The sequence below is a fragment of the Homo sapiens genome, chromosome 3, assembly GCF_000001405.40.
Source record: "Homo sapiens chromosome 3, GRCh38.p14 Primary Assembly".
Taxonomy (NCBI): Eukaryota; Metazoa; Chordata; class Mammalia; order Primates; family Hominidae; genus Homo; species Homo sapiens.
The window spans coordinates 190,170,469-190,423,895 of record NC_000003.12 but is presented as its reverse complement, the minus strand read 5'-3'; the positions used below and the strand labels follow the sequence as shown (position 1 = coordinate 190,423,895).

Sequence of the window (253,427 nt, the reverse complement as noted above, 5' to 3'; positions counted from 1 at the left end):
GACTATACATTCCAAGGGAATCTTTTACTTTCAAATTCATTTTGCTTTGTGATTTTGTACAAAATAATCCTATGCAGGCATTTTTGAATGTTTAATATTAGATGCGATAAAAAGTACCATTTTTGTTTTTCACAGAACTAGCTATAGTTCTCTGAAAATGAAATAAAAGTAATGCCTGCTTTACAAAATGGAATAGGTTAATAATAAACAAAATGAAATTTGTATTTGTGCATTTGGAAAATATTTATTCTCTGAAATTATGCCAATTTATGCTTGCGATCTAACTCATGAAAAAATAATCTGTATCAATCAAAATGCTAGATTTTTATATTATTAAGATAAAAATGGCATTGCTCAGAATTACTGACACTGTTGATGAATGCAGGTTGCTTAATTTTACTATTATGTTTGTTTGGGAGGGTTTCCTTTTTGGAAAATCTGTTTTGGGACATAATGAGAAAAAGTAATATGAGTTCACTTTTTCTAATAATTAATGTAATAATGTCTCTCTTTATATTTAAAAAAAAGCCAACTTTTGTCCATAAGGTAGGAAAACTGGCCATACAAAATGAAGTCATATCAACTTAGATTATTCTCTCTTTTATATACCTAAATCCAGGTAAACTTATAATGTTAGAAGAGTCTTGGGTACTACTAATTGTCTTCTACATTTAGAAGGACTAGAGCTATTATCTTGTTTTGAAAGGTGCAAAATAATTTTTAAAAAGCCTAGATATTTATTAGAAATAATCAGTGGACAATTGCATGCTTATCTAATATTCTGTGGAGTACTTTGCCACCTGTGACATGGTCAAAAACTACATTAATGCTATGTGAAGACAGTTGAAGTAAGAGATGTAATGCCAATCTCTTAAGAGTGGCAAAGCATTGCTGGAATGTTAAGTATCTCCCATAATGCAAAATTTCTTCCATCTTTATTTTTTCTCCTTTTAGCAAGGTTTATTGACTGCTTCAGTTTCTGCTATATTAACTAAATTAACTTACATGGTTCCTATTTACAGAATTTGAAGATTTCCCTTTCTCCTACAGAGATCCTCTCTAACACCCTCCTCTAATCAATACTTCCCATTCAATAGCTTTTTAAAAAACACACAGTAAAATATTTATTTTAATTTAGAAAAAGGAAAACTACCATTTGAAACTAAAGGATTCCTCAATCCCTTTTCCCAATTCGCTTAGTTACATGGGCTTAACTTTGCACACAATAACCTAATTTAGAAAACAGCAGAAAAATTTGATGATTTTAATAACTATTTTCTATCTATTTTTTCTAGCTGACTTAGGATGACAATGAAAGGGATCAAGGTTACTTTGCTTAGTCTCACTTCATCTGTACTTTATTAAATATAAAGTCTTCCTTACAAAGCATCCCCTTTACTTGATTTTTGCTTCTATTTTTCTTTTCAACTCCAATTTTGTTTTTTTCCCCCAATTATCGTCAACAAATATTTAACCTGCTGGTTTTGTGAAGGCAGTCTAATTTCTGCAAAAGAAATCTTATAGTATTTCACATCTTTCAAAAATCTCCCAAGCCCTGATGCAAATAAAAGCTACAGAAATTAAAATTACAGTACTTAGGCATGACATCAACCCCAAAGTGTGAACCATTTTCATTGTTGAATTTTGGATCCAATTGAAATGGAGATCTTACAGACTACTGCAACAAAATAAACATTGAGAAAATTCATATTAAGGAATTGTTAATTGTTAATCTTGTTGAATGTGATACTGTATTGTGGCTATGTTGATAAAGTCTTTATTATATAACTATAATGAAGTTCTTATGAGTGGAATGATATGACTTCTAAGATGTTTTAAATAAACAAATATTTTTACTTATTTTTTGGTTGTGGATAAAGCCTATACATTGAATGTTAACATATATCAATTTATACTTGCTAACTCTGATACTATACTATTCTATTTATACTTGCTAACTCTGATACTATTATGGCTATGCTTTGCATAAGCAATGAAACTTAATAAACTATCTTTCCTCCTGCTTAGAGTATATTTAATGGTGAGAATAATACATTGATTAACCCAGCATGTACCGAAATTCAGATACTCACATACAAACGGAAAAGCATTTCTACTTATTTTATTTAATGTATTTTAAAGCCAAATTAGTTTCAAACTGAAATGTTTTTTAAATTGAATCTTTAAATTATATTACAAATGGAAAAGTGGCTTTTTTCCAAGTCCACATAAATATTAATAATGGCTACAAAATAAAAATATTCCATGTACTACCTAAATATGTTTCAAGTGCCATTTGTAGTAAGTATGTCACCCTTTGAGAAATTCATTAATATATGCTACCAAATTGGAGACACAACATAGGATGAACTAAGAACAAGAATAATATCTTTATAATTCCCCATTTTCAGAAATACACATCCAAACAATTAGTGAAAATAGAAAAAGTTGCTCAATTGGCTCCATTGTGCTCAATTTAATTAGATAAACGCATATCAAAACAACAACGTAATACTATTGTTTATCCATAAGATTGGCAGTATTAAAGATGGTTAATATCTTGTTTTGGCAAGAGTATGGGGAAGCAAGCTCTTTTATACAGTGTTAGTGGATGTATAACATAGTGCAGCCTTTTTTGAAGGCCAATTTGGCTACGTGTATCTAAAATTTTGATGGATATTAACATGCTGTCAACATTTCTACTTTCAGACACAGATATTAATTCTACAGCTAGAGTGCTGTAAGAAGGCAAAGATGTTTCTAAAAGTATATTCTCTGAAACATTGTTTATAGTAGCAAAATCTATCAATAGCGATGATGCTTAAAGGGACATTTTAGACAAATTGGTACAATGTACATTGGTACAATGAACTATGTAGCTATCAAAAAGAAGAAGGTCATATAGAACAAATATCAATGAATAATTAACTCTAGTCATCTTGCTATATAGTAGATCTCTTAAATTTATTCTTTCTATCTAAATGTAATTATGCATCCTTTGACCAATATCTCCCTACCCCTCTTCCAACTAACAAAGGATCCAGGCTCTGGTGACAACCACTCTACTCTCTATTTTTTTGTGTGATTTTTATTTTTATTTTTTTAGATGGAGTTTCGCTCTTATTGCCCAGACTGGAGTGCAGCGGGGCGATCTTGGCTCACTGCAACCTCCGCCTCCCAGATTCAAGTGATTCTCCTGCCTCAGTCTCCCAAGTAGCTGGAATTACAGGTATGCATCATCATGCATGGGTCATTTTTGTATTTTTAGTAGAGATGGGGTTTCTCCGTGTTGGTCAGGATGGTCTCGAACTCCTGACCTCAGGTGATCTGCCCGCCTCGGCCTCCCAAAGTGCACGATTTTAGACTCCACGTAAGTGAGACCATGTGGTATGTGTCTTTCTGTGCCTGGCTTATTTCACTTAATGTAATGTCCTCTAGGTTCATCCATATTGTCATAAATGACAGAATTTCCTTTTTTATGACTGAATAGTATTTATTGTGTATAGATTCTTATAGACTTAGACATAGCATTATTGCATATGATACCATTATTTTTAAAGCCTCTATATTTTTATTTTGTTATTATAAAAATGATTGAAAGTAAGCACCTTTGTAGAAAGAAGTAGTTAAACATGACCTCAAAAACTTGTCCTAAGGCTAAATCGGTATTATTACATACATCTAAATCACTAATATAGTGATTCTCTCCTAGCTTTAAATTTTTTCTTTTACATTTAAAAAGTTTTGAAAGAAAATAGCTATATTCATTAATGTCACAGCATGTGTGTATAAATTTCTAGTTCTGTGAAGAATTATCTAAGACACTCTGTGGCAATTAGAGTTCCATTTCTGTATTTATCTCTTTCTAAAGTTAGATTTAAATGAAAGTAAATTTATTCAGATAATTAAACCAGTAAATGTCACTATAGAAGACTGCTTTGTAAATAGAGCAATAATCTAGATAAAATTCTCTTCTTTCTATACTGTTTTAAGCATGATTTGCAATTTTAGAAAATTTTCTAGAATTTCTTTATCATCATCTTCTTTATTTATTTCCATATTTTGTATTTTTATATAGTATCTGATTTTCAATAAGAGGCACTGAAAAGAAGTTAGTTATCTTAACCTTTACCGGTTGGAGTAATTGTCAAATGAAAACTACTTTTTCAGGACCCCAGTTGAGTTTTCTGTGAAAAAAAATGCTAAATAAACTACTTGTATAAGAAGTATGTTAAAGCCAATACATCTTCTTATAGGAGGAATGTGTAAGTTATTTTTTAATGACCCTTTTATTGGCAAATAAAATGATGGCTATGGCAATCATTCATTTTATTTCTTAAAATACATTTCTTCAAAAATATTTAGATTCATATTTAAATTGAGCAGCAAGTCAATTTCTAAAGTGAGTAAGTGGTAGAGATTTCTACTGTACTTAAAAAGAAACAGTTGTTCATGCTTTCAAACAAATTAAATTTTGAGCCCTTATGACATCTCAAGCATTCATAAAATAAAACCTATGTTTAGAGGAAATCAAAGAAATACTCCTTTACTTTATAGTCTAAATACACTACTTGATTTTAATCCCAATAAGGATTGTATGTGTGTGTGTGTGTGTGTGTGTGTACCTTTGGATGTGTATGTATAGTCAATCATTTATTTTTAGTAATATGTCTATATGTAAGCTAATATTGATCATTATGTTTTAATTCAATATATTTAATAAGTTTAAAGTTTGTGGTACTATAAACAAGAAAATTGGCTGGGTGCCGTGGCTCACACCTGTAATCCCAGCACTTTGGGAGGCCGAGGAGGGTGGATCATGAGGTCAAGAGATCGAAGCCATCCTGGCCAACATGGTGAAACCCCATCTCTACTAAAAATACAAAAATTAGCTGAGTGTGGTGGCGCGTGCCTGTAATCCCAGCTACTCAGGAGGCTGAGGCAGGATAATAGCTTAAACCTGAGAGCGGAAGTTGCAGTGAGCCGAGATCATGCCACTGCAATCCAGCCTGGTGACAGAGTGAGACTCTGTATCAAAAGTAATAATAATAATAATAAAATAAAATTATATGATGAAAAACATAATTAGAAAGCCGAATAGTACTATTCAGTTTCCTTATAAGGAAATAACTTTTACTCAGATCTTTTTCTTAAAGTAATTTTTAAACTTGAGTCAGTCAACTGAGACTATGCAAGCTGCAGAGGGCTCATGTAGGGAGTGTATAATAAATAACTTCTGGAGTTCTGGTATAATATTATTTCTTGATCTTGATGCTAACAGTGTTTTCATGTGAAAAATTCATCAAATTATACACTTATGATTCATGTACTTTTCTGTGGGTATGTTATACTTGAATAAGGTTTGCACAAAATAAAATACAAGTAAATATTAAAACACATAATTTAGAAGAAAACAAAAGAATATTATCATGATTTTTTGGTAGGTGAAGACTTTTTATCAGGGCACAAAATCTGAGAGCCATAAAAGAAGAAAATAATAAACTGGACTACATTAAAAATAACTTCTCTTCATCAGAAAATATCAATTAATAAAATAAGAATGTGATGCATAAGCTAGAAGATATTTGCAATATCTATCTCTGATAAACAACTCATATCAAAGGTATATAAAGATTATCTACAAATAAATAAGAAAAATACATACAATAGAAAAATTGGAAAATAAATTGAACATGAAATTAAATAAATATGATATCCAAATAGGCAATAAACATATTAATATGTACAGGGCTTCATTACTTATCAGAAGGATGAAAGCTAAAGCTACAAATTTTTATTTGTGGATACCAGTACGTATACACGCTAGAATGGCTAAAATGAAAAAAAAAATAGATTATACCAGGTGTTGGGCAAATATGTGTAGAATTGAACTCTCATATACTGCTGTGCAAGGGTAAATTGGTACAAATGCTTTGTAAAATTGTTTGGTAATATCCACTATATATGAACATTTCTATACCATTATATGGTTTGGCTCTGTGTCCCCACCCAAATCTCATCTCAAATTGTAATCCCCATGTGTTGAGGGAGGGACCTGTAATCCCCAAGTGTTAAGGGAGGGAGGTGATTGGATCATGAGGACAGTTTCCCTCATGCTGCTGTCATGATAGAGAGCAAGTTCTCATGAGATCTGATGGTTTTATAAGTGTTTGACAGTTCCTCCTTCAAACACTCACGCTGTCTTGCTGGCCACCATGTAAAATGTGCCTGCTTCCCATTCTGCCATGATTGTAAGTTTCCTGAGGCGTCTCCAGCAATTCAGAACTGTGAGTCAATTAAACCTCTTTTCTTTAGAAATTATTCATTCTTGGACAATTCTTTATAGCAGTGTGAGAATGAACTAATGTAGTTAATTTGTATCAAGGTAGTGGGATACTGCTTTAAAGATACAGAAAATGTGGAAGTGACTTTGGAACTGGGTAACAAGCAGAGGTTGGAACAGTTTGAAGGGCTCAGAAGAAGACAGGAAGATGTGGGAAAGTTTGGAACCTCCTAGAGATTTGTTGAATGGTTTGCACCAAAATGCTGATAGTGATGTGGACAGTGAAGTTCAAGCCGAGGTGGTCTCAAATGGAGATAAGGAACTTAGTAGGAGCTGGAATGAAGATTACTCTTGCTGTGCTTTAGCAAAGAGACTGGTGGCATTTTGCCTCTGCCCTATATATCTGTGGAACTTTGAACTTCAAAGAGATTATCTGAAATTGGATCTTATGTTTAAAAAGGAAATAGAGCATAAAAGTTTGGAAAATTTGTGGCCTGACAATGTGATAGAAAAGAAAAACCCATTTTCTGGGGAGAAATTCAAGCTGGCTGTAGAAATTAGCCTGAGTAATAAGAAGCCAAACATTAATAGCCAAGACAATTGGGAAAATATCTCCAGGGCATGTCAGAGACTTTTGAGGCAGCCCCTCCCATCACAGGCCTGGAAGCCTAGGAGGAAAAGATGGTTTCGTGGGCCAGGCCCCTGGCTCTGCTGCTTTGTGCAGCCTTGGGATTTGGTGTCCTGTGTCCCAGCAGCTCCAGCTCCAGTTGGCACTACAAGGGGCCAAGGAACAGCTCAGGCCATAGTTTTAGAAGCTGCCAATCCTTGGCAGCTTCCACATGGTGTTGGGCCTGTGGGTGCACAGAATTCAAGAATTAAGGTTTGAGAACCTCCACCTAGAGTTCAGAGGATGTATGGAAATGCCTGGATGTCCAGGCAGAAGTCTGCTGCAGGGGTAGAGACTTCCTGGAGAATCTCTGCTAGGGCAGCATGGAAGGGAAATGGGGGGTTGGAGCCCACACACAGATGCCCACTGTGGCACTGCCTAGTGGAGCTGTGAGAAGACAGCCAATGTCCTCCAGACCCCAGAATGGTAGATCCACTGACAGCTTGCACCATGTACCTGGAAAAGCTGCAGACACTCAATGCTAGCCCATGAAAGCAGCCAGGAGGCAGGCTGTACTCTGCAAAGCCAGAGAAGCAGAGCTGCCCAAGGCCATGGGAGCCCAGTTTTTGCATCAGCATTACCTGGATGTGAGACATGGAGTAAAAAGAGATCATTTTTTGGGCTTTAAAATTTAATAATTGCCCCCACTGGGTTTTGGACTTGCATGGGGCCTGTGGCCCCTTTGTTCTGGTCAATTTCTTCCATTTGGAATAAGAGCATTTATCCAATGTCTCTAACCCCATTTTATCTTGGAAGTAACTAACTTGCTTTTGATTTTACAGGCTTCTGAGGGAAGGGACTTGCCTTGTCTCAGATGAAACTTTGGACTTATACTTTCAGATTAGTGCTGAAATGAGTTAAGTCTTTGGGGGACTGTTGGGGAGGCATGATTGGTTTTGAATGTGAAAGACATGAGATTTGGGAGGGACCAGGAGTGCAATGATATGGTTTTATTTTGCCTCCCCACCCAAATATCATCTCAAATTATAATCTCCATGTGTCGAGGAAGTGATCTGTATTCCCCATGTGTTGAGAATGGGAAGTGATTGGATCATGGAGGCAGATTTCCTCATGCTGTTCTTGTGATAGTGAGTTCTCATGAGATCTGATGGTTTTATAAACCTTTGACAGTTCCTCCTTCAAATGATTGCTCTCTCTCACTGGCTGCCATGTAAGATGTGCCTGCTTTCCCTTCCACCATGATTGTAAGTTATTGAGGTTTCCCAAGCCATGCAGAACTGTGAGTCAATTAAATCTCTTTCCTTTATAAATTACCCAGTCTTGGGCAGTTCTTTATAGCAGTTGAGAACAGACTAATACAACCTCTGATGGAGCAATCCTCATCCTGGGTATATTTCTAAGACAAAGGAGTGCATATGTCTCTCAAAATTGTGTCCAACAGTGCTCATAGCAGTACTATTTGCAATTGCCAAAATTGGGAACAAATTAAATATTCATGTCCCATAAAATGGATTAAACATTTGTGTTATATTTATGCAAGATAATATTCTACAGCAATGAAGATAAACAAACTAAATCATATACAACAATATAAAGGAATGTTGACCCTCACAACATAATAGTAAGTGAAAGAAGCCAGACAAAAAGAGTTAAATACATAATAGTTCAGAAACAGAGAAAAACTAATCTATAGTGTTTGAAATCAGGATAGGGATTACCCACCGGATTGTGAGAATAATGGCTGGGTCCAGAACTTCTTGCACAGTGGTGTTGTGGGGGAGAGTTGGTAGTGATTGGCTATCGATAGTGACAGGAGACATACAAATTCCTAGGCAGACAGGGACAGGTCCCTGGTGAAAACTGACCTTCAAGCCAAAGGCAGTTTAAAGCCTGAAAACTGAGCTGTGAGTTATGGGTAGAGTCCATGATGGGAGTGAGAACTTCCTTGATGTCTTTTAATCAATCAATTGGTGCTTTTCCCAATTCACCCATGGACCAATCAGCATGCACTCCCCCATTCAAAGCCCATAAAAACCCCGGACTCAGTCTCACAGAGGCCTACCAACCTTCAGGCCCCCTCTCAAAAAAGAGCTACCTGTTCTTGGGTCCCTTCTCCTCTGAGAGCTTTTCTCTGTCACTCACTAAAATTCTTCTTTGCCCTACTCACTATCCAGTGTCTGCGTGCCTTATTCTTTTTGGTCACGGGACAAGAACCTGGAACTCGCCAAGCTGTGTGTGGCGGGAACAAGAGAGAGGTGTAACATTTCTTGATACTCACATCTCAGGACGCCCTGTGCAAGAGCTTTAACACTCCTTGGGGCTCCACAGTTGTTGGCATCTCCAGGTTTTCAGGTGCCACCACATTCCCCCTGTGTAGACACCAATGCCCAGTGTGGAAGCTGCTTTTGGCATGCCTGGTCCAGCCACAGGCTGAGTGCAGATCCTATGGTGGGTGTGGGATCCGGGCCAGGGCATGAGCTGAGTTCAGTCTGCTGAGCCGAGTGGACAGAGTGAGCTTGGCAGGCTGGAGCACAGCCCCAGGCAGAGGTCATGGCAGCCAGAGATTTCAAGCTGGAGAAGCAGCACTGGAGGAATCCTCTAACACAGTAACCCTCCTTCCTGCTTGCCAAGCAATGGGGTAGAATAAAAGCTACCGGGTGCCATTCCCTCCTGCACACCAAACTACAAAAGCTGCAACACTATTTCTTAACATAATATTGATTGTATAGGTATATTCACATTGTAAGAATCTATCTAGCTATAAACTTGTAATTTTCTACATACACTTCAACATTAAGATTACTGAAAAATATATTAATAGGCCTGTGTCAAGAACACATAGGAGCTAGCTTAAGCAGTCTCTATTGATCAAACATTTAATAATTTGAGTATCAAAACAATAATGATTAGAGTGGATTAAACATTGAATTAAAGAAAATCTATAATTCTATAATAAGAGTCAGAAATGGAAAACTACTAAAAAATTGTACACATAACTCTTTAAGAGAGAGACCATATGGCCTTGCTCTCTGAGGAACATCCTGACTTCATGATTAATGGCGCTCACTTTTGTTCTCAAAAGTGTACCGATTTGGAAAATAAATTATATATCATATCACTAAAAAACAAGCTCCTTAGTTTGTATTAGTAAATTGGCGAATAGAGGGAAAGAACTGAATATTCATCCTATCCTTTCAGGCTAACTTGAACAGACTCCAATGAAGGGGCAAAGGCTTTTTTACAGAAGAATTTCTACGAAAGATGCAGATGCAATAGAATTAGAAAGTTCTCTTTCTACAAATCTTTATGAAAGCATTAGCTCAGATAAGAATTATCAATTGTTAAAACTATCATGTATACGGTTGATGAGGAATATGGTATTCCCATAGTTTCACAATAACACTACATTGATTACTTGTTTTTATTAATGAAATATATATATGTATTTCTTTACTATGGATTAATATATGAATATATAAAATACTGCCATTTGAAATGGTAGATCCACTGACAGCTTGCACCCATGTGCCTGGAAAAGCTGCAGACACTCAATGCAACCCTGGATATATAAACTCCACCTATTAATCCATATTAAATCTATATATTATATATCCATATATTATATATATATCGATTTATATATATTCCATATATATATGTATATATATTCTCTGTGTGTGTATATATACATACACACACCCACAGAAATATTGAGGGGTAAGCTCACCAACTTTCTAATCCAGTGAACAATTTTAGCATTTAAACTAAGAGTAAATTAACCACGTATTAGGTCTCCAGGTATGCTGTCACATCATCTATGTTGTATTCTACAAACTATTTAGCTTGATTCCATCTAGTCTTTAGATTTAAACTTCCATTACTGAAAATACAAGGCATTGAGAAATTAAGCTACATGACATCCCCAGACAAATCCAGAAGGTGGAACAAAGCGTACAAAAACTGGTCCTGCTGTTTTAACAAGTCAAGATCAGTGGGAAAAAAGTGTAACTTGATTAAGAGAGACTTAAGGGACTTAACAAAATGAAAGGCAGATCCTTGTTTTGACAAAGTAGCTGTGCAGAATGTTTTTAAATGTTTGAAGAAATTTAAACATAGACTAGGTATTAGATGTGAAATGTATTGCTTACCATAAATCAGAGGTAGTTAAATAAGAAAAAACGTAAATATAAAGCAACATATGAAATGATCTCTTCAAAAAGAGATACATATTTATATGAATGTGTCTTTATGGGTATGTGCATAAATAGAGAATATGTGGGAGGCTGTGTAGAGATTCAATAAAGTTTTAGGAGTAGTGATGTCCCAGGTAGAGAGAATTTGGTGATAATGTTGCCTTGGTATTTAAATAAGATATATTTTTGAATCTTTGTGTTTTTTACACAAAGATTTTACAATGCACATATACAGATTTTATAATAATGAAAGGTAATTTTAATTTAAAAATTTGATCTTAGAAAGTAGTTAATGAAGGGGTGGATAAATAGCATTGTCCAATTTTTAAAATTTTTTCTTTTCTTATATTGCAATTAGTAGCCATGCCTAAATAGTAGTACCCAGTATTTAGTGAGCTATTTTAATGTTTCAATCTAATAATCTTACCTGTATATGCCTTTGGATTATATCACTTTTTTCTTTCTTGCCCTGTTACATCACAACCTGTCAATAATTACAGCTTCATCATTTAATATTTGTTTTGTTGTTCACTAGTTGCCATACAAAACATAGTCTTCTTTATGCTTTATTTTGGGAAGCGTCATTAAATTACAATGAATTAGAAATGAATGTTTCAAATAAATTAAAAAAACAAATCTTGACATTCCTCCCATTACATACAAAATGTTTTAATTGAGAAAAAAATTCAAAACAGTCACACATATCCATTATCATCATGGTTCTCTGAAATATTTTCTTATACAAATGAAATATTTAAAATGGAAAAATTACATTTTTCAAATCTAATTAACTAATTATTTTTGTCCTGCCTTTCCCCACAAGGATTTCAAGACACTTATTGGAATACATAAAGCATGACAGACAATAGTATAAAATAAAAATGGGAATAAATGTTAAAAACAAATATTGAGAGGAACAACACAAAATTAATTTTAAAATGCATAGAACAATGATCAAATAACTAATGAGTATGATTTGCAAATATTTTTAAAGTAAATTACAGTTAATAAAAATGAGATAGTTAAATCAATTGCTGTTAATTCTCCAACTAGATTGGAACTGCTTCAGAGAATACTGTTAAAGATACTCTGGGAAGTAATAAACAGCAATCTCGAAACGTTAATTCATGTAGTAGGAATCATAATCTCATTTTCACATCATTCTTTGTTCTTTAAATTTGAAACACTTATTTCAAGGTCTTTAGAAATTCACAACTTAATTTCTTTTTTTTCAAAGAACTAATTTCTGGGTGAGTTGATATTCTTTTCAGGTTGATATTCTTTTCAGGTACTGCAAGGGTACCATAAAGGTACTAATGTTATTAATGTGACTGACAAGTAATTAGAAAACTGGAAATTAAATTTTACAAACATTTTTAAAATCGCTACAATTAAAAAAATTCAAGATGGTTACATTATGAATATGAATGAAATGTCATTAGCGACTTCGTTAAATGTATATGTAATTCTATATTTTCCCCAAAACCCACATTTTATGAAGAATATTTATTTATTTATTTATTTTTGTTTTTTGAGATGGAGTCTCGCTCTGTTGCCAGACTGGAGTGCAATGGTGCGATCTCCGCTCACTGCAACCTCCACCTCCTGGGTTCAAACGATTCTCCTGCCTCAGCCTCCCGAGTAGCTGGGACTACAGGCACCGCCACCACGCCCGGCTAATTTTTGTATTTTTAGTAGAGACAGGGTTTCACCATGTTAGCCAGGATGGTCTCCGTCTCTTGACCTCGTGATCCACCCGCCTTGGCCTCCCAAAGTGCGGGGATTACAGACGCGAGCTACCGTGCCCAGCCGCAACATTGATTTTTTAAGTAAAGTCGTGAACGTTTATTTATTTATATCAAAATATATTTGTTGAATTTTGCCATATGTCTAATATATTGCTTGGTGCTGATGATTCAGTGGTGTGTGGGCACTTGAATTGATGAATTTTAACATAGTATATTACAATAGTATTTGGATGTTTAATCAATAAATGAGTAAATTCTCTGGTTGAACTATTCTGTAGTCTAATCATTTGGCAATATATCAGCAAAGCTAGAATAGTGGTGAAATAATATGGAGATCCCTTATGTTGTTAGTGAGGTAGAAAGTCACCACGAGCTCCAGTATCAATTTAGCATTTGCCTTTGACATTTGGGGGTGGGGGGGCAGCTCTTGTCTTTAACTCTCACCAGTGGCTGGTATACGAAGTTGTTATTTCCTTTTTCTGTTTTAATATAATCAGAGTAATGGTAGGCATTGACATACTAGTTTGAATTTAAAAGAATAATCTTCCTCAAAATTATCAAATAATTCACCCACTTGTTAAAAGTACAAAAAGTGAACCAAAAGCCAGGGAGAAAAGTAAGTTTCTTCATCTCTTCAAAGATTAGGGTCCCTGGCCTCTTTGGAAATTGCTTTCTGTTTAAGTATCATTTCATTTTAATATTACTATGTCATAATCTCTAATAGCTATATAGAAATCACAAACAAATATTTCTACATCCTAGCAGACTTATCTTAAAATATAGGGAAAGTGTGTGCATAAGGTGGAAGGTTAGCAGAGAGAATGACGGGAAAATATAAGAGTAATAGAAAGAAAAAGTATAGGAGAATCAAACATTTTGATTAAGCTAGCAATTAATTTAATTCAATATGAATTCTAAATAACTGTTCCTGGATTGACTTACTATTTTATCAATGTAACCATACTGATTGATTAAATCATATGCAAACACACCCTGAAACGTGCATTTTACACCCTTGTGTCTACAGCATACATTTTGGCCGTCTCTGTGCGAGGGGCTGAGTATGACTTGGCCATGGAAACACCCGCGGCTGAATAGGCTTTCCTCAAGGAATAAGGATAGTTTCTCTCAGGTCCAACATCTGTTTGAAAGAAATATAAAAATAAGTAGAACTCAGTGAACTTGGGAAAATTATAAAATACCATTTTATATGTTCTTCCTCAAAAGGAACAAGAATATAGATACTCAAAGAAGGTATCATTTTGGAACTCTAAGAAGAATCCTAGAAGACAATTTAAGATTTTCATTCTGAAAGTTTCTTTTAGGTTTAAAATTCAGCCAAGTAGATTTCCTGTTATTTTTTTTTTCTTCATCAGGAGAGGTATTCCCTTAGTTTTTTAGGTGATATTTTTAGAAACCCAACATAACATGTTAAATTCTTTAAAAAGAAGTATTTGGCTGGATCTTAGTCCACTTCTCAGTTTAACACTAAATATACATTTAGTTGAGTGGGTGAAGATATATATGCATGTATAATTGTAATACATCAAAATATATATATATAGAAAATTCACAACTACAACCATGTCCAATATTCAAATGTATAATAGTTATTTTAATGTATTACAATTATATGTATATCTACATATATGCATACAATTATAAAGGTATAATTGTATATATAGACACACATATATGTATAATTCTAATATACATATACATGTGTGCATATATACATACATATACATGTGTGCATATATACATACATATACATGTGTGCATATATACATGCATATACGTGTGTGCATATATACATGCATATACGTGTGTGCATATATACATGCATATACGTGTGTGTATATATACATGCATATACATGGGTGTATTCCTACCTGTTACCATTAAAAATTCCAATTACCATTAAAAATTCCAATTGTTCAAGGGCAACTGAATTACAATACTCAAACATTATTACCAAGTTAGTGTTACATTAATTGAAAAAATCCACAACTACAACTATGTCCAATATTCAAATGTACAATAGTTATTTTGATGTATTACAATTATACATATATGTATACATATACATATATGCATATACATATGTGTATATGTGTATACATATGTACTATGTATACGTATATATACAAGGGTATATATACAGTATGTATATATAGTATATATACTATATGTGTATATATATGTATATAGTATATATACATATATAGTATATATACGGTATGTATATGTGTGTATATATGTATATATGTATAATTGTAATACATCAAGATAACTATTATACATTTGAATATTGGACATGCTTGTAGTTGTGGATTTTATTTTTCAATTAATATAGAACTAACTGGGTAATAATGTTTGAGTATTACAATTCAATTGCCCTTGAACAATTGGAATTTTTAATGGCAATAGGTAGGAATTCAAATAAATAACATTTTTTTCCTTTTGAAATTTGTTTCCACTGGATTGGGAAAAACGATAGTGGAGGCAAGGAAATTTGCTATTTTATTTTATTCTTACCTTTAAAAAGATATAAGCAGCAGGTGAGAACAGCTCCAGCCAAAAAGCAACCCAGAGACCCAGCCATTCCGAGCCAACAGGACCAACCAAATTTATATTGGATACCAAGAAATATATTGTGCAAAACCAAAGTAGAACGTTCCACATACACATCAACAGCATACCACACAGAGCCAATGATTCCTGGGGTACCTGAAAGAAAGGGAGGATGCTACAAATAATAGGGGACATTTTCTGAATTTAAATCCAAAAATACCTGCTTACTACACAAAATGGCTGGCGTGATTCAGAGAGGTAAAAACAGTAACATGGATTCATGGGCAACCCGAACTTCGGACACTTCTTCTGTCTCTTCCTTTTGCCTTCCATCTTGTATCTTTTTTAAATTTTATCTCAGTTTATACATAAAGAAAATGCAAAAATGAAATAACACAGTGCTTATCTGTGTAAATCGAAATTCATCGTTATGGTTTTCTTTGATTCTCCTGTCTTTCCAATGCCATGTTAGTATTGTATAAAGGAAAATACTAAAACAAAACCAAACAAAACAGAAAAAGAATGTAGTCTAACACAAACAACATAGAGCATATGTTCATTCTGTAATGATTTTTAAATTGTGAGTAAATATCATTGTATTTAATGCTCCCTGTACCCCCTTTTGAAGCTATGCCAGCTACGTAATCAGCACCCATGTGAAAACTGTTTTTAAAGTCACTGATTTCAGTGTCTTGAGGTCAAACACAAATAATTGAAGTAAAAAATGTTTTTATTTTCAAATAAATCTTTATCTACTACCCTCACACCATATAAGAATGGACCAAGAAATGTTATTCCCTTTAAATACATCTCCACAGCTTAGCCTCTCTGACAATTAACTGGTTTGAAATGACGCCACTAGTGTCCTGTTATTTTAAAGGTATAAATTGCATGTTGAAGCCTAGATGCAATAAGAAATGTGGTGAGTTGGAGGACAAAACACTGAATTAAAAGAGTGTTTTTAAAATATGTACTCTCCACATGCTCAATGCCTAGCAGAAGGCAATTACAAGAAATCAGTAATCTATATGTTGTCTAAGTCTGCTTGAGTTGGATTTTCAGTTATTTACTTGTAAATGTATGCTTACTGATATCCTGAAGCTGTATCAACGTTAGTGTTAAGATCTTGCCCACCAACACCCAAATAACTGGATCCTACTTTTCCTTCATTTCAAAGTTCTGCTACTCTGTGCTAAGTTAGATGCATGTGTTCACAAACAATCTCTTCAGATTACTTTCCAGAGTTGTTTTACTGTCTAATGAGAGAAATATTTGTCTTTCCCAAATCTAAAAAAATAAAATAAAATATGTAGTCTCCAAAAAATTTTACATTTTTTTCCCTAGATAGTCTGTGATATCTATTTAAATCACTATTTAACTGTATTCTTCTCCTAATTGTTTAATGTAAGAACTTTAAGAAGGAGCAGATAGGCCGGGCACATTGGCTCACACCTGTAATCCCAGCGCTTTGGGGGGCCGAGGCGGGCGGATCACGAGGTCAAGAGATTGAGACCATCCTGGCCAACATGGTGAAACCCCTTCTCTACTAAAAATACAAAAAGTAGCCAGGCGTGGTGGTGGGCGCCTGTAGTCCCAGCTACTTGGGAGGCTGAGGCAGGAGAATGGCGTGAACCCAGGAGGTGGAGCTTGCAGTGAGCCGAGATCACGCCACTGCACTCCAGCCTGGGCGACAGAGCGAGACTCCATCTCAAAAAAAAAAAAAAAAAAAAGCCAGATAATAAACACATAACCTTTAGAAAACGCAGTATATATTGCAATAGCATTGCTATAATGCCATTATCTGCAGTTTTCAGTTAGAAATTCCCTTTCTAAACCTTCAAAACAGATTATAGACTTTAAAAATAAATTTTATAGCACACTAATTCTAAAGTTTCCAAAGCTTAGGACATGCTTTGTCTTTCAATTTAGTTATTTCTTCAGTCATTCCTATCAGGATTTTCTTCAGTGACTTATTTTTTAAATGCTATTTGTTTTGTTGTTTTACATAAGATGGGTTATTTACTGATGATAGCTCAAAAATATTCTCGAACAAAATTATATAGCCGTAAATAATTAGATTAAATAATGTTTAAATCTGTTAAATGAATTACATTGTATATTAAAAAGTTCTATGCTGTCAGTAGGTGGGATAATTAAATAAATGACTTACAGAAGGGAAGAATTCTAAATTTTTGTAACTTTATAATACAATCTGAGGATTATTAGGACGTTGACTTAACATTTCTGTGTCAAAAGTCAGGGAGGCCCAAGTTCTGAGCATACAAAGGGTTAGGCAGTCAGCTAACAGTTTGCTGTGCCCACATTGCATCTTCACCATAGCAATTCAGGCTACATGTTACTACCTTAGCCTCATGCCTCTTTGCAGATCAGGAAACAGAGACACGGGTGAATATATCACACATACATATCTACAAGTGTTTCTAGTTCCAAACTCCATATCGATGTACTACCCCACACTGCCTGGTCAGGCTGCCACTTATATTCGCTTTGTTAGCAGACAAGATTTTTCCTGCTAACAGACAAGAAGAAGACATTATGTTGCAAAAGAAGAGGACTAAGCTTTGAAGTTGAAGACAGACCTGAATAAAGTATCATTTTTGCTGTTTCACTAATAAATACTACTTAAAGTGCTTTTTGATATGTTGTTTATTAGTCATGCTTGACTAATAAATATGCTTGACCAGTCCTCAGAACTTCAATTATTTATCTGCATCTTAAGTGAGGATAACAATATGATCTGTTTATTGTTACATTTATGAACAAATGGGTTAGTACGTGGGACAAGTTTAACATAGGACTTGGCACAATTGTTAGTTTATTGTTAAAAAGAATTGGTGGAGTTGGTGGTGGTGGGTATAGGTAAGGAGGTAGAAGTTTGGGGCTTACTTTAGGATTTTAACTTCAGTAATAATCACAAGATAAATTATTTTAAAAATTGAAGTTATGTAACTTTTTAAATGGCCAAAACATAGTTTTAGAGCTTTTTTTTTTCTTTATTTCCTTTTTTTTTTTTTTTTTTTCCGTGAGACGGAGTCTTGCTCTGTTGCCCAGGCTGGAGTGCAGTGGCGCGATCTCTGCTCACTGCAACCTCCGCCTCCTGGGTTCGAGCGATTCTCCTGCCTCAGCCCCGCCGAGTAGCTGGGACTACAGGTGTGCACCACCATGCCTGGATTTGTATTTTTAGTGGGGATAGGGTTTCACCATGATGGCCAGCTGGTTTCAAACTCCTGGCCTCAAGTGATCTGCCTGCCTTGGCCTCCCAAAGTGCTGGGAATATAGGCATAAGCCACCACACCCGGCCTGAGAGCTTCATATTTTGTTCTGAGATATTAACAAAAGACTAATTAGCTGACTTCAAAGCTAAAGTATGCAGGGCTGGTAGAAGTGACCTTTAGTTTTTCAATCTAGAAAGGGAAGCCACATATAATCCGAAAATGAGCAGCTTCAGCACAACTCTCTCCTTCACCTCAAGCCCTTAGCAGAGTCTCCCTACCCCTGTTGCTAGTCCAGCCAGACCGGTACCTGCTATTAGTAACGTGGCTCCAGCAACAAAGCAGATGCGGACTTTAATGTACGGCTCATCAGGGAGGAATTTCACGCAGTCAAGACCAAGGAGCAGGGTGAGAAATCCAAACCCAGCTAGAATATCTGCAGTAATCATCAACGCTCGAGTTACCACCAGCTTCACTGGAAGACCAGGGCATATGGTTAAAGCAGAGTCAGAAGAAGGAACCATATTAACTCACAGAGACATAGCAAAAAAAACAGACAAGTAGGTAACATTAACACACCCCTCCGGTAAAAGTCAGACTTTGTATGAACTTGAACATAAGTACCCCTAATGTTTTCATAAAACTAAAAAATATGAGATTATTGACATTATTGCTTGTTTAACCACAGTTCACTACTTAGTTTTGTTGTTGGTATGCTAGCAGAGAGCATCCTGGTAGATAGTGGAAACTAAATAAATGTTTTCCTTTTTGCCTCCTACTCTGGAAAATGTCTCATTCACAAATATTGTAGCCGATTGCTGAATCGAAGGTAGCATATCTGTCCTACAAAAATTTCTTAATAAATATTGAATAAATAATCACTTTAATTTTTTTTTATTTAAAAATAATAATTGGCTAAAATTTGACACAGGGAAGCAGAATAAAATATTTCAAGACTTCTTTTTGCCAGTTCAGGATAGAAGAAGCCATAAGGAGATCTTTAGAAGAAGGAGAGTTAGTTTGTGCTATTAAGTAGAAGGTAATTTCTGGAAATTAGATCATTTTCTCTTTCAGCTATTTAAATCATGACTCTTCTTGGCCAATATTACATATTAGGCCATATGGGTTTTATCTCTTCCAGACGTGACTTATTTCTCTACCCCCATATGTTAATAGGTTACATAGGTCAAAGATGAAAAAGGAACATATTAAATATAAACAGTGGTTTTCTCTACGTAGTGAGCTTATGAGTGATTATATTTTCTTCTTGCATAAATGTATATAACAGTATTTAAAAGTTTTAAATTTTTTTTAATTTTTCATTTTCTTATCAGCTTATGAATTAAAATCCATTTTAATGAATTTTTAGAATAGACAAAATGTCCATTCCTATTCAGCAAATAGTGTTTCTTTGTAGGTAGAACTAGGTTAGCACAGAGAGGGGAAAAGAAAAAGAATTAAGAAAATCCTTTTTAACAAAAATAAAACAAAGACCTTATGAACTATGTTTTTAAAAATGTTCCACGCACCCAACTTTTAAATAGCAGATGAAGAATTTTAGAGTGCTGCTGTTTTTAAGTGCTTTCCTCTGGACTGAAATAGAGGTTCAGGGGAAAAGTCACATTCCAAGGGCTTAATTTTTTATTTATCTTGAGAAAAGAAGTTGCCTTATGGTGCCATCACCCATCATTTGCTTTGAAAGAGACTAAAACCACTTTGCTTTCATAACAGAACAGATGTTTCTTAGCAGGGTTCGATGTTCTTATAAATAAACAAATAAACACTATGGAGAAGGATTGAGAGAATCAACAGTAAGATTTTTAAATTTAAGACATTTCTTTATTCATAGCAACATGGGCTCTGCTGACATGTAACTATAATTTATTTATTTATTATTTTATTTTTGAGATGAAGTCTTGCTCTGTCTCCCAGGCTGGAGTGCAGTGGTGTGATCTCGGCTCACTGTAACCTCTGCCTTCTGGGTTCAAGTGATTCTCCTGCCTCAGTCTCCTGACTAGCTGGAACTACAGGCTCCCACCACCATGATGAGCTAACTTTTTTTGGTAATTTTATTAGGGATGGGGTTTCACCATGTTGGCCAGGCTGGTTTCGAACTCCTGACCTCCAGTGATCCACCCGCCTTGGCCTCCCAAAGTGCTAGGATTACAAGTGTGAGCCACTGCACCTGGCTTTAACTATAATTTAAAGCTAAAAGTAAGGAAGATAAGGGAGCCAGCTTCAATATTGCCTGTAACAGTGCGTCACATGTGTTGGTTTTTTCTTCCACTGATCCCCATAGTCTATGTCTCTCTCTCTGGCTGTCTGCCTCTTTCTGCCTCTGCCACTCTCTCTTTCTTAGCTAACCTTCAACTGAAATAACTGTAAACTTTCTATTTGAACTAAGTCATAGCTTAAAACATCTCTGAAATGCTTTCCCCCTAACCCGTCCAGTTTAATAATGAAATTACAGCACCCTAAAGAGTTTATTTCGATTAAAAAACCATTTACTGTAAGCCTGCTGAGTATGAAGCACTATGCCTGGCCCTCTGAGGGACAGCAGAGATTAATAAGATAATATTTTTCCCTCAATGAATTTACAAATATATGAGAAAAGAGAAAATGTGCTGAAGTATATATTTCAATTCACATTTCCGAGATGAGCTCAATTTCTAACCATTACAAACTGGACCGAACCTTAATATAGTACAATAGAAAACAAAGCACAAAATGGAAACCTGAACTCAGTTTTCTGTCCCTTTCCCTTCCTGGCAAGCAGTGAGCTCTAAGGCATACGTACAGGGATGCTCCGCAAGTATGGAATCGTACTCATCACAGGTGCGAATCCCATCAAAAGCATTTGTGACGCATTCCCACCAGAGGCCTCGGCATTTTGTGCTCACCTAGATGTTAGAGAAGACACCGTGTGAAACAATTCATGCAGGCACAGTTCAGTTCCCCTTGATCAAAAAGAGAAGTTGGTGGTTGTGTTTGATAGCAAAGTAAGTGGTTACACATGTGATCAGAACTTCATTTACAACAAACAATGCGTATTAGAATATTTTCCCTTAAGCACTGACAATTGAAGCCTTTCTGGGCCAGGAAATGAATCCACTTCCTCATGAAGGGTGGGGGTAGAGAAATAAGTCACGTCTGGAAGAGATAAAACCAGAGCTAAATATATTTAAATATCTGTGGCTGCTTCCACCATTGAGTTATGGTTATGGAAAAACATCATTTCATGTCACTGTGCTGACATTTACTCACCAAAAAATATATATATATATAACAATAGATGATAACTGTTGACACCTTGAGTCTATTAAAAATATATATTGTTTCTTTATCACGAATACTGAGTTCCATGAAGAAAAATATTATCTTTATATATGAAGTTTATAAATATAAAATAATTAGCAAAGAAAACCAATAAATGAAAAGATGCCAATAAATAAAATATATAAAGGCCCCAAGTCTTATTTATTGCTCCAATGATATATTATAAATGCTTAAGCTATGTAAAGGATGTAAGCAGATTGAGCATTAATTTCATACAACTTGACGACTGTAATCCATTTTTACTTGGAAATGATGTGCAGATGACTCTAAGAATCCACTTAGAGCTAGAAGGTACCAGTTCCCTGAACCTTCTCATACTTTATCTACAAACCGTAAGTCACAATAGATTTCTTAGAATCGTAAACATGCCAACAGAAAATAGTTTCAGGTGTTCTTGATAGAGCTCACGCATATGGAACAGAGCTAATACAATTGTTTCCTCTGACCCAGTTATGGATTCAAATTACCTTCTGTATCTGGGAATAGTTTAGTAAAGTTTAACTATGAATTATCTTGGAAAATAAAAACTTAATTTTTTCCCCAAGAAAGAATAAATAACAGAGCAGGGTGGGATGAGGAATGCAAAGGAGGGGGTTAAATTGCTGTGGGGAGAAAAAAAAACATAAGAACACTTTGCTTTGGAAAATAAAATAATATTCAGGAATACATGCACTATGAAACTCTCTGCCCCATGCTATTTTTTGAGGCCGTGTTATGTGCCAAATAAAATTCTACTGCTTGCAACTTCATCGCGATTCTGAATGTTTTACCTCTATTACTACTTTATATGTAAAATACTTATAGTTGGTAATAATTATTCAATACAGAGTCTATACCATAAAGCAGTTACTATTTAGCATATTATTATTTTTCTTATTTCTTAAGGGACGTTAAGAGATATTATTTATCATCCATTTTACAAATGAGGAAATTGGGGCACAGGAAAGTTAAGTAACCCCAAGAAAGCATAGTTAATGGAGGAGATAGGACTCAAACACAGCAGTGTGTGGGTGTGCTCCTGAGCATTGCAGTGTGTTTAAAACCCATTCTTTATGATCCAACAAATCTCACTACTGGGCATTTATTCAAAGGAAAGGAAATCAGTATGTGCGCACCTCCATGCTCTTTGTGACACTATTCACAATAGCCAAGACATGGAATCAACCTAGATATCCAACCACAGAGCAATGGGTAAATACAATATGGTATATCTACACAATGGAATACTATTTAACAATTTAAAAAATGAAATTCTTTTATTTAAGTCAGCATGGATGGAACTGAATAATGTTAAATGAAATAAGCCAGGAATAGAAAGTTAAACATTGCATATTTTTACTCATATGTGGAAGCTATAAGAAGTTGATCTCGGTCGGGCACGGTGGCTCACGCCTGTAATCCCAGCACTTTGGGAGGCTGAGGCGGACGGATCAAGAGGTCAGGAGATCGGGATCATCCTGGCTAACATGGTGAAACCCCGTCTCTACTAAAAATACAAAAATTAGCTAGGCGTGGTGGTGCGTGCCTGTAATCCCAGCCACTCGGGAGGCAGGAGCATCGCTTGAACCACTGAGTCGGATGTTGCAGTGAGCCGAGATCGCGCCACTGCACTGCAGCCTGGCGACAGAGCGAGATTCCGTCTAAACAAACAAACAGAAAAAAAAACCTCGAGGTAAAAAATAAGACAGAGGATACTGAAGGCTGGGAAGGGTAGGGGCCAAGGAACAAGGAGAGATTTGTTAAGAGATACAAAATTGCAGCTAGATAAGAGGAATAAGTTCCAGTGTTCTATACCAGTGGTCTTCAACCTTTTTGGCACCAGGGACCGGTTTCGTGCAAGACAATTTTTCCATGGAACCAGTGGGTAGGGGGTTGGGGATGCTTTTGGATGAAACTGTTCCAGCTCAGATCATCAGGCATTAGGTGCTTGTAAGGAGCATGCAACTCAGAACCCTCGCATGTGCAGTTCACAACAGGGTTTGCACTCCTATGAGAATCGAATACTGCCGCTGATCCGACAGAAGGTGGAGCTTCTGTCCACCATTAGGCGGTAATGCTCACTTGCTCACTGCTCACCTCCCACTGCACAGCCCAGTTACTAACAGGCCACGGACTAGTACTGGTCTGTGGCCTGGGGGTTGTGGACCCCTGTTCTATAGCACTCTAGGATGGCTATTGTTAATAATGATATAATTTCAAATAGCTAGAAAAAAGGATATTTAATGTTTCCAACAAAAAATAAATGTTTGAGATGATGGGTATGCTAATTACCCTAATGGGATCACTATACATTATATGTATCAAAACATCACTAGGTACCCCATTTAAGAAGATGCATATGTGCTAAAAAATTGTTTAAACAGTTACAAATGTTTAAAAACAATTTTTTTTGAGGCAGAGTCTCGCTGTTTTCCCCAGGCTGGAGTGCAATGGCGCGATCGGCTCACGGCAACCTCCACCTTCTGGGTTCAAGCGATTCTCCTGCCTCAGCCTCCCGAGTAGATGGGATTACAGGCATGCGCCACCACGCCAGGCTACTTTTTTTTTTTAAGTATTTTTAGTAGAGACGGGGTTTCCCCATGTTGGTCAGGCTGATCTCGAACTCCTGACCTCAGGTGATCCGCCCACCTCGGCCTCCCAAAGTGCTGGGATTACAGGCGTGAGGCACCGTGCCCAGCCTAAAAACATTTTTTTAAAAAGAATTCCAAATCCATTTTAAAATAAAGTAATCCAGAATTGGGTATTGGATGATAGCTTTGGGTGAAGTAAGCCCTAACTTGGATCTCATCCCAAGGCTATTATTCTGCGAACTTCACCTTGGCATGCTCCTCCTTAGGTTTAAGTTGGAAACAATTCTTGGACTTTCTGGAGGATTATCTCATCCTGTGTAACACAGAGATCAAAAAATCTAATGATAAACAGCTATCTTGTGAAATTCAACATATAAATTTCTAAATAATGTGGACGTCTAAATTTATATGTGCATTACACGTAAATTAAATTTATATATGCATTAAATATTAAATATAGATTGAAACTCTTACTATCTATGTTGTAACCTTGGGGAAGATCTTACCTTTTTTGATCCTCAATCTCCTTATCTGTATACGGGAGATAATCATAGGATGGTTATAAGAATTAAAAATTACAAATACACACGCAATATAAATGATATGCTCAATAAATAAAAATAGTGGTAGTAAAGTGCTTAAACATCATAATGACTTGAGTAGTGGCTGTGTTAGGCTTTACTAACTAACCACAGTGAAGGTGGAGAAAGATGGAGGCCCTCAGAAAGATATGTCCACATTCTTACCACCAGTATATGACCTTATTTGGAAAAAGGATCTTTGAAAATGTAACTGAGGACCTTGAGATCATATTGGGTTATACAGGTGGGCTGACAAATTTCATTATAAGAGACACATGCAGGAGAGAAACAGACAAAAGAAAGATGCAATGTGACCTCTGAGGCAGAGACATTGGAGGGATAAAGCTACAAGTCAAGGAATGCCTACAGCCACCAGAAGCTGGAAGAGGCTAAGAACGGATTCTTCCAGAACTTTCAGGGGCAGCGCAGCCTTGCCAACTTCTTGATTATAAGCTTCCAGCCTCCAGAACTGTGAGAGAATAAAGTTATCTTTTGTTAAGCCACCGAGTTTATGGTCATTTGTTACGGCAACTATAGGAAATTAGTATATTAGAGACAGTTTGTACAGAACTGCTATATCATAACAGAAAACAGATCTTCTCAAAGCTGACTGCCCTGTAGTGTCTTAATGAACAGGAACACGCTGCATCCAGTTCACTTTAGCTCAAGCTAGGTGATACAAGTTTGAAGGCACTGTGCTGTAAATCAGACAGCGACTCTCCACAATTTCTTACTGTATAAGCCAGCCACTGAAACAAACTAGCCTACTATGGTCATTCCTGTCATACATGACATTATTTAGAAAGTGATCTGAAATGCATATTCAAAAATTCTTATTTTACACAAATAAGAGTATTTCCATCTTGCCAAAATAATTCAGTAGTGGTATCAGTTTCAAGGCTATTGATCATTTACCTGCAATGACCATATTTAGAAAAGCAATGAGCTCATTAGAGAAAACAAGGAATCCAATTTCATTAGGTATTAATGCTCAGGGGCACACTATTAGATGGCTTGGTATTCACACTCAGTTAAGGTACGTGAGAATAGTGGCTGTAATTAACTAAACTTCTGTGTTAATGTAGCACTCACTGGAGACACCCTTAAAGGTGCCTTTGTGCACAAAAGACAAGGTTACAATTTTTCATGTTTTTTATTATATTTAGGAATGCTCTCTGGTATGATTTATCATCTTCATTTACTTATTCCTCTGTTGTAAAATGGCTTATTAGAAACTAAAAAGCAAGCAAATCTAAATTCTTGAAAATTTTAAGACAGGGTTCTTAAAAAAGCAGACTGATGTTTCAAATATCATAGTTAACCTTTCTTAAAGGGTAAAAAATGCAAATGTTAAGTAATAACTTTTAATCTGACAGAGTTGTCTGAAATAGAGGATTATAAATTTAAAATTTCTCCTTCTAACATGCAACTTATATATTGATAAATAACGTTAAAACAATGCTAATTTGTATTGTTTCAATGAATATCTATTGTTCCCAAAAGTGAAGAGTGGATTACCTGCTAAATGGAGAGAGGTAGGTTTATTTAAGGTACAATAATAAAGTAGAAGTCACAAGCATGAGGAAAGCAAAAAATCTCTTAATTAGTTGCCAAAAATGTGTAGAGATTTTACAGAACAGTTCAGATTTCAGGGTTCCCTTAGAAACTTGGTCATTCTGGGTACCTGAACTCACCAGTCTCACAAAGCAACAACTGGCAAGAAAGGAGTGGCTGCTCCCATTTAGGTGGAGCTCAGGCTCACCAGGTTCCCCACAGATCCTACCCAACCTGCCTCTCTCGTGAACGCTGGCTACTTGGTTCCTTAAGGCATTTGAGTTTTCTCTTCCTGGTATATACTAATTATACTAATGAGAATAACTCCTTGCTCTCAACCTGTCAAACTTCTACTTATTATTCAAGCCCCATTTTAAAGACTTCTGTTTTTTCATTAGCCTCCCACCACCCAAGTCTCTCTAGCTGGCATTTATCACTTTCTATCCTGAAATCCCACAGGAATTTGTCCATATTATTATAGCATTTAAAATATTGCATTATCTTTTGTATGTGCAATTATAGGTCATCTGTTATTCTTCAAACTATATTTATTAAATGCCTGTCATTTACTAGTCAACATGCCGACTATATTAATGCTGGAGATACAGCGATAATAAAGACAAACATGGCAGCTGGCTTCAAGGAGCATACAGTCTCTTACTCTTGATACATAATAGGTGCTTAATAAATGTTTAGTGAGGATAAGAAAATCTCAATTTGTCAATCAATTCATATACTCTCATTGGAAGTTTGGAGCAGAAAATGGTTATTATATGCACAGTTGCTACTTAATAAGTGCAATTTCTACTTGACTAAATAAACAAAAACAGCTAAATCCAGAAGCCAAAAAATTATGATTTAGACTGAAGAGCTTACATTGATTTGGTGTCATTCTGGACCTTGTTTACTCAACTGGCTCTGGAAAGTGTTTACCACAGTACTAAAAATGAGTAGGATGTCACTTAAAAGTGTTAGGAAACCATAGAGATGATGACTCTTCCAACTTGAGTTACAGTGACATAAATTAGTTCCTTAATCCTGGGATTTCTTATTCTGGACTCTATAGCAGTCTCCCATTAAGACTTCTCTAACCTAGTTTTTCCCAGTTTCTCTTTTGTTATCAATCTTGAAATATAAGCAGCAACAATTTTGCCTGCCTTGTCTTTTTATGTATCTTTTGAGAATTAGAAACACTAAAAAATACTTGAGAATTAGAGACATTCAACAATGTTCGGCATTTATCTCTTCTCTAGTAACATAGGAAATTATGTCTGTGTGTGTGTCTATCTATCTATCTATCTATGTATCTATCTACAGAGAGAGAGAGAGAGTAAATATACACAGCAGATTTTGTAAATGTTTATTGTTGGTTAACCGCTATCAAGATTATTTTTTGTCAATATGCATTAAGATTATAAATGTACAGACAACTAAAAGAAAATAAGCTATTAAGATATATTATTTTAAAAAACCACCTTGCATATACAAATTGTAAGAATTTATAATTTTCACACCACTTTACTATCCATGTGCTAATATATTTTAACCTTGAAGATGTGACTTTCCTACTTAGATACCTACTTAGTACTTACTTATATTTATTAAGACGCAAAAGTTTTAATAATATTGTAGTAAATAACGTTTGACTACTAAAATTGGAAACATTTTCAATTTTAACATAAAATGCATTTAAATTTTCCAACCAAGACTCTGAACATTTTACCTTTACATTTTATATTATATTTTTTACTATCCCAGGGCCTAAATGGAGTCAATACAGGCCTTAATAAAGATGAGGGAGCAAGACTAAAATAATCATAATCAATGTTGCCTTTTCTTTTTACTTTATATCTTACATTTATAAGATACGAAAGAAAAACATGACTTTATTTGCTAAAATTTATTTGTTTTAGTTCTGGTTATTTGTGGAGCACTGGCTAAAGGTATAAATCATAAGAAATGGGTAATGCCAACTTAGTAGAAAAATAAAATTTTGTGCTCTTCACAGGTATATGACCTACGTTATATATCTGAACTTTCTAAATATTTTCATTTTAACATTTTTAAATGGTTACATACGTTAAAATGTCTTCCTTTTAAAAGTATGGCATTACAACTTTGTAATGATTATTGCCCAGTGATAAAGATCACAATTTATGTTGAGTAAATTATTACAAATTATCAATTTCTTTTTTCTCTCTGTTTTCTTTATTTCTCTCTTTAAAGCACTAAGCAAAAAGCCACATTCTCTAGTCCAGAATATACTCTTCATCAACCTTATTAGATATCCCAAGAATCAGATTTGTATTCCAATTTTATTTTTAAAAATGAACCAAATACATATCCTGAAAATATTTAAATTGTAGCAAGATACGAAATCTTGCTTTAAAAAAATGATCATTTCATTACAGACATACTTCTTATTTAAGGTTCAATGTGAGATTTTCAATAATCACCTCATATCATTAATATATTCATTCTTTCAACAGGTATGCTAAGTGTGTTACTAGGCGCTCTATCAACTCATGTGAGCAAATGCATCATGAGTTCACATTAATGTACATCAGTGCTAGGTACTTAGGAAATCATGAGATAAATAAGAGAACATTTGTAGCCTCAAACATCTGCTGAAAGAGTTTGAAATCAATTGGAAAGTTTAAAAATGGATATAATCAACGGGCATGCTGGATATAATAATTTTAATATTTACTTTATATTTAAAAGAATTGTAATATTAATGCAAATAGAAATCCCAGAAGAGAACCTGATTATACAGATAAAATAAATACTAATGTGAGCAACTTTGTTTTGAGGTAATAAAATTTTAATCATACTAGTGCTCAGTACATAGCAGGTTCTCAATAAATAATTAACAAAGATGAACTGAAAATGAAATCTTCTTGTGAAAACACTTTTTCCTTTTTATAATTGAGAGATCAGTAACTACTGTGTGAAGAAACTATTTCAGTGTAAATAATTAAGAATTGCATATCTTGTAGTTAACATATTAACAATGCTATTATCTCAATTTATTTTCTTTGTAAATGTGAGCATTTGATAAATAACCTTCACTATTTGACTTATTATCTGTCTTATTTCCCTGGTCAGACAAAAAGGAAATAGATGTAAATATAAAAATGGGTGGCCAGCCATGCTGGTTCACACCTGTAATCCCAGCACTTTGGGAGGATGAGGTGGGCGGATCACCTGAGGTCAGGAGTTCAAGACGAGCCTGGCCAATATGGTGAAACCCCGTCTCTACAAAAAATACAAAAAAATTAGCCGGGTGTGGTGGTGCTTGCCTGTAGTCCCGGCTACTCAGGAGGCTGAGGCAGGAGAATCGCTTGAACTCAGGAGGTGGAGGCTGCAGTGAGCCAAGATCATGCCACTGCACTCCAGCTTGGGCGACAGAGAGAGATTCTGATTTAAAAAAAAAAAAAAAAAAAAAGGCAAATGACAGCTTTAGAGGAGGAAACAAAATTTCTCCAAGAGAAGCAATACCAAAAATAGGAATAGAATTTAAACCTTATATTTCTCTGTTCAGCGAACATTATGCAAAATGTCATCTCCTTCTCCAGAACAAAAACAAACCAATAAACTGCAAATAGACAATAATGTATCTAATATTTATTGGCTGATTCATATCTGCCTGCTGCTGTGGCAAATGCTTTAGATACACAAGCTCATTTAATTCTCACAAGAAACTTATGATGTGTGTATTGTTATTCTCTCATTACTGAATAGGAAATGTGGTTTATAGCTATTTAAGAGTCTGTCTAAATTCATACAGCCACTGCCTGGTAAGGTGGGATTTAACCTCAGGTCCCTCTGATATAAAGTTAAATCTATAAACATCTCCATTGTAAAGAATTGTGTTCCTACCTCTAAGTATTGTATAATAAGCTAAGCAGAAAAAAATAGTAGGATGGTTCAGGGACATTGCTCCATGAAGGTTTCTGTATAGATACTAATTTTCATTCATTTAAACTCTTGGTGAGTAACATCACCACCCCTCCAATTGCCCCAGATCAGAAAGGCAGATTTCATCTTTGACTGTGTCTCTTCATCACCTACTTCCCCACATGCAGTCAATTATAACTCTCATCAATTTGACATTTTTAGAGCCTCCCTTATTTCATATTTCTTCATGCTTGCTGTCACTGAAGTACAGACCACTATTGTCTCCCTTCTGGTCTATAACAAAAGTCTCCTAGTTGTTCTCCCCATACCTCATTTTACCCTTCCAATCTCTCCCCACAGATAGCCAGAATGATTAATCTTTCTAAAATACATGTACATATTGCTTACAGCGACAAACCCTTGCCTATGGTATAAGATCTATATTTTACATGTTATGCAAAACTCTTAATGACCCAACCCCTGTATTCTTTTCTCTAAACTGGAAATTCTTACTATGATGAAATATACAAAATACCGCAAACATACAACGCTCTTGTACCTTGACCTCAGTTCCTGCCATTTCCTGAGCTTGGAATACTCTCTACTTCTCCTGCTTCACTCACCTGTTCTTCAAGTCCTAGTTTAGATATCTCTTCTTTTGGGTAGCTTTCACTGGTTATCCAAGACCAAGTGAGCCACTCGCTTAGGGTTTTCATTATCATAGTGTGTGCTACATGGTGCTATAACTGTCGGTTCACCTATTTGTCCCACTCACTACACTGGCAGTAGCCTAGGGAGGCTCCAGGTCTCATCCTACTTCATAACCATGTACCCACCATGGTGCCAAGTATACAGAAGTTGTCAGAGATTATTTGTGAAATGACAAAAGGTAGAAAGAAAAGAGAGAGAAATGAAGGGGTAAAGAGATGAAGAAGAAAGAGAAAGAAAGAAAAAGAAGGATATAGGAGGGAAAGAGAGAGAGTTAAGAAAAGGGAGGAAAAGAGAGAGGGGGAATAAAGAAGAGGAAGGAAGGAACAAGGAAATGAAGGAAAAAGAGAAGTTGGAATGAAGGAAGGGAGAGTGTATGAAGCTACAGAAAAATGGAGGATCCTTCCACTAGATTCCCAATGGAAATGTCTGGAGAAGTGCCAGACACCACCAGTCCATTAGTGAGTGTCCAACTCTCTGAAGTTTCAGACAGTCATGGAGACATGATGTTAAAAAAAAAAAAAAAAAGACTGAAAAGGACCTTAGAAACAACTGAGTTCAACTATACAATTGAAAAAACTGAGCCAAAGACAAGAAATGTGACTTGCTTAATAGAAGGCAGTTAATAAGGGTTAAGATGCAAACATACGCTTGAAAAATCTCAAAACCCAAATTCTCTTCTCCCTATCAGTCTTCTCAGAGACACAAATGAATCAATAATGACAAGAGCAGGATGGTAGCTGAGGGCCTCTAGTCACTGATGTAGGGTTGTGCACATCGTAATTCTGTGTGCTATTTTCTTTCCTAGCATTTTTACCTAATACGAAGAACTTCATTTGAGATAGGTAGAGTGTGGTAGGCAAAAAGAATATCTGAGCTTTTTCTGCCTCCTTCTTTGTGTTGCCCACTTTAGTCCTCTAACAAGCCCTGAGCTTCTCCTCTCTTTGCACTTTTGCCACTCTGTCCCCTTATCTGAAAGGCCCCTGCTGCCATTTCTACAATTTGAAATGCTTTACATCGTTTCAAGGCTTTGCTCAAATGCCTTTTCTTTCATGAGACCTGCTTCGATGGCCCTGATAGGAAGTAATCATCGCATATTTTCTTCCCCAATGATACTTCGTTTATTTCTTGCTCAAAATATGAATTTATTTATGCTTTTTATTATAGTTTCATGTGTATCTTTGTTTTCCCCTCATTAAATGTGCACTCCTGAGAGGCAGGAGCAATTTTTGCTTTATCTTTGTCTCTTCTAGTAGGAGTAGCATCATTCCTTTTATATGATATAATTGTATATATTTTTATACTGAATTGAACCACAAAACTCTTCTTCTAAATCCCGTGCCAACATCATCCAAATATACTAAAAAAAAAAAAAAAAACTGGAAAAGTATAATACTCCTTCTTATTTAAATTGTCTATTGGTATTCCTTTTTTTTCTTAAAAAATCAAAACAAAACAAAACACTTGTTTCGTTGACTTTTGTCCAACAATGGATTAAAGTGAGCTGCTGTGGTGGTTCACTCCTATAATCCCAGTACTTTAGGAGGCCGAGGCAAGAGGATCACTTGAGGCCTGGAGTTGGAGACCAGCCTAGAGAACAGAGAAAGTCCTTGTTCTTACAAAAAATTTTTAAAATTAGCCAGTTGTGGGGACATGCACCTGTAGGCCTAGCTACTAGGGAGGCTGAGGTGGGAGGATGACTTGAGCCTAGAAGTTTGAATCTGCAGTGAGATATGATCACACCAGTACACTCTATCCTGGGTGACAGCGTGAGACCAAATCTATAAAAAAATAAAAATAAAAACATAAAGTGAGTTGTTATATGGACCAAAGGTGATATATAAATGAGGATGGCGGCAAGAAAAGAGAAGAGCAATTGAGCTAGCATCAGAACCTTCAAATTTGTGGAAAATATAAGTTTCTATCCTGGCCTGTTGAAGTAGCAATTATTATAAGAGATTATTGTCTCTTTAAAAATATTGACAACTAAAGAGATTGTTGAAAGAGAAGGGAGCCGGATTTGTTACAGGGTTCTTCTTCTTCTTCTTCTTTTTTAAGATGGAGTCTCGCTCTGTCGCCAGGCTGGAGTGCAGTGGCACAATCTCGGCTCAGTGCAACCTCCTCCTCCCTAGTTCAAGCGATTCTCCTGCCTCAGCCTCCTTAGTAGCTGGGACTACAGGCCCCTGCCACCACACCCAGCTAATTTTTGTATTTTTGTTAGAGATGGGGTTTCACTATGTCGGCCAGGATGGTCTCAATCTCTTGACCTGTGATCTGCCCGCCTCGGCCTTCCAAAGTATTGGGATTACAGGCATAAGCCACCATGCCCAGCCTCTTCCTTTAAATGTGAAGGCTTCTTGGGAATATTATAGCAATACATTTTAAGTATGGGAAATAAGAAGGAAGCTAAGAAATATTAACTATTTTTCAAGGTTAGCAAGGGTTTACTTGAGGTGTGTAACCTGGACTGCTCATTCCATTCGTTTTAACTAGAAGTATTCTTTCATGGGACAGATGGCAAATTGGTTGGTTATACTAAAATGAAAGAAGACACTTTAAATTCCAGGACTCTCAATCTCTCTCTCAGCAAGGTTTGACCCTTTCTAAAACTATTTCTTATCAAATGAAGTTAGCAATTATGTCAGCTTAAGCAGAAAGACTTTTAAATTGTTTTAGAAAATATTTTAACAATGCCCCTAGATGGGATTTTACATTTTTTTGTATTTTAAAAAACATAATTATAATTATGCTCAAGTTAAACATATTTCTGTATTCATCACCTACCACTGGCCATCTAGATAATGGCAAACTAATGACAGCAGAACGTTTTATCTGCACTTTTCCCTGAGCACTGTTCAAAGGGCATTTATTTCATTCTTTGCATATATTCATGGCCAGATAAAATGCATCACTGGGCTCACTTATAGCAGACATCCTTTACAGTAGTTCAATTCTATCACAATTTTTGGAAATGTAATTTTCTAGCATTAAAGAGGTATTCCTAACTCCATTGGTTTTGAAATGCCATGTTCAAGTCAGAGGCAAATTAAAAGCAAGAAAAAGCGAGCAGCAAAAATAATGCACAGCAAAATAGAATCATTATTACTTTCCATTTGGAACTCCAATTTGAGAGTTTAATAAAGAAAATTAGAAGAAAAATATATAAACTCAGTCGAGTATCTTTCTTAAACTTTATAGAGGTGACATTATAGCATTTGCTAGGGTAAATTGTTCCCTTCAGGATGCACATTAAAAAGCAAATTGTTTTGCTATATACTCCTTTTTTTGAGCTCTTGAAATATTGTTTCTTTTTCTTACCTGTGTTTTCCTAAGCCTCATTAATGAACAGCAGCTAATTCTGAAGATTTGATTTTTTACTCAGTTCTGCCTCTCTCAGATTCCTATGGCCACAGGTAATGGTTTTGAACTTCAAAATTACTTCTTTCTGAGCTTCTCCAGCGAGAAAAATAAAATCCTCAAATGTGAACCCACTCACTCATCTTTTGAATAGTAGTCAGTTCCCTAGAGCAACTCATTTTAAGGGAGGATTTAAATCCATGCCTGTCCCCCGTACATTGGGATGCACTGGAAAGACATTTTCTCCCTCAACATTTTTTCTTTTACTTGGAAATCATTAAGATAATGTTTTTTCCTCTTGCATGTTAATTGGGTAGGTTTTGCATGCCTTGCATTTTCTTTCTCAACGTTTTAGATTATTAACACTCCTTAAAAAAAGTCTATCACACTATTCTTAATGCTGTCATCAAGAGTAAAAAATTTATCTTAGAAAAAAGGGTGGTACTGAAATGTTACTCAATATGATATATGCAGCAATGGAAGACGTGAATTTCTGGAGGTCTCAGTAGCAGAGATCACTTAATTACCCTTGTGGAAATTTATCCTTGTGAAAAAAGGAGGAACTATTTAGTAACTTCATCTGTTTAATGGGATAACAAGACCTACCTCATAAATTAACTATGAGGATTAAATGAGCTAATAATGTAAAGACTCAATAAATAGTCCATGTTGCCTATTTTTGGTATCATTAGCCTTAGTAAAGATACTGAATGTTGTACATGGCAGTTGGGACTTAGCGAAAATTTGGGCTGGCCTGGATCATGAAAAGAAGCTGCTATCTTCTTACCTCCAGAGAGTCATCAGCATTCACCATCCAACAGTCAGTCCAGGTGGCCACAATCAAAAACCCAGCAGAGAAAAAGGCAAAGAAGCAAGCGATGTATTGAAGAAGATCCCTCATTGTGGCAAGCAGCCCATCAGGATGGCAACATGGGCAGACACCAGCCCTGGCCCCACTTAAGTGGCGGGTGTCAGTCTTCTGTGTTTCTGGTACCTGGCAATGTGAAAATACTGGTCTTTTACTTTTTCTCACGCCCTGCTGCAGGTGTCTTGAGTTGCAGTAAGAATAATACAAACAGGCTGTAACCAACAGTGGGGTCCTGGAGGTCATTATCCGAAGCAACCAGCCTCCAATCAGAAGGCAGGTCAGTGCAAGGGCTGAGTGTGTTTCGGGTGGGGGAGAGAGGAGTTCTGTAACGTTTTCTGACCCAACTGTGGGCTAGTGGTGGTCACCAGACCAAGTGCCAGTGCCAAGACGGGGGAAGGAGGAAGGGTCCCACCCCATGCTGGAACCTGTAAACTGATCTTTCTTAGGCCCTCTAGGGAGAGTGAGCTATTCTCCTCCCCACTCGGAAGAAGGCTACACGGTTGACTGAGTGTTATTTTATTGTTAGGACTATTTTAATATTCGCCGACTACTTTAGACAGACAGGCCACTGGTGAAACTATGCTAAACAAGTGCTCGCTCAAGGGAGTCTGCATTCCAAAGTGTTGCGTAGAACAGCCCCATGAAGGACTTGTAGCACCTGGGCAGTAGGGACAGCCAAGGCTCCTAACCTTTCAGCATCGTAGAGTGGGAACAAGTGTGCATTTTAATGCAGACAGCTCTGGGTGGAAATTCTTGCTCTGAATTTATGGTCTGAGAGCCCTTGGGCTGTAGTTTCTGAAAATGCATGTATTAATATTTTCTTTATATAATGCTTGTTCTTCATATGAGGAATAAAAGATATTGTGCCTGTAAGTCGCTTAGAATAGCATCTGTCAGTAATAGCTAAATGGAAAATATTAACATGACTAAGAATTTCCTATATTATTACTTTTCCCTCATGGACCAATGTTTGAAAACGCGTCTAATGAAGAAAAAAAAACTGTTATATTAGGAAGAAAGTGTGTTTCTTTTTTGTAAAAAAAAGTTTTTAATATGTAACTGGGGCAACTGGAATTTTATCTGTATCTGAATAGGTATCCTTAATGGGTCTACAAATTCCATAACCAATACTCTTTAATATGCTTTAAAAAGCACATATATCAACATTTTCTCTTCATCAGGTAGACTTCTATATACTAAAATAAAAATTTTGAATGAGAACAGTAAAAACAAAGTGGTGATTCTTAATGTAGGAGAGAATGTCAAAGGGGAGACAGAGTGAGAGAAAGAAATTGGGAGGGAGAGAAAGAAAGGAGCAGAGAAAAGGCCAGAAAGAGGTAATTACTCTGGCATGAATCAGCTACTAAGATTCTTATTTTACCAACAGCTTATAAAAGGATTACTTTTTTCCATTTGAAAATTATTTGATCATAATATACAGTATAAAAGGCTAAAATCAGTATTGATAAACCATTTTTCAAAATATATTACAATAATAAACTTTTTGTGGCTAAACTTTGTTTTTTCTAATTTTAATTCATTTTATTCAAGTATATAAAACGTAAATTTAAATGTAAAAGCTGCATGGAAAACCATAGGTGGAATATAAGCTTAATTATTTCTATACATAGGGTCTACAGTACCACCCCTGCTATCCAGAATTTCCCTTTTGAGGCTTCAGTTACCAGTGGTTAATCATGGTCTGCAAAAATTACATGGGAAATTTCATAGATAAACAATTCATCAGTGGTAAATTGAACACTGTTCTGAATAGCGTGATGAAATCTCAAGCCATCCCACTTCACATGGGATATGAATCATCCCTTTGGCCAGCATTTCCACATTGTATGCACTACCCACCCCTTAGTCACTTAATAGCTGCCTCGGTGATCTGACCTACTGTTGCGTATAGTGTGTGTAGGATCCAGTACTGTCCTTCGTTTCTGACATCCACTGAGGGTCTTTGAACATATTCCTCAAGGAGAAGGGGTGATTACTGTACACATTAGCGATCGTTATAACTATCTGCGAGGTACATTACAGATGCTTTTATTTTACTTATTTTGTTTAACAGTTGGAAAAAAAATACCTGTTTTTTAAGTGCTCATTCAAAGAATGTCATTGCCCACGGAATACAAACATGCTGCTTTGGTGAGTCACAGAGAATCTTTCCCTGTGCCCTAAAATCTGAAATGCTATTAAGATTTACTCTGCTGATCTGGGAGAGCAAACCAATTCCAAAAGCACATGCCCTTTGCAGGAAAAGTCCTGGACTTGTTGCTGACATTTCACACAGGGACTTTTCACAGTGTACTTTACCTGCTAACAGTGCACTCCAAGGCAGTAGTTCTTCAACCTGAGTGTACACTGGACTCTGTAAGGCCACTTGTTATAAATGCAAACCCAGGAATTCCACTCCCAGACATTTGGATTCAGGAAATTGGGAGTGGAAGCCAGGAATTCATATTTTACATGTGTTTTGTATAAAATTCTGATTTTGAAACAGATGGCCATACTTTGAGAGATGAGTTTAGAACAACAAAAGAAAAACAATTTTTTAAGAGTTATATACTACAAATCACAGACAAAGTTTTAGAAAAGAGGGTATCAGAATTCCATCTTTGCTACAAACTCTTCCCTAACTAGCACCAATAGGTCCCAAATCCAAATATCAGAACTTAATGGAAAGAAATAAAGACCAAAAAATGCTAAGCATATGCATTCTCATATGCAAACACACACATGTGCATACATATCTCTGGAAATCATAGATTCTTTCACAAAAAAAAAAATCTAGACTATAGCATTCATTCGCTCCTAATGGTCACTGAACATTGTATGTGATAGGGAGTGGGGAATTATTCAGGTGGCTATAGAATTGTTCCTGAATTTAAGTTTACTACTCTTAGAGAATAACATAAAACATTCAGGCTTGCATGTGAATTTCTGTGAGTGAGGCCATAATGTAATAGGAGATACAAAAAGGAGAGTCATGCAAACTGATAGAGCAGTAAACACTTCATGGATGGGATGTGAGTGCACTTCTAAGAAATGTGTAGGGTGTTGTGAGGATGGAGGGCACAGATGCAGAATAAACTGCTCACCAATCTATATAGACACATCTCTTTTGCATTCTGACCCTCCCTAGGCTTCAACATTTTGGTTTATCAACTCTTTTATAGTTTAATTCCATTCCATCCAGCACACATTTATGAACAGTGTACTCTGACTCTAGTACTTTCTCTTGGGACACAGAGAAAATAAACGGTTGGAAGAACTCATCCTAGTCCTTGAGAGGTTTACTCTTCAGTGAGTGGACCAGAAGCAGGAAGTAAAGAACTCCATTCAGGTAATTCTGACAACAGTCTTAAGCTATAATACCACTCCCAATAAGAGTATATAGGCATATTAGTTAGAAATATGATGTGTTTTCCAATTTATTATAAACATGAAGAAAAGTTATTACTGTGTGTTGCTCAATAAGGTTTACAAAATATTTTCAGATATATTATCTCATCTAAGCTCTGTGAAGACAGACATCTTTCGTTCACCAGTGCATCCCACATGCTTAAAATTCTACCTGGCATATGGTAGGCTCTCAGCAAATGTGTAATAATTTAATTCTCAGAGCCCCCACATTTTACAGAAGAGGGAGTAATATTGGACTTTCCCCTTCTGAAACATTCAGGGTCCTCCAGGATGGATACTAGGCTGGCAAAAGTGTCCTAATCATCTTTGCAGCTCCAGGGCTATTGATTTTGCAAGATCTCTAAGACCAACAGTTTGGTCAATTCATTATGCACCATGTTCCTACTCACCCAGTGCTTGCACTACTCCTGGATGAGGCTTTAGAGCCACCTGGCGATCAGTTGAGTGACACCCTTAATCTAGCACCGTGGCTGTTGGTCTATTAAAGGAAGTAATTGTAGAACTGGAAGTATTGCAGTTGTCCTTTTGGTCTGCAGGTGGAAGCAGCCTTGCATTTTCAGTTAAACAGAACAGCAAGCTCTTGTGTCAAGAACAGCATATTTTTGTGTTAGTTCTGTTGTTTCCATTAATGTCACAAAATGTTCCCTCTATATTTATTAGGATAATAAGAGTTATTAGAAGGAGTAAACTGACTTATACCATATCCTATAAATAGTCTTCTAACTCCCTTTGAAATTTCCAGTGCATATTGGAAAAATCTAAACAATAAAATCAGTTGCTGTTCTGAAAGGCCATGCTAGCTATAACTAATATAAAAAAAGCGGTGGTTAAAAGCTTGGACCTCATAGTCAGGCTGACTCGAGTTTAGGCTAAGCCCATTTATATATGACAGATCTTGAGCAAGCTAGTTAACATTTCTGAGGCTGCCTTCTTGTCAATAAAATGAGAATTATGAATTTTGTCCCATAAAATGGCTGTGAAAAATGAATAACGTTTGTAAAGGTCTTAATGAAGTGCATAGAACTCAATAAATAAGCAATAAATTGTAGTTAGTATGATTTTTATAAGTTTGCTGTTTTATATATGTGCCATGCATATACATATGTATGTATGTTTGTGTGTACACACATGTATGTGTGTGTATGTATATCTATATCTATATATAAAACAACTTACTAAGTTGAAAACAAAGGAAAGAAAAAGTGTAGTCATAAAACAATTTCATTTTTGTCTCCTATGGTGCTTTCAAATCCATTTGGTTTGGGCCTATTCTTCCCCTGACCCTTGAATAAAATATAGGGCAAGTTCTATGACATTTATGTCATTTTCAGGTAATGTTTCAGGTAATATAATGTATTTTAGTCATTTCAAAGCACAAAGATACCGCTTCCTTCCAGTGATATGAGTATCTGTACCCCTGTACATAGGCCAAATCTCTTTATAGCCACTCCTCCATCATGCAGTCATCTTCCATCATGTAGGCAATGTGTCTGCTAGAACTTTTGTTCCTTAGATTTCTTAGCTGGAGAAGTGCACAGGTTTACCGTGTTTCTCTAGATCCAGGGAGCAAACACCAAGTGTTCAGAGCAGATGAACTGAAGCCTTGTTCTTTAGGCTTAAAGTGAGATTCAAGAACTCCCAGTGTCTGCCCCCTCCGTGGTGACATAAAAGTGGTACTCAGTACATATCAATAGCTCCCTCCAAAAATTATCTCCTAAACTCTAACTCCTTTCTTGGGGTTAAGTTTATTTGTTTGTTTGTTTGTTTTGAAAGGGAGAGAGATAGCTGGTCCACTAGGGGCTGCAAAACTGGTTCTCAGACACCATTTTTGCAACTCCGGCATAGGTCTCTTGTTTCATTTTGGAACTTGGTCTTTATTGTCTAGTGGATTCAGTAAAAACTGAGTCAGAAATGATTCTAATTTAAAATCCTATTACACTAGCTTATGTGATGTTGCACTGGAAGTCTAGTGTTCATTACGGGCAGCCCACACCTGGATTTGTTGTGTTTACTCTTGGGTACCACTATTTAAGATAAAGCCCAACTAGAGAAGGTTCCAGTTAGTGAGATTAATGAGGAGATCGGCAACTATCTGGCAACTATCTCACATGAAGCATGACTGAAGGAAATTGGGACAAAAAGAGTATTTTAATTGTTTTCAAAAAGGGAACAGAGCAAACGTGACAGTGGGTTTTAAATAATGGGTGGATGGCCCAAAGGAATTATGATCTTTCTGGCAGGCTTCAGAGAATATAACTAGAAAATATTGTAAAAGCACAGAGAAGCAGAATTATGCTCAATTAAGAAGGGACTTTCCAACAGTTAGAACTGACTGAAAGGGAAATGGTCTGGTTTGGTGGGGGTTCAAATAGTGGTAGGATCACCATTGGTACAAATGTTACCTACAAAATTCATGAATCAGTTCATGATGGGAATAATTGACATCTCCAATGTGGAGAATGCTTGGGCAAGCATGAGGCCCTGAAAATAGTATGCTGTTTATGCATCTGTTTTCTTTCATAGAATTCAAGTTTTACTTAAGCCAAACCTCAGCAATTACTCAGTGAATCATTCATCAAAAATCAGCCTCAAATTCAGTAGCAAGGCATATGTTGTTACTCATTCTGTAACTTACTTCACCTGGAAAAACAAGATGTTCATCATGGTACAGCATGATTAAGCAATGGGGGGTGTTTTGAGTGAACCAGGTTGGAATAAACCTAATGTGAAAGGTTAACATTCTACTCCCTTTGAGTTAGTAGGCAACTCATGAAGTCATTCTGGCATAAAACCTTTCTCTTGAATGCCCTACACCCTTCCACATATATCCTATGTTCATTATGAAATAGGACATAAAATGAATCTGTCTGAATTGGGCTTAATCTCACAAGTTGAGGCTTTTTTTTTTCTTTTGACTCAAACACATTCAATTGGTCATTATTAATATCCTTTCATTATTTTGTATTTCCTTCTTGTTTTCTCTCCAAATATTTAAGTATTCTCTCATGAAGTCAATGTCAGCTCTTCTTTGTAAATCAAAAAGACTATGCAAATGGTAAGATTTCAGTGTGTACTTAATCCATGTTGGGCAAGGAAACACTGAAATTGCCAGGAAATGTAGGATACTCTCTATAAACTGTTAGGTTGAGTCCTTATCACTGCACTCATGCCAACCTTCCCAGTCCAGTTAGCTTAACTGGTGTGTTCTTAACTCAGCACATCTGTTCTCACTTAAACATTCTGGAGTGACAAATATACAAAAGCAGTCCCTACCTAACACAATAAAATAGAAAGTTAGATGACTAACTTTCTATTTTATTCCAATACACTGGTGCTAAATCACATCAGGGATAGAAATAATATTATCAAGGGCCTAGAGGCAGTAGGAGTAAGTATTAAATTAAGAAGCAGTGAGTGAGTACTTTGGTATGTCCAGAGTTTAGCATATGTTTAGGTCAGCATAAGAAAATGAAGCTGGAGTGGCAGGTGATGGTAACCTTGTGGAAGATCTTCAGTTCCAGATGAAGGAGCATGGATAAATTTGAACTTATCTTTGAGAGTAACTGAAGGTTTTAGACAAGAGAGTAACAGTGATCAAGCAACAGATTAGGTAGCATCTTTTTTTACTGCTACCTGTAAACTTAAACTTCCATCTACTTACACTTTTAAACCAGAGTGAACTCCCACCAACCAGGTATGGGGAAACTAATAAAAACAAGTTCTAATCAATTGTATTTTAGGAAATTACCAAGAGTTCTCTCCCTTTACTCTTTTTCTCGCTGTTTGCACTGCACCGGCGTCACCTCCCTATCTTCTAATGGCTTCCTGAATTTGCAGCCTTTGTAGTTTATTTGTCATTTGTATTCCAGTCCTGACCTTTGGACTTGAGAATTAACTTTGGGTTCCCCATCTTTTATACTTAGTATTCCTTAGGGTGCAACTTGTACTCACACTCATTGTTCATCTGAATAACTTCCATGCTGTCCTATTTAGCTCTGGTACCGGGAACCCTGCCTTGCATCAGTTAATTTTATAGAACCATTTCCATTTCCTTCTTCTCAATAAGGGGAAGCAACTTCAGGCTTTGATTGTCCAGATTTCTTGATACACAACTAAAAATTTTACTAATTTATTTATTTTTATTTATTTATTTTTTTAGATGGAGTTTTACTCTTGTCGCCCAGGCTGGAGTGCAATGGCGCGATCTCAGACCACTGCAACCTCTGCCTCCTGGGTTCAAGCAATTCTCAACCTTTGTTAGATGCATAATAAATTGTAAAAATTTTCTCCCATTCTGTAGGTTGTCTGTTTACTCTGTTGATAGTTTCTTTTGTTGTGCAAAAGCCCTTTAGTTTAATTAGATCTCATTGGTCAATTGTATGCTTTCTTCTTAACCCATGAATACTTCAGTCTCTCAACATATTTATGCAATTTCTTCTGCCTAAAATGCTTTTTTATTTTCCCTACCATTTATCATAATCCTAACCATCCCTCAGGAATAAATATTAACTTTGTGAAGCCCAAATTGATATCTTCAGTTACTCTCCTCTCTTTTTGTTGGACTTAGAATCAGTAACTGGATAGTTTAGTATGTCACAATTAAGCTTTCTATATATTTGATACCTCTAGATGATGTTTATTAGTCTATAACCAAAAAACAGAAGGAAGGAAGGAAGAAAGGAAGGAAGGAAGGGAGGGAAGGAAGAAAAGGAAGGAAGGGAGGAAGGAAGGAAGGGAGGGAAGGAAGAAAAGGAAGGAAGGGAGGAAGGAAGGAAGGGAGGGAAGGAAGAAAAGGAAGGAAGGAAGAAAGGAAGGAATGGGATTCACCAAGTAGAGAATATGTCAGGCTTAGGTCAGCCACTTAGTAACTATAGATTAATAGAATGCCACTCAAGAAGCTTGCAGGCAAATAGAAGTTTAGATAGATAGATAGATAGATAGATAGATAGATAGATAGACAGAGTTGATAGACATAGATAGATCAATCTAGGTCTACAATGTTGAAATACATGTTTCCACAAAATGTTATAGGACCATAAATGAGGAAATGATTAATGCCTCTGGAAACTCATTACAAAAAGCTTCATGGAAAAGATAATGGTTGATGTAGTTCTTAAATAATAAGAATTTCTTAGAAAAGAAGGGAGTGTTCCTAAAGGGAAACATCTTGAACAAAGACAAAGACTTGTGAATGTGCATCACTGTATTAAGAAATGTGTTCGTGAGAAGCATCTTATAAACAACTTAGGAGCAGGGATGCTTTCTTTTGCCTGTGCTTGTACATGCACAGCAATACCAAGTACAGTGAATGTATCATTGTAGATGACCACATGATGATGTTGTTTGTTTGTTTGTTTGTTGAAGCCCAATGAGAATAAAGATTGTGTGACTAGCTTTATTAAATTCTGGGTTTTAATACATATATGTTGAGTGAATTAATAAATGAACAAATGAATTCTATGTGCCATACATTGTGCTAGGCACCAGAAATTCATCAGTGAACAAGATATTCTAGTTGGGGGAGGGTATCCAATAGTATTTAGGCTCTCGATAGATTTTTGCTATCTTTCTATCAGATGAGATATTTTACTGTGAGCATTCTAAAGAGATCCTTCTAAGGTGACCCTGTAATAGTGTAGTTTATTTTGGAATACATTTTACATTCAAGAGGCTAATCATTTTAATAGAAAAATGGACTGGAATTATAGAAACTTGGTTTCAGTCCAAGGTACACTTCAGAATTTTTTAGCTTATATTGTATTGAAATGAAGGAGGTGAAACTTTGACAATTGTTCAGTTGATCTGACCATTATAGAAAGCCAATCTATGTAACTGAGGCTCAACAACAACAAATCAAGTACGTTTCTTTGCTTACGCCTCAAATTTTCAAAGGTCTATAGCCCAGTTTTTGAAGAATTAATGGAAATAACTATCATTATTCCTCATTTTAATCATATTCAATTGGAGTATATAAACATTTGTATTTATTTTTATTTTGTACTACAAGACATAATTAGAAAGGCATCATATCACCATTTTATAGATGACGAAAATGAGGACTATATATTAAGTGACTTATTCAACCTGACACAGCTAGAAAGTGGCAGAATTGGAGTTTGGATCCAAGACAAGCAAAGTAGAACACAGGCAAACGTCCAGTGGAAATTACAAAAGCCAATGTAGATGAGTCAGGGAGATGGAAGTCCTCCCAAGGAGAGTGAGGCCTACTCAAAACTGGCACTTATTCAGGAACAAGTTTCCATTTCACCTGTTACTTGTCCAAACCCTTACTCATCAAGATCCGACAGCAGGACTCATACGTAAGAACTCATCTACCATTGAATAGGATGGAATCAGGGCCTGGCACCCATGATATTTGGACTGCCATCCTGGTTTCATGAAAGCTCTCTGCTGAAACGATGAAGCAAGTCACTTCATTCCCTTGAATTTATCAGTGAAGTAGTTTCAATCATGAGTGATCATGAGTGATCAGCCCTCAGGGAAGCATCACTCATGAAAGGTAGAAGGTTCTATTGTACTGTATATCCTGTTCTCTACATGTGTGAAAACCTTGTGAGTTTTACCCTCCTTTAGAAAGAACTTCTCTCATTTTTGTCTCTTATCTCTCGTCTGCTGATTCTACCTACTGAGACCCTCCTTCATCTTCAAGGATCTTCTCAATTGCTGTCTTCTTGTAAGTGCATTGTGAGCCCTCATTCATACGTGACCTTTTCTTTGAATTATTATTAGCTCTTTGCTTGTTGTAATAATAATTATATAAGAGGTAGTCACTATTATAAGCATGTGTTTAATGGACAAGGAAACAGATGATTGGGGTGGTAACTTATCCCAGTTTTTCCAGTAAGTAAATAATGGAGCCAGGATTTAAACCCAGGTTTGACTGACTCCAGAGAACATGGTCCTAAATAACACTATGCAATATAGACTTCTACTTTGTTATCCCCATATCTTTCTCTGCTAGATTTCTGGAAACTCCTAGTTAAAACTAGAAAGGAGTTTGGAGATACTCTTGTTCAGGAATTCCTTTTACAGATGAATAAATAAGGTTGCAGGCAAGTATTTTCCCAGGATGACAGCTGTTAACGAGAAACCTAAGACTCAAACCTTCTTTACACTTTTAGCTCTACCTGTAAGATTCATAAGGGCAGAGAGGGTGCCCGCTCACCCTCTTATCACTCGCAGAATTTACACACACATCTTGCTCTTAGCAAGGGCTTAAAGAACTATATTTCACTGGAATTTTTTGGCAACCAAAGATCACTAATCAGAAAACAGAGATTTTAGAGCTTTTCATAGTGATTAATAACATACATTGAATACAAACCAGTAACTGTTACTTATTTTCACATCTAAGGAGACTTTAAACAGAGAATCTCAAAATACAGAGTTGTTTTGCTTTGTTTTGTTTTGTTTTACCAGGGACAAAGCTCAACTAAACTTATTTGCAGAGATGAAACTAACGGAGACCCAAATGGAACCCAAGAGTACAAACTCTTATGATAGAAGGATGATGACCATGTGACCTCCATTTTTAGTAAAATGTTTCAACCCAAGAACTTAAACAGAAGTGAAAAAAAAAGTTATTTGGATATCAAATGCATTAGCAGCAGCATTTGCTTGGTGCTTCCTTTACCACATTCCTATCTTTTTAAAGATTCTCATCAATAGCAGAAAAAACTGCAAAGTATGCAGCACAATATGCAGATCTTTCCCAAGCTGGTTCTTCTTTTCCTCTCTAGATTCACTTCTTATGCATCCCTAATATGTACCCTGTTTTCTTGCGGTTCTGAAATGCATACAGTTCCTTTGAACCCAGTAACATTTTCTCTGGCATCCAAAAAAGGCTCTTCCCGTTGCCTGGAAGATTTCTGTCCTTCTCCTTTCCTCACTCCTTCAGCACTTAACTAGCTTCTCTGCCTCTGTCTAGACTCAGGTTTCATCATCCGATAGTTAGTTGATTCTAAAGCCTGTTTGATCACCAGAGTCACCTGGGAATTGCTATTAAACATCAGATGCCCAGATAAATAGTGATTTACAGGCATTGCCATTTCTTAAAATTGAATTACCAGGAGATTCTGAGAAAGAACTGCCTGAGATAGCTTCTCTGAGTCTACCTCTTCCTGTTACATCACTTATCAAACTGTAATTCTCTGTGTCTCTTCTCCTTACCAGGATGGGAATTCTTTATGGGCAGAGAAATGCCTTACATTTCTCTCATGGCAGCATTAGATCAGTGATTAAGTTTGGATACCTAAACGAATACATTCGGTTTGCAAATCATTAGCTTATTTACTCAAATTGTTTCCTCTGCCTACAACATGACCATGTACACCCCTTTATATTCCCGTAACTTTTTCAGACTCTTTTGGTTAAAATTACTCTCTCCTTGCTGTATATTCCTATGGAAGATGCTTTTGTTGATTTTTCTCTCATAACACTTTATAGTTTTACTTATATTTATGTGTTTGTGCATCTCTCCCACCAAGTTCTCAGCTCCTGAAGGTCGGAGACTAAGATTTTTTTTTCAATTTTGTGACTTCTTCAGTAATCATCAACATACCTTTCATTTCTGTTGTTGAATTATCAAAATTTTATATTTCTTTAATTTTCTAATCTTTCATATCATTAATATTCTCAGAATACAATCCTTATGACCATTTAATACTCCTCAGAAATGCGGTTCTCCTGCACAAATGCTAGGGAAAGTCTTATGTGCTCAAATTGGTACAGGATTCTTAATAATAAATCTGTAATTGATAGTTTCAGCACAACATATTCTGAAGTCAATGATGTGGATTCCTTTGAGAATTGTGCCTCAAACATCCAACCCTATTGTTCTTTCAGTTCCAAGCTATACCTAGTAGTACCTGCCACTAAAACAAACAAAAAGTACAAGAGAATAATTGTGCTGCTTGGCAAAAATGGAGGGGGTTACTGGAATTATTCTGCCAGAAGTGATCTGAGATCAAGATACTGGCACAGCAGAGACATACGTTTGAAGCCAGGTGACAACTCAGGGTGTTTTTTTGTGGGGGGAGGGGTGTGAATGTTTAACTGAGAGGCAAGGGTGAAGAGATGAACAAGAATCAGTGAAAGAAGATGACCAGAGGAAAGTAACAATTTAGTTGCAGAAGCCGAATCTTCTAAAAATGGAAAACCTGTGAGGCACTCATTTTGCATTAACCCACAAAAACCTCGCTGGATAGAGGGGAGACTCAAAGGAAACAAACTGGGATCAACAGTAAATGTTTAATAAAGAGATAAGTGAAGAACAAGCAAATGCATTAATGAATATCTGGTTTTACTTACATCTAAAATTTCAAGTAGTACCATAACAACCTGTTTTTTAACCCCCTGCTATCTGCTTTGTGTAGCAATGTCTAAATCTCTCAACTGGAACTAGGATCAACCATAAAACAAATTGGTTTCTTCCTGCATGACCCATAGTCATGTATGAGGTACTTCCTCTTAATTCCAGCATGTGATCTTTTTTCATCTGAGTTCCTGCAATGGCCAATAGCTTTCTCTAGATCTGTAGCCATTCTACACTTGCAGCCTTGGCATTCCAAAGAGCCTAGAGGCTGAAGCAAAATTAAATACCAAGTTGGAAAACAAAATGAAACAGCCTAAATCCCCTTGGTCAGTTAACATTTGCAAAAATGCTGTCAGTAAGTTATTAAACAAAGATTATTTCTTTGACCTTAAGGAATTATATATGAAAGAAAAAAGTAGGGTTATCTTATCACTTCTCCTAAAGTGCATCTCACCAACAGGAGTTTAAACATCCCTTCTGAATAAATAAAAATGAGGGATGAAGTGCAGGAGATAGACAAATAAAAAGATAATTCCTTGCAATAACACACAAGGTACCTTTAAAAGTTTTATAAGTATATGCCTCTTTTTATAAGGAAATATAGTATAGATATAAATCCAAGATACTTGTAAATCTAATGCCATGTAAACTTATTTAACTGTTCCCTATTCTCTACCTTTATTTTTAAGATATCAAGTCCTATTTACTCTCTGCTTATATTCTCATTAGTAATACTTAAAACTAGACCAAAAATAGTAATAAAAATCGGCACACAATACATGTAGAATTTTTGAAATATTGTTTTAGGTTTAGTAGCCTTGGTCTTTTTAAAAACAAACTTTCTTTTTTGTTTATTTTAACTAACAAGTGTTGTTGTTCTTTTTGAAAATAAATGATGGAAAACTGAAGAAGTAAGATTGATAAATGATATGCCTGGATCTATCTAGAAAGCTAATGTCTAGATGTGGGAAAAAACTGAAAACTTAACATGCTGACCTTCACATGCTGTATGTGTTAGATCCAACCACAAGAGAATGGTTTTCCAAACAGGTGGCCAACAACGAGTTCAGTCCTGCAGAGTGATAAAGAATGGATTGTTATAAGGGTGTTAGGGCAGGAAAGGGAAGCAAACACTTAGCTTGCCACTCCCTTAAATGGCATCTTTTATGAACTTTGGCATCCTTTGTAAACTTTTTCTGGTCAAAAGCAATTCATGGAACTTGTTGATAACTTACACATTTGGCCCTGTGCAAATTAAGGGTCTCTGACTCTGCTTCAGGGAAAACCACACACACACACACACACACACACACACACACACACACACACAATGTTTTTCAGGGCTGGAAGGAAAATAGAGAAAACCAATGACTCCACAGATTGATGATTCCATTACTCATATGGTAGACTATTCTGGATTCTTGGAATCTGGAGATTTTTACTTGCATTTTGATCTCTCCAAAACCTTTCTATGACTGAGTTCTATGTTTATATGACATAAAACCCAACGAGCTAAAATTTTGCTGCTTAAAATTCCTCCTCATTTTTTTTTATCATTCAGAAGAAAATATAAGCATTTGGGGCTAAACTTCAGCCACTGAGAAGTTTCTTCCATCCAAATGGAGAAAAAGGGGAATTCAGAAGTTTCCTAACAAGTAAGATGAGTCTTTTACTTGCAAGGGAAATGTATAAGGATCTCTCAGGTCTCTTGCCAGACCACCAAAACAATACTGATCTGTTTTCTTTTTTTTTTTTTAATATGGGCACATTATAGGCAATTTAAAATATATACCACTATCATCTATATTTCCTACATCATTGACTAGCTCTGAAGAATTTCTTCATGCAATAAAAATGCGTCCTGAGCGCTGGACTAGCTATTGGATAATCAGTGATGACTGACACCTGTTCTCTAAGAGCTCACAACCTGTCTTGATAGATTAAATAATCTTATCTTAAATAATGCACAACAGCATTATTTAAGGCAATATAAATTAGTTAAATGCAATGCATTATAACTATATTTGAGGCCTAACCACTCAAACTATACTTAACAAGTTTAGTAAAGAATAGTCTTTCTTACAGCCTTTATGTTAAAAAAGCATTAAGTCAAAATTTCTTTGCAGCTTTTCAAGAAGATTGAGAATCAGAGAACAAATGTATTTGTTCTAAATGAGTTACTCATAAAATTATATGTTCTTAGCTTGTATGATTAATGAAACTGTTCATAAAATGCTGCTGTGGTCGTAGGTGTAAAGTAAGAATTTGCTGGCTAATAGGCCCAGTGACTCCCTGAGGATGAATGAGGGACAAGGAGCAGATTGGGTGAGTCAATGGACTAAGGCTCTAGAAACCCTGCAACCCCTGCTGAAACAGATATTTATTATGTTAGAAAAATCATATCACTGCCTTGAGCCTCATTTTCAAAGTATAAGGAGAAAGGGAAGGGACTTCTCAGCTGTTAAAATTCTTATACTAAATTGGATTTCCTAAATGCTACAAATGTCAGATAAAGAACACCTGAGAGACAGAGCAGGTAGGCTATGTCAGGGACTGGAAGGCAGAACAAACAAAGGGGCTGCCCTTTGAAGAGTCAGGCAGATTATCAGCATGTACAGTAAGGATTCCGACACAGGCAGAAATGCTAGAAGGAAGAAAAAGATGAGGGGTTAAATGGCTGGGGTCAATAGTCAGGAAACAGGAACTGGGCTCCATGGAGCTAAAGATTCAGGCTCACAAAAGCAGATCAGATACAGGTACAAGCCCCTCGTATTGGGAAGACCTTGATACTTAAAGAAGGCCTTTGACAAATGACTGCTTTTATGTTTTCCTTTAAGGAGAGGATTGAAGGAAAGCTAATTTGAATGAAATTGCTAGGGACAAAGGGCCACATTACACAGGTTCACAAATACTAGCTCATTTTTGTTTAACTCATTTATGTATTTATTTTTAGTTAGAGGCCTAGTCTTGCTCTTTCACCAAGGCTGGAGGGTAGTAGGACATTCACAGCTCACTGCAGCCTCAAACTCTTAGGCTCAATTGATCCTCCCACCTCAGCCTCCAAAGTAGCTGGAACTACAGGTGTGTGCGACAAGCCCAACTAAATTATTTTTATTTTGGGGGGGAAGGGGGTCTCAACATGTTTCCCAGCCTTGTCTCAAACTCCTGGCCTCAAGTGATACTACAGCATCAGCCTCTTGAGTATCTGGGTAAACAGGTAGGCTCCACTGTGCCAGGCTCAATACTAGCTCTAATTTTGGTTTGTTTGTGAGGAAACTGGAGTTCAGAGAACATCAGTAAATTTCCCCACTCTCAGGGATGTGAAGGAGCTGGGTGTCTATCCTGAAAGTGTTGGTAATGAGGCTGACAGTGGTGTCTCCCTCTGTTTGCAAAGCTTTCCAAGTCTTGGGTTGAAAAAAATAATTTCCAAATGCTGTCCAAATACAAGACTCATCCTTAGCCGGCCTCAAGTATAGCTAATCCTGCTGGGATGTGACCTAAGTGGGGAGTGAGAAAGACTGTGAGACAGGGCATGGGACCTGAGATAAAACACATCTTACACTGGAGCAGGTGCTCAGAGCCAGACTAAGACACCCTTATATGTGAGGGCAAACAGCTCAAGAAAGAGAGCACAGACGCAAAAACTTATGGTGGCCAAGGGCAGTCAACAGCCCAGCCAGGTAGATGTTCGGTGACCTGGGACAGCAGATATGTGGGCTTCAGTGTCAGGGAATCTGGTGTCTCTCAATTTACATAACCAAGGAAAATGGCAGAAATTTTGGCAGACTGAGCATCTGACTTGGAACTAGGGTTCAGGAATGAGCAAATTACCAGCTGCCAGTTGAATTGGACAGAATATTTATTAATGAACTGCTTCAACAAATATTTATGGATCACCTCCTAATTCAAGGCTTTCCTCCAGCCTGGGATTATATCAGTGAATAAATAGACAAAAATCACTACTTCATAGATCTGACTTTTTTTTGAAGGAAACCAGCAAATAATTTGGGTACCAAGGAACAGGCTGGGAATGTAATTTCAAGAGCAGGCATTAGTGGGAAAATTGAGAACATCAGAGTCTGACCTGATTCCTTCTGCCTGGACTATTGGTCTATGACTTATTAAGTTCCTTCTTAATAGAGATGCACTTGTTCCTATATCCTGGCATGGCAGTGAACCTACGAAGTGTAGGGTTTGGAAGCGTGAGACAGCAGGAAAGTCAGAGAAACTAAAAAGAAATTATCATGAGCAAGCATAACCCTCACATATGTATGACTCATGTATATCTATCTACTTGCCTATATGAGATGTTTAACTGTTGTATTAGTCAGGTTTCTCTAAAGGGACAGAACTAATAGATTAAATATGTATATATTATACTATATATATGTATTAACTCACATGATTACAAGATCCAACAATAGGCCATCTGCAAGGAACAGAACTAATAGGATAGTCCATAGAGGTACAGAACTAATAGGATAAATATATATATATTATACCCTATATATTTATACATTTATATTTGTTTATATAAATTTATATATGCATATATATTTTATATATATATATATATATATATAAAGGTATTAACTCACATGATCACAAGATCCCACAGTAGTTCATCTGCAAGCTGAGGAGCAAGAAAGCCAGTCTGAGTCCCAAAACTCAAGAACTTGGAGTCCGATGTTTGAGGGCAGGAATCATCTAGCACAGGAGAAAGATGTAGGCTGGGAGAATAAGTCAGTCTAGCCTTTTCATATTTTTCTGCCTGCTTTATATTCTGGCCACACTGGCAGCTGATTAGATGGTGCCCACCCAAATTAAGGGTGGGTCTACCTTCCCCAGCCCACTGACTCAAATGTTAATCTCCTTTAACAGCACCCTCACAGACACACCAGGAATCAATACTTTGCATCCTTCAATCCAGTCAAGTTGACACTCAGTATTAACCATCACAACTGTCATGAGTGCACTTAAAATCAAAACACTTTTTTTGCAGGTTGCACATGACGTAGGTTTAGCTCATCATTCAGATCATAGCCATGTGAATTACACCCCTGCAGGTAAGTTATGCACAACAAGCATGGCCACATTTAGAAACTCTAAATTTTTACAACCAAGCCGTAATGAGTGATACTAACTTGGTAGTGATGATAACCAAGATGTATGACACTCAAATCATTCACTAAAATTTGTTTGGAAAATACTAAGTTTAAGTTAATGAGTATGCTCATAAAGTAGGTAGCTAAAGATACAACATAAATTGAGGAAATATTTACTTTACTGTCTTTCTTTTAGAGAATGGCATAACTTTCAGGATTATATGGAAATAGCTGAAGAAGCAAAACCTACACCTAATGATTCACCACATCTTTCAATCCAATCTTAGAGACTTAAAATAGCAGAGCTAGAATGCTTCTAAGATATTTCTTAAAAGGAAAGAGACCCTTTCAACGTTCCAGAAATGCTAGTGACAATTCCAGTTTCAGAGCCCAGGTTTCCTAATGGCCCATTTAGTGCTCTTGCCTTTCTACTACGTTGTCATACCTATCATATAAAAGAATGTCAGCTATTTAGGGTAAAAACAAATGTCCTCTGTATGTCTCAGCCTTTCTCGGAATACAAAATTCGCATTAAGGCTTTTTGCCAATTCTCAGTTTGTGAAAACATCACAGGTTTCATCTACTCAGACCTTTTACTCAAGCAAGGGAAAATAATATTTAGTTCCTCCCTGCAACAAACAAGTCTAAACAGAGCCAGGGCTGGTTTAGTCAGTTTTTCAGCCATTCTTTCGTAAGATTTTGTTTATGATCATTAACTTGAGTCACTGTTTTCCCTAAAGATAAGTACAAAGAAGTATATGAGAAAGTGATTATAAGGACAAAAGACTCAATAAACAAATAAACATATTTATGTTTGTTGACATAGAACGATGTTCATAACACACTTTTAAATGATATAAAACTAATACTAGTAAAGTTTCATTTTTCTAAGATATACATACAATTTCTATTAGAAAAAGACTAGGATAATGTACATCAAATTTATGGAGACATTTCAGATTATTTTCATTGGTGGAGTGGTTTGCTTATCTAGATTTTCTATTCTATAATGAATATTTGTTGTGTAATAAAAATGACATGGTAATCAAATTATAGCAATTTCTCACTGCATGTTCTCTTATGAGCAGCTTCTCTAAACCAGATCAATAAACAATTTCATCTGAGCTCTACAATAGCTTTATGAATCAGTTAAAAGATATGCTAGAACTGGAACCTTAATGGTAATCATTACAGAGGAAAGAAAAGACATGGCTGGGTACAATGGGCCAGTGAAAGTTACCTTGCTTTATTCTGTCTCCTTGGAGGCAGTGACTTTCTGAGTAAGGGGTCTAAATTAGACTTGCATATGGCAGCAGGATTTAATAGTTAGTAGTGACCTAAATAAGTTGAATAACAGTGATATGTTGAAAAAAAAATCTGTCTTTCAAGGAGCATGACACAAGACTGCATAACCCAGAACAATGGAAAGGAGGGCTAATCAGGTTAAGATCTATGACTACCTGTTTGAGATCAGAGGCTGAAAGATGTTTTACAAGACTATCATTTTTGGTCTAATAACACATTATAAACTAAGATGCTTGTTAACATTTAAAGGCAGGGCCTCTACCTATGTATACACTGGGATGGCCTTTAGTAGCAAGCAACAGAAAATCAAAATCAAGCAAGTCTAAACAATAAAAGGGTTTGGCTAGCTTAGAAAAGGGAAAAAATACAGAGGAAAGGTGGAATTGTAAGCATTTGTAACCAATTATTTATGCTCTACCCTCTTCAGAATGACAGCTTTGTCTTCATGCTGGTTTTCCTTGTCCTGACAGAATGACTCTGGCCTCCTCATACACACATTTAACCATCCAGGAAATAGGAGAATATCCATGTACAAGAATTTCCTTCAAAACCCTGAAAGTCATTCTGAATTGACGAACTTAAGTCACTTGTCCACTTTTATTCCTATCACTGTTTCAAGAAGAATGAAACACACTGATTGGTTTAGTCAAAATCACTGTATTAGACATCTACTACTGTGTAACAAATTACCCCCAAAACTTAGCAGTTTAAAACAACAAACATTTCTATGGATCATTTCTTTCTATGGATCATGTTAGTTGTGTGGTTCTGACTCAGGATCTCAAGCTGTTGGCTAAGGCTATAGTCTCATCTGAAGGCACAATGGGGGAAAGAATTGATTCTACTCCATCATTGTTGGCGGACCTCTGTGCCTCACCAGTTATTGTCTGATCATCAGATCCCTGTCATTTGAGCCCCTTCATAGGCTTCCCACAGAGTGTTCAGAGGGACAGAGTGTGCTTTCAAGATGAAAGCCACAGTCTTCTGATAACCTAATCTCAGAAGTAACAGATCATCAATTCTGCTGAATTCTATTGATCACACAGGGCTATCCCAGGATGTGGGATCAAACTGTACAGTGTATGAATACCAAAAGAGGACAGACATCATTGAGGGCTATCTTAAAGGCTGCCTGCCACAGCCAGGTATGCCACTCTGCAGCCAGGAGCAGTATCAGCTTCCCCAACACATCAGGACCCAACGTAAATCAGATTACAGAGATTTCTGGAAAGGATAAAGGGAGGAAAGATTATGGGAATGTAATCAAAATGCAGATTGCAGAGACTTTTGGGAAGGAAAGGGGGAGGAAAGATTATGGGAATGTAAGAAAAATGTATCTACTGCAGCCCACAGCTTTATATTTCATATTAATTAATACAATTGTTTCTGACTCCACCTTGCTGATACTAAAAATTTTCAAGAAAGAAATGGAGCCAAAAGTGCATAAAACATATTCTACTAATTCTAATAAATTACATGGAGTTCCACAATAAAGTAGGCTTTGGCCAGAGAGTTAAGGCAACAAAACAGAAAAGGTTTCATTTTCCATAATAAAGCCATTTAAAAACAATGAATTTTGCAGACCGTATGTTCTGTGTAATACTCTTTGACAAATAATAAATCGGACATTTGGGCAACATGATCACATTGATTCTCCTCTAATCCTAATATATTATATATTCCTTCCTTATTCAACAGGCAGGTATTGAATTTTCCCGCTGAAGAAATTCACCCTGGAGAAGTAGTATTGAGTCACTAGTTCACAGGCCAAATTTCTGTTTGATGGCTTTCATATTGTGTGCTAGTAAATTCCAGGGGGAAGATAATTTATGCCTATAATTTTGAATATTAAGTATCAACTATCTAAAAGGTCACAAAATAGAAAGATTGTTTCATGAAGTAATGATTATCTTGCTTTCTATCACATTTAAAGTTTCACTATGCACTTTAATATCTATGGTCAAATACAAACCTTCGGAGTTATCAGAGTAGACAGTATTATCCTATCATAAAACAAAGAAGAAAAGAATATTCATTTCTTTCAGAATGACAAATGAGTGTCTCTAATCAAAGGGGAGCAAGATATGAAAAACAGTGTCGACTAAAGATAAAAAGGATTTCAAAGTAACCCGTGGTTTAAAATGTTGTGCTAAAATTAAAATCTTGAATGTTTTTATGTATCTTGTTCTTTGAACACTCCCACATGCTGCTTTGGGGCAATTTTAAGGCCTTTGTGTACATCAGACATTCTTAATTTTGGAGGTCTCAGCTCATATTATATCAAATAAAGCAGAAGCTATGGTATGTTTCTGAAATCCCTCTGCAGGAATAAGATACTCCCCAAAGCTGCTGGGAGACTTAGATGCTGATTGCTCAAAACTGAGATCCTCTCTAGCGACTGCTCTGTTATAGGGAGCTTCTTTCCTAAGGATACCCTCCCTCCTGGAAAGCAGCCCACATCTCAGGACGTAGAAAAGAGAGTCACGGTCCTTTCCCCCAGTTTGGGTCAACTCTGAAGGGTCATCCCAAACACAGAGCTCCATGGGGGATTGGCCAAGGTGTTTTTGTAAGTGTATCAAAGTTTAACTTTTCTCTCTGTCCAGTCTTACTCTCACCCTTTTACAGGTGTGTTTGGATGAGCACTGGTTAGTAAATCTCCTGCTTCTAAGTCTCCAGTTGAGAGTCTGTTTCCCCAGGGAATGTGACTTAAGACCACTGGTATCAGGAGTGGGCCTAAGATACAATCTTTAAAATGGGATTTTTTAAAAAGTTAGATCACCTACTAACCAGCTGGAAATGAAGACCCTGTCAGTGGAGTAGATGGATTACTCATAGCGTTGGCATGCTGTGTCAGTGGCATTGTTAAAAGTTTCACTGGTGATGAACTTGGCTGGCATAATGTTGGAAAGTAATACATGGATGGTGCAACATGTCATACATTTTGAGAAAGAAAGAAAGAAAATGAAAGCCTAAAAGCTATAAATCCTAATTTAAATTACCAATTTAAGGTAAATGTCAGAGGCGGCATACAAAAATACTCTCATTTCCCACAGCTGCAGGGACAATAAAAGCAGGCCCAGGACTTAAGAGCTCCAGAAAGCATTGATTGAGAAGTAGGATCTTTAAACTTGAGAAGGCAATATCTGGGCTGATGTACTTACAAACTTGCTTTCCGAACATGAATCCTCTCTGGTTGTAAGAGTGGCCCATTTCTTCAAGTTAAAGACTAGTGCTCCCCCTTGCTTAAGAATTATGTAGAGGCCTGTGCCTTGCAAGGCAACATATACCCACTCGAACTTTGAATATACTAACACTTCTCCTCTAGGCTAACAAGCAGGGTTAAGTCACACCATACCTGGCTGAAAAGAACTGGGTCGGCTAGGGGAGGAATGGAACACAATGGTGAATAAATTGCCAGACCTAGACAAAATAGACTGGCGAATCTGGGAGACTGTGTATATACTGGACCCTAAGAGTTCTAATGGTGCTAAATAAAAGGAGATTAGTAAAACACAAAGATATCTAAGGGAGAGTTGCTTGATTTCAGATCGTTCTTCTGTGATACAAGATTTAATACTTGGTCAAGGATCCTGGAAAATAGTATTAGAGTTGTGAGGCTGGTTCTTGGAAGTTTGGGAAAAAAGATGGCTCATACTAGATGAAGTAGAAATACTAGAACTTTCACGGAAGATGGTGACCAAAAAGTATCAAAAGGCGTAAAGAAGTGTGCATAGCAAAATGGTCATACCACCTAAGGCTGGAAGCCCACCATCCAACTATATTCTATGGAAGAATCCAAAAGACACTTCACTGGCCAATACAATAAAGAGTGCACTGGTGGGTGCAGCATCAGAATAGCTGAAAAGATAAGTGGTGGCTATCCTGAGAAGGCCAGGACTGACGGCAGGGAAGGCTGTTACAGAATGAGCTCTCTGGTAACAACAGAGAATCCCAAAAGAACATAGGCCAGTGGTGCTGATCAATCACCTGATGCAAGGACATATAATGATTGTAAAGTTCAGAGTGGCAGCCAGGAAACATGAGACCTGTGAAGATAGTTAATAGACCGTAGTGTTCTTAGGAAGAGATAAACAGCCAAAAAGAGTGTTACTTAGTGCACATAAGCAAAACAAATTAAGGATGGATAAACAGGGGGCTGAGAGCAAATTCCCAGTAAAATTTCTAGTTTTCATATCTGAGCCAGTTCTCAAAACAAGTATCCATTGACTAAAGAAAAAAAAGAAGAGACAGATCCCGGTGAAGAGAAGCCCTAAAATACTCAGGGGTCTGCCATGTCAGCGAAGTTTTGAGGGGCTCTGTGACGTGGGGCGTGCCGATATAATCACCTCGAAAAAAAAAAAGACAACGCTCAGCTCCCCTCTTTGAGACAGCATATTCCACATTTGGGAATATGTCTTTGACTTATTTACAAAGTGACATTCAAGACTGGCAGCTTTGAGTGGACCCAGCACGATAAAGGGCTCTTCGAAAGTTCTAGACTGCAGTGCAGGCAGCCTTACCACTTGAGCCAGTCAGACCCTAATGCTACTAGAAGTGTAAGTTGCAATTAGAGAACCACAGTAGAAATCCCCAGGGCCCTAAAGCAAGGCCAGTCATACCATCGGCAGCAGAGAAGTAAACACCATTTGAAAAGTAGTCCTTGTTATGCAGCTGGGATCTGGTAGAGATGGAGGATCTACCCGTGGGACAACAGGAACCATTTGGCCAGAGCTACCCATCAGCAGCTCATCATGAGCTATGTTCTGTCAGAACCACAAAGTCATAAGATCAGCCAGATCTATAGCAGTTTATTGTTAGAAGAGGTACATCCAGGATGGCATGTACAGGACAAGAGCTACATGAACGGGTGATCCAGACTCCCAAGCCATACACCACTGCAATACTGCTACATCTCCCTCAACCAAACTATATTCACATGTGGGTGTCCTATTATCTGGCCCAGACTCCCAAGCCATATACCACTGCAATACTGCTACATCTCCCTCAACCAAACTGTACTCACATGTGGGTGTCCTATTATCTGGCTGAAGGACGAGGAAAAAGGATAAGCTTTGTTCACAAATGTATTGGTTTGGCTTAATTTATAGTGCAATCCAAAAAAAATAAAAAGGACCATTCTGCACTACAGCCTCACTCAGGATTACACTAAAAGATAGTAGTGAGAAGACAATCTCCAATTAGGCAGGCAGAATTCTTCAGGCAATACAATTGATACTTCACCTTTTGTTTTTAAGAGAAATAATTCCTGGTAAGAATATACACACATTCAAGGATAGTGGAAAATGATCAGAAGTCTGGAGGAAGATTAGATTTGAGAAAAAAGAGAATAGGAAAGAGACATGAGGATGAATCTATCCGGGTAGGTGCAAAATATGATCTTCGGATCACATGTTAATCCAGTGGGATCCATCAGAGAAAACCCACTGTGTAAAAGACACTAAACAACCAAATAGGCCGTTAACATCAATAGTAAGTACAATTTATCTACAGCTACAGCTGCAGCTCAACTCAACTCTTGCAAGTAACTAATTGATCTATATCTCACCCTAATTGCCAGACAGGAGAAAGAAAATATATATATATATATATATATATATATATATATATATATACACACACACACACACGCACAGCAACTGGAATTTAATAAAAAATTATTATACAGTCAATGAAGCAGAAATATGTGACCAACAATCAAAAGAAAACAGTTTGTAGAAGTGAACCTACATATAAACCAGACCTATTTATTGGAATTAGAAGATGAAGACTTTAAAATAACAATTAAAAATGTGGTAAAGCATTTACAGGTAAAGACAGATTGAATGAATGAAAAAAATGGACCAGTTTAAAGAGATAAATGGGAGTTGTAGAAAAACAACCAGCTAGAATGCCTGTAACTAAGATATGCAATACTTGAAATTAGAAAATTCATTGAATGGTGTCAATAGCAAATTGAACAGTCAAAAAGAAAAAAATAATGACCTAGAAAACAGGGCAATAAAAATCACCTGAACTACAATGGAAACTAAAGAAAAATTCTGGAGAAAAATTAGTGCCCTTGGAATTAATATCGAATGGTTGTAATTGATGTCTCTGAAGGAAAGGAGAAATTGGAAGATAAAAATACATTTTAAAAATAGTCGCTTGAAAAAATTTTTGAATTTGATTTTTTAAAAAATGCACATATGCAAGTTCAATAAACCGAAGCAGAAAAAATACAAAGTACACATATTCAATTACTTTCCCAAAACCAAAACTAAGGTGAGCATCTTAAAAGAGCCCACAGACAAAGGAAAAATAAAGTCAACAAAACAGGAAAACATATAATGTATAGGGAGACAGAGATATAAATACAGTAGCCTACCCTTATTAACAGTTTTGCTTTTCAAGGTTTCAGTTATCTGCAGTCAACTGTGGTCTGAAAATAGATTCATTTTGAAATAAAGCTAATTAAAACAAAAAGTCAACTTGCAATTTTTTATTTACTGAAAATATTCTTCAAAAAATGAAGGCGAACTAATGTAACTGCCCAACTGGTTCACGTTGCCGGCTGCCTAGACAGAGCCAATTTATCAAGACACGGGAATTGCAATGGAGAAAGAGTAATTCAAACAGAGCCAGCTCTGCGGGATACTGGAGTTTTATTATTACTCAAATCAGTCTCCCTGAGCATTTGAGGATCGGAGTTTTTAAAGATAATTTGGCAGGTAGGGGCTCAGGAAGTGGGGAGTGCTGACTGGTCAGGTTGAAGGTGGAATCACAGAGGGGGTCGAAGTGAGGTTTTCTTGCTGTCTTCTGTTCCTGGGTGGGATCGCAGAACTGATTGAGTCAGATTACTGGCTTGGGTGGTGTCAGCTGTTCGATGGAATGAGGGTCTGCAAAATATCTCAAGCACTGATCTTAGGTTTTACAATAGTGATGCTGAAATGGCCTCACTGTCTGGAGTAACACCCAGGGTTCGTTCTTTCACAGCCATGGAGAACAAGGACATGGACACACAAAGAGTGAGGTTGAGAGCAGAGGTTTAATAGGTGAAAAAGAGGAGTCCCAGAAAAATGGGTCTTCAAATGCAAGGGGTTTTATAGATGAGCTGGTGAGGAGGTGCTGTCTGATTTACACAGGTTAGACCAGGTTAGACCAGGTTAGACCAGGTTAGACTGGTTAGACCAGGTGTGCCATTTGTATAGGGCACTAATCCCTGGTAGCCCCCACCCTTATCTTTTATTACGCAGGTGGATTCTCTGAGCTGTGCCATATTGCCCATTTCTTTATTACAGTACAAGTGGTAACAAAAAAAGGAAAGATGGAGCCCCCAGTTGAACATGTCTGGCCCCCAGCTAGCCCTTTTCTGTTGGCACAGCTGCTGGAATTCCCCTGTGCAAGGTTCCAGCTTGTTTATCTATGTTTGCAGCTCAATTTTTCAGGCTGCTCTTTGTTAGAAAAAAAAAATGATTTCTTGGGCTGCTTTTTGTTAGAAGGGAAGCTCTGCCAAGGACTCTTTTGCCCTCACTTTCTGCCTAAATAATTTCTATCTACCTCTTGTATCAATGTTATCTCCAGGAGCAATTTGGGGGCATTCAGACTTTTGCAGCCAGAGGCAGCATGACCCCTAAACCATAATTTCTAATCTTGTAGCTAATTTGTTAGTCCTACGAAGGCCGACTGGTGCCAAGTCAAGAAGGGAGTCTTTTCAGGGAAGGGCTATTATCAATTTTGTTTCAGAGTCAAACCATAAACTAAATTCCTTTCTTTGGTTAGTTCAGCCTACGCTCAGGAATGAACAAGAACAGCTTACAGGTTAAAGGCAAGATGGCGTCGGTTAGGTCTGATCCCTTTCACTGTCATAATTTCCTCAGTTACAGTTTTTGCAAAGGCACTTTCACTAAGGACTAACTGAGATAATGCAATAGTTAAAGCCAATTGCTAATGGGCATTTACAAACAGTATAAAGACTGTGAGCTCTCAGTGCCTATTGAGTGACTAGCACATAGTGGGTGCTGGGTAATTACTGACTCAATGAAAGAATGAAATCATATTATTACATTGAAGTGTTCAAGTTTCTTTGCTCTTTATTTTCAAAAGCTAAAATAAAGACATTTTAACATAAATAAAATTGAAGGAATTAGTTCCCAGTAAACCTACACTAAACATAATTTCTTAAATTCTTAAAAAATAATTTTATGGTTTAAAGCAAGTACAATAACAACGTATTATGGAGTTTATCACATTTAATAATAGCACAAAGAACAGTGGGGGTAAATATGTGTATGTTTTTGTAAAGTTCTCTGTAAGTGAGGTACTATAGTATTATTCCAAAGGTGACAATACTAATCTAAGAATGTATATTCTTAAATATGCAGTAGAGCAACCACATAAAAACAAAATAAAAGTCAAAACAAGAAGAAATAGACAAAATGGCAATAGAGGAAACTAAATGGAACTCTATGGAGAAAAAAAAGTTAATCCGAGAAAAGCAGGAAAGGAGGAAAAAGAGAACAAAGAATAGAATGGGAAAAAAATAAAAGAATACCAAGATACTGGCTGATGTTCAACCAAACAAATAATTACATTATAATTAATAATGTAATGGAATATAATACAAATGGACTGAAAACTCTAGCTACATTTTGTTCTTATCACATTCATCCTCCCTATTTCAACTCTGCTATTACACCAGTTGAGTTTCTTATTATCTCTTATTTTGATGATTGAGAAGACTTCCTAAAATGGTCTTCCTGCCTCCACTCCCTCACATGTCACACCGGATAAATCTTTCTAAAACCCAAACCTTGACATGAAACTCAGCTTGTGCAATCCTTATTGCTTTACTAGTTTCTCTCCCACCTAAATGTGAGGTTTCAGGCCTCCTCTCAATAAAAGAAGGACTGGGGCTGAATATCGGAAGCTTAGAAAATGTTCCTATTTTCCTCCCTGGAAACAGTTTATACTATTTTAGAGAATTTTGTATATCTTCTGCCTTGGACTAGACCTCTACTGTTTGTTGTATTTCTTTGGGCATCTATACTTGGTTTGCAAAGTTTCTTTGTTTCTTGCCTACTTTGCTCTAAATAACAAAGTCAGTTTCTTTTTCATTCTACAGTTTAAAGACCAAGGGTCAGCCAAGCCTCAGTCTCAGCTCAGCCCAACCCAACATAGCTTCAACCAGCCCAGTTAAGAATTCCAGCCCTAGCCAGAGTGTCATCTTGGCCAAGAGAAGCATTCAAATACCTTTCAGTGCCAAAACTCGAGATCCATGTTTCTTCACATCGAGCCTCATAGCTCCTTTTAGGCCACAAGTTCTAGTCACATCAAATTTCAGAAGTTTCTGAACATTTCTTTCTCTTTAATTTGTTTGCATCTTTAGACCTACCTTTCTTATTTAAGAAATATTCTAACCATTTTCTCTGCTTTGGGAATTTATCCTCTAAGACCTGGCTCGCTGAAGCACTCTTCTTCAGTGCTCCCATGCTACTTTGAACAAGCACAGATCACATTAGTTGTAAATATTACCTGTCTGACTCAACCATTGGACTGTAAGGAACAGGGTTTTATTGAGCATTGTATATCCTCTTTGTACTTAGTACTAATGTTAACATTTAAAATCTTTTCACTAGGTGATAGTTGACTAAAGATACAGTTTTTTACAAAGCAGGATAAGAAACATCAAAAAATGAAGCATTATATTCATTTACCTTTAGAAACAACTGTAGGATTGCAATAAAGCTGCACTGGATTCCACTCATTTAATTCAATTAGAGTTTACTGAACACTTACATAGAGCTAGAACTCCAACATATGTGGAAGAAACTGAGTGACAATACTGCATAGGCATTAAGAGAGTCAAATTTGGAAGTCCTTCATGCAAGGTGTGTAATGTCTGAATTTAAATGTTAAGGTCATTTGTTCAGGAGCAAAATAGATGATAATTTTTGTTCATCAAAACTTTTGCCAGAAATAAGACAAATTGTAATGCAAACAAGATTGCAGTTGCAGGAGATGCTTAAAACACTTGAATGACCAAATTGTAGCATTTTCCAATCATTAATTTATATACAGAAAACAAATGCCCTGATTACAAATCATACTGTGTTATAAGAAAAGTTTATTAACTTGAGTAAATACATGTATCAAAACAATAGAATATCAGAAAGCCCAGAATGAAGCCTTCTGCAATTTGAATAATTTTATTCTTTAAAAAAATAATAAATTAGGTTTCAGTAATGTCCTGAACTATGAATATTTTTCAAAGGAAAGGCCATAAGGCCTCTTATTTAGGAAAATTTACCCATTAAATTGGATTATATCTTTCAGTAACTACTGATGTCCTTCCAAGGGTAACAATGGGAAGAAACATGGTCTGCAGCAGAATTGGATTTAATGAAAAAACTATGTCCATTGAATTTCAATTTAGGCAGACTGGTATGATGGGTTAGGTCATCATTAGTTGTCTAATACAATATTAGCCTGTTGAAGCTCTGAGCAATAAACTTGTTGTTTTTTTTAATTTTGCAGGAAAAGTTTACTGTGGAGATTAATTATGAAATCTTGGGAATAAACAGCCAGCTCTTACTGCAAAATCCTACACAATTTGCAATCATCCTACAATTGCTGTTATCCCTAGTGATGCTTTTGCTTTCCAGTCTACCCTCTGTGTGTGGTAGAGAATTCACAGAGTGAATCTTTCTGTCTGACTGATCCGTGTGTTTGTACTCAGGAGGGACGAGTCTGATTTTTATTCCACTTGAAGTATTCAGTCCTATGTGTCATTCGTACTTGAAAGCTGCTGAATTGGAGAAATGAATGCACTCATGATTAGATATTCTTTTTAAATTATTAGAGAAGACATGCTTTATAATGCATGCTTTATTTCTGGTATCCTTGTGGTAACTCTCAGCGGCTCTTATTATGACATAAAATTCACAGAGTCACACTCTGGGCTTACAGAAATTTGAGGGAAAAAGAAAAAAAAGCATTTCTCCTAAATCACAAAGCAAATTATATTTATTCTTATTTGTGGAAGAAACATAAAAAGGAAAGAGACCAGAGTTTAAGATCCAGATTCTTTTCTTTTTTTTCGTAATACTGCTTATCCACCAATACGTGCCAGTCAGTCTCATTTTTAGAATCCTATTCTATATATACATACTGAAGTCCTACTACCAGACCTCTGTGCTAGTTCCCATGACCCAGGGGAATATAAAAAATATGAAAGTAAAACAAACAATCTCTCCTGTGAAGGAATTTACAAATTGTGGCAGAAAGACACATATGCAATATAAATTAACGTGTAACAAGGACCATGAGACTAGTCTGAAGTGCTTGGGGATTATGGAGAAGAAAATGTAACCGATACAGACCCAAAGATGGCTTTAGGCAGGCTGTGGTTTGATTTTACAAGCATAGAAAGATTTAGCAACAGCAAGAAAGAGGTACATTTGCAATCTGGGCTGATGGGAAACCACGAGTAAAGCACCAACCTGTGAAAGAGGAAAAACACAGTCAACATACCAAGTGTGCAGGGTGTGGTGTAGGAGTGAGAAAGGTAAGCTTAAATTATTTTGGGAAGAACTTTCAGTATCATACTGAGGAACTGGACTTTAGTCTTTGGAAAATTGGAATTCCTTAGGGGTCACATTTGAAGTTTAGAAAGATCCCTCAAGAGCAGAGGTGAAGCACAGAAGAGGAACTAGAATGAGGAAAGGAAAATGAACAAAGGTGAAAGAAGAGTTAAAGAGTTGTTATGTTAATCCAGGCAAAAATAAAGAGTGTTTGAACCAAAGTATTGGCTGTAAGGAGAGAGGACACAGTGAATATGAGAAAATTTTCAAACCAAAATTACGAGTTCTCAGTTAGAGAAGGGCCTGGCTTAATGATCAGGTAGATTCAAGGTTGTGTTTTTCTGATCCCAGATCTGCAAGTTTTAGAAAGTTTTCTATTTTAGAAGCTCATCTACAGAACTCTGCCAAAATTCTGCATTAGGACATACTCATAGGAGGATGTTAATCCTGTAGGAACATTCCCTGTAAAAATGAAAACGACTTCTTTTTGAGTTCCAAAAATAAGGACTGTGATTAATTTGAGTACCTTTAAAGCTTTAAAGTGGATATAATGACATATACTTTGAATATATCAGGTAATAATCCACAGGATTTTTAACAGTGAACACTGATTTTCATCTTTTGAGAATGTAAAATGCAAGGCTGTGTATAATCTACATAGCGAATTATATGCCAACTCCATTAGAATCTTTGTATATTAGTTCACATGGGATAATTTTGCAATTTGAAGGCAATATTACATAACTTTTAATAATTGAATAATAAAATATTTTCAACCTAAATATTATGATATCTGCAATCATTATGTTTCAAAATTATATAACTTATCCATAGTTGTAATAATAATTCTTTCTTTTATAGCATGGAATATTTATTTCAGTAGGACATTATGGTATAAGGGAAAGATAAAACTTTATTTCTTCAAAATAGAGAGCTATCTCAATATCACTCATTGAATATTATATCCCTACTGCTTTTAAATGCCAGCTTTATTACAAAGTAAATTATTTTATATGTTTTAGTATGAATAACATTGGGTTTTAAATCAGATTGAGGAAGGGCCATCTAATTATTTTAGATAAACATGCCTTTGGTTTACCACAGACAGGTAATTTACCACAGTGGTATTTGGGCCTGGCAGTTCAAAAATTTTCCATCAACATGCACATTAGTCTGAAAATCTACAGATTTGTCCAGACATGAGTATGTATGCTTTGTGTATATAACATTTTGTTACAAGCAAGAATCATCTAAATTTGAAACTTATGACTTTCAGATCTTATCACACTTATTATAGCAGTATTTTTTCAGCAATTAATTGGGATGGTCTGAAAAAAAATGTAGAGACATATTCAAGCTTGTTTTTTATTAACTCCATAAAATGCAGGATAAAAATAATCTAAAGATGTCATTACTAATATATTACTTAAACTTTCTTGGTATAGGAACCTGAAAAAAAATTGTATATGCTTAGCCTACCAAAATGATGACTTTTATTCTTTTCAGCAAAAATCATATTGATTTTCCTCAACTTCCTCTTCACCCTGAATTTCAAGAGGAAATTAAGAGTCACTAAATCTGAACTGGACCTAAAATAATTTTAGGCTCAGTTCAGTTTTTAGTGACCCTGACTTTCTTCATGTTAAAGACTCTAAAAAGTAAAAATTGACCAATTCAGGTATATTTCATAGGAAGTTAAAAAAAATAAAAGAACCAACCAACAAACAAAAAACCCCACAGAAATGAGAAATCAAAGTATGGACCTAAAAAAATGCTTCACTTTTTTCCTGATCTAAGCTATATCAATAATTAATTATATTGCTATTTTTCTTTTATATGGGTAATCTGGCATTGGCTATGTGCATACCACTAGAATCTCAATGCATGTGAATATTCCATTAAAATGCTCTATATTGGTTCTCACAAGATCTCAAGGAAATTTTTCATATAAAACATTGTAACAACAAGAATATTTATTACTAGGATTACTAGAGAATGACATGTAAAGTCCATAAATCACACATTTTTCTAATAATCTGAGATCTGATGTTTTGTTTTAAATTCTTAAGAAGTTTAAATTATCCTAGAGAAAAGGTGGGTCATTCTACAAAATTATTTCTCAAGTAGTTTTAATTAGAAAGTTTTCCAAAAAGAAAAATAGAGTCGATAGAACATTGCTTTTGTAGTCCAAAATCAAAAGTTTGAAGAGAAAAGAAGAGGACTTGGGGATTTTTAACAGGCCAATAATTTTTAAGTATTTGGCTAAGGTGGAGGTAAAGAAAAGTCACAGAAATCAATATTTTGGTGTGAATTAGAATATATTAAAAAAACAAAGTTAAAGACATCAACAACTAAAAAACAAATGATTCTTAGTCTAGCCACGACAAACCCTGTTTATCACAGACATTTAATTATCTCTAAAAGTATATAATAATGGTGTGAGAAAGAGAGACCAGATTACCAGGAGGTTTTGTTGTGTGTAAGTGTAATTTGAAGAAAAAGGAGCTCTAAAAATAACTTTGAAATGCTTTTTGTGTGTTAGACATTTTTTAGTTACTTTTCTTCAGATGAATATAACAGTGCCAAGAAAAAACCATTAGAATAATGTTGATTTATTGAACTAATACTTTGACCTTTTCTGTGAGCCAAACCACTTGTTAGGCACTTGACATGGTAAGGTGTATAAAAACACAGTTACTCTGAGCAAAAGGAAAGATTTTATGACATCACATAAAAAAGCAGAGGTTTCAGAAAGGGCAGGAATGGATCTAATATCAGGGACATCCAAGTTCAGGGTATTCAACCCTTTAGGGTTTCCCATCTCTTCTCCCTGCTTCTCGCTAGCTGTTTGCTTCATTCTTTAACGGCAGAAACGCCACAAAGCCTGAAACTATAAGGTTTCAAGTAGTCCTAGGCTTGGCTCTGAATCTCTTCTTGTGAAACATTCCCCATAATCTCACAACCAATGAAAACAAAATTTTGCCCAATTTGCACCACTTTTAAAAAGTAGAAATGTCTCTTATTGGCCAGACTGGATCACGTGCCATCTCAGACTGTGGTCCAGGCATCAGGATACAATGATTGGTTCACCAGTCTTGCCATCAAGAGAACACGAAGACAGCACAAGAGTGTCATAAAGAAAAGAGTGTGTCTTCAAAATCCCTTTTTATATAAAGTAATTAAAAATGAAATCCATCATGTGACAGTTCCACCTCCGTAAAAGGGGAAATTAATATACAAGGTAGGCACACCAGGAAATGAAATCTTGGGAATCATTTCAGAATTCTACCTATCACACCTTTATTAAACATTCCTGCAAAGAAACTGTGGTTGACAAAATAATAGTTCCCTAAAAGATATTTGCATCCTTATTCCTGAAACCTCTGAGTGTTAATATTATACTCCAAAAAATGCCTCTGCAACTATGATTATCAAGATGAGACCTAAATGCAGTCACCAGTATCTTTATAAAAGAGAGAGAGAGAGAGATTCAATACAGACATAGAAGAAGGCAACATAACTATAACCGACAGAGATTGGAGTGATGTAGTCAAAAGCCAAGGAATGCTGGCAGCCAGCAGAAGCTAGAAGAGGCAAAGAAAGGATTCCTTAGACCCTCTAGAGAAAGTGCAGTCCTCAAACACCTTGATTTCAGCCCAGTGAAACTGATTTGACTTATGGCCCTCAGAATTGGGAGCGAACAAATTTCCATTCCTTTAAACCACCAAGTTAGTGGTAATTTGTTACAACAGCCACAGGAAACTAGTACAGAAACCATGAGTTGAAGGTAAGATGAATAATGTTAAGAACAGGCAAACTCCATGAGACAAGGAGGGCTGTCACTTTTACTACTAGAACCAGCTCTTTGTCAGCAACTTATCAATAAAAATGATGATACAGAAAGGTCTGGTAAAGCCAACTATAGATAACTAAATGAATTAAATATCAAGAGGATGATTTAATATCTCAATTGTTTGAACGACTCTTAAGTGTATATTGTGCCTTGAATGTTAAAATAAAGCCATGTAAGAAAACCTTTAAACTAGTGTTTATTTCATCTTGATCACAACTTCATTTAAGATTTAATAACACAAACTTGTGGTCCATAGACATAACTAAATAATTAAATATACATATTCCTGGGGTACATGCTTTATTCATTTATTTATGTTTTTATTAGGATTGGGTGACCAAATGACTTTGAAAGCCATTGCCATAAACAATGGGAAGCTATTGGAAGCTGGGTGCACTCATCATGATAAAATTTATATTTTAGACATAATAACTTTGGTATGGTGTGGAAAGTAGGTTGAAGAGAAGAAACTGAAAGCAAAGAGATCAGTTAAGGGGTTGTGAAAGTAAATTGCTCACAGCAGGTCACTCTGAATTTTGGATGAAGGTGGCATAGTCTTACAGTTAATAATATAATAATTAGCAACTTACAGGATTGCTGACTGGGTGGCAGTCTCTGTGACTTTGTATTAATGCTCATGATAACTCTTTGGAGTAGGTACTATGTTTATCCCATTTTACAAAATCACTTACTCAGCAAATATTAATGAACACTTACTATTGGTTGCGTATTTTATTAAGAGCTGAGGAGGAAATTAAATTGTACTTAAGGGCCATAAAGCTTCTAGATACTGAGCTGGGATAACATTCAAGTCTGTTTGACACCTATTTCTGAAGGGTGGAAAAATGAGGAAAGGGAAATATGAAATAATTTAGCACTATCCTAATTGTTTAAAACCAGTGATCTACTCACTGCTTATACAGTTGATGTAAGAAAAGAGGTTTTTTTTATCCTTTTTTTTTTTCTGAGAAAACAACAGAGCCCCGATAAATTCTACGAGATTCTCTTTGGAGGCCCCAAACTATTCTGAAAGCAACTGCAATGTTTCAAGGACCTTTTGATGTTCTAGAATAGTAGCTTTTGCTTATACTAATGAGACACGGAGAAAAAGAAAATTGTCACATTCAAATACAGCAGTTTTCTGTGCGACTTTTCGCAACCATAGCTACTTTGATTTCTAATTACATGATTAGTAGCTAACCTGATTAGCTCTGCCTGAGATACAAAATTCAAATAGCACTTTGCTACAGAAAGTGGAATTTACTGTTAGAATAAACATTTCAAAATAGTGTCATAAATATTCCTAAAGCTAGAAATGACCTGGAATGTTAATCTTGTTTATCCTTCTGCTTTAGGACAGATCTAAATAAAGACAATTCCAATCACATATTCTGTTTCTGAGCTATTCCAATATAATTAAATACAACAAATATTTACTGAGAATTTATATGTACCAGGCACAATATCTAGAAAAAGAAAAACTAAATTCACTTGGCAAACTTTTCTTACTCTTTAAAATTGTTAATTATGTTTGAAGTTGTAAAGAAGCTATCCTGATCCCCCTTCCTTTTTTATTGTTTTACTAATTTATTTGTCTTTTTTTAAAAAAAAAAAAACTTTTTCAATTGCCTTCTAGTTTCAGACAAATAATATTTAGAAAAGCATGATTCCAAAATTATAATCACTGTCAAATTAAGACCATTAATTACCTGTGTGTTCTCAACCTAAGCAAAATGCAGAATATATGCAATTACTGGGATAATTCAAGCCAGGAAAAACATTTTGCTGTACTTGCTAGAGCTCTCCCTGATATTCTGATTTATATCTGGGAGAAAATGGTCCAGTTTAACTTGAATACTCTTGAATGTTTCCACAATTAAAAGAGAATATAATTCCCAGTGGCCCTATAGTCAATATTACCTTTCCTTTTAGAATGCTAATAGATAAAATAACGTTAAGTTTTTGTGATTTTTTGACTGCAATATTTGCATTAATTATTTACCTAGTTTGTTTCTTGGTTATTTTGTTTTCCATCTGTTTACCTCTATTTCTCCCCAGCAACAGATAATCTTCAGCCCAATATCTGCTAATATGTTTCATGATTTTGACTTAAAAAAATAAAAACCTTAAAAAGTAATAATAACAACAACAATAATAAAATGTTCTATTAATTCAATGTTTACTAAATGGCAGTCACTGTACAATTTTGTTTTAAATTCACTGGTTTGTTTAAATATTACTACAATCCTATGGACTAGGTTACATTTTACACATGAGAAAACTGAGACTCAGAGAGGCTATTGTGTTAATCTGGGTTCTCAAGAAGCAGCTCTCAAGATGGGATTAAATGTGTAAATTTAAGTAAAGGAAGCACTTATGCTGAAGAAAATAGAAATAGAGCTGGAGAAGGCTGGGAAAAAAAAACAGTCTGTTTCAGTTCCTTTTGCATTGCTGTAAAGGAACACCGGAGACTAAGTAATTCATAAAGAAAAGAGGTTTTTTGGCTCATGGTTCTGCAGCCTGTCCAGAAAGCATGGTGACAGCCTGTGCTTCTGGTGAGGGACTCAGGAAGCTTCCAATCAAGGTGGATGGTGAAAATGAACAGACTTATCTATATGGCAAGAGAGGGACCAAGGGGGTGGGGGGGAGTGCACAGTCTTTTACACAACCGGATTTCCCACGAACTCAATTACCACTCATTAATCAAGGAGAGCACCAAGCCATTCATGAGTGATTTACCCACAAGACCCAACACCTCCCACTATGCCTCAACTCAAACATAGGGGTCATATTTCAACATGAAATTTGGCGGAGACACACCTCCAAACCATATCACAGACCACAATGCAAGTCTGGCCCAGAATGAAGAAGACTGCGAGGAAAGATTGTCTATAGACTAAAGAAGTTTGAGCAAAATCATAGTGAACCCTTGAGCCAAACTCAATGATAAAAGATTTGCCTAACTCCCAGGAACAGGTCAGCCTAGTATTTCCTCTATACTCAGTCATTGGTCAGATAAGCCTAAGGAAGTTATGGCCTGAACCCAAACACAGTAATAGGTTTCAATGCCAGTAGCCTGAGCCCAGTCAATTAAGCTGCCTGTAGGTCTGGAAGGTGCATTCTCATGGCTGCCACAGCTAGTTAAATGGTGGAGCTGAAATTCATCCTTGTACATTCCTGACTCCAGAGGCCTTTCCCTTTACCTGTGATATTTTTCATGACCTTTGCATGTTCTCTTGATTTTGGTATCGAATACTTTTTTCAACATTATAAAATCAAAATTAGCAATTCTTAGTTGCTTTTCAAAATACACATTGACTCTTTTTAACATTGTCATTTTTAATATCTTTAATATGATAAGTAACAATACAATCCAACATCTATAATAAAGTATATATATATATATATATATAACATTATGAACTATGATTCTTAAACTTCAAGTACTGCTTTTATGTAGAAAAGCTTTATCATTTCACACCAGACTTTGGGCTAATTTGAAGAGCTTTACGCAGGGAATAAAATGAATCATGTCTCAAAAACCTGTTCCTTTTTCATACAAATTTGAAAATATTTCTACTGGATTCTACTGGATTCTTAGAATCTTCATAAGACATTAAGATGTACTTAGATGTGGGAGGGAGATGGTTAAATGCTTGTCTCCATGCCCTGCCCTGTGCCTGGTCCGCTCATCTATTCCTCATTTTCCCATAGCTTGTTTGGTCAGGTCATCCCCTCAAAAGATTAGTACATCAGTCATTTCTCTGTACCAAACCACCCGAAATTCAATGGTTTTAAGACCAATCCTTCATTATTGTAGCTACCATGCTTGTGAGTTGAATGGGTTAATCAAGGCTGACCCAGTCTGAACTCACTTATATACCTGCAGTTTGACTGGGGCTCTACCCTAGGATAGGCTTGCCTGGGGCAGCACAGCTGAGAAATCTTTCATTTTCCTTCTTTACCTTGGGTCTAGCTCAGGCATGTTCTTCTCATGGTAATGGCAGGAGTGCAAGTGTATAAAAGGAACATGCAAAGCCTCTTGTGACCTGCATGTAGAACTGGCACACTATCATTTTCACCTCATGTCAATGGATAACACAAGTCACAGGGTCAAACTATGCAAGTCAACGGTTGGGAAACAATACTATAGTCCTTTTATAGACAAAAACAGTGAAGTCACACAGAAAATGATGTGGACTCAGGAAAAGTAAAGACATGACCATTGATGAAACATACCATGAATGGGGATCTGTATTAGTCTGTTCTTGCACTGCTATAAATACCTACCTGAGCCTGGGTAATTTATAAAGAAAAGAAGTTTGACTGACAGTTCCTCAGGCTGCACAGGAAGCATGGCTGGGGGGCCTCAGGAAACTTACAATCATGGCAGAAGGGCCAAGGGGAAGCAAGCATGTCTTCATGTGGTGGCAGGAGAGAAGGAGTGAAGGGGGAAGCTCTACACACGTTTAAACAACCAGCTCTTATGAGAACTCACTCACTATCATGAGAACAACAAGGGGAAATTCATCCCCATGATCCAATCGCCTCCCACCAGGTCCCTCCCCCAACACTGGGGATTACAATTGAACAACTGGATTTGGGTGGGGACACAAAAACCATACCAGGGTCTTACCATACTATTTCCTTTCATCTATCTGATATCGATTCATCAACCTTAATGCCCATCAATGACAGACTGGATAAAGAAAATGTGGTACATATACACGCTGGTATATTACGCAGCCATGAAAAAGAATGAGATTATGTCCTTTGCAGAGACATGGATGGAGCTAAAGACCATTATCTTTAGCAAACTAACACAGAAACAGAAAACCAGACATCACATGTTCTCACTTATAAGTGGGAGCTAAATGATGAGAACACATGGCCACATAGTGGGAAACAACACACACTGGGGTCTTTTGGAGGGTGGAGGGAGGTAAGAGAAAGAGGATCAGGAAAAATAACTAATGGGTACTAGGCTTAGTACCTGGGTGATGAAATAATCTGTACAACAAACCCCCATGACACAAGTTTACCTGTGTAACAGACCTGCACATGTACCCCTGACCTTAAAACTTAAAAAATGAATTCTTTAAATATTTATTGACACAATTTCATAAAAGAAGGTTTGCTTGGCAATGGGGGCATAGTTTTTATTTTAATGGGATAAACAGACATGAAAGCATATTGTTTTCTTTCTTCTGGTCTGACCACATTTATCCATGAGACTTAAGTGACTGCAGGCCTGTGTTGTAGGCTTTTGCTTTCCTTCACTCTGCACAGTCTCTCTAAGCAATATCTTCTATTCCCATGGCTTTAAATGAAACAAAAATCAGTGTGGGTGTGTATATCTTTGTAAGAAACATAATCTTCCAAAGACACACACCACACACACACACACACACACACACACACATTGCAGTCTTGCTGTCTTCCTTGACATTGTGGTCTCATCTTTTTTTTTTTTTTTTGATTTATTCTTTTTTTTTTTTTTTTTTGAGACGGAGTCTTGCTCTGTCGCCAGGCTGGAGTGTAGTGGCACCATCTCAGCTCACTGCAAGCTCCGCCTCCCAGATTCAAGCAATTCTCCTGCCTCAGCCGCCCGAGTAGCTGGGATTACAGGCAAGTGCCACCGTGCCAGCTAATTTTTTTTTTTTTTTTTTTGTATTTTCAGTAGAGACGGGGTTTCACCTTGTTAACCAGGATGGTCACAATCTCCTGACCTCGTGATCCACCTGCCTTGGCCTCTCAAAATGCTGGGATTACAGATGTGAGCCACCGCGCCCAGCCCATGGTCTCATCTTCTACCGATTCCTCGCCCTGTACCACCACTAGGTTCCCTATGCTCCAGCCACAGACCTTTTTTTCTGTTCCTTACAAACTACAAGATCATCACTGCTTCTGGGCTTTTGTGCACTTAGATCCCTGAAATCACCTCATATCATGCAGGTCTCAGCTCACTTGTCGCCACTTCAGAGAAACCTACTTTCATCCTCCAAACTGAAGAAGGTAATCTGTACCAATCATTGACTTTCATATCACCTCTTTTTATTGTCTACACAGCAGACATGCCTAGTTGAAATTGTCTTATTTATCTTTGTTGTTTATTATCTGTCTCCCCCATCAAGAATGACATTTCCATGAGGGCAGGAACTTGCCTATCTTATTCACAACTGTGTCCTTGATACCTAAGATAATAATTGACATGTGGCAGACACTCATAAGTATTTAGTAATGATGAATGAATGCTACAATTTTCTGATGGTCTAACACAGACCTTTCTTTTGAGTGCCAGATCGTTATATCCATTTATAACTATATGTTCCTTGGGCACTTCAAACTCAGCACTGGCATCTCTGAATTTTTCTCCTTTCTCTCTAAAACTATCCTTTTGTCCAGTGTTTTCTAGCACTATAAATAGGAGGTCTACCCAGAAAAACTGGTAGTTTTTCTTGACTCCTCCCTACTTTCTCATCACATCAAAATTATTAACAAATGTTATTGAGTCTACTCTAAAAATATTTATCAGAATCATCTATACGTTGCCATCCCCATTGCCACCATCATCATGGCTCTGCAATCGTTTCCTAGCTGGTCTCTCTGTCAATCGTCTCTGCCACATATTAGCTTTGTGACCTTGGACATATTTTTAAACTTCATAGTGCCTCAGTTTCCTCACTCACCTCTCCAGTTAGGCAAACATCTTACAGTTACAGCATGAGGATAAAGAGTATCCTCCAAAATAATAATAGTGTTCTCCAAAGTGTCCCCCCGCCCAAACCTCGGCGTGTGAACTTATTTGGAAATAGGAGCTTTTCGGAAGTAATAAGGTAATACTGGATTAGGGTGAGCCATACAATAACTGATGTCCTTATAAGGAGAGAACAATTTGGACACAGAAACATGGGCAGAGGGAAGGCAATGGGAGACACAGGGGAGAATGTCATGTGGAAAGGCAGAGGCTGGGGTGATGGATCTGCAAGCCAAGCAACACCAGGGATTGTGAGTAACCACTACAAGCTAGGAGAAGGCAGGGAAGGATACTTCCCAAGATCCCCTTCAGACAAAGCCTATGACCTTACTGGTATCCTGATCTCAGACGTCTGGGCTCCAGAAAAATGAGAGAATGAATTTCTTTTAAGCCACCTAGTTTGTGGTAATTTGTTGCCACATCCCTAAGAAACTAGTATAGTTGTTGTAAAGAATACTAGGACAACTTACATAAAGAATGTACAGTTTTGGCTATAGTAAGCATAAAATAAAATTTAGTTATTATTTTAATTTCAGCATCATTATGAATCTAGATCAAAACTGTTAAAACGCAAATATGACTGGGTCACTATCCTGCTTAAAATTGCCGGAGGATTTTTATTGTTCATAGAATAGAGACCAAAACTTTAAAACAGTTCAAAATTCCCTGTAGCAAAATCTGGTCACACACCCACATCTCTACATGGTACTTCTTTTTCCTTCAGTTTTTTTTTCCTTCCCTAAGCAAACAGAACTTCTTTTGAATTTTTATTCTCTCTCACCTCCAGGCATTCTAACATGTGGTTCCCTCTGCTAAAACACTTTCTTTTCTGTTTCTTTCCTTCGGTCTCGGTGTAAATTCCTTCTTTAAGGGAGTTCCTTCCTGGTTAAGGAAGATCCCTCTGTCTTACGTGCCATAGGACGCTTCAGTTCTATCCTTGGCTACTTCCATCACACTTCTGAATGTTCATGTGTATTGTCACTTACACTGTAAGACCTAAAAGGACTGGTTACAAGAGTCTTGTTATTTGGGTTTAGTCCAGTCCCTGGCATATGCTCAGCACTACCTCAATAAATATTATATATATTACATAAATAAATGAATAAGATTATTTCAATACAATGTAATCAATACAGTAATAAACATACAGTTGTTAGTTTAAAGGAGGGGACAGATGGATAGACTGGCAGATTACCTGGGACAAACTGAAAGTCAGAATTTTATGAGAAGGAAGGAAAGCTGCCAAAGTGTGTTTATTTTAGCCTCTTCCTGTATTTCACGAATGAATAACTGGAAGCCCAGTGAGGTAAAGCATTTAAACAAAGCTGAACACCTATCAGTGGCAAAACTAGAACCAGAATTCCTTTTCCTCATCAAAGAGTCTTTCTAGAGAGCATTATGCTGCTTATGATAAAGAGAGACGGAGCTAGGCCTGTAAAAAATAAATATGAGATTAACACAACTGAAAGAAGAGGCTCTGGAAAAACACGAGGCTTGTTTACAGAGGAAAAATAATAGTGATGAGATGAGAGCATTTTCAAATAATTCCAGGATTGCCAAATAGGGTGATTCAAACCTGATAGGAAGTAACTCAAATTCCATAAGTGCAGTGAGAGAATGTGTAACTAAGGGAGGAGAAGTCAAATTCCTGAGGTGCAGTGGGTGTGTGATATGAAGAGGAGAAGAGAAAGTCCCTAAACTGAGAAATATCACAAAATGAACAAAGAGGTTGTGAAAGACCTTTTATCTGGTAGTATCCATCCGAGCCAAAATCCTGCCTGCCTGCCCCTAGAAGCTCTTGCCAGCTATCTCCCTGGTTACTATCAAAGCTGGTAAGACAACAAGAACCAGGAACTTAAACTGTAGCTTAATACAGAGTTCACTAGCAGCACTGTGTGTGTGTTAGGTGGAGAGGGGTGTCTTTAGTCAAATTACTTTACCCTTTAAATCTACAAATTTCAGTGTTAACATTGGTATTAGCTTAACTCTTCCTCTGTCTCTGAATTTTGTCTATTTTCCCCATACTCTTCTAAGTAAAAGTCTGATCTTATTCATTTATTTACACTTCTGGGTAAATAGAATTATTTCCTCTGAATCGATCTGTGTGAAAATACAGCTACCTGACCCTTCTCTGCCAATATTCAATGTGTCCCTAAATCCCAACCAAATTCCTAGCATGAGCAAGAAGACCCCCTTTTACAGCTTGGCCTAATTTTTGCAACTCTTTCTCCAGACATTTATCCTCCTTTATTCTATAACCTAATCACATGATTATCTGGAATCCTTAGTTTTTTTTTTTATTTCCACAGCTTTCCTTATGCTACTTTTTTATGGAAGACAAGGAAAATTTAGTGATTTAATTCTTAATGTTTTGCCAAAATAAAAGTGTCGACTAAAAGTATACATACATATATAATTTTAACATTTAATATATTTTCACATTTATACAAATGCATTTACAGAATACATAGTATGTAATACAGTATGTACTATGTATAATTATGAATTATATATAATATACATTATTCACTACTCTATAATACTTATATGAAAATTAAGAACAGTTTATATACACATTAAATCTATCAAATATTAATGACTGTTTAAATAATATTTAATAGCAATTTATCTGTAGTACTTTTAATACCAGTAGTGAATATGATTAAGATAATTAAAGCTTCTTGGAGGTGCATGCATAAAAATCCACATATGGCTTTTCTGGGAATTTTAAGAAGTTATTCAGAGATGTTTAGGTAATATAAGCAATTTCTCTGAAGGTGTTATTTAGTTACAGAAATTTGGAAGCTCTGTGTTTTATAATGATGGCTATTCTTCATACGTGCTTTCAAAGCGTTTTTCAAAATTATTTTTTATATTTTTTATATTTCATTTCATTAAAAAATGTATTGTGCACATTTAAGTTATACAACATGATGTTATGATACATGTATATAGTAAAATGATTGCTGCAGTGAAACAAAATAGCAAATCCATCATCTTACATATTTATTCATTATTCGCCCTATCACATGTGAAGATACAATCTACCCATGTAGCAAAAATCTTGACTACAGTACATTATTATTTACTGTAGTCTCTATTTGTACATTAGATCTTTCAACTTGTTCATCCTACGTTGCTACTTTGTATCCTCTGGCCTGTATCTTCCCATTTTCTCCCCCAGACCTGAACTCTGATAACCACTGTTTTATTTTCTATCTCTTTTTATTGATTTGACTCCCCTGCCATTTTTTTAAGATTCCATATATAAGTGAAGTCATGTGATATTTTTCTTTCTGTGTCTGACTTACTTCACGTAGCATAATGCCCTTCAGATTCATATATGTCGTGGCAAATGGCAGAATCTCTTTGTACTTAAGGCTGAATAATATTTCTTTGTATATATACACTATAGATTTTTTATCCATTCATCCACTGATGTACACCTAGGTTGTTTCTGTATCTTAGGTATTGTATGAACAATGCTGCAATGAATATGAGAGTGCAGATATCTTTACGAGGTGGTGATTTTATCTCCTTTGAGTATATACCCAAAAGAGATATTGCTGGATCATATAGTAGCTATATTTTTAATTTCTTTAGGAACTTCTATACTTTTTTTATGGCTGTACCAATCTACATTCCCAAAAGTGTACAAGGCTTCCCTTTCTTCCACACCCTGATCAACATTTTTTATCTCTTGTCTTTTTGATACCAGCTATCCTAACAGGCGTGAGGTGGTATCTTATAGTTGCTTATGATCTATTTTCCTGATTATTAGTAATGTTGAGCTCTTTTTCATACACTTGTTGGCAACTTTTATGTCATCTTTGGAGAAATACGTATTTCAGTCCTTACCCAGTTATAAGTGGGTTATAAGTTTTCTCACTATTGAGTTGGATGAGATCTTTATAAATCTTTTATATTAACCCTTTCTCTGATACATGATTTGCAAATATTTTTTCCAATCCGTAGGTTGTCTTTTCATTTTGTTGATTGTTTTCTTTGCTATGCAAAAGCTTTTTGATTTGATATAGTCATACTTATTTACTTTTGCTTTTGTAGCTTAAACTTCTGGTGTGATATTCAAGAAATCATTGCCAAGGCCAATGTCAAGGAGTTTTTCCCCTATGTTTTTTTCCAGGAGTTTTATGGCTTCATTTCTTATGTTTAAGTCTTTAATCCATTCTAAATTAATTTTTGTGTGTGCTGGAAGGGTCCAATGTATTTCTTTTGCATGTGAAAATCCAGTTTTCTGAGCACCATTTATTGAAAACACTATCTTTTTCCCATTGCATCATGTTGGTATCTATGGTGAAAATTAGTTAACTGTAAATGTTTGGATTTATTTTGGGACTCTCCCTTCTGTTCCACTGGCTGACATGCCTCTTTTATGCCAGTACCATGCTGTTTTGTTTACTATAGCTTTGTATCCTTTTCAATTTCTTTCATTAATGTCTTATAGTTTTCAGGGGACAGGTCTTTCACCTCTTTGGTTAAATTTATTCCTAAGAATTTCAATTTTTATGCTATTGTAAATCAGATTGTCTTTTTGCTTTCTGTTTCACCTAGGTCATTATTTGCATATATAAATCCCACAGATTTTTGTATGTTGATTTTATATCTTGCAACTTTACCAAATTCTACCACCATGTGAGATGTGCCTTTCACCTTCTGCCATAATTGTGATGCATCCCCAGCCATGTGGAACTGTAAGTCCAATAAACCTCTTTCTTTTGTAAATTGCCCAGTCTCAGGTATGTCCTTATCAGCAGCATGAAAATGAACTAATACAGTAAATTGGTACCAGCAGAGTGGGGTGCTCCTGAAAAGATACCTGAAAATGTGGAAGCGACTTTGGAACTGTGTAACAGGCAGAGTTTGGAACAGTTTGGAGGGCTCAGAAGAAGACAGGAAGATGTGAGAAAGTTTGGAACTTCCTGGAGATTTCTTGAATGGCTTTGCCAAAAATGCTGATAGTGATATGGAAAATAAAGTCCAGGCTCAGGTGGTTTCAGATGGAAATAAGGACCTTTTGGGGAACTGGAGCAAAGGTGACTCTTGTTATGTTTTAGCAAAGAGACTGGCAGCATTTTGTCCCTGCCCTAGAGATTTGTGGATCTTTGAACTTGAGAGAGATGATTTGGGGTATCCGGTGAAAGAAATTTTTAAGCAGCAAAGCATTCAAGAGGTGACTTGAGTGCTGTTAAATGCATTCAGTTTTAAAAGGGAAACAGAGCATCAAAGTTCAGAAAATCTGCAGCCTGACAATGCAATAGAAAAGAAAATCTCATTCTGCGGGGAGAAATCCAAGCCGGCTATAGAAATTTGCATAACTAATGAGAAGCCGAATATTAATCACCAAGTCAATGGAAAAAAATATCTCCAGGGCATGTGAGAGACCTTTGTGGCAGCCCCTCCCATCACAGACCTGGAGGCCTAGGAGGAAAAAAATTGTTTAGTGGGCCAGGCCCAGGGTTCCTCTGCTGTGTGCAGCCTAGGGACTTGGTACCCTGCATCCCAGCTGCTCCAGCCATGGCTGAAAGGGGCCAACATAGAGCTCAGGCCATGACTTCAGAGGGTGCAATTCCCAAACCTTGGCAGCTTCCACCTGGTGTTGAGCCTGCAAGTGCACAGAAGTCAAGACTTGGGATTTGGGAGCCTCTGCCTAGATTTCAGAGGATGTATGGAAACACCTTGATATCCAGGCAGAAGTTTGCTACAGGGGTGGGGTCCTTATAGAGAACCTCTGCTAGGGCAGTGTGGAAGAGAAATGTGGGGTTGGAGCCCCCACATAGAGTCCCTACTGGGGCACCACCTAGTCGAACTGTGAAAAGAGGGCCATCATCCTCTAGACCCCATAATGGTAGATCCACTGACGGCTTGCACTGTGTACCTGGAAAAGCTGCAGACACTCAATGTCATGCCAGCCCATGAAAGCAGCTGGAGGAAAAGCTCTACCCTGCAAAGCCACAAGGGCAGAGCTGCCCAAGACCATGGGAACCCACCTCTTGCATCAGCATGACCTGGTCGTGAGACCTGGAGTCAAAGGAAATCATTTTGGAGCTTTAAGATTTGACTGCCCTGCTGGATTTCCGACTTGCATGGGGCCTGTAACCCCTTTGTTTTGGCCAATTTCTCCCATTTGGAATGGCTATATTTACCCAATTCCTGTACCCCCATTGTATCTAGGAAGTAACTAACTTGATTTTGATTTTACACAGGCTCATAGACAGAAGGGGCTTGCCTTGTCTCAGATGAGATTTTGGACTTTTGAGTTAATGCTGAAATGAGTTAAGATGTTGGGGGACTGTTGGGAAGGCATGATTGGTTTTGAAATGTTAGAACAAGATTAGGAGTCGCTAGGGGCAGAATGATATGGTTTGGTTGTGTCCCCACCCAAATCTCATCTTGATTTGTAACTCCCACGATTCCCACGTGTTGTGGGATGGACCTGGTAGCAGGTAATTGAATCATGGGTGGGAGGTCTTTCCTGTGCTACCCTCTCATGTTAGTGAGTAAGACTCATGAGATTTGATGGTTTTAAAAATGGGAGTTCCCCTGCACAAGCTCTTGTCTGCCACCACGTGAGACATTCCTTTCATCTCTGCCATGACTGTGATTGTGAGGCCTCCCCGCTGCATGGAACTGTAAGTCTAATAAACCTCTTTCTTTTGTAAATTGCCCAGTCTCAGGTATGTTTTCATCAGCAGGATGAAAATGGACTAATACAGTAGGCATCCTTGTCTTATACCAGATCTCAGAGGAAATGCTGTCAGTTTCTTCCCATTGTTTATGTTAGCTGTGGGTTTTCCATAAATAGCCCTTATTACATTGAGGAACTTTCCTTCTATACCTAAAGTGTTAGAAGTTTTTATCAAGAAAGGATGTTAAACTTTGTCAAATACTTTTTCTTTGTCAATAGATATGATCATGTGGCTTTTTGACTTTATGTCTGTTAATATGATATATCACCAACTGATTTGTTTATATTAAACCAACCTTTTATTCCAGGGATAAATCTCACTTGATTATGATGTATAATCTTTCTGATATGCTGTTGAATTTGATTTGCTAATATTTAACTGCTGACTTTTGTGTCAGTGTTCATTGGAAATATTGTCCTATAGTTTTTCTTGATTTCACACCCTTTTGCTTATAATTCTAGTATAATATTTATTTTTTGACTTTTATAACAACTACCAAGATAGTCATTATTCACTATTAAGACTACAAGCTCCGCAGGAGTAGTAGTAATTTTTTTTACATATGTGGTAAAACAATAATTGTTTAATGAGTTTTTAAGGCAGTATATGTGGTTTCAATTCTTGCAGGAGGTTAGGACATATTAATCCTTAAATCAATTTTACTGCTGACCTATCTTACAAGTTTACCTAATGTATGCTATTTCCAATGATCATTAAACTTCTAGCCCTTTTCAATTATTTTCTAGACTATTACCATAATCTATGAAATTATATTTTTGCAACTAGACTTGCCTCTCATACATTGTCTCCTCAACACTGCTGCCAGATTGAGCTTTCTAAATGTGAATCTAATCACATCACTCCCTGCTTGCTTCTGCTTCATTAGTCAGGATTGTGACAGGAAACCAATGTCACACACAAATGAAGAATAATGTATACACAGGAAATGACCACTAGGTGAGACTGTGGTTCTCCATAGAGAAACCCAGCCATTGCCACATGTAATTGAGTTAGGCCCAGAAGCCTAGAAGCAGAGTATTAGACAGAGAGTCTTGTGCAGGTGATTTCTAGAAGGAATACACTTAGAAGTCTTTAAGGAAGCAAGAAGAGCAGGAAAAGATGAAGGATGGGTAGAGTTAGGCAATAATATGATTTCAGAAGTTTAGTCTCAATCTAATCCCCTAGTTAGCTCTCTAGAACATAGATTATAATCAGATAATTTTCTTGGCCAGAGAAAAGAGAGCTGCACTGTCTTATCCCTGCACTTGTCAGTCTTTGGAGAGAGAACAGTGTAACTTCTCAGGCATTTCTGGGTGAGGTAGCTTCAATCAGCTGAGGACAACCCTACAGTGAAATGTGCTAACTTGAGCAGTTATCAGCCAAGACCTGCAGGGGTATGAGTGTACCAGCCCAGTCAAGGAGATCTGGAGAAGTGCCAAGAGCCACTTCCAAGTCTGCCACTCACACTTCTCAAATCCATTCACTTCTCACAATAAGTTCTTCCTATCTGGTCTTAGCTTCTTCAGAATTTGAGTTGGTCTCAATTTCTAGGAAAACTTGTAAGAGGAGCATTTGTAGGATGAATTACAGCCTTCTTTGCTGCAATTGATCTCAAGGCTGTCAATAATACACATTATCCCTGTCAGCTACAATTATAGATTCCTTTTACACTCAGCTAGGACTTCAGTTCATCTAGGTGGCTTGTCTGGTGGGATGTCTCAGACACTCATCCCTGAGAGCCTTGATTCCCTAGTTACCACGCACTTGCCAGGCAATAATTGCTGTACTTGTCAATTTATAATTAAACTTGGGCATGAGGGTACCAAGAGATAACCTGCAGTTCACGTAGGTATGAAAAGTATTTCTCCATGCCCCTATTAAGTAACAGCAGCCCTTTTCCTTAGGTAATCAGGCTAAAATACGCCACTACACATTCAAATATCCTAGTGTACACAATCTTGGCAGTATAATAATTCCTTTTCTTGCTTGTTGGTCCACTTGAAGAACTAGAAGTGATCATGTATCAGCTGTATCTTTAAGTTCTATGAGACTCTTGTGTCCCTGAGTGAAAGCATATCTTCTCTGGGACCTCTGGATCCACAGGCTCTAAAATTGAGTAGACAGGCAATACAACATCTCCTAGTCAATTCTTGGAGTGGCGGTGAAGTAGGGCTACTATTTCCTCCGTCTTTTGGTTACTGAACTCATGTACTCTACCTACTGGGCACCCTGGCACCATGTAATGGCTGTTGGTTTAGGATGAATGTACATCTTTCTGAAGTATAGTGTCTCCATCTACAGGCATCATCTTCAAGATGGTACTACAGCTATACATTAAAAGGGGCTTTCCTATGCTCTATAGGGTCAGCTGCCACTAATTGATTCAATGTATCATAGGATCAGGGGATATCTTTGCCATGTTCCCACTACCAGGCTTCCTTTGCCATAAAGGGGTTCTCTTGATCTGAAGTGATATTGTATGAGATGCTATCCAATATCTCTCTCTGTGAGCCTTTCTGTATAATGCTGACAGAAATACTACTGGTAGAAAAGGCAAACACATCCTAGGAATGTGTGTCACTACTACTCAGGATTAATTGTTGCTTTTGTCAGGATGAGAGCAGTCCAGTTTTATCAGCTTGCCACCAAAATGTCTGGCTGGTTTTGTCAAAGAATATTATCATATAAGGAGCTCAGCACAGAAATGTGTTGGTTGATAGGTTGGATATGGCATCGGGTATATGAGCTTTGGTGAGAGGAGAACGCATTCTTATCGTCCACATATTGTCTCCATCTATGCTGCCATGACTACTACATTCGTGAGACCTTTCAGCTAGCTAAGTTTCTTCTTATCTATTGGGCCATTCTCCACACTTGGTTGCTTTGTGTCTCTAACTTGATGAGGGTTAACACGTAATGGTGAGTTCTTCTTAGTTTCTGCCCATTTCCATATGTTCATCCACATGCTTCTTTCTTGGATCTTCTTGTCACTAATATGAAAACATTGCTTTGTTCAGGCCAAGCTATCCACCAATGACCATGTGTATAGCGTTCTTTTAAGCCATTTGTCACTCAACAAAATTGGATTACAAGTAACACTAACCCAAATCCTGCCTCCTGTTTGTATTTTCCCATGAATACTGTCTTCCAGGACTTACCAAGTGGGGCTATATTACAACAGCAGTCCATTGTCCACACCAACATACTGAGATGAACAATCCATGGACCAAGCCTGTGTTGTTTTCTTCCTCTATTAGCTGCTCATAAGGATTCTCCCATGAGGTTACAAGTGTGAGCTGATTGAGTGGTGTCAGGTGAGACTGTGCTGGTGACAAAGAAGTCTGGAATATTTGTTCATCCAGCTTACATATGCCCTTTGGATATTTTAAGGGTGATCCATTCTGTAACACTTCTATTTTATAAATAATTGCTGTTGGGGCTGCTGTAGTTTATTACTTGGACTGCCAGCGTCCAGTTCTTGGCGAACAGCTTTTGTCTCATGTCTTGATGCAACTGCATTTTAAATCACATGCTCTGCTGCAGATGGCATGGCCTTGCTCCACAATCTCAGCAGCCTGTTATGAAACCCTTCTGTTGGGGCTTGTCAGAGACTCCACACAAAACCTTTATCTCCTAGAGATAACTTTTATGCAACTATAGGATCTGTTGGGCCACATAAGCCATGTGGTAGGACAGCTTGTGCTATATGGCCTGAACATGCCCTTTCTTGCTCAGGGCCTCACTGAAAACGGGGAACTTTCCACAGCACTTGCTAAATCATTCATTGTAGTATTCCCAAGTGTTGTATGTGCTGTGTTTTACTTCTTTTTTAATGGTAGTATACAAAAGATGCCATAACTTTGCCCTTTACCTTGGAAGGGATGTTCGAGTATGCACCAGACCACTGGATCCCTAAAAGCATCGTATATGTGGCAAGCCACTGAATCTGCATGGCTTAACTCCCACTCTCTGAAGCACATCTGCCTTATTATGGCATCCAGAGTCTTACCTAGGCATGAATTTAGGCTTTTCTGAAGTTTTGCTCTTGTCACAACTAAGGCCTATGGTTCACCGGCTCAACATGCTCCCAAGCTGCAAGTGAGAAAAGTCTCTTTAAAGACTTCCAGAAATAACCTCTGACTTTTGCACTTAGTTTTAAATTAATGATTAGTCATTTTTTTTTCTCCTGAGTAACCAAAAGGCACACAACAACTAACACCAAATTCCACGTTCCATAATCTTATTATTTCCCCTACTTCTCTCAAATGCCAAAGACACTGTAAAAGCTACGGCATCTCCAACACTTTAGCAATTGTACTGTTAGAACATTCAAGAAACTATAAATACTCTACTTACCACTAGGTTTGGGGTCATCCTTACTACCAAGCTGGGGTCTGATTCAACTCCAGAATTAAATCTTTAGAGTCTGCTTTATGGGACAATTTCTAGCAATAACTGTCATTTATATTGAGCTCCCTAGAAGCTGTGTTCTCTAGAATCAGTGTCTGAGACAGATAATTTTATGCAAGTCATTTATTCAGGGCATGCCCTTAGGATAAACCTTTTTTTTTTTTTTTTTTTTTTTGATGGAGTCTTGCTCTGTCACCAGGCTGGAGTGCAGTGGCACGATCTCGGCTCACTGCAAGCTCCGCCTCCTGGGTTCAAGTGATTCCCCTGCCTCAGCCTCCCCAGTAGCTGGGGCTACAGGCATGCACCACCACGCCCAAATGTTTTTTGTATTTTAGTAGAGACAGGGTTTCACCATGTTGGCCAGGATGGTCTTGATCTCCTGACCTCATGATCCACCCGTTTCGGCCTCTCAAAGTGCTGGGATTACAGGCGTGAGCCACTGCACCCAGCCAGGATAAACCTTTAAAGAGGCAAGAGTAGCAGAAGAGTACAAAGGAAGAAGCTAGATGAAGATGTGATTTCAGAAGAATTCATCCTCAGGGCCAGGTGCAGTGGCTCACATCTGTAATCCTAGCACTTTGGGAGGCAGAGGCGAGAGGATCACCTGAGGTCAAGAGTTCGAGACCAGCCTGGCCAACGTGGTGAAACTCCGTCCCTACTAAAAATACAAAAATTAGCTGGGCATGGTGGCGGGTGCCTGTAATCTCAGCTACTAGGGAGGCTGTGGCAGGAGAATCGCTTGAACCTGGGAGCCATAGGTTGCAGTGAGTTAAGATCGTGCCACTGCACTCTAGCCAGGGCAACAGAGCAAAACTCCATCTCAAAAGCAAACAAACACAACAAACAAAAAAAAAAAAAAAGAAAAAAGAAAAGGAAAGAAAAGAATAAAAAGAAAAGAAAAGAAAAATAAAAGAATTCATCTTTAGACTGAACCCACAACGAGCTCTGGAGTACAAATTGTTTCCAGAGATTCTACTGCCTAGATGCAAGGGGGCAAGGCTGTTCCACCATTGCATAGGTCAACCACCGCTTACCAGCCACTGGTGAAGAGGAAAGCTGCATACCTTCCCAGGCATCTCTAAGTCACATGGCTCTCACTAGCCAAGGGCTTTCCTCATTGCTGCTAACAATGCAATTTGCTAGTAACCAATACCTGTAGCACCTGGGAGATGGGTTACCCTCCTAACAAAGAAGATGACGTGGTGGTTACCAACAACATCTACCATTCCAGTTTCACTTTTCTCCTGTGCTCTGACTTTCTAAAGGTGCTTCTCTTTGGCCAAAGCCAGAGAGCAAGAGAGACTATGAATGCAAGTGGAAAGATTCAGTTGCTGGGGAACAGACTGAGTGGAAAATGTTGCAGAATGGATGTAGAGGAGCACACACAAAAAATTGTCCAGTGCTTGTCCACAAATCATTCAGTGCTTGCACACAACCTAAGAGATGAAGCTCAAAGTCTTTAGCATAGTGGGCCCTTCTCAGTCTCTTTATTCCATTTTGCAGCTTCATATTCCATGGCTCCCTACCTGATATAGCATATACTCCAGTCAAATTTCTTATCCTTCCACTTCTCAAATACTTTTCCTCTTATCTGATATTGCTCTCCCTAATCTGAGTACATCCTTCTGCTAGCCCACTACAACTTCCCTCATTGTGCTAAACACACACGTATAGTTTTATCCTAACAACAATCACTCTGTACTCCAGTTTGCTACAAGTTATTTCTCAAATAGATTTTTAATTACTTGAGCACAGGAATGGCTTTGTTTTTGCATCATTTTGGCAGAGTAGCAATAAATGAATGAATGGAAGAAATCATGAATGATTCATTCATGTTCTTCAAGATTCCACTTTAAGCAATATCTTTTTAATGGCAACTCTAGCCCCTCCTCCTTGTCTCAAATTTTAGATGCCACTCTACCCTGATTCCATAATACTCTTTACCTAAAATTTTCATAAAATTTACATGGTTCTGTGACAATGTTTCTGTCAGCTGCATGTTACCCCTCACCCCATTGAAGTATGTGCCTTTTATCACAGTATTTCCAGTGCCTTGCAAATAATACACCTTTGAAGAATATGAAAGATTAATAAATGATTGAATGAGTAAATGTGTGTAATAGAGAGTGAAAAATCATAGAATTTCAAGGAGGGACAGCATACTTTTCTTTTTCATTATCAGAGAAAGAACTCCACGTTATGATAAGATTTTAGTAAGTGTGGCATGCACAATGGGCTGCTGAACATTAGGCAGAATATCATAGAAAGATGAAAGATCAGTAGATTTATAGAAAGATGATTGATAGATAGATAGATAGATAGATAGATAGATAGATAGATAGATAGATAGATGATAGACTGATAATTGTTTTAGCTACATAGTATTCAATCCCTATAAGGGAAAATATCCTACTGGTATTATATAAAATTTTATCCATAGTTTTTGAGTAATAGTGCATACACTTAAAGTACTTTAAGGCACTCAAAATGGGTAATTTGTTAACATACTTACAGTGCCATTGGCCCAAATATTTCTAAGAATCTGAATAAGTCTTAGAATTAATACCCTTTTAGGGAAAATAAATTATTTTAACACACCTTGATCTGAAAGTTGTGGATCCTTAGAGTTCCTAAACCTGAGGTCTATTTCATTTAAAATAGAATGAAATTACCTAATTTTATTGAGAAAATTCCTTTGTCTCACTCTTTGAGTTACCGCATAACGCACATGCTAATGTCTACCACAAAAAGAGTCTCAGTTGTTTATCAACCTTGTTGGGTGTAAAGGTTTATTTGGGTATGGTCTGATAGCTTTTGACAGAGATGTAGCTCTTCTAATGGCAGTAATATTCTCCTTTTTCCCTAAACACCTGACTACAATAAAGCAGGGGGATAAAAATTTGCTTAATCATGTGTACGACTAATAATTAATGTCAGTTTAACCCAACTGGAAATACAATGTTCCCTTCGTATTCCTCCTTCAATCTCAATCCTTAATAAAGCAAAGTGTATGCCATCAGTTTCTGGGCTCGGTTTGACTATTTTTATTCAGTTTCTTTACTATCCAGTCTCTTAAGCCATAGTATGTCTTGTAACAAAAAAAAAAAAATCATGCTCTGCTATACCTGATTAAATAATCTTTCTTTAGTCTTCCAAGTCATATTATCTTGTTTAATTTTCCAGTAATACACAGCAATTCTGTATTACTCGATATTGTGCTTTTGCATAATCTTATCTTTCTGCTAACTTAATTAATAGTGGAAAAATTTAAGTGTCGGAGGAGACCTTAGAGATAATTTTAATCTGTTCTCCTTTTATCTACCTGAAAAATTTAAATCCTTAGAAATTGCACAGGTGAGTAAGTGGCTATGCCAGGAAGAGAACCCCATTTTCCCAATTAAGATTCCATGTCTTCATTTATCCCACACTCCTACTTAAGGTGTTATTAATGTCTCTCTTTACTCAATCATGAGTTCATGCATATAAGCTCTTAAAATCTTAGCCCTTACTGTCTGGTGCATATTAAGCAAACTATTAATATCTTATTTTTATTAATTAATTTCATTACATATAATCAGAACTTTTGTTAAATTCAGAAATATGTGAATAATTATCTGCAATATATTTACATAGCCTCTTTCTACAAGGAAAATCAATGTACTTCATAAAATATTTACTCATGATGGTAGGTAGAATAATAACCTCCCTCTGCCAAATATATACATGTCTTTATTCTTCAAACTCAGAGATATGTTATATTACATGGCACGATGGGAATTAAGATTGTTCATCAATTGATCTTGAGATGTGATTATCTTGGATTATCTGAATGAGCCCAATGTTATCACAAGTGTCCTTATAAATGTCAGAAGGAGGTAAAGAGAGTGAACCAGAGAAATGGCTTTGTGAAAAGCATTTGGCCCATACTTGCTGGCTTTGAAGACGGAGGAAGATGGCCATGAGCCAAGGGATATAGATCCCTCTAGAATGTACCAGGACAAGGAATGGAGCCTCCAGAGAAGTACATAGGCTTGTGGACATTTTAATTATAGCCCAGTGAGATCCCTTTCAGTTTTCTCAACTACAGAACTGCAAATAACAAATTTGCTGTTTTAAGCCACTAAATTTGTGGTAATTCATTACAGTAACCACAGAAAACTAATAGACTAATTTTTAGAGAGATATTTTAAAAATTTCAACAGAGACTATCCGTGTAGTCAAATACATTTTAGAACTGTGACAAGAACACTCTAGTAGTGATGAACAACATAAGTACGTGAGGTGGCAGAATGCTCTATATCTGCATTGCCAGTATGTAGTTACTTGAAATTGTCAAGTACAACAGAGGAACTGAATTTTTAATTTTCATTAATTAAAATTTAAATAGCCATGTGTGACTAGTGGCTATCAAGTTGGACAATGCAGTTAGGGCCTAGATTATAACTAAATGCTACTTTCTATATCCTGCCTAGGATTCCAAAGACAATTTTTACCAAATAATACTGTAGCAAATAATAAACAAGCCTTTGGCTGTTCTAAATCCTGGAGCTGTGTTTAGTAAACTGTGTACTCAGTAAATATTTGATAAAGCTTGTGGGAATATGGTGGCAGCCACCATTAATGTCAACGGTAGAGGAAGAAAGTTGCTTGGGAGAAGACATCACTGTTTGCATTCAAATTCCAGCCAGGATGGTCTCTGCAGCACTAAGGGCAGGCATAATCAGACAGCAGATCATGCTCATCTATTGACCCTAACCTCACATAGGTATGGTAGCAAAGGTCAGAGTAACAGAAAATCAGTTTCAAATTCATTCCTAACTGTGGGACTTTTGCAATGTTGCACTCTGTCCTCTTTCTATTTCTCATGTTTACTCATTGATTCTGGTTCTCCCTGGTTTAACCTCTACCTTGTGCAAATGTCATAGAATAAGCAGTTGTTTCTGAGGCTTTCTTAGGTAGGAGAGAGAACAGGATAAGGCTGAAAGAGTAGCAGATTTATTTTAAGACTTTAGTTTTAAATTTGAAGGTTAAAAGTTACATAGACACATGCATGTCTTTGGAAAATTAATTTTACTTTTGATTATTTTCCTAGTGGTTATGGCATGTTAATTATTTATAATTCATCTTATGACACAATAAGGCAACTTGTTCCATTGTAAAATCTCTCACTTCACCCCATTCTCCATCCTTAGGGTCATGTACTTGTTCCGATTCTCACATCTTCCTCCTATACCAGTTATTACAAGAGATAACATTTCTTGAGCAGCTAACATGTGCCGGGCTCTTTTCTAAATAAGTTATATGTAATAACCCACCCTTCACCACCACCGGATGATGAAAGTAGTACTAGTATTCTTATTTTGCAAATAAAAAAATGAAGCATCCAGAGGATGATAAGTAACTTATCTAATATCACACAGCGAGCAACCAGCAAAGCCAAGATTGGAATGCATCAATCTGAAGCTACAGCTCATGCTTCTTGCCATTTTTACCATATTGACTTAAACAACTTCATTATGACACACAGAGAGTGAGCCTCAGTTAGAACATGGATCACAACTAGTTACTATTATTATAAAACAGCATAATTGAGTATTTTAATAGTTTATTCCTTAGAACCAATATTTCACAATGAAACAATAGTTTTTCAGTAAACAAAAGGTCGTTCAAGTTTCTGCCTCTAGAATCTCAGGCAGAATGCTTAGAATAGTGAGCATACAGTTGGAACTCAGAATATTAGGTACTATATTCTCAATTTTGGAAACATTTCTAGCTAGCGAACCTGAAATTGCATATAATCTTGTATTCAGTCATGTATATGATTAAGTGATGCTGGTGGAGGGGGGACGGTTGAGATATTTCTTCTACAATATTTCAATAGTCCCCAAATTAGTCAGCTAACTGGTCTCTAGTACACTAAGAATCCAACCCCATCATACTTTTTCAACTGTTTCTTTTCCTGTTTTTCTTTCAATTCAGACTTCAGTCCTGAAGTCCATTCCTCACCTAGATAATACTAACATCCTTCTAACTGGAATACACTGCTATACCTCTCTAAGATTCCTCTCCCCAAAGCATTCTTCACTGTTCAGAGTAATGTTCAAATGCAAGTCTTATCAGGTATTATTCCTCCTTTAAACCATTGAATGTCTTTTTATTCCCCTGAGAAAAAAAGTTAAATAACCACAGGTTAAGTTAATGATTTGCATGAGCATATTAATCAAAACTAATGTCTAATACCCACTTTTCCTCATCAATCTTCCTGGTTCCAAGTCTTATTATTCCTCCTAAGACAATACAGCCAAATTGCATCTTACAGGCTAAAATCATGCATAATATTATTGTTCTTGAAAATCCCTCAGGAAAGAGCCATAATAAAGATTGACATACTGTATAAATTCAAAAGGTTGAGCTTCTCCTTCCTCTCTGAAATGGCTAAAACTGAGATAGGGAATAAGAGTCATTCTTCCTATCCAATGTTTGATCTCCTTTAGGAACACAAGTAATGTCTCCGTCCTGTGATGACTGGGTAAAATCCCCAGAAGTTTTTGAAATTGTCATGGCTCTTAGCTCAGAATAGATATGAAATCACATAAAGGTATAAATATTCACTTTCACCCATCTCTGGTGGGTGCACTCATCTCTCTATCTGCAATGTCCCGCCTTTGACATAGTTCAAACCCTCTCACCAACCCATCCCTAAACTATTCAGCTTGTTCATTAAATTAACTTATATCTCTTCCTTCTGCCTCCCCCCCAAAAAATAACAAATTTGCTCAAGTGTCTTCTGGAAATTCTGTGATTGCTCCTTATTGACTACTATGTGATAAAGTCCACACTTAGCTTGGCATGCAAATCCTGTAAGTTAAACTATTTACGTTGTGCACTACCTATGCATATGTTGCACCAAATGCCTACAGGGCCCAGAGAAGTAACATAAATGAACAAAGTAGAAATAGCAGATACTTTGGAGAAATCAGAAACCATAGAGCTGCATAGTATTGCCATCTCGTTTGATTACTCTAAACAAAAGAGAATCTAGATTTTTAGGGAAATCTTTCAATTTTTCAAAGTTAAAAGCTAATTTAGTTTTTGGAAAATTGCTGAGCAGTTCAAACAAAATGCATATTCAGGTCAAACTTGAGATGCAACTCACCAGTTTGTAACACTGCTCTATATTTATATATAAAATCTTGTTTTTTTTTTTTACGTAGAATGTTCTCTCCCTTATGTAGCTGGGAGTTTAGTTCAAATATTTTGTTCAGCAGGATCAAGTCACAGCCAGCCTACCACACTCTATTCCTTGCTAATGGAATACTTACCCAGGTTCTCACAGTACTGCTATCATTTATCAAACACTTTCCAAGTTCCAGATACAGGATTTAGCATTATCCATAAGTGACTTCAATCAATTTTATTTACTCCTCACAACACTGTGAGATACACATATTTCTTTTCTTTTACAGATGGAGAAAATGAGGCATAGAAAGATTAATTAACTTGCCTAACATCATGTCTAATGGAGAGAGAAAGTAGTATCATATCCTAGATTCTGTCTTATCCCAAAAATCAAGGTATTAAAAATTAAGATATTTTGTGTGTGTGTGACAGGTCTCACTCTGTCACCCAGGCAGGAGTGCAGTGTCATGATCACAGCTCACTATAGCCTCCATCTCTCGAGCCCAAGTGATTCTCCTACCTCAGCCTCCCGAGTTGCTGGGACTATAGGTGCATGCCACCCATGTCTAGCTATTTTTTTTTTTTTGTAGAGATGGAATCTTACTATTTTGTTCAGGCTAGTCTCGAGCTCCTGCAATCAAGTAATTCTCTCACCTTGGCCTCCCAAGCTGTTAGGATTATAGGGATGAGCCACCACACCTGTCCAAAAAATTATGATCTTCATCGCATTGCTACTTATTTCTGCTTTGATATGTTCTCTAAACACACACAAAAAAAACAAGATCTACTTGTGAGTCAAAATTGTTTTATTCACTAAAGTGTTCCTAGTGCCTTGGATTATAATAAAGATTAGAGAGTCTTCCTCTATCAGTCCATCCATCTGTTCACTAATTCCGTTAGTTACCCCTCACTTACTGAGTACTTCCTATTCACTCTGATATGACTCTGATTTGGTGGCCTGATGAGGATGCAGTCTTTGGGTATCACTGTACTAGGTAGTTGTAACTTTGGAGAGATACAAAGGAGGTAACTGATAAATATTTGCTTCAGGTGTAGGATAGCGTACCACATAAGCTTTCTGGATCAAGAGCCAGAACAACTGAGTTTGGAGGCCAACTCTGCTTTTTGCTAGCTGTGTAACTTGGGATAAACTACTTTACTTTTTCACACCTCACTTTTCTCATCTGTGTTGATAGTTATCTAATTCAGTGGCTTTTTTGAGCACTAAGTAAGTTTATACAACAAAGCCCTTAGAATCTAAATGATCAGTAAGTGTTAGTGAGTGTGATGGTTGATTTTATGTGTCCACTTGGCTAGGCTATGGTGTCCACATGTTAGGTTAATACCAGCCCAGATGTGGCTGTATTCTTTAGTTGTGATTAACATTTAAATCAGTAGACTGTGAATAAAGTGCATTACCCTCCGTAATTTGATGGGCTTAATTCAATCAAGGAAATACGGAGGTTTCCCAGAAGAGCAGGAATTCTGAAACCTAAAAAATTTCAGACTCTAGACTGTGAAGTCAACTCTTATTCAAGTCTTCCGCCTGCTGGAACACTTTACGAATGTTGAATTTGGCAGCTCCCACAACTGAATGAGCCAATTTCTTATAATAAATCTCTGTCTCTCCCTTCCTCTCTCTCTCTCTCCTCTCTCTCCACAGACACACAAATACACACATGTAGTCTATTCTTTGGAGAACTCCCACTAATAAAGCTAGTGTCATATTAAAGAGATTACAAGTAAAATATTAGCAATTTGACCTTGATTCTTGTTCAAATCAGTTGAATGTTTCTAGTATCTCTAAGATAAAAAGGATCTTCCCCAAATGACACAAGTGAAAGGATAAAAGGAACAGTCATTCAGCACCTTGTTTCAAGGTAACCTTTTATGACTGAAACAGAAGGTTTTATGGCTAAAATTTCATCCCCTCCCAAATTCTCTGAAGAGATGGACCTGCTAGGCTAGGAGTTAAGGGGGCAATCTATGGGGGAAGTTTTATGTCCCTGAAAACAAGGGAGGCACTTGATAATAAAAATATCAAACTGAGGTTTTGTTTGTTTTTCTCTCATTACCCTCTACAGATTCTTGCAGATCTGTGGGAGTCATCTGATATCACATCGCCATTCTCCCTCTTGGCCAACCCCTCCTCAGAAGAAGCCCTCAGGCATTAGTCCTAACCAGGGAAACTATCCAGAGCTAGGAGGGAAAACATCGCAAGGCTTGGAGAGGGGACCTAGAAATCTCACTGAAAGCTCATACCCCTGCCATTGCTGCCTTCTCTTTTTCTGAACACAACATTGTGTCTTCTTTCTAGAGAAACTGCGTATCTTTTCACTACGATTTAACTATGACATTCAGTGGGACTGTAACAGAATCGAAGCATGAAAGAGTCCTCCTGAACAAACATGAGGATCATTTGCAAATGGCAGGATCAGAAATGGAACGTATCTGATCTGCTTGAAATAATAAGTACTGTTTCATGTATGCTTGCTCTATACCAGCTACTATTTTAAATAATGTGCATGTCTGAACTTGTTTAATGTTCATAACAGCACTAGGGTTTGAGCCATTCAAAAGAAGAAAAAATGTGAGTCACAAGGATGTTATGCAAATTTCTCAAGGTTACTTTAAGTGGCAGTAATGGGATTCAAAAGGTTTGTGCTTTTAACCACTACCCCTCACTACCCTCTCAAAGACTCCAAGGAGCTTCAAAGGGCCATTTTAAAAGGTTGTGTCAGTCACACAGCAATGCAGTTTTAGTAACCTGAATGTTTTAATACTAAAATTCATGTTAAATTTATACAATATTTGTACTCTGATCCTTTTCTCAAGCCCTAAATAATTACACAGCAGATTGCTTACTTAGTAATGTGTTCATTCGTTCTGCTTTTACCACTTAAGAAGCTCTGAAAAGTCAACATTAACATATATTAACACTAAGCAAAAAAATTAACATCCCAATGGCTTTCATACTGTCATCATTAACCATTTCTGAGAATCTGCCATGCTGCCTCTTAGAGGCTTGGTTCTTTGTCTACACTCTCTTCTGACACTCACAGTCTTACCTTTGCTTCTGTCTTTTATGTGTATATCTCTTCTACTTATTATTGGTTCTCAAGATCATGGCTAAGCCCAAGCATCAGTCGCACAAGCACATGGAATAAACCAGTACGCTATTTGCTGTTTTTACACATCTCTTCCTCCTCAACAGCAACAACTTTTTGCCACATGATTCTAAATCCCCAGGGTATAAAACCTCAGTGGGCTGCAACAGATATTAAGAAGAGACAGTCACAGAGTAAAATATCTTGCCACTGCCTGGAGCAAGAAACACATGATAAGTATGTCTAAGCTCTTCCAAAGAAGAAAAAAAAAATTGTCCTCGATTGATTTGGGTCACACAGAGAAATACTGCAGGAGAGCAGTCAAAGGCATGGACACGAGCGTCAAATTATATAGTTTGGAATTCCAGCGCTGCCATATTCAATATGAACTTGGATAAGCAGCCTGACCTCTCTGTGTCTGTTACCTGCACGTAGAGATAGCATATAAAACTCTGACCTCAACACTTGATGAAAATATACAGCAACAAGTGCCAGCTGTCATTACTTAGAGTCATAAAGCTTTAGACTTGGGTGACTTTCAGAAATTAACCCCATCCCTTTTATTGGTAGGGAAACTGAGGAAGAAAAGAAGTAATTTGTCTGAGGGTACATAGCAGATTTTACTACTCAACAGGCTAGGACACTTACCATACCATTGCCAGCCTTTCTAGAGCCTTCTTGGTCTCAGTGCTGCCTTTACTGTTTATGTTTCAGATATGAAAGGCCAGTATTTGGAAGCTGTTTTTCCTCTTAAGTTGATAGATTTATGCTGAGCCATTATCTCACCTGTCCTCTGCACTTAAGCTAGGAGCAGAAAACTAGACAGGATTAAGGATGCCTAGAGATGGGCCTGAATCACAGTGAAGCAAACAGCATTCACCTCAGCCTCACAAACATGGTTGTGGGTAGTGAAGTAATCAGCCTCGCACAGACCTGAAATACAAAACAAAAACACGGGACCCTGCTGACCACAGAACTCATCCCTCCGATTCCCCGCTAATTGTAGGTTGATAGAAACCAGTTGTAATGCAGAGTAAAAGGGCCTGTGCACAAATATATTTACTGAACGCAGAAAATGTCATTTATTTGTTTATTTATTTATTTATTTATTTGTTGAGATGGGGTCTTGGTCTGTTGCCCAGGCTGGAGTGCAGTGGCACGATCTGGGCTCACTGCCACCTCCGCCTCCCGGGTTCAAGCAATTCTCCTACCTCAGCCTCCCAAGTAGCTGGAATTACAGGCGCCCACCACCATGCCCGGCTAATTTTCATATTGTTAGTAGAGACGGGGTTTCACCATGTTGGCCAGGCTGATCTCGAACTCCTGATCTCAAGTGATCCGCCTGCCTCAGCCTCCCAAAGTGTTGGGATTACAGGCGTGAGCCACTGCGCCTGGCCTGAGCCACCGTGCCCGGGTGTTTAATAATACTTTTAATTCTTAAATGTTTGGAACAAAAAAAAGAAGAAAATGAGATTATATGATTCACATGGTACTGCTCTAGTCCTGCAGCAAATTCCAGTGCCTTCTCTGATCAGGGAATTTTTACAAAATCAAATGTGATTGATACATCTTCATCCACACTGACAGGCACCCACAGAACATCCACTGAGACCTAGACAGTAGTACTGACTGCAGGCCCTAACCCTGGGATACAACACGAACATGGTCTTGTCCTAAACAGCTGATAGGAGAAAGACAGTATTCACTGTGTTAATCTCAGTCCAAATTAATTGTCTTCATCTAGCTCCTGTCTTACATTCTTCATTGCTTGTCCCTAAATCCTAGCACGGCCAAGTCCTTTAGTTTTAAGCCTACATGAAAGGCATCCAGGGAGAGCCAGGTGGAAATGAAGGTGGTGGGGCTTGGCCTTTCTTCCCATTCCCACCTTGAGAATTTGCACCTTTCCTTCTCTGTCACCAACTAGCAGTTGCCATGGTATATAAGGGTATATCTTATTTTATCCTTAATATGTTTATTTCTGCTTCCAAGATGCTTCTGTTTTTACTAAAACCATAGAAGCTTCCCCTCCCACCACACTCGCACCACACACAAAAAGCAGTTGGAAAAACATTTCAATGATTCCTAACCACAACAGCACTTCTGACTAACTACAAAGAAGGAAGCTTTGGAGAAACATAGAGGGAAACTACAGTCCCAGCGAGACCGAAACCGGAGGGGTGAGATAGCCAGTCACAGTAAAAGCTGGAACCAGAGCCCAGACTTCCTCAACTCCAGCCCAGTCCTTTTGCCACTGGGGAAACGCTGTTTACATGTCCTCACCTGCGACGAACAACATTTGATAACTCACAAAATTAACACCTTTCAGGGAGAGCGGGGCACTGGCCAGGTCCCTCTGATAATGAATTGCTGCTCTAAGACATAACTGCTGTGGGGAGGAGGTTGGTGTTTGGCGGGGAAGGGCTGCTAGCCTGCAGTTTCATAAGGACAATAATACATCAAAAAGGACAATCATAGATCAAAGGGGATATTTTGGGTCAACTTGATATGTAGTGGAAAGCAGATTGGGAGGGGAGCCAAGTACTGGATATGCTCCGTGCGTGAGTGTGTCTGTGTGTGTGTGTGTGTGTGTGTGTAAATCATGTTGCTCTCTGGGTCTGTTTCCCAATCTGTAGAGTGTAAAAGTCTCTGAGGCTCCTTGCAGAGACAAGTGATGGAACGACCTTGACAGAAGAGAGCAGAGAGAGGAAAGAAGGGGGAGGAAGCCAAGCAAAGGAGAGAGAAATGGTGTGATGGGGGAGGAGACGCGGAGTTGGGTAGAAATGCCTTTTAATAAGATATTGGGAAAAAAGTATTAAACCTAAAACTGCAGCTCTTGAAGGATCATTTTTTCATCTTTGTGTTAGGATTTACAAGTACAGTGCATAGTAATTTTTGGATAATTGGAGTGAATGAATGAAAAGCGTGAAACGCCTTACAGGAGCGAGAAGATCCACGAGAGAAAGCGAGCAGGGACGCAGCTCTGGTGCCTGGTCCTGCCGGGTGGTCCCCACGCCGCCAGCCGCGCGTTCCCCAACCGGGCGCTCCCGGCGCCCTCTCGGTGAGCCGCCCTGAAACCGCCAGGGGGCGCTCCCCGGCTGCCGGGGCTGAGGCGGGCGGAGCTGCTTTAAATCGCGGCGCCCAGCGGTTCTGCGTCTCAGTTCCCGAGCCTGGGAGCAACCGCAGCTTCTAGTATCCAGACTCCAGCGCCGCCCCGGGCGCGGACCCCAACCCCGACCCAGAGCTTCTCCAGCGGCGGCGCAGCGAGCAGGGCTCCCCGCCTTAACTTCCTCCGCGGGGCCCAGCCACCTTCGGGAGTCCGGGTTGCCCACCTGCAAACTCTCCGCCTTCTGCACCTGCCACCCCTGAGCCAGCGCGGGCGCCCGAGCGAGTCATGGCCAACGCGGGGCTGCAGCTGTTGGGCTTCATTCTCGCCTTCCTGGGATGGATCGGCGCCATCGTCAGCACTGCCCTGCCCCAGTGGAGGATTTACTCCTATGCCGGCGACAACATCGTGACCGCCCAGGCCATGTACGAGGGGCTGTGGATGTCCTGCGTGTCGCAGAGCACCGGGCAGATCCAGTGCAAAGTCTTTGACTCCTTGCTGAATCTGAGCAGTGAGTGCACCCCCACCTCACAGCGGCCGTCCAGAGGCCCCAGTCCCCCTGCAGCTCCCTTATGGGCTCATTCTGTTGTGTGATTCCATGGTTATCAGTCTTCAGTTGATCAAGTCTTCTGATCATGTGCTCTGTCATAAGGAAATGAAGAGAATCCTGGTTTGAGGAAAGCGACGCCCAGGCATAAGCTCTAGTTTTGCCTCTAACTCCCTGGGTGACACTTCTGCCACTCTAGGTGTGGCTTCATCCTAAATTCCTATGCTGGTGGTTCGAGTTGAGGGAGTGAAGGCCAAACTTGAACTTGAGCTCTTAGACCTCTCCTAGGCATTCCGAGATTTGGGGTAAATTGAGGATTGGTAGAGTTCAGACAAGAAAATGGGATGACTGAAAAAGTTTGAAGCCTGGTAACTTCTCAAGTGTGCACGCTTAAATAAATAATCCTCAAGTATTAGATATAACTTTTTAACCTTTAATATGATTTTTTCATAGTAAAAGTTACATTCCTACTGGAAATGTCCTATCTAAGTGTCTTCTGCTTATGCTTGAGGTTGATTCTTTTAATTTATAAGATCCAGTTAGTGCAGGGAGGCCCCTTGCAAGACTCTTTGGAGAAGCTGCTTGAGATTCCCCCGAAGTTTTAATTTTCAGACCCAAGGTCTTCTGTAGAGGCTGACGGTGTAGTGCTATCTTGGAAAGAGAAGGTTGGTGGCAGGTGGGGAAAGGCTGACAAGAAAGGTTCTAAATAACCTGCGCAACATAATACAAAGAAAAAAGTAAAGGCACTGAAGGGAAATGCAGCAAAATAGTCATAGCTGATGAAATCAGAGGTCAGCTGGGAGTGGAAGGCAGTGAGAGAGAAAGAAGAGGTGGGTCTTCCTTAGGTTTCCATCTTCCACAAAGAAATTTCTGTGTAATGGATGTTCAGTGACCCCCTGTAAAACTGGAAAGGATTGTATAGAGAGACATATTTCTAAGGATGGTGGGAAGAAGGATAATAGGATAATTGTTTTACTTTGTTTTTTAAATTAAAGGTTTCGAGTTCCTTGTCCGAAAAGTCATTAAATTCCCATTTACTTAGATAATAATGATTCACGGCTGGAGTATCTTCCTTGAGAAATCACATTAATTGTCTTATATCATGTGTCTGTTATGCCCTTTAACTCACTTGAAGAAAAGATCCCTTAGTCTTTGCCTAGATGAACGTGACTGCCCACTGGCCCCCATTGCATGCTAAGGGTGAAAAGTGTTGGCATTGTTCAAGTTTACTTAACTTGTTTTGTCTACCTCCTATCAAGGGACAACTTTTAATAGTGTATATCAAAAGCCATATAGTTTAGAGTTATTAAACCTGTTCCAAATCTGTTTGAACACCTTGAATACCTGTGGCATTTGCTCAGTCAATGTGCATGGTTGTTTTGAGTGTTATTATTTCAGCTTTTGAAGGTTCTCATATCAGGACTTCTTTACACCAAAACCAATCCATAAGTTTAGTAATTATGTGTTGCTCATTGCCCTCAGGGGTTATATTTGTACTTATAAAATGAAAAATTTGGTAATAATTATTGAATTTCTCCATGGAAAGATAAATATATTTAAGGAAACGGTGTCAGGCATTTTAGGTACCACGTTAAGGAATTGGCAGGTGGAGGTTTCTAAGGACAATTCCAGAGAGGTCTCACTGTCAGTTTTATTCCTCTGATCAAAATAGTTCCTTTTCAACATCTTTAAATAGGTTTTCTTTTAACTTCCTGAAATGACCAAATGAAATCAGATTGATCTATGTTGTAAATACTCAAATGGATCATCCTTACACATGATAATGTGTTAAAATGTTTTACTTTCATTTTTTGGTTAATGTAGTTATTACAGTTTTTAAAACTAGGGTGAAAGGACTAAATACCTACCCCCCCACACACACTTTAGAGATGTCTTCCTATTTTTTTAAAACTCCAGATCAGAATCCACTTTTATTTTACTTAAAGCCATAGTTTATCCAAGGTGTGGCTTAGGCCTTTCTCTCAAAACCCATTCTCAGAAGAGGGACCCTTGACTCACAGGTGTTCTCCTCTCACCTGCCGTGACTCACGGGATGCTTTTGGATAGAACCCAGGAAACCTTACTTCATTTCTCTGCCTGAGCAGTGGTGTTTACGCCCACCAGCTGTAGAGATCTGGGATGGTGATTCATTGGCTGGTTTTGGTACAGTTTTGTTACATGTAGAGATGAAAAGGGTTATGTGTGTATATTTAAGCAGTATCACTCAGAAAAAAGCTGCATTTCATTAAGTGTGTTTAGGTGAAAAGCTTAGCTGTGGGTTTCCCGAAATTGTACCTTGCCGTCTTTCCCAGTAGAGCACACTTGTCTTCCCGGCCAGATGCAGGGCTTTAGCACGGGAAGTATTAAAATCTGTTGTTTCCCTGCTTTATGTAGGGTAGGTCATAAAAAGCATATGACCTTCATAAAGTATCTGAAGGAATACAGTGTGCTAATAGTGTATACAGTAAATACAAAATGAGATAGAGCAAGGCTTCTTCTTTTAGGTAGTTCTTGCCAAGCGGTTTATGAAAATGTAACTGAGGCACTTCCTGGGGAAACAAATGTCACATTGTGTATTGTAGTTTTATAATGGCTGATACAATTTCCATTTCATCCAAAGTATGTGATTTTATTGACCCTGGGGATTCTTGTAGCTGAAAGTTGGAATATACAAAAAGTGCCAGATACAGTTGTAGTAGACTTTTCTTGATTCACCTGTACCTCTCGCCTTGTTTTCATCTAATTCTCAAACTTTTAGGAAGCTCGCGCCAATTTTATGTGCTTGCTTAAATGCTTCTTCTTACTTGACTTTAATAGCTAGAGCTGTCCAAAGATTGAGTTGCTGTAGGAGGCTGCATGGTGGGAGGTGTGCAAGCAGAGAATAAATAAGCATTTTGAAGGAATGTTGTAGGGAAGATCCAAGCACCAGACAAATGGGAGGTTAGGCTAGACTCTCTCTCAATCTCACCGAACCCTGAGATTCTGTAATTTGTTTATAAGCTCCTCTAGCCTGTTTAACTTGCTTTGCATGAATCCACATGTGTGTAGGTGTGCTTAATGAGTATTGGTGGCTGTGAGCTTCCCCAGCACTCTCACCATGATGTCAGGCTCAATCAGAGAGACAAAATCACTGACGTGGACAGTCTTTGAAGCCTAAGTGGAGAGGAGGGCACCTATTTATGCTTCTCCAGATGCGTTGTGCCTGCTGAACCGAGGGTACTCGAAGGGCCATTGGTGTTCAGATATACTTCATAAATTAGTTCTGACTCTTAGAATAATGGAAGTTGAAGCAAAAATCCAGGCTTGAGATCAGAAATTCTCTGTTCTTACTGTGGTTTGGCACTAAGTAGCCAAGTGTATAATGGTGAGCCACTTGATCTCCCTGGTTTCAAGTAGTTACCCCACTTATAAAATAGGGCAGAGTGGGAGGAATGGGGAGATGAATCTATGATTCGTTTATCCATTCAACAGATGCAAGCTAGGCCCTATTCTTGCTGCTAAGGATGGTGCAGCTAAGATGAGTTCTAAGATTCCTTCCAGTGCCAGAATTCTTTGTTATTACTTCAGTGATTGAAGGGGAAGAGGCAAGTCACATAGCTTAGGTTTCCTTAATTGGAGTGATTAAGGAAATATAATGGAGGTAATATAGAAGCATCAACTTAATTCTGAGAAAATTTCTTGAAGAAACACACAAACAAGAAAGGTAGCAAAACTTCTGAGGACATCCTGAAAAGTGGTACATCCTGCCTCATCCAGGATCATTTTCACTCCTGATTTTGCTTATGTTCTGAGTTCACATCTGGTGACCATCACCTCATGCACCAATAAGAGGGAAATGCTAATGATTAGGACTTTTATGAAACTTTGAACTTCCGTAAAAGTAAAAGATTTAATATGGAGAAAAGCCAGGGGAGTACACTTCTGTGACTGTCTGTGTTGAGCTCATTTAATTGCAGGGGAGAAGGAAGCACAATATTTTTGTTCTAGTCACCCAATCATCAGTTCATTTATTCACTTAATACTTATTAAGCAACTACAGATGCAAAGGGAGAATTGGAATCTGCAGTCAACATTTGAACAACACAGGTTTGAACAGCAAGTGTCCACTTATAGGTGGATTTCTTTCAACCAATACCGATCAAGAATACAGTATCTGAGAGTCCAAAGCCTGCATGTAGGGAGGGTTGACTTTCTGTATACAAGGCTTCCACAGGATCAACTGTAGGACTTGAGCATGTGCAGATTTAGTTACCTGTGGGTGGTCCTGGAACCAATCACCCTTATATACCAAGAGATGACTATATTTTGTTTATGATATATAGAACCTAAGGTAATATGGCTAGAAAATAGCATAAACAATGTCTGGTATTGATAGTAGATTCTACTACTTGTGTAGCAAGACTTTCAAGCTTTAGAAAAATTACATATATGTCTGTCTTTCTACACATTTGTTGATTAACCTAAGTGTAGTAGATCAGTAACTTCCAACTCACTTCTTGTCTTATAAGTAGAGATCTTTGTAAGTATTTACTTTTAATTCTACTTTCAGGTGGAAAATGATGAGAACTCCTTAGGGGGTCTTTAATCTCAAGATTGTCAGTCTAGCTAAATATAATTAAAAGACTGCCTTCTGTGTTTACTGCTGAATAATGATGAGAAAAAATAGTGTAATTTTTTTAATGTTTGCTAACCAGGTTCTCCATAGACAACTTTAGTCAGTGGTCATAATATTGTAGATTTAGCTGCAAATTTAAGAGGTGAGAAAAGGAATATGTTTGTTCCTAGGTTTGTTCTAATCAGACCAATTCAAAGTTAATATTGCAAGGCTATACAACATCTATCTCATCCAAATTGTTGTTTTATAGCTTTCAAACATCCTTTTTAACTTCTCTGCTCTGCCACTCATCATTCCATTAGGGCAAAAAGAAACAAAACTTAAGCTTTGAAGCTCATTAGATACATACTTTAAAAAATAGATCAAAATAAGCAAAAAGTACAATTTGTATTATCTGCATGAGTTTCTAGTTATCAGTGACCTAAGCTAAGTCTGGCTTTTAGTAGCAAGATTTTAGCATACCAGGCTCTCAAGGGAGGTATTTCTCAGTATTATTTCAAAAATTAAGCTAAACACAAGAGAATAAGTATTTTTACCTATCATATTGGTACAGATTTTTAAAGGATAAAGACATGTTCTAATTTAAATTTATTGAAATTTGATAAATCCATGTGACTTTTCAAGTACTGTGCTTGGTGCTTTAGATGGAAATAGGAATAAATATCTGACTCAAATCATCCAGGAGTTCATGATTACATACTTTACAAATCTGATTTAAAACACTTCTATGATGTGAAGGTATTCATCTGTTTCCGGCTTAAAACTGTGCAATTTAGATTTGATCTGCACATAAAACACTTGTAACTTGTAACACAATAGTTGCTTACTTTGACTGGTAACCTATCATTACCTACGCCTTGCTTGTGAGTTTTCGTGCTGTTTTAATTCTCAGCTTTTTGTGCGTGACTACATGTGTATATTATTTTTGCATTTTCCTCACATATAACTATACTTAAGAATTTATCCAAATATCTCCAATGAAGCAAAGCAAGATTTTGGGTTTGATGCAAATCTAATATTGGAACATACAAATAAATTGTATAAGTCAATAGTTGCCAGGATGTAAGTGAAAATATTACTTTGCAAAACGACATTTTAAAAAACAAAGCAGGATCTCATTTCTATGGTTTATGCAATTTTTAAATATTGTGTTTTCCATTTTCTCCATTACTTTTTGTGTATTATGCAAATAATATATTATTCTATAGAGAAATGAAACCTGATAGGTTTCTTAGCAATCATAGAACAGAATATCAGTCCCCAGCCCCTTGGAAAGAACACTTTGTAGATGAAGTGGCAAGATAGATTTGACACGAATCAAATGTGTTTTCTTTGAGAACTTAATGGGCAAAAACTTAGAGATTAAAAATGTGAATATTAGGTCATTCCAGGTGGGTGCAGTAAGGGCCCTGGAGTAGTTTATGCACATGTGTTCCTTGCCTGGGAGATCAGGGGTTTTACACAGTCCGACTCATGAGATTGATGCCCAGTTAGACTTCTCTTGAAGACTACTCTGCGATCTAAGTGCTCAGACCTGCTGGGCAAGTGACCTTCTGTTTTTACTTGAAGAAAAGATCAGTGTGATTATTCTATAAACTGGTCCAGTTTGGGGCCCCACAACTTGAACAAAGAGAAAAACTTGGAGCAAGATCAGAGAAAACATCTAAAATGATTAATAAAAGGTTGAAAAAGAGTATTTATGAAAAAATAAAATGGAGGAGGCTGTGAAATGTAAGATGCTATAGATGCTTGAAGTGCTGTCATAGAAATATTTATTGATTGTGTGATCTCTATGCTGACAGTAAAAATCATGTCGCCCCTTTCTCAAGATAATCATATGACTTCTGATTATACTTAGAATAGAATCCATCTTCTTACCCTAATTTGCGAAGTTCTGCATGACATATGCCTTCTGCCCACCTTGCTAAACTTCGTTTTACTTTGCACATCCTATCATCCTGCGTTAGGATGACCAGCTCTCCCAATTTGTTCAGGATTGAGAGCCTTCTAAGGATGTAGGACTTTAAACTTTAAAGCTAGGACTGTTCCAGGCAAACTGAGATATGTGGTTTCCCTATCCTCCAGACATGGATCATCTTTGTTACTTTCAGCATCTCCTCTTCAGGCATATCTCTGCCTGAAATATTTTCCTGCCAAGTGTAATCTTAGGACCACATCTGAAATCTGTGTTATGTATGGGTTTAGTTATTTTATTTGTTATTTCCCAATAATGATAGCCTTTGCAAAAACCATCCATCAGAAAGAGGACATACCTTAACCATGGAGCCCTTGGTACTTTCCTCTTCATACCACAGTATGGCTTGTGATTCCAAGGAAAAAGTTGTGTAATAACCTTACAAGCAGCTTCAGTTCCTTCCTGGTAAACCTGTGGTCCGTGGAACATGTGTTTTGATCCAGCAGTTCCTCTGCCACCTGGAATCTTGAGATAAGTGTGTGGGTCAGTGTGCATGTGTGCCCATACATGCTTATGAGGAGGTCAGTGTGTGAGGGGAATCAGGAAGTCTCTTTTTTATTTTTAAATGAAATCAAGTAAAACTTAACCTTGGCTTCAAAAATATCTCTCAAATACTGTAAACAATACCTTTGATACTTTTTAGAAAGAGATTATGGCCAGGCGTAGTGGCTCACGTCTGTAATCCCAGAACTTTGGGAGGCCGAGGTGGGCAGACCACCTGAACTCAGGAATTTGAGACCATCCTGGGCAACATGGTGAAACCCATCTCTACTAAATACCAAAAAAAAAAAAAAATTTAGCCAGGCATGGTGGTTCGTGCCTGCAGTCCCAGCTACTCAGGAGGCTGTGGGATGAGAATCGCTTGAGCCCCAGAGGCAGAGGTTGCAGTGAGCCCATATCGCACCACTGCACTCCAGCCTGGGCAACAGAGCAAGACTCTATCTCAAAAAAAGAAAAATAAAGAGATTACTATAATTTTATCATAGATTGCCTGGTTATAGCAAAGACAGAAAATCAGTAAATCAAGATTTAATGAAGTTTTAGAAATATTTAGCTTCAATTATGATTGGTGACCTAAGTTCTCAATCTTGACAATATTAACACTAAGCCTAGGCCTGATTAGATATTGAGATACAAAACCTTTCCAACATCTCAGCCACTTTTAAAGACCATCAAGGAGTCAATTGTTCCAATCCACTGGATAAAGATATAATTTACATTTTACTTATATAATTGAAATATTATTCCAAACAATACTAAGTTTCTTGCTCAAGATAGCACAGTTTGTTAAAGCTAAAAAATACTTATATATGCAAAAAACACTTGTCACATATTATCACTGTCAATGATATAGTGATCTTTAATTAAAGGAGGACATAAATCTAGAATTTAAACAAAATCTTCTAACCAGCATAGTTTCAGTTCATATTTAAAAATCTGTGCCTTTATGCCACAATGATGGCATCAAGTTTTTACTCTTTAAGAAACATAGTGATAATGTCTCAAACTTGACCCTGTTTATTTGATCATGAGTTAGTACACCAAAAATAATGATGGGAAATTAGAAAAAATGGAATCCTGAGAAACACTACATTGAATTATTGTGTGTGCTATTTTACAACATGGCAGCTTAAATAGTTTTAAAAAACTAGTGATGTCTTTGAATATGAATCTACTACTATGTCCCAAGGTAACATCTCAAAGGTTATTTTGTTTAGTTTTAAGAAAATGACTTCTATATTCTTCCCCACTCCTCCTATTCACATCACTGGAGATACAAATACTGCTTATCCAGCCATGATAATCTATAAAACATTTATTTTTTATCTTCCAATTCATCCAGTTTTTCTGAAGCTTATTGATTGGGGTGTAAAGCTGGTGACTAATATCAAAGATATACTGTAAACCATTTTGATTACAAATAGTTAACATCCAGGATAGTATATATGATTGTTACTTAAAATTAAAATTATCTTAGCAAGGATGAAAATCCCTTAGTAAAAAATAAATATGTATTAGTTCAGCTAACCCTATTCAATTAGATCATTAATTAATTTTCCAGTTGATTTTGAATTTAATGTTGGAAACATAAAATATTGGAGTGGAGGGATCTCTTTTTCATCATCCAGCCTGGCATTTGTTTTTCTGGAGAAGATACTGTATATTGGGTTACCAGCGGAAACATCAGTATGACTGGGGTCTCTAGATTCCTAGTCCAGTTTTCTCTCTTCCATACAACAGTGACATATACTTGGTCTTCTTCCATTTTTCTCTTGTTGGTCCAAGCATATTTTTACATGTTTTAAAATGTTTTCTGCCAGGCACATTGCAAGCAACCCGTGCCTTGATGGTGGTTGGCATCCTCCTGGGAGTGATAGCAATCTTTGTGGCCACCGTTGGCATGAAGTGTATGAAGTGCTTGGAAGACGATGAGGTGCAGAAGATGAGGATGGCTGTCATTGGGGGTGCGATATTTCTTCTTGCAGGTAATAGAGGCTGTGCCCCCCTTTCACCTTACTAACCTGTTCCTGGTATGATTTGAAATCTATTACGTTGGATTCATTATACTTGATTTCAGTCTCTAAGGCAAACTGCAAACATAGACCTGAAGTCCAGTTGACTTTCATGTTCTCAAACACAAACTAAATGAAAATGTGAGAGCTCTGCTCACATCTGACAGGTCTATTGGTTGAAGTTTCAAGTGGCAACTGGTTTGTTAGAACCAGTCTCTTCCAGTGAAGAAAGTTGTTCACTATTTAGCAAACGCTAAGGAGGAAGTTCATGTAATTCAGATAATTCCTATGGTGTCTCCACAGATACTATGTGGAAAAGATGGGGAGTAGTGAGAGAAAACACAAGAATATGTGAACCCTTCAGGTCTGTGAGGGATGGAAGGATTGGGATTATTGGAGAAAAATAAGGATAGCATTCCAGCTGGGCAGATCTAATTCGAGAATAAACAGGATGTGCCTGTAGATCAATGAAAAGAAAGGCCAACTGGAGTAGAGGTGGCCTGTTGGAATGGTCAGTTTAAAGCAGTTAGGAAAAAAAAAATACAGAAATACCTTTAAATTTTTTTGATAAAATAATATTATATTTTCCATTTAAAATAAATACGTGTTTTTTAGGCCAGGTGTGGTGGTTCACGCCTGTAATCCCAGCACTTTTGGAGGCTGAGGAGGGCGGATCACCTGAGGTCGTGAGTTCAAGACCAGCCTGGCCAACATGGTGAAACCCCATCTCTACTGAAAACACAAAAATTAGCTGGGTGTGGTGGTGCACGCCTGTAATCCCATATACTCCAGAGGCTGAGGCATGAGAATCACCTCAACTCGGGAGCCGAGATCGCACCACTGCACTCCAGCCTAAGCAACAGAAGACTGTCTAAAAAAAAAAGAAAAAAGAAAAGAAAAGAAATATCTGTTTTTTAATTCAAGTGTTGATTGATAAGTTACATTATGTGTCATTTGAGAAAATCAAAGTCAGAAAACATGGACAGCATTATTTCAAAGCTTTATAATAATGCCTATTTAAAAAATTATAGTGTATGTATACTTACGTGTGTATATGTACATACATATGCAATCTCTCTGTGTGTATATATATATCTTTATATCTATACACTGTGTTATATATGTTGATAATCTCCATATAAATTATACAGCTATAATAATAGACTACTATATGTTCTCTATATTAGGTATTAGATGCATATATTATATATGTAGTATATTATAGTATATTATTTTAAAAAAATAACAGATATAATTAATGATACAAATCTACTAATAGAAAAAAACTAGAATAGACTTTATTTTCTTATTTTCTTTTTGACAGAAGACTTGTAGGGGCTTTTGCTTCAGTATAATATGTCAGTTTAACCAGTAATTGAGGAAGAGTATCTGTGGCTTTGCTAAAGATGTGGTTAGTTTAAAATGACCAGTCTCTCAGTTTACCCAAATACAAATTGACTCCTCTCTGAAAAGGCATGGATAGTGTCTTATTCCCAATAATTTACTCTTATATCAAAGGCTGCGAATAGTAATCTTTGTGGCCATCGTGGCATGAAGTGTATGAAGTGCTTGGAAGACGATGAGGATGAAATGCATTGCATTCTTCCTTCGCTTGCCTTCTTGTAACTCCCACATGTGACTGCATCACTCCTATTCCAGTTTCAGGGACTTCTCTTAGGAGTAAGCATCACAAGTTCAAGACCATTCGCATGGTCTATTTGAGAAGCCAAAAGCAATAGTGTTTTCTGTCATGTCTAGAGGCAATTACATTGGACCATGTTTTTGGCTGGGGAGAGACAGTAGCATAGAAACATCTAATCTATCTATATTGATGAATACTTAGAATTACTACAAAAAAGTTATTTAACTTTTTTGATAAAAAAATGAAGTATTTTATACATCTTATAAATGATTAAGTGAATGATTTTGACTAAATGATTTCTCTGCTATCATTGAATATAAAATGCCATGGGAAATTGAGATTGGGTTGCATAAATTGATCTGATGTGGCACCCTCAACAAATCTCAGGCCAACCTATACCTATATCAGGTATTCCCTTGGCCAATGGGGCAGTAGTAATGCAGGTATTCTGGTCCATTCTGAGACATGTCCTGATCTCACTCTATCTAGCTGCTTGCATTCCTTTTGACTCTGCAGAAATGTAAATTTTGAGTTTGATCAAGAACATAGAAGAGTTTTCATCTTCCCCTTTTGCAAGTAATTCTACCTGTACTAATAATGACAATAGTTTTATCAAATGTAGTTTAGTATCCTAATGTATAACAGCATATTTAAAAGAGATTTTGTACAACATACACCTGCCTAATTGTTTCCAAAAAAGAATTATTTGTGCCAAGATATCATAAAAAAGTATAAATTTTGTCTAATGCCAACCTAGTATTTTTTTATATTTTAATAGATACTTGGAATAAATCATATCTGGACTTCTAATCTCCCTAATACCAAAATAAAAATGTCAACACTATTGATGAGATTTAATTCTTGCAAAATATGTTTTGGTTTAACAGGTTGTGTATTTAGGCTCAGTGTTCCATGGTGATTAACAGTCTTTTGTTTTGAATTTCTATAGGTCTGGCTATTTTAGTTGCCACAGCATGGTATGGCAATAGAATCGTTCAAGAATTCTATGACCCTATGACCCCAGTCAATGCCAGGTAACGCTATTCAGGCGTAAAATAGTTTGTTTTCTGAGAAAATGCCCTTTTTATATTCTACAAAGTCCTGCTAGTGCCATCATTTCCCAGATTTGCTTTCAAGAATTTTATGTCAAACCTACAAACAATTTAAATGATCTCTGACTTATGTCAAAATGAGTTTGATAATTGCTTTAACACCCTGTATTGATGACAAAATACCTTCCAAAGTAGAAAAGTTTCAAGCTCTGTGCTTTTCAACTGTATAACTGGGCTTTCTTTTGTTTGTTTTTTCAAATATTAATAAAGATGTTAATATATTTGAAATTTCCTTTTTGAAGTGTATTCTGATGTTTACAACACCTACCTAAGATTATTTGTAACTAATGCACAGTTTATGATTGATTGAGAAAAATTATACTACTATAGGGGTTAATGAATAATACTTCATTCCCAACAGTTCATTTTTACACGTAAAGCTATTATGTATGTTTTTAGTATGTTCAGATACCACCTTGAAATTTTTTGTTCTTTCACAACTGTAAAATTGGCTTTACAAAGGTCATCTTTCTTAATACTGCAGGTTGTGCAAGTTGAGCTGATTCTTAGCTCTCGTGTAACAACATTCTTTAATCAGAGACGAGGCTCTTCATCTCACTGTCTTCACATCTTTAATGCCTAATAACTACATTCAGTCAGGATGTTAAAATATAATTATTGTTTGTTGAGTGCTTAGATGAATGGATGAAAAACCTCAGTGTTTGGAGAGATAAGATGTGTTTCTTTTTATATAATCACCCACATATGGGAGAACACATACTGCAATGGTTGTGTTGGAGCCCATCCCATAAGATTTACAGTGTAAGAATAGAAACTGCTAGAGGTCAGTAGGCTAAAATTTCGCCAAGGTAATAACACCAGTAATGCACAGGAAAGCACTTTATAAATTGCCAGCCATTTTGCAATTGTTATTTACATTATTGCATGTGATCCTAAAAGCAGTCTATTGAGGCAGGTGGGATTATCCTGCTTTGAGAGTAGGAGAAACTGAGGCTGAGAGGTGAAGTTGCTATCCCAGAATTGCAGCAGTTGAGAGTCTGCATCAGGATTTAGACTTGGCCTTATAACTTATAGAACCAACCCTTCTCTACTCTTCCGTATTGTCCATAATCACTCACAGATACCCCACCCTAAGTGTCTGCTTTAATACATCTGCCTGGATCAGCTTAATCCAGAATGGTTCATGGGCTGCTTAGAACTTTTCTTTACAAAACCATAAGATTTGGATTTCAGATTGTATAGGTGCCTGGGACCAATGGATCATCTGTTCAAAGCTCTGATTATCTCCATTATGCTCTATCAGTTTCTTTATAGAATATGATTACTACTTAGTGATAAAGCTTCCTTTGCTAAGTTTCAGCCTAGGAACCATGATCCAAACCCTACTTCTAAAACATATAAACATGCTTTACAAGTATCCTATATATGGAAAAGTCCTTGGAATTATTTGTGTAATTAACCTGGTATTACATGTGTTATTTCCTGATCTACTATTGCAAATTGTCACCAATTGCAATATAAACATTCTTTGGCGTGTATGTTCAGAAATCTTAAAGTACTTCCCAAGGGATATTCAGGGGTTATTTTCAATGAAAAAAATACAATGAGTATTGATTTTTTTTCCTTTTATTATATTAGAAAAGTTGCCAATAATTCACTGATTAACAAGCACATGGGTTTTTCCTTTTAGGTACGAATTTGGTCAGGCTCTCTTCACTGGCTGGGCTGCTGCTTCTCTCTGCCTTCTGGGAGGTGCCCTACTTTGCTGTTCCTGTCCCCGAAAAACAACCTCTTACCCAACACCAAGGCCCTATCCAAAACCTGCACCTTCCAGCGGGAAAGACTACGTGTGACACAGAGGCAAAAGGAGAAAATCATGTTGAAACAAACCGAAAATGGACATTGAGATACTATCATTAACATTAGGACCTTAGAATTTTGGGTATTGTAATCTGAAGTATGGTATTACAAAACAAACAAACAAACAAAAAACCCATGTGTTAAAATACTCAGTGCTAAACATGGCTTAATCTTATTTTATCTTCTTTCCTCAATATAGGAGGGAAGATTTTTCCATTTGTATTACTGCTTCCCATTGAGTAATCATACTCAACTGGGGGAAGGGGTGCTCCTTAAATATATATAGATATGTATATATACATGTTTTTCTATTAAAAATAGACAGTAAAATACTATTCTCATTATGTTGATACTAGCATACTTAAAATATCTCTAAAATAGGTAAATGTATTTAATTCCATATTGATGAAGATGTTTATTGGTATATTTTCTTTTTCGTCTATATATACATATGTAACAGTCAAATATCATTTACTCTTCTTCATTAGCTTTGGGTGCCTTTGCCACAAGACCTAGCCTAATTTACCAAGGATGAATTCTTTCAATTCTTCATGCGTGCCCTTTTCATATACTTATTTTATTTTTTACCATAATCTTATAGCACTTGCATCGTTATTAAGCCCTTATTTGTTTTGTGTTTCATTGGTCTCTATCTCCTGAATCTAACACATTTCATAGCCTACATTTTAGTTTCTAAAGCCAAGAAGAATTTATTACAAATCAGAACTTTGGAGGCAAATCTTTCTGCATGACCAAAGTGATAAATTCCTGTTGACCTTCCCACACAATCCCTGTACTCTGACCCATAGCACTCTTGTTTGCTTTGAAAATATTTGTCCAATTGAGTAGCTGCATGCTGTTCCCCCAGGTGTTGTAACACAACTTTATTGATTGAATTTTTAAGCTACTTATTCATAGTTTTATATCCCCCTAAACTACCTTTTTGTTCCCCATTCCTTAATTGTATTGTTTTCCCAAGTGTAATTATCATGCGTTTTATATCTTCCTAATAAGGTGTGGTCTGTTTGTCTGAACAAAGTGCTAGACTTTCTGGAGTGATAATCTGGTGACAAATATTCTCTCTGTAGCTGTAAGCAAGTCACTTAATCTTTCTACCTCTTTTTTCTATCTGCCAAATTGAGATAATGATACTTAACCAGTTAGAAGAGGTAGTGTGAATATTAATTAGTTTATATTACTCTCATTCTTTGAACATGAACTATGCCTATGTAGTGTCTTTATTTGCTCAGCTGGCTGAGACACTGAAGAAGTCACTGAACAAAACCTACACACGTACCTTCATGTGATTCACTGCCTTCCTCTCTCTACCAGTCTATTTCCACTGAACAAAACCTACACACATACCTTCATGTGGTTCAGTGCCTTCCTCTCTCTACCAGTCTATTTCCACTGAACAAAACCTACGCACATACCTTCATGTGGCTCAGTGCCTTCCTCTCTCTACCAGTCTATTTCCATTCTTTCAGCTGTGTCTGACATGTTTGTGCTCTGTTCCATTTTAACAACTGCTCTTACTTTTCCAGTCTGTACAGAATGCTATTTCACTTGAGCAAGATGATGTAATGGAAAGGGTGTTGGCATTGGTGTCTGGAGACCTGGATTTGAGTCTTGGTGCTATCAATCACCGTCTGTGTTTGAGCAAGGCATTTGGCTGCTGTAAGCTTATTGCTTCATCTGTAAGCGGTGGTTTGTAATTCCTGATCTTCCCACCTCACAGTGATGTTGTGGGGATCCAGTGAGATAGAATACATGTAAGTGTGGTTTTGTAATTTAAAAAGTGCTATACTAAGGGAAAGAATTGAGGAATTAACTGCATACGTTTTGGTGTTGCTTTTCAAATGTTTGAAAACAAAAAAAATGTTAAGAAATGGGTTTCTTGCCTTAACCAGTCTCTCAAGTGATGAGACAGTGAAGTAAAATTGAGTGCACTAAACAAATAAGATTCTGAGGAAGTCTTATCTTCTGCAGTGAGTATGGCCCGATGCTTTCTGTGGCTAAACAGATGTAATGGGAAGAAATAAAAGCCTACGTGTTGGTAAATCCAACAGCAAGGGAGATTTTTGAATCATAATAACTCATAAGGTGCTATCTGTTCAGTGATGCCCTCAGAGCTCTTGCTGTTAGCTGGCAGCTGACGCTGCTAGGATAGTTAGTTTGGAAATGGTACTTCATAATAAACTACACAAGGAAAGTCAGCCACTGTGTCTTATGAGGAATTGGACCTAATAAATTTTAGTGTGCCTTCCAAACCTGAGAATATATGCTTTTGGAAGTTAAAATTTAAATGGCTTTTGCCACATACATAGATCTTCATGATGTGTGAGTGTAATTCCATGTGGATATCAGTTACCAAACATTACAAAAAAATTTTATGGCCCAAAATGACCAACGAAATTGTTACAATAGAATTTATCCAATTTTGATCTTTTTATATTCTTCTACCACACCTGGAAACAGACCAATAGACATTTTGGGGTTTTATAATAGGAATTTGTATAAAGCATTACTCTTTTTCAATAAATTGTTTTTTAATTTAAAAAAAGGATTATTGGCTTGTTTTCTAATCATTTATTGCAAGATTGCCATTCTTGGTAGAGGAGGTGGCTTGGGACAGGATCTGACTCACCATGATCCTGGGAAAGAACTATGATGCCTCTGGCCCATCTATCAAATTTGAGTGGCTCCACCCACTAGAATGCCCTATTTCTCTCAAATTGAGTTCCTCATCAAGGGTGGTAATAGAAGAGGATGCCAGGAGATGTTACTTAATACTTTTTCTCATCTATAAAAAGGGGACATACAATAATAAATGATAAGATATGAAGATATTTTGTGAACTATAAAGCACTGTGCAAACTTAAGTGGCTTTGTTCCTCACAAAGGTGGAAGAGTGAAAGACAGCTGCTGGAAACCCATTATTGTTTCTGTAATGATGATGATCAAAACTACTCCATAAGGATGTGATGGAACTCATTCACTCATTATCTTAAAGTATCAATAACTGACACAACCTTAAGTGTGGCCTGTTCCTGGACAATGTTCATATTGAGACCAGGCTTATAAGTAAAGGCTTGCAGCTCTAATGTGGAGTCTCAGACATTAGCATGATGGGTGAGGTGCAAAGATCATTGCCAGTCAATTTGACTTGAATTCTCCTTAAATTAAGCAGATGCATCAGAATTCTCACTCTGTTTCTACAGAATTTAAATATCTGAAGGTAAGGCCAAGGCCAGCAGAAGTTTGAAAGGCAATAAAGTATCTTGGTGCTCCTGAAAATAACTAAAGGAAAACTTGGATTGTGAATCATACCAAGTAGATATCACCTCTGTGTGAGCTCATCCTTATCTGAATGCCATTGTTCTTCAAACCTTTCCTCCTCTTGTTTAACACTTTCTATATTTGCCCAGATCAAGAGAAAACTTCACTTTGTCCCCATATTCCCACCTTTTTCAGCCTGTCATTATTCCTAGTATGATCTGGTTGTGTATATTTCCTTCATTTTACATGTGGCTCACGTGTAATGTCTCTGAATTTCCTTCTTTCCTCATTTCCCAAAAACCCCATTTACCCCCAGCCTGCCCTAAAATCTCTTCATTTAGCTGGTATCATGCAACTTTGATAGAAGTCATTGCAGCTTCTAGGGTTATGTGGGGATGGCTTGTTGAGTCCTAAAAATAGGCAATCAGAGAGTTTCTCAATGCTGAACCTCTGGAAACTCTGGAAATCCCTTGGCAGTTGGCACACTCCACTTCTATTGATAAGTTTTCCAATATGGTCATTATCAGCAATTGAAAACTAGATATGAATTTATTTAATTAATATTTACGGGACACCTATCACAGGGCCAGCCTCATTAAATGCAGGCAGGGTAAAGTAGCTATGAGATGAGTAAGACCTTGTCCTGGGCTGAAGCAGTACAAAGGATGTTAGGTGGAAAGAGAAGTAAACTTGAAACATAGCACTCGTTCTGCCACTGATGAGCCAGGTGAGCCACGGAGATCTCCACCCAGTTTCTTCATTCATAAAATGAAGGCCTTAGACCCATGCAGTGGCTCTTAGCCATAACAGCATGTTAGAATCACCTGGGAGCTTTTGAAACTTCCCAATTCTAAGGCCTCACCCAAATCAAAGGAATCAGAACCTCTGAGAGGAGAGTCCTAGCAGGAGCTTCCCAGAGGATTTCAACATACTGTGTGGATTGCAAACCACAGGCCTATGTCATCTCTCAGGACCAACCTTGTCCCAAACATTTTCTGAGTAACACCCATCCAGGCACTTAATAGATTTGCTGTCAGTTCACCCTTTCCCTAATGTTGTTGCTTTATTTTCTGGTTCAGGATTGGGGCTTTTTTTTGTGTTTTGTGGGGAAAAGGAGGAGTTAAAAGCAGGTGGTCCTTCAGATGCTTTTGTCATGTTTCTTTGGCAAATGATCTTCTTTCTTGCCTTTCTCTATTATTTTTAATTTACCTCCAAAGAATAGTCAATAATACAAAGTAAATACTGTTTAAAAGAACAGGTTTCTTTTTATCAAACCATGTGAGTTCAGGAGGGTAAGTTGTTATTTATAAAGTGGAGTCTGAGTTATTCTCTTTAATGTGCAATTTTCAGGAGAGTCCTTAGCTAAACCTTAAGCTTGCTTCATTTATTTTTAATTGAATAGCATTTCTGTGATTTTAGTTCACTTATTTCATTATTTTTGTAATTTATTGCTTTGTTCCCCTTTTCCAAAATAGAAAAAAAAGTGAACACACACCCAAACCCCCCCACACACCAATTTAGGAAAGATAAAGTTTGAAAACTGTGCTCAGATCTCTTAACTGAGCTGACCTGGGATAGAACACATTGCTATGCTGAAGAGGCTTTTACTTCTTTTTGGAAATCATTTTTGTCAATTAAGTTTCCTGTTTCTATTAATGCTGTGCTTTTTCTAAGTGTCTATTGCTGCTGCTTGACTCTATTTAAAAAATCCAACAGCCTATAGGTGATCTGGGTCAAGCAGACATCTAGATCAAGGGTGAGGAATAGCAGAGAATACTTGCTGGAAGATGAGAGTGAAATACAGCAAAGATATATAAGCTTCAATGCAGCAAGGGCAGTGGTTTTAAAATTATTTTTTGTGATAATTTTTTACCACAATATGTATTTATTTGATAATAAAATTAAAACTTATTAATGAAGAAAGTAGAAAAATACAGAAAAGTGGAAATAAATATTTTAAATATTATAATAGTCATATTACCCAAAGGTAGAACTTTCAAATAATTTGATGTGATTTCTCTAGCCCTTTTTCCTTTCCCAGAGATAGGCTTTGGGGTTTATTCTTATTTTTTATTTTTTTACAGAGCATCATGTAAAAATAATTTTGACTTGTGCTTTATTTTCCATTTCAGTATATGGTAATATACTCTTACCAGACATACTTTCTAAACATAGATTGATTGTTTGATTCATATATATATATATATATATTTTTTTTTGAGACAGGGTTTCACTCCTGTTGCTCAGGCTGGATTCCAGTGACATGATCTCATTTCACTGCAACCTCCACCTCCCAGACTCAAGCAATTCTCCTGCCTAAGCCTCTCAAGTAGCTGTGATTACCCACACATGCCACCACGCCCAGCTAATTTTTGTATTTTTTTCTAGAGATGAGGTTTCTCCATATTGCCTAGGCTGGTCTCAAACTCTTGAGCTCAAGTGTTCCACCCACCTCAGCCTCCCAAACTGCAGGATTATGGGCGTGAGCCACCACACTGGCCTCACATAATATTTTTAAGAATCTAACATTCGCAGTATATTTTCTGCAATAATGGAAATGGTGCCCCTGGAGTTGTGCAACCCAGCAGCCATGAATAAAATAGACAAAAATTCCTTTCTTCCAGGAAGTTACATTCTAGGTAAGGAATGCAGATAATAAAATGGATATACTAATTATATAGCTTATTAAACAGTGATAATCCTAAACTAAATAGCCAAGAACTATTGAGAAGGTTGGAGGAAGGTAACAGTTTATAATAATGTGGCAATGGAAGTCTTCAATGAGAAGGTGAAGTTTAAGAAATAATTTAAAAGAGATGAAACAAATCAAGTGGTACCTGGTAGGAAAGTATTCCGGAAATAACATATGCAAGTTCCCCAAGGTAGAATCACGTACAACATGTTCAGAAAAGAGCAAAGGGGCCAACGCAGCTGCAATGAAGTAAGCTAGGAAGATAGTATTTTAAAATGAAGGCATAAAGGGAAAGAGATTTAAAATATATAGGATATGACAGACCATTCTAAAGACTTCCTCTTTTACTTTGAATGAAAGCAAAAGATAATAAGTCTTGATCAAAGGAAACATAGATCTAAATTGAGACGTAGTAAGAGTATTCTTCCTGTTGTGTTGAAAAATAGACCGTAAGTAGATAAGGAGGGAAGCAATGAGTTCATATAGAAGGTTATTACAATAATCCAGGCAAGAGACGGCTTGATGATTGCAGTCTGTCATAGGAGGAAGTGGTTAGAATCTGGATATTATTTACTTTAAAGTAGAGTCAACTGCTTTTGCTGATTGACTAGATGTGAGGTATGAAAGCAAAAGACTTGTCAAAAATGATTCCAAAGCTTTTTGCCTAAGAAATTCATAGGATGGAGCAGACATAAACCAAAAGTGGAAAGACTGAGAGAGAGCAGGTTTGAAAAAAAGTCAGAAATTTCATTTTGGACATGATGATAATTTCTCCTTCCCCTTCTTCTTCTTCTTCTTTTTTTTTGAGACAGAGTCTCATTCTGTCGCCCAGGCTGGAATGCAGTGTGCGATCTTGGCTCACTGCAACCTCCACCTCCCGGGTTCAAGAGATTCTCCCACCTCAGCCTCTGGAGTAGCTGGGACTACAGGCACAAGCCACCACACCCGGCTAATTTTTGTATTTTTGGCAGAGACTGGGATTCACCATGTTGGCCAGGCTGGTCTCGAACTCCTGACCTCAGGTAATTCATCCACCTCAGTCTCCCAAAGTGCTGGGATTACAGGCATGAGTCACCGCACCCAACCTGGACATAGTCGTCTTAACATGCCTATTGCGCATCCAAGTAGAGATGTCCAGTAAGCAGTAGAAAAACGGGCATATGAAGAACTAGAATGGAGAAAAGGATTTCAAGAAAAGAGAGTAATGAAACTTCAGTTTCACAGGATTGAGTCAAGTTGAAAATATGCCCCAGTCTTTGGATATTTGGATTGATTGTTACATATCACTAGGCTAGCTGGTTAATAATGGCAGAAACCAAATTTATTTTTCTCATTACCGGATCCATCTTTTATTCTCTCTCAAATTTTTCATTCTTTTTTTCACTGTGAGAGTATCATCAAAGAAATCTGGTGTGTTAGGGTCACAGACCAGCCCTGGATTCTGACCCTGAATCTGCCCTTTTAATAATTGCATCTTTATAATTTAATGTGATAGAAACCAAACGTGTCAGTTTAAGTGTTCTGGGAAGGAGGATGCCAAGACAGAGTTAGACTTGCAAAAGCATGATGGCTAATGCCTGTGGAGAAAAAAAATAGGAAAAGGCAGCAGGAGTAGATAGCAAAAGTCTTTGCCAGGGATCGGAGGGATCAGCAAACTTTTTTCTGTAAATGACCAGAGAGCAAATATTTCAGACTTTGTGGGTCACATAAATTGTCTATCATATATTCCTAATATTCAGTCGCTTGTATCGTTCTTCGAAATATGTAAATCATTCTTAGTTTGTCGGCCATACAAAAAACAGGCTGTGGACCAGCTTTAGCCTACGGGCTATAGTTAACAAATACAGCCTGGTCTGACACCTGTGAATGGATAATAGGAAAGCAGGAGAATTGTGTCAGAAAAACTTCAGGCTGTTGAGTGTTCTTATAAAGCCTTGTGGCCAGCCCATGGGGAGTTCTTGTTTAAAGGATGTCCATAAAGTAGTCCTGCATTGGGCAGCAATGATCACTTCCTAATGCCCCCTCTGTATTTACTCATTATCTGTGAGCTGTTAAAAGTGTGGCTTTAACTAGAAAGTTGCAGCAGCTGCCAACAGCACTGCAGCGAAAAGCTGTCAGCAAACTGCCCGCCCCCACGACCCCTCAACTCCCACTCCGTGGAAGATTCTTACTTGAAGAGCAGCATACCTCCTGAATGTCACATGAAAGTACAGAGAATTAGCCAATAGAGCTTTGGTTTTCTCACATTCCAAGTTGTCCCAAGGTAGGTAGTAGACAGATGCCTTGATGAATTTGTAAAATCATTGCTCAGTCATCTTCTCTCCTTGTCATTCTTAGTGTATGGCTTCCGTTCTCATGGTTATTTTGGTTCCAGGAAGGTTACTCTACCCTCACTCTTACCACCTTATGCAAGTCAAGAAGATGAAGACGCAAAAGAAGGATAAGGCAAAAAGGAGAAATGAGTGGTACCTATATATCAGAAAATCAAAACTTTTTCATAAATCCTCAGTGGGTGGAAAACTGAATAGTGGGATAGAATAGAGAGTACAAATAGACCTAAGCATGTATGGAATTGTGATATAAGACATGATAGTATTACAGATCAACAGAGAAATGAGGGATGCTTCAATACATGCTGTGGGGCAAGTGGATATTTACAGGGGAAACAAACAAACAAACATGGTCTCTAACCCATACCATACACAAAAATTACTTTTACATAGGTTAAAGACTTAAATATAAAAAAAATTCAGAAAAAATACAGAAGAATAAATTTCTTACCATAAATTAAAGAATTTTTCTAATTAAATAAGACACAAAAACAAAACCTTAAAAAATAGTTACATACAACTATGTTAAAGTAAAGGACTCTGTTCATCAAATACATAATAGAAACATCAGAAGGGGCAATCCAAAATTAGGAAGAATAACCACCACATAGTATATAATAAACAAAGACTTAATATTGAGAACACTTTTAAAAACCAATAGATCAATTATAACAAATACAATCAAATGGAAAAAAAAGCTAAATTCATGCAAAGGCATTTTGCAAAAGATAAATGATATAAGCTTATTAAAATGTGAAAATATGCTCAATCTTATTAATAACTTTAATAATAAAACCTTAATAAAATTAATGAAAAATGTAATTTTAAACCAGACTCATGTCCACAAGATTGACAAAATATAAGATGTCTGATATGCATCCAAGTGTTGTAGCATATGTGGATTAATGATGGTCACCAATTGATCTAATAAATTTTGAAAGGAATACTAACATTATACTGTAAATTTAAACATCCAACTTCATATTAAAATGCATTAATAAGCATATATTTTTGAGAAACTCTTATATGTATATCAGGGTACATGTATAAGAATGACAATTATAGCTACAGTAAGAAAACTGGAAACCTTTAAAATTTTCACTGGTTTAATGATAAATAATTTGTGGTGTGTTTACACATTGAAACATTTTATAGCAGTAAAAATGAAAAAAATAAATAGATGCAGTTATATGTAAAATGAATATTTTCTTAGAAACAATTTTGAGTGAAAAAAGCAACTCCCAGGCTCACACCTGTAATCCCAGCACTTTGGGAGGCCAAGGCGCGCGGATCACCTGAGGTCGGGAGAAACATGGAGAAACCCTGTTTCTACTAAAAATACAAAATTAGCTGGGCGTGGTGGCACATGCCTGTAATTCCAGCTACTTGGGAGGCTGAGGAATGAGAATCACTTGAACCCAGGAGGCGGAGGTTGCCGTGAGCAGAGATCACGCCATTGCACTCCAGCCTGGGCAACAAGAGCAAAACTCCGTCTCAAATACAAAAAAAAAAAAGCAACTCCCAGAAGGACACATTGCACGTAATATCATTTTTAACTCGTAGCTAGCAAAACTAAATAATACATTGTTAAGGTGTGTGTGTGTGTGTGTGTGTGTGTGTATAATATACATGTGAGATCAAACTATTGTAAAGAAAAGGCATGGACATGAATAACAAAATTTAGTATAATGTTTCCTTTGAAAGAAGCAGTAGGATGGTAAAGAAGTTACAAGTATATGGTTATTGTTGGTAACGTTCTAGTCCTTGGGTTAGGTAGTGGGTTCATAGGTATTCATTATATAACTATTATGCTTTAAGACTTACATATATTACATAACTATTCTTTTTTGTTTATATCAGATAGTATATGGAAAAGACAATAAAGAAATATGTTTTAAAACAAATAAATTCCTCTATTTTTATGTCTCATTGGATAGAATGGTTGTCCATGGTCATATTCAGCAGCAACTGAATTAGGGCGTTTAGTTTCATGGATGGCCACGTTGCTGTCCATCAAAACCAGCTTTTGCCTACTTCATTAGCTATGTAGCCTTGACAAACTTATCTTTCAGTCTCAGTCATGATACGTGTCCAACTTAACTCACAGAGTTTCAGTGGAAGTCAAATGACATATGTGAATGTCCTTTGTAAATGAGAAATACTGGATAAATGTAAAGGTTTTTTTTTTTTCAGGTATGTATATATGTGTGAGTGTATATGTGTGTATATATATATATCTGAAAAATAAATATATGTAATATATATTTTATATATTTATATATTAATATCTACATAATATCTATGTATAGATATATAATATAGATATATATTATATATTATATATTATATTATAGATATTATAGATATATATTATATAGATATATATTATATATTATATACTATATATTATATATCTATATTATTATCTATATATCTATAATATATATATACATATCTATATATAGATATAAATATAGATATATAATATATAGATAATATAACAATTAATATGATACATATATTTACATATGTATGTAAATTATATATATATATGTAAAATGAAAGCCTATATCTTCAATTTCAAGCACACATTTGGGTAGAGTCCTTTCCCCGTTTTCAAATATCATCCTGCCTCGTGTCTGTCTGTCAGAATAATATATGGACTCAGCATTGAGAATTCCATATTACAGAATTAAGGACATTTTCTGTTGATGTGACTTTTTATCTAAAAAGAATAAACTGAAAAATGAGTCTAAATGCAGCCACTTTGCTATTTTAGTTCTTCATAAGACTGGAAGCAAAGCAATTTTACTGAAATGTTATCAGTGAAACTACTCACTCTACAATGAAACATTTGTGTTTACTTTTGTGTTTAGTTATTTTGTGTTTAATATGTGTCAAATCTTTATCCAAACAGAAATGGTATAAAGAGATGAGTAAGACAGTCTGTGGCTCAGGGCTACTTTGTTGTAAAAACCCAGTGACACCATTCTGACTGTGGTCCTACTGTTTATTCTCTATCTAGCAGCAAGATCTTTGGAAGACATGTTAGGTAATTATCTTATCACTCTACTGTTCACAATCCTCCAAGATTTCCACATCACTTAAAATTAAATCTGGGCCGGGCGCGGTGGCTCACGCCTGTAATCCCAGCACTTTGGGAGGCCAAGACGGGCGGATCACGAGGTCAGGAGATCGAGACCATCCTGGCTAACACGGTGAAACCCCCACCTCTACTAAAAATACAAAAAATTAGCCGGGCGTGGTGGCAGTCGCCTGTAGTTCCAGCTACTCGGGAGGCTGAGGCAGGAGAATGGCGTGAACCCGGGAGGCAGAGCCTGCAGTGAGCCGAGATGGCACCACTGCACTCCAGCCTGGGCGACAGAGCGAGGCTCCGTCTCAAAAAAAAAAAAAAAAAAATTAAATCTGACATTAGCTACTTTCCCATCCTCATACGTTATTACTCTCCTCCTAGACCATCTTGACCTGGCCATACTAGTCTCCTTGCTATTTCTGAGATGTAACAAGTGCACATCTTAAACTTACTGCTTTTTTCGCAGCATCAGTTTTCTCCCAGAAGAATTTTCTTACCAGAAAAGACCTCTCTGACCACCCTTTATAAAGTAGCCACCTATGACACTCTATTCTCTTTCCCTGCTTTATTTTTCTTTGTAACATGACAAGAATGACAGAATATTATATTTTTATTCATGCATTACTGTATTGCCTGACTGTTTCATGAGAATGAATGCTTTATAAAAGCAGCTATTTTATATGTTTATGTATATTATGCTCGTCATTGTATCACAAATGTTTAGAACAGTGCCTATCACATAGTAAAGCTCAAATAGTAACTAGCAAATAAATTAATAAACTAATGTATAATGATTAAGGTAGAGTATATGACTCAAGTCAGATCAATGAGGCTCCATTTCAGAGCTTTTATTATAATTATCAGGGAAGAAAACTCTTCATTTAGAAGATGAAATAAAAAACCCTAGAGCCAATAAAAAATCAAATGAACATAACTATGAAAAGAGCAGAACTGAGGCTGGAGAAGAAAAATGCCTGATTACATAAATCAAGCCTCTTGATCCAGCCCCACGTAGAGTGAGTTATAAGCCTAGAATTTTCAGTTTTATGAACATATACATTTAATATTTTCTTAATGTATTTTGATGTGTATTTCTACATTTAGTTCAGACAGAGTCCTGACTAACATATTCACTGATCTCCTTTTATACAAATTGTTAGATTGAGGCCTGTAAAAAAGAAGAGTTTTGCCCAAACTCATAAAAACAACGGAGCTAAGATGTAAACATGGATCTTCTGAGTTCAAGTACTGATCTTTTTCTTCTGTACAAGCAGCTTCCAATGCTCTGTGATCTCAGGTTGTACATTTACAAAACAGCCTAGTATTCCAGCCAGGAATCCTAGGAAATTAAGTAGGTTGGTATTAAGTTTCCTATGCTGTTTAATCGTTTTAAGTCTAAACTGCCACCTCACTGTGAGGGAGTCCAACTCCGAAAAAAGAAAAGAAATCCCACAAAGAAAAGGTTAGGATTAATCCTTTCTGTCCAACCTAAGCCATAGGTTTGTTAAGGAAAGAAAATTTGCTTTTATAAAGATTCTCTTTTCCTCTAAGACGGGTACCATTCATGCTTTTTTTCTCTGAGTTTATTGCAGGTCATAGATATTTTAAATCACTGCATCATGATGAATGTAATCAGTTATTGTTTCTGTGTATCATTGTGTACCTGACAACCACACAATCTCATCTTAAGACTGTCAGAGAAATGAGAAAGTATCTTGCTTGGTACCTGGCACTTAGTAGGCATCTGATAACTTATATTCATTAAATATGAATATGAGCGTGTCTTGCCTATAATACTGTAAAAATTTATAGGGAAATTGTCTTAATTTTTATAATTTCGAGCCCTGAGATAATGCCTCTATTGAATTCCCATGTTTTCAGTTTATTATCTGTTAGAACATGATTAAAATAAAGCTAGAAAAGACTAACAGTCTCCACATTATATTTTGAGTTTACTGGAGAAGACAACAATAAAATGTGGTGATAACTTCATGATTTAATCCTCATATTTATTACTTTCTTACTGAGTTTGCAAGACATTTTCAAAAGCACTTTTTAATCCAGTTTTTATAAGTCATGTGGTTTATAGTTTAAATTACACTATTTAATATAGTAAGAACATTGTAAATTGTCAGAATCAATAATATGGTTCTACAGAAAAGATTAGGGTAAAAAATGTTCTTCAGAAGAAATTGTTTTTAAATTAAAATATAAAAGCTTTGTTTATTGAATATATTAATAATTTGTGTAAAATGATAATTTCAAACTTTTAAAGAAAGTTTATTTTGTTAATTGTTTAAACAGGACATGTTTTGAAACTTGTTTTTATTATTACTGGCTTTTAAAACTCTCCTTATTTAAAAAAAGTAAGTAAAAGCGTGCACAATCCAGAAAATTTAAAAATTAAATTAATTTACATTCAATATTAAAATTTTAGACAATGCTTATTTACTTTGACTATTAATACATTGTCTTTCAATGCCAATCAGCCTCTCATTCAACCAAAAGTATGAATTAAGTGCCCACAGCTATCAACTACATGTGGTGTGCTCTGAACACTTATTTAATACTAGCAGCTTAAATTGTTCCATTTTTTTAGTTGAACTAAGTGTCTACTTTGATAAAGTCATGAGGTCAGAACTTAGATGTGTAAACATTATGAGACATGGTTGAGATTTGAAGTAGTTTAGAAGGAAGCATTTTAAGTTAAATACAAGCACAAAACTCTGCCCTAGCTGAAAAATCCCCCAGATTAGGGTAAATCCCAACAGAAAGCAATTCTCAGGACAATAGACAGCCTCTGGTTTCTCCTTCCTGACATTCTGTCAAGACTTTTCAACCAAAACTCATCTAAAACTGTCACAAACTTAAAACTCCAGAATCATTTGTTTATTGAACTCCACACTTGTTATACAGTACTTGCTCAGTATTTCCACTAAAATGTCTAATAGGAATCTCAAACAAAACATGAACGAAACCAAATTATTGATCCCATTTCTCTCCCTCTGTCCTCCCTCTTTTAGACCCTTTGTCCCCTACCAACAGCAAACAAAACAAAAACCTGAGATTCTAATCTTCTCGGTTTAACTGTTTCTCTGTTTCTTTAGCCAGTGAGCCAAGGTCTTGACAATACTGTTGAATACATTCTTTGTCTCATACGCTATGTCCAATCCATTATTAAATCCTGTTAGCTATAGTTTACAGTTTACCCCAAATCTGATCCCTGCTCACTTCTCAATTGGATATTAGTCCAAACCCCACAGTCCCTCATTTGAACTATTGATATTTTATTGGACCTTTTCATTGGTCACTGGACTTTAATCCTTGTCCACTCATGGTCTAATTTCCAGAGAGCAGCATGATTATCTTACAACTCAATTCATAATTGTGTTTCCCTTCTGCTCAAAACCATCTAAGGCTTTTACACTTAGAATAAAACTCAAATTCTACACCTTGGAATATGATCTACAAGGTCCTATATATTACATGGCCTGATATGGATTGGCTTTGTGTTCCCACCCAAATATCATTTCAAATAGTAATCACCAGGTGTTGAGGGAGGGACGTGGTGGGAGATGATAGGATCATGGGGGTGGTTCCCCCATACTGTTCTTGTGATAGTGAGTGTTCTCATGAGATCCAATAGTTTTATAAGGTGCTCTTACCCCTTCACTTCCTTCACACATTCTCTTGCCTGCTGCCATGTAAGACATGCCTGTTTCCCCTTCCACCATGATTATACGTTTTCTGAGGCCTCCCCAGCCATGTGGAACTGTGAGTCCAATAAACATCTTTTCTTTAAAATTCGTAGTTCTTTATAGCAGTGTTAAAATAGACTAATACAGTAAATTGGTACTGAGGCAATGAGGTACTGCTATAAAGATGCAGAAAATGTGGAAGCAACTTTGGAACTGGGTAACAGGCAGAGGTTGGAACAGTTTGGAGGCCTCAGAAGAAAACAGGAAGATGTGGGAAAGTTTGGAACTTCCTAGAGACTTGTTGAATGGTTTTGACCAAAATGCTGATAGTGATGTGGACAATGAAGTCCAAGCTGAGGTGGTCTCAGATGGAGATGAGGAACTTACTGGGAACTGGAATGAAGATCACTTTTGCTATGCTTTAGCAAAGAGACTGGTGGCATTTTGCCTCTTCCCTAGAGATATGTGGAACTTTAAACTTGAGAGAGATGATCTGAAATTGGAAGTTATGTTTAAAAGGGAAGCAGAGCATAAAAGTTTGGAAAATTTGCAGCCTGATGATGCAATAGAAAAAGAAAAACCCATTTCTGGGGAGAAATTCAAGCCAGCTGCAGAAATTTGCATAAGTAATAAGGAGCCAAACATTAATAGCCAAGACAATGGGGAAAATATCTCCAGGGCATGTCAGAGATCTTTGAGGCAGCCCTTTCCATCATAGGCCCAGAGACCTAGGAGGAAAAACTGGTTTCATGGGCTGGGCTCAGGGCCATACTGCTGTATACAGCCTTGAAACTTGATGCCATGCATTCCAGCTGTGGCTAAAAGGGGCCAAGGTACAGCTTGGGCCATCGTTTCAGAAGGTGTAAGTCCCAAGCCTTGGTGACTTTCACGTGCTGTTGTGCCTGTGAGTCCACAGAAGTCAAGAATTGAGGTTTGGGAACCTCCACCTGAATTTCAGAGGATGTATGAAAATGCCTGGATGTCCAGGCATAAGTCTGCTGCAGGAGCAGAGCCCTCATGGAGAACCTCTGCTACGGTGGTGCAGAAGGGAAATAAATGTGGGGTTGGAGGCCCCACACAGAGTCTTCACTGGGTCACTGCCTAATGGAGCTATGAGAAGAGGTCCACAAACCTTCAGACCCCAGAATGTTGGATCCACCAACAGCTTGCAATGTGCACCTGGAAAAGCCACAGGCCACTCAATACCAGCCCATGAAGGAGTTTCCCAAGGCTGTGGGGGCCCGCCCCCTTAATCAGTGTGCCCTGGACGTGAGACATGGAGTCAAGGGGATTATTTTGAAGCTTTAAGATTTAATAACTGCCCTATTGGATTTTGGACTTGCATGGGGCCTGTAGCACCTTTGTTTTGGCCAATTTCTTCCATTTCAAATGAGTGTATTTACCCAGTGCCTGTATCCCCATTGTATCTTGGAAGGAACTAACTTTATTATTATTATTATTATTATTTTACAGGCTCCTAGGTGGAAGGGACTTGACTTGTCTCAGATAATTAGTTTTGAAATGTGAAAGATGTAATATTTAAGAGGGACCAGGGGCAAAATAATATGGTTTTGCTTTGTGTTTCTACCCAAATACATCTCAAATTTTAATCCCTGTGTGTTGAGGGAGGGACCTGATGGGAGGTGACTGGATCATGGAGGTGGTTTCCCCCATGCTGTCCTCATGATAGTGAGTGAGTTCTCATGAGATCTGATGGTTTCATAGGGGGCTCTTCTCTCTTCACTTCTGTTACACCCTCTCTTGCCTGTGGCCATATAAGATGTGACTGCCTCCCCTTCCACCATGATTGTAAGTTTCCTGAGGTCTCCCCAGCTGTGTGGAGCTGTGAGTCAATTAAACCTCTTTTTTAATAATTTACCCAGTCTTGGGGAGTTCTTTATAGTAGTATGAGAACAGACTAATACATGGCCTTTTGTTTCTCTGATACCATCACCTCTCCTTGACACATTCTTCAACAGCCACATTGATCCCCTTGCTCTTCCTCAGATATCAAAGGGATAGTCCCACTGCAGGCCATTTACATTTGCTGTACCCTCTGCCTAGATTGTTTTTCTCTAGATATCCACATGCTATGGTTCCGCATAGCATTCATTATGCTCAAATGTCACCTCATCCAAGAAGCTTCCCAAGACCATCATATAGAAAATAGTACATAACCCAGCCCCTCATTACTCTCTAACATCCTACTTGTTTTTTTCTTCATAATTCTTATCACCAACTGACAGTTATTGGCTTACATGCACATTTTTTATATTCCCACAGATATGTAGAATTTTTTTGTTTTCATTTACTGCTATATCTCATTTCTAGAACTGTGCCTAGCCCAAAGCTAGTATTTGATAAATAACTAAAAAGCAATTAATTCCTCTTCATTTCTTTCACTACTTTGATATAATTTTCTTTCACATATCCCTAATAAATTAGAATTGTAATAATTATTTATCTGTGATTTTCCTACATCCTTTCTGTAAGATAAAGGTTGTATTACCCCTCTATTTTAAGATACTCATTGCTAAGCAGGTGAGATAGTTGGCAAAAGAAGATAAATTGCTTTTATCACTTACCTCCTTGTAGAATTTCAGAGATGAGCTGATGAAAGGAGGACAATTTATGGAAACGAAAATGGTGAGGTATGAAAGAGTAGGTTTTTTTTCCTTAAAATTGTCTTCCACCTAGGACTGAAAGAGATCCTGAAGGTCAAATGATACAATTTAGACTAAACCTAATTCTTTTTCAAGTATACTCTACAAGTGGCCATTCTTTTAGCCTTCACAGACAAAAGCTCTCTAAAATGCAAGGTGGCAGATGTTATAATTCAGAAACTTCCCCCAAATAAGCTCCGCCCTTTAGAGAATCTTTCAGCACATTATTAGACTTTATTCCATTTATCACTAGAGGACATTTTTTCTGTGAAGTCCCCAAAAAACCACCTTTCAGATTCTCTGTCTCGATGCTAAGCAACTGTGAAAACTGTCATAATTGCTGAAGTTCACCATCAGGCCCTGCTGAAAGATTGTCAGCCTTTCTGTAACCATGATTCAGTTCACAGATCCCAGCAAAGAGACATCTGTGTCTAAAGACCTTTCAAAAGAGACTTTTGTCATGAACTTACACCAGTGTTAGATTATGTGACAAGCTTGTCAGTGTTGATAAACAGTAATGCCAGCTATAGTTGTAAGAATAGGGAGCCACCTACTTTGACATGAACCATCTCAACTCTTTCTGTAACCAGTTTGTGAATTCACCATGACACTTAAATAGCCTCATGATTAAGTACCCTTCCATTTACTACCTCTATGACCTTGATGAGGTCATTAATCCTCTGTAATTTTCAATTTATTCAGTTTTAGTTGAGAGTAATAACAATGAGTACATAGTTATTTTAATGATTAATTTTGAATTATTGATCATTCAAATCAAATTTTAATAAAATATTTTAAATATATACTGTCTTAATAATAGATAATTCGATACTTTAAGACTTCCTGCTCAATAACTAAGAAATGAATAAAACATTTTTATTGAGTTGTCCATAGAATTTGATAGTTCAAATTTATATTCATCTTTTTTTGGTATTATTTTCAACATAGAACCTCCATGGCAACCAACAGTGGGTCTCTCAGATACGGTGAGATTAAATTTGTTGGACAAATGAGATAATCTTATAAATATGATAAAGAGAATCATAGAAGGACTGATGTCACCAAAATGGTAAAATAGAAGGTAGTCTGCTAATGCCCCCTAAAAACCTAGAGTCAAAAGTCTGTCTGTGAGAGCCTCAGGATTCAGGTAGGAGTTTGTGAAACCCTGGTAGAGCTCAAGTCCTTGGAATGTTGTTTCAAAAGTGCAGATCAACATCCAGGTGGCTGATCTGCTGAGCTTGCTTCTGGGTTCAAGTCCAGTAATAGTTCAGTCCCCCAAGGGGCTTGGCTACAGCCCTGTTTGGCTTTGAACCTGAGCCCAAAATCAGCTGCCATGTGGTCCTGAAGAAATTGAGCACCCCAGTCCCTTGGCAGAAAGGCTGGTCTGCTCACTAACATTGATCTTGGCAGTAGAACCCGAAAGTTGCCCTGTGGTGCTACTCCAGCCTTCTTCAGTTGACCTCCCAGCTCAGAGCTGCTCACACAATGACTCAGAGGAGACTTGCCCATATTTCCCAGCCTGGGAATCTAACCCTCCTAGACAGGCACACCAGCCAACTTCTTTTCCACAGCAGATCCCAAAGAGGCTCAGTGTTAGATCTGGTCCCTCTCACTACAAACAGGAATCTATCCCACCTGTACAAGGACTTGCGGAGAACTATGTACCTGTCTGGATCAAAGAGATGGTCTCTTCAGCCTGTCCCATAGCAGATCCCAAGGGGGTCTAGTCCCATCTTTAGTTCTTCTTGTTGTAGTTGGAAACCATTCCTGCCTGTGCAAATACCTACTGGGGGGCACACCTATCTATGCCACTGGGATATCCTTCTAGACTCAGGTACCTGGGCAGCATTCTCACACAGCCTTCGTACCTTACTTAGATCTTCCTCAGGTCTAAATAGGCTGGAAAGCCATGTCAACCTCTGAGCCTTTGTGAGACTTTTGACAAACCTGGACTTAGAGAATCCACTAAGGCTAAGATGACTACCGTGGTCACAGGCTCAGGAAACAGAACAATCAGTCAGTTTAGAATCTCCAGATGGCCCTCTGAAGGACAGGCACATAAAAAGCCAGCCTGTGAAGACTAAAATACTTACCTAAGCACTCAATGTATAGACAATATCACACTCTACAAGCATCAAGAACAATCAGGAAAATATGACCTCATCAAGCAGGCAAAATAAGGCACCAGAAACTAGCCCTAAAGTAATGGAGATGTGTAATCCCTCAGGAAAATAATTCAACAAAGCTATTTTAAGAAATCAATGTACAAAAATCACAAGCATTCTTATACACCAATAACAGACAAACAGAGAGCCAAATGATGAGTGAACTCCCATTCACAATTGCTTCAAAGGGAATAAAATACCTAGGAATCCAACTTACAAGGGATGTGAAGGACCTCTTCAAGGAGAACTACAAACCACTGCTCAATGAAATAAAAGAGGATACAAACAAATGGAAGAACATTCCATGCTCATGGGTGGGAAGAATCAATATCGTGAAAATGGCCATACTGCCCAAGGTAATTTATAGATTCAATGCCATCCCCATCAAGCTACCAATGACTTTCTTCACAGAATTGGAAAAAACTACTTTAAAGTTCATCTGGAACCAAAAAAGAGCCCGCATCGCCAAGTCAATCCTAAGCCAAAAGAACAAAGCTGGAGGCATCATGCTCCCTGACTTCAAACTATACTACAAGGCTACAGTAACTAAAACAGCATGGTACTGGCACCAAAACAGACATATAGATCAATGGAACAGAACAGAGCCCTCAGAAATAATGCTGCTTATCTACAACTATCTGATCTTCGACAAACCTGAGAAAAACAAGCAATGGGGAAAGGATTCCCTATTTAATAAATGGTGCTGGGAAAACTGGCTAGCCATATGTAGAAAGCTGAAACTGGATCCCTTCCTTACACCTTATACAAAAATTAATTCAAGATGGATTAAAGACTTAAACATTAGACCTAAAACCATAAAAACCCTAGAAGAAAACCTAGGCATTACCATTCAGGACATAGGCATGGGCAAGGACTTCATGTCTAAAACACCAAAAGCAATGGCAACAAAAGCCAAAATTGACAAATGGGATCTAATTAAACTAAAGAGCTTCTGCACAGCAAAAGAAACTACCATCAGAGTGAACAGGCAACCTACAGAATGGGAGAAAATTTTCGCAACCTACTCATCTGACAAAGGGCTAATATCCAGAATCTACAATGAACTCAAACACATTTACAAGAAAAAAACAAACAACCCCATCAAAAAGTGGGTGAAGGACATGAACAGACACTTCTCAAAAGAAGACATTTATGCAGCCAAAAAACACATGAAAAAATGCTCATCATCACTGGCCATCAGAGAAATGCAAACCAAAACCACAGTGAGATACCATCTCACACCAGTTAGAATGGCAATCATTAAAAAGTCAGGAAACAACAGGTGCTGGAGAGGATGTGGAGAAATAGGAACACTTTTACACTGTAGGTGGGACTGTAAACTAGTTCAACCATTGTGGAAGTCAGTGTGGCGATTCCTCAGGGATCTAGAACTAGAAATACCATTTGACCCAGCCATCCCATTACTGGGTATATACCCAAACGACTATAAATCATGCTGCTATAAAGACACATGCACACGTATGTTTATTGCGGCACTATTCACAATAGCAAAGACTTGGAACCAACCCAAATGCCCAACAATGATAGACTGGATTAAGAAAATGTGGCACATATACCCCATGGAATACTATGCAGCCATAAAAAAGGATGAGTTCATGTCCTTTGTAGGGACATGGATGAAATTGGAAATCATCATTCTCAGTAAACTATCACAAGGACAAAAAACCAAACACCGCATGTTCTCACTCATAGGTGGGAATTGAACAATGAGAACACATGGACACAGGAAGGGGAACATCACACTCTGGGGACTGTTGTGGGGTGGGGGAAGGGGGGGAGGGATAGCATTAGGAGATATACCTAATGCTAAAGGACGAGTTAATGGGTGCAGCACACCAGCATGGCACATGTATACATATGTAACTAACCTGCACATTGTGCACATGTACCCTAAAACTTAAAGTATAATAATAATAAAAAAAAGAAAAAAAAAGAAAACAAACATCAAGAAAACAAAGAGAATCAATTTGGAATTTATCAGAGAAACTTAACAGAGAGATGAAATAACGAAAGCAAAACAAACAAAAAATAAGCAAACCCCCAGAAATCCTGGAACTGAAAAATACAATGAATGAAATAAAAAATGCAACAGAGTATCAAGATCTGCATCAATGAAAAAAAAAGAGAAGAATCAGTGAGCTTGAAGACAGACTATTTGAAAATATATAGTCAGAAGAAGAAAATGAAAAAAGAATATAAAGAAAAAAACAAAGCTTATGTGATCTATTGGATGACACAAAAAGAGCAATATTTAGGTTACTGGAGTTAAAGAGGGAATTGAGAAAGACAAAATGGTTGGATGGAACCATAGAAACAATAGAAAACTTTTCATACCTGCAGAAAGATATAAATAGTCAGCTAAAGGAAGGTCTAAGGTCACCAGTCGGATTCAACCCAAATAAGAATACCCCAAGAAATATTACAGTCAAATTCTAAAAGGTGGTAGGCAAAGAGAGGATCCTGAACGCAGTGAGAGAAAAGAAGGAAAAAACATGTAAAGGAAGATTTAATATGCCTGGCAACAGGCTTTCAGCTGAAACCTTACAGGCCAGGAGAGAATGGGACAATATATTCAGAGTTCTGAGGGGAAAAAATTGTTAAACAAGAACACTGTGCCCAGTGAACTTATCCTTCAGAAATGAAGAAGAGATAAAGACTTTCCCAGACAACAAAAGCTGAGAGAATTTATCACTACCAGACCTATTCTACAAGAAATGCTAAAGGCAGTTCTTCAAACTGAAAGAAAAGGATGCTAATGTAATTGCAATATTAATATTGTAATTGTGGTGTTTACAGCACTTGTGTCTTTAGTGAGAATATCAAACCACAAAACTATTAAAAGTGAGAATGACTACAAAAATTTGTAAAGCAATAAGAAATATAAAAATGTGAATTGTGACACAAAAAATTCAAAATGTAGAGGAAGAAGGGAATTAATTCACAATGTATACCAGGTTTTTGTCCTGCAAGTTGTTTGATTTCTTTTTTGTTGTGGTTGCATTCATAGTTAAGTCAGTATTAGTTTTAAATATTTGTTATAAGTATAGAATGATTCTTTTTTTCCTTTTGAGACAGAGTTTCACTCTTCTTGCCCAGGCTGGAGCACAAAGGCATGATCTCGGCTCACTGCAACATCCGCCTCCTGGATTCAAGTGATTCTTCTGCCTCAGCCTCCCAAGTAGCTAAGATTACAGGTGCCTACCACCATACCCGGTTAATTTTTTGTATTTTTAGTAGAGATGGGGTTTCACCAATTTGGCCAGGCTGGTCTTGAACTTCTGACCTCAGGTGATCCACGCACCTCAGCCTTCCAAAGTGCTGGGATTACATGCGTGAGTCACTGTGCTCAGCCACTACAGGATGATTTTAGTAAGTTTCATGGTAACAAAAAAGCAAAAATGTATAAGACACTCAAAAGTTGAAAAACAACAATTTAAAATGTAGTACCAAAGAAAATCACTTAACCATGTATAAAGACAGTAGTAAAGGAAGACAGGAATTACACAAAAACTAGGAAACAAATAACAAAATAGTAGGAATAAGGTCTTACCTATTAAAGATAATATTGGATGTAAATAAACTAAATTCTACAATTAAAAGACATAGAGTGGCTGAATAAATTAAAAATAAAAACTAGGCTGCCTACAAGAAAATCACTTCACATATAAAAACATACACAGACTGAAGGTAAAGGGATGGAAAAAGATACTACATGGAGATGGAAACCAAAAAAGATCAGAAGTAGCTGCACTTACATTGGAAAAAATAGACTTTAAGTCAAAAACAAACAAACGACAAAGAAGGTCATTATATAATGATAAAGGTCATTATATAAGCATTATATAATGATTCATTAAGAGGATCTAACAATAATAAATATATTTTCTACTCAATACAAGAGCACCCAGATATATAAAGCAAATACCAATAGATCTAAAGGGAGAGATAGATTACAATACAAAAACAGTAGGAGACTTCAATACTCCACTTTGGATAACGAACAGATCATCTAGGCAGGAAATCAATGAAGAAACATGGGAGTTAAACTATACTCTAGGCCACATGGCCCTAACAGACATTTACAGAACATTTCATCTGACTGCTGCAGAATATACATTTTTCTTCTCAGCATTTCCACTGCGTAGACCATATGTTAGGCCACAATACAAGACAAAAAATTGTAAAAATTCTAAATCATATCAAGTATATTTTCTCACCATAATAAAGTAAAAACAGAAATAAATAACAAAAGGTACTTTGGAAACTGAACAAATACTGAGAAATAAAGCAACAAGTTTATGAACAACCAATGGGTCAATGAAGAAATTAAGAAGAAAATTTAAAAACTTTTGGAAACAAATAAAAATAGAAACACAACATATCAGAACCTATGGGATACAGCAAAAGCACTACTAAGAGGAAAGTTTATAGCAATAAATGCCTATATGAAAAACAAATGGAAAGACTCCAAATAAACAACCTAATGATAATCTCGAAGAACTTGAAATGCAAAAACAAAGCAACCCAAAATAGTAGAAGAAAAGAAATAATAAAGTTCAGAGTAGAAACAAATAAAATTGAGAATGAGAAAAAGATCAACAAAACAAAAACTTATTTTATCAAAAAGATAACCAACACCGACGAACTTTTATCTCTCTAGACTAAGAAAAAAAGGGAGAAGAACCAAATAAATAAAAAGGGAAAAGGAAACATTACTACTGACACCATAGTAATACAGAGAATCAATAGAGACAATTATGAACAAATATATGCCAACAAAATTGAAAGCCTAGAAAAAATGGATGAACGTCTGGAAGCATAAAACCTACCAAGATTGAACCATGAAGAATTAGAAAACCTGAACAGACAAATAAGTCATAAAATCAAAGCAGTAATAAAAAGAATCCCATCAAAGAAAAGCCTAGGAACTGACAGATTCACTGCAGAATTCTTCTAAACATTTAAAGAACTAATGCCAATTATACACAACATATTTCAAAAAAGGAAATAAATGAAGAGGAGGGAATACTTCTGAACTTATTTATAAGGCCAGCATTACCATAATACCAAAACCAGATAAAGACACAACCAGCAAAAATCAATCTTATTCCTATCCCCATAGAATTGGCATATGCACCTAGTCATAGTCAGTGAAGTTGGAAAATGTCAGGAGCGCTCTGCAAGGGACAGGCCTGTCCCAGAAGCCTTACCCATAGAAGGATGCTGGAGCAAAGGCAAAAATGCCTGCAGCCTGTGTCTTCAAGGCCCAGAAAAGAGAAAAGGCAAGGATGTAGATGTGCAGTGACCCCTTCCCCCAAACTCACCAATCGGATTAGTCTTCTCTCCACCTATGTATAGAAGAGAGTGAGAAAAATCGAGAAAAGGCAGACTTTGTTCCCACAAAATTAAAAATAAAAACGTTCCTTTGATACATAAAAGCAAGACAATAGAAAAAAGTGACTCTCCATCATACCTTTCAGTGTCTATCCATGCACAGATGATTTTTTATTACTCTAACCAGAATACATATATATATATATATACCCTTAATTTAGTGAATTTAGTTGTTCTCATTCAACATTTTTATATTAACATATTTATGGTGCTGCTTAGTAGTTGTAATTATTATTTTATTACATAGGCAATAGTCCATTAAATAGATAAGATCTATTTTACTGAAATATTGCCTTATAATTGAACATTTTAATTAATTTAATTTGATAATAATCTTCCTGCATACAGCCCCTTTCTTTCTTTTACATTGTCTTTGGCACTTTTCAATAAATGGGATTACTAAATTTTTTATGGCATTTCATATGTATTGTGAAATTGCTATCCAAAGGATGATGTCCCACTGCACTGCCATCCGTAATGTTTGAGTTTATCATAATCAAATGAGTCTTATATTTAACTGTTTTGTTAATATAGTCCGTATAAATTTTTCTATTTAAAATTCCATATTTTTTCATCATTAATATTTTATTTTCCTAAAAACCTAATTGTGTTTCTCTATGGAATACAGATGCTCCTTGACTTAAAAATGGAATTGCATCTTGATAAACTCATCATAAGTTGAAAATATCATAAATTTAAAATATATGGCTGACGGGGAACTGTGACTCACTGCCACTGCCCAGCATTGCAAGAGAAATACAATTTCTACTGAATGGGTATTACTTTTTTACCATTGTAAAGTTGAATAATTGTAAGTCAAAAACTCAGAAGTTGGGGATTATCTGTGCATGCATTCCTTAGGGGTTTGACTTTTGGCAAATTATAAACTTGTGAGCCAATATACTACCCTTAGTCAAAAGGAGGATTCCAAATTTTTCCCTTCAGAATTCTGAATTTTCACATATTAATAGTCACTGAGTAGCTGGTGTCCACAATATAAGGTGAGAGTCTACTTCGTAAGAGACAGAGAGGCTGAAGTCTAATGAGAAGGGGAAGACATGCTCAGCACCCATAATGACCACATGGCCAGTACTCAGTGCAACTAAGTTGATTTTGTTGTCATGCTTTACTACAGTTTGAAATACCACTCAGTCGTCCATGACTCCAACTTATTTCTGGGCACAGGAAGCCACTCTTCAACACAAAGTAAGTAGAAGATTAATTCCTATCAGACGTACCAGGCTTTGATCTAACACCGGAAATTACAGAGCTCCAACTTCCCAAACAATGATTTTTAAAGAGTCCTCTCCCAAACCAGTAAATACTCCACAACTTCCTTTGTGCCATTCTTATGCCCTCTATCAACCAGATGAGCAAAGCTCCAGAACAGATGCCTTCCCTTGGCAGTCTATGGAGTTGAATGAAGCTGAAAACTCAAGGTCAAGGTCAGGGAACTGTTCAGTGAGGGAGAATTGCACAATACTCTCAGTGTGCTCAGTAACCCTACCATTTCCTTTTTCCCTCAGATCCTGTCTCACTGCAAAATAAATTCTTTCAATTTGAGTCCCTGCTTCTTTCTTGTTTAGGATGCCAAAATTTCTGATTAGACCCTAAAAGTAGGTATCAAGTATCTTAGGCAAGGGCCTGGTTTTATCTCTAAGGCTTTCCATTGTCTGCCAATGTGATTCTATTGTTTCTGTAATGTAGAATTAAAGTTGGATGTTAATTACCTCCACAAAATCAAAGATCACAATTTCAACAGTTTGGTCAACTTGCCCTTTATACAGTTTCTCTCAAGACATTTACATCTTGCTCTTCAGTTTTCTATCTCTGGAAAGTCACCTGATTGTTTCCTTCCTTGATGATTTTTAAAATTATTTTTCTATGAAAAATACCTGATTATAATCTAATTCCTGGCACAAAAATATATCTTCTAGAATTATTTTGTTGATCCTCAGAGATAGTGTGCTTGTCAAAGTGGCATTTTGAGGCATTTCCAAAACAAACTACCTGTTTAAACCTGTTTAATAATGCTTTCGTCTACCTCAAACACTTCATTTCATTCTTATTAGATAATGTCCACAGGATCTTTCCAAATCCTATGACTTTTACACATACACATTAACTTTTCTGATCCATAAAACAGATTTTCTTTCACATGAATTTAGATTGAGGTTTTATTATATGTGAGATAGTAGTAGGTATCTAGTAGGCGGATACTAGTAGGTGGATTTGCTTGGAATTCGGTGTTGCTAGAGCTAATAAACTGTGTTACTAAAATTAAAAATGAAAGACTCTTGCTGCATCTGTGCTGAAATGTGCTCTGTATTTCTTTGTAGCCCTTTAAGAAACTAGCACAAAGCCATGCATATGTTAGGCAGTTAATTAATGTCTCATTGAGCCATGGAAGTAGTGCATCATCATATAGCTGGGTTATTATTGACAAAATTGCTTTAGCTATCTTTTGCTTACATTATTACTAAAGTTAAAAATGTGTAAATTATCATAAGTGGAAGCATATTGTGTCAAGGTCCTGACTCTCCCCTGAGGACTTACCAAGCAAAAGCTGTTGAGAACAGGTCTAATGACTACTGAGCTCTCTTGTCCACTCCACCTCACCCTCTTAAATGCAGTTGCAAATACACAGGATAAGTTGGCAGCCATTCATGTTTTGGCCCATGAATTCTTCTATGCCACAGCTTCATCCTCACCTTTGTTCTGATGCCTTGAGAGACTTATTTTTTGGACTATCTACATGGCTCTTTGTAGAAATTCTCAAGGTATTTTTCAACTACGTCACCACACACACACACACACACACACACACACACACACACACAAACACACACACTGCCCTAGCATTTATTATCATATCTGGTATGGTATCTTTTAAATTTCTGAAGTGAGTTGGTTTTTATCATCAGTAAAAGAGATATCTGGGAGATCTATTAATATTATTCCCTAAATCCTCTGTTCCTCAGTTAATAGAACTTGCTGTTCTCTCCTGTGCCTCCTGGTGACAATAACAAATGTTTCCATGGCAGCAGCCAATCTCCCTCTTTCCTGCTGCATGACATCTAGCCAATCACTGGCTACCCTTTCTTATTATAACTTGGAGTAGCAATTTGGTTAAACACTCAGGGATTATTTTTGAGTGGCAGCTTTATAGTTCTGCAGAAACCACAAAACTGACCCAATCAAAGAAAATAATTGAAATTTTTTATACTTCCTATTTCCTTAATTCTCAAATTTAATCCATCACCAAGTCTTACTGATTTTTTTCTTTTCAATATATCTTAAATGTACTTCTCCCCATTTTCTCTGCCGCTAGTTTAGTCTAAGCTGCTGAATTATTTCAATAACTCCAAATATGCACCACCAACATCACCATTCACTCCTGCTCTTTCTGCTAGTTCTGAACCTATTAGCTCTTAGATCAGACCCTCATTCTTCCTGCGTGCTGCTTGACACTGTAGGGAGATTAACCATTGCACACTTTGATAACCCAGGTATGTGTCAGCTGGCTTCCTGATGATTCTGTCAATGAGAGATAGTGGCAGGAGATTGGAGGATGGTAGGGACAAGCCAGCTTTTTTCATGCCCCTCTCTACCCTAGGCAACATTTCTGGCACTGTTTCTATCTTTTCTGTGATATAGCTCTTACCTTTTATGATTCCAGCTTCCATTAGAAAACCGTGGGCCCTGCACACCAGTCTGCCACCTCTTTCCTTTGCCCTTCCAGTCTGGGCATGTTAGGGACTTCAAGCTGCTGCTAACTCTGGTTTACCTCACTTTGACTTTTTAATCCACTTCATAAACTAGATAGCTAATTCCCTGAATTTAATACTTTGAGTCATTTCTGTAATCTTGGTTACAAACTGACAATTCATTCTCTATTTTCCTGCAACCAAAGGCATCTTTTCAAAATAGAAGTCGAAGCAAGTATCCTCATCTTTAAAATATTTAATGTCCTTCTATTCTTCTAGGATAGCGACAAATATTCTTAGTGTTAACCTGCATTGTTTGGTCTTTACCTATTTTTCCAACATCATATGCTTCCATGCTTATTTTTTCCTGGTACTCTAGCTGCACTGGTCTTCTTTTTGTTTCTTGAATGTGTCATACATATTCCTACCAACAGGTGTATGCGCATGTTCTTCTTTGTTTGAAAGCTCTTGCCACAAAAACAGACACATAGACCAATGGACTAGAACAAAGGCCCAGAAAAAAGGTCACACACCTACAATCATCTGATCTTTGACAAAGCTGAAGTTTTTTTCCCCAATGGGGAAAGGACTCCCTATTCAATAAATGCTGCTGTGTTAAATGGCCAGCTATATGCGGAAGATTGAAATTTGAACCTTTCCTCACATCATACACAAAAATCAACTCAAGGTGAATTAAAACTTAAATGTCAAACCCAAAGCTATAAAAACCCTGGAAGGCAACCTAGGCAGTAGCATGCTGGACATAGAAACAGGCAAGGATTTCATGATGAAGATGTCAAAGGCAATTGCAACAAGAGCAAAAATTGACAAATGGGATCTAATTAAAATTAAGCGCTTATGCGCAGAAAAATAAACTATCAACAGAGTAAATAGACAACCTACAGAATGGGAGAATATTTTTGCAAATTATGCATCTGACAAAGGTCTAGTATCCAGCATGTAGAAGGAACTTAAATAAATTTATAAGAAAAAAATTAAAATGGGCAAGTACATGAACAGACACTTTTCTAAAGAAGAAATACATGTAGCCAACAATCATATGAAAAGAAAGCTCAACATCACTGATCATTAGAGAAATGCAGATAAAAATCACAATGAGATACCATCTCACAATAGTCAGAATGGCCATTACTAAAAAGCCAAAAAATAACAGATGCTGGAGAGGTTGTGCAGAAAAAGGAACAATTATATACTGTTGGTGGGAGTGCAAATCAGTTCAGCCATTGTGGAAGACAGTGTGGCAATTCCTCAAAGATGTAAAAAGAGAAATACCACTCAATCCTACAATCTCATTGCTGGTTATATACCCAAAGGAATATAAATCATTCTGTCATAAAGACGCATCCATGTGTATGTTCACTGCAGCACTCTTCACAATAGCAAATACATGGAATCAACCTAAATGCCCATCAATGACAGATTGGATAAGGAAAATGTGGTACATATACACCATGGAATACTATGCATCCATACAGAGGAATGAGATCATGCCCTTTGCAGGGACATAGATAGAGCTGAAGATCATTATCCTCAGCAAACCAATGCAGCAACAGAAAACCAAATACCACATGTTCTCACTTATAAGTGGGAACTAAATAATGTGGATATATGGACACATAGAAGGGAACAATGCGCACTGGCGCCTACTGGAAAGTGGACAGTGGGAGGAGGGAGTGAATCACAAAACAAAACCAATGGATACTAGGCTAAATTCCTGGCTGACTAAATAATCTGTACAACAAATCCCTGTGACACAAGTTTACCTGTATATTATAACAAACATGCACATGTACCCCTGAACTTAAAGTTTTAAAAAAAAGAACCTTTTTCTTTAAACTTAATTAACTTTTATATTTCCTCAGATTTCTACTCCCTCATTACTTCTTAAGGAAACCTTCTCTTCTCCCTATTATATGCTCTGAAACTATCTTCCACCTCTTTCTAGAGCACTTATCAAAGTTTAACTTGATCTTTATTTATATGATTTTGCATGAACTTCCATCTCTGCCACTAGACCTCTATGAGAGCAGGAAAACTTTTTTCTAAAATTGAATATAATGCTTAGCAGTACCTGAAACAGTGGCATAGTGCCAACTATTTCGCTGAATGAATATCTGACTAAATTAGTGAAAAAAAAGAGGGCAAATTAGAAGAAAGGAAAAAAGGAAGAAGGAAGCAAAGAGGAAGGAGAAAAAGAATGAAGTAACCAACTGGAAATTGAAGGGAAGGAGAAAAGCCTGTCACAGAGGTTATAATTTTTATATTTATTATTTTAACCCAGATATAATTGTGATATCTTGTTGTCAGACTGGCAGCCCTGAGAATCTTTCTTGGCTGAGTTCTGTAGAACTTAGTCTGGGCATCCTCATACCCACATAGTTGTGGTAAGAATGGGGGATGTTCTGTGAGATGCTGACATTTCTGTTATCCATGAGCTCAAAACCAGCTCTGTCTAATGCTAAGTGGTCTTCCAAGTATAAGAAGTATCATTTTAGCTAACTATAAATTATATTTGGATTAAATAAAAGAAACAATTATTATTTTGGCAAACACATAAGAGAAAAATTCACCTAGACAAGAGTGGCTTGACTATGTCAGATTCTAAGGATAAGAGACAAGTAGACAGGCAGGAAATGGAAGGGCAAGAGGCTAAGTAGTTTCTTCCTCTATGGGTGAAGGCTGAGGAGTACCAACACACACTCTTAAGTCCTTGGCCTCACTTAATAGTTAATGTCAATGAATTAGTGCCTAATGAATAGATATTATAGATTAAATATGTACGTTTCTCCCAAAATTCATAGCTTCACATCTATTCTCCAATGTGGAAATATTTGAAAGTAAGGCCTTTGAAAATTGATGAGGTCATGAGTGCAAAGCTTCCTCCAATGGAATTAGTGCTCTTAAGTAAGAGACACCAGAAAACCCCTCATCCCTTCTACCATATGAGGGTATAACATGAAGACAGCCATCTACGAACCAGAAAGCTAGCACTCACCAAATCTACTGGTGCCTTATCTTAGACTTTCCAGACACCAGACCTGTAAGAAATAAATATCTGTTGTTTATAAGCCACCCAATTTATGATATTTTATTATAGCAACCCAAACAGACTAATACGCTTGGCAACCTTGATGTTAGCTGTTAGCTTAGACATCCAGCGCAAACTTAGCATCTAGGAGGACTCCTCTGCTGGTATCATCTGGTTAGTTCTATACGTCTTTGGCCGCCAAAATTCAGTTTCTTTCAAATCTCGTACATTACTTGATGTACATAAGAACAGCCTCAAACAACTTAACCTCTTCTTTTTTACTCTTTCCCTTTCACTCCAGGCAAATCCTTCACCCTTCTCTCAATCAGTCACATTTTTTCCCCAATCTTCCTTTCTTTCTTCATCAGCTCACATCTTCTCATTTCTCCTTTCCTATCTCTTTAGTTCCAAACAATTTTTTTCCATTTAATTATAGTCAGGTTAATTATACTCATGACATTATGTACAAGGATAGACGTATTTTCAAGAAAACAGCCCAGCTCACAGCAACATGTGTAAAGCTGGAAGCCACTATTCTAAGTGAAATAATTCAGAAAGAAAATCAAGTGTCACATGTTCTCAGTTGTAAGTACTATTCTATATATCACAATGTTTCCATACATTTATATGGTAATTCACAATATACAATGTATTTGTGTATACATTATAGAGAAAGCACCCAGCAAAATGCTTGCTATATACTCTGTATTCACTAACATTTTATAACATTCCCTTGAATTGTGTTGTAAGTTCTCCTAAAATTTTGTGATATAGACAAAAGAGACCTTATAATACAATTATATAAAAGAAGAAATTGCTGTTCACAGAAGTGATCTGATTTGTGTAGGATCATACCTCTTTTAATAGGAAAAACTAAGATAAAAACCTAATTCCACAAATTTCGGGTACATTACTTTTACCTTGAACACTAAACTTCAGTTCTGTTTTTACTGGTTATATTAATATGTTGTTTCTCAGATGCCATTGCATAATAATACATCGATATAGTCTCATTTTTAAATTTCATAACTGCCTGTTTCGACAACACTATATACCAAAACAAAGCCTCGATAAACCTCATATTGTTTCTTAAACCTCTATAAAGCAAGATAAAATTAAGCTGTATCCTTCCTTAATTTTTATCCTTTTCAGTTAAATAATTCCACTGTACTCCAATATATATGAACAATAGCAATGGATTATCTGTCACACCTGAGTAGGGCTTACAGGAGCTGAATACCATTTTAAAGAAAAGGACCTTTCTGAGCTGCAGTCTCTGCCAGACTTTGTAAAGAAGTGACTGGAATAAGCAGGCCTGTGCCCATGGGGTTGGACAGTAGCTGGCCTGAATTTTTCTGAAAGGACATTAACAACGTGGCAAGCTGTAATATGCTAAACAAAGACTTCCATAATTTCATGCACTATAATTTCTATAGATCAGGTATGCATGCAATAGTTTTCTAAAAGTGATGAGGTAAGGAAAACCCTTGGTGATATGAATATTAGCTAACTTTAGTACTACTACATGTTAAAGGTGTAAACAGGTAGATATTCTCTTGGGAATATTTAAAGACATGGAAAGCCTCTTTCTTTTTAGTTTATCATTGTTTTTAAAAACCAACTTACCTATGACAACTGGTCAGATAAATAGAGAAATTTTAGCTCTGAAAAGAATGATAAAATTGAAAATTTTCAATGCATTCTAATTGTCACTAATGCTGAGTGTGTAGTGCCTAGCTCTACTATAATAGCATTTCCTAAAACACCCTCCAGGAAATACTAAATGTTATTTAAAAACAGATGAAAGCAACATTTTTCATTTATAATTTAATTTGATGCTATATTAATAATATATCAAATATATTTTGTGTCTTTCATTGTTTAGAAAATGTAAGGTACTCTATTGCATACTTTGAACAACCAAACTATACAAAACGAATTCTATGGTTAAGAGGGGAAAAAACTGAGGTTCTCATATTGTGACCAAACGAAATAAGCAAAAATCCAGTGAAATTAAAACAACCACAACCTCAAAGTAAAATTAAATAGCAACAGCCATTGTTTTAAAAACTGGCGGTAGAGATGGTGAGGATCTTTCCAAGATGTAAGCATTAATGATATTTGGAATAGCTTAATTCAAGACCATCTGCTTAGTTACTACGTAGTTCATTTGCTTCTCTTTATTACAATGGATATGTATAAAATAGGTTTTACATATTAAGTGGCGATCAAAATAAATTACAAAATCTTATTATGTAATAAACTTTTGTTTCTTCTTTGAATCTCTGAACATTTTCTGTTGAGTTTCTATTAATATAGTATAACCTTCAAAGTATCCCTGGCCGGGCGCGGTGACTCACGTCTGTAATCCCAGCACTTTGGGAGGCCAAAGAGGGTGGATCACCTGAGGTCAGGAGTTTGAGACTAGCCTGAAAAACACTGCGAAACCCTGTCTCTACTAAAAATACAAAAATTAGCCAGGCGTGGTGGTGCATGCCTGTAGTCCCAGCTACTCAGGAGGCTGAGGCAGAAGAATCGCTTGAAGCCGGGAGACGCAGATTGAAGTGAGCCGAGATCGTGCCATTGCACTCCAGCCTGGGCAAAACAGCGAAACTCCGTCCCAAAAAATAAAGTATCCCTGTGGTCTGATAAGTTAGGAAAATGCCCTGAAATACTGGGGGGCATTTACATATAGGAGGAAAAGAGGCAAATAAAAGCATGTACGTTGGAATCAGACAGCCCTAGATTTAAATCTTAGGTCTTCCACTTACTAATTATATGACGCTAGGAAAATGTATGAATTTATCCAAGGACTGTTGTCTTTGCGAGGAACACAGAGATGTTACAACTAGCAACATAGACATGGATTCTCAGGATAGAAAGCATCATCAATATGGCGACTCCAGTACTTTGGTGTTTGAATTTTTTTTATAAGATCCACATTTCAAGCAATGTTGCTTGTAGTTCACTGGTAGACACTTGTGAAGCATCTATTAAATTGGAAGAGGTGTAAAGAGGAAAGAACAATTATGTGTCAAACAGTGAGACAGATATCTAATATATCATAATGTTATCCAACTATCACAAAAAATGATATGAAATGTATTTTGTTATTATATCCTGAAGTTCAGGAAAGCCAGATGACAAAAATCACAAAAGTGAGACGCTGAATGTACAAATGAACAATGGCTGGAGGAAATATAAAAATAGAACTTTGACCCACGATTTGCAGCAACCTGCCCAGAAAATCCACCCCCTTATGTACAGTAAACAGACCAGGAAGCCAGCCTGCTATAAGGAAGCCAGATTGCTATCTTTAGTATCAATCCAAAAATCTCAAAACTAACTTTTGTAACAACCAGCCTCAAATGGGCAGGACTTGATTAATAACTGACAGTTTCCCTAATTTTTTTCACCACTTTCAACTTAGGACCAAGCAGACAAAGCTCAATATATACCCCTAATAAATTACATAGGATGTCCCACTTCTAGTTAGCCCATCTACAGCTGCTCTGTGACAATGGCCTTCCATCAGAGCACATTTGAAGTCTTCCCCTTTTCCACTATAATGCTTTCCTGTTCCTCTACCTGCCTTTGAGTCTCTGCCACTCTGTTGATGGCTGACTTCCTTGGTATAGTAATCTCTGAATAAAAAGCTTTTGCTTTTCTCATTGGGTTGGTCTTTGAAAAGCTAATAAAGAATAAGACTTAAAATTATTGCAAGTTTGCAATAGGCTATATGTACAAGACTATTCACTGGGACATAGTTTATGATAAATAATTGTTCATCAATAAAAGACAGATATTTAAATTGTGGTATTGTCACACAGTGGAAAGTCTTTCAACAAAAACCAAACAAACCACATTATAGACAGCAATATAAATAAATGTGACTAACATAATATTGTGTAAAAATAGCAATCCAAAAATATATACAGTTTTAATCAATTTTAATAAAGTTTAGTAACAACAAAATTTAATTATATCTTAGGGGCATATATTTACATGGCAAAACTGTGAAGAAAGCAGGGAAATAATTACCCCATAAGTTACATGGAAATTACTTTTCAGGGAGAGGGTATTTGTGATTATTAGAAAGGAGCATACAGAGAACTTGTATCATGCCATCATGTGGTATTTATTGATCTGATTGGAGATTACATTAGTCTTTGCTGATTCCCAGTCTAGGCTCTTTTGATATAATATGTTCCTTTCCTGAAATAAAGGTCACCAATATTTTTTCAACTTGAAGTGTGAGTGCAAAAGGCATTGGACATTTCCAACTTCTGTGGGATTGGTCTTGCTTTATAGTGAGAAAAATCTCTCTCCTGGAAGAATAAACTTCCTTTAAAATTTGCTCCTAAATTGCTTCCTCAAGCCAGTTTTCTGCATTTCCTACAGTTACAACCAGACTTTTTCCTTCCACAGCTGCTGGGAATGAATGACTGCTTAGCATACGTTTCCTGGGACTTTACTGGATTCCTAATGGAATTCTAGCCCCTGAATGCTTCAGGGATGGAGAAAGGGGTCATATCTTAGATTCCGTCCGAGTGTCTTCTTTCTATTGATGGGATTTAGGACCTGCTACCCCCAAAAATGGTATCTTGGCATTTCAGAAAACAGCAAATGCAGGAAGGTCTCTCTGACTTTCTCATGCCCTTCCTCCCAGGAGCAGGCCATAAAAGAATAATCTGGCCTTTCTCTAAAGTAACATATAAGACACTCATTTAACAGGTGCTCTCCTAATACCCAAAGGGAAGGAATGTTCTTATCTCTGAAGACACAGGGACACAGAAGAATCTTGACAAACAGGCCTTACTAAGTTCCTCCCCAAATTTATCACCATTAGATCATTCCCTCTTTGTCCAATCATACTTTTGCGTGACTGCCCACTTTTCATCAAGCCTAAGCATAAAATTACACAGGTCTCCCTATTTCTTTGGGTATTAATTTCTGAACGTCCATGTGTCACATAAAACTTAAATACAGTTGTGTGTTTCTATCTTGTTAATCTGTCTTTTGTTATAAGTGCCTCTGCCATGAGCCTAGCAATGGGTAAAGAAAGAAATCTTTTCATCATTCTACCATAAAGACACATGCACACATATGTTTACTGCAGCACTATTTACAATAGCAAAGATTTGGAACCAACCCAAATTCCCCTTAATGATAGACTGGATAAAGAAAATGTGGCACATATACACCACGGAACACTATGCAGCCATAAAAAAGAATGAGTTCACATCCTTTGCAGAGACATGGATGAAGCTGGAAACCATCATTCTCAGCAAACGAACACAGCAACAGAAAACCAAACACCGCATGTTCTCACTCATAAGTGGGAGTTGAACAAGGAGAACACATGGACACAGGGAGGGGAACATGACACTTCAGGGCCTGTCGGTGAAGTGGGGAAAGGGGAAGGAAAGCATTAGGACAAATACATAATGCGTGTGGGGCTTAAAACCTAGATGACAGGTTGATGGGTGCAGCAAACCACCATGGCACATGTATACCTATGTAACAAACCTACACATTCTGCACATGTATCCCAGAACTTAAAGTATAGTAATAATAAAAGGAAGAAATCTTTTCTCCCCTACACTATCTACACTGTTTCTTTTTTTTTGGGGGGGGGTTGCCCTTTTCTTTTTTATTTTATTTTATTTTTATTATACTTTTATACTTTAAGTTTTAGGGTACATGTGCAGGTTTGTTACATATGTATAAATGTGCCACGTTAGTGTGCTGCACCCAATAACTCGTCATTTAGCATTAGGTATATCTCCTAATGCTATCCCTCCCCCCTTCCCCCACTCCACAACTGTCCCCAATGTGTGATGTTCCCTTTCCTGTGTCCATGTGTTCTCTTTGTTCAATTCCCACCTATGAGGGAGAACATGCGGTGTTTGGTTTTTTGTCCTTGCGATAGTTTGCTGAGAATGATGGTTTCCAGCTTCATCCATGTCCCTACAAAGGACATGAACTCATCCTTTTTTATGGCTGCATAGTATTCCATGGGGTATATGTGCCACATTTTCTTAATCCAGTCTATCATTGTTGGACATTTGGGTTGGTTCCAAGTCTTTGCTATTGTGAATAGTGCCGCAATAAACATACGTGTGCATGTGTCTTTATAGCAGTATGATTTATAATCCTTTGGGTATATACCCAGTAATGAGATGGCTGGGTCAAATGGTATTTTTAGTTCTAGATCCCTGAGGAATCGCCACACTGACTTCCATAATGGTTGAACTAGTTTACAGTCCCACCTACAGTGTAAAAGTGTTCCTATTTCTCCACATCCTCTCCAGCACCTGTTGTTTCCTGACTTTTTAATGATCACCATTCTAACTGGTGTGAGATGGTATCTCACCATGGTTTTGGTTTGCATTTCTCTGATGGCCAGTGATGATGAGCATTTTTTCATGTGTTTTTTGGCTGCATAAATGTCTTCTTTTGAGAAGTGTCTGTTCATACCCTTTGCCCACCTTTTGATGGGGTTGTTTGTTTTTTTCTTGTAAATTTGTTTGAGTTCATTGTAGATTCTGGATATTAGCCCTTTGTCAGATGAGTAGGTTGCAAAAATTTTCTCCCATTCTGTAGGTTGCCTGTTCACTCTGATGGTAGTTTCTTTTGCTGTATCTACACTGTTTCTTAACCCATCTGTTAAAAATCAGAAAAATAACTCTGAAAGTATATTATAAATTTAATCTTAGTATAAAATTCTCTTTCTCAGACATTATTCTCACCATCAAATTCTATGTTCCCTGAACACTCCGAAATGTATGATCTTGAATGCTTAAAGTTGGAATGAACTGGGTTAAGATCTGTTTCCTTTCTCATGATCTTGGCAGCATCTAGGATGCCCTCTGCCAAAATTTCAGGCAGCTGTATAAAATCTGGTGCTTGGGAAAGAGCAGACGTATGAAATAGATGTGTGGGTGCCATTGTTTGTTGAAAATTTATAGGTTTCCCTTTTAAGTTTCAGATTTATAAGCAGTGTGAATAATTATCTGCTGTGTCTAAGGTTGTAATTTTATTCAAGAATGCAGGCACACACATCTAATACTGGAAAATATTATTATGCTTTCTAAATTTTACAAGTCTCTTCTATAATTTATGCAATTAGTACACTTAGAAATCTTTACTGATTGTGCTGATTAACTGAAGTGTACCAGTTTTCTGATGTGTGAGACAGTTTGTCTTTTTCTGTTGACTCAACACTAAAGCTTTGCAGTATATTGAGCCTTAACCCTATTCTGCCCATCCCACAGCTGAATATAAGGTTAAATAAGATACAACCCATATACTTCTCATTCTTATGCCATTCCACATCCAACAATGTTAGACTAATCAAGAGGGATTCAGAGTACTTTTGGCTTCAACTCTGAAAATGTGAAGAGCTTGGAAGTCATCGCTCCTGCCCCTACGACAAGAAAAAGTTGAACAAGTTGAAAATCAATGACTTTTTTTAGATCTATTAGAGAAGTGAGACGGTAGACAAAACATTACATTACCCTGAAGAGACAAATGAATTCAGGGAGACACAGCCAAGATCAACTTACCTGGGGCAGAAGCTACTAAAGCTATAAATGGATAGGAACAATTAAATGGGAATTTTGATGAATTTCTGGAAGCTGAGTAGCTTTTCATATTGTCATAGTTGAAACCAAAAGTACTCTGAAAAAAATTTGGGGACTTTAGTCAAGAGTAGCCCCACACTTCTGTGGATTTTTACCTTCAGGAACCCCACCAGGTTCATAAATTGAAGAACCTCTCATGGCTGTGGCAGAGGGAGGAGAAGAGTGATCATTTGAAATACACAAGCATTCTGCAACAAAGTGAGAGATAAGTTTGAAAAAGGTGAGAGAAGCAGTTGTGAAAAGCCACATGAGTGACATATTTCATTATGATGGCATGGACAAGAACAAGCCAGTGGAGATGCTTGCATGACATCAAGCACCAATGCGAAGGATGGGTGAGAGGGGAGAGGCTGGAGGTAGAGACAAAAAGCCTTTGCGGGATCTCAGACGTGCAGCGAAGAGGACTAGCGCCAGGTGGGGGAAACAGGGAAGTTAGAGAGGAGTTCATATTGGTCATGGGCACATGACATCTATTTCTACACCTCGGTTTCTCATCGTAAGAAGCCTAGTACTTGAAATTGCAATAATTTAATAAATACTTATTGAGCACATATAAAATATTAGACACTGTTTTATATGACACTAAAATGAATCAAATATCAATCTTTCCTTCTAGAACCTCAAATCTAGTTGGAAAGACAGACCCACATGAATAAATCAAATGTAAGGCAGAGCATGAAACAATTTTTATTAGTAATGGGCTCCAGATGTTCCCTTCTGAGACTTCAAGTCTTGTCTTCTTTTAGCCCATTCTAACAATGGTCATTCAAATACTAGAATAGATAAAGATAAAAAGAGGAGAAAGAAACCTCAAAGTAGTCAGAGAAAACGTCCACCTATAATTTATTTATTTTATTTATTTATTTATTTATTTATTTATTTATTTACTTTTGAGACGGAGGTTCGCTCTTGTTGCCCAGGCCGGGGTGCAATGGCGTGATCTCTGCTCACTGCAACCTCCGCCTCTTGGGTTCAAGTGATTCTCCTGTCTAAGACTCTAGAGTAGCTGGGATTACAGGCATGTGCCACCATGCCCAGCCAATTTTTGTATTTTTAGTAGAGACGGGGTTTCACCATGTTGGTCAGGTTGGTCTCAAACTCCTGACCTCAAGTGATCCACCACTTTGGCTTCCCAAACTGCTGGGTTTACAGGCATGAGCCACCACATCGGGCCTGATCATTTAAATACTGGTGGTTGAATATTAAGTTTGAATATTAGTTTTTAGCTTGAACTATTAGAAATATGGTAACAAAAATGATAGAAATGTATAGTTGCCAAGAACATTAGAAAAATTGTGAATTTCATTTGAGAGAATCTTTTACTCTGAACTTAAAAGCTTCATTGAATTTCTAAATAACTTCTTCTACCATCCAAGTCAATTCATGAAAAATTGAGACACAGACCAAAGTAGAGACTTTCCAAATTTGTGCACGTGGTATGCAAGAGCAAGATGAGGCAATGAGCTGATGACAGAGCATCTACAAAAAGATGCCTTGCAAACATTTGGAAAACTGAAACTAAAGTAGAGGCAGGGATAGACATGGATAGACATGCTCACTTCTTCAACACTGATGTAGTTAAAGTCTTGAGAATAAATTGAATTACTAAAGGGGAAATTGTTTAGAGAGAAGAAATAAGAGCCAAACACTGAGCCATGTGGTAAATAATCATGTCTTGGTGAGAGGAGAAAGAAACCTCAAAGTAGTCAGAGAAAATGTCCACCTATAAAGTAGAGTACCAGGAGATAATGTTCTCATAGAACATAAGGGATTTGAGATTTCAGAAAAAAAGCAACAGTCAGCAAATACTAATGATCTAGATAGATCAGGGAAATTGTTGACTGAGAATTAGACAAATATGCTCCCTAATACAATTTGGAAGATATGGTTTTGGAAGAAGCCAGAATTCCATGTACTTCAGTTGGGGATTGAGTCTTGCTTTTCAGATTAGGAAGTGTTATCATTTATCTCTTTGGGCAGGGTAACTAGAAAGACTGGAGTGGTGTCCTTGTCTTGCTGCCAGCAGTGATGCCTCCTCTTTGGCTCAAGGAGAGAGCTTCAGCACTGAAAGAGCTTCATGCTACTCTGAGCTCTGCCCACCAGGTTTCACAGTAGTCCTATATTACAGTATCTCTGATTATTGTCCTTAAAGTTAATGTATATTCATTTTCCCAGAAGTTCAGAGTAGGACATGGATTTTCTACCACTAACTGGCAATATTTTTTGAACCTGAGATACTTTTTAATCTGTGCTATTGTACTCAGTTAATAGCCTTATGCTGAGTTCTATGCAATGACATTGTTTGTCATTAAAGATACAGAAAAATGAGACATATTTCCTGCCTCTTGGAGAAAGATATGCAACACAGATCTGATGAGTTGTACAGAGGCATGCAAAGTATTGAAAGATCACATGAGGTGGAGCCTAACAGACTGAAAGTTTGTTGACAGAAATGTTTTCTGCCAAGAAGCTCCCAGTCCCGGGTCTCTTACTCCCTCCTCCTTCCCCTTTTCTATCCACATCATGCTTAATTAGTTTGTGGACAGCAAGTCTTGTATCTTTGCAGGCGGAAAGACGTCACTCCAGTAGTGTGCCTGGTTCTCTTGACTTGCCAGTTAATGCCCCATCTGACTCATGGTGCCACAGGTATTTATTGCTCAACAAGCCAGGTGTGATAGCTCTGGGAGAGCCAAATCCCACAGCCATAATGAAGGCTAGAATTTTCATTTAGTAAACAACTTGGTCCATATAATTTTGGCTTTGTTTCCTTACTTGATCGCGCTGTTGCCTGAAAAATACAGGTTTGTAAAACTACATATTTTACTTTGAATTTATTTCTAGAAAGTGTGTCAGTTCAATAGCAAAATTTAGAATAATTTTTTCATCTCTATTTTTTTGAATGTTTCATTCAATTTTTTTTTTTAGAATCATCCCACATCTGAATAGAAGGAAACCTTAAAAACTATCTGATCTGGGACTTCTATCTGATTCTTGAATCAGGTAATTCCTCTAGCCATGTGCACATCAGCTATTCAGTTACCCAACAGATGGTGGCATGTAACTATACTTACCATCAGTCCAAAACAATGAAACTTCTTTATGAGATGGTCTATTATTTCTTTAGGGTGTTATCTTCTCTGGCTTTCAGAACAGAGGCCTCATAACAATTCTATTATCTGCACAGTGTTGTACACTTTTCAAATTGCTTTCATTGCATTTCCTCATTTGAGTCTTACATTCCTGTGGGAAAAAAAAAGACAGAACTGCAGAGCTGGTATTGGCCCTGGACACCAGAACAGACACTCAGATGGCTGGGTTATAGTCACCAGCTCATATTATGGTGACTGTCAGAATCTTTTTCAACACGTCTACATGACTGCCTCAAAAACCTTTATTGGCACTGAACTTATGAAACTACAGATTCCTGAAGGACAAATATCCCATGTCCTAGTGTTCAAATTAAATTTCTATTCTTCAATGTAGTGGTTGTAGTTGACGGGGAAAAAAAAAAACTCATTATATCATTGTGCTTTGCCATTATTGTAAGGAAAATAATGCCATTATTATTTTTTAAATTTAGAAATAAATTTAGAGACTTCAAGATGTCAAACCGTGTAAGAGTTGCCCTAGTTTACGCTTGAAGTTATATCAAATAATATTCATCATGGATTTTGGGTTTTGTGCCTCTTATGTGGCAGTCACAGAGCTAAGCTCTCTATATACCTAGTGCCCCTTAAAACTTACACCACCACTCTGAGGTGTCACTATTCCCATTTTATAGTTGAAAAAAAATGTTGAATAAAATTTGTAGGAGGCCATTGATTTAGACTAAGTTCCTGTTCTAGGCCCAACAGATCTAACCAATATGGAGTCCTTCACGCTAGTAAAACCAATTAACTTGGGAGGATACTCGTATATGGGTAGCTGGATTCTGGTTAGTTACAGTAGCTGAGCTTTCCTCAGTTGTAGGGGGCCAGCTAATTGAAATAAACTGTAACAATTAAGTTGTCCTTTTTGCCTCACTTCTATTTTCTATCCATAAAAACTGCCTAAACACACTGTAGATCAGGAGTTCTTAGAACCTTTTGGTTCTGAGGGCTGCCTGATTTGTGAATCATTTTTGTTTGTTTGTTGAATGCTTTCCTTTTCCCCTCAAATAAACTCAGTTAAATTTAAACTTGTCTAGGTTTTTTTTTTCCTTTTAACAAAACTAAGGCTTAAGCAGGTAACAAAACTAAGGCTTAAGCAGGTAACAAAACTAAGGCTTAAGCAGGTAGAACAACTCGCCCAACGGTTAAGATCAGAAAATCCCAGGCTTTTGGATTTAAAATTTTAGATTAAATTTAGATTTTTCTGACTTGAAATCTTGAGCTCCTAGATGTCATGCTAGTATTTTTTCTCTTTTCTTTTCCTTTCTTTTTTCCTTCCTTCCTTCCTTCCTTCCTTCCTTCCTTCCTTTCTTTCTCTTTCTTTCTTTCGAGTGTTTTTCCATTTTTTTATTTCAATAGTTTTTGGAGTACAGGTAGTTTTTGGTTACACGGACAAGCTTTTTAGTGATGATTTCTGAGATTTTAGTGCACCTGTCACCTGAGCAGTGTACACTGTATCCAATATGTCATCTTTTATCCCTCACCTGCCCCCCAATCTCCCCACCTCCCAAGTCCCCAGGATCCATTATATCACTCTTATGCCTTTACGTCCTCATAGTTTAGCTCCCACTTTTAAGTGAGAACATATGGTATTTGGTTTTCTATGCCTGAGCTACTTCACTTAGAATAATGGTTTTCAGCTCCATCCAAGTGGCTGCAATGACATTATTTTGTTCCTTTTTATAACTGAGTGGTATTCCTTAAAGCATGATGTCCAGACTATCTGCATTAGATTTACCTGGGATATGTATTAATAAATCAGTTTCCTAAAACTTTCCCCAAGCTACAAAAAAAAACTTCTGGAGATAGGGTGCAGGCATCTTTATTTGGAGCAAGTTTTCATTTGGATCACTAAGGTGTGAGAACCACTACACTCTGCCACCACCCTCCCTCTCAACCAGTTTTACAAGAGCGAGGGAAGGGTGTGGAAAAGCTTTAGGCTTCATTGCCTACCAATGGTACCACCACATGAGGATGATTAAAACCAGTGTTTACTGGGGCTTATAGCCCTCACGGGGGATGCACCTGGCTATTTTGATATGCTTGGGCCATGTTTTATGCAGAATTGAAAAATGGAGAGTTTTTACTATCTTCCACTTTTTTGTTTAGAGATAGTGATGATAAGTGAAGAAAAAATCTCAGAACTTTGTGTAGAAATGCTGTATATATTTCTAAATAGCACCTCTTCTCCCTGTTTCAAGGTCTCTGCAGGTAAGCTATTACCATTCTTTTGGGGTATTCTTGCCATAATACTTTCTTCAAAAGTGGGATGGGGAAAATAATAAATCTCATGAGCCATTGAGGACTGTTTATTGGAGAGAGACATGCCAGGATGAAACTTGCCACTTTGATCTGTGTGGAAGAGTGTGCAACATAGGAACCATGAATGCTCAAAAACTCCTCTGAAATATGTAAAAGGAGGTGTTTATGGGGAGAATCATGGAAGGACATATTGTCTTCAGGGTTTCAAAATGAGCCCAATATCAGACATGAGGAATCTTCACACTTAAATATCAATATGAGTTTGTACATAAATATTGCTCCATCCTGCCTGATTCTTGTGTGGATGTCCTGCCTCTCCAGCTAGTCTGCCATACTTCTTTGCAACTACTCCAAGCTCTAGTGTAGTGAAAAATACTTATTTGGTTGCTTTGTTGATGTTGAGTGTGAAAATCCAATTGCAATTTGGGTAAGGTGTTCTGTAGAGAGTCCTGGTTTTCTAAAGTAGAAGAAAAATAAGTTATTACTCTTCTGTTTCTGTGAGATTCTTCATGACTTTTGTAAAATAAACATGATAGGACAATTTAGTTTTTCCCATTTTTCAGTTTATCAAAGTGTGATATAAATATATGATTAATCAATCATGAGGGCTGCCCTGTGCAGACACTATTCACCCCACCCTCATTTTTACTGATGAGAAAATATGACTCCAGAAGTAAAGGTAATTGTACAAAATGATAGAGCTTATGCCAGAGTCAAAACAGTAATTTAAGTCACTCCAAACCAAGGGCATTTTCCTCTTCAAGAAACCTCTGTGGGAAAAACTTCTTCAAAGAGTGATAAAAAGTATAAATTACTATTGTTATTACCATACACTATTGATATTATTATGCCTCATGTAGGTTTAGCTTTACTTCTTTCAGAATGCTGATGCCTGTTCCAAGGGCTTTCATGACAATAAACTAAAATATTTCCTGCTTTTGAACATTTTGAGATTATAAGTGCAAAACCTGCTTGAAGGGCTAGATGTTGTTTTCATTTATTTTCTTTGTGGGTGGTCTGCTGTGATTCCCAAGACCACCACCATTGTAGATCTGGAACACTGGCTGATGATACCCTGGGGAATTTAGAGCTGTGGTTTTGCCTTCCAAAACAACAGCTGAGCTAGCCAAGCCCAGGTCAGCACACTCATGCACACATACACACTCACACACCTGCATAAAGAGATTAGCCTCCAGCCTCAACTCCACCCACTCAATCCCTTCATCTAAGTGTTCCTCTTGCCTTTCCAAAGCATCCACTCCCACCCACAGACATCCAGAGATCTAGGCATGCAGATCTCAAGATCCTAGGGAAACCCTTCCCAATCCAGTGATTCAGCTTTCTCAAACAGCAACCTGAGCATTCAGTCAGGAAATTCTTATCTCAGTGTGTGTCTCATCTTGAAAATGCATCTACCTCAGCATCAATTTCTTTCTCTCTGTCCTGAGGCTCCCTGCATGCATTAAAAGAAGAAAGCAATTCCACCACTGGTAATGTTATGCTTCTTTCTGGCCATTTGACATGTGTCAGGTGTATTCCGTAAATCAGATGCAGGCCTGGGATCTGCCCAGTCTTTGCCCTCTAACTTTTGTATTTAAGCCGATAGTCTGTGCTGCTCTTTAGAAAACAGTGATACCTGTAACTACCTATAGAAGTTTTGAAGTTTGCCACTTTAAGGCAATTCTCTTGGTAAATAATACGCCAGATTGATTGCGGGAGTTAGCCACATTTCAAGTGAGGAACGAATAACCAAAGACTGGTTGGAGGTACTTCTGACATGTTGGTTTTATACAACATTGAATGGAAAAGAAATGCAGTTGTATTTCCTTTATTTGCCCCAGTGAACTTTTGTTCCACCAGAACTGTTCTTTCTTTGGAATCTGGCATCTGCTGCTCAAACCACCCCCTCACGCTCAGACATGTTTATAAACTTTTCTGAGAAAATTCTGATATTACCACTCTGGGAAATTTTTTTCAGAAGCTTTTCCCTGTGGCCAAACTTTATGAATTCACAACTATTATTCTAGCCAGCAGGGCCTCCCTCAGACAAAACAGTGCTAGAGGCCAAATCAGTCAACCTTAGCTTAGAGAGAGGGGACAAAAATGATCTCAAAATATCAGACTAGTGCTCATTTCAAGGATGGTCTCCCATGAAAGGTGCAGCTCAGGGTGATATAACCTCATCCTAAGTTGTGGAAATTCCCCTGGAAATAGGCAGAAGAGGTGAGAACTCCAAAAATCATAATAGGAGGCTATGGGGAAAGATAAAGTTAGAAAAGATCATAGCAAAGACAGAAAGAAATGAATGTTTGAAAAAGAAAGTTAGCAATAGTGATTGCATCGTACAAAGTCAAGGAAACTCATGTCTGTTAAATACCTGTTGTATCTTAGATAATCCATAAAATGCTTTAAGTATACAATCTCATCTAATCCTTACCCTATACAGAAGATGTTATGAGTGAAAGTGTGCTCCTCCAAAATTCATATATTGAAGTCCTAACCCGCAGTAGCCCAGAATGTGAGCTTGTTTGGACATGGAGTTGTTGATGTAGTTAGTTAAGATGAGGTCAGACCAGAGTAGGGTGGATTCAATCCAAGATGACCAGTGTTCTCATATAAAAGGGAAATGTGGATAGTGAGAAAGACATACATAGAGGGAGGATACTGTAAATTGACACAGAGAGAAGATAGCCATCTTCAAGCCAAGGAGAATGACCTGCAACAGGTTCTTCCCTCACAGCCCTAAGGAAGAACCAACCCTGCCAACACCTTGATTGTGGACTTTCAGCCTCCAAAACCGTGGGACAATAAATTCCTGTTGTTTAAGTCACTTGGTTTGCAGTACTTTGTTATGGAAGCCCTAGCAAACTTAAACAGAAAGTATTATTATTGTCACTTCATAGCAGAGGAAACCAGGGCTCAGAGAGGGTACACAGGTTCATTCATAGCCAGGGAGCTGTGGCCTTCTCACAGACCTGCCTGATTGCAAAGTTTAGTGCCCTTTCCTGCCATCTCTTTAAAGCTTATGGCTATAATTCAATATCTTCCCTTTTGAAAAGAACATGATAATTCTGTCATTTTCAAACATTTTGGCTAGAGATTCCTTTGTTCACAATGTAGTGAGGCTGAGTGTGGTGGCTCGTGCCTGCAGTTCCTGTGACTGAGGAGGTTGAGGCAGGATTGCTTGAGGCCAGGAGTTCGAGACTAACCTGGACAATATTGTGAGACCCCCCCTCATCTCTACGAAATAATTTAAAGTAAAAATTAGCCATATGTGGTGATGCTCATCTGTAGTCCTAGCTAGTTGGGAGAGTCATGTGGCAGGATCACTTGAGCCCAGGAGCTGGAGGCTGCAGTGAGTGATGATCATACCATTGCACTTCAGCCTGGTGACAGAGTGACACTCTATTTCTAAAAAACAAACAAACAAACAACAACAACAAAACAATACAATGAAAAAGTTCCATATGTAAAGCAGATGAAGGTAGAGATGTTCCAGCTGGAGCAGGGATGAAGTCTATAGTTTGACTTATTCATCCCTCTTCCCTAACCACATTGATGGTCTCAGGAGGCCTGTGAGAAACTTCCAGTCTTCCACAGAACAGTGAAACCCACTGCATATAAAAGGAAACTAGATAGTCACTAGCATAGTACCTACCTTATGCATAACACAAGGGAGCCAGAAACGGTCATTATTTAACATTATGAAATCCATTTTATAAAGGCAGAAATTATACCCCTTCCTCCAGAGTACATAAAAGATGCAAAGCCTTAAAAATATTTTCCCCACTGTCAAGTTGATGGGTTATGGCAGGGGAGAAAGTACACTGGTTGGGGGTAAAGGTGTCACTTCCTAGCCATGCGTTTCAGGCCAAGCCCTCCCCTCTCTGACATTTTTTCATCTCTAAGGCCTAAGTCATCATATATGTCCTGTGTACCTCACAGGCTCAGTTAGCTGCTAAATGGAATAAGCGATGTGAAAAGCCCTTGAAAAATAATGAAACAAAGTCCTGCAAAATGATAAAGATTATTCTCTAAGTTCTCGTGCATAAGAAAAAAATTACAGGAAGATATTCAGTTAAACCTGCTGAGAAATCAAGGTGGGGACGTTGGAGTGAAGGCTCCTGATTCCTCAGCCAAACCAGCAAAAGTCAGGCTGAGCACAGTGTCTGGGAGAATCAGCACACCGTGAAATTATGAAGTGTGATCATTAACTGGGCCATTCTGCGCAGGCCTTCATCTCTGCATTCAGCATTCTCTTTGAAGTCCATGACCTTCTCTGTGTCACTGAACTGCTGAATAACTACTCTGAACTGAATCGAGCATCCCAGCCCACCCTGCTGATGTAATCAGACAAGGCTCACCCTGCACAGCTGGAGTCGCTGATTAGCATTCAGTTCAGCAATTGGAGTGGAGCACTTGGGAGCCAGTAAGGCACATAAGGCCTGCATTCAGGCATAAACCATGTCAACTTCAGGAATAAGACTGAGTAACCTGTGGTTCATTTTTATCCTGTTAATCCTGTTGGAAACTTGTAAATACTCCTTTATTTTTAATGGGGAGTTCAACTAATACTTTGCTAATAACAATGAAAAGACACTATTCATTTTATAGCTAGATTTCATAAAATGCCAGCGTATAAGAGCAGAAGGGGAACCTGGAGGTCACTAGGCCTGACCCTCTAATTTTATAAATGGAAGAAGTAAAACTCAGAGAGGGATACTGACTTTTCAAAGTTTACTCAAAGTGTTAGTGGCAGAGCGGGTGTTAGAACACAGATCAATTATCTTACAACTTTGTGTTTTACTTACTGATTGTCAGAAAATGGATATATTAGCATTAAAGGAATGCTGGGGAGGTTGAAGAGATGGGATCTATTTGTTACTAACATATTTTGAAGCATCAATAACAACAAAGACACATAAAGTGCCTCATTGTGTGGTTCTGCGCTACGCATAGACGAAGGTTACGTTAGCTAAAGATACCTGTGAAGTAATATTGGAATACACATACATGTCAGGTGGTTGTGTATGTTAACAAAGTTAAATTAAACCATAAACAGCTTGGTATCTGTGTGTATACTTTCACTGGAAATCAAATTTTGGTAAAATACATGGGTATGGCCCCTAGGTTATTATAGGCATTCTACATAAAGTAGATAAGCATATGTTTCCTTCTTGGCATTTATAATAGGTTCCATCTATCTCTACAGTCCTTTAAAAACATCTTTACAAAATAAATTTATATTTTTTCTCCTTTTATTTCAAGAAACTGAGAACTGAGATGACTTATCCTACTCACTAGCTGCATAACTGCATGCAGATTACTTAAGTAGTCTGTGCCTCAATTTCTTCCTCCGTAAAATGGGGGTGGTAGCACTATCTACCTTATGGGATTGTTGTGCTAAGTGAAATGATATATGTAAAGCCCAGAAATATTCACTTATATTATCATCATTCATAAATTCACACAGATAAGAAGCTGCAAAGCTGGGGTTTCTAACGCCAGTTTCTTTGCCCTGTTTTTCTTCCATTCTGTCCTTTGGTCTTTGCCCCACTCCAGTGTTTTAAATTCTCAGTACCGGCTGGGCACAGTGGCTCAGACCTGTAATCCCAGCACTTTGGGAGGCCAAGGCGGGTGGATCACCTGAGGTCAGGAGTTCAAGACCAGCCTGACCAACATGGAGAAACCCCCGCCGACCTCTACTAAAAATACAAAATTAGCCAGATGTGGTGGCGCATGCCTGTAATCCCAGCTACTCGAGAGGCTGAGGCAGGAGAATCATTTGAACCCAGGAGGCAGAGGTTGCAGTGAGCTGAGATTGTGCCACTGCACTCCAGCCTGGGCAAGAGGAGCAAAACTCTGTCTCAAAAAAAAAAAAAAAAAATTCTCAGTATTGGGTGTATCTTTCCTCCAAGAATTTCTTTTCCTCAATTTGATGCACCAATTCCTTTCCATTTCCCTTTTATCCTTTTTATTTTAAGTTAGACTATATCTTAGGAGTAATTTGATAATTGTTCAAATAATTAAATTTAGGTATTTCCCGGACTGATTTTGCAGTTACCAATCAATAATCTGAACTTTCACTGTTAAAAGAAACAATGTTTTACACTTTTAGAACACATTACCAATATAAGAGATGCTTTTATGTCCATTATTTATGTGAGACCGGTGAGCTAGTCACATCCCACATTTTAAGACTGAGTACCTGAGGCTCACAAAAATTAAATGATAGAAAAATACCAAACAGTCATAAGTGGCAAAGTGAAGATTGGAGTCTAGTTTATGTGCTATGAACTCGAATACCTATAAAGACCAGAGAGGAGCAAACAACAGGCAGTGGCAAAACCTATGGAAGAGTAGAGAGCTCCAAAAGTAAAAATGCTGGCCTAATATTACCTAGCCTTCCTATTATTTAAGAGAAGCCAAAAGTATTTTTATATGAAATATCCTAATTTTTAACACATTTTAAAGTCTAAACAATACTCTTGAACCACCTGTTTACAGCTTTTGATCTAGACTAATGAATTTACTCCGTATACGGCCAAGAGGCCACATATATCTCTTTTGACTGTCCAACCTGCGTTTATTTCAGAAGAAATTATGCTAAGCAAAATGTTTATTTTCATCTTTTCCTTTGCTAAATCAAGGCAACTTTTTCTAAACTTAAAACCTAGACTCTGACGTCTAACAAGCAACTCAAACTTGACATAGCTAAGATAGAATTATTGATTCCTCCCTTTCTTCCTTCTCCTTCAAAGCTACTTCTTCCTAAGGCTTCTTTATCTCAGTAAAGGCCACCACCTCCCACTCTGTTGCTCAGGCCAAGATCCTAGGAGTTATTCTTGATTCCTCTCCTACCCTCACATCCGACATCCAACACATCAGAATGTCCCCTGTAAAACTAAATCTTAATCCAACTGTCTTACCACATCACCACTGCAACCTTAATCCAAGACACCATGGATTCTTGCCTATTTTATAACGGTAACATCATAATGGATCTCTTTGCCTCACTTTTGCCCCCTCATAATCCATCTTTTGTACAGCACAGTGATCATTTAAAACAAAACCAGATAATATAACTCTTTTTCTTAAAAACCTCAAATAAAATCTTACACAGCCCTGCATAATCAGGATCCCGCCTACCTTTCCTGCTTCCACTCCCTCCATGAAAGGCCACATTATCCTTCTTTTGGTCTTTCAAATGCACCAGGTTCCTTTCTGCACTAAAGGCTTTGTAATTTCTATTTCTTCTTCTGGAATACACTGCTACCCTAGATTGTTGAGTGATGATACGGCACAACAGGGCAGGTTCTGGAGCTAGGCTTCTCAGTTCAAATCCAAGCTCCATCATACCTGGGGAATGGTCTACTGTTTCTGTGCTTCAGTTTTCTCATCTGTAAGATGGAAACAATAAATAATAGTACCTCCATCACAGAGTTGCAGGAAAGCTTAAATTAGCTGATAGAAGTAGGGAGCCCACAAGTCTGGCACATAGTAAGTAGTCAGGATCTTTTGATGTTTCCATGTATTACTGATTCCCTCTTCTTCGGGTCTCAATTAAAATACCATCTTCTTAAATTAACCTTAACTGACCACTCCCTAAAATAGCCTCCCCCAGGCTCTTTCATATTTCTCCAGTTTTGTAAAAATAGCCCTTCTCAGTAGCTAACGTGTTTCTGATTTACTTGCATATCTGCACATTTACAGACCATCTCCTCCCATTATAAAGTAAACTCTGAGAGGAGAGGGATTCTATTTTGATCCCCACTGAAACACTGACTATAAAATGTTCCCGTGCTGACAAGAGTGCCTGACACACAGTGGATAGCCAATAAGTATGTGTTTTGCAGATCCCCCACACAGAGCTGACACACAGGAGGTGCTTAGTGAGGATTTGCTCAAATAAATGACATCGAGTCTTTTACAGAGTGCTTTTCCACCTCTTGAGGAAGCTTCTATATACCTTGAGAACTGTGTTTGTTTGTTTTTGTTTGTTTTTCTGAGACGGAGTCTCAGTCTGTTGTCTAGGCTGGAGTGTAGTGGCATGATCTGGCTCACTGCAACCTCCGCCTCCTGGGTTCAAGTGATTCTCGTGCCTCAGCCTCCTGAGTAGCTGGGATTACAGGCATGCACCACCACGCTCAGCTAATTTTTGTATTTTTAGTAGAGATGGGGTTTCACCATGTTGGTCAGGCTGGTCTCAAACTCCTGAACTCGTGATCCCCCCGCCTCGGCCTCCCAAAGTGCTGGGATTACAGGCGTGAGCCACCACACCCGGCCACCTTGAGAACTTTATAGCAACCTGTTCTTGATTCCCTGATGAAGCACAATGGGCCTATTAGAACTGTATCCTTTACATCACTGTCTGCAATAAAACGAAGTGTTAAGTTCTTTCATATTTCAGATATGATTGCACCCTGAGTGTCTTCCTACTCTGAAGAATTTTACATAAGAAATGATGCAAAGGCATAAAAACAATATAACGGACTTTGGGGACTGGGGTGGAGGAAACAATGGGAGGGGGATGAGGGACAAAAGATTACATATCTGGTAGTGTACAATGCTCAGGTGATAGGTGCCCTAAAATCTCAGAAATCACCACTAAATAACTTATTTATATAACCAATAACCACCTGTACTCCAAAAACTATTGAAATAAATATTTTTTTAAAAAAAGAAATTTGTTCTCAGGCTTGCTACTTTTGGCTACAGGATTCTAGTCCTCCACAAACTTCAAAGAAAAATGGTAACATAACATATTCATTATTGAAATATGAGCAATAAAAAACATTTGCCAAAAAACTTCACAAGCACTTTTACCATCACCCAGAGATGTCCTAAATCACACTGGGGGGCAATATTTTGCTGTTAGAATTGGCAGGTGCTGTAATTGTTAAGTGACGATATGACATTAAAGGGCAGGCTCTGGAGCTAGGGTTCCCAGTTCAAGTTCCAGCTCTGTCACACCAGCTGAGTGGTCTATCATCTCCGTGCGTCAGTTTTCTCATCTGTAATATGAGCTAATAAAATTGTGGATAAAGACAGTCACCACAGGCTTACAGCAAGGACAACCTTGTTCTAAGCCCTCATTAGGTATAGGAGGCAGCTGAGGCCTTGACAGGGGATGATTCAGGGTCAAAACCAGGCTCATGTGGTTTTATTTCCATTGCGGACTTTTCTCCACTATATATTCTGCCTTCATATATTCACTTCATTTTTCTTCTTACTATCCTATTTTTTACTATAGAAAATTTCAAGCAAAAGAAAAAAGAGAACAATATGACAAGCACTTATGGCCATCATTTAGATTGAACAATTGTTAACACTTTGGTATATTTGCATCATCTATTTTTTGACTAAAGTAACTTGAAGTCAATTACAGATCACATTGTGTTTCATCCTTGTTATGCAGTTTTTTAAAAATAAATATATTTCCCTTATCTAATCACAATACTGTTACCATACCTCAAAAAATGTAAATGGATCCTTAACATCACCTAATACCTAAACTATGTTCAAATTCTATCACTGTAATTACTTCATTTTAGGCTGGTTTGTTCAACTGGGATCTAATTAAGGCGTATATATTGCCTCTGATTGTTATGTGTCTTAAATCTCTTTTAATTTAAAACATTCTCCCTTTTAATGCCATAACGTATTATTTCATTTCATGTATTATTTTGTTTATGTAATAATGACTTCTTGAAGAGATAGGCAAATTATTCTATAAAATGTCCACCTTATAGATTAGTCTGAGTCCCTGCTTATGGGTGCTTAATTTTTTCTCTGTCTTCCATATTTCCTGTGAATTGGAAGTTAGACCTAAAGGCCTGATTATGTTAACATCAAAGTTCCTCTATTTTTGATGATAGACATTTGAAGCCATTTCTATATCATATTAATAATTAATTGAAGAAAGCCCTGAAAATTAGTTGGATTTTGAGTACGCTCTATAAGAGATAGTAGATAGAATAAAGGAAAGACCAGCATGTGGGGTGTAGAGGAGGAGAATATCCCAATTATACAGTTGTACTCCAGGATCTGATATATATCTGTGGTTCTCAGAACTAGTTTGCTCAGGACCCCCAGAACTTGGATGGATTTAAGAGACACAAAAAGAGTATGAAATTTGAACCGGAATATTAATTTTTATAATGTATAATGAGGAACATAGACATTAAACCGACTGGAATGTTAGAATCGATAAGACTAGCGCATTTTCTCCCATAGGCCAGTGGTTTCCAAACCTAGTTACATATTAGAATCATCTGGAATCAGAAAACACCACCCCCAGAGATTCTGCTTCATTGTTGTGGATGGGGACTGGGCATTGGTATTTTTGTAAAGCTCGCTAGGTGGTTCAAATATGTTACCAGAGCCGAGAAACACTGCTGTAGGTAAGTATAAACCAGAAGCCAATTTATCTCCAGAAATTTGTTTTGGAAACATGAAACTAGAATTGGGAATGTTAGTGATATAAACAAAGAAAGTCTGAGGCATCCATACCAGTCCGTGGTATTCAAATATCTGTGTATACAAGAGTCACAGGGTACGTTTACTTAAAAAATAAAAGTAGAACTCTGGACCCCTGTTTTCTACTACACTCTCAACTTCTTCATCCCCTTAGAAATTTTGATTAAGAAGTTCCAGGGTGCACCATTAGATGTTTCTTTAATATACAACAATAGCGGTTCTGGTATAGATTATCCATGGGTCTCTACACTAAGCAATACTAATTTATGTCCTCTGAGATACACTTGCCTGAGAAATAGATAAGACCAATTTTGTTCTCAAACTTCAGTTGCATCAGAACAGCTGTAAGACTTGTGAAAGCACAGATTGCTAAATCCCTCCCTACTGAGTTTCTGATTCAGTAGGTTTGGGGTGGAGCCTCATGCTTTGCACTTCTAACACTTTCTAAGGCAGTAGTTCCAGCCAAGGGAGATTTTGCCTCCCAGGGAACCTTTGGCAGTATCTGGGGACATTTTTAGTTGTCACAACTAGGATGTGGGACTGGCATCTAATGGATAAAGGTCCAGGAATGCCGCTAAATATCCTAAAACAGTTTGGACCAATATTACCACATTCAGCAAATGAAAACACCGGACACACAGATAAGTTTAAATTTCAGATAAGCGATAACTAATTTTTTTCATATAAATATGTCCCAAATATTGCACATGTGTTAGGCCATTTTTGCATTGCTATACAAGAAAGCCTGAGACTGGATAATTTTAAAAGAAAAGTGGTTCATTTTGGTTCATGTTTCTGCAGGCTGTGCAGGAAGCATGGCGCTGGTATCTGCTTCTGTCGAGGGTCTCAGGAAGCTTTCAATCACAATGGAAGGCAAAGGGGGAACAGGACCATCACATGGTGAGAGTGGGAGAAAGACAGAGGGGGGAGGTGCCACAGTCTTCTAAACAGCCAGATTTCACGTGAACTCAGAGCAAGAACTCACTGCTTACTTAGAGGAGGGCACCAAGCCATTCATGAAGGAGTTTCTTTCCTCATGACCCAAACACCTAGCAGTACGCCTCATCTCCAACACTGGGGATTACATTTTATTTTATTTTAGATTTTTTTTTTTTTTTTTTTGAGGCAGAGTCTCACTCTGTCACCCAGGCGGGAGTGCAGTGGCACAATCTCAGCTCACTGCAACCTCCACCTCCCGGGTTCAAGTTATTCTCCAGCTTTGGCCTCCCGAGTAGCCTCGGTTACAGATATGCACCACCATGCCCAGCTAATTGTTTTGATTTTTTTTTTCTTTTTGTAGAGACCGGGTTTCACCATCTTGGTCAGGGTAGTCTTCAACTCCTGACCTCAAATGGTCTCCCCACCTCAGCCTCCCAAAGTGCTGGGATTACAGGCATGAGCCACAGTGCCCAGACAGGGATTGCATTTTAACATGAGATTTGGGGGAGACCCACAACCGAATCATATCTGCATGAAATACATTTATGCTAAGCAAAAGTATCCATTTTTATCTGAAATTCAAATTTAGCAGGTGTGATGGTTAATACTGAGTGTCAATTTGATTGGATTGAAGGATAAAAATATTGATCCTGGGTGTGTCTGTCAGGGTGTTGCCAAAAGAGATGAACATTTGTGTCAGTGGGTTGGGGAGGGCAGATCCACCCTTAATCTGGTGGGCACAATGCAGTCAGCTGCCAACGAATGTAAAGCAGACAGAAAAGCATGAAAAAGAGAGACTGACCTAGCCTCCCAGCTTACATCTTTCCCCCATGCTGGATGCTTCCTGCTCTCAAACATTGGACTACAAATTCTTCAGTTTTGGGACTCAGACTGGCTCTCCTTTCTTCTCAGCTTGCAGACAGCCTATTATAGGACCTTGTGATCATGTAAGTTAACACTTAATAAACTTCCCTTTACATATATATATGTATATATATATATATATATATATATATATATCCTAGTTTATATATATATATACATCCTATTTTTTATATATATCCTTATATATATCCTTTTATATATATATATCCTTATATATATATATCCATATATATATATCCATATATATATATATATATATATATATATATATATATATATATATATATATATATATATATCTCCTATTGGTTCTACCCATCTGAAGAACCCTGACTAATAAAGATTTTGGTACCAGGAGTGGTTCTAGAGGAACAGAATATTAAGGATGAAGTTCTGTCATTGGTTTTGGGGTTTCTGGAGTAGGCTGCTTGATAAGATTAGAACCCAAAATGCTAAGGACTCTACTTCTAATAGTATAGAGAATACTGATAGTTCTTGGCATGAATTGTTTAGAGAGTTATGCAAAATAAATGCATTTGACACTCCTGATTCACCACTTGTGAGAGGTAAGGAGTTTAGTGACTCTGAACATAATACCTTTGACCATATGTGGAGAACCAAGGAACATAATGAAGCTGGTTGGTTGCTCTTAAGTTCAATGGACGAAGTGATGAAAGAAAATGATGAACTTAGGATTCTGTCTCCCAGCTTCAGAAGCATATACTGAGCCTCACCTCTGCTAAGATTGCCCTGAGTGAGAGTCTTATCTACTGTAGAGAAAGAGCTGAAACTGTGGAAAAGCAGACACAGGCTCTTATCATGTGAGGGGCTGATTTGCAATGAAAGATGCATGCACAGCCTCGCCAGGTGTTTACTGTTAAAGTGAGGGCATTGACTGGAAAATAATGGAACCATGAAACTTGGGATGGGGATGTGTGGGAGGACCCTGATGGAGCTGGGGACAATAAGATTTGTAAACCCTGATGAACATTTTTAGCCAGAAGGAACAGCTTCCCCATCTCCAGTAGTGGCAACATCCCCTCCCCGACCCATGCTGCCATCAGCCTTTCCATCTTTATCTGAGGAGATAAACCCTGCACTGCCTGACACAACAGTGATGGCCTCACCTGAGGCAGTTGCCAGGCAAGATAATATTGATTTTCCTCAGGAGCCACCCCCAACATATCTGTTTGTCTCTAGACCTATAACTAAACTAAAGTCCCAGCGGGCCCCTAGTGGTGAGGTTCAGAGTGTGACCCATAAGGAGGTGGACTACACTTGAAAAGAAATGTTTGAGTTCTCTAATTAATGTAAACAGAAATCTGGGGAACAGGCATGGGAATGGATATTAAGGGTATGGGAAAATGGTGGAAGGAACACAGAATTGGATCAGGCTGAATTTATTGATTTGGGCCCACTAAGTAGGGACTCTGCATAGAAAGAGCCTGTGTAGCCAAAGCAAGACCAAGCAAAAAGAACAAATCTGGAGGCATCACACTACCTGATTTCAAACTATACTATAAGGCCACAGTCACCAAAACAGCATGGTACTGGTATAAAAATAGACACATAGACCAATGGAACAGCATAGAGAAGCCAGAAATAAACCCAAACACTTACAGCCAACTGATCTTCAACAAAGCAAACAAAAACATAGAGTGGGAAAAGGACACCTGTTTCAACAAATGATGCTGGGATAATTGGCTAGTCACATGTAGGAGAATGAAACTGGATGCTCATCTCTCATCTAATAATAAAATTAACTCAAGATGGATTAAGGACTTAAATCTAAAACCTGAAACTATAAAAATTCTAGAAGATAACATTGGAAAAACCCTTCTAGATGTTGGCTTAGGTAAGGATTTCATGATCAAGAACCGAAAAACAAATGCAATAAAAACAAAGATAAATAGCTGGGACCTAATTAAACCAAAAAGCTTTTTCATGGCAAAAGGGAACAGTCAGCAAAGTAAACAGACAACCCACAGAATGGGGAAAATCCTCAAAATCTATACATCTGACAAAGGACTAATATTCAGAATCTACAATGAACTCAAACAAGTAAGAAAAAAGCAAACAATCCCATCAAAAAGAGGGCTAAGGACATGAATAGAGAGTTCTCAAAAGAAGATACAAAAATAGCCAACTACCATCTGAAAAAATGCTCAACATCACTAATGACCAGGGAAATCTAAATCAAAACTACAATGCCATACCATCTTACTCCTGCAAGAATGGGCATAATCAAAAAAACAAAAAACTGTAGATGTTGGCATGGGTGTGGTGATCAGGGAACACTTCTACACTGCTGGTGCGAATGTAAACTAGTACAGCCACTATGAATAACAATGTGGAGATTCCTTAAAGAACTGAAAGTAGAACTACCATTTGACCCAGCAATCCCACTACTGGGTATCTACACAGAGGAAAAGAAGTCATTATACAAAAAAGATACTTGCACATGCATGTTTTTAGCAGCACAATTCACAATTGCAAATCATGGAACCAACCCAAATGCCCATCAATCAATAAGTGGATAAAGAAACTGTCATATATATATACATGTGTATATATATACACGTATATATATATATACACACACACATATACACACACACACACACACACACATATATATATACATACACAATGGAATACTATTCAGCCATAAAAAGGAATGAATTAACAGCATTTCCAGCAAACTGGATGAGATTGGAAACTATTATTCTAAGTGAAGTAACTCTGGAATGGAAAACCAAACATTGTATGTTCTCACTGATATGTGGGAGCTAAGCTATGAGGATACAAAGTCATCAGAATAATACAATGGACTGTGGGAATTTGGGGGAAGAGAGTGGGAGGGGTGGCTAGGAATAAAAGACTACAAATATGGTGCAGTGTATACTACTTGGGTGATGGGTGCACCAAAATCTCACAAATAACCACTACAGAACTTACTCATATAACCAAATACCACCTGTACCTCAATAACTTATGGAAAATAATTGCATTAATTCACAAAAAGATAGAAAACTCCTAGAAACATTCTCAAGAAGATGAAATTGGTAGACTATGTGATGTGTTTGGACACATTGAAGGAAAATATATAATACTTAAAATGCAGTGCAAAATGAATAATAAATAATTAGAAAAAAATAATTATGAATTCCCCAAAGAGAGAACAATAAGTATTATTTCTCCCAAGCAAAAAAGGCAATTATTAATTCTAGGAAAAAGTAACAAGTTGTATAGAAAAGGAAAAAGTAATCATAATTCGTATCAAAGGTACACAGTTATAACAGTGTAAGAACTGAACATAGATCTCAACACCCTTGTGATATACCTGTACTGGGCAGATGGAGCGATCATATGCTGTAAAGGGGTGATGTGGAGTAGGAGTAAAGGTCAGCCAAGTCCTCATCTTCCCTAATCAGGAAGCAGTAAATAATATCCCAAATGAAAGGAAAAATAAATCTTTAAGTAGTTGATACGGTTTGGCTCTGTGTCCCCACCCATATCTGATCTTGTTGCTCCCATAATTGTCACATGTTGTGTGAGGGACCTGGTGAGAGATGACTGAATTATGAGGGCACATCTTTCTCATGCTGTTCTCATGATAGTGAATGGGTCTCATGAGATATGATGGTTTTAAAAATGGGAGTTTCCCTGCACAACCCCTCCTTGCCTGCTGCCAATTACATAAGATGTGACTTGCTCCTCCTTGCCTTTCATCATGATTGTGAGGCCTCCCCAGCCATGTGGAACTGTAAGTTCAATAAACCTCTTTCTTTTGTAAATTGCCCAGTCTCGGGTATGTCTTTATCAGTAGTGTGAAAACAGACTAATACAGTAAATTGGTACCAGTAGAGTGGGGTACTGAGGAAAAGATACTGGAAAATGTGGAAGTGACTTTGGAACTGGGTAACAGGCAGAAGGTGGAGCAGTTTGGAAGGTTCAGAAGGCAGAAAAATGTGGGGAAGTTTGGAACTCCCTAGAGACATGTTGAATGGCTTTGACCAAAATGCTGATAGTGAGGTGGTCTCAGATGGAAATGAGTAATTTGTTGGGAACTGGAGTAAAGGTGACTCTGTTACGTTTTAGCAAAGAGACTTTGGCATGTTGCCCCTGCCCTAGAGATTTCTGGGACTTTGAACTTGAGAGAGATAATTTAGGGTATCTGGTGGAAGAAATTTCTAAGCAGCAAAGCATTCAAGAGGTGACATGGGTGCAGTTAAAGGCATTCAGTTTCAAAAGGGAAACAAAGCATAAAAGTTTGAAAAATTCACAGCCTGACAATGCAATAGAAAAAAAAAATATCCAATTTTCTGAGAAGAAATTAAAGCTGGCTGCAGAAATTTGCATAAGTAATGAGGAGCCAAATGTTAATCACCAAGACAATGGGGAAAATGTCTCCAGGATATATCAGAGACCTTTGTGGCAGCCCCACCCATCACAGGCCTGTAGGCTTAGGAGGAAAAAGTGGTTTTGTGGGCTAGGCCAGGGTCCCTGTGCTGTGTGCAGCCTAGGGACTTGGTGCACTGCATCCCAGCCGCTCCCGCCATGGCTGAAATGGGCCAATGTAGAGCTGAGGCCATGGCTTCAGAGAGTGCAAGCCTCAAATTTTGGCAGCTTCCATGTGGTGTTGAGCCTGTGAGTGCATAGAAGTCAAGAATTGAGGTTCAAGAACCTCTGCCTAGATTTCAGAGGATGTATAGAAAAACCTGGATGTCCAGGCAGAAGTTTGCTGCAGAGATGGGGCTGTCATGGAGTACCTCTGCTAGGGCAATGTGGAAGGAAAATATGGGGTTGGAGCCCCCACACAGAGTCCCTACTGGGGCACTGCCTAGTGGAGCTGTGAGAAGAGGGCCACTATCTACCAGACCCCAGAATGATAGATCCACCAAGAGTTTGCATCATGTGCCTCGAAAAGCCACAGACACTCAATGCCAGCCTGTGAAAACAGCTGGGAGGGAGGCTGTACTCTGCAAAGTCATGGAGGTGGAGCTGTGCAAGACTATGGGAACCCATCTCTTGCATCAGTGTGATCTGGATGTGAGACCTGAAGTCAAAGGAGGTCATTTTGGAGCTTGAAGATTTGACTGCTCTGCTGGATTTCAGACTTGCATGAGGTCTGTAGCCCCTTTGTTTTGGCCAATGTCTCCCATTTGGAATGGCTGTATTTACCCAATGCCTGTACCCTTGTTGTATCTAAGAAGTAACTAACTCTTGATTTTACAGGCTCATAGGCAGAAGGGATTTGCCTTGTCTCAGAGAAGACTTTGGACTGTGGAGACTTTTGAGTTAATGCTGAAATGAGTTCAGACTTTGGGAGACTTTTGGGAGGGCATGATTGCTTTTGAAGTGTAAAGGATGAGATTTGGGGATGGTCAGGGGTGGAATGATATAGTTTGGCTCTGTGTCCCCGCCCAAATCTCATCTTGTAGCTCCCATAACTCCAAAGTGTTGTGGGAGGGACCTGGTAGGAGATTATCAAATTATGGGGGTGGGTCTTTGCTGTGCTGTTCTCATGATGGTAAATGGGTCTCATGAGATCTGATGGTTTTAAAAATGGGAGTTTCCCTGCACAAGCTCTCTTCACCTGCTGCCATCCATGTAAGATGTGACTTGCTCCTCCTTGCCTTCTGCCATGATTGTGAGGCCTCCCCAGCCATGTGGAACTGTAAGTCCAATGAACTTTGTTCTTTTGTAAATTGTCCAGTCTCGGGTATGTCTTTATCAGTAGTGTGAAAACAGACTAATACAGTAGTGCTTTCCAAAAGACCAGGATGGCTAAGTAGTAAAAGGAGAATTTTATTGGCAATATCAGTTTGCAAACCTTAAAGAGAGAGTCTCTGGTATAGGCTAAAGGTGCTCTCTTTGAAGAGAGAAAGGGCAGATTGGGTTTTATGCCTCACAGTGTCTGCATCACACAGTTAAGAGTCATTTTTATGCAGCAGGCTTGGGGAAAAACCATACATATTTAAGAGGAAGACAAGCACATGTGCAATAGACAAACATACATTCCATGTTCAGTTTGGGGTGGAGATTTAGCATTAAAATGAAGCAAAATTGGCTTTTTACGTAAAAAGGTGAACTATAAAACACAAGGACAGTTTCTGTACACTCTCTCTAAGCTGGCTAAAACTGGCTTAAGGTTTGCAGTTGCTTCTCAGAAAAGAGTGATGGTAAAGTCAGTCCTCTACACAGTCAGAGTTGTAGTATTCTGGATAGTATTAAATAAACCAAAGTTAGAAATTTGCCTGAAAGCTGCTATTGTTAGAGTTTAGCAAAAGTGTATTTTTTTCTTGCGGGCATACAAATTTAGAAAGCTTCCAGGCCAGCCAAGCCTTGAACCCTCAACCCATAGGTAACTTTTGTTTCCTTAACTTTAGTGTTCATTTTAGTTTATTTAGGGGCATCTATTTCCATCTGTCAGATCACAGAGGCAATATAAGAAACTTGTAGGGAGACTCAGAGGAAAAATGATAGAATCAGCTAAAAAAAGGTCCTGATAGTCCCCTTTCAGGAGTATAAAATAGGAAGGAATTGAGAGGCCACATTTTTCATAAGAGGCCTTGTCTCACTATAGGACTCTTGCAACAGGTTCATGCATAGTTTTATCAGCAGTCAAAATTAGATAAGAATTTTTTTTTTTTTGAGATGGAGTCTCTCTCTATCACCCAGGCTGGAGTGCAGTGGCGTGATCTCGGCTCACTGCCAGCTCCGCCTGCCAGGTTCACACCATTGTCCTACCTCAGCCTCCCGAGTAGCTGGGACTACAGGTGCCTGCCACCACACCCAGCTAATTTTTTATATTTTTAGTAGAGGTGGGGTTTCACCGTGTTAGCCAGGATGGTCTCGATCTCCTGATCTCGTGATCCACCCACCTTGGCCTCCCAAAGTGCTGGGGATTACAGGCGTGAGCCACCATGCTCAGCCAGATAAGAATTTTTTTAAATGAGAAAATTAATGTGGACTCACATTTAAAAGACATATTGACACTGGTGCTGATATGGTTTGCATATTTGTCCCTTCCAAATCTCATGTAGAAATGTGATTCCCAATGTTGGAGGTGCGGCCTAGTGGGAGGTGATTGGATCATGGGGATGGATCCCTCATGAATGGTTTAGCACCACCCACTTCGTGAAAACTGAGTTCTCTTTTAGTGAGTTCACATATCTAGTTATTTAAAACAGCCTGGGACCTCCTCATTCTTTCTCTCTTGCCCCCTCTCTTGTCATGCTATGTGCCTATTCCCCCTTCACCTTCCACCATGAGTAAAAGATTCCTGAGGCCTCACCAGAAGCAGAGCAGATGCCAGGGCCATCTTTGTACAGCCTGCAGAACTGTAAACCAATTAAACCATATTTTAAAATAAATTATCCAGCTTCCAGTATGTAATTTTTATATGTATAGTGTCTGGTTTTTTTTTATTATTGTTTCAATAGTTTTGGGAAAACAAGTAGTGTTTATTTACATAAATAATTTTTTTAGTGGTGATTTCTGAGATTTTGGTACACCCATCAGCCAAACAGAGTACACTGTATCCAATCTGTAGTCTTTTATCCCTCACCTCCCTCCTGCCCTTCCCCGCAATTCCCTAGACTGCATTACATCATTCTTATGCTTTTGCATCCTCAAAGCTTAGCTACCACTTACAAGTGAGAATACACAATGTTTGGTTTTTCATTCCTGAGTTGCTTCACTTAAAATAATCATCTCCAACTACATCCAGGTTGTGGCAAATGCCATTATTTTATTCCTTTTTATGGTTAAGTAATATTTTGTGGAATATGCATATATCACATTTTTTTAAAACCCACTCATTGGTTGATGAACATTTAGGCTGGTTCTTTATTTTTGCAATTGTGAATTGTGCTGCTATAAACATGTGTGTGCAAGTATCTTTTTCATATAATGAATTCTTTTCTTCTGGGTAGATATACAGTAGTGGGATTGCTGGATCTAATGGTAGATGTACTTTTAGTTCTTTAAGGTGCCTCCATACTGTTTTCCATAGTGATTGTACTAGTTTACCTTCCCAACAGCAGCTTAAATGTGTTCCCTTTTCATCACATCCACACCAACATCTATTATTTTTAATTTTTTAATTACGGCCATGTTTGCAGGAGCAAGGTGGTATGGCATTGTGGTTTTGATTTCCATTTCCCTGATCATTAGTGATGTTGAGAATTTTTTCATATGCTTGTTGGCCATTTGTGTATCTTCTTTTGAGAATTGTCTATTCATGTCCTTAGTCCACTTTTTGATGGGTTCATTTTTTTCTTGCTGGTTTGTTTGAGTTCCTCATGGATTCTGAATACTAGTCCTTTGTTACATGCATAGTTTGCATATATTTTCTTCCACTCTCTGGGTTGTCTGTTTAATCTGTTGATTACTTCTTTTGCTATGTAGAAGCATTTTAGTTTAATTAAGTCTCATCTATTTATCTTCATTTCTGTTGCATTTGCTTTTGGGTTCTTGGTCATAAACTCTTTGCCTAAGCCAATGTTTAGAAGAGTTTTTCTGATGTTATCTTCTAGAATTTTTATGGTTTGAGGTCGTAAATTTAAGTCTTGGATCAATCTTGAGTTGATTTTTGTGTAAAGTGAGAGACGAGGATCCAGTTCCATTCTTCTACATGTGGCTTGCCAATTATCCCAGCACCAAAAAGGTGTTCTTTCCCCACTTTATGTTTTTGTTTGCTTTGTTGAAAATTAGTTGGCTGTAAGATTTGGCTTTATTTCTTGGTTCTCTATTCTGTTCCACTGGTCTGTGCCTGTTTTTATACCAGTACCATGCTGCTTTGGTAACTATACACTCGAGTAGTTTGAAGTCGGGTAATGTGATGCCCCCAGATTTGTTCTTTTTGCTTAGTCTTGCTTTGGCTATGCAGGCTCTTTTTCTTGGATTTATATGAATTTTTAGGATTGCTTTTTCTAGTCCTGAGAAGAATGACAATGGCATTTTGATGGAATTTCTTTGAATTTATAGATTGCTTTTGGCAGTATGGTCATTTTCATAATATTGATTCTACTCATCCATGAGCATGAGGTGTGTTTCCATTTGTTTGTGTCATCTATGATATCTTTCAGTAATGTTTTATAGTTTTTCTTTTCACCTCTTTGGTTAGGTATATTCCTAAGTATTGTATTGTATTGTATTGTATTGTATTGTATTGTATTGTATTGTATTGCATTGTATTGTATTTGCAGCTGTTGTAAAGGTTGTTGACTTTCTGTCTTGATGACCTGCTTAGTGCTGTCGGTGGAATACTGAACTCCCCCACTATTATTGTGTTGCTTTCTAGCTCGTGTCTCAATTTCTGCATTAATTGCTTTATAAATTTGGGAGCTCTAGTGTTAGGTGCATATATGTTTAGGATTGTAATATTTTCCTGTTGCACCAGATTTTTTATCATTATAGAATGTGGCTTTTTGCCTTTGTTAACTGTTGTTGCTTTAAAGTCTGTTTTGTCTGATGTAAGGATAGCCACTCTTGCTCGCTTTCGGTGTCCATTTGCATGGAATATCTTTTTCCACTTCTTTACCTTATGCTTATGCTAGTCCTTGTGTTTTAGGTGAGTCTCTTGAAGACAGCAGATACTTGGTTGGTGGATTTTTATCCATTCTGCCATTCTGTGCCTTTTAAACAGAACAATGAAGCCATTTACATTCAGCATTAGTATCAAGATGTGAGGTACTATTCTATTCATCATGCTTGTTGTTGCCTGAATAACTTGTGTGTTTTTTTCATTGTATTATTGTTGTATAGGCCCTGTGAGACTTACATTTTAAGGACGTTCTATTTTGGTGTATTTTGAGGTTTTGTTTTAAGATTTAGAACTCCTTTTAGCATTTCTTGTAGTGCTGGCTTGGTAGTGGTGAATTCTCTCAATATTTGCTTGTCTGAAAAAGACATTATCAGTCCTTCATTTTGAAGCTTAGTTTTCTGGATACAAAATTCTTGGCTAATAATTATTTTGTTTAAGGAGGCTAAATATAGAATCCCAATCCCTTTTGGCTTGCAGGGTTTCCACTGAGAAATCTGCTGTTAATCTGATAGGTTTTCCTTTATAGGTTACCTGATGCTTTTGCCTCACAGCTCTTAAGATTCTTTTCTTCATCTTGACTTCAGGTAACGTGATGACTATGTGCCCAGGTGATGATCTTTTTGTGATGAATTTCCTGAGTGTTCTTTGAGCTTTTTGTATTTGGATGTCTAGATTTCCAGCAAGACCAGGGAAGTTTTCCTCAATTATTTCCTCAAAGAAGTTTTCCAACTTTTAGATTTCTCTTCTTCCTTAGGAACACCAATTTTTCTTATGTTTGGTCATTTACCATAATCTCAAACTTCTTGGAGGCTTTATCCATTTTTTTAATTCTATTTTTTGTCTTTATTGGATTGGATTAACTCAAAAGCCTTGTTTTTGAACTCTGAAGTTCTTTCTTCTACTTGTTCAATTCTATTGTTGAAACTTTTCAGTGTATTTTGCATTTCTCTAAGTGTGTCTTTCATTTCCAGAACTTGTGATTGTCTTTTCTTCATGACATCCATTTCTCTAGAGACTTTTTCATCCATATTATGTTTTTGTTTTTGTTTTTTGTTGGTTTTCACCTTTCTCTGGTACCTCCTTGAAAGTAGCTTAATAATCAACCTTCCGAATTCTTTATCCAGTAATTCAGAGGTTTATTCTTGGCTTGGATCCATTGCCTGAGAGCTAGTGTGATCTTTTGGAGTTGTTATAGAACCTTGTTTTGTCATGTTACCAGAATTACTTTTCTGGCTTCTTCTCCTTCTCCACTGTTTCATTGGAAAGATATGGAGCTCAAGTGCTGCCATTCCAATTCTTTTGTCTCACAGGGTCATCCTTTGATGTGGTGCTCTCCTCCTTCCTCTAGGGATGGGGCTTCCTTAAAGCCAGACTGCAGTGATTGTTATTGCCCTTCTGGGTCTAGCCACCCAGCAGGGCTACTGAGTTCTGGGCTGGTGCTGGGGAATGTCTGCAAAGAGTCCTGTGATATGTTTCATTTTCTGGTCTTACAGCCATGGATACCAGCAACATGGCAGAGGAGTGAAGGGGACCCTGTGGGAGTCCTTGATAGTAGTTTACTGCACTGGTTTTCTCGAATGCAAATTATGCTAGCAGTGAAGTTTTCAGGATAGACTCAGGTCTTCTGGTTAGCCAGAGTGTTGCAGGCAGTGGAATTAGCTTTTGTTTTCTCCTTGTTTGGAGCGAGGTTGTTCTGTTGTGAGTTGCTGTCATGGTTTCAGTTTGTTGGCCTCCAGTCAGGAGGTGGCACTTACAAGAGAGCACCAGCTGCAGTGGTAGAAAGGGGATATAATCTTGCCCTACACTGGCCAGGATAAGTACTCAGATTTCTCAGACAATGGGCAGGGCCATAGAGGTCCCAACAGTTTATGTCTTCTGTCTTCAATTACCATGGCAGGTAGAGAAAAACCATCAGGTGGAGGCAGGATTAGGTGGGTCTGAGCTCAGACTCTCCTTAGGCAGGGCTTGCTTCAGCCACTGTGGGGCATGGGGAGTGCTTCTCAGGCCAATGGAGTTATGTTCCCAGGGGGATTATGGCTGCTTCTGCAGTGCCATACAGGTCACCAGGAAAGTGGGGGAAAGCCAGCAGTGACAGGTCTCACCTAGCTCCCATGCAGCCAGCAAGGCTAGTATCACTCCTGCTGTGCCCTCCCCTCCCAACACTGAGTTTATATTCAGCTAGCTGGTGAGCGGGGCTGAGATCTGGTCCCGGGCTACAAATCTCCCTGCTGAGAAAGCAAGCAGGGTTCTCACGTCTCGCACCCCTCCCCCGCACACCTGCCCACACCATCAACTGTAGCTTCTGTGCTCATATCTGCCCTTCTGTTGACCCCCTGGATTCTGCTCAGGAAAGTTTGTGCTCAGTCAAAATTATTACAAAGTTTAGCTAGGCACTTCCTTCACCCTGTGTCCCCTCCCTAGTTTCACGGGCTGCCTTCCCTTCTCCAAGGATGCCTGCAAGATAAGGCCAGGAATGGCTTTCCTAGGCTCAAGCTGAGGAATGGGAGTGCCTGCAGGGATCTTCCTGCTGCTTCTCCTACTTTTATATTTCAGTTGGCTCCCTAAATTTGTTTCAGCTCTGGGCAAGGTTAAGTCCTCTCCGGTGATCTGGATTTTCAGGTTCCCCAGTGGGGATGTGTTTTCAGAGATGGACATTTCTCCATCTCACACTTTGGGAAGTCAGTTTTTCAGCTGCCTCAGGGTTTGCACCAGCAGGCCTCTTCTTTCAAAGGCTCTGTGAATTCTTTAGGTTTTCCTGGTATGTTCCTGTGGCAGTTGTTGGAGCAAAAGTTCACGATGTGAACCTCCATATGCTGTCCTTTCCATCCAAGTGGAAGCTGCACGTTAGTCCTGTCTCCTCCTGCTGCTTTTCTGGAAAGTCTGTGGTACTTCTTTGTAGTGACACAAGAACAAACTAACGCAGATATCTTCAGTAGGCCTGTACGTTAGACCACGGTATGACCCACACTTTGTTTTCCGTGAGTTATTAAAGATGTCTTGAGGGAAGAATGAAAGTTCTGCAACCTGTAGAGGACCCATAATGCCCTAACTCATTCATTTTTAATATGTGTCTAAATAAACCCGGTTAAGGAGATATATGAATTACATTACTCACTTCGGGGCTTTATAAGGTTCTTGCAAAAAATTAACAATAATACTATAATTTATCAACTCTAAGACACATTTTTTCACATTTTAATATCTCTAAAATTAGAATTCATCTTATAGTGTCATTTTATATTTAATTAGCAACTTTTTTATTTTTTAGTGTACATAAAAGAATGATGTGGTTTTGGATCAATGTCATCTTAAATTTGATTAAAAAGCAAAATAAAAAACACAGGGCCGGGCGCGGTGGCTCACGCCTGTAATCCCAGCACTTTGGGAGGCCGAGGCGGGCGGATCACGAGGTCAGGAGATCGAGACCATCCCGGCTAAAACGGTGAAACCCCGTCTCTACTAAAAATACAAAAAATTAGCCGGGCGTGGTGGCGGGCGCCTGTAGTCCCAGCTACTTGGGAGGCTGAGGCAGGAGAATGGCGTGAACCCGGGAGGCGGAGCTTGCAGTGAGCCGAGATCCCGCCACTGCACTCCAGCCTGGGCGACAGAGCGAGACTCCGTCTCAAAAAAAAAAAAAAACACAGGTGACAACAGTAGCATCAGCACTTCTAACCAAAGTAGGAGATCTTCATCAAGCACCTTATGATAAGGAAACATTTATGATTGCTGGAGACCAAACATATGCTCCCTTAAAATATGATAATAAGAAACTATAATACCCCACTTCAAAGTATGCCTGTTTGGCAGAAGCATTATTTTGAGATGATTATTTTGAGAGACTGAGGACACAGAAGAAGCTCTGAAAACACGAGTAGATGTAACAGAAATTTATATCTATGAAGAAATCTCCATTTGTAAAGGTGTCTCCCTCTCTACAAGAGAGAAAAAGATGATCTAACTCACCGATATGCTTATATTAATAGAGGTGGCACCAACTTAAATGTAACTTTAGATTTAAATCTGCCTTAATTCTACCTACTAACTTAAAAAATCTTATTCTGTTTACCTTACTTTTCCTAGATGCTTCTTCATAACTGGCCTTCTCCCACACCATTCTTTCTTTGTTTCACCTGGAGATAAAATCTAAGCCTGAACTCAAAGCCATTTCTTTGAGATTTACTCATTTCTCTGGGAGCTCCTATGTGTACATGAGATATACATGTTATTAAACTTCCGTACGTTTTTCTCTTGTTAATCTCTCTTTTGTTACAAGGGTTCATTCCAACTAACAACTGTAAAGCGCAGAGAGAAAACTATTTCTTTTCTCTTACATCATCTTATTATAACTGACAAGCCAAAAACAGGGTATCACAGTAGAGAACTTGATAGAGAAACTTAACTTTCACTATTTTTAGTAGTAGACATTGCCCAAAGTGTACAATGTGTCTTGAGATATTAACTGGTGATAGTATGGAACCACCATGTTTAGAAAGTGTCAAAAGTGTGAAAAGACAAAGTTACAACAAATTTAGCTTAAAGATCTTAATTGGCTTTATTTGCAAACGTCAGATCAAGCAACATTTCATTCCATAAAACAGAATGAGTGTTCTGATGAGCTGAGCAGAGGAGTTTTCTTTTAAAGCCAGAAAAGGGCTGAGAAAAGCAGAAACAGAATACAAAAAGTCGGTTGGTCATTTCAAAGTTACTTTTTTTGTAAAAGATAAACAAAGGAGATGTTTTAAAAATCATGCTGGCTAAAACTGGCCTGTTTGATGACTTGGCTATTATCTCCCTCTGTCTCCTGACTTCTTAGAAGGTCTGATAGACAACTTAGTTTCAGTTTGGTGATGTGGAACTTCAGCATGAGTGACTCCATTTTGGTCTGTTGGCCTGGTGCAGCAGCTCAGTTCAAATCAATGGCCCCCTATAAATTTTATTTAATAGAAGAAATTAAATACTAAGCATATATAAAATGAAAATATTCCATATACTTTTTCTTTCAGTGATTGGGAAATACATGTATGTTAAAGGCAATTAATTCTTGACCTGGTACTTTACAAAGTTTCGTTCTATTTAATAATAGTGATTGTGGCCTCTTTTGATGAATCTTAGTATTGTACCACAGAAGCATATTTAAATATTTTTACTTCTAGGATGTACAATAAAAGAAGTTGGAGACTGCTGATCTAGGTAATACTGCCATACTCTTCAATTCACAGTTTCTGTAAACATGACAAGCAATCACTTAGGTTTCTGCTTACTAAAATTACAATCATGTTTTCACACTGCCTCTCTACAATAGCACATAGATCACCTAGATTGGAGTTTGAAACATTGCTAAAACTTTGAGACACTCAGTTATACACAGGGCTGATCACATCAATTTGTATAAGTTATATCTGCCAGAATAGCCTCATTTTCACTCTGAAAATTCTGTCTCCTAACAAGTAGCTTATATCAAGTGATGTTATCCTCCCTCTGACCTTGGGGAACCTTCTTTTGGTTTTCACTCCACATTAAGCCCTGCATAAGACAGCACTGGCCATAGTGGATCCTACTCCACAGCATTGAACATACTTAGTGCTCAGAACTTGATTATTAATACAATTTCCCACTAAATTAAACCAGAGCTACTAAGAGACATGGCTGATTTCAGGGCTAGGACAGTATCAGTGTGAGAGATGAGTCTGGAACATCTTATTGTATCATAATTATGAAAGTTCTAGAAAGGAAGAAAGAAGAGAGAGAAAAGAGAAAAAAATAAAGAAAAAGAAACAAAGAAAAAGAGAGGGGAGAGAGGCAAAAAGAAAGGAAGAAAGATCTTGCATGTTATAGGTACACAGGAACCAAACTGAAGGAGCTCCCAATGGCCAGACATACAACAATTTTGAGCACCAAAATAAATAAGAACAATAATAAATTATAAATCTTTAAAATTAATATTTAAGATTCCGTGTTAAAAATAGATTAATTAATTGATTAACAAGGGGTGGATTCCTTGCTTACAATGGAATAACAAAGGCGAACTGGTAAATGTACGGCAAGTGCTGGAGTCACACATTCACATCACAAAATACATGATTCTGTTTACGTACACATTCCTGAGAAGACAGAAAAACAATACATGAAAATTGCTTCACATACATTTATTTATTTAATAGGTGGAGAGCTTTCTTTTAGATTTTTCCTTTATGCATTTTATGTTTCTATATATTCCACATTCTGCATAATGAGCATTATATGAAAGAAGATTTTACAGCCATCATGGTAAAGATTAGCTCAGGCAAGAATCCTGAATGAATGCTAAATCTAGGGGAAAATTTTGACAAGAAACAGGGTATTTGCATAGTCTTAAAGTGTCTCCCTACAGATTGCTGATTAGTTACAAGGGAGAAAACATAAACAGTAATTATACAGTGGAGAAATCAACAGCATCATTACCATAAGACCAACTTTAATATCACCTATGACAGAAAGTTGGACATAATGTGCCTCCGTATGTGTGAAGAAAAACACGGTATCACATATGCTGCATTCTCGCTGAGAATCTATAGCCTGAATCTAATCATGAGGAAAGATGACAAACACAAAATGAGTAACATTCTATTAAAACAAACAAAAAAGATGCAGCAGACAATTACCTCAAAAATGTCAATTGCCAAAAAAGGCTGTAAAATGTTCTAAATTAAAGAAAGCTAGAAAGTGTTCTTTATATCAACTCATAATTTGCATTCTTCTAGTTTCTACTCATGTGTTTAATTACTAAAAATTTCTTCCTCCTATCTTTCCCTCTGGAGACAAATATATGAAGTCTAGATTTTCACAAGTCTGGCTTGTCTTAATATATTTATTGACGGAATAAAGAGGAAACCAAAGAGAACATATCCATTTCCTCTTAACTTTACAATATGCACCTCAAGCAGGGATCATCATCACATTAGAATTAGTTGGGGCTGGAGAGCAATGGTGCCATCTCGGCTCACTTCAACCTCTGCCTCCTGGGTTCAAGCAAATCTCGTGTCTCAGCCATCTGGTAGCTGGGATTAAAAGCATGCGCCACCACGCCCAACTAATTTTTTTATTTTTATTTTTAATATATACAGGGTTTCATCATGTTGGACAGGCTGGTCTCAAACTCCTGACCTCAAGTGATCGGCCTGCCTTCGTCTCCCAAATTTAATTAGGTCTTTAGAGAGCCTTTGAATATGACTATTGCAAAAGCCCTTTTATTTTGTGAAGTATTATATTTGATTCTGTAGTCTTCAAAGTAGTCTTGTCTTTAGTCTCACTACAATATTTTGTCATTAGAAGCTCCTCTCTCCAATTTTCTTTACCTCTCTTTTAAATTTGCCATTTCTGTCCCATCAGAACCCTTTACAGAATCTTTTTATGTTTTTTAGCACCTGCCCTTTCAAGCCATCTTTCTTGTAACAGCCTCAGTTATGAAATAATTACTAGTTTTTGTCAGAATTGTTTGAATTCTTTTTTTCTGCATAGCAACATAGAGAAAAACTTAAAATATAGACTTGTAGATAAAATGAGATTTATAAAACTACCCATTCTTTTAATTTTTTATAACTTGTGTCACACATATTAATTTCTAAAAGATAAAGAAAACTTCTTGGAGTCTACTACTATATCATGTTGTATTATAGCAAAGCATTAGGTTTTGTGAAATGAGGAAGGGTGGAACTACTTTTGAAGTAAAGAACTCTTTTTCATGGAGGCCAGAGAGCAAATCCTACTGCTTTGGTTACACCCCCTGGATACAGTGGCAACCTCAAAGGACCACAGGGTTTGAGGGTTATAACCATGGGTTGTCTACTCCACAGTGGAGGAGTGGTCTCGAACTCCTGACCTCAGGTGATCCACCTGACATTTTTGGAGGAGCAAGGCCTGATATTTTTTTCTTAACTTTAAGAGAAACGTTCCCCAGTCAAATGGCGATTTATTATTGCACCCATCTGTTTTAGAATGTGTGATAGATTGGTATTATAGGAGCTTGTAAAATCATACAAACAAGTAAAACAATCTAGTAAAACAGATTGATATGTGGCGAGCAAGACAGACTAACAATGACAAAAAAACTCTAAAACAGGCAGAACATCCAAGTGCTCTAGGAAACACATAAGCTGTGAATTTGGTGTTAGATTTAATATTAGTAACCAAGGAAGGCTTCAGAGAAGAATTGCATTGAAATGTTCCTGGGATTTAGAAAGGCAGAGTTTGTGAAGAACATTCAGGCTGAAAGAATCCCATAAGCAAAGATCTGTGGGCATCTGTAGATAGGAAGAATGACAGTGCAACAGTTAAATGCATTTTATAAGGTGGCTGGGGCTCCAGGGATGGCTAGAAAGACTTAGTGGGGAATAAAATCACGTTTCTCACTGTAATGCACTAAACAGAGACAATCATCTGGGGACTTGTTCTCATTTTGTGAGTGACTCTGAGTCTATCTACTCATTGAGGGTTTCCACAGGTATTTTACCTTAAAGCTCTCTTGAATTTGTGGGTGTCTTCTGTGCTACATCCTAGGGATGGAGAGGAAGGAGGTGAGATATTTTGGGACCATTGGTCTCCATCTGGAAAGCCAATTGAGCTAACTCATGAGGATTTTAAGGGACATGATATGTACCTCATCACTAAATAAAACTAAGGTTGGCACATCTGGTAAGCCAGGAAGCTTCAGGATATAATCATAGTATTTTTATTATCCCCTGGATGTTTCATTTTTTGGTTCGTATGATTCTTTTTTCTGCCCATATACAGTGTGTATTTTACACTAAGTGAGGTGTGGTTAATCCCATAGTTCTCTGCTGTAAGAAATCACTGATGATACAGTTTTGTCAACCACTGTCTGTTTACTGCTATCACAAACATATTTTCTGTGATAAGTTGGGAATCTGTTAAGAAAGAGAAAGATGAAGGACATCCAGTAGCAAATTTCAAGCACTTGTAGTAAGCAACTGAATCAGGCCTTCACCTAAGAACAGAAATAGACTCTTTGCTCCAAGTGGCCCTTCAAGTGGATGCCTTGAGGCATCCTGAAGAAGTCTAGTCAGCTGCTGAGTTTGAGCAATTCCAGGGGCGGTACCTTATAATAGTGGCATTCTGATGATGAGATCAGCCAAGAATGAATTCACAGAAAGACCTCAGAAAGTCTGACATCATTTGAGATCCTCAATTATCCAAGCAAAAGAAGAAGAATGTGAAATGGGAACTTCCCCTGACATCTTGGCACAAACCCAAAGCGTCTGAATGTCCCACAAAAGGAAGCACTTCTTCCTCTGCTTCTGTAATTTTTTACTGAGTCATGAGATAGGGTTATATAAGTAGGGTATTTTAAATAAATTAGTGGATCTTAAAGTCAGAAGGGATTACTGGAGGTCACATCTGGTTTCAAGGTAGGTCCTCATAATGTAATATCCAAGAGAGATGAATGGAACAGAAGACATCTGTAGTGGGAAAAACATAGGCTTTAGAGTCAGAAAGTGTCTTTTTTTTTTTTTTTTTTTTTTTTGAGACAGTGACTTGCTCTGTCACCCAGGCTGGAGTGCAGTGGTGCAATCTCACTCAGCTCACTGCAACCTCTGCCTCCTAGGTTCAAGTGATTCTCGTGCCTTAGCCTCCTGAGTAGCTGAGATTACAGACACGTGCCACCACACCCAAATAATTTTTGTATTTTTAGTAGAGATGGGGTTTCACCATATTGGCCGAGCTGGTCTCGAACTCCTGACCTCATGTATCTGCCCACTTTGCCCTCCCAAGGTGCTGGGATTATAGATGTAAGCCACCACACCCGGCAGAAAGTCTACTTTTAAATCCCTCAGCTACCACACATGGCCATGTGGAGGGCAAGGTATTAACAATATTGTTTTTAATAAAATAGTCTTAAGAAGTAGGTGGCGTTATGTAGCTGGATGTACCTCATAGGCCAGCGAATCTCAAACTTGAACAGGCTAGGCATACAAATTACATGAAGATCATGTTAAAATACAGATTGTAATTTGGTTGGTCTGGAGTAGGGCCCGGTAATGTGAACTTCTAACAAGCTCCCAATGGTGGCCCATGCACAAAGCACGTTTTGAATAGCATGGTGGTAGAGAGTAAAATGTCACACAGAATTGGTTATTATTTGCTTATTTTAACAGGTTTTCAGGAAACAATATTCTTTAGCCTTTATGTTTTAATTTTCCCCCTCCTTCACTGACTTCTACCCTAACCCTCCACATTAAACCATATATCTGGTAAGAATGCTCATGCTCACCTAGCATAGTGAGCCCTACTAAAAACAACAACCAACAATTTCGTAGAAGAGTAGGCTTTGAAGAAAGTGACTCTTTTTCAACAGTTTTTGCATACAATACTTTCACAATTATCTCTGTGTATATCAGAAATTTGGGAATTATGCTGAGGCAAAGATATTTTTAAAGGAGTGCTTGCTGAATTGCAAGCGAGAATGGAAGGGGTTTTATAAGAAGAATCCCTTGGAAATCATATATCATGAAAAATGTATCAGGTATATTTGTACATCTGTGTAATGTTTTATATATTTTATGATTTTCAGGGCATTTTCACATATGGCTCTTCATTCATTCTTTAAGAAAAAGGTAGGCTAGGCAGGTGTCATTAGCCCCATTTCACAGGTGATGAAACTGGAATGTGGGGAGATGAAGTGAGTTGCTCAAAGTTATACTCATCCAGTTGCCACAACACAAAGACAAAATCCAGTTCTGAATTCTAATCCACTGCCCTTTTCTTTGTCTCCTCCTTCACCATGATTTCCATAGTGGCTCAGAAAAAGTTATGGTTTGGTTTCTCAAACTCTGGTTATGAGTGAGGCTGCCAGTAGAAGAAGGTAAAAGGTGGCAGATATCCCAGATTCAGTTACTGTGGGATACTGCATCAGCAGGGAGCCCATTAATGTAGATATCTCTCATTCTCATCAGATGAAAACCTACTCTAACCTTGAATTTTTAGATGATTCATTTGTTTGTTTCATTTCCAGCCAAGAATTCAATGTCCTATTCCCTTTGGCATGTTTACAGATGAGAGTTAGAGCCTGGAGGTGGAGCGCAACTTGATTATTACAATCATCCAAAATGGGTGGCTGATTTTCTACTCTCTAAAAATATTCTTACCTTTCTTCTTCCGTACTCTACAATATGTCCCTGACCACTTCCACTCATAGTGATCTCAATCTAGTTCCCTGTTCATGTTTCACTCGACTGTGTGTGTGTGTGTGTTTCATGACCTATGAAATTGGGAATTCCTTGTGGACAGGAGCAAACATGTTTCAGTTTCATTTTACATTGAATGATTGAAATGAGAAAAAAAAAGATGCAGAGTAAAAAGTACATTTCATTTGGAGTCAGATGATCTGGATCAACTACTTGTTAGCCATGTTACCCAAACCACTTAAACTCTGAGCTTTTGTTGCCTCATCTAGAAAATGAGAATAGTAGTACCTACATCACAGTACTGTTATGAAAAGTGAATGAAATATGCGTGAAATTATTTTGCAAACTCATAAGAGCTGTATCTGTGTAAAGAAGGTATTTGTATTTATTTTAAAAATAATGTACATTAAATGAGAGGAGTCTGCTTGTAGCATCAGTCATAAATGTATTTTCTCCCCTCAAAAGCAATTTGCATTTCTATGTTCTGCTATACAAAGAAATATAGACACATGAAACAATACTATTAAAAACTGATTTTCTCAATGTGGAAAAGATAAAAGTTCTAGAATATGCTGCAATAAGATATAATCCAGATGCTGAAAATGTTCACTACAAGCTGTCAACACTAGGTGCATGAAAGTCAGATACTAGGATTTAGGTTTTGGCCTAAGAATTTTCCTTTTAAATTCTCAATATTCCTCAGAAATCTTAAGTTAATACCCCGAAAGAATAAAAATGATTCATTTCTCAGACTGAGAATCCCAATATAAGGAGAACATACATGCCTACCACCTCCTCTGGAAGTGATTCTAAAAACCCAAACTCACCCATCCCTTCCTACTTACCCACTTTCTGTGGGTACCACATCAGATGCTTCCCATTCTTGGTCTTGAGACCATTCCATAGCTTTTCTCTCCTCTCTCTTACTATAAATGAGCCACCATCACACACATAACAATAGCTGTCACATGTTGAATAACTATGGAGTGTCAGCAGCTGTATTGGTAATTTTGATTGTATTGGTAATATTGATATACATATTGGTAATATTGATATACATATTGGTAATATTGATCTACATCTGACAAGAAGTTTATTCTTGTCCCAGTGTTATAGAAACCAAGACCCCAAGAATCTAAGTACATTGTTTAAAGTCTTTCTGTGGATTGGAGAGGACCAGGATTTATCTGAGTCCCTGTGATACTTTGCTCTCCTCTTATCATTAAACAGCATTGTCTCTCTGTCAAAGCCTCACCTTTTTTCTTTCAAAAATATTTTACTTACATGAACTAATTTTTTTAAACTGGTTTTAATCATTTGGATCTATTTATGCACTCTTTCAAATGAAATGAAACATCTTCCAGACAAATTTTTTCTGAATCAAATTGAAAACAACAAATAATATATAAATAAAGGTTTGAATAATGTTGAAAGTGTACAGCATTACCTGTATGTAACAAAATATTTCTTTTTTAAGGAGAAGGGAGAAGCTGAATTTTTAAAAAGTCACTCAATTATGAAGCAAAGCCTCAAGTTCTAGTCATTGCCCTATAACTAACTTCTTGTGTGATCCTGGGTAATTGTCTTCTCCAGACCTCAGATATTTCACTTACATATTGAAGAAGTTCCATGAAACGCCACTTGCATATGGGCTGCCACCTTGTGATATTAGCTTTTCTAGTTTCATTCTCCATCTTTCCACACGCACGTCCCCATCATTCCTCTCCTTGTCTTCCAATTTATCCTTATTTGGCAATTAGTATCTTGCTCAGGCATGTTTTATGTGTTTTCCAATGCAATATCCACACTATTTTTAACTTATCCATGTACATGTAAAATCGCGTATATCACCACTTGTAAACAAACCACATTTTGAGGAAACCAGGTTTCCTGTTTGGAGCTGCTTGGAGTTCACGAGGAAGCCATCCTCATAATAGGCAACGTGAATGAAGACCAACCAAGGAAAAGTCCAGCTGAGAATGGAGCCACAGCCTTAGCTGTCCTCATTCCCCAGCCTTTAGGTTGCTCCTGGTTGAACCTGTCCAGTTCACTAGGTCTTCCGGTCCAGGAACTGCTTCTGTCACTATCTGGGACCACCTTTCTGGGGCTTGTTCTATGTTGACCGATGCATGGACAAATTCATTTTCACCACCAAGTTGACACCTTATTAGAAAATTGATGGAAAATATAAACCAAACACAAAAGATAAAGAAGCACATTAAGTGGTGAGGTAAAAATGGCACAAACTTCTAATTGTGCCCCAGTCCACCTTCTTGAGGAAGAAGATAATTGCCTATCTGGACTGCATATTCATCTTCTGAATATCAGAACACCCTAAACTGCTTGGCATTGTCCATTTAATCACTCCTAGAAGTCATTCTGACATTGGGTCCCTGGGCAGCGTGATGTAAAGTAAGACCTGGTTTTTCTGTCTAATTTCCTGATTATGTGGAGAAACAAACACACTTGGAAATCAGACCGAACTGATTGCAGCCCTAGATCCATGACTGCCGGTTGTGTGGCATGAATAAGTGAATTAACAGATCTATGCCTCAGTTAACTTATGTGTACTATGGGAAAACAATAGTTTCCTCCAGTGGATTTTGTGAGATTTAAATAAAATAGCATGGGTGAAATATCCAGTGCAGCATCCGGTAGAGTTCTATTTCCATTTTCAGTATATGAAACATGCTTACAAGCCAGCCACTATTGTTGGAAGTGTATGGTTTCTTTAGTTATACTTAAATGATATTTCTATCTGTGCCAGTGAGAGGAACTACCCAATGGGTGCTTTTCTACTTCCTGTCAGCTCCTTTGGCAAGACATTCATATCAAAAACCTGACTCTCACTATGTTCCTGCTTCTGGTCTGTGGGGAGCCAATTTGAAAGCAGAACTGATCTGACTTGCCTGGAATGTTTAAACCCATCCTGGCTTAAAAATATACCTTTCAAATGATTCCTGTAGATAATCTGTTCAATTACACATCGTCAGCAGAAGCCTAAATAATTCCTATGTTTAGTGGCAATGATACCCATTCAAATATTGGGTAAAATATTGAAATTTATCAGAAGGTAAGAGGCACAGAGAGGCTCATTATATTGCTTTACTTTGGTGTAGGTTTTAAAATTTCTGTAATAAAATGTAACAGGAAAGTTTTTTTTGTAGGATTTCAAATTGCTACTTAAGTCATTATAAAACATTAATTCCTCTTACCTTCATTACTTTGTTCAAAACATTTTGCCTCGTGTTGTCCCAACTCTTACCCTATACTCTGGCTAGAAACATGATTTACCTTCCTTCGTAAATGAGTAGCTGATTCGTCTCTAGAGCTGAGCTATGGTCCTTCACTTTAGCACAGGGCGCTGCCCATGCAAACTCTGGACTTTCCATTCAAATTCATTATTAGTCTTTGCTGTCAATGAGTTGAACCCTTTTTTTCCTGAACGCCGTGAGTCACCTCCCATAACTAGCCTTCCATAAAGGTATTTAACTTGAGTGTATAAATTGAGTCTATCTCAGGGCAACCACAATTGTATAAGGCTGTGTGCTGTGTTTCCAGGAGAATCTTTGGGTCCTTATGTCTTTCCAATAGGGTTGGTTCCACCTTCACTTTAATGTTCCTCAAGAACAAAGACAATGTGTTCTACTTCCACAATAATTTGCATAAATACATATGCAATATCTTTTGCAATATGAACCCTCAGGATGTCAATTCAGGTATTTTTCTTTTTTGTATTCTGACTTCTCTAGGAAACTAAAGTGACACATTTCAGGTAAGTAAGGCCAAGACTTAAGTGATATTGGGATCCTAAAGTCTAGACAGCTTAAATGACAAAGGCCATTTTCTAATGCCCTCCCTCTTTTTAGTCTAAGTATGTAGATTTCTTTTTATTTTCTCTAATTCCTTTAGCTACCGTTTGTTCCTATCACATTTCTCAGTGGTATCAGCTCACTACTTATGCTGCTGCTACTTTAATAGCTACTAGAAGAAAAAACTGTTAAAGACAAATGCCCAACATGAATTGCTTGTACCTCGAATGTGCTTAAAAAGTATCTGTGGAGCAAATAATTGAATTACAATCATTACAACCCTACCCTCAAATTATTATTTTTTCTTTGAGGGAAGAAGGTGAACAGCTTGTGAGATAATTAGCATTGAGGAATAGTGCTATGATGTTTAGTATTCTCATTATGGAGAGGAAAACACTCTCTTGATGGGGCAGAAAGCAGACAACTTATTCTGTAAAAAGGAGAGAAAGAAAAATAATTTTTTCAAGGTTCCAGCTATATACCTAGTCATATTCGAAAGCAAGATTTTTGTAGGACCCTGAAATCTCTAAGACTTTGGTCCTAGTAACACATGCAGAAGGGACTAGACTAGAACATCACCAAAAACACCTCAAAATATAAAATTCTGATTCTGACAATTTGGTAGTAAAAGAACACATATTTATGTGATTTTTTAATTAAGAAAGGAGAAAAGAAAAATATGAACAGATGAGAAAGAAAACAATGAAAGAAAAATAAATGACAAAAAATGATAGAGAGAAATTGTCTTCTTGGGAAAGAAAGGAAGAAAAGAAAGAAGGAAAGAAGAAAGAAGAAAGAAAGAGAGAGAGGGAGGGAGGGATGAAGGGAGGGAGGGAGGAAGGAAGGAAGGAGGGAGGGAAAAAGGGGAAACAAAACAAGAAAAAGATGTATCTGCTTGAGTGATGATTTGAGATTAGATAATTTAGTAAATTATTTTAAAATTGGGTTCATGTGGCTCCATCTATTGGTGGAAAGATTATCTTCCACCTCGTTTTCACTGAGGTCTTTCAAGTGGCAGTTGGTTCCTAAGTGACAGGTCAGGCCGTGGAACAAAGCTGAGAGAACTATATTCTTCCATGAAAATGTGTTCCACTCTGCTCTGAATAATGAGACGAACTACTTAGCTTGTAAATATTGGAGTTCTGTAAAATTACTACAGATTTTATTTTTAAGAGCTACATTAAGGACCCTCTATAGTTGAGACATGGTAATAAAAATTTAACAAGACCACACACTCCACGGGTCATATTAAAATCCAATTTTGCTATGACTACTTTGGAGTCTATTTTCAGCTATGCTGAAATATGTGACTTTTGTCCTTAAGTAGATTAGCTGGGTTGAAAATAGATAATAACCATAAATATTTACAACAAAATAATGTCTTTTATAGAATATACATCTTATGAAGCCATTTTTATTAGTTAATCCTTCTAATAGAGTAGAATTAAAGCATTGCTCTCCTCTCAATTGGATCGATGTCAAAACCAAGACAGAAAAAAGGACCTCAGACTCACTTGAATGCAAATCAGTGGCTGAGGTTCAGGGATCACATTGACATAGAGCTGGAAGATTTGCGGTTCAAGAATCAATCCCCTTAGTACTGCATAAGAATGCCTGAAATGTTTTCCTGGCATTTCGGCCTCTAAAAATTATGATGACACGTCAAGGCTTGGGTAAGTTACATCCCTTCCATCAATGTTTCTCTGCTTTTCAGAGCCAAGAAGTGCTCTTTTTCTATTCTGTATGCCAAACACATTTCACTTGTACATCTTTAAGGTCCTTTTAAAATTTATATATGATAATTATTGAGTTTATATCCATACTGTGATCTACTTGAGGACAAGTGCCACATATTTCTTTTCTTTCTTATTTTTATTTATTTATTTATTTATTTTTGGCTGTCCCTAATTTTCACTGGAATGAGGAGGGGTATAATAAACTAGCTATGTGTACAAAAATACACACTACCTGGTATCAACACTGAACATGGTAAAAACCCAAATAATTGTTTTTAGATTTATGAATTGAATTGAGTAACTGCTGATGAGTGAATAAATAAATTCATGAAGAAATAAACTCAGCAAAGTTCAAACAACAGGTCTGTACCTCCCTGGGACAAAGCTTGCTGGGACAATGAGCAATTGGAAATAATCACAGTTAATATTTTCATGGTCATACCTGTAGAAAGTTGAGAGCATAGATTCTGTAGCAAGAAACATTAAGGCTTGAACACTGGCTCTTTCATTTCTGAACTGCACAAATTCAGGTAAGCTACTTAAATTGACAAATTCTGTTTCTTAATCTGTAAAATATGATTGCAAATAGAGTTTATATAAAATTAAATAAATTAATGCATGTTAGTAATTTAGGGGGAGTGGCCAAGGTGGCCTACTGGAAGCAGCTAGTGTGTGTGGCTCTCACGGAGAGGAACAGAAAGGGCGAATAAACACAACACCTTCAACTGAAACATCCAGGTACTTGCACTGGGATTAATCACAAAAACAACTTGACCCACAGAGAATGAAGAAAAGCAAGACAGGACAATGGCCCACCTTGGAGCAACACAGAGCCAAGGGCTCTTCCCCTGCCCAGGGAAGCAGCAACCAGGAAACCATGCTTCTCTCACAGATTTTTGCAACCCTCTGGTCAGGAGATCCCCTTGGACACTCATTCCACCAGGGCCTTCAGTCTTCAGTCTGACGGACAGAGCTACTGGGAGTCTCAGCAGAGCAGCCACCCAGGCATGTGTGGAGACCCGGGAGCTTTAGATACTTGGGCTTTCCTGCAAAAATAGCTGCAGCTCTGGCAAAGTAGGATATTAGACTCCTGTACATACCCCTAGGAAGGAGCTGAGCAGCAGCAGCTCACAGGACACACTTTAGGGCACCTCAGAAGATAAGACCCACTGGCTTGGAATTCTAGCCAACTACTGGTAGCAGTGTTGCACCTCCCTAAGAAGGATCTCCCAGCAGGAGGGACAGCTGCCACCTTTGATGTTTGGGTGCCTTAGCCATTCCAGCCTTCTGGCTTTGGAGAGTCTGAGCCAACCCAGGGAGAAAGGGATCCCTCAGCACAGCACAGCACTGCTGTGCTACCAAAATGTGGCCAGACTGCTGCTTTAAGCAGGTGTCTGGTCCTATTCCTCGTTGCTGGACAGGGCCTCCCAACTGGGGCCTCCAGCCACCCCTACCCAAGCTCTCCAGCTTACAGCAACCTGAATTCCGCCTAGGACAATGCTCCCAGAGGTAGGGGTGGGCCACGATCTTTGCTATTTTGGTGATTTGCCCATTCTAGCCTTTGGGCTTCGGAGTGTCTGAGGCAACCAGAAGCTGAAGTGAATCCCCAGCACAGCAAAGATGCTCTACCAAAATGTGGGCAGACTGCTTTTTTAAGTGGTCCCAACCTTATTCCCTCTCACTGGGAGGGACCTCTCAACCAGGGCCTCCAGCTACTTCCTACAGGTACCTCTGGGTCAGCAACAGGTCCGTGTTTCCCTGGGACAAAGCTTGCAGAAGGAGGAACAGGCTGCCATCTTTGCTGTTTCACAGCCTTCACTAGTGACACCTCCAGGTCCTGGAAAATCCAGGGTGACTAGGGACTTGAGCAGGTCGCAAGCATATTGCAGCAGCCCTGCAGAAAAGTGGCCAGACTATTACATGGGTGCCCTTTGCCATATCTCATCCGCAGGCAAGTCCTACAGTTCTGGGCCTCCAGCCACCCCATGTCAGAACTATTGAGCCACTAACAACTCAGCAGTTCCCTGAACAGAGCCTCTAGGGACAACTGAAAGCCTCTCTACCACGGCCTCTGCAATGGAACTGCCTTTGCCACTCTCAGATTAAGGAAAAAGCAAAGATCCTAAGTGTCTTCTCCATAACTCCAAGCTGCAAGTTGACCCAAGGAAAGGAGGCTAGTCTGTCTCCCATAGGTCTCACCCCACCCCCCCCGACACACACGCACATGCACACACACACACACACACACACACACAGCTTGTCACCAGACAAGGAAGCCCTGGCTTGGGCCCACAGCACAAACCCTCCATCCTGGGCTGAATGCACTGAGTGATTGCTGGCCTGCATCTCTCTGGGGTGGAGCCCCTAGAAATCAAGCAAATGATCCTTGGCCACAGCCACCACTAAGATTTTTTACTCTGCTGCCTCTAAGCTAGGGAAGGAACATAAATACAGTGGGCAGCCCAAGAGTCCCAAGTAATGAACTACTGCCAGCACTCAAGGGGCAGAGGAACCCCCAGTTTCAGAGCACTGAGAGGGAACATGACTACAACTGTGAGGAAACACAGAAGAGACACACAACCAAGCAAGCATCTACCAACTAAGTGTCAACTGCTGGATCATACCCTAAAGCTCCAATGCCAAAATACCTGACTAAGATAGCCCCCACTGAAACCAGAGACAAAAAGTCAGCTTCAAATAAAGACCCTACACAAAGCATTGGCCCAGTGAAAACATCCAGAAAGGAAGTCTATTGAGTGGATTCAATCTACACTGCAGTAAAATGAACACTCACACACAGAGATGAGAAAGAACCAACGTAAGAACTCTGGTAACTCAAATGGCCAGTGTCATATGTCCTCCAAACAACAGCACCAGTTCTCTGACAGGAGTTCTTAACCAGGCCAAACTGGCTGGAATGACAGAAATGTAATTCAGAATACAGATAGGAACAAAGATCATTGAGATTCAGGAGGCTGACAAAACACAATCCAATGAAAATAAGAATCACAATAAAATGATACAGTGTCTGAAGGACAAAATAGCTGGTATAAAAAAATAACCTAATGAGTCTAGCAGAGCTGAAAAACACAATACAAGAATTTTACAATGCAATTACAACAATTAACAGCAGAATAAATTAAGCTGAATAAATAATCTCAGAACTTGAAGACTGGATCTGAAATAAGACAATCAGACAAAAATAAAGAAAAAAGAACTTAAAAAATGAACAAAACCTCCAAGTATAAGATTATGTAAAGAGGCCACATCTATGAATCATTGGCACCCCTGATAGGGAAGAGAAGAAAGCAAACCACTTGGAAAATATATTTTAGGATATCATCCATGAAAACTTCCCCAACCTTGCTAGGGAGGCCAACAGTCAAATTCAGAAAATACGGACAACTCCTGCAAGAATCTATACAAGAGCATCTCCAAGACACATAATCATCAGACTTTCCAAGGTTGAAATGAAAGAAAGAATGTTAAAGGCAGCTAGACAGAAAGGGCAAGTCACCAAAATGGGATCCCCATCAGGCTAACAGTGGACTTCTCAGCTGAAACCCTATAAGCTAGAAGAGATTGAGGGCCTATATTCAACATTTTTAAAGAAAAAAATCTTCAGCCAAGAATTTCGTATCAAGCCAAATTAAGCTACGTGAAAGAGAAATAAGATTATTTTCAGATAAGAAAATGTTGAGGGATTTTATTACCACCAGACCTGCCTTAAAGAGATCTTGAAAGGAGCACTAACTACAGAAAGGAAAGACTGCTACCAGCTAATAAAAAAAAAAAAACAAAAAAACACTTCAACACACAGACCAGTGTCACTGTAAAGCAACCACACAAACATGCCAACACAATAACCAGCTAACAGCACAATGACAGGATCAAATCCACACATATCCACAGTAACCTTGAATGTAAACAGGCTAAATGCCCCAGTTAAAAGACACAGAGTGGCAAGCTGTATAAAAATGCAAGACCCAACGATATGCTGTTGTTCAAGAGACCCATATCATGCATAATGATACTCATAGGCTCAAAATAAAGGGATGGAGGAAAATCTACCAAGCAAATGGAAAACAGAAAGAAGCAGGGGTTGAAATTCTAATTTCAAAAAAAAAAAAACAGATTTCAAATCAACAAAAATCAAAAAAGACAAGGAAGGGTATTACGTAATGGTAAAGGGTTCAATTCAACAAGAAGACTTAAGTATCCTACGTACATATGCACCCAACACAGGAGCACTCAGATTCATAAAGCAAGTTCTTAGAGACCTACAAAGAGACATAGGCTCCCACACAATAATAATGGGAGACTTCAACACCCCACTGATGGTATTAGACAGATCATTGAGGCAGAAAATTAACAAACATATTTAGAACATAAACTCAACATTGGATCAAATGGATTTAATTACCTTTACATAAGTCTTCACCCAAAAACAACAGAATATACATTCTTCTCATTGTCACGTGGCAAATACTCTAAAATAAATCACATAATTGGACATAAAACAATTCTCAACAAATTTAAAAGAACCAAAATTATACCAAACACACTGTTAGATCACAGCACAATAAAAATAGAAGTTAACACAGTGAAAATTGCTCAAAGCCGTACATGCAAATTAAATGACATGCTCCTGAATGACATTTGGGTAAATAATGAAATTAAGGCAGAAGTCAAGAAGTTCTTTGAAAATAATGAGAACAAAGATATAACATACCAGAATGTCTGAGACCTGTACAGCTAAGGCAGTGTTAACACAAAAATTCATAGCACTAAATGCCTTCATCAAAAAGTCAGAAAGACCTCAAATTAACAACCTAACCACACAACTGAAAGTATTAGAGAAGCAAGAACAAATCAACCCCAAAGCTAGTAGAAGACAAGAAATAACAAAAATCAGAGCTGAACCAAAGGAAATCAAGACACAAAAAGCCATTCAAAAGATCAACAAATCCAGGAGTTGGTCTTTTAGAAAAAATTAATGAGATAGATAGGCCACCAGCTAGACTAATTTGGAAGAAAATAGAGAAGATCCAAATAAGCACAATCAGAAATGATGAAGGGAATGTTACTACTGACCCCACGGAAATAAAAACAACCATAGGAAACTACCACATACACCTCTATACAAACAAACTAGAAAACTCAGAAGAGATGGATAAATTCCTGGACACGTGCACCCTCTCAAGCCTGAGCCAGGAAGAAATTGATTCCCTGAACATACCAATAACGAGCTCTGAAATTGAACTGGTAACAAATAGCCTACCAACCAAAAATAAAAACAAAACAAAACAACAATAACAACAAAAACCCAGAACCTGATAAATTCACAGCTGAATTCTACTGGATGTACAAAGAACAGCTGATACCATTCCGAAAAACTGAGGAGGAGGGAGTTATCTCCAACTCTTCTAAAAGGCCAGCATCATCTTGATACCAAAACCTGGCAGAGACACAACAACAAAAAAAGAAATCTTCAGGCCAATATCCCTGATAAACACTGATGCAAAAATTCTTAACAGAATACTTGAAGACCGAATCTAGCAGCACAGCAAAAAGTTAATCCACTATAATCAAGTAGGCTTCATCCCTGGGATGCAAGGTTAGTTCAAAATACAAAAATCAATAAATGTGATTCATCACATAAACAGAACTAAAGACAAAAACCACATGATTACCTCAATAGATGCAGAAAAGGCTTTTGATAAAATTCAACATTCCTTCATGTTAAAAACTCTCAATAAACTAGGTATTGAAGGAACACATCTCAAAATAATAACAGCCCTCTGACAAACTCACAGCCAGCATTATACTGAATGGGCAAAAGCCGTAAGCATTCCCCTTGAAAAGGCGTGAGACAAGGATTCTCTCTCATCACTTCTATTCAACATAGTATTGGAAGTCCTATCCAGAGCAAACAAGCAACAGAAAGAAATAAAGAGCATCCAAATAGGAAGAAAGGAAGTCATATTATCTCAGTTTATAGATGACATGATTTCACGATTTTATATCTAGAAAACCCCATAGTCTTCACCCAAAAGTTCCTTCAGCTGGTAAATAACTTCAGCAAAGTTGTAGGATATAAAATCAATGTACAAAACTCTCTAGCATTCCTGTACAACACCAACAACCAAACTGAGAGCCAAATCAGGAGGAAATCCCATTCACAATTGCCACACACAAAAAATTAAATACCTAGGAGCTAACGAGGAAGGTAAAATATCTCTACAATGAGAATTACAAAAGACTGTTCAAAGAAATCAGAGAAGATACAAATAGAAAAACATCCTATTCTCATGGATAGGAGGAATCAAGTTCCTTGAAGAACTTGGCAAACTACTTTGTGGAGATTTTATTATATCAGTCCCCTTTGTTCTTGGAAAGAGCAGCAATTTGTCCTTACTGGAGTTGACATTTCTTCTGGCTCTGGTTTTGCTTTCCCCAACCATAGTGATTGCCATGGAATAAATTGTGCCCCACTCGTCAAATTCATATGTTGAAACCCTAATTCCCAATGTGACTGTATTTGGAGATTAAGCTTTTAGGAGTAATTTAGGTTAAGTGAAGTCATAAGGATGGGGCCCTAATATGGTGGGTTTGGTGGCCTTTATAAGAAGAGAACGAACTCTCTATTTCCTTCATGTGAGTACACAATGAGAAGGTGGTAATCTGCAAGCCAGGAAGAGAATCATCACCCGAAATTGATTCTGTTGGACTTCCATCTTGGATTTCTAAACTTCAGAACTATGAGAAAATAAATTTCTAATGTTTAAGTTGCCCAGTCCGTGGTATTAATTATGGTAACTCAAGCTGATGAATAGAGCACCTTCCAGAAACAATAAGAACTCACAACCATGTAACAAACCTGCATATGTTCCCACTGAATCTAAAATACAAAAAAAGACCTCACAAAATACTTATAATAAAAAAACATGATGTCAGATCAAATTTTATGGTAACAGAATAGCAACAGTAGACACAAAGCCAAGGTATCCATTGATTATACCCCACATTGCATCACTGGGAAGCAGCTGGCTTAGCAGGACGAAGGAATGGCCTATTAAATGTTCAGCTAGGGTACTAGCTCTGAAATAACGTCCTGACAGGTTGGGGCATTTTTTCCCCAGGATGTTATATCTATGCTCTGAGCCAAAGTTTAATATATGGTGCTATATCCTCAATACTTAAAATGCACAATTCCAGGTAATAAAACAGGAAGTAGAATTAGCTTGGCCTAACTCACATCTCATGACTCATAGTGACCCAACTGCGGAATTTATGTTTCCCAATAACTGTAACTTCTGGCTTTGATAGATTAAAGAAGGTCCTGGTTCCATGTGGAAAAAAATATTTCACCAATAAGAATTCTATTAAATCTGAAAGTATGATTACCACCTTGTCTTAGTCCATCTGTGTTCCTAGAACAGAATATCTGAGACTATATAATTTGTAAAGAATAAAACTTTATTTTCTCACAGTTCTGGAGGCTGGAAAAATCCAAGATCAAGGTGCCAGCACTTGGTCTTTTGCGTTTTCACATGGCAGAAGGCAGAGGGGCAAACAAGTCAGATAGTGAAATGCTGTGTGAAGCCTCTTTTAAAAGGCCCTTAATCTAATTAATGAGGAAGAAGTTCTCAAGGCTTAATTACCTCTTAAAGGCCTCACCTCTTTTTATATATATATATATTTTTTTTATTATACTTTCGGTTCTAGGGTACGTGTGTACACCTCTTAATACTATTGTATTGACAACGTCAAAATTTTGGAGATGATTAGGTTTCTACATGAATTTTGGAGAGAACAAAAGCATTCAAACCATAACACATCTGGTCACTTTAGGCTTCTCATGCTAGTAGGCTAGCAGGAAAGTTAAAATGGTATGGAAGATACCCTGATTTTCATGAAGAGCTATGATTGCTGTGAAAAGTGAGGAATATATATTTCGTTCCCAAGGGATTCATCACACTGTTTTGTTAGTTACTCTAAGCCTGGGATAATCAAGAAAGGGCAAATGCAGCAACCGTGGCTTTTCAAGGGCAAGACAACTAGGATCTTAAATCCCTCAGGTATAAAGAGATCTGAATTTATTTACCAAACATTACAACTAGGCCTTCTGAAGTAGCAGCTTAGTTTGAGGGTCATCTAGAATAGGCAGTGGAGAGGGAAGATGATGAATACTTACTCCATACTTGGGACCAATTGTTGAAGCAGTGATTGTAGCTGGTTCCACTAACACTTGTGTATTAAATCTTTCACCAGCAATCAAGCTTGGTTACCACCTGGAGGACTTGACGACACATTCGTTTTAATGTAGAATATCAACATGTCTAGTTGTGAAAGGAGTGCTTTATTTCAGGCACTCTTGCAATATGCTTCACATTCTCTTGGCCTGACCTCTGATTTTAGTTATGAGTCCAGTGCATCATTCTGGATGGGATTCAACTCTCTTGTACCTTGATAGTGTCTCACTTCAAACTGATACAAGCTTTTTTTTTTTTTTTTTCCTGTATTAGGGCCTCTTTGATACTGGCAGCATTTTTTTTTTTTTTTTTTGCCTTGTGTATTAGGGCTTTTTTGATACTGGCAGAAGTTCATCTAACATGCATGTGCAGTACTGAGACAATTCTCAACTAGCAGGGGATGGGAACTAATAGATAAGTGAGGACTTCAGAGTGACTGGTTTTTATTGAAGCTTTCTCTATGGCAGTTAGAGGAAATAAATATATAAAATAGAATGAGATATGGGATAGTGTGTGTGTGTGTGTGTGTGTGTGTGTGTGTGTATGAGAGACAGAGATTCACATATAGAGGAGCATAAAGTAATGAATTTTTCCTCATTTATTTCAACTTGTTAGACTTACCGTCATTATTGTATTTTAAAAACAAAATTGGGATAAACTAACTTTCAATTTAAATCTTGCTTTTAAAAATTTAATGATATCTTGATAATTTTACTATATAGCTAAGTGTAGTTAAAATTTATAATTTTATTGAGAACATGAAGCTGTATTATACCAATATTTCATTTTATCTTTACTCTATCAAGATATTTTCTCATTTAAAGTTTTATAACTGAAATACTGTGGTTTCTCTTTCACCTTAAATCTTATAATTGAGAATAAATAAACCTCATTGTTTACAATACGGGTCATACCTATAGGATAATTTGCTTTAGTAGTTTAAATTGTCTACAAGTTCTTAGGTAAATGTATTTCGTTACTTTTATTAAACTTCTTTGATTATTAGGGAGATTTAAATATTACTTCGTATGTTTAATTAATATTTTATACTTTTTGCACATTTTGGCTTATTATTCAGTTGGAGAGTTAGTATATTTCTTAGAGCTATATAAGAGCTTAGAAATATATAAGACAATATAAGAGCTTAGAGATATATAAGAGCTTTTTTATAGAGATATATAAGAGCTATTGAAGACTGTTTATATTAACCTATCATCTGTCATTATCATAACAATGATAGTAACTATCATCTGTCATTATCATAACAATGATAGTAACTATCATTACTAAAGATTTAATGCATTGCAAATACCCATTTTTAGACTATTCTTTTCTTTTTAATATTATTTATGTTTTGTTATTAGCATTTAATTGTTTATCCAAATTTAGAGGCATTTTAATTGCTAATTTAATTTATTACTTTCATGTTTAGTGGACTCTCCTTTATTCCATTCAAATAAAAACAGCAGCATTTTTTTAAAGTGAGTGAATACAATATTTAAGATATACTTTAAAATTATAGTAACTAAAACAGTATAATACTTTTACAAGAAAAAAACAAGTAGATCAATAAAACACAACAACAAAATCAGAAAAAGAGGCTTGTGCGTTGGCATTTTAAACCAGTGGGAGAAGTGTGGACTATTCAAAAAATGATTTTATAGTGAAAAAACAGATTTCTACTTAATTTAGTATTCCAAAACAAATTCCAGATGGAACTAATACCCGCATAGTAATAGTAAAAAAAACTAAATTTTGACAAGAAATTGTAGAGACATTTATCATAGTTCCCCAGTAGAAAAAAATAAAAATCTTCCCAGACAGGCACAAAACCAAAACACATAAAGGATTGATATATTTGATTATCTTAAAATTTAAAATTGGATATGGGAAAAACACCTATGAATTGCCATATTTTCTTTCCTTTCTTATATTTTCCTTTTTAGCTTTCTGTCAGAGTGATACAGTGCTCCTTTTTTATTTTAATTTTTGAAAGATTCATATTCTGTTTTCATTCTTCTAGGGACTATCTAAATATTTGACAAACACACTTAAAACTATTATGACAGATTCTTATTTATCTCTACCTGTATCTAAACCCCATGATGATATTATCTAAAGGTGTAGTTACACCCTTGTCACTTAAAACCATTTCTTATACAAATCATATTTAGATTTACTAATCTTGTTTACTTATTTCCTTGACTGCTCAGCCTTAATGCATCTTAATATTTACTATTAACTTTCTTTTTCTTGGCAGACTATGTTAGTTTCTTGCTCTTTCAGACAGGATCTGAGGATCATCAACTTTATAACCATTGTATATGTAAAATTGCTGACCCAGCTAAAATAGGTCAGCTGGGTATAGAATTCTATGTTCAGTTATTTTATTTCAATTGTATGAAGATATTGCTACTTTGTCTTTTTGAATACAGTATTACTGATGTTATTCTAGTTCTCATTCCTTTATGATTTATTTTCCTCTTCTGTGTAAAATTTCTCCTTAGAAGTTAATTAATTTTCATTATTTCCTCAGGTTTCATTTTGTGATTTCTAGTTATGAATATTTGTTCTTGTGCTTTTTATTGATCTTGCTTGGCAATTAACAAGTTCTTTAATTTTAGCCATCATCTTTTTAAAATTTTGTTCACTTGGCCAGGCGGGGTGGCTCATGCCTGTAATACGAGCACTTTGGGAGGCCAAGGTGGGCGGATCACCTAAGGTCAGGAGTTAGAGACCAGTCTGGCCATCATGGTGAAAACCTGTCTCTGCTAAAAATACAAAAATTAGCTGGACCTAGTGGCGGGCACCTATAATCCCAGCTACTTGAGAGGCTGAGGCAGGAGAATCGCTTGAACCAGGGAGGCAGAAGTTGCAGTGAGCTGAGATCACGCCACTGCACTCCAGACTGGGTGACAGGGCAAGGCTCTGTCTCATAAATAAATAATTTTGTTAACTTTATTTTGAAGCTTTCAAAATTTTTTTTATTTTTTATTTTTGTGCATACATACTAGGTGAGTATATTTATGGGGTACAGGAGATGTTCTGACACAGGCATACAATGCATAATAATCACATCATGGATAATGGGGTATCCATCCCCTCAAGCATTTATCCTTTACATTACAAACAATTCAATTATACTCTCTCAGTTATTTTTTAATATATAATTAAGTTATTATTGACTATAGTCACCCTGGTGTGCTATCAAATAGTAGGCCATTTTCATACTTTCTAATTTTTTTGCACCCATTAACCCTCCCCATCTCCCCCTGAACCTCTCACCAACCCCCACTACCCTTCTCAACCTCTGGTAACCATCCTTCTACTCTCTATGTCCATAAATTCAATTGTTTTAGTTTTACATCCCACAAGTAAGTGAAAACATGAGACATGTGTCTTTCTTTGTGCCTGGCTTATTTCCCTTAACAAAATTATCTCCAGTTCCATCCATGTTGTTGCAAATTACAGGATCTAATTCTTTTTTCATGGCTGAATAGTACTTCATCGTGCATGGGTACTACATTTTCTATATCCATTCATCTGTTGATGGACACTTAGGTTTTTCCAAGTCTTGGCTACTGTGAATAGTGCTGCAACAAACATGGGAATGCAGATATCTCTTCAATATACTGATTACCTTTCGTTTGGGTATATATCCAGCAATGGGATTGCTGAATCATATGGTAGTTCTATTTTTAGTTTTTTGAGGAACTTCTAAACTGTTCTTCAGAGTGGTTGTACTAATTTACATTGCATTTTCTCCACGTCCTTGCCAGCATTTGTTATTGCCTTTTGGATATAAGCCATTTTAACTGGGGTGAGATTATATCTCATTGTAGTTTTGATTTGCATTTATCTGATGATCAATGATGTTGAGCACCTTTTCATATGCCCATTTGCCATTTGTTTATCTTCTTTTGAGAAATGTCTATTGAAATCTTTAGCCCATTTTTTGATCAGATTATTAGTTTTTTTCTTCTAGAATTATTTGAGCACCTTATATATTCTGGTTATTAATCCGTTGTCAGATGGGTAGTTTGCAAATATTTTCTCCCATTCTATGAGTTGTCTCTTCGCTTTGTTGATTGTTTATTTTGCTATGCAGAAGCCTTTTAACTTGATGTGATCCCATTTCTCCATTTTTACTTTGGTCGCCCATGCTTGCAGGGTATTGCTCAAAAAATTTTTGCCCAGACCAATGTCCTGGATGCTTTCCTCAATGTTTTCTTATGGTAGTTTTATAGTTTGAGGTCTTAGATTTAAGTCTTTAATCCATTTTGATTTTTTTTTTTGGTATATGGCAAAAGATAGGGATCTAGTTTCATGATCCTGCATATGGATATCTAGTTTTCTCTGACTGTCTTTTCCCCATGTATGTTTTGTTTTTGGTAGCTTTGTTGAAAATAAGTTCACTGTAGGTGTATAAATTTGTTTCTGGGTTCTCTGTTCCATTGGTTTATGTGCCTGTTTTTATGCCAGTACCATGCTGTTTCAGTTACCATACCTCTGTAGTATAATTTGAAGTCAGGTAATGTAATTCCTCCAGTTATGTTCATTTTGCTTAGGATAGCTGTGGCTATTCTGGTTTTTTTGTGGTTCCATATAAATTTTACAATAGTTTTTTTCTATTCTGTGAAGAATGCCATTGGTATTTTTATAGAGATTGCACTGAGTCTGTAGATTGCTTTAGATAATATGGACATTTTAACAATTTTATTTTTTCTAATCCATGAACATGGAATATATTTCCATTTTTTGGTGTCCTCTTCCATTTTTCCATCACAGTTTTATAGTTTTCACTATAGAGATCTTTCACTTATTTGGTTAATTCCTAGGTATTTAATTTTATGTTTGGCTACTGTAAATAGGATTACTTTTTAAATTTCTTTTTCAGATTATTCACTGTTGGCATAAAATCATATTTCTTTACTTTTGGAAAATTCTTGACCATGCATTTCTCTAAATATCTTTCCCCTTTAGTCTCTCCATTTTTTTTTTTTCTGGGACTTCTTTTAGCTGAATCTTAGTAGTCTAGACTTACTGTCTTTTAGTTTTTTCTTAATATTTTTCATATTTTTTTGGATTCTTTCAGGGAAATTTCTCAGCTCAGTTTTCTAGCACATTTTTAGTCCTATTTAACTTTTTGAAATAAAAGTACATTAAAACATTTTTTGGAATTCTTAGTTTGTCATAACTGCTTTTTATCTTTTTCATAATGTATGGTTCTTGCTTATTGGAAGAAGTCACTTCCTTTGACTCTTCAAGATTATGAAATATTTCAATATTTCATATTTTTACCTTGTATTATTATCCCAACTTTCTTGGCCGTAAGTTCTCTTAATGTTTGAGTTTATTGTGCCTCTGGAAAGATTTGGTATTACCTAATTATTTCTGTTTCTTAGTTTTTTGCAGAGGAAGTCTTATTTTCACACCTTATGATGGGAATTTCCTGTAGTGAGATGTCATAATAGCACCAACATTAGCCTTGAAGGTAGCTTAGCTTTAGACTTGTCTACTGGGCAAGGAAGCCTCAGAATTTGTTTCTAAACAATGCAGCTCCAGTTTCAGATTCATGATAGTAAAGAAGCAGCCTTTGCTGTGGTGTTTCCTTTGCTTTACTATTTTAGAAATGCCTCTCCAATTCTTCTTTATGAAGAGCTTTCTTATATGTTTTTGAGTGTGGTTAAGAATTTTTTCATTTTATTCAAATTATATTATTTTAATGAGTTTAGTGTTGATGGGGAGATATTTTATTATATTCTCTATCTGCATTCTTAAAACAAAATAACAACTCTTATATTTTTAGCTTCCTAAAAGGTTTTATCAGAAATAAGATTATATTTACCATATCCTTTTAGCAAAATTTGAGGGGATTATATTACCATATCTTCCATTGCACTGATAAGCCATATTACATCACTGATCTCCAAAGAGATATATGAGCACCTCAGTAGCTGTTTGCCTACTTTATGTTGAATAACATTTTTCTAGTTCCTATGAAGTGTTTCTTATTGTTCCTATTTTGATTTTCTTTGTTTTATTTTATTTTCTGCTTTCTCATTCTTTTTTTGAAATGAGAATTCCTAGGTCTAGCATTAAAATGTGTATTATGTGAGTGCATTTACCTAGATTCATTCTTCTCTCCAATTGATTACTAGAAAAATCATGTTCTTTTAAATTAATCTGAAGCTTATTTTTAATATTTTCTGGCTTCTGGCTCATTTGTCTTTGTGTAGCAGAAAAATATTTCTGGAAAACTTGGAGTTAATTATTATATTTCAGTTGAGTAATGAAGTCTTCAAAAAAGGAAAAATTTAAAACTGTTATTGAAATGGACCAACCACGCTTGTTGGTCTAGGGTCTCTATATGTTACTGGGAATATGATAGTCTACTTTCTAGTAAATTCTGTCTTTGAAAATATGATATTTCTGCGTACATAAGACTGAAATAAGTGTGGCAAATACAGCCCTAACTAGAGACCTAAGAGTTTGTCCTGACCCTGGCCACCACACAATGCTTTGTAATATTTATAGTTCAGAAATGACTGTATTGCTTCTCTTCAGCAAAAGTTCCATATCTCTGAAGGAGCATGGGGAATGGTGGGGAAATCTATCATTTTCCTGCTTGGCTTTGTTTTCTTGCTTCATTGATATTGTATTAACTGCTGCTATTAATGATGTTCAACATCAAAATCACTACAGAACTCAAAGAAAAATTTTCTGCTTTTGTAAATTTCCACTTTGCTTTCACTTTGATAAATATATATACATAAACATATTCCCATATCACAAAAATTACAATTCTGCTTTTCTCTTTGACAAATATATCTGTTGAGATGACTCTCTCTCTCTGTCTGATATGTTATTAAAATATTTTAAGAACTAGCTAAAGGCTTGTTTAAATACCTTCTAAAGAATAATTTAATAAATAATATTTAAGCTATTAAAGAAGAAACACCCAATCTCAGTCTTTGTTTTTAAACATCCTTTTCCTTTTTTTTTTTTTTTCTGAGATGGAGTCTCACTCTGTCACCCAGGCTGGAGTGCCGTGGCGTGATCTTAGCTCACTGCAACCTCCGCCTGCTGGGTTCAAGCAATTCTCCTGCCTCAGCCTCCCAAGTAGCTGGGACTACAGGCATGCACCACCACGCCCAGCTAATTTTTTGTATTTTTAGTAGACACGGGGTTTCACCATGCTGGCCAGGCTGGTCTGGAACTCCTGACCTCGTGATCCACCTGCCTTGGCCTCCCAAAGTGCTGGGATTACAGGCGTGAGCCACCACGCCTGGCCTTAAACATTTTTTAAACTTCAAATAGCATATTAGAAGCACTATTAGAAGAGCCATTGGCTAACTATTAAAGTTATCTATGGATCTTCATGCTGCTAGGTAAATAATTATGATCTCATGGTTATGGTATCTATGACTGTGAATTTAGAAATAGGTTTTTTGTCTGTGTGGACTTCTACTTCCCCATGTGTAAGCTGAGTCTATTTTTTACTCATGGCTCTTCACCACAAAATAGAGAAGAAAAGTGAGATAATGTCTGTAAATGTATTAAAATGTCTAGAATGTACTATCCAATAACTGTAGAATAGAACATTATGCAGCAAGATAAAACAAAATTCATCTGTTAAATCAAGGAGACAAAGAAGAAAACAGGGACAAGCCATTCGCTTCCATTAATTTATCCACTCATTAATTCCATCAAAAATTCATTGTAATCCAACTGTACCCCAGGCATTGTGTGAAGTATGGGGATTGCAAAGTTGGAAAAGATACATTCCTTTAAGGAGCATGCTATCTAGTGAGGGAGACAAATACAGGCACAGAGAACTGTAATAGAGCACATGATAAAATAACTATCAAACAAAAGTAAAAGAAAAATACCCAATGTAAAAAGGAAAGAGGGAAGTAAGAGTTTCTTGCAACTGATTTTCACTTTTGTAAAGCTGTTGGTAATGTTTATATACTGCTCTAAGAAAATATTTTAAAAGTTGTTATCAACGCTACAATATCAGAATCTGCTCAATTTTTTTCTTAGTTGATTTTTACTTAATCTTAATTTTTCTTAACTAATATATGTCATTTTAAAAAATAACTTAAAATATAAAAAGGTAACTGGGAAAATTGTGAATCTCTCCTTCCATGTCCCCCAACCCATTCTTGGAGATACCCACTATCAATGCTTTTTATGTCTGCTTGACTTCCCTTCTATGAACTGACATATGGGTGCATGTAGATTAAAAACATATTTCAAAGATAAATGGGAAGCATTATTATGCCACTTGCTTTTGTCAATTAAAATTGTTTCTTACCAATGTTCTTGTAATTGCATACAGATATACCCTTTATTTATTCTTGTTGCATAGAATTCCAGTTTATTTTTAGAATGGGTTGCGAGTACCTGAGTATCCAGAGCTGCTCCTAGACTTTCAAGGATTATATGGGAATGAAAATTTGTCAAGGAATTAGTTTCCAGATCTTCAACTTTCAAATTTACTTCTCCTTACAATTGATTTGTTTGAGAATGCTCTTGTGGTCTGACTGCTCCCCTTTTCTCCGTCCGCTTTTACAATCAGTCAGTCACCATTGCAGATGAAAAGCACACCTCTCACCAATCCTTAATATGACCTATGAGGCAATTGCTTGAGGTGTAAAAGATTTCAAAGTGCAAATCAAGGGACAGTGGAGAATGCATAGCTCCTGGGGGAAAGGGCCAAAAAGAGCAAGGCACATACAGTTTTAACATAGTCGGAGGTGACATTTATTTCACTCAGGCAATAGAAATAGCTTAGATTTGGAATTTAGATGTGAGATGGTTGCCACTGAAACCCATATTTATTTGAATTGAAAATGAAGTCAAATTTGTCTGATGCAAAGTTAGAACTGTCTTTGCTGTTTAGATTATATGGCATTTCCATAAATTGAGTAAGTAAATGTACAGCACCTAGGTTTTGATGAAAATATATTTAAAGAATGTGTAAATATTAAAAACATCGGAAGTCATACATTCTACAATATAGCATTGAAATTAAAATAAAGTAAATGTCATACTTTCACAAAAGTCTTACAAGGAATATGTGAACAAAATTTTAAAGATCATTGTGTTATGATACTCTCCTAGTGACAAACTTGTATTATTATCTCATTCAGCAGATAATTACTGAGCACCTAATGTGTTCCAAACAACTGTTTTAAGAATGGGAGGTACATTAATAAACAATAGTAAAAAAAAACCAGCCAATCAAGCAAACAAAAAAAACCTGGCCAAAAGAATATTCAGTTTGAGGAGACAGAAAACAAATGCACAGGCCGGGTGCGGTGGCTCACGTCTGTAATCCCAGCACTTTGGGAGGCTGAGGTGGGTGGATCACGAGGTCAGATCCAGACCATCCTGGCCAACATGGTGAAACCCCGTCTCTACTAAAAATATAAAAATTAGCTGGGCATGGTGGTGTGTGCCTGAAGTCCCAGCTACTCGGGAGGCCAAGGCAGGATAATCCCTTGAACTAGGGAGGCGGAGGCTGCAGTGAGCCGAGATCATGCCACTGCACTCCAGCCTGGCAACAGAGTGAGATTCTGTCAAAAAAAAAAAAAAAAAAAAAAAAGGAAAGAAAGAAAGAAAAGAAAAAGAAAAAATATATACGATATCAGATGGTGATGAATCTGAGTAGTCAAGGAAGTCTCAATATGAAGGTGATACTTGAGTAAAAGCTTAATATAAGTGAGGTAATGAGTGACAAAATACAGGCTGAGGAAAGAGGAAGAACATGGGCCTTATGTCCAGACTATGCCTCGAGGCTCTGAAGATTTGAAAGAGTGCAGGTGACCATGCCTGCTCTACTAAAATCAAACCACAGAGGGATAAGGGTGGAAATCAGGAAACCAGTTAGGAGGCTGTTTCAGTCATTCAGGTAAGTGATGATGGTGGTTCAGACCACAGTAGTAAGAATGGAGGTGAGAGATGATTGGATTCTTCATATATCTTGAAAGCACAGCCAATAATTGGGCTGTACAAATTGCCGACAAATTGGATGGAGGACATGAGAGAAAGAAATTTCAAATATGACATCTAGAATTTTGGCCTGGTCCACTGGAATGATGAAGTTTCTATTGACTGAAATCTAGAAGATTAAGGTAAGAACAGATTTGGAAGAGAGGATCAAAAGTTTGCTTTTCAAGTAAAGTTTGAGATAAATATTAGGTATAGAAAAGAAGATATCAAGCAGGTAGGTAGATGTATGAGTTTGTATGTTAGAGGAAGAGTCTGAGAAAGAAATATCAACTGGGGTGTCATCAGCATAGAGTGAGTCAAGTGGTGAATAGAGAACGCTGAATCATAGAACCAAAAGACCAAATGATGTCACCAAGGAATAAGTATAGACAAAGATATGAGAACTGAGCCTTGGGGAACTGTAACAGGAGGTGGGGGAGATGAACAGGAACCAAGAAAAGAGACTCAGTATGAGTGGCCATTGAAGAAAGTCAGGAAAATATTGTTTTGGAAAGCAAGTAAAGAAAGTTATTTTACTTAAGTGTATTTTCCATTTTTTCACTATTATTAAATATAATGCAAGCAAGGAGCATACATCTTTGTGCACATATGTGAATATTTCCTTAAGATTGATTCCAGAAGTAGAATTGCTATGTCAAAAATAAGTGGATTTTAAAATTTTATAGTTTCTGTTGAACTGCCTTCCAAAAATGCTTCACCAATTCATTACTGTACAAGAGTATTTGAGGGTGCCTATTTTCCTATAGTATCATACACTCCTAATATTACAAACTTTAAAAACAAATAAATATCTTATTTTAATTTTAATCTGCATTTCTTATCAGTATTAAGGTTGAACATCTTTTATCAGTTTTTGGGCCATTTGTACTTCTTCAGTGAATCACAGTCAAAATAATTTGCCTGTCTTCTATTGATTTGTTTTCTTATTGATGTGTCGAACCACTTTTATATTCTGAATGTCATTTCCAGTCTGTCATTTGTTGTTAACTTTGTTTGTGGTGTCTTTCATCACAGAGAATTGAAAATTTGTACGTAGTTAAGTGTGTTAAACCTTTTCTTTATGGCTTTAGGGCTGTGTTTTGCTTAGGCTCTCCAACCATATGGTTATAAAAATTATTCTGCATTTTCTCCTTAACACTTTGTATTAGTTTGTTCTCATGCTGCTAATAAAGACATACTCAAGACTGGGTAATTTATGAAGAAAAAAATGTTTAGTGGACTCACAGTGCCACATGGTTGGGGAGGCCACACAATCATGGCAGAAGACAAAAGACCCAACTAACTTGGTGGCAGACAAGAAGAGAATGAGACCCAAGTGAAAGGGGTTTCCCCTTATAAAACCATCAGATCTCACGAGACTTATTCACTACCATGAGAGCAATATGGGGGAAACTGCTCCCATGATTCAATTACCACCAACCAGGTCCCTCCTATAACACATGGGAATTATGGAAGTTATAATTCAAGATCAGATTCGGGTAGGGACACAGCCAAACCACATCATTCCACCCCTGGCCCTTCACAAATCTCACATTTCAAAACCAATCATGCCTTCCCAACAGTCCTTCGAAGTCTTAACTCATTTCAACATTAACTCAAATGTCCACCATCCAAAGTCTCATCTGAGACAAGGCAAGTCCCTTCCACCCATGAGCCTGTAAAACCAAAAGCAAGTTAGTTACTTCCTAAATACAATGGGGATATAGGCATTAGATAAATACACCCATTCCAAACAGGAGAAATTGGCCAAAATGAAGGGGCTAAAACCCCATGCAAGTCCAAAATCCAGTGGGGCAGTCAAATTTTAAAGCTCCAGAATGACCTCCTTTGACTCCAGGTCTCACATCCAGGTCACGCTGATGCAAGAGACGGGCTCTCATGGTCTTGGGCAACTCTGCCTCTGTGGCTTTACAGGGTACAGCCTCCCTCCTGGTTGCTTTCATGGGTTGGTGCTGAGTGTCTGTGGCTTTTCCAGGTGCACGATGCCAGCTGTCAGTGGATCTATCATTCTGGGGTCTGGCAGATAGTGGCCCTCTTCTCACAGCTCCACTAGGCAGTGTCCCAGTGGGAATTCTGTGTGGCAGCTTCAACCCCTTCCACACTGCCCTAGAAGAGGTTCTCTATGAGCACCCTGCCCCTGCAGCAAACTTCTGCCTGGACATACAGGCTTTTCCATACATCCTGCGAAATATAGGCAAAGGTTCCCAAACCTCAATTCTTGATTTCTGAGCACCCACGGGCCCAACACCTCCTGGAAGCTGCCAATGCTTTGGCCTTGCACCCTCTGAAGCCATGGTCTGAGCTGTATCTTGTCCCCTTTTAGTCAAGGCTAGAGTGGCTAGGATGCAGGGCACCAAGTCTCTAGGCTGCACAGAGCAGAGGGGTCCTGGACCAGGCTCAGGAAATCATTTTTTCCTCTTAGGCCTCTGGACCTGTGATGGAAGGGGCTGCTGCATGTCTCTGACATGCCCTGGAGATATTTTCCCCATTGTTTTAGAGATTAACATTTGTCTCCTGATTACTTATGCAAATTTCTGCAGCTGGCTTGAATTTCTCCTCAGAAAATGGGTTTTTCTTTTCTATCACATCATCAGGCTGCAAATTATCCAAACTTTCATGCTCTGTTTCCCTTTTAAAATTGAACGCTTTTAACAGAACATAAGTCACATCTTGAAGGCTTTGCTGCTTAGAAATTTCTTCTGCCAGATACCCTAAATCATCTCCCTCAATTTCAAAGTTCTGCAAATCTCTAGGGCAGTGGCAAAATGCCACCAGTCTCCTTGCTAAAATATAGCAAGAGTCACCTTATTCCAGTTCCCAACAAATTCCTCATCTCCATCTGAGATGACCTCAGCCTGAATTTCATCGTCCATATCATTATCAGCATTTTGGTCAAAGCCATTGAAAATGTTTCCAGGAAGTTCCAAACTTTCCCACATTTTCCTGTCTTCTTCTGAGCCCTCCAAACTGTTCCAACACCTGCTTGTTACCCAGTTCCAACACCACTTCCATATTTTTGGGTATCTTTACAGCAGTACCCCAGTCTACCAGTACCAATTTAATGTATTAGTCTGTTCTCATGCTGCTGACAAAGACATACCCAAGACTGGACAATTTACAAAGAAGAAAAGAGGTTTAATAGACTCACAGTTCCACTTGGCTGGGGAGGTCTCACACTCACGGCAGAAGGTGAAAGGTACATCTTACATGGGAGCAGTTTAGGAGAGAATGAAAGCCAAGCAAAAGGGGTTTCCCCTTATAAAACCATCAGATGTCATGGGACTCATTCACTACCATGAGAACAGTATGGGGGAACTGCCCCCATGATTCAATTACCTTCTACCAGGTCCCTCCGACAACATATGGGAATTATGGGAGCTACAATTCAAGATGAGATTTGGGTGGGGACACAGCCAAACCATATCACACTTACATAGACTTTTTTGTCACATCTAGCTCTCTAAACATAAGAAATTCATATTGGTATATAGCTTAAAGTTGAAAACAACTCTATTTTTTCCCAATGCGTGGTAAATTTTTAAAACATCATTCATGAAATACTTGCTCTCTTTTTCCCCCACCAACTTAAAATGTCACTTCAAATATCAGCTGTCAATACTTTTCATGAGTTTCTTCCTGGACTCTATGCGATTCAGCTGGCCTACTTGTTTACTTTTGCATATTTTGTGTCTTTTAATGACTGTTATGTTATGGTGCATTTTATATCTTAAGCAAGCCCTTTTTCTTCTCCTTTCTTTTTCATTTTTCTTTTGTTATTGTTTCACATTTTCTCTTACATTTGAACTATACTACCAAGTTATAATATTCAAATATACAAACAACATTCTTTGGGGGTTTTGCCTGTGATATTTTCAGACCTGTAGCTTACTCTGGAAGATGTATGCATATTATAATAATAAATATTTTAACAATTACAATATATCCCTTCATTATTCTATGTTCCTTAGTAGGGTTCTACAATTTTCCTTATAAATATCTTGTTCATTTCATGTTAGGCTTATTCCTACTTAATTTATGATTTTATTTCCTAGAACTTTATGAGAAGGAATATTCTGAACGGGTGCCCAATATCAACCTTAAGAGAAGGATATACCTCATATTTTTATTTTCCTAGCTCTATTGCCTGGCCTCCAATATACACTTAGTATGTACTATAATTAAAATACACCTTCGGGTAAATTTCGGTTTGGTTTTCTTTTAACCCATTACTTCTCAATGTACAGTGATAACATAATAAAACAAGCCACAAGATGGCAGAATAAGCCATCTTTCCTGGACTTATAGGAAGGTTTTTAGACAAGAAACTGATCACGACTTGCTCATGGAGAAGAATAAATTATTTTATACTCCACAATGAACCAGCATACTGACAATAGTATTAATCTTTTTCTTTTTTTTTTTTTTTTTTTTTTGAGACGGAGCCTCGCTCTGTCGCCCAGGCTGGAGTGCAGTAGCGCGATCTCGGCTCACTGCAAGCCCCGCCTCCCGGGTTCACGCCATTCTCCAGCCTCCCGAGTAACTGGGACTACAGGCGCCCACAACCACTCCCGGCTAAGTTTTTGTATTTTTAGTAGAGACGGGGTTTCACCGTTTTAGCCAGGATGGTCTCGATCTCCTGACCTCGTGATCCGCCCGCCTCTGCCTCCCAAAGTGCTGGGATTACAAGCGTGAGCCACCGCGCCCGGCCAACAGTATTAATCTTAAAACAAAAACTTCAATATAAAATAAAGAAAATACTTCTGACGGTAAAAACTATTACCATAAATTATACTTTACTAAATCCTTCATTCATATACATATACGAATACTATATAGAGAGAGTACTTTCTCTAATTCTTCTTCTTTACTCCACTGCAGAACTGTGGGTACTCAGTAGAGTTTAGTTTCTCATCTTCTGCTTTACTCTATTCTTTTTGTTTTTCTCTCTTCAAATAACTTATCTACTCTGATGCCAAACATCACCTCTGTGCCCACACCCGTCAAACTGTATTCATGGCCCTAAACTCAATTTCATTCTAAAGCCTTATTTATTTATTTATTTTAAGTTACATGTGCAGGATCTACAGGTTTGTTACATAGGTAAATGTGCAGGGTACATGTGCAGGATGTGCAGGTTTGTTACATTGGTAAACGTGTGCCATGGTGGTTTGCTGCACCTATCAACCTATCACCTAGGTATTAAGCCCAGCATGCAATAGCTATTTTTCCTGATGCTCTCCCTTCCACCACCCCCACCCCTGAGGTTTATGTCAAACCTCATATATATATAATATATAATATATTTTATTATATATAATATATATAATATATAATATATTTTATTATATATTATATATAATATATATTATATTTTATTATATATAATATATATAATATATAATATATTTTATTATATATTATATATAATATATATTATATTTTATTATATATAATATATATAATATATAATATATTTTATTAATATTATATATATTATATATATGAGGTTTGACATAAAAATATATTGACATATATATACACACACACATATACATATATATGAGGTTTGACATAAATATATATATACACATATATATGCGTGTGTATATATATATACACACACACACACACATATACTTGAATTATGTTTGCAAGGTGAGTTGCTGTTCTTCTTAAAGAGGTAGGCCAGGCAACTCTTTTATTAAGAAATGACTGACCGGGTGCGGTCGCTCACGCCTGTAATCCCAGCACTTTGGGAGGCCGAGGCGGGCGGATCACAAGGTCAGGAGATCGAGACCATCCTGGCTAACATGGTGGAACCCCATCTCTACTACAAATACAAAAAATTAGCTGGGTGTGGTGGCGGGAGCCTGTAGTCCCAGCTGCTGGGGAGGCAAGGCAGGAGAACAGCGTTAATCCAGGAGGCGGAGCTTGTAGTGAGCTGAGATGGTGCCACTGCACTCCATCCTGGGCGACAGAGTGAGACTCCGTCTCAAAAAAAAAAAAAAGAAATGATTCCTGCTTGCTCCTATCCCTGAGGAGATATATATATATATATATTCAGACTGCTGTTGCCCTTGTTGCCCAGGCTGGAGCTGGAGCGCAGTGGCACAATCGCAACTCACTGCAACCTCCGCCTCCCGGGTTCAAGTGATTCTCCTGCCTCAGCCTCCCAGGTAGCTGGGATTACAGGTGTGCCCACCATGCACGGCCAATTTTTGTATTTTTAATAGAGATGGGGTTTCACCATGTTGGCCAGGCTGGTCAAGAACCCCTGACCTCAAGTGATCCACCCACCTCAGCCTCCGAAAGTGTTGGAATTACAGGTGTGAGCCACAACGCCTGGCCCAAACCTCATACTTTTAACAATCATCTAACATGGCCTGTACATTACCTGAGTCCTTCTCTTCCTCTAGGGCACACAGATTATCAGCATTTACCTCTCTTAATGTTTTTTCAGCCAATACTTTTGAAATAGTAAGTTATGGCCTATTACTGAGTTGTGAAACCAATTTAGTTCATTGCATCCAGCAATATAAAAAAATAAAATAAAATATGGTAGTAAAATGTCAGAGTTTAATAATATAGTAAGGGCAAATATTACTTCTGTGAGATACTGTTTCAGCTAAATATATGCATCTATATGTATACTGGGTTGCGATAAAAATGTATTTCATACTGCAAGTCACACTCAAAAAAGTTTGAAGAAGAAAAAAGAAATATTCTAGAATCTCTCAGACTATCTTGCTTATTGTAATGGAGGACTGATCACTGTAACAGATATAATAACAATTAAAAAGTTTGAAAAATTGCAATAATAACCAAAATGTGACACAGAGAAATGAAGTGAGTGCTGTCAAAAAAATGGTACCAGTAGACTTGCTTGATGCAAGGTCGCCATAAACCTTCAATTTATTAAAAAAAAAAAAAGCAATATGTGCAAAACACAATAAAGCAAAGCACAATAAAAAGTAAAATAAGGTATGTAAGGTATGTTAAGGTATGTTGTATTAACAACATAATCTTTCTGTTAATTACTTAGAATTGAAATCTCAAAATGAGTATTAGCTTAGATGTTGGGAGCATTCACTTTGGACTCAGAAGAATCTGGCTTTGAATATCTGCCTTACCACATTTTTTTCTCTGCCTTTATGCAAGTAACTTAGCATCTCTAATTCTCAGACTTTCTCATTTATAAAATGAATTTATGATAATGTCTACATGACAGAGTTATCAAGATGAATGCTACAATACTTTCAAACACTTAACACAGTGTCAGGCAAATACTAAGAACACAATAAACAGTAATTATTGTTTTCAATAGTAGTAGCAATCTAGAAAGAAGTCAAGGGAACTTGCCAAGTCTTTTGGTATGATCTGGATTCTTCTGAGCTTTTTAACCTCCATTGTACTTGGCTTAATGTATAGTGCACAGAATAATAGGATGTACATGTGGTAAATTGTCTAGCTTAATGTTCTCTAATTGCTCATTTTAATAATTTTACTAATCTTTTAATAATAATAGCCTTCTGTTTGCCTTTTTATATGAAAGAATTAATTTTTTTCCAAAAATTATATTTATGCTCCATCATTTTGTAGTAAAAATTGTAAGGTATTAGTGCTGCTCCCTTAAAAAAAGGAGAGAAAAATGTAGTTACGCTTTGCTTGTATAGAGAAGAGATTAATAAAATCCACTTTTTCTCATGATGAAATTCACATTTGAAATATAAAATTGGCAGACTTATAGCCTAAATGTTACAAAGCTACCATAATAGAGAATTGGAGGTCTCTTTTCCCAAATATTTGATGTATTTTAGAAAATTTAAATTATCTGATTTCTTGACATTCTCAAGAAATTCTGGCAGGAATATATCTTCAGTGTAGTAGAAAAAGAAATATGATCTTTGAAATACTTTGTTCCCTACTCTGTTTGTTCTCCTAAAGAACTACCTGGCATGGTGTTCAGCAACATTTATTGAGGGAAGGAACAAATGAATTGAAAGAATCAAATCCTGACTTTGCTAAATAATATTCTGACCCTAGTCAAGTTATTTACCTGTGAACTTAATTTTACCTTTCCTTTAGTGGAGATAGGCTACTTTCTAGGTCTGTCATCATGTAAAAGCAGAACTGTATGAAAATCTATGGCAGAGAGCAAGCTTGTTATTAGTTTCCTTCTCCATATTATTGATGGTATAATAAAACATCTTTCTAAATGCCTAGATTAGCCTTATTATGAGAGGTTTTATTGTTTTGGTAAGGTCGTAACTGTGCAGGATAGATTGTAATTAAAGACTGCCTTTTAAGCATTGCACACCACTACATTAGCCCTAGAAAGGATTTGAGGCTGCCTAATTCCCTGGTTTCATTTTATAGATCAGAAAACCAAGGCACAGAGAATAGTAACTTGCTCAATTTTTCACAGCAAATTAGAGGCTGCAATTGAACTACATTCCAATTGTCTTAATTCTCAGCACGATGCAAGATAGTTTTCTAACTCGCTCCCTTTCCCCTTCTTTCTCCCCTTCTTTATCTCTGCTCTCTTTCCTATTTCTAATCCCCCTCTCTCCCTCCCTTTCTCTTTCTCTTTTTGTTTCTGTTGCTCTCCCTCCCTTGACTCTACCAGGAAGCTTTCCAAAGTTAAAGTTAGATGATCATTGGCCAATAGGGACCCACCAAAGAAGACAGTAAGACAGCAGGAAAGCTAAGACACAGCATCTGTTAATGTTTTCTTCTCCTGTTAAACATCAACTAGAGACTTAGGAAGAGCTCTCTGGGGTGGCCAGACTTGTGCCACACATTTGCAACACATTTCATCCACCCTGGCCTTTCAGACTCTGGGGGCACTAACAGGCAAGCGAGAAAGAAATGCAATACTCAGCACGTAACTGAAGGGCAAATTTGGGATATGCATGAGCAATTGGGCCTCTCTCCTGAACAATCAGATGGTGAAATCTAACTGGTCCCACTGTGTTGTGTATCACTGGGACCTCTGTTTAATAAATATTTAGCCCTTGCATTCGTTAACCACTTAGCATTTCGTTAGGTGTTTTTTCCCCCAAACTGTGTATTTGTGTTTAAGTTTATTTTTAAACTATGCATCCTCAGCTAATATGTTAAAACTTGCGTTTTTGATACATAAAAATAGAATTTACTAAGAAACAAGTAATTACATGTGTTCATTTAAAAAATTTTTTCCTTGTAATTGTATTAAACTTTCATTTGAAATATGCTCTGCTTATTTAACCAACTTCTCCTTTAGATTATTTCAGAAAAAGTGTGGCATCTGGTTAAAAGATGTTTGTAAAAATATTGCAGAAGGAGTTTATTAACTTGAGGATCGACATCATCTTCAAATGCTAACTTTTTGTTTTAAAATAATCAATATATTATTTATCTTTCATGAATTTTGAATGAGTGGATAAAATACACGTCATGTTTTGGATAATTTTTAGTTTCAACTGGAACTGAAATTTGTGAGAGTCAAAGAAGTAGAATTGATTTTATTTAGAGATGTAAGTCACTCATTCATTCAATTAATTGTTTATCGAGCATTTCCTATTTTCCAGGCTATGCTAGCCCATTTCTTACTGTGTACTTGTTACAAAAAGGCTGAATAGTAGGTATTAATATTATCACCCTCATATTCCAGACACGTTAACTGAGTTTAAAGTGGCTTAGGTCTCATGATAATAAGAAGCAATGCTGGATTCAAATTCCGGGCATCGGGTGCATCTTGCATTGTCCATAAAGTCTGAATAAACTAACAATATTTTATATTTATTTAGCAGTCACCTTCGGCTAGATGTCATTACAGATATTGTCTGTTCTCATGCCAACTCACACAGGTAGGTATTATAACAATCTGAAGCAGAATTTCGGAAAGCTTATATTAATGCAGTGTAGAAGGATGTTGATATTTGAATCTCAATCTGTTTGATTTTAAAATCCCAAACTTTCAGAGACTGAGGAAAGAACTCTACTCCACTAACCTGGATCAGGAAAAAGTATTACTTTATGCTAACATTTAACTAAAATTTAGCATTTTCTTTAACTATGAATGATGGCAAAAAATCACAGTAGTACTGGAGGGCCAAGGCAGCCAAAGGTGACCAGCATATAAAAATATTTAAAATTCAAAAACTCCTAAACTCTTTACTGTCTTAAAGAAACATTAAATCCTTATGAGGTGTCTGGCACTGGGGGTTTATACTTTAAAAGAAAAAATTACCCTTAGTGAGATCAGAGACTTGTGGAATAAATAGATGTGTGACTATCAAATATAAATATAGCATTTAAAGGCCATAGAAGAGGAGGTGAGACAAAAGAGAAAATTACCAATGTTACTTCAGACAGCTCCTCAGGAATAGGAGCAAGCAGGAGTCATTTCTTAAAAGAAGAGTTGCCTGGCCTACATCTTTAAGAAGAACAGGAACTCACCTTGCAAACATAGTTCAAGTAATAAAGAAGAATTCTTGGTAAAAAGAACAACGTGGGCCGGGCACAGTGGCTCACACCTGTAATCCCAGCACTTTGGGAGGCCAAGGTGGGCGGATCACTCGAGGTCAGGAGTTTGAGACCAGCCTGGCCAAAATGGCGAAACCCTGTCTCAACTAAAAATGTAAAAGATTAGCCGGGCGTGGTGGCTCACGCCTGTAATCCCAGCACTTTGGGAGGCCGAGGCGGGTGAATCACAAGGTCAGGAGATCGAGACTATCCTGGCTAACACGGTGAAACCTCGTCTCTACTAAAAATACAAAAAATTAGCCGGGAGTGGTTGTGGGCGCCTGTAGTCCCAGCTACTCGGGAGGCTGAGGCAGGAGAATGGCGTGAACCCGGGAGGTGGAGCTTGCAGTGAGCCGAGATTGCACCACTGCACTCCAGCCTGGGCGACAGAGTGAGACTTTGTCTCAAAAAAAAAAAAAAAAAAAAATGTAAAAGATTAGCTGGGTGTGGTGGCAGGTGCCTGTAATCCCAGCTACTCGGGAGGCTGAGGCAGAAGGACTGCTTGAGCCTTGGAGGTGGAGGTTGCAGTGAGCCAAGATCGCGCCACTGCCCTCCAGCCTGGGTGACAAGAGAGAGACTTTGTCTCACAAAAAAAAAAAAAAAGAACAACTTGTGCAAAAGTACTAAAATATGACAGGCAAGGTGCATTTGAAGGACTCAAAATATTTTAGGATAAGTGGACTGTAAGGTGTATATGAGGGAATGTTAGAGCCTGAGGCTGCAAAGTCTGGCAGGAACCAGGTTACAAAAACCACCCTGCCCCAACATGGAAGAGGGAGGACACGCTCGAGAAGTATTATCTATAATAGTAATATCTATCTAGTAATTTCTATCTCCTAGGAGAATTAGCAATGTGCTTAACAACTAAGTGACCTAGGCTGATAGTTACAAACTTTATTTATTCCTTATCTACAAGCGCTGGTTTTGGTCTTAAAACTGCTTTAGGAATTGAGTGGTTGATTTCCTAGAGTAGAGGTACAGTAGAGACAGCTGAGGCTAACTGAGATGCCCCAGATGCAGGGCCGGGAGGAGCCTCTTGGTGTGGGGTCCTGGGCTCTGGAATTTCAACCATATGTTCTGACAGAGCCCCAGTTTGTTTTCCCTTTGAGTGTGCTTTTCACTTCATTCTGCTCACTGACTGCTACAGCTGGCTATGGAGGCTGGAAAGGAGAGGGCTTGCATTGCATGGGTTCTAGGAGACATGAAAGGAGGAAGATGAAAGTGATGGCACTTCAGATCTTTGCGTCTATTCCAGAGATTAATGCAAATCTTTCTGCACTGTTCCAATAGAAGAATACAGCTTCAACTAGAAAAAACAAATGCCATTTTCTTATGGGCTTGTGTACTAATAGGAATCAGAGATAAAATGTATTACAATAGCAGTCATTGGGTCCTTTTGAGTGTGTGAGGCACTATGCTAAACATTGCATTATACAAACATTAGCTCACTCCTTGAGGTAGGAATTACTTTTCCTATTTTACCAATTAGAAAGGTGTAGTAGTGAAGCTAAGTGGTTTCTCAGGCTTCACCTACAGCCCACCTGTGTAAGGGCCAAGTTTTATATCAAAATCTGGCTGACTCCAAAGCCTGCACTCTATAAAGAGGCGGTTTTACGTAATGAAAAGAGCACTTTATAAGGAGTCAGATAATCTGGATCCAACTTCTTTCTCTGCCACTTATTTGCTGTGAAATCTGCATTGTCATTTAATCTGTCTACTGACTTGCTTATATGTAAAATTGGATTATAATAAATTTATTTACTACAGGGATTTTCAGTAGAAATCAAAGGAATTCATATATATAAGAGCTTTTAATGCCCTATTCTATGTAAAATTTAATTACTATTTGTATTTCTTTCAGAGCCTCCATTTTCTCACTTATAAATTTGAGATAATACTGGTCCTGCATAGCTCACATGGATGTTGGGAGAAACAATCAAGATCCTCTAGGGATGATCACTCTATAAACCGGAAACTTGATGTACAAATGAGGTAGTATGCACACAATCACCTTAGATAGTAGTAGTACCCCTTATCCACAGCGGGTATGTTCCAAGGACCCCGGCGGTGCCTGAAACCTCAGCACCAAGCCCTATATATATTGTTTTTTTTCCGATACATACAAACCTATGATAAAATTTCATTTATAAACTAGGTAAACACAACAGCAATCAAATGGAACAATTATAACAATAGGCCAGCATCACTACCCTTGTGCTTTGGAACCATTATTAAGTAAAATTGGGGTCATTTGAATACAAGCACCTGACACTGTGACAATCTGATAACCAAAAGGGTGAAGTGACTAGTGAGTGTGCAGCATACACAGCGTGGATACCCTCGACAAAAGGATGACTCACGCCCTGGGTGGGATGGTGTGAGGTTTTTGTCATGCTACTCAGAACAGCTTGCAATTTTAAACGTATGCATTGTTTATTTCTAGAATTTTGTATTTATTATTTCTGGACTGTGGGTAACTGAAAGCATGGAAAGCAAAAACACAGGTAAGAGGGAACTACTGTAATTCTAATATGCTGTAAGGGGTTATAGTGATTACTGTTAATTCTTCTGAGACTAGTAACATGTATCGCTTTTTAATATCCTTCAAATTTATTAGGTTCCCTCAATTGCTTGTAGCTTATATTTTCCAAATGACTTGGCATAGAACTTTCTCCTAGCTGGCTCTCCTCCGCCCATCCCCTCTGCCACTATAAAACAAGATGATGCCATTATGAAAGTAGCAGCGTGTTCTCAGAATGACCTGCCCAAGTCAGGGCCTCATGTATTACATATCCTAAGACCTGCACATGCATTAATACTATAAAAGAGGTTTTGTGAGAGAGACAAATACAAACACCATGAGGTCACTTCTTCCAGAGTATAACAGGATGCAGACTCTTGGAAGAAATTGTATAAATGTCCTCTTGGAAAATTTTGTCTCTGAGTACAGAGCACATTATAAATTTTTCCAAAGCTTTCCAACATACAGTACATCAAACAGTGTGCCTTTTCTTTTCTTTCCTTTTTCTCTCATACTCCCTCTCTCTCTTTTTAAATACTTCTATTTTCAGAGAAAAGAGGAAAACCTGGGAGGAGCTTTCAGTTACTAATTATTTCCAGCATCAATGTTTGGTCTTAAAGCCATAGTTCGTTTGTAGAGAGGACAATGTAATGGTTCCAGAAATCTAGGTCCTAGTCCTACTTGCCCAGCTGGGTGAACAGTTCAGTTTTTTCAGCCATCTTCATGTGCCAAGGAGGACAGTAGGACATGCAGTTATATGAACACTGAAGTGGAAATCAGGAGACCTGAAATTTATTAAACAATTCTACAAACAATGGTAATGTGATGAAATAACTATTTTCAATCAAGTGTACTAGTTTCCTGGTGCCATGTGGTGGAGGCTCCATGAACAGTTGTTGAATGAATGACTAGGTAAACAATCATGAATACATAAATGCCTAGTATATACAATAGTCAATCAACAGTGAGCAGAATTTCGAGGAGGCATTGTGATCACTGTACTTACAGGCTGCAGGGAGTACTGATGGAAGTGTGTAACTTGTTGTGGGAACAAAGGGATGACTCCAGGGGAAATGTAAGGGCTATGAGTTAACTCAGGTCTGTTGCTGCTACTAAATTATGCTGCCTGCTATTGTGAGTGAATCGCCCTCTCTGAGCCCCGGTTTCTTTACCTATAAATGAAGTGCTTGGACTAGATAATCTCTAAGAACACTTCCATCTCTGTAGGTTTACTTGTATAGTGCAGCACATAACAACTTAGGAACCCTAGACTTAGAATTTTCGGTTAACACTCAAAGCTAAGTCCTCACACCAGGAAGAAGATATCAAACACATAAGAAACTGTACGGCCGGGCGCGGTGGCTCACGCCTGTAATCCCAGCACTTTGGGAGGTCAAGGCAAGTGGATCAACTGAGGTCGGGAGTTCGAGACCAGCCTGACCAACATGGAGAAACCCCGTCGCTACTAAAAATCCAAAAAGTTAGCTGGGCGTGGTGGTGCATGCAGGTAATCCCAGCTACTCAGGAGGCTGAGGCAGGAGAATTGCTTGGACCCAAGAGGTGGAGGTTGCAGTGAGCTGAGATCGCACCATTGCACTCTAGCCTGGGCAACAAGAGCAAAATGCCATCTCAAAAAATAAAGAAATAAATAAAAATTTAAAAATACAAAGTAAATTGTACAGTTTTTTTCTTATACACAGTAGTGCTATATTTCCTTTGGTGTTTTAGTCAAGGGTTTGACTGCTTGGTTAACTATTGAGTCAATTTCCAGAAATACTATATTTGTTTAAGATCTTTGACTTCCATCCTAGCATCTAGATAATTAATTTTCTTTCATTAAGAGCCTCAAAGACGGTCATTGTTGGCCTTCAGTCTTTATTTTTGACCAATAGTTTTCATTCATGACTGCACATTAATGTCATCTGTGCAGTTTTTAAAACCCATCCAGGCTCTATTCTCTGAGATTCTGATTTAATTGGAGTGGAGTCTAGACATCATTTGTTTGTTTGTTTTTTAATGCTATTCAGGCGATTCTACTCCATACTCAGGACTGATTACTACCACGCTGGAACAGTGCTTCTTAAATTATTGTGTGCAAATGGGCCAGCTAAGAATCTTGTTAAAAATGAAGATTCTGATTCACTGGGTCTGAACTCAGGGTCTGAGGTTCTGTGTTTGTAATAAACTCCCAGGTTACGTTGGTGCTCTGACCTCTGCTCCTAGAAGTGTGGTCCATGGACCAAGATCATCTGGAAGGTAGACAGAATGCAGAATCTCAGGTACCACCCCAGAAGTACTGGATTGATCGGGGTTCTCCAAAGAATTGGCTCACAAAATTATGGAGTCTGACAATTCCCAAAATATGCTGTCAGCAGGCCGGAGACCCAAGAGAGCCAATGGTATAGTTTCAGTGTGAAGGGCTATAGGCTCAAGACCCAAGATGCTTCAGTTTTAGTTCGAAGGAATACATCAATTGATATGCCAGCTCAAGACAGTTAGGCAGGAGGAAATTCACTGCTACTCATGAAAGGTTCAGCCTTTACTTCTATTGAGGTCTTCAACTGATTGAATGTGCCCCATTCATGTTAGAGGGCAACCCGCTTTATTTTTTATTCAGTTCAATTATTCAAATGTTAATCTCATCCAAAAGCACCCTCATGGACACACCCAAAATAATGTTTGATCAAATATCTGGGCACCCCAGTGTGCTAGTCAAGTTGACATAAAATGAACCATCGCACCTAGAGAATCAGCATGCGGTTTAACATATTATACATATGCAGAAATTTAATACACATACTAAAGTTTAAGAAGCTCTGCACTATAATAACTATTCTCAAACTTTTTGGTCTCTTGACCTCCTTATACTCTTGAAAATATTGAGGATTCCAAAGTGCTTCTGTTTATGTAGGTTACATCTATTGCTATTTCCTATATTAGAAATGAAAACTGGGGACTTTCCAAATTATTTATTTATTTTATTTAATAAACCCATTATATGTTAACATAAATCACATAATTATAAACAATAACTTTTTTTTTTTTTGAGATCAAGTCTCATTCTGTTGCCCAGGCTGGAGTGTGGTGGTGCGATTTCAGCTCACTGCAAACTCTGCCTCCCGGATTCAAGCGATTCTCCTGCCTCAGCCTCCTGAGTGACTGGAATTACAGGGGCATACCGCGACCGGCTAATTTTTTGTATTTTTAGTAAAGACAGGGTTTCACCATGTCGGTCAAGCTGATTTGTAACTCCTGACCTCATGTGATGCACCTGCCTTGGCCTCCCAGAATGCTGGGATTACAGGCATGAGCCACCGTGCCTGGCCGAAAAGTAATTATCTTTTTATAAAATAAAAAATTGTGAGAAGAGTGATGTTGTTATACATTTTCGCAAATCTCTTTTATGTCTGGCTTAAAAGAAAGCAGCTGGATGCTCATACTGGCTTCTGAATTTAATTTGCTGCAATATTGCAAATTATGTTGACTCTGGAAAACTGTTCTAATCTCATAAAAAAATAAAAGTGAAACAGCATTCTAATATTATCGCAAAAATGTTTTAATTTGTAATACTCCCTAAAAGTGTTTCAGGATCCTCTAAGGGTGCCTGGATCTCTTTGAGACTGCTGTTCTAGGCTAAAGTTGAGAATCTATATAATTCATTCTAAAAAATTCAGCCTCAAATCTCACCAGCAAATTTGTCACAATTCTACTAAAATTTGGAGCAAAAGCACTTTGTGGAGGAGTCAGCCCTTTCTTCCATCAGCATATTACATAGTACTGCTAGCAGTTTCAAAGACCAGTGCTTAGAATGCCAGTTCAAAAGTTTGCTGTACCCTCAGTGTAGACCAATAATTCTCAGCCTCAGCACTATTGACATATTGGGTCAGAATATGTGTATATTTGTTCATATATAATTCATTAAACAACACAATATATGGCTGCATTTATTAAAAGTATCTTTCTTTGCATTTCAATCATACCAGGAGAGGCAATATGGCCATGGTGAAGCTTTGAAACCTAGTTTCTAATCTCAGATCTGTAGCTTTCTAGCAATATGGCATTTCTTTCCTCAGTTTTCACTGTTTTCTTTTGCAAAATGGGAATCAGTTATTGGAAAAACCATGGAGATGCCTGTGCAAATGTAGACTCTTATTAATAACCAGGCTATTATTCTGCCAAATCAAAGAGTCAACATGAGTACAGACATGAAATGTGAATGCAAAGGCATATTCAAATGAAGCACATAATCCATATTATCTGACAGGGCCTTGGGGTTCAATGGAAGATGGAACTAATGACAGAGTTTGAGCTGCATGGTAGTGGGTCTTAAATCCAGAGGGAGAAATTCCTGCTGAATTTAATAAATTTAATAGTCAATTCATCTCATTGTAAATTATTACTATTCATTGCTTTATACTGGAGCAACAGCCAATATATTCGGGGAACTCTATAGGAACTGGCAGTATCAATGAAGCCTTTATAAATACCAATATCTTATGTCTTATTATTTTCACAACTAATTCAGAGGCAATTTAAATATTTCTGCTATTTCCAAGATGCTTGATTTGAAGTTGGGCTCCAGAAAGCTATTTAGCAGATGCAATAATATTTGTAGGGTACAGAGAGAGGAAAAAACTTAGGTTCCATTTAGAAATATCTTAGGATTTTCAAGAATGTACAATTTTTAGTTTCAATTATCCAACCAAACAGCTTGTGTGTGCATGAGGGGGTAGAGGAAAAAGCAGTTAAGAAAAACAGAGAGATGTTACCAGGATAAAAATGTGGGCCTGAGGAGGTTGCACTGATGTAGCACAGGACCAAGTTGAATGCCAGTGATGATCTTGAGAAAGTAATTATGAATCAAGAGTGTCCGAAGGGAATACTTTTACAGGCCCAGATGAAATAGTTGAGGTATAAACAACAAAGAAGCCTGCCCAACGGTCACCCAGCTAGGCAATAACAAAGCCAGGACTCAAATCTCAATTCTATGAAACAAATCATGGGATTTTTTTTTCCTTCAAAACATCATCTTCAAATCAAAGTAGGACAATAGATCATTAAACAGAAGATTATATAGAACCAGTGGCCAAAAGCTTAGATATACAGCAGCAATGTATGCAAAGGGTTCTGCATTTCTAATCCCAAAGCAAGGTTTTCTTAGGTTAATATATTACCTGTTTTTAAACATGTAGAAGGAATATTATATTCTCCCTGAGCTTGAGATGGGATGGCAAACACACAATTTACAAAAATTCAGGGGCTGGGCACCGTGGCTCATGCCTGTAACCCCAGCACTTTGAGAGGCTGAGATAGGAGGATTGCTTGAGCCCAGGAGTTTGAGACCAACCTGGGCAACACAGAGAGACTCTACCTCTATAATTTTTGTTTTTTTTAATTAGCTAGATGGCGTGTCATGTACCTATAGACCCAGCTACTCAGGAAGCTGAGGTGGGAGGAATGCTTGGGCCTAGGAACTCAGGGCTGTAGTGAGTTGTGATTGCACCACTGCACTCCAGCCTGGGTGACAGGGCAAGACTCTATATTAAAAAATATAAACAAACAAACAAAAATAAGTAAAATTCAGGGCTTGTGGCTTCAGAACAGTTCCAGAATGATTAAGTTTTGCAGATTAGGATTTTTTTAAAAAATTAAGTTGTGCAAGTTTGTTGTTTAGGCATGTATAATCAAATTCAATTTTTAGGATGTTTTATATTTAATTAAAAAGTTTTTAGGTCAGCTGTGAAAAATAAGTTAATATTTCTCCCACTTCACAAACTAAAAAATTAAAATGCAGGTTATAGAGCAACACAAGAGCAGCATCTTTGGTCTTCAATCTTTTCCTTGGCTCACTGAACTGCATAGTGGGACAAAAAGCGATTTTACTGCTAAGCCTCACCTTTGATCCAGAGTGCCCAGTACGCCCTTGTTCTGCGCAATGAAGCATATTCATTCAGAAATAGCATGGAAATTCAGAAGAGAACTGGTAGTTCCACAGTGCGTGTGTGTGTGTGTGTGTGTGTGTGTGTGTGTGTGTGGTTTTGTGTGTGGTTTGTTGTTGTTGTTGTTTGAGATAGAGTCTTGCTCTGTCACCCAGGCTGGAGTGTACTGGCTCAATCTCGGCTCACTGCAACCTTCGCCTTCCAGGTTCAAGCGATTCTCTTCCCTCCTCCTGAGTAGCTGGGATCACAGGCACCTGCCACCACGTCTGGCTAATTTTTTTGTATTTTCAGTAGAGACGGGGTTTCACCATGTTGGCCAGGCTGGTTTCGAACTCCTGACTTCAAGTGCTCTGCCTGCCTCGGCCTCCCAAAGTGCTGGGATTACAGGCATGAGCCACCACACCGGCCCACAGTGTGCTTTTGAAGAGCAACAGGCTTACAGCTTTCAAATATGCTCTCACTTTGGGGTTAAAGCAGGTCACTTAGTCATCACTGTCTCAAAACTCCTGTCCCCTCCAACCCTGGATCCCCACTGCACTACAACTCTCGAATTCCCTATCTCAGTGAACCCACTGTTTTACCCAAGGCTGAACTTAGGCACCACCTTAGATTCCACATCCAGTATACCATCAAGCTGTTGCTTCTTAGTACTTACCCTCTTGAGTCCACCTCTCTTCCTTCTCCATTGCAACTTAGTTCAAGTCACCATTCTTCTATGTGGCCTCCCTGCCTCCAGTCTTGTCCCATTCCAATGTTACGCACATTGTAGCCACACTACTTCTACAGCAGAAATAGACTGTAGCTATTTCACCGCTTTAAAACCTTTCAGTGCTTTCTGGCTGATTGCCACCCACCCACTCTAATCTCCTTCACTCCTTCTCCAGGACAAATATGGTTTAGAAGACTTTATTGTGGTTTAGGAGACTTGCACAATTTGGTCCTGTATCTCACCACCCTCATTTCTCCTCACTCCATTTTGTACTCTACGTTTTGTCCAGTATGAACAAGCTACAGTCCTATGAAGGCACCTTGCTGCGGTTCCCACCCTGTTTTCTGGCTTATATAAATGCAATATCTTTTACATGCAACATCCTTTCACACTATTCCCCACTTCATTCCTTCTCCTTGCACCCATCGCCTAAATAATTCCTACTGATGCTACTGGCCTCAACTAACATACTATATTTTCCAGGAAGCCTCTCTGAGCCCTCTAAACTGGGTTAGTGTTCATGTGCTGGGCTGTTTGACAGCTGGTATTTACTCCTAGTTAATACAAATGGCATTGTTTTAAAACTGCATATTCATTGTGCGTTACCTCCATTACACTGTCAGCAATTTAACTGTGAAGCCTGTGCCTTTTACTTATTTGTGTAACTCCACAATAGTTAGCATACAGATTATACATCATTGGCTCTCAATAAATATTAGTGGAAATAATAAATGATCTAATTAGTGAATAAAGGATTGGTATTATAAAGGTTCCTATACAATAAAATTGTATTTTCTGTGAGGCTTAACATATTAACACCCTCCTAGCCCTTGACTAACACACAGCAACACTATACTACAGGGGAGTTTCATTATACTGTGTGAACTTAGCAAGTGCTGATTTTTGCTATTTTTCATTGGGAGTGGGGCAGAACACTACAGCTGGAGCCATCATAAGCAAAGCGACTTTAAAAATTCTTGCCTTTTGTCCCACCTTTGCCAATACTCAGGCTTTATCTTGGCTATGTCTTAAGATTCTACCAACTAATGGAATCCCCCGCCTTGGCGTTTTGGCACTGGTTAAATAACCACATTTTTATTAAATGAAACATGAGTCAGCATCTTCCCAGAATCTGTAAGTTCGTTCCTGGTAATGGTTTAGGAATGTGCTTCTCAAACTTTAGCATGCATAACGATTCTGGAGATTTCCTAATTCCCACACTCTTGGCATCCTGGGCCACATAGCTAGACCCCCATCTCTACAAAAAATAACATAATTAGGCCAGGCATGGTGGTCCACGCCTGTAATCCCAGCACTTTGGGAGGCTGAGGCGGATGGATCACCTGAGGTCAGGAGTTCGAGACCAGCCTGACCGACATGGAGAAACCCCATCTCTACTAAAAATACAAAAATCAGCTGGGCGTGATGGGGCACACCTGTAATCCCAGCTACTCAGGAGGCTGAGACAGGAGAATCGCTTGAGCCTGGGAGGTGGAGGCTGCAGTAAGCTGAGACTGGGCCATTGCATTCCAGCCTGGGCAACAAAAGCGAAACTCTGTCTCAAAAATAGAATAATAAAATAATTAGCTGAGTGTGGTGGTGTGCACCTGGTAGTCCTTGCTACTCCGGAGGCTGAGGCAGGAGGATCTCTTGAGCCCAGGAGGTTGAGGTTACAGTGAGCTATGATGACACCACTGTACTCCAGCACTCCAGCCTGAGTGACAGAGCAAGACCCTGCCAAAAAAAAAAAAAGAAAAAAAAAAAACTTGGATCAAGTCTTAAGAATTTGCATTTCTAACAAGTTCCTAGATCAAGCCGATGTTAGCAGTTCAAAGATCATACTAGTTTAGACAACAATCAGCAGCACTAGTTTAGACAACAATCAGCAGTTATTTATTGAGAGGTTGTAGTGTGAGAGACAAAACAGGTAGGGAGAGATCCTGCTAAAAGAGCAACCAATCAATTCCACAAACACTTACAGTGCCTAGTGTGCCACCAAGTGCAGTTTTGCCACCAGGACTCAGAGATATATAAGGAGCCATCCCTGCTCTCCAAGAGCTCTTGGTGTAGTGACAGAAACTGACAACTCAGATTGCGATAGGGATTATAGCTGTTAAGTAGCTTGTCTCCTTTAAAACACAGACTAGGCCTAGTGCGGTGGCTCATGCGTGTAATCCCAGCACTTTGGGAGGCTGAGGAGGGGACATCACTTCAGGCCAAGAGTTCGAGACCAGCCTGGCCAACATGGCAAAACTTTGTCTCTACTAAAGATACAAAAATTAGCCTGGCGTGGTGGTGCACACCTGTAGTCTTAGGTATCAGGAGGCTGAGGCACAAGAATCGCCTGAATTCAGGAGGTGGAGGCTGCAGTGAGCCAAGATCATGCCACTGTACTCCAGCCTGGGCAACAGAGCAAGACTCTGTCTCAAAAAAAGAAAAACAACAACAACAGCAAAGCATAGACTAATACATGTATACATGTAATGGATGAAAATAAGAGAGGGGATTTCAGGCTGACTACGGGAGTCTTTCAATTTCATCTTAAGAAATTTGTACTTACTTTTGTGTGTCCCAGGGAAAATAAGACTTTTGAAAAGAAGAATGATATTGACAGTTTCTGAAAACACTGATAACAATTTCTGATAACAATTTGCATGGTTATACGAAGACTGACAATGGGAACAAGGAGACTGGTGAAGAGGTGACTGTTACCACTCCAGTAAGAAATAATGAGAGTGTAAGGTAGAGAATGGCAGAAAAGTTGCAATTTTAATACAAATGTATATCCCCTTTCGGGCATAGCAAAAGAACTGGAGTGTTCTTACTCCCCAGAGGATATTCGAGGCCTGTGAAGGCCAGATAAATCCATTTGTTGGCTCTTTCTTCATGTTGAAATGAAGGCAGGCATCAAGTCTGTTTTGTTTACTAATGTTTTCCCAGGACATAGTAAAATTCCTGGCACATAGTGGGTGCTAAATAAATATATATTTATTGATTGCCACACTAGCAAAGGCCATAGGTGTTATCTAATCTTATTCCTTCATTATTTGTTCATAAGCAGAGACACTGCGGCCAAAAACAGGAGGAATTGACTAAAACCATACATCAAGTTGCCACTAACACTAGGACTGGAACCCACATGTCTTGACTGCCAGTCCAGTGCTTTTCAACATCACACCAAGCTGGGTTGTCAGGCTTCTATTTTTGGGTTCAGCGTAATGAGCTACTTCTGCATGACCTCATTGTTTTCTGTTTGTCTGCCTCATGCTGTGGTCTGGCAGACAGCAACTCGTTTAAGTCTTCTTCCAGCCAATAGCGTCCTTGAGTAAGACAATAAAGTGTGTTTTCCTCTAGTCTGTATCCCATTTCTAGTGGTTTGTTTGTCTCTACTCTGTATTCCACTACAAGTGGATCACAGCATAATTCCACAAACCTTTCAAATGAAGAAAATAAAAGAGCTTAACAAGCAGTGACTGCTGGGAGATAATCCTCCAATCACATCTTCAGCTGAAAAATGTATCCCATGGAAAATATACCAGCACCTCTTGGCCAAACCTCTCTACTGAAAAGTTCCTGAACGTGTCCCCAGTAAAGTCCCTCAATAAACACATTATCTTGGCCTCACAATGTGTGCTCTGGAGAAAATAAAGAGGAAGACAGCAGTAGTACTAGAACTTCTAAAGGGAAATTAGACAGCCTCCTACCATTTGCACTGCTCCATTCGTGTAATGCCTTGGTTATAGACATGCTTCACAGTAATATAGAGCTTCTTGTGCCGGAGACAAGACAGAGCACCGAGTTATAATTCCAAAGTCACGATGCTGGTCACTTTGGCATTATAACTCAGTGCTCTTTCTTGTCTCCGGGCAAGAATCTCTATATTACTGTGACCTCGAAGCCACTTTAACTGTGAGTCGATTTCTTCAAACGTAAAAGAAAACATTAATAACTTACTGATTCACTGACAGCATTTAGAGCGTAAATGTTTGTGAAAGTACTCAGGATTTCTGACATAGTATGTGTGTAAACATATACTAAGAATAATAAATGTTCACCTGAGTCATTCCTGCGTACACTTATAGCCACATTGTAGAGTAGGAATGTGAACGATACTTCTTAGTAACATATCCAACATGCTTTTGGGCCATCTTGTCTATCTTTATATTTCCTTCAGATACAATAACTTTTATTTATTGAGCCCTTACCATATGCTAGGCACTTTAAGTGTAACACATGAATGTTAATACTTAACAGTTATGAAATGTAGAGATGATCTCCATTCCACGGATGAAGAAAACAGTTTCAAGAGATAAACGACCGGCTGGGCGCAGTGGCTCACGCCTGTAATCTCAGCACTTTGGGAGGCCCAGACGGGCAGATCACGAGGTCAAGAGATCCAGACCATCCTGGTTAACACGGTGAAACCCCGTCTCTAACTAAAAATAAAAAAAATTAGCCAGGTGCGGTGGCGGGCCCCTGTAGTCCCAGCTACTCGGGAGGCTGAGGCAGGAGAATGGCGTGAACCCGGGAGGCCGAGCTTGCAGTGAGCCGAGATCGCGCCACTGCACTCCCGCCTGGGCGACAGAGCGAGACTCCGTCTCAAAATTAAAAAAAAAAAAAAAAAAAAGAGAGAGAGATAAATGACCTTGATCAAATGTAAAAACTTAGAAATGGTAGTGCAGAAATTCAATCACAGTGTGTCTAATTATAAAGTCTAGTATCTTTCTTATATCACATGCGTGTCAGCTTAAACCTTACATTTTATTTCAGGTCAGAAAAATGTGGGCGTTTTAATTTTTCCAAGGAGAGAACAAATTTACTGCATTATCTGGGAGAGATAAAGAAATAACATACTAAAATATTTAAATATTTTCAATTATCATAATATCAGGGATGATATTGGTATTGCTTTCTGAGACAATAAAATGTATAATATGGGACAAAACAAAGGCATAATGATGTGACATTCTAATTACGTATCTTTATTGTTCTTGAGAACCAAGATACTTTACATGTTAAAGAAAGAAGATAAAGATGTTATAAGGGAATAATTAAAAATCCTATAGTTCTGAATGTTATTTATTTATTTTATGTACTTTTTTATTTTTACTTTTTTTTTAATTTTTATTTTTATTTTTTTGAGACGGAGTCTCACTCTGTCACCCAGGCTGGCGTGCAGTGACGCCATCTCCGCTCACTGCAACCTCTGCCTCCAGGATTCAAGCAATTCTCCCACCTCAGCCTCCCAAGTATCTGGGATTACAGGCCCCCACCACCATGCCTGGCTAATTTTTGTATTTTTGTAGAGGCGAGGTTTCACCATGTTGGCCAGGATGGTCTTGAACTACTGACCTCAGGTGACCTGCCCACCTCGGCCTCCCAAAGTGCTGGGATTACAGGCGTGAGCCACCACGCCCAACCTATAGCTCTGAATTTTATTTTGGAAGTATGAATATGAACTCATGAGGTGTTTTACCTTAAAATAAATAAATATAAATGTGTATATAATAGACATATTTTTCCTTGTATTGTTTTTGTCAAGATCTGGTATCAGGATAATTCTATCCTCAAGGAATTTTTCTGTTTCCACTATGTTAACTAAGGTATTATAGAGTTATACATTCTCTTTTCATTCTTTTATTCTTTATAAAATCGGTAGTGATATCATCTCTCTCACTCACTGCTAATACTGGTATTTTGTTCATCATCTTTTTTTTCTCTCTGATCAGTCAGGCTAGATGTTTATAAATTTTATTAATCATCTAAAATAAATAGCTTTCATTACAGTTGTAAGTGCTTTTTATTTCATTAATTTGTGTTCTTTATTATTTTATCTTTTCTGCTCAGTTTGGGTTAAAAGCACTGTACTTAATTTTAGTTTCTAAGGGTTAAAGTGGAAGTCATTGATTTAAGACTTTTCTAATGTAGGTTTAGTGCTATAAAATTCCCTTTAAAGATTGCTTATGTGGCATCCTACTAATTTTGAGTATGTATTTATTTTAGTTAGTTCAAAATACTTCCTACTTTACTTTTTGAAATTTCCTTTGACTCATAGCCTATTCAGAAGTGTATCATTTAGTTTCCAAATATGAGGGACTTTTTCAGATGCCTGTCACTGACTAATATCTAATTTAAGTCCACTGTGGTCACATAACATACACTGTACAATTACATCCTTTAAAATTTGTTAAGACTTGCTGTATGGCACAGAATACGGTATCTCTTGGTAAATTTTCTGTGTACACTTAGAAAGAATGTGCATTCTCTCCTCATTAAGTACAGTGTTATATAAATGTCAGTTGGTTCCATTTGGTTATTAGTATTGTTCAAGTCTTTTGTATAGTCACTGATTTTCTGTCTACTTGTTTGGTCAATTATTGAGAGGGTTATTAAAATTTCCAGCTAATTGTGAGTTTGTCTATTTCTACTTGCATTTGTATCAGTATTTTTTAGTTTTTTTTTTTTATTTTGAAACTCTGTTGTTAGGTGCATACATGAGTAGCATTGTTATGTCCTCTTGATTAATTGAACCCTTTATCATTATGAAATGGGCTTCATTACCCCTCATACTTTTCCTTTGAAAAGTATACTACTGTGTAACCATAGCTAGAGGGAAGTTTTTCTTTATGGAAGCATTTGTACTATTATATTAAGGTGTAAGTGAATTAAAATCTTCCAATCTTTCACCCTCTAATAAATTAAAGGACCCAGGCAATGATCATTAATGACTGTCAATATCACAAAAAGAGTCACAATGAGACATTATATGTCTGCCGATAGAGGAAAACAATGTTTATTAGAATCAGGAAATAATTACTAGTTACCAAATATTTACTTATTTATTTTGAGATAGAGTCTCTCTCTGTCACCTAGGCTAGGGTACAGTGGTGAGATCTCGGCTCATGACAGCCTCAAACTCCCAAGCTCAAGCAATCCTCCCACCTCCGCCTCCCAGATAGCTGGGACTACAGATGTGCACCACCATACCCAGCTAATTTTATTTATTTTTTGTAGATGAGAGGTTTTACTACATTGCCCAGGCTGATCTCAAACTCCTGGACTCAGGTGATCCTCCAACCCCAGCCTCCTAAAGTGCTGGGATTACTGTGCCTGGCCAATTTTTTTTAAAGCTGACAAACAGCATAAATGTAAAAAAAAAAAAAAAGAAAAAAAAAATCCAGAAAATTACATAAGATTTCTCATTACTTAACTATCTGATACTCTATAATTTTTTTTCTATACTTTTGGTTCCATATAGTTTGACTCTCTTCATAAGATAATAATGTTGTGATATTGTATTCTACATACAATAGAAGCATAATTCAATATTTGCTTTAGCGTGATTGATCAAAATATTTTCATTCTTGAGTTTAAAAGAGTTTCTTTCAACTTTATAACTCACTATTCGATATGCCATAGACAGGAGCAATTCAAACGCTTTTGAAATTGTCTGACATGGTGTATTGGGTTACCTAATTGTATGATCAAGTAATTACTATATTACATGAATTGAATCATTGATAGAAAATGTAGGAACACTTTTTTTCTTCAGACCATTTCGCTGTGTCAGAAGCAATTTTGCATGCTGTTTTATCTGAAAGCTCCAGACTTGTCAGGGCAAGGTAAAAGCAGATATGTGCAGACATGATCCCATATGTTGGGATGTATAAGATACAAATTTTCACTCACAGATGTACTCACTATTATAGCATTACTTCACATTTGGCCCCATCAGACACAGATATTACAATACATTCTATTTTGCATAGTTTCTAACCAAATTTTGAAATAAAGATTATGTTTATAATTGCATACCCCGTAATACCAATTATATTTCTATAAGAAGAGATCTTCTTATGGATTAGGAGCTAATAAGAACTTAAATGTCAGTTGTTACAGCTGATAGAAAAAGTTCCTACACATTATCTTCTAAATTAATGCATTTTAAACGGTGTTTTTTTTTTTTTTTTTTCTTTCTACTAGCCTATATTTTGTGTGCGGAGTCATACAGGACCCATTTTTGTCACACTATGACCTCTGGCTCTGCATCTTGAGGTCACATTGCTGGATAAGTTGGACACAGTGGCCATAGGAGTATTCCTGAAAATCATTCCTGCACAGGAGAAATTAGCAATAACCTACTTAAAAAAAAAACTTTTAATTTGAAAATAACCTCAACCTTACAGAGAGTTTTTGAAAATAAACACAGTAAAAGAATAACTGTATAGACCCTTACGCAGATTTACCTATAGCTAATATTTTAATCCATGTGCCTTATTATTGTGCGTGCTTTCTTTTCCTCAGGTTACTTGCTAGTTTATTCATTTATTATCATGTGGATTCATAAATTTCTATTCATTCAATAATTTATAATTCATTACTGTATTTAATGTTTTGGTCATCAAATTGCCTCATACATGGCCACTGGGAGCCCCTTCAAGCTGGCTCCCGAGTCTCTGTACATGTTCGTATATTTCTGAGCACTTTATGTTCTTGATTAAGAAGTTATTCAGCAGGCTTACTTTATATCTGCCCCAACCCTGGTACCATCCATACCATCCATAAGTCCCAAAAGCCCTGATTCCTTTAGGCGGAGATGGTTTGTGTGCTAGATCTGCGTGCTCATTGCTACTAGTGTATAGCACTCAAATACTTTTATATTCAGTAAATGCAAGCCACATAAACATATTGCAGTGAACTCAAACCAAATGTTTTCCCAACTCATTTTCCCTATGGCCACTCCATGGGCACACTTCATTAATAGAAGAGTAACAAAAAGGAAGTTTAAAGGATAAGAATATTTTGTAAACTTTATAACAACATAAGACCACATGGTTGCAAAAGGGATCCTCCCAGGCCTTAGGGAAGAGTCTGTAGAAATTTACCTCCATCAGCTCCATGGTAAATCTGCACTGGTCTGCTGAAACGTTGATGCCATTCTATAGACCGTTTATCATACTGAGGGAGAAGTATTGAGAGGTGACAGCGTGCTGGCAGTCCTCACAGCCCTCGCTCGCTCTGGGCGCCTCCTCTGCCTGGGCTCCCACTTTGGTGGCACTTGAGGAGCCCTTCAGCCCACTGCTGCACTGTGGGAGCCTCTTTCTGGGCCGGCCGAGGCCGGAGCCTGCTCCCTCAGCTTGCAGGGAGGTGTGGAGGGAGAGGCGCGAGCGGGAACCGGGGCTGCGCGCGGCGCTTGCGGGCCAGCTGGAGTTCCGGGTGGGCGTGGGCTTGGCGGGCTCTGCACTCGGAGCAGCGGGCCGGCCCTGCCGGCCCCAGGCAATGAGGGGCTTAGCACCCGGGCCAGCAGCTGTGGAGGGTGTACTGGGTCCCCCAGCAGTGCCAGCCCACCGGCGCTGCCCTCGATTTCTCGCCAGGCCTTAGCTGCCTTCCCGTGGGGCAGGGCTCGGGACCTGCAGCCCGCCATGCCTGAGCCTCCCATCCCCTCTGTGGGCTCCTGTGCGGCCCGAGCCTCCTCGACAAGCGCCACCCCCTGCTCCACGGCGCCCAGTCCCATCGACCACCCAAGGGCTGAGGAGTGCGGGCCCACGGTGCTGGACTGGGAGACAGCTCCATCTGCAGCCCCGGTGCAGGATCCACTGGGTGAAGCCAGCTGGGCTCCTGAGTCTGGTGGGGACGTGGAGAACCTTTACGTCTAGCTCAGGGATTGTAAATACACCAATCGGCACCCTGTGTCTAGCTCAGGGTTTGTGAGTGCACCAATCCGCACTCTGTATCTAGCTAATCTGGTGGGGAGGAGGCGAACCTTTATGTCTAGCTCAGGGATTGTAAACACACCAATCCCCACTCTGTATCTAGCTCAAGGTTTGTAAACACACCAATCAGCACCCTGTGTCTAGCTCAGGGTTTGTGACTGCATCAATCGACACTCTGTATCTAGCTACTCTGGTGGGGCCTTGGACAACCTTTGTGTCCACACTCTGTTTCTAGCTAATCTGGTGGGGAGGAGAACCTTTGTGTCTAGCTCAGGGATTGTAAAGGCACCAATCAGCACTCTGTCAAAACAGACCACTCAGCTCTACCAATCAGCAGGATGTGGGTGGGGCCAGGTAAGAGAATAAAAGCAGGGTGCCTGAGCCAGCAGTGGCAACCCGCAGGGGTCCCCTTCCACACTGTGGAAGGTTTGTTCTTTTGCTCTTTGCAATAACTCTTGCTGCTGCTCACCCTTTGGGTTCACACTGCCTTTATCAGCTGTAACACTCACCGCGAAGGTCTGCAGCTTCACTCCTGAGCCAGCAAAACCACGAACCCACCAGAAGGAAGAAACTCCGAACACATCGGAACACCAGAAGGAACAAACTCCAGACGCACCACCCTAAGAGCTGTAACACTCACCGCGAGGATCCGTGACTTCATTCTTGAAGTCAGTGAGACCAAGAACCCACCAATTCCAGACACAGTATCCATAACAATAGTTCTTGCAAATCAACAAAATAAGTTAATCAACTAGGATTTTCTTTTGGAATTTTGTGATTCTACCCTTGTTGGTTTCTTTAAGCTCTTGATCAGGTTCTTAGTGTCCACTATCTTGACTTTTTCCAATGGGCCACTATTTATTCTAACTTCTTATTGACTACTGTGTATTTGAAATTACTGAAAGAAGATAAATGATTTGAAATTATTCCCTATTAACTCAACTATTAAAAAATTGTTTTTCTGGTGTTTCTGGTGACAAGAGCACAGACTTTGGGTTTAACAGGCCTTTGAATAATTATTAAATGACTACAACTAATTGGTCCGAAGCCTAGTGTGCTTAAGATATCCATCTATTTGCCCTCTACAGCCTTCAAAGTGATAGGATTTGCTATTGTTATAGAACTGAAAGAGAATTCATTCTACTCTAACAGAAAGGCATTGCCCATTGAGGTGAAGTAATCCCTGGTTCAATTAAAAATGAGTCAGACTTATCTTTGCTTTCCTGGAATTCTGTGCACATTGTAAAAATTCACACACTGCTAAGCATGATGGTAAGTTTCTATCATGCTGTATGTATTATAATTGAGGTATCATATATATATATATAATATGTCTATTTAATAGCTTGGGTACTTTGAAATCATTTATAGGATTTTTTTCCTTTGGAAAATTACAAAGTAAGTTAGAAATATACTACTCAGAAACTGACATTTAGATCATTAATATATCAATGTATTGGTAATTTAGAAACTGACTAAATACTTATAGTATATATGCTTTTATGAGTATATGCTAGAATGTATACAATATAATTAACTTCATTTTTCTAATTTAACAATCAGTAACATGCAGATCAAGATGAGAAGTAGAGCTTGACTGGGTAATCTAAGAGTTTAGATATTTTCTGCATGCAGACTTATCTGTGGAGCTGTTTCATTTTTCAAAAATCTTCTGATATTTAATGACGTTTATAAAAATTAACAGTGTCAGTCAGACAGTCTATTTCCCAGGTAAGATTTAATTAAAAAGAGAAAACTAGTGCTGTCAGTTTGAATATCAGTCTGTATCCAGAAATTTTCTTTAAAAGGAAGTTCTGGGCACAGTCTCATGCCTATAATAGGATGTATACATCCTAGCACTTTAGGAGTCCAAAGCGGGTGGATCACCTGAGGTCAGGAGTTTGAGACCAGCCTGGCCAACATGGCAAAACCCTGTCTCTACAAAAATACAAAAATCAGCAGGGCATGGTAGTGTGCACTACTCGAGAGGCTGAGGCTGGAGAATCTCTTGAGCCCACGAGGCAGAGGTTGCAGTGAGCTAAGATCATGCTACTGCACTGCAGTCTGGGTGACAGAGTGAGACTCCATCAAAAAAAAAAGGAAGAAAGAAAGAGAGAAGAAGGAGGGAGGGAGGGAAGGAAGGAAGTAAGAAAGAAAGAGAAAGAGAAAGAGAGAAAGAAAAGAAAGGAGAGAGAGAAAAATGAAAGAAAGGAGAGAGGGAAGGAAGGAAGGGAAAAAGAAAGAGAAAGAAAGAGGAAAAAAATGCATAAATCACATGAACTTACCATGCTTTGAATTCCAAGGCAAAGTCAAAATTTTAAATGATTATACAGGCATCCATGTTAATTATTTTACAGAGTTAATGCTTCTAATTTTTAAATAAAAGTATAAAATTTGTATTAAAAATGCTCAAACTACTTCTTTGTCTGTCAAATTTTCTGAGGGAAGTGTCCAGGAACTCAACACCTACATGTTTTGGAATTTATACAAGAGTGAAAACCAATTTGAACTCTGGCAGTGACTTGCACAGGTGCCTGAATTTGAGTCTTCTAGGCTCTCCTTACATCTTCATTAAGAGTTAGTAGTTGAGGCAGCCCGCTCTACTACAAAGTACTTTGGCCTATGCATTGAAGGTCATAAAATCAAGCCCTATTGCTGCCAGCAATTGTCTCTGCGATTTTGAGAGAAACATTAGTCCTCCAGGAGTCTCAGAGACACCATATATTAAATGAGGGAAACCAACTGTATTACTACTATTCAACATATGACCCGCAGAATGATGCCAGTTTTGAAAATTTTTGTTACTGATATGAGATTAAATGAGTACAGAAAGTGAGAGCAAATTTTTAAAAACCTTTCACAGCATTCTGACAGAGTAATTTTATTTCTGCTGAATTTAATAAAACATGGGGCTTAATTTTTAGTATATTTTAATCTAATAACTCATTTTTTTTTCAAAAGCATTCATGTCTCACAGATTGGGGAAAAATGCAACCAAAATCTAATTATTTCCACAGAAACACAGGATGAAATTTATCCTCCGAGAGCCTTTTTTGTTGTTGTTCTACTATACTTCACCATTTTATGATTTTAAGAAACTTCATTAGAAAACAAGCAACTGTACAACTCTCAGTTTCTTCTAAGCTAGACAATTAATAACAGCACAGGAAAACACAGTTTTAGCCAAAGGTCTTACCATTTGCCAACCAATTTTGATTATGAAAGGCTGTCTGGGCTAGTCATGTAGTAGCTAATTTGAACTTATCCAGACAAAATCAGAAAGGAATTATAAGGCTGGCTTTGATGTGAAGCAATAAACAGAACACATGCTGTTTCCAGTTGTTTGAAGAGAAAACTTTTTCTAATTCTAGTTCAGGACGAAATGCCAAATTTCCAAAGGAATCTACTCATTAATGTTTAATGCAGAAATAGTGGAAAGATATTCTTGACTAAATATAATAGACCAAGATGCTCACATGCTTTAGCATTCAAGAAATGAAAAATAAATTTTAGATATTTGTACATTTTTGGTACTTGCTCTGAAACCCATAGAAAATAATCATGACTAGAAATATTGTGTAGATTTCTAGTTGGCCTAGATATTATTTAACAGAAAAATCACACAGGTTAGACATATGTTGAATGAGAGAATTAAACAGATACATCAAAAATGCCTCATTTCCAACAATCTGCATTCTAATATAATCTTGTTTTCTAGTTCTAAAAGAGATAATATGTAATCCTCATTTTTACTAGACATAAGCAAATGATTGACCTTTGTGCCATTAGAAAACCAGCATTTCTTTAAACAAAAAGGTTTTATTCTTTTATTTTTTAATGTTTTAGACTTTGAAGCCCGAGATTAGAATACCTAAAAATGGCTCATATTTGTTAGTAATGATGATGTTACTCACCATTGCTCACAGGCTGGCTACATGCTCTTTTTCACAGTAGGAATGGGTTTAGGCTAATCAACTTATATTTCTTCACCTCTTTCCTTTGTTATCAACAGCTTGGATTAATTCAGATGTGGAATAACAATGAAACAAAACCACCTAAGCGAAAAAAGAGGATTTATCTCAAATTTAGATTTGTGGAACAAGGTGATTGATATCACTGGACAAAAATTCTAGATCTATGTATAGAAGATGTTGGAATGTGTTTCTTTGTCTACTATTGTGATTAGTATTGATACATTTTGAGTGATGACATTGTATTTGGAAAATCATGAAAGGGACCTATATCACAAAACCCACATGCTGAAATTAAGAAAGCAACAATGACAATTTTTTTTGGTTTATGTAAAATTATCTTTTAAAAATGATTAATTATATACCTATATTGGAACGAACTATAAGATATTTCAATAAATTTTCAAACTGGCCAATGTCTGTGGACCTGCTGCATCAGAATTCTTTGGTGAAATGTTACAAAATATAGACCACTTCTCTCTGCAATTCCCTTCCCTCATTTTCAAAATTCCTATTGGTAGAATCAAGAAGTGGGGTCTAGAAATTTGTATTTTTTTAAAAGCCACACAAATTATCCTGAGGTCACTAATTTGTGGAACTTCAAATCTGAAGATTAAATTAGCTGTGTTACCCATTCATCCATGGATGTTCGGTGTGCCTGGTTCTTTACTCTCTGCCTGAACTCTCCCAAGGGTGGAGAATGCTTTTGTAGTTAGCATTGGGCCTGTTAGAGTATAGTTTCTCAGCATATGTGTGATAAATTATTGAATATACTGAGGAAGAAAAGAGGAAGGAGAGAAAGAAGAGAGGGATGGCAGAAGGAAGAGAGGAAAGAAACAAGGAAGGAAGCAAAAAATGGTTGGTAGAATGGAACAAAACTATCTCAAATTATCAATCAAGACTATATCATATTTGGTCTGTTCTCTATATGTTAGATGGTTCTTTTTGTTTTCTTCTCCATAATTTTCACACATCCTTTTTAATTTTTTTTTAATTTTTGTAGATACATAGTAGATGTGTATATATTTATGGGGTACATGAGATGTTTTGATACAGGTATGCAATGTGAAATCAGCACGGCATGGAGAATGGGGTAGCCATCCCCTCAAGCATTTATCCTTTGAGTTACAAACAATACAATTACACTCTTAGAAACATACAATTAAGTTATTACTGACTATAGTCACCCTGTTGTACTATCAAATACTAGGTCTTATTCATTCTTTCTATTTTTGTTTTATTCATTAACCATTTCCACCTCCCCCATACCCTCACTACCTTTCCCAGCCTCTGATAATCATCCTTCCACTTTCTATGTCCATGAGTTCAATTGTTTTGATTTTTAGCTCCTACATGTAAGTGAGAACATGAAGTGTTTGCCTTTCTGTGCCTGACTTATTTCACTTAACATAAATATGATCCAGCAATCCCACTGCTGGGTGTATATATATACTCAAAAGAAAGGAAATCAGTATCGGTATATCAGAGATAACTGCACTCTTAGGTTTGTTGTAGCACTGTTTACAATAGTCAAGATTTGGAAGCAACCTATGTGTCCATCAACAAATGACTGGATAAAGAAAATGTGTTACATATACACAATGGAGTACTATTCAGCCATAAAAAAGAATGAGATCCAGTCATATGAAACAACATGGATGGAACCAGAGACCACATATTCTTTTTATACTATGCAATAAATAAATTTTTAAGTGATGTGGAACTTTTTATGTATAGTTTTTTGTTGTTTTTGTTTTGAGATGCAGTCTCACTCTGTCGCCCAGGCTGGAGTGCAGTGGCACGATCTCGGCTCACTGCAAACTGTGCCTCCCGGGTTCACGCCATTCTCCTGCCTCAGCCTCCTGAGTAGCTGGGACTACAGGTGCCCGCCACCACGCCCGGCTAATTTTTTTTTTTGTATTTTTTAATAGTGACGGGGTTTCACCGTGTTAGCCAGGATGGCCTCAATCTCCTGACCTCGTGATCCGCCCTCCTCGGCCTCCCAAAGTGCTGGGATTACAGGTGTAAGCCACCGTGCCCAGACTATGTATAGTTTTGTATCTGTCTTCTCATTAAAACATCATAAAGAAATATTATGCACATATTACAGAAGAAAATGGAGGCTGCTCAGAGATCAGAATATATTGCCCAAGATTACAGATAATCAGAGAGTAACAGAGCTAAGACCAGAAGACTAACGTTCTCTCTACAAATAATTAGAACTAATGTATATGTAACATTTACTATATGCCAGGCACACTTCTAAGATTTTTATTGGTGTTAACTCCATAAAACATTACATTATCTCCATAAGATAAAGCCACTATTATTATTTTTCCCTTTATGCATGAGAAAACCGAGGCACAATGAGGTTAATTGACTCATCAGATGTCACTGAGCTAATAAGTGACTAATTTTGCATTATTAACTTCTA

At 37.6% G+C, this 253,427-nt stretch overlaps 2 protein-coding genes across 5 annotated transcripts, besides 9 other annotated features; one reads left to right on the top strand and one right to left on the bottom strand.

Annotated features, from left to right (window-relative positions):
• On the bottom strand, positions 11,758-133,535 carry CLDN16 (claudin 16). Of its 4 annotated transcripts, NM_001378492.1 has the most exons (9): positions 133,305-133,535; positions 108,837-109,003; positions 52,895-53,003; positions 49,293-49,368; positions 35,453-35,659; positions 21,457-21,559; positions 18,970-19,134; positions 15,391-15,582; positions 11,758-13,993 (listed from the first exon to the last, which is right to left on the bottom strand). In NM_001378492.1, exons 5-9 carry the CDS (start codon positions 35,564-35,566, stop codon positions 13,860-13,862), a joined length of 708 nt encoding a protein of 235 aa, NP_001365421.1. In that variant the 5' UTR covers positions 35,567-35,659; positions 49,293-49,368; positions 52,895-53,003; positions 108,837-109,003; positions 133,305-133,535; the 3' UTR covers positions 11,758-13,859. The 4 variants fall into 4 exon arrangements, with proteins under 4 accessions (NP_001365421.1, NP_001365422.1, XP_047303289.1 ...); NM_001378493.1 differs by lacking the exon at positions 108,837-109,003; XM_047447333.1 differs by lacking the exons at positions 52,895-53,003; positions 108,837-109,003; positions 133,305-133,535 and adding an exon at positions 101,235-101,338.
• Positions 37,182-37,476: an enhancer, noted in NCBI's record as "tiled region #14389; K562 Activating non-DNase unmatched - State 24:Quies, and HepG2 Activating DNase unmatched - State 9:DNaseU". NCBI's record gives its function as "activates a minimal TATA promoter and a strong SV40 promoter by Sharpr-MPRA in K562 cells, with weaker activity in HepG2 cells {active_cell/tissue: K562 | HepG2}" and the evidence as "EXISTENCE:reporter gene assay evidence [ECO:0000049][PMID:27701403]".
• Positions 39,302-39,596: a silencer, noted in NCBI's record as "tiled region #3521; K562 Repressive non-DNase unmatched - State 13:Ctcf". NCBI's record gives its function as "represses a minimal TATA promoter and a strong SV40 promoter by Sharpr-MPRA in K562 cells {active_cell/tissue: K562}" and the evidence as "EXISTENCE:reporter gene assay evidence [ECO:0000049][PMID:27701403]".
• Positions 61,121-61,682: an enhancer, noted in NCBI's record as "OCT4-NANOG hESC enhancer chr3:190080003-190080564 (GRCh37/hg19 assembly coordinates)". NCBI's record gives its function as "activates a minimal SCP1, AML or CMV promoter by ChIP-STARR-seq in naive H9 embryonic stem cells {active_cell/tissue: H9 hESC(naive)}" and the evidence as "EXISTENCE:reporter gene assay evidence [ECO:0000049][PMID:30033119]".
• Positions 101,300-101,459: a silencer, noted in NCBI's record as "silent region_15001". NCBI's record gives its function as "represses an Ori minimal core promoter by ATAC-STARR-seq in GM12878 lymphoblastoid cells {active_cell/tissue: GM12878}" and the evidence as "EXISTENCE:reporter gene assay evidence [ECO:0000049][PMID:35858748]".
• CLDN1 (claudin 1) lies at positions 101,450-118,189 on the top strand. Its single transcript, NM_021101.5, has 4 exons — positions 101,450-101,912; positions 110,860-111,024; positions 113,643-113,727; positions 115,457-118,189. The coding sequence occupies exons 1-4, from the start codon at positions 101,690-101,692 to the stop codon at positions 115,617-115,619; spliced, it is 636 nt and encodes a 211-aa protein (NP_066924.1). The 5' UTR covers positions 101,450-101,689; the 3' UTR covers positions 115,620-118,189.
• Positions 191,226-192,425: an enhancer, noted in NCBI's record as "BRD4-independent group 4 enhancer chr3:189949260-189950459 (GRCh37/hg19 assembly coordinates)". NCBI's record gives its function as "activates an origin of replication core promoter dependent on BRD2, P300/CBP, MED14 and CDK7 cofactors, and independent of BRD4, by STARR-seq in HCT116 cells {active_cell/tissue: HCT116}" and the evidence as "EXISTENCE:reporter gene assay evidence [ECO:0000049][PMID:35650434]".
• Positions 230,783-230,972: an enhancer, noted in NCBI's record as "active region_20985". NCBI's record gives its function as "activates an Ori minimal core promoter by ATAC-STARR-seq in GM12878 lymphoblastoid cells {active_cell/tissue: GM12878}" and the evidence as "EXISTENCE:reporter gene assay evidence [ECO:0000049][PMID:35858748]".
• Positions 240,397-240,526: an enhancer, noted in NCBI's record as "active region_20984". NCBI's record gives its function as "activates an Ori minimal core promoter by ATAC-STARR-seq in GM12878 lymphoblastoid cells {active_cell/tissue: GM12878}" and the evidence as "EXISTENCE:reporter gene assay evidence [ECO:0000049][PMID:35858748]".
• Positions 246,232-246,732: an enhancer, noted in NCBI's record as "H3K4me1 hESC enhancer chr3:189894953-189895453 (GRCh37/hg19 assembly coordinates)". NCBI's record gives its function as "activates a minimal SCP1, AML or CMV promoter by ChIP-STARR-seq in primed H9 embryonic stem cells {active_cell/tissue: H9 hESC(primed)}" and the evidence as "EXISTENCE:reporter gene assay evidence [ECO:0000049][PMID:30033119]".
• Positions 246,733-247,233: an enhancer, noted in NCBI's record as "H3K4me1 hESC enhancer chr3:189894452-189894952 (GRCh37/hg19 assembly coordinates)". NCBI's record gives its function as "activates a minimal SCP1, AML or CMV promoter by ChIP-STARR-seq in primed H9 embryonic stem cells {active_cell/tissue: H9 hESC(primed)}" and the evidence as "EXISTENCE:reporter gene assay evidence [ECO:0000049][PMID:30033119]".

Bases quoted from the DNA above. Each gene is read 5' to 3' on its own strand.
- CLDN16 (NM_001378492.1), bottom strand. From the start codon at position 35,566: ATGAGGGATCTTCTTCAATACATCGCTTGCTTCTTTGCCTTTTTCTCT. The intron at 21,560-35,452 runs GTAAGAAGATAG...TCTAACATCTAG, and splicing joins ATGCTGATGACTCTCTGGAG to GTGAGCACAAAATGCCGAGG. The intron at 13,994-15,390 runs GTAAGAATAAAA...TCTTTCAAACAG, and splicing joins CTGCTTATATCTTTTTAAAG to ATGTTGGACCTGAGAGAAAC.
- CLDN1 (NM_021101.5), top strand. From the start codon at position 101,690: ATGGCCAACGCGGGGCTGCAGCTGTTGGGCTTCATTCTCGCCTTCCTG. The intron at 111,025-113,642 runs GTAATAGAGGCT...GAATTTCTATAG, and splicing joins TGCGATATTTCTTCTTGCAG to GTCTGGCTATTTTAGTTGCC. The intron at 113,728-115,456 runs GTAACGCTATTC...TTTTCCTTTTAG, and splicing joins ATGACCCCAGTCAATGCCAG to GTACGAATTTGGTCAGGCTC.